The 288,358-nt window shown below is 39.4% G+C and overlaps 1 protein-coding gene across 1 annotated transcript; it reads left to right on the forward strand.

The window, feature by feature from the left end:
- The first annotated feature begins 10,894 nt into the window (after positions 1 to 10,894).
- Positions 10,895 to 237,161, forward strand: ZNF804A (zinc finger protein 804A). The gene is made up of 4 exons (XM_077830576.1): positions 10,895 to 11,005; positions 173,489 to 173,632; positions 229,553 to 229,683; positions 233,885 to 237,161. Exons 1-4 carry the CDS (start codon positions 10,895 to 10,897, stop codon positions 237,159 to 237,161), a joined length of 3,663 nt encoding a protein of 1,220 aa, XP_077686702.1.
- The last annotated feature ends 51,197 nt before the right edge of the window (positions 237,162 to 288,358 follow it).

Consider the following 288,358-nt stretch of genomic DNA (forward strand, 5'->3'; position numbering starts at 1 on the left):
ATGAATACTTTAAAAACTATTTGAAATACAGCACATGTCTACATGTATTTAAATCACAGGCCATGTCAGCTCCTTTGCTTCTGGTTTATAATGTAACTGGTATATTTTCATGTAAGGAGTTTTACTGCCTTCTAAAAGTTGTACGGTAATAAAAAGGGTAAATTAACTATAAAAATATGTTCAAATAAAGTCAAGAGACTAATTTAAATCCAGAACTGAAAACAAATATAGATTTAGGGCTCAAACTGCAGCTGGAAGGCACTTCAGTTTCCACAAAAAAAAAAAAAAAAAAAAAACAACCCAGAAGTAATTGATGTAAATATGTGACATGCTCTAATGCTTCGGTATAACCGGGTAAATTATGACTGTGATAGTCTAATATATGAATGTCCTGGCTTTTGAAGGTTTAAATCAAACTCTTAATATCTGTACAAAACTATATTAGCTGTTCTTTGTGTAGGCTACCGTGTTAAGGGTACAATTTAATTGTACTTGGCAATGTGTCATGATATTTAACAATATCCTTATGCAGCATATATCTAATATACTGTGTTCATATCAATAGTACAAAAAAATTACATTCTGAAAGTGACCAATGTGATGGGGAAATGGCCAAGATTTTCAAAAGTGACTAGTGATGTTTGGTATCTCAGTTTTTTGGGGCCCAACTATCAGCACCTCAAATGGCCCTGGCTGAGCATCCAGTCTCTGAAAATAAGGCCCCTTTTAAAGTGTCTCACATTGGGCACCGAAAACCAATGGTCCTTGTATTTCCTTTGCCCTTCTTTTCTATGATCTTTACAAACAACAAGAAATGAGTTCTTATAATGTGTAGTTGAGTCTCATATTAGATACTATGAATTTTAATCAAATATAATTTATTTTCCTCCATTTGATCTCCTATTTTTACTGAAACATTCAAGAGTAATGTATCCCTACTTTCTGACCTATTAACACTGTCATTTCTGGTTAAATTCAGCTATTTCCACTGAGAATTATATTATTGAACTGAAAATGATGACGTGAAATAGTGGTTTGGGAGAGGTTATAATTATTACTCTGTCCTTGCAAGAATGATTTCAAGGTTTTCATTTGTCTTTTTTATAAGTGTAAATAGAAGTTCAGTGAAGATAGAAATGATTTTTACACATCCTTTCACTACTCTTGCGCTAATATATAATTCTGTTAATATTGAGATTTGAGTTGAGAACTGAACCCCTCTGATCTGAATACCATGCAACTGGAGAAAGTTTGTACCCAGATCCAGGTCCTGATCTGGGTTTTGTGGCTGACTCCTACATTTATAATGGGCTTCCCCTAAGGGCACTCTGTGCCTGTGCTGCTTTTGAGATAGTCAGCGCCATTCTAGAATAAATTGTAATCTTAGAAATGGCAGTGGCCTCACTGGCTCATTATTTAGTTAACTCCCTTTCATAGAGGTGCAAAGCATTGAAAGGGCTGCTTGGTGCCTGCTAGTTCATGGTTTACAGGCTCAATGGCCCACTGCTTCTGGAAAGACTGAAGGTCCTGACATGGGTATTGTGCTAGCTTGTGAGTCAGATCTTTCAGAAGTTCTCTGGCTTTATTGCATTTGCCTGTAAAGTCACTGTGGCAGGACACACCTTGTGCTGAGTTTTATGAAACACAGCTGGGATCACACACTGTCATCACTGTATCCAGTTCATTATGGAGATCAGGGAGAATTTAGACATTTACCTGGGAATACATAGTAGGCATTTCTGAAATATGTCAGCCTGACAATAATTAATGGCATATTGTAAAATTAAACAGTAATAAGTCACCAACCCAACATTGTATTCACTCAAGGGTTCTAAAGGAACTCAAATATGAAATTGCAGAACTACTAACTGTGGTATGTAACCTATCACTTAAATCAACCTCTGTACCAGATGGTTGGACGGTAGCTAATGTAATGCTGACTTTTTTTAAAAAAAAGCTCCAGAGGAATTGCATGATGGTAAGTCTAACTTCAATACCAGCCGAATTGGTTGAAACCATAGTAAAGAACAGAATTATCAGACACAAAGATGATCACAATGTGTTGGGGAAGAGTAAACATAGCTTTTGTAAAAGGAAATCATACCTCACCAATCTATTAAAATTCTTTGAGGGCATCAACAAGCATGTGGACAATCAATCAATATACTAATCAATATACTTTCAGAAAGTCTTTCTTTGGCAAGGTCCCTCACCAAAGTCTTTTAATCAAACTAAGCATGCCTGGGACAAGAGAGAAGGTCCTCTCATGGATCAGTAATGGTTAAAAGGGAGGAAAGAAAAGATAGGAATAAATGGTCAGTTTTCACAATAGAAACTGGTTCATCAGGGCAGATGCCTTTTATCTAGAGCAATTATGTTTCAGTGGTTAAGCACGTAAATCAACAACCATCTTTTGTTAGCCCTTGCCACCCACCTTTGGACTTTCAGTCCAAGCTGGATGCAAAAGCACAACAGAGGAGACAAGTAGCCCCCACATTTAAAATGGAGTTTACAGTTTGGTAAAGTCACATACAGAAAGTTCAAAATCTCATACAGAATTTATAAATCGTCACTGCGTGTAAACTGGTCATAATATATGTCACATGGGGACAAGGTTTAAATAAGCAATTTATTGACATTTAAATGACTGCTCATTGGAGCAGTTAGTTCTAAAGCATGTGAGAGGTTAGGCTCTTCTCAGCTTAGTCTTGAACAAACAAACCAGAGCCGGTTCAAGAGGTAACTATAATTGAACGTCTGAGTAATAGTATCTACTTACTACAGAAAGACTGAGGGAGAATTGTTGAATAAGATGGACTATTAAGGGATTAAAGGGGCAATGAAGGAGGATAAAGACTATACAGAGAAGCTAAATGATTTCTGTGAATAAGTCTTTATCGTAGAGGATGTTAGAAAGCTACCTGCCCCATATTCTTCTTAAATAATGAAGTTCAAGCACTGTCCGAGATTTGAGGTATCAAAAAAGGAAGAGTTGGAACAAAATAACTAAAGGTATGAATTTCAACAAATGTAATTGTTGCAGTTCCATTTACTTCCACATACTGTGCAGACAAGCCCTAACTAGTCTCAGGATAAGAGGTAAAATATTAAACTGACTAAAAGAACAGGAGTATTTGTGGCACCTTAGAGACTAACAAATTTATTTGAGCATAAGCTTTTGTGGGCTACACGAAACTGGCTAGGAGACAGAAAACAAAGAGCCAAATCCTGCAAAGATTTATCCATGTAACTACTTATATGAGCAGTCACATTGAAGTCAAGTAGAATTACTCACATGGATAAATCTTTGCAGGACTGGGCCCAAAAAAGCAATAGGAAATTATCAATATTTTACATGGCAAAACATCATCAATAGGGTGCCCCAAGAATCAGTTCTTGAGCTGGTATAGTTGAATATATTTGTTAATGATCTGGAAAACACAGTGAGCAGTGATATGGCAAATTTCATAGATTACACAAAATTGTTTAAATTAGCCAAGTCTAGGGAAGACTTTGAAGAACTCCATACACAGCTAATAAAGCTACATAAATGCAGAGCATGCAAGGCAAAATTCATTGCTGATGAATGCCAGGTGATGAAGCAGTAATTTGAACGGATCTTACATATAGTGGGTTCTAAATCTCACTGTGTCAACTCAGGAAAAAAAGCCTTTGTGTTTAATTGGGATTGATTTTTTTAGAGAGAAAATAACTAACGGGAGAAGTGAGAGGTATAAAATAATGAATAGTATAGATAATAGTGTAGAAAGGGTAAACTGAGCATGCCTCTTTAACCTTTCCCTTAGCACAAGGAAAAGGGACATGAAATGAACTAAAAAAAAAATGGAAGGCCTAATGGAAGAAGTTCGTTGTCAGAAGGGACTTAGGATAGCCCAATGGAAAGAGGCTATTTTAAATATATGGGGTGGCTTAAAAAAGGGATAAAGTTGTGAATGGGATAAACAGATCCCTAGAAAGACTTTGCTGTATCCTTGGGCTGGTTCAACTCCCACTGAAATCAATAAGAGCTTTAATGGGAGCTGGATTGGGATTCTTGTGAGTGTTGAACAGTTGCTAATTTCTACCACCATTGGATGCATTTCAGTGGTGGGTGAAATGATTTCTTCACATAAAGCTATTTGGTATTCTGTAGTTTGTAATATGCTTTGAGAACTATTAAGCAAAATGAAGAATATGTTTTTACTGAAGAACAAATTGTACTAAATTATGCTTGGATTATTTATTAAATGAAGAATGTTGTTAAATATTAAATGGCAGAATATTGAGCACTATATCTGTCACAGATAGAAAAACTATCCACTGTGTGTTGATTAATACAACTCATTCTTTGTGTTATAGTCCCAAAGCCTTCCAGAGATTGTCACAAATCCATCTCCTGTATCTGGGTGCTAGGGTTTGCATTTGCAGTTTTGCTTTTTAAGAATATATATAGTCCCACAACTCCTTGCAGGCTATTCAAATGAGGAATAGGGAGAATATAATGGGGCATTGGATGGCTAGTATCAGGTTTGATACTCTCATGAAGAGGTGAAGGACTGCAGATTGAACAAGGCAGAATGAACTAGTATCCAAGACCATAAATTTTAGAGGAAGAGTAGAACAATGAGAGTGGGGAAGAGGACAGAAAGGGAGAAGATTTATGGTCTGTAGGAATCATAGACTGATAGAAGGTTAAGGGCAGAAGAAAGGGGAGGGAAAGAGCTAAAAAGTGTATGGTCAATAATTGAGGAGGTGGCAGACGCTTAGGAAGATGAGTGAAACCAGGGGTGGGAAGACAGATATGTGGGGGAGGGGAAAAGAGATAAATTGGGCAAGAGAACATGAGGAAGCAGCCATCAAGAAGGAGAGTCTGACTACTGAGTCAATTATTACAATGCGTAGTTCAGTCTGGGGAGGAGCAGAGTTTGACAAGAGAGGCGACTGTGGAATTGAATAAAATTTTGTCCGAGACAAGGTGGCAACCTTACCTTCATCACCAGCAAGAAGTGTCATAGCCTTCCAGATATTCTTCTTTGTTACAGATCACAATATAAATTGTTCACAGACTTGGGTGTATGGAGTAGGCCAGTTATTCACAACCATGATGAAAAGTTTACAATACTTTCTGGAACTAACTCTTGTACACAAGGAACATGGGTATGTCTGCCAAAAATCTGAAAACATTACATGCTACTGAAAATGGATATGTAGTAGGAACATAAGAATTACTATACCTGATCAAACAGTGGTCTGTCTAATCAGGTACCCTGCATCCAACAGTGGACAGTGTCAGATACTTCAGAGGAAGGTACAAGATTCCCTGAAGTGGGCAATTATGGAATAACTTGTCCATAAGGAAATTTTCTTCATAACCCCAGAAGTTGGTTGGCCCACTATTAACATTGTATTTAGAAGTCCAAAACAATTTTTGTTCTGCTCAGTCCCTGCAAATATTTTTCTTTGTCTTATTTCAAGGAAGGTGATTTCTAGTTCTTTTCATTTTTGTTGTTCTCCTCTCTCTGTCTATTCATTGTTATCTTCTTAAATTTATGGAACTTTTTAAAAAACAATTATGTAGGAGTTGTTGATATGAATTGATAGAAAGTACTACTGAAAGTTAAAATTTCTATGAAAGGAATAATAAAAGAATGTTGTAATCATATGATAGATAATTATATAACCCTAAGGTGTGTCAGTGTGGCTAAAAAACAACCTTCCCCAGTCACTGCTGAAGACAGCAGAGTTTGGCTTAAAATGTTAAGATACTGTAGAACCATTAAATGAACAAGTTGAAATTGGCTTAAGGGAAATCAGTTTTGTCTCAGTGATTCCTATTTTACTTACATGCTCCACAATTCAAGATATAATTAGATCTAATCTTTTATCCAGTCGTTATACTAGGATAACTACATTTTTAATAGTTTGCACAAAACCTCAAGACTATTTATTTGGGAACCAGAGAAATATAATATTAATGCTGTGATTGTGTATGTTTTATATCCGGGGTTCCCTCCCCAGACTGTCCATTTTGTACATTATGTCTAGTTTTAATTCCCTCGCAAAAAAAAAAGTTTCACACCTGGAAACTTTAATTCACTTTTGCATGCACTGGAGGGAAGTATTACCAAATGGTAAGAGCAGAGGCTTGGAGTCAGAATAATTTGGTTCCCAGCTCTGCCATTGACTTGCTCTGTGAGCATAATGCTTGACTTTTCAGTGTCAGTATACCCAGCAGTTCTATGGGAATCCTGTAATTCCTTCCTTCCATAGAGCTGTTGTGTGGTCCGATTAATTGATATTTTCAAGATATTCTAACATCTACTCATAAAAGGCACTATATGAGTGCAAAGTATTATATGATATTGTATCTGTACATAGTATGCACTTTGAATCACAGGTCAGGTGGCTTTTGAATATTACTTTGTCCTTGGATTTTTACTTCAGTGGAGTATCTGGTTTTATTATGGATGGATTTTTATAAATCAATAAATGTTTGCTCACTGCCTATTCTAAATGGCCAGTTCTTAATCATTTTACTGCTTTTTCAAAAAAAGGAAATAGACAGTACTTTATTATTATTTGATCCCACCATCAACATTATGGTCACATAAATATTACTATAATATGTGCATTCTAAATTTATTAACAATTGCTAGGAGCAATGAAATCACAGAAAGCCAGGTAGTTATTTTCTTCCTGGACTTGTTTTACCTGCTTAATATTTTGTCATCCCCCTAAACTAGTCCCAATCCAACTGTATTGATTTGTCTGTTCAAGTACTTGACATTTGCCCTATGTACTGTCCATGTGCATTGTCAGCTGGTTTCATTTATTTGGTTCCCAAGCAGTCTGATGATTATGGGAAAGAAACTGAAAAAGCTATTGCTGACAGCTGCTATTAATGTGCTTGGGTCAAGTACTTAGCAGTAGTGTGACAAAGGCCCAGGATCATAATTTCTACCATCAATAACATATTAGTTGACACAAAGGATAAAGCATGAAGAACACACAGATTCCATGGAACATCATAGCCAGCATGGCAGCCAGAGAGAAAAGCTATGAAGATCATGACAATTTGGGAAGGTAGAGTCACAGTGGTAACAAAATTATTTTAAGTGTTGTGCTTATTGCCATACAACTGACATACTTTACTGTTATAAACTATTGCTTTCAGTAGTTTTCAATAGACAATTGATATTAGCACATCAGTATTTTATGTCAGAGTCAGTGTACTCGGTAAAGTAACTAAAACAAAACTACACATCTTTCGGATGCCTGGACATGATACAGAATTCCCATACCACATAGGAAATACCCCTGTAAGGATTCACACACAATCTTCTAACATCATCTCTTCTCCTGTGATGTTCTCTTTTCCTGCCTCCTGCCACTTCCTATGATTTATTAATATTTATTTTTTATTTTGTAGTAGTTCCCATAGGCCTCAGTCATGGTCAGAGCCCTATTGTGCTATGCTCTGTATAAACAGATAAGAAGACATGGCCCTTGCCTTAAAAAACTTGCAGTCTAAATTTCACAATTGGCATTCTGTCTTCATAACAAGGAAATAAATGTATCTTGCCACAGTAGATTGTTTGCATTAAGGGACCAATCCTGCACACCTTATTCACATCAGTAGTCCTACCAAAGACTAGGTTTGGGCCAGTGTGTTGTGATACTAAATCTACCAACCATTGATGATGGTGAGGTGGCTCAAAACCCATATTATTTTGTAATAATCTTGCTACTTGCTTTGGGGGGCAGGGAGCAGTGCATGCACACGCATAGATAGATTTTACTCTCTATTTTCTGAAACATTCCTGTAACCGTTAGTAGCAAATTCTGACAAATGTCTCACCTGTCACAATGTCCTACTTTCATCATTTGATTCATTGGTGCAACAGCTAGCAAATTCTGATGGATGACTGACACCTGCCAAAATTTACTACCTTCTGCAAGATGAGAACTAGAGAAGATAGCAAATTCTAATAGGAGGAAGGCTCCTATCATAAATTGTTGCTTTCTGTATCAAGGATACAAATGGTAAAGGTAGGAAATTCTGACAGGAAAGTGACACCCATCAGAATTTCCTAGAAGCAGCTTCCTTATTTCCCAACACAAACTGATAGGATCATCATATTTTGCTTGCCAGGAGCAAATGCTGGCTGAGAGGCATTTTATGATGTTACATCATGGTTCTGAGTTAATTCTTTTTGCTGCAGTTCCCATTTTTAGCAATGGAATCAATCTTATGCCACAAAACCTGACTCCTAGCACTAAACAATGAATGTAAAGTGGGCTGGAGGGGGGAAAGGGGCACCTAGGAACATCTTAATGTTATGTGTAATAAAAGTGCAGGTGGCTGAATCCACAGGAAAAACAAGGTTTTGTTTTGTAACAATGTTGAGTTGTTTGCATGCAAGATCTGTTTTATTGGTATTGAAAGGAACAAAGCACTAGTTCTTACCATTTATTAACTGTTGGTAGGTTTTAAATATTGGCTAGATTTGGGGAAAGTAAATAATAGTGTCTCTTATTTAGTGTTTTTCATCCATAGATTTTTCCAAGTACTTTATAAGGGGAGGGTAAGAATCCTACACATTTTAAAGTTGAGGAAGGTGACTTGATGGTGATGACACAGATCTGCCACAAACTAGGAATAGAACACAGGTGTCTTCATTTCCATCCTCATTCCGTAGCAAGGGGACCACAGTGCCTCAAAGTCAGAGAAAACCACATAATTAGGTTCACAGCTCAGTGGGGTATAATAATATCTGCAGTTAGAAAAATAAAAACAACACTGTGAAGTGCTAGAAGAGTGTTTCAATGTAATTTGAAGTGTTCAAGGAAACTGTAATCAACAACGTGATGTAGTTTTACTAGATTTTTTTTATAAAACACTGCATCACCCATGTCCAACCCTAACTAAACAGTCTGTGATGTGGAAGTTTTGTAAACATGGTCTTTATTTTAAAGATTCCCAGACTCCCCCAAGCGGATACATTAGAAAATATATCAGCTGAGTGTATTGAAAGACTCCTGTCCCTTATCGGTAGTAATAAACAAGCAATGCCCCTCCAAAAAAGCTGAACTCCGATCTATGACAAGTTTTCCCATTACCTGCGCTGTAACGAGTGTTCTTTTCAAGAAAGCAAGATTGTTTTTCTCACCCAACGTATTTTATGGCCCTGCCCTTATTCAGTTTCCCCTTAACACGGGGGCGGCTGATCGGTCGACGAAGCCTGGATCCGTTTGTAGCCGGATAAAAGGTAACACTTTGCTAGTACGTAGCATGGTCTCAGTTTTATGAAGCGAGATGCCTGGTACCTATTGTGTCTTTAGGAAGTGATTGGCATGGGAGTAGTAGGAGCATGGACCCAGCTTTCGTCCAACTTCAGTAATGCCGTGAGTGACTTGAAGTGTACAGGGATTTCCCCAGTTCTACCCCACTGGAGGGCACAGGAGAACCCAGAGTGACATTTGCCCTATGCCTAGGCACAGTCCATGGTTCTGAAATCCTCATTAACCAATTAAGACTGCCCGGAGAGAGAGGGGAATAAAACTCTCAGTCCATCCACTAAAGGACCGGTCCCCAGGCTGCCCGCTGGCTGCTATTGATCCCTTTAAGTGCCTGCTAATGAATCCCGTATGCACTCCCAAGGAGCCACGCTCAGAGGAGCTAGAGCGGAGAAGAGCAGCACGCGGACCGCCCCCGCCCCGCGCAGAGCCCGAGCCGGGGAAGTGCCGGGCGTTGCGCCCTGATCCGCTGCCCAGGACCAGCAATCGCGGCCGCAGCAAAGGCCAGCACTGCTCCAGGGCTCGCTGGGCTCGGGGAGCCCTGCCCCTCGGCCGCGGTGCTCGAGCTGCACGGTGCTGGGGCAGCCCAGGGAAGAGGACGGGGCAGCGGCGGCGAGCTCCCTTGTCACCAGCAGCTGGCCTGCCAGTGCCAGACCCCTCCTAGAGTGGCGGGGGGGGCTGATCCCTGCTCCCTCCTCTGGCTGGCTGTCCCGGTCCACAAATCCCGGAGTAACCCGAGGCTAAACTCGAAAGCGCCCCCCCACCCCGGTTGCGAGCCCTGCCCGGCGGCGAGCGGCGGCCGGGGACGCTGTCTCGGGCTGGGCTGCTGTTGGGCTCTAGGAATTTGCTGCAGTTGAAGCGAAGGGCTCCCAGCCAGCCAGGGCCCGGGGCCGCCTCTTCTGCTTCCACTTTCCCGTTGCCCCCGGCCTGGTTTCCTTCGCTCCTTCTGCTTTACCTGCGCGGCGGCGGCGGCTCGGGTCCGCTGCCCGCCTCCCGCTGCGGCTGGCGAAGTGGCTGGGGCCGAGACAATAGCCCGCGCCCGGGGAGGGGAAGCTGGGGGGGGGGGGGGAACTGGGGGGGGGGGGGGGGAGGGGGCGGGAAGGCGGCGTGTGACAGCTGTACTCCTCTGACAGCTCCCGGGATCAGCCCAGTGGCTCTCTGCCATTGGCTCAGTGCAATGGACCGGCAACGCTGCGCGGTATAACAACACTATGCCTGTGAGAGGCAGCAGCTCAGACTCCTTCAGCAAAGCCACGGAGATGCTGCTGCCGCTCCCGCCGCTGCGCCGCCGCCGCCGCCTCCTCCCGCCAGCGCTGCCCTGAGACCGCGGGAGACTCTGGCCCGTGCCCCCGGGCGCCTGCAATTCCCGTGCGTGTCTCCCCGCGAGGGGAGGGGCACCGAGCTCTGCCAGGCGGAGCAGTTGGGCGGCTGGGTTAATTGTCGAGATTAGCCGGAGCTGGTCGGTGTACATGCCGGCGGGGCTCTGTTTCCTCCGGTCCCCTCAGCGCAGCACCGTCCCTCCGCCCGGCCGGGGTCCGCCTGAGCTGCCGGCACGGGGGTGCATGGAAGCGGCTGCAGGGGAGGCGGCGGCTGCCCCATGGAGTGTTACTACATTGTCATCAGCTCCACGCACCTCAGCAATGGGCACTTCCGCAACATCAAGGGAGTTTTCCGAGGGCCTCTCAGCAAGAACGGGAACAAAACTCTGGTAATGTCTCCTTTTCTACCTCCCGCCCTCCCCCCTCGCATCCCTCCCCAGCAGCGGCTCGACGTGCAGGTCGCTGAGGGGGGGGGGGCACTGCCATTGATGCAGCCCGCTGTAGTGCTGGACGGTTCTGGGTAGGGTGTCGCTGGTGCCGATGGTGTAACGGGGACCTGGTCCCATCTCCAGTGGCACGGTTGGTTGAATGACTCTCTTTCTAGAGCACTGAGACTCCCTTCTTGGGATAGGAGTTCCCACTAATTTTACATATTCACTCGGACTCCCCGGGGACAGGACTTTAGCCACCCCAAAGAGTTCCCTGCATGTTCTTTTAGCTTTCTCCGATTTGGGGCTCTGTGAATGGGGATCCCAGAAACCCAGCTTGGAAAGGGCATGCAGGCTGCATGGCTGGGTGAAGTGTCACTTTCAGTCCTTTAACCTAGGATTGCAGAGTCTTTAACAAGCTGGAAACTTACCTGGTGATGTTCCCAACACACAACTCAGTAAAATGGTGTGGATCTCCAGTTTGGAATCGAGTATGATGGGTGATTTCATCTATCCAAGATGTCTATGCCAATTAGAAAGTCTTTGGTTTCTAGAAAGTAAGGGAAGAGACAGAAAGAATCAGTTGTTTGAGGCCTAAACTTCCTGAGCAGGGAGAGACAGTTGTTCAGGAATGACTTCAGAATCCATCTCATTGGTAGTATAGACAGTTTTAACACAGAATTGCTTAGGAGTCTTGGTTAGATACACTGCAAAGGCTTGGTTCATAGCCTGCGCATTAAGATTATATTTGTATAAAATGTGCAGTACTTCATTTATTGGTTCGGCATCTCTTCAGGTTCCAGTAGTTTTGTTTACTTGTTTGTGCTCAGAGCGTTTTGGTTTCTGGACTTACTGGATATGAAGTCTTATAGTGTGAGGAGACTGGAAGGATGAAGTCCATGCTTACAAGTGCCACACTGCCCATGAAAATATAGGTAATGCAGGAACACTACAAACTGAGTGAGTTACTTCATGTAACAGCTCAATGAAAATGAAACAAAGTATCAGCAGATATCTGCAGGATACCACAGAACTGGAAGTAGGACTTAAACAATATCGTTTATCACTCTCCTTCATCACCTTATTCTAAATTTCCTTTTGTTAAAATGGAACAGCACTTGTTCACTGTATATTTCCCTGGAATGCATGACCTGTATTAACATTTGCTAAAGTTGGCAAGCTTGCAGCTTCTCCCTAAATAAAGAGATTAAGGCAAGCTTTTGAGCCAAGTCATAAAAATAGTAACTACTACAAGAGTATCTGAAACCGTCTTTGGTTTGTCCCAAACTGAAGGGCTACTGATGTTGGAAAATTGATGGAAGAGGTATTTCAGTGGCATATACTTTACAGTCTTCTTATTAGGGAAGTATCCTATTCCCTGAAATTAAACAGATAATGGTAGAATTCTTGTGATTGCAGTCAATGCATGTATTTAGTGGCTAGGCTGCAAAATCAAAAATCCAGTATAGAAATGTTTGACAAATTGAAAATTTGGTACAAAATAGTGCCTATATTAAACTGACTATTGAACTACTGGAGGAAAGATGAGTCAGGCAAGATTAATTGATAAAAAGTCTGATACAACTTTTGAACTGTGTGTTTATGAAGTAATACCTATAATTTATACAACCTCAGCTGTACTATTGTCTCTTCTCTTAAATATCTGACAATCTTCTTTTTAATGCTTATGTAATAAAATAGCTTATAAAATTAACAATTCTGTTTATCTTAAATTCAAGTAATTAGTAGCTAAAATAATATTGGAAAGAAAGCATATGTGTTTAATTTAGTAATTTCAAATGAATTGCACAGGGTTTCAAACATTTAGTTATTTTCATTCTGAAAGTAAATGTAAAGTTACACTGATATTTGGCAAGATATTCACACACAAGAGAACTAAGTAATAAATATGCTATTTATTAAATGAATTGCTACTGAAGAGTTTAATGTAAAACTTTAAACCTAATATATCCCCTTTGTCATACTCAACTTGGAATATAACTGTAAAATAATTATCCAGTAAAAAGGTTCCTAGTTTTTTTAAAAAGGAAAATTAAATTCTTGATTTCAGCTTCTATATTCTTCATAATAAATTCCTTAACGTACAAAACAAATGACATAAAGTAGAGATACCAGGAGTAATATTTTCTCTATGAGTAATTTCAAATTAAAATAATATTTAGCTGTGATCTAATCTGGTTTGTCTATATAAGAAGGATTTTTAAAGTTCATTTATTTTATGAAGGAGTTAAATCACTATAAATAATAAGGAAAAGCTGCAATAACTCTACCTCATGCTCTAAACAATAATTCACATTTTACTCAGTTTCTATTTGTAAATCAAACATTAAATCATTTCACAGAGAATCAATCACTTTGAATATAAATAGACTTCATTAACATGTTTTAAAGATGTAAATGTTTGTTTTAAGGCAAATTCTATATTATGGCCTTGGGAGTTTTCTTAAGAATACACTGTCTTCTCTTGTAGTCTGATGTCCTCCCTCACCCGACTCCTTGTCCATCCTCCTGAAATGAGATAGGATGGACATAATCCATTCTTAAAATATAAAGGATACAAAAAGTGTGAGAAGAGCTGAAGCATGTGCCTTTCTCTTTTGCTCTAAGTCATTCAGTTCATTGTCATTTACACCTCTAACCCAAAAGCTAAGGTTGCCAACCCTCCAGGATTGTCCTGGAGTCTCCAGGAATTAAAGATTAATCTTTTAAATTAAAGATTATGTCATGTAATGAAACCTCTAGGAATACATCCAACCAAAATTGGCAACCCTACTAAAAGCAGATTGTCAAAGTGACGGTTTTCTTGTGAGTTGGGGAGAACACTAAAGCAACTGTCTATATAGTGTTGAATCATTTCTGTGAAAAAGTTAGCATATATTAAGACTTACTTTGCCTATGCCCTGAAGGGATTAATTATAATATTCTGCAAGGAAACAGGAGACTATATTTGCTAAAGTTATCAAAGACATCTCCCAAAAAGCAGGAAAGGGAAGCACATACACAAAAGAGGGAGTGGGAATGGCTTTTTATCCATATTTTTGTGACATTGAAATAAACAGTCTGATTGAGTTGGATGGAAACAACTTACTGATTTTAGCCCAGCTACCAAACTACAGTAGCACTCTGGCGGCAGGAGTGGAAGGGCCCCAGAACTGCTGCTGGAAGCTGTTTTTATTTTGGAGTAATTTGTACCACTGGCCAATAGGGGTCACTGCTGAGCAGAGTGTCTTCCTGCCTGCCCACTGCTCTAGCTGCCCCTTGCAGGTTCATCTATTTCCTTCTGTACTCTGCTGGACTGCATGGCACAGTGAGAAGGCTGCCCAGAGAGCTGTGTTCACTAGTGAGCGTCCCCCCTGCTCCCTTGGATGAAAGGGAGAGGCAGAGAGACTACTCTGTGGACTTCCACTTTGTGTGGAGCACAGGCAGAAAATCTCCCCAGGGCTTCCCCTGGTCTTCTGGTAGGACAGGATGGAAAAGCAAGGCAGAGCCTCAGAGCTTCTCTCTGCTTCTTGGTTAGGGAGAAGCAGAGGGGCCCTCCAGGGCTTCCTATAAGGGTTAGATGGGGAGGAGAGATGAGGCTAAGAGTTCCTTTCCCCTCTGATAGTAGGGGAGGAAAACCTCACCCTCCCACGTCTCCTCTGGTGTGGAGAAGAGGCAGAGACACACCCCTTTGAGACTTTTGGTGGGGAAAGGGGGAAAGTATAGTCCCCACTTTCCTCAGTGAGATGGAGGAAGAACAAGTTCCTTCTGTGCCCACAGATGGGGAAGAGAAGAAAATCAGTTGCTTCCACTGACACCTCTGGAGGATAACCTTTCTCCAGCCCCCAGGACATCAGTAATTCTTTTTGATAGATATGGCAATTTCCCCAATATCAGTGAAAAATCATACTGAATTAAGTTTAAGTAACTCTGGAGTCGATTGTATTAAAAATGCAAAGTTTATGTGTTATTGTGGAATTGTATGCAACTTCTATAGGGGGAGACGTGACCAGCGTAAACCCTGGGAAGTGTTATGATCTTCAAAGGACTATTTGAAACAATTGTGCCAGATAAGAATGAACTTATGGGACAAATAAACATAGATAGGTTTCCCAGGAAATCTCTAGGGGGAAATGTATACCAGTGTACCCAGACTGCAAGAACTCAGACTTAAGAAGTTTTGTCCTGAGGAGGGGAATTTTGTCTGCTGATTACTTGTTCCCAAAGTCGCAATATCAAAGACCAAACTGTATAAAGGAAGGACTCTCAGACTCATGGGTGTGCTTGTTCTGAGCGAACAGCTATTATAAACATGTAATCACAGAAGACCCCTTGGTGAGGCTTGAAATACTGATCATCTGTCAGCATCTTTCTTGGAGTTAGGGTCATCTCTGGTAAGCTTATTAGCATGTGTTCTTTACTTTTTTAAATATGTTTTCTCTGTAAAGCTTTCATCTTAAGAATAAATGTGCTTGCTTAGATAGAGCTTTGTGGTAACTTCTAACTGTGGGCAGTTATGGTGTTTATAGCCTCTGACAGGCCTGTTTAGCTGTCTGACTTGCTGGGGAACTCACAGTGTAGGCAAGGAACTGTACAGCCTGAAAAAACCTTGGTTATTAGAAAGAGAGTCTCTGCCTAAGAGGGTGATGGTTGAGGAGCCAGGAGATGCAGATGGAATTGCCCTGAACTGTGACACTTATATTGGAATTTTAGGAGAGAATGATGTGGAAGTGGAAGAGAAAGAGAGAAGGAGCACATGTAAAGGGGGAGAAAGAAAGAAAGGCTGCAGAAAAGAGGGTGTGATGGAGTAAACACTGAGAAGGGATGCAAGGAAAGTCAGAACATGGAGAAAGGGGATGGTAAGAAGGAACTAAGACAAGTGGGAGTGAAAGAAGAATAGATTTAATCAAACCAGAATCTATTATAAAAAATGAAATAGAAAAGGAAGCTCCAAGAGAATGTGTACAGGGAAAAGTGAGGCGGGGGAAAGTGAAGAAGGGATAGTGAAATGAAGAACATAACCAAAAGAGACCTAATAGGTTGATTTTTAGATGCAAATATGTTACCCACACATTATTGTAGGTTTTATGTTATGTGTATATGATATATATGCGTAGGCATCTTTGTATATTAACACCACTATGAGTGCCTGAGTAATATATTAACATATTTGGAGCAATCTAGTTTTGGTGAATCTTAGCCTCATTTAGTCTTCATCTGTGCCACTTGCCTCCCCAAACGCAGTCAGGTTCCCAGACATCTCCTGCTGCTCTCTTTTATATCAGTCAAAAACATGACAGTCTCTAAGTCTGAAAGATGAACCCCATTCTCCCAAAACAATTCTGGTGCCCCATATACTATGCCAGGATGTGAAATTACTGCCCCTCCTAGGGTCCCAAGGAATTTTGGCCACCTCCCTGTTCACATACCTCCTTGCCTTGTCCACCCTGGGGCAGGGGGGGACTCATTGCTCCCCGCCAGATCCTGTGCTGAAGCATGTCTGACCATACAATGTTAACTCCTGGAAAAATTTCAGGGATCAGCCTCAAGTCCCTCCTTGCTCTAAGCATTAGTTCTACCCCTTTAAGCATTCCCAAATAGTTTTCCCCAAGGTGTACCACAATTATATCTGGTGGCCGCTGACTGGCCCGCCTCAGCCTGTTCCATGAAAAAGGGAGGGTTAAGGCACAGGGCTGCCCCTTTCAAGCCCCTCATTCCCAGGAATGTGTCAGTGACCACGTTGTCCTTTTTGCAGCAGTTATCACTTCCCCCCACCCACGTCATAAAGCACAGTTCCCTTCATTTGGCCGTCCAGCCGTATTACCTCTCCTCCACCGCTTAAAGGGGCAGGGTGGTCATTCTTTGGAGCATAGCCTCTAAAATCCTAAAATTGCCTCAGATTGTTAATATAGCAAGTTCATTGAAAAAGGTTGGGGATAGAGTCTCTGGACTCTTCGTTGGAGTTTATCCTTCCACACCATACATCCTACCATCTGAAGCATTTGTTTTCGGACTATGTAGAATCTCTTTTTGATATTTATTCTACTATCTATTATATTATAAACCTGTTCAAAGGACTGAAACAGTAGTTAGTTTTGAGGTGAAAAGGAGAATTAATTGATTGCTCTTTGCTGTTTTGGGGCACAGGAGCTGTTTGAAGAGACAAATTTAAAAATGAAGAAAACCATACATGTAAATGTAATTAATCAAGGAAAAAAATGTCTGTTTTGGGCCACCGAAGTTTCTTGTTATAAAACACATTTAGTTGTGTTTTGCAAGAACCAAAACTTTTGTCCTAATGAGCTTGCTTTGTAAACCATTCCACTTGAGAAAAGTGTGCTATACAAAACACAGAAACATGACACATTTATACAAGGAAAACATTTCAGATGCATCTCAAAATATATGAATTAATCTTTCTGATGGTTTTCCAAATTTGTCTTCCTATATTTACTCATTACCCAAATTATTTGTTTAAAACAAGGGCTTAATATTTTATTCCCATTTTTCCTCTTTTTAATCTTTGATTGAAGTCCTAATGTTAAATCACAATTATATTACTAAAATAGACTAATGTACTAATCATAGAATATTAGGGTTGGAAGAGACCTCAGGAGGTCATCTAGTCCAACCCCCTGCTCAAAGCAGGACCAACACCAACTAAATCATCCCATCCAGAGCTTTGTCAAGCTGGCCTTAAAGGCCTAAGGATGGAGATTCCACCACCTCACTAAGTAACCCATTCCAGTACTTCATGCGCCTCTCCCCACCAGTAAAACAGTTTTTTCCTAATATCCAACCTAGACCTCCCCAACTGCGGCTAGAGACCATTGCTCCTTGTTCTGTCATCTGCCACCACTGAGAACAGCCTAGCTCCATCCTCTTTGGAACCCCCCTTCAGGTAGTTGAAGGCTGCTATCAAATCCCCCCTCACTCTTCTCTTCTGTAGACTAAATAAGACCAGTTCCCTCAGCCTCTCCTCATAAGTCATGTGCCCTAGCCCCCTAATCATTTTTGTTGCCCTCCGCAGGACTCTCTCCAATATGTCCACATCCTTTCTGTCGTGGGAGGGGCAAAAACTGGACTCAGTACTCCAGTTGTGGCCTCACCAGTGCCAAATAGAGGGGAATAATCATTTCCCTCGATCTGCTGGCAATGCTCCTACTAATGCAGCCCAATATGCAGTTAGCCTTCTTGGCAACAAGGGCACACTATTGACTCATATCCAGCTTCTCGTCCACTGTAATCCCGAGGTCCATTTCTACAGAACTGCTGCTTAGCCAGTCAGTGCCCAGCCTGTAGCAGTGCACGAGATTCTTCCATCCTAAGTGCAGGACTTTGCACGTGTCTTTGCTGAACCTCATCAGATATCTTTTGGCCCAATCCTTCAGTTTGTCTAGGTCACTCTGGACCCTATCCCTATGCTCCAGCATATCTACCTCTCCCCCCAGTTTAGTGTCATCTGTGAACTTGCTGAGGGTTCAGTCCATGCCATCATCCAGATCATTAATAATCACAAGAGTTTGATTTCATTCAAGGAGAGGAGAAGCTGGGTTATGAAAGCTCATATTAAAACACAAATACAAAAGAGAAAACAGAAAAATACAAGCTTCTTTCCCTTCCTCTCGAGATGGCTCCAGAATATCAATCCAACTTTAACAGTCAAAGCAATAGATCTAACTTTGATGTAACTCATTTTAATGTCAACAATTTTATATATAAGTGATAATTAAAGCAGACATCTTTTGTTTGGTCATCTGTTCCGTATATTACCATTCATTATGTATATAAAATATTTATTTTAAATAAATCCAAAGAAACTTTCTGCTGCCCTCGATTCAATTTTAATTCATGATCTTTTTGTTTTTTAAGTATTAGCTAGCTGTGGGCTGCAACCACTTGCCACCATCAATGACTTTGGTGGAATTTTCCTCAGTAATTATTGTTTGCAGGATAGGGTCTGAATTTAGAACTCATTGTAACATTACGGAAGTCCAGTACAAGTCTTTGCACTGACTTAAATGATATTTGGATTGGGGCCTAATAAAAATTTGCAACAAGCTGTTCACTTTCTTTTTGGATCTTCTAAACTTACATACAATCACCATTTAGTAACCTCTTTGTATGCTCTAGAGGTCAGGTCTAACTAATCTGTCTTCACAATTCATATTCCCAAACTGTGGCTGCTCTCTTGCAACTTTTTAATCTCATCAGAGGTTGACAAGTTGTGTGAAGGGATACCTATCTGGACAAATAAATCAGTTGTTTGGAGTTAAGCACAGGCTGATTTGTTAAGCCCCCTCAGAAATGTCCTTCAGAATTGCAAACAATATTTTAAGGGATTTATTCTAGTTACACATGCAATTCCCTACTAGATCAGAGGGAGAATTGACCTTTAAAAGTGGTCCTCTAAGTAGCTAGTCTGCTAATTTTCAATTGGAGGGCTAGATCCTCAGCTGGTATCAGTCGTTGGAGCTCAGTTCATTACAGTAAAGCTAAGATGATTTATAGCACCATTCTAAGAGTTCAGAGTAGCAGCCGTGTTAGTCTGTATCTGCAAAAAGAAAAGGAGTACTTGTGGTACCTTAGAGACTAACAAATTTATTTGAGCATAAGCTTTCGTGAGCTACAGCTCACCACTGAATGCATCAGATTAAGTGAGCTGTAGCTCACGAAAGCTTATGCTCAAATAAATTTGTTAGTCTCTAAGGTGCCACAAGTACTCCTTTTCTTTTTTCTAAGAGTTTGTTAGTCTTTTGTTTTATTTTTACTGTTATGTGACATTTTGCATTATTTTCTAAATTTCTAATGACTATCTTTAAGGACCTGCTCCTAATTCCAGTGAAGTCAATGGCAGAAGTCACTAGCCCCGATCTTCAGCTAGTATAAATTGCTACTCAAATTTATGCCATTTGAGAATCTGGCTCATTGACTTCAGTAGGAAGTGGATTGAGTCCTAAAGTCAAAAGTTTCATGGCTTAGGCATCTAAATAAGTGGTCATATTTTCAAAGATTCATAACACATGCAGCTTTCATTAAGGATGGACAACTTATTTAAATACTTTAATATGTATTTGAGTGCCTAATGTTTAGTCACTCATGAAAATTTTGGCTTAAGTGTTGACTACACCTTCTGTGATTATTGGTATGAGAGATCAAAATAAGTATCTTGCATATCTTTAAATGTCTGTCTGTTTACTGAACAAGTCTTTTATGAATTTAAAAAAATAAATAAAATAAATTGTAAGTCTCCAATTCCCAGCGTCTATTGATGTTTTTATAAAAACTCCATGGGGTTGAAAATAATGATATACTAGTGCATTCTGAAAATGCCATCTGTTGCTCAGGCTGTTTGTTGTCTTTGTCTCTTCTACATTTTTAGAATACTGCTGTATTCACAGCTCAGCTAAAGTAAATAGGTTTTCATGTCCACCACAACATATTTTATGATCAATTTCATTACAAATATTTTCAGTTCAGTACATTTAAAAAGTAATTTTTAAAAATATCACTTTCCTGTAGTAAAGTAATGGAGTTAGCATAGTTCAACAAATAGCCATGTAAGTGACAAATTCGTTGGAAATACATGTATAATACAAACAAGTAACTAAATCTGTCATAAATTGTGTTAATTATTAAAGAAAAAAATCTCAATAGACTGCTTGCCATACAGTGTAGATTCCGTTGTTGAAAATAAAATAATTAAAAAGTTCACTAAACTTGTGTTCTCTGTCATTCTCTGCTATAACTAAATGTATTATAATCTACATTTCATATCCTACATTTTGATATTATTTATTCTAATACCCCATTTCAATTATTAGAGTAAAATTGGCTACATATAGACTGAATCCTTCAAACATTTACTGCTGCATGTAGTGTTTACTACTGTGAGTAGCCCCATTGTTTTCAAAATAAGACACGTGCTTCTGGCTGGAGAATCATGGATACTGACCAGCTAAAGCCTCAATTTGGCAAAGTACTTAAGCATAAGCTTAAGTCCCAGTGACTTCAATGAGACTATTTGGATGCTTAAAGTTACCCACTCACTTAAGTGCTTTTTTGAACCAGACCATACTCTTTGTTATATTTACCATTGTCTTCTATGAGACACTTCATGGTAGTAAATACTAGATCTGTAGTGCACATTTGAAGAATTGGGTCTTTGATCTGTAGCATGAGTGTATTTTACAATGGCTTAACCAGAATTTTACAGAATTTGATATACCATATGATTTTCAAGTTGCACAACATCAAGTTGGATGTTTAAACCTGCATTCTTCTGTTGTTTCTAATCCATCATCTGGAATTTTTAATGCCATTTAGTATTTTAATATGTTTAGATAATCTGGGTTTAAAAAAGTTCAAATCTCATCTATATGACAGTTCATGTGAATGTCCTAATTCAATAAAGTATTAAAACGATGCAAAAAGATAATTATCCTACTCAGTTCAGCTCTAATAGCCAATCACACTTACATGTACAATAATTGTAGAAAACTAGTCAGTCATTAAATAAACAGAATGTTTTTATAAAATGAAAATAAGTTAAGATCTAAAATCTGTTCTTGTCTATTTTTAGAATGCTGACTAAAATCTTTGATAAGAATTTTAGTTGTGTAATATGTTTTAGTGATGTTCCTAAGTTTTATTGAAAAAAGGACATTTTGAAACTGTTCTATCCACAGGAAGGTTATAGTATATTGACTTCATAGGAGATTGTTTTACTGTGAAACCAATACCTTTCTGAAGCTCCTGTGCGTTATAATAGGAACCAAAGGTTCCTTGTAGCCACACCCACATTAGTCAGTTCCCTTGTCTCTGCCCCAATGGTGACACACAGATGCATTGTTATTCCTGAAATGATTGTCCTTTCACTAGTGCTTGGGGAATTTGAAGAGTACAAGAAGGGTAAAAAAAGCTCTCAATTGGCTATATGTGAAAATAGTCAAGAAGAGTGCTTAAGACACATGCTGAACAAGGCCTCAATGCTGCAGTTAGCTCCTATATCCAAATGGAGGCCCATTGATTTTAGTTTCAGAATAGCAGCCGTGTTAGTCTGTATCCGCAAAAAGAAAAGGAGTACTTGTGGCACCTTAGAGACTAACAACTTTATTTGAGCGTAAGCTTTCGTGAGCTACAGCTCACTTCATCGGATTCATGCCGTGGAAAATCAGTGGGGAGATTTTATATACACAGAGAACGTGAAACAATGGGTGTTACCATACACACTGTAACGAGAGTGATCAGGTAAGGTGAGCTATTGCGTTTCCTGGGGCAGGGGCTTATTGAGCAAAGCTCATTACACTGTCGGGGTCTAAATCTATAAAGGAAAATGGATCTCTGAAAAAACTCTGACTTCTATGCCATAGGCACTGTAAAATTCTCAAAGCCCACAGCAGTGGAATTCCCACATAATTGCCTACAAAGTGACCCTGGCACTCTCCTCACAACCACTGGCTTCAGACAGTGTCTCCACTTTACAAGCCTATAATCTTTTCAGGTGCTCTGCTGTTTTTTCTCCTGTATCTCCTGTTTGCACAAGTCTATTCCCATGCAAATATGTTCTGTGAGGTGATCCTCTGTTATACAAAGGCAAATAGATTGCAATTTCCATGGTCTAACATTAAAAGGCATCAAAAAGAAGGCAGAATAAAGGAGATGTGTCTCACTAGAGGACATCAGCAGAGGGACAGTCATGGAGCATGGCATTATTAGATGCAGTTACTGAGCTGGGTGCCAGTGCATTGGCATTTAGGTTTAGCCTCCTGGCTGTTGTATTTATGCAGATCACTTATACCAACTTTATTTAGGCACTAGCTGGCAAATAAGTGCAGTGTAATTTTTGCTAACCATATCCCTTTCTGGATCAGCCACGTCACTTAGAGAGTTTACACATGAACTCACAGAGCCAGTTTGTGAAACTGCAACTTAAACCTATTGGGCAGAAGAGGAGAATATCTTCAGACATATAGAAGGGGTAAGGTTCAGACTTATAGAAGGGGTAAGGAGTAAGGTTGCCAGTGGTAAGGTTTAAAAGTAATTTTACACAGGTACAGTTGGCTCTGTGTGTTGCAACACAGTGGACAATCAAGTCCACTGTCAATGAATATCTTTCTAACTTGGGATATTCTTGCTCTTGTGGCTAAATTAGATCTTCTGTAGTTTAATAACTGCAGTCAAAATGCCTACATAGTCAGATCTTCTCTTATGAAGAATTATTTTAAACTAATTATTTTTTGTTTGCTTGCTTGTTTCTAAGTGATTTAGTGGTCATGACAAGTACCAGACTGACAGCTCTGGAGACCTGTCTTTTATCTACAGAACCAGTACAGCAAGGATAGCCAAAGTGCAAGTGTTTCTATAAAATGATTCATCTGTGTGCCTCCACCTGATCTGGAGGGACTACTTCTAAGGGTTGGAAAGGTAGTTCTCTATGCATACCTAGCTGATCCTTGGCTTTTATTTGCTGAGGTTCCAACAAGAGTGCTAGATACTGAAAAATCTATGAACACTAATTAATCTGGTCATTTAAACATTCACAATCATTTTACCTCATAATTCATCAGCCTGAAATTAAGTAATATTCCCTAAATAAGATTATTATTTGGATAAAATATTTTGTTAGACCATGTCCATTATACAGTATAGGATTTGTCATAAAAGAGAAAAATGGGTCAAGATGTTCATTTTCCAATCTTATGACTGTCCAGCTCTGTCTTTCAAAGTCTTAATGTTAGGCAGTTCATAATTTGCAGGTTTACCTTCCATCCGTCTTCATAAAACTGCTTTTCAGTGGTAAAAGAAAATTAAATGATCTGCAGTTTTTAAATATCATGTCTGGTTAGATTCAGTTGCTTCTAAATTTATTCTCCACTAATTGCTGGCTGTGCTGCAGAGGAGTGGAAGGGTGAAAATGAAGAGCACCTTATGATGTGTGAACAGGGAATGATCAGGAAGAAGTCTGAACAGCACATTGGTAGCAGTTGCAAAGGAACATTCCTCCTTTTCATTTAATGTAGTCCAGGAGTAAATTTATCATCATCTGCAAAGGCAGAGATTCTGTAAAGGTAGTTACCAGCTTTGATAACAAACTTCTTTAGACCAGCAGACTTGTCAGTCACTTGAGTTAATCAATTCAGATGTCTCATAGCCTCAACTTAAAAGTTATCATTTTGTATCTAGGAATTTAATATTTGGACTACATATGCTCTAACATAATTTGCTCTTAACACAGTATTAATACAGAGGGGGGAAAGCGAAACTGACAGAATTCATTAAAAACATCTTTTAATTAATTAAATTAGAGAAGACTTAAAATAAAACCTTTGGACATAGTAAATTATAACACCCTGAATGATTAATGCAAAGTTTTTATATTTTTTTTAGTCTTAAAATTATAGCATGTAAAGGTATTAATTGAGAGAATGATATGTACAGAATGTGACATTACAAATACTGTGGCTTGCTTCCTGGGCCAAAAAATGTAAAGCAAAGAACATATTTTAAATGCTATTGTAAATAACTTCATATTGTGCCACAGACCAATAATTCAATATATTTGTTACTGTGATCTGGAGAAACTTTTTCAAATGTGCTTTTTAATGCTTTTACAGTGATAAATTGATTGAAATAATGAATTTTGTAACTTCACTTATTAAATCTGCTGTGGAAATTAACAATGCAAATAAATATTTCATAAGAATTATTCAAAATAATTTACAAAACTAAGGAAGCTTCTATTTTTGTTTGAACAATGAACTGTAACCATTTAGCAGAAAATAGTTCTGACACAATCCAATAACTATTAAAAAGCAGCAATTCATTATACTGCATATGTAATTTAAATTATTAGTTCTTTTAAACAAATTATGGTAGCTGTCATGGTGGGCTTAATATGCTACCAAGTTAGTGATGGAATATATTGCTCAGTAGTTCAGGATTCTGCCTTTTTCATATTGATCTGTCAACAGCAGCTGTAATTTTGGGAACAGTTCTCCCCAGAAGGAAGAAAAATGCAGAGAATATTTGGCTGTTCTTTTGCTGCAGAATTGGCACACTAAATAATTTGACAGCCATTTAGCTGTGGGGCAGCCAAAAGTTATATTGCTCCTTCTCTCTCCCCCACACACATGGACTCTGCAGAGCACTTAACAAGGCTTCTGGTGAATGTCTGGTGTTGGGGTGTGTGGAGGGATGAGGAAAACATTAGCAAACACATATTGCCAGATAAACAAATGACAGTTTCAGAGAGTCAGCAAACAGACTTAAAGGGAATGACAAAGGTATTGCAGCAAGTTTAATTTAAAGAGACTCTGCCAAGGTTATCTCAAGTTTCACTGGCATAGTAGTGTTTTGTAGCTTATTGAATGGTGCAGAGATAAGGACTTGCCACCAACAGGGTAACTGTTTAGCATTTTGAAATCCTATGAAAACACCTATGTTTTCTCTGGGGTATAAAGTGTCAAGACAAAATAAGTAGGAATAGTCCTCTGAAGTGTGCTGATTCTATTGTTATGCTGGCAATTGCTGATGAAGGTACAGTGCAGGTATACTGGACCTGCTCTATGAACAGATTAGAAGTATATGCACAAAACAATTTATGATGAACTCATAACTGATAAGAAACAGACACAGGGTGGTGAAAGGAAGCATTTAAAAATACTTTGTAAAGAACTCAGAGTTGCATAGTATTGACATAGAGTATTAAAACTATAGCTGCTGATTAAACTGTCCCCTCAATGTTCTTCCTGTCCCAAGAACATTACCTCCCTGCCCTTATACAAGTGTGAGGGGCAGCTGGCATAGCTGGCAAATGTCTAGATGGATCTGATTCTGCATTTCAGAAACCTTCGAAGATGAGGGAATTTGATTTCATTCAACTAGATCAATTACTTCATCCTGTGCAGAGGGACTCAGGGTATCAGCAGAAAGATATGTGTAAAGAGCCCTGGTCTAACTCTGATATGTTTTCCATACCCTACTACAAAGATCTGTCCTCTTGAAAGGTTGCTTTGAAAGAAGGATTCTCTATGCTGTGTTAGGAATAAGGAACATAAAGAAAAGAGAATGTTCTAATTCTTTTTGTTTATCTATTTATCTTGTTCCTCCCCTAATTAGGCCGTTCCTTTACTGAACTGGTGCAAGAACCAGGGGCAATTGTAGTCCTCATATTTGGGGGTGCTCAAAACTGCTCCCTTTGAATATCACTGGGGGTGCAAATTACCAGAAAGAGGTGGAAGGCCATAGCCCTATCTGCTCTGCTTTGGCCCTCAGACCTTGCCTGCCATGGAAAGGAGAGCATGTCTCCTGACAAGGGATGGTGCATGAGCATGCTTCCACTGTGCACTCAGGAGATCTGAGAGAAATTTTGTCTTCTGAGGTAGAGGTACATTGTGCCTTTAAGGTGGTGTGGTTTTGCACTACACACTATTTTACATGTGGGGAATCTGAGACAAATTGTGACTTTACCAAGGTCACAGAAGAAGTCTGGTGGTAGAGATGGAAATAGAACCAAGGTTTCCTGATTCCCAGTCATGCACCTGAACTGTGAGACCATGCTTCCTCTCCTCCTTTTTGCAAACTAACAGATTTTTAGTAAATGAAAAATTCACCTCTGGAATAATATCAGTTCCTGGGTATATCCAACATAAAAAGGCCCACTGGAGCACAATGCTTTATAAGTACATTGAAGCCATATGGTCTAGCATACTTGTAATATCACTTCAGTGGTTTAGAAATAACATGTTTATTAGCTATAATTACTTTGAAATTTTCATGCAGATGAATAGCCATAAGTGCTAAGTATGGTTTGGAGTTCCATGCAAAGCTTGTCACTGCTTTGCAGTGCAGTTCAGAAACAAGACAGGGTGATTAAAAATTAAACATTGTAAAGGCTCTTGAGTCGGCTCCTTTGTGTTAGCAGAGTTCTACTCTGATCATTACTTACAAATGCTGCGTCTTCTAACCTGTGATATCTGCATAGGAAAAATATGTTTTGGAAAGGCCATAAACACCTTCCTATTCATTCAAGGTTTCCCTTAAAGTAAGGAGAGGGATAAGAAATAAGGGAGGAAAGCATAGTTCACTATGAAATAAATACTGATACTTGAATATGTATTATGTGCTGCATATCTATAAAATTATAATAGAGCTGAAGTGTTGCACTTGTTATCATAGATTTGAGATTGATATCCTGACAGTGTTTCCCCCTACATGCTGCACTGCTGAGTGTCCATAAACCTGGCTCTGGTAACATGCAGGCTCTTTAGGTGCAGTAGCATCTTCTCCCACTGACTCATTCATAAGTAGCAATGTTGGGATTAGCCAATTTACTTTCCTTGGAACTTTGGCTACTATGGCCTTGGTAAATTGTGAATTACAGTCCTGATGTCTAAAAGGTCTGTCTTAATTGTTGTTCACATTCAGAACGTAGAGCATGCTTTATCAGGATCCAACAGAAAGGAGCAGGAACTGTATTTACTGTTTAACTACTCACCAATCACTTATTTATTGGCTACAAAGTTAGAAATAGAAACAACCTCTTAGGTTAACCAGTCCATCTCCTGGCCAAAGCAGGATTGTTTCCTATAGTACATTGTCTACTATTTTGTCCAGTCTACTTTTAAATGTTCCCTTCCATGAAGAAAGTGGAATAGTCCACAAAATGTTCCATCCCACTATTAGTAAGCATTTCCTGATACTCATCCCAGATTTCTCCATTTTTAGTTCCACTCTGTTACTCCTAGTTATGCCCACTTCTGTGTCCTCTGTTTAAGCTGTTTGTATCCCCAGCACTTACTGACATCTTTGCTGAGCTAGGTTTATTTAGCTATTTCAGTTTTTCTTTATACGTCAATCCCTCTAACTCTAATTATATTTATTACTGTTCCTTGAACTTGCTCCAGTATTTCCAGTATGTAACCCTAGAATTCTGTATGTACTGCTAATGATTGCATTTCCATGTAGGTGTCAAGTGTCAGGGGGTAGCCGTGTTAGTCTGTATCCACAAAAACAACAAGGAGTCCAGTGGCACCTTAAAGACTAACAGATTTATTTGGGTTTAAGCTTTTGTGGGTAAAAAACCCACTTGTTGGTTTTTTACCCACAAAAGTTTATGCCCAAATAAATCTGTTAGTCTTTAAGGTGCCACTGGGCTCCTTATTACCATCTAGATGTTTTTGGCCTAGATTGTATAACCTTTACTTATGTTGGTAAGCACTTATGTTTACTTATATTGGTAAGCACTTATTCATGTAAGCAGTTTCACTGACATCAGTGGGACTACTTAGGTGAATAAGTGCCCACCAACATGAGTAAGGGTTTCACGATCCAGGTTTTAGTATGTGTCTTGGTGGTGGTTCTCTAGTATTTCTTCCATTATTTCATTAGGAATAGATGTAAGACTCTAGTTTTTCCTTAAGCTCCCAGGCTGATACTTTGAAAATAAATAGTTAGTCTCCTTACTATCCTAGAATATGTGTCATTCAGACTGGCTAATTTGTGATTACTCTGAAATGTTCGTAACTGAACAAAATGTTATGGTTGTTCTTTCAAAAGTTTACAACTGAACATTGACTTTATACAGCTTTGAAACTATGCAGAAGAAAAATGCTGCTTTCCCTTTTATTTTTTAGTAGTTTACGTTTAACACAGAACTGTACTGTATTTGCTGCTTTTTTTTTTTTTGAGTCTCTGCCTCTGCCTTATTGCGTACTTTTGGTTCCAAATGAGGTGTGTGCTTGACTGGTCAGTTCGTAACTCTGGTGTTCATAACTCTGAGGTTATACTGTATGTTTAAGGCATTGTTTGATGTGATTTTTAGCAAGAATTATTGTATAGGGTCTTTTTCCATATTAAATGCTCAGATTTCCTTTCCATATTTTTTTGTGTGGAAGACCAATTAAAAACAAACAAGCCAAATATTAACTACTATTTGTGAGTCATCAGTTTCATCCCCCTCTTCATTTATTAGTGAACATACTGTCTCGTATTTCTTTCCCCTTGCTCTACTTGCAAAAGCCCTTTTTATTTCCCTTAACAGCTTGGCTAGCATTAGCTAATTTTGCAGTCTTTTTATTTTTCCCCTGCAAGCCTTAGCTGACTCTGAATATTCCTGTTTGATTAGCTTTTCTCTTTCCTATTTTTAGAAGAGATTTTCTTTAGCCTTAGATCTTTGATTAGTTCCTCAGTCCACATTAACTGGCTACATTACCAGCAGGATCGACGGGCAGCGATCGATCCAGCGGGGGTCAATTTATTGCGTCTAGTCTAGATGCGATAAATTGACCGCCGAGCGCTCTCCCATTGACTCCCTTGTTCCACCAGAGTGAGAGGCACAGGCGGAGTCGATGGGGGAGCATCAGCTGTCGACTCACCACGGTGAAGACACCACGGTGAGTAGATCTAAGTATGTCGACTTCAGATACGTTATTTACGAAGCTGAAGTTGCATAATTTAGATCAATCCCCCACCCCAGTGTAGGCCAGAACTGATTCTTGTTTCGTGCATTCTCCTGTTTAGAGAACCAGATATAGTGTGTTAGGTGTAAGTGAAATGTTAGCTCTTCAGCACTGTAACTTTTGAAACATCTCTTCTGTATAGATTTGAACCCTCTCTATTGATATTCTGACTGCAAGAATTATTTTACTAAATTCCACTGGGCCCAATATATCATAACCTTCATCACTTATTTACTATTGCTTCTTCTTTTTCTAGCATTTTTCCCATGATTAGAACAGATCTATTAAAACTATACAAAAATACTCTTCTTCTAATATGCACACAGTCTCTAAGTCTATATTTTTTATCTTATATCTTCCTTATTTTTTTATCTAAAACAAAAACTTAGAACTACCAAGATGTGCACATGCTTAATCTGAGTAATCATATTGCTTTAACACTCGACCTTCCCTGCCCAATCCTCTCAGTACAGATTGGCACACTTACTTGTGCCACCGCTGATATTTAGATTGTAAAGTCCTTGGGACAGAGTTTGTGTCTTTCTGTGTCCCATATGTAGCACCTTTCACACTATGGGGTGCCACAGAATAATAAATAATGTCCGCTTCCTGTTCTTCATTATTTTTGTTTTGGGTCAACTTCACTGCCTTTTTTGTCACCTTCTAGCCTAGATGCAGAGGAAAGAAAGCCTCAGAGATCATAAGAAACTGCATTTCAAAAGTGTTATTGACAAATACAATATATTCCCAGACCGTTTTGTATTTAGGCTACATTGTATAACTATAAACTGTATTCCCAGAGTACTCATGGTAATCTTTGTTGAGGAAATCTACTAAAAGTTAAATTGTTGTAACCTTTGTTCTTCTGTAAGAAACAAGATGTATGTTTTGTTAACACTTGCCAAAAATGAATAGTGTGCTAGGTACAGCTGGTGCTAGGGATGGTTGGGACAGATGTCTTTGTACCTTGTAAAATATGTATGAAACTAGATAAGAGAAGGGGAGTAAAGTGTGCAATAATATAGTGATATTTGTGGAATCTTCTAGTTGCTGTAAACAAGTGGAGTATAAATATGAGCCAAATTGACCTAATGTAATTGCTGCAAGCCTGTTCTCCAGATAGGTAACTGTGAAGAGAGTTCATATTTTACCAATCTTTAATAAACTGAGTGAGCTGAATTATCTGATGTCTATCAGTAAGAAGAGTTGAACCCTCAATAGTGTGCAAGGCAAAAAGCCTAGTTACACTATGTAAAAGGACAGTTTGTCCTATGGGCTGGAGAACGTGAGGCTGAGCTAATCTGATTACCGAATAAACCCCAACTGAAGGGAATCAGGCAGTTCCCCATAAAGAGCAGGAGGAGTCTGTAGCAAAGCGGGAGAGCTAAATTTAAGTGATGATAAAGTCTAGCAGGGGAAAAAGGTGGAGTAAGCTCCAGGCAGGCAGGCAGAGACGCTGACAAATGTAGGGAAGAGATGGAGAGACTCAGATGGAGAGACTCAGTTCTCAGAGGAGAACTTAGAAGGCTGGGTAAGAAGTAACCCTGGGAAAATTGCAGCAAAGGTACTGGAACAGACCTAACTGTTCAGTGGAGGGCCCTGGGCTAGAACCCAGAGAAGAGGATGGGACGGAGTTCCCCTACTGGCCCCAAGAAGGGGGCATATAAACCCCTCACAAGGATTGTTATGCCCATCAGGGAGGCTTAAGGCTAAGGAATAGCCCCAGAAAAGGCAGAAGGATTTTGTTTGCGTTAAAGACATTTTGTGACTTTTATGTTTAGACAAATTTGACCCCAGCAGTGCTGAGTTACTGACAGAGAAACTGCTATAACACTGCAGCAATCATCTGCTGGTGGCACTAGCCCAGTGAGAGAGCTGCTATGTAATGCCTGGCATACGGGTGTGAACAATGTTTATCAGTAATCAAAGCACGTACAACCAGATAGCCTCATTATTCTGGACTGAATGATCAGGGGCAGTCAAACGAAATCTATAACGCTGCCATCTGCTCTCACAACCAAATGATGGAAACTGCACATAATCTCTTCTTCAGAATACTCCAAAATCTGTTAGTGAAATATTTTAGCTGAATGGATTTTTTCCTTCTGTACTGGGTATATCCCTACTTCTATGTCCCCTGTCTTTGGATTTCCCCACTTGCCACTTCTCTGCTATAAAGCTTGCCATACATATCATTTCTGGAGAGAAATTTCTTTGCCTATGAATATCTTTCCTCTCAGGAAGTCTGGATATCACTCTTTTGTGTAAGGTGTTCTCAGTTACCTTCCGTGCTTGTGATGAGTACTGTTTTAGGTGCTCCACATGTGGAGTTTACATCTTTCACCTTAAATGTTCCCAGTTTGAGAGTCATCTAGTGTATACTGCTTTGGAAGTATATGTCTGGAAAGGGAGCACAGGGAATTTTCATGACTGGTAGTTCTGAAGACTATTTCAGTAGTTGCCAGGTGGGATGCAATCTGTTTTGTTACGAAAGAGGGCAATTCTTCCCAACAGATGCTAATTCCCATCTCTCTGGTTTTTTATTCCATGAGGAATGGAGATTAGCAACAACGCCTGTTACTGCTGTCACGACTGCTGCCTAAGAGCTGCAGTAGCCTCACCAACCTTAAATGAGGATGAATAGCCTGCAGATTTATCTCATGTTGAATCATCAGCCTGTCCTCTGACCCTGACATCCACTTCCCCAAGACATATGCAGACATGCATAGTGCAGACATGGTGTACTGGGAGTGGGGGAAGGTCCTAAAGGAAAGGGAGCTGCTAAACTCTTCTCTGCTAGGTAGCAGAACTTCTCTGGTTTTGATGTGGTCAAAGCTCTTTGGCCACAAAGGTGGAATGCCTCTTAAAGAAAATAAACTTCTAAAGACATTTGACTTCACTGTATATATCAGGATTCTATTCATTTCATCTTCTCTTTGCCTTTTTCTCAGTTTCCATTGTCGTGTTTTGTTCATGGTATGCCTTCTGCTTCTTTTTATTTGTTCATGCTGCATTTCTTTCCTCTTATTGAAAAGGAACTTTGTTTATTATTATTTTTTTTCTATAGCACATCTCCTTATATTCCCTCTCCCACTGTCCTCTCTGGTAGTCTTTCTTTGTGTCTTCCCTTTTGTCTATCTCTTCCTTGCCTCTTCTCTTTCCCTTTCAGTTCTTTTCATGGCCTCTCCTTCTGCTTCCCTTGATTTTTTTTTTTTTCATTTTCCTTCCTTTCCTTTCCATCCTACTCACGCTGTACTTTGGGTTTCTTTTCAAAAACAGGTGCCTTTTTAAAAATAGATTATCTGCTTTAGGTCAATCAGTTAATGAGAAATTCAAGCTCTGGGTTTTTGTTATGGTATTTTTTCTTAAAAATAATAGGAAAAGAAGCATTTTTGATTATTCAGTGAGAATAAAGGTCTCTAATAGTGTCTTAATTGCATTGCTCATTAATTTGTTAGATCTGATATAGACTTAATGATATTGCAGCTGGTACTCAGCTGATTAAAAAACTTAAGTCTTTTAATATTTTAGTTCTTGCAGTGGAGAGAATGGGAAAACTAGATTAAAGTTCTCTTTAATTGTTGTTTTTAAAAAGTTTTGCATTTTGTTCTTGTGACTCCCTAGTGTACCCTTTAAATTGGAAAAATCTTCCAAAATACGTATGTAAGTTAATATGTATGTATGCTAGAGTATGTTAATGGGAATGGGAATTTCTTATTCAAGAACAGGGTTATTTTCCTGTGCCCTGCCCATTTAAAGGACTGGAACTCTGCTGACAAGGTTTGGGGATAAGGCTTAGGTGAGCAGCGTGTGATCAGACCAGAACGTGGGACTTTTGCCATTTAAAACAAAGAAACAAAAACTCATCCAAAGCAAAACAAAAAACCCCCACACTTAATAAATGTTCCTGTTTTAAACTGTCCTCTGTAAAGGAATGTAATGTTTGGTGAGTCAACCCCAACAGGTTGAACTTCAACGATCAAAGCTCTTTTGGAAAAGAAACCTACCACTGAAGTTGCTGAGATTGTTCCAAGAAAAGCTGCCAGAAGGTAATGCAAACAGGAAAGTGATTTTGCAAAAAGAGAGGTTTTTTCTTTTTCTTTTTTTCTTTCTTGTAACAGAGACACAAAAGATAATGGGGATTAGAAACAAGTGACCCGGGGACATAGCTGAGTACCTTCAGTGTTTAACTTCCAAAATCTCTGAGGTGTATTAGCCGGGGAAGATTTAATTGCTTGCAAGCACTGAAGCTGTCAGAGAATTAGATGACCCTCATGGAAGAAGGAGGACTCTTACACCAGGAAAAGGATGAACATTTAAGAGAAGTCTATGCCTCTTTGGCCTCTCATTTGTGATTTAATATGATAATAGAAGAAAACATTTAAATAGTATAGTGAGCAACAAGAGTTAGAAGTTCAGGGATTGTCTATATTGCTGGAACTTAAAGATCAGATCATATAGCCCACTAGTATCCCCGAGGAGGAGCAAACTGAAAAAATCAAGTAGACAATTCAAAAGAGTACGCTGAGAAAATTAAAGTTGCTTGAAATACATTGACAGGTTTCATAGTAGCACCCGTGTTAGTCTGTATTCGCAAAAAGAAAAGGAGTACGTGTGGCACCTTAGAGACTGACAAATTTATTTGAGCATAAGCTTTCGTGAGCTACAGCTTACTTCATTGGATGCATTCAGTGGAAAATACAGTGGGGATATTTATATACACAGAGAATATGAAACAATGGGTGTTATCATACACACTATAAGGAGAGTGATCACTTAAGATGAGCTAATACCAGCAGGATTGGGGGGGGGGGAGAAAACCTTTTGTAGTGATAATCAAGGTGGGCCATTTCCAGCAGTTGACAAGAACCTCTGAGGAACAGTGGGGGGTGGTTTGGGGAAATAAACATGGGGAAATAGTTTTACTTTGTGTAATGACCCATCCACTCCCAGTCTCTATTCAAGCCTAAATTAATTGTATCCAGTTTGCAAATTAATTCCAATTCAGCAGTCTCTGGTTGGAGTCTGTTTTTGAAGTTTTTTTGTTGAAGAATTGTCACTTTTAGGTCTCTAATCGAGTGACCAGAGAGACTGAAGTGTTCTCCGACTGGTTTTTGAATGTTATAATTCTTGACATCTGATTTGTGTCCATTTATTCTTTTACGTAGAGACGTAAAACTATTTCCCCATGTTTATTCCCCCCCCCCCCGCACTGTTCCTCAGACATTCTTGTCAACTGCTGGAAATGGCCCCCTTGATTGTCACTACAAAAGGTTTTCTCCCGCCCCCCCCCCCCCCCCCCCCGCTCTCCTGCTGGTGTTTAGCTCATCTTAAGGGATCACTCTTCTTACAGTGTGTATGGTAACACCCATTGTTTCATGTTCTCTGTGTATATAAATCTCCCCACTGTATTTTCCACTGAATGCATCCGATGACGTGAGCTGTAGCTCATGAAAGCTTATGCTCAAATAAATTTGTTAGTCTCTAAGGTGCCACAAGTACTCCTTTTCTTTTTGAAATACATTATTTTTCAGGAAAGCATGAAGGAAATTAAAAGCAAAGACCAGTGAGAAATGAGTCATCCCTACTCCAGAAAATAAAACTAGTTTTATTAAAATTCATATTAAAATACTCTAACATACATGAAACTTGTGCTGCATATATAGGTATGTACATGTAGGTGAGTATAAAAGATAATGAGCTTGCACAATGGTCAGTTTTAATGAGGTGGGCAGTTAAATACCCATTCATCAAAATGAAGTCCTGATTGTGTAGAGGAACTAAATGTCTGGAAAACAGCTATTGTGTTAGAAAAAGGCACTTAATGAGACATTCAGCAACTGAGGTAACATCTTTAAAAAATATTTAGTGCTGCTCAGAGCCTGAGAAAGCACCTTTTTAAAATATTTAAAGATTAGAATCACTTAGTGGATAGATGACCAACTTCTTATGGAATATACTGTATTTAATGTTACATTCACTCAAATGATAGAAAAGCAACTCTTAATATTTTATATTTAGAGCCACTCAGAAGCACAACTTACAAAATATGTTAAATGTTTAAAGGCATTCAGAGGTCAGAAAAGAAGCTTTTTCTTTCTATTGCATTAAACATGTAGAATGGCTTAATAGTGAGAATAACGTTTAAAATATATAACATTCAAACCCTTTTATATGCTAGAAAGAAAACAAGCTCTCCCACTGTTGACCACTTTTGGTCAGTATTGACTTTCTAGTACTCTTGACAAGAGGTATGAGTGTCAGCCCTGGAATTTTGACAGAATTCTTGTTTGGATGTAATTATATTATGCCTAATTCAACTCCCCTTATGGTTTTAATTAAATTAGATATTCTTTGTGTCTACATTTCACTTCCTAATGTGTTGGATAGTTTGGCTGTCTTTCCCTGTAGAGATGATTACATTTCAGTGGTAAGATGTGTTCTTGTGCAATAAATATAGGGCTAAATCTATAAATACTTGCTTATCGCACATAGGTTCCAATTCTGCATTTGCTCACTGGCTCAACTTACACTTAACTTCGCCTGAAGTGAAAGTATATACTCAGTAGTAGTTTAGAGAGCAATAGTTTCATATAAAATAGAACATTTTCATTCACTAGCTACTACTAATCACAGTGCCTACTATTATGAATAACTCCCATAGTAATTGTTTGCAGAATTGGGTCCCTAATTTGTAAAACCCTTTGAAATCCTTCTTGATGAAAAGGGTGAGATAGTTGATCAATTTGTGTGCGTATGTGATTGTTACACCGAGTATTAGGAGCCATTATGGCATATTAATATGTGCTATAGTTTGCAGCACAGTTTGTGTGGCCAATTGAGTGATTCTGCCCTGTATTTTAAACATTGGCATTGCAAAAGGCAGATCAAGCCTCAACTAATAGGAGATTTTCATAAGGTTCTAAATTTGGTAATTTTCTTCAAAAGTAGACATTTCCAAATATAAAGTCTACAAGGGCCTTTATACGGTGTACACAGACAGTTCTTAGGTAATCACATAATTAAAGGAATGCCGCATTCTATGCAGTGCATCAGACACAAAACCACCTTTGCAAATAGAAAAGGGGGACTTGTGGCACCTTAGAGACTAACAAATTCATTTGAGCGTAAGCTTTCGTGAGCTACAGCTCACTTCATCGGATGCATTCAGTGGAAAATACAGTGGGGAGATTTATATACACAGAGAATATGAAACAATGGGTGTTACCATACACCTTGTAATGAGAGTGATCAGGTAAGGTGAGCTATTACCAGCAGGAGAGCGGGGAGGCGGGGGAGGGAATCTTTTATAGTCATAATCAAAGTGGGCCATTTCCAGCAGTTGACAAGAACCTCTGAGGAACAGTGGGGGGTGGGGGGGAGGGGAGATAAACAGGGGGAAATAGCTTTACTTTGTGTAATGACCCATCCACTCCCAGTCTTTATTCAAGCCTAAGTTAATTGTATCCAATTTGCAAATTAATTCCAATTCAGTAGTCTCTTGTTGGAGTCTGTTTTTGAAGTTTTTTTGTTGAAGAATTGCCACTTTTAGGTCTGTAATCGAGTGACCAAAGAGATCGAAGTGTTCTCCGACTGGTTTTTGAATGTTATAATTCTTGACATCTGATTTGTGTCCATTTATTCTTTTACGTAGAGACTGTCCAGTTTGGCCAATGTACATGGCAGAGGAGCATTGCTGGCACATGATGGCATATATCACATTGGTAGATGTGCAGGTGAATGAGCCTCTGATAGTGTGGCTGATATGATTAGGCCCTATGATCATGTCCCCTGAATAGATATGTGGACACAGTTGGCAACGGGCTTTGTTGCAAGGATAGGTTCCTGGGTTAGTGGTTCTGTTGTGTGATGTGTGGTTGCTGGTGAGTATTTGCTTCAGGTTGGGGGGCTGTCTGTAAGCGAGGACTGGTCTGTCTCCCAAGATCTGTGAGAGTGATGGGTCATCCTTCAGGATAGGTTGTAGATCCTTGATGATGCGTTGGAGAGGTTTTAGTTGGGGGCTGAAGATGATGGCTAGTGGCATTCTGTTATTTTCTTTGTTGGGCCTATCATGTAGTAGGTGACTTCTGGGTACTCTTCTGGCTCTGTCAGTCTGTTTCTTCACTTCAGCAGATGGGTATTGTAGTTGTAAGAATGCTTGATAGAGATCTTGTAGGTGTTTGTCTCTGTCTAAGGGGTTGGAGCAAATGCGGTTGTATCATAGAGTTTGGCTGTAGACAATAGATTGTGTGGTGTTGTCTGGATGAAAGCTGGAGGCATGTAGGTAGGAATAGCGGTCAGTAGGTTTCCGGTATAGGGTGGTGTTTATGTGACCATCGCTTATTAGCACCGTAGTGTCCAGAGAGTGGATCTCTTGTGTGGACTGGTCCAGGCTGAGGTTGATGGTGGGATGGAAATTGTTGAAATCATGGTGGAATTCCTCAAGGGCTTCTTTTCCATGGGTCCAGATGATGAAGATGTCATCAATGTAGCGCAAGTAGAGTAAGGGCATTAGGGGACGAGAGCTGAGGAAGCGTTCTAAGTCTGAAACCTTTGCAAATGTATTTGTCTAGCAATATTGGGGTAATTGCCAAATACAAGTTTCTGAATCAGTGAGTAAAGTGTGTATGTATTATAGCACATTAGATATTATATTACATACAATGTACTTTGTACTTTAAAATGTTTATATTATTGCTTGTATTGCCATATGACACGTGGAGTGAAGTGTTTCATATTTTGAATGATTGAATGCATGGTTCTCTTGTTTGTTGAGGGCTCAACACAGGACCAGAGTGGGGAGGAGCAAAGATGACTTTAAGCCACTTTTATGTGCTCCTGATCCCTGGATTGGTTTGAAGCTACTCTCACTTATTTCAGGCTGCCCATTTCCCCAAGAGGGCAATTCCAGCAGCTGGGGATCAGCTGGCACTCACGTGGAAGCTGTGGCTCCAAAGGATTCCTCTAGGTAAGAGGAATCCTCTGGCCTACCAAGTTATGGCTGCTTTGTGCCAATGGACTAGCTCAAGCCAGCTGCAGCACATCTGTAAATCTGGGCCAGTATTTATATCTATACTGCTGTAGTGTATATTCTTTCATCAGGAATGAGTTAAACACCTCCCCCTGCAATCAAAATATATAACTCATGTATGCATAATGAATCTCAGGACCAATCTTGTATGCTCTTATGCATATGCTTAACTTTACTCACACAAATAGTAACACTGAAGTCAGAGGAACTACTCCCATAGTTAACTATGTGCATGAGTGTTTATGGGATCAGGGCCCAAAACTGCTAAACTGGGTAAAGTGCACATACGTTAGTTGTTATGTTTACTTTAATATTAATATCTATTATAATATTTTAATTTGGTTTGTAATGTATTTGATAAAGCCAGAGTGGAATAAAGTAACTTTATTTAAACCCAGTATTTCAATTTAAGGAAGTATAGTATGTTTCTGTTCTATCAATTTTCAGTAACACCGGGCTCAATTCTGACCTCAGATATATACCAGGAACTCCTTTTTGAAGTCAGTCAGCTTTCTCCGGCCACTAAAATCCATGGGAGTAGTGTCGGAGTAAGCACTCCAGAACTGGACACAGTGGAAATTGTTCATGCATGTTTGAAGGCAGAATCTAGCCCATAAGTGCCTGTCATTTATCCAGATGCCCACTTCATCACAAACTGGGGACCAAATCCTGCTGTTCCTGTGACTTCAATAGGAATAATTGTTTAAGTGAGATGAACAGGATTTGACTTGATTGCATCTTCCATTTTTCCAGCATTGTTCTGATTCTTTTGTTCAATGATTATATTTAAGCTATTTAGAGATATAGTAATAGAAATATCTAACTTTCTAGATATTGTACTAGTAAGTATAATTAAAATTCCTAAGAATGAGCTGAATGTGTCACTTCCTTTTATTAAGCAGTCATTAAGCACTGTAGCAAAGTAACCTAGTACTTTTGTTCAAAGCATTGTAGAGAGAGTCAGAGAGTCAAGCATCCAAAATAACATGGCAAAAATTAATTTAAAGCAGAGACTCCTCCCACACCTACCAATGTATGCGGACAGAGGGAAAAAGATTCTAGAGATGTCTAGAGATTCTATTTACTTTCTCCTCTCTAATCCTAAATATCCTTCAGGGCCCCCTCTGCTGCAGTCACACTCTTTTCACCCTAAAGGACTGGCCAAGATGCCTTTTGGAACAATGTAAATGTAGCTCCTTATTTGGCCAAAGTGGTCACTGACTGAATACTATAAGGCACTCTGTCCTTCTAGGAGCTGGGTATCATTGCCAGGCCTTAATAAATATATCACTGGTGGAATCCTGGTCCTACTGAAGTCGGAGGCAAAATTCCCTCTGAATTTAACCGTGCCAGGATTTCTCCTCCTATGTTTAGTAGTTGCTATTAACCCATGACTGTGTCTTTCTGTTTGCTCCATAAAATGCTTTTCAAACACTTGCAAGCTATAATTAATAATGCAGTATGCAGTACAACTTTTTTGTAAGTATTTTTTCTGTGTTGCCGGAACAGAATATTATTTATATATGTGCAGAACCTTATAATAATTGAAAGCATTCTGAGACTTCTGTGCAGCAGAAATGTTATATACATGAGGATACAAAAGGCTAATGTTTTTGCACCCTCCCAATTCTTTTGGAGAAAATCAGCCAGCGAAGAAAACAGTTTTGGCAGATTATATTAGTGTTTGCACAGAAATTGAAAACTTAATTATAATACCACCTTCTTGTATAGCATTACATCCTGTATCACTGTCATGTAACACTTTTAACTTTCTACTCTAATCAGCAGCAGGATTGGTGATACATTCTTCTTTAACCACTGATTTATTCCTTGAGAGGACAGATCTCCTCAGCAACTAGACTTAATAATCACAAATGATATGATTTTTTGTTAATGGCCTGCATTGTGCCCTTCTGTGCATCTGGAATATTGCCCACTTATAAATTGTTCAATAACATTTGAATAAAATGTACAGGCATGTACAGATAATTTCTAAAATTCCTTCCTATATGATGATGCTGCCACCTGACTTGTCTCTAATATTAGAAATTCACAGGCCAAATAATATTATCTATATAGTTAAAAACAGGAAAAATATAATTAATGGACTCCCTTAATTGCTGAATAAAAAATGTATTTCCTATGCAAGTACGGATAATGTGGGTTTTTAAGGTTAGCCTATGGAAGAGCAAGGATACACTCAGCCACAAACCAAGGAAGCTGATTGTGCACACTTGTGTCTTATTCTCCTTGTCTAAGGAGTCAAAGCCAGCTGATGTGTACTTGTCAGTCTTGTCCATCATAAAAGCAGGAAATTCCTCTTGGTTTCAGTTGAGATTGTGTGTACCACTGAGCAGTGATGTTGCCATGTATGCTGACTTCTGTGCCAATAAAACTCTGTAAAACCCATGAACAGCTTGTCTTTCACTTTGTCTATATCAAAAAGTTAATCTCCAAATTGAGAGAGTGGCTTGATCAGATAGGAGTCAGGAGTTCTGCAAGCAAACCAGAATCTGCCCCATCTACTGAGGGCAGTTGGCCAGTGAACCAAAGTCAAATAACAAGAACTGGCTGAACCATTTGATGCAGCAGAACATTGGGGGTGGGAATTGGATTTGCATATGTAGGACTCTTGGCTTACTTTTGCCATATATAGTCAATACAGGCGAGATTAACTGGCTCCTACCCAGACCCAGCATAAGGACAAGAGTAGTTCAGCACAGCTAGGTACAACAGTGGGATGCCAAAGCCTGGAAATGACCATAAGCAAAACCCTGGCAGGCATAAGTGAAAAACACATGACTGCCTTGCAGGATGGTGGACTACAGGGACATGTTTGTTGTCTGACATCGGAGAAATCTTGTACTGATCTGATTTGCTTTGGCTAAATGCATAGTCAATAGTTTGTTAAAAATATTCTGCTTTGGGGGTGTTGGGGGTGCCTGAAGTGCCACTCATGTGGAAATAATTTTGGACTGCATATCTTTGCAATTAAACTAAAAAAGCCCCATAAATGAAATTAATTAACTTCAGATTACTTTTCTGAAGAATTCCTTTTGACACTACTTTTCAGAGAGAGTTGTTAATTAAGTAGAAGATATTTTAATAATCAGTTATTTGGTGAATGAAGAAAAGTGTATTTTTCAATCCATATGTTGAGAAAATATTCTCCCTCCCCTCACACATTATTTCAGATTGTTTCCAAAATGTTATGAAAAGTTTTGCTCCAGAGAATGTCAGATGCCACATAATTGCACATAGTAGCTGTCTCCTGCTCCACCTCTGTGTGTGTGTGTGTCTTTCCCAGGTCACTCTGGATCAGGACATATAGCTGAATGGAAGACAGACACAGGGATGGATTTAAGTGGCAGGCCTCAGTTAATTTAGTACCTGTCCCAGTTACCTGACTGCTCCCTCTCTCATATTGGGTGTTTATCTGGGTTCAGTACCCCACCATATAACAAGTAGCTTGGAGGAGACTATTTTCAGCCTAACCCCTAGGGCTGGGCTCACTTCTGAATATTCCTGACCTCCCATCCATGAAGGAGGTAGGATGTACCAAGGAAGACGTCTGTCTGTGAAGACTCTGATCTACCTTCCCTTCTGCTTGCAGGCAAAAGATCTCTCTTACCTCTGGGATCTGGCTCTTTTAGCCTTTGTCTGCACTGGACACTGAGCACAATATTTGAAGAACTACAGATTACAACATTATCTCCTAGCATTCCTAGTAGTATTCTTATTACTTTTAAACCTAAAGTTTGCCTCCATGATGCTGCAAGGATGATGAAGGCCATTCCAGACTCCTGCCAATGGCAGAAAAAATTCCTTCCTGATCCCCAAAACAGGTACTTGGTCAGATCCACAGCATCCTGGAAACCCAGCTCATGAAGGAGTGAGGGTTGCATGGCAAGATGGCTCCTAGATACCTGAGAAGGCTTTAAATGAGAGCAGGGGCTGTGAGAGCGACTTGGGTTCCCTAATCCCCCATGGCTGGCCAGTGGGAGGCAGAAAAAACCTGAGGCACAAGTCAGCTCCAGCACGTCTGGGAAAGAGCTCTCCCGCCCCCGTAAAAATTTGGCACTCCCCTCTCTGGTTTGACCAAACTCTCCACACTAAGAAGGGGAGGGGTATTTGTTTGGCCTGGATACCATGACCCCCTTGTTTCTGTGTTTCTCTCTCAGCTGCAGTGGAAACGAGTTAATGGACAGAACCATCTCTGTGTGTGTATATATATTTTTCCCTATCCCCAACACAGTGGGCAGCAGCATTTTGGTACAGACTAATCATGCTATTCTAAGTTGTTTCAAATTGCTGCTACTAGAACAAAGCCATTTTGCATACGTACAGGCACAGTTCTGTTGACTGATGATTTTCTAGTTTGGGTGATTGGAAACAATAGGCAGGTAAATACAAGTATCACCAAAATAGTTTAAGCTATTGCCTTTTTAATATTAAATTTTCTGTGGGAAATGGTGCATAACAATGAAGTTTGGATTATTTAAAAAACTTTATTATGTAATTGTGGTGTTTAGATGTTGCTCGTAATTATTAGAATTGGGAGCACTGGCTGTCGGGAGTCTGAAAGAACAGGAAACAGGAAGGAGCGGGGAGGAGTTGAGAGGCTGGGAGAGAGGTACAGAGGGTGCAACAGCAGCTTGGTAAAGAGGTTTCCACTTTGAAAATAAAGTCCTGTTGCAGCTTGTTAGTACCTTGCCTGGTTGATACAATAGTAATAGAGATGTGCCAGGTATAATCTCTGTGTTGTCTGAAATGTTTGTTTCATTCATTTTTCTTTCATTGCAATGCATAAAAGATTTAAAACAAAATCTAGTTTCAGAACTTAGGATGTTTGACATTCTAGTGGCTAATTTCCACCTATGGTAGGTGCGTCTTTCAGAACCCGCTGAAATTAAAGGAAGAACAGATAAGCTGTGAATTATTTTACATAGGGTTTTTCCTCAGGTGATAATTTAGTCAGAAGGGCCAGCACTTTACACTTAAATGCATACCATTTTTTTTTTACTTTAAACCACTTGTACAGTCCCTTGGGAATTAGCCTAATGAGAAAACTACACATAAAATGTGAATAGTTTCATGTAGGACCATTCCTTTACAAAGGAAAGACAATTGTAGTAAATTAATTATTTGCAAAATAGTACTGAGTATTATTTTACAATTTAGAATTTCTGATATTTATTAAATTGAAGTGACAATCTATTAGTATTAAATAGTTTATCTAGGTGTACAGTACATCCTGTCCAATGCTTGTAGAAGCCAAGGACTTTTAGCAAGAGATCAGATGCAGTAATGAAGTAATGAACATTCACTGTAATTAGGAGTGTCCTTTATGTTGTAGAACATATCCAGGGCTCTTTTCGTTAATATTTTACTTGCATACTCATGCCTTCATTTTAATACAGGGGGTTTTTTGGCCGGGGGTGGGGGATGGACGGACGGGGACGGGGGAACATGGGGAGGATGTATCTGGAAAATGGCCTGCAGCCCTATGGAGGAAAAATAGAAACCATAGCATAAACTAAACACTTACCAGTAGAGTTAGGCTGAAACTTCCCCTAGGGGCAGTTATTCCATAGTCGTCCACTGCTGGGTTATTTGCACTTTCCTCTGAAGTATCTGATACTAGTTGTTGTCAAAAACACAATACTGTATTAGATGGATCATTAGTGTGATGTGGTATGGCAGCTCCTATGGCTCCGACAGAAGTCAGGCACCGGCAACAGGGCCGTATCAATGTATTTTAAACAAGCTGTCCAAACCCTAAAATTCTGTTATAAGTTAATGCAATTCCATCTCTGTGCAAAGACAAACTCGACATTTCAATAAGCATTACTTTAAGCCCTAAAGAGGGATGCGTTGTCTTCAAACAGACCCTTTGAAAAGTTTCTACTTCAAACAGCAATGGTGATACTTTCTATTAGCTCCTAAATATATGTAAGCAATCTCCAAAGGGCTGATTTTTGTGAATCACTACATATTAGGTACATCTACATTTTTACATATATGGAATCATTTCGGTTTCTGAAGTGATACTCTGGTGTTAGGGATATGCAAACCTGATACTGGGCCATGGCAGAAAGGGGTTAGTGATATGGCTGGATTCAGGAACTTAGATGACCAGTTTATCTGGTGCGTCAAGCCTTGAGCTAATAATCAGGAAGGAACAGAAGATAGAGGAGGTAGTAGACTTAAGTGGCAACTGCCCTAACATACATAGATGCGTAGAAGAAGCTTGGTTTACAGACCTGGGGCAATGGCCAGCTGCTGAGACAATGGGATTCCTTTGGAAATAAACAGACTCACCGTGTGGTGAGTGAGGGAGATAGACCAGAACTCTCCCAGACAAGGGACAGTCTGAACACAAACTCTATTTGAGTCTTTAAGAAAAGACTCATTTGGCTACCATACTTGGGGGAGAGTGGCCACGTTTCCCTGAGGAAAGGGAAGGCATAGACTAGATGTGAACTAGTTTCCTTCCCTGTCCTACGCGCCCCCGTCCCTCTTCCTGGAGCTGACTGTACACCAAGCTCAACTCAGGCAGGGGTACATTATTGTTTTTTGGTTGTTTTGAGTCAAGAGGGTTTTTTGTTTTCCCTCAACTCCACCCCACCCAGAGGTGTATCTTCCTTTTTGACCCTCACTGTGATCAGTTGTCACGCAATCAGCATGACATCTTCACATCTGGATATGCACTCTTGACATTTTTCCCCCTCCCCATCAGTTTCTAGAAACTTCCATCCACAAATAGCCCATCCCAAAAGGATTCACTAGAAGAACCTACTCACATTACATGCCTTACAGTGAAAATGAACCTGTTGTTCAATGCTAATCGTGCATCCTTCTATGTCATGTGGGGTCTCCGTAAGCTGCCTCTCACATGGTATCTAAGTGATCTGTTAGTATTAGACATTAGAACTATAGCTGATAACCAATTTTCAAAAGTGCAAATGGGAAGAAGTGGAGAAGAGAAGCAAAAAGAGAAAGGGAAAAATAGTGAGATGTTGGCTTGTGACAAGTAGGGGAAGAATGGAAATGGCTGGGATGAGAAGAGAGTATCAAAGAAAATAATGGGGATGGGATGGGATAGGAGATCAGAGACAACAAGGAATGAAGAGAGAAAGGTATAGAGAAAGGAAAAAGAAAATATGTCTTATGAGAAACTGTCTCATATCAGAAACAAAGAAAAAAATCACTATAAAGAAAAAAGAAAAGTACTCCTTTTCTTTTTGTGAATACAGACTAACACGGCTGCTACTCTGAAACTATCAAGAAAAGCAGCAGGATGTGACAAGTGATAGCGGAGGGCTGAATCATCTGAAAAATATGGAGCATGACCTTCACTTCTAAAACAGTTATTCCTGTTGTTTGTGATTGCTGGACACTGAGACTGTGGCATATTTGTGAAACAAATCGGACATACCATTGAATTGACTTTTTATGTAGGGCTGTGTATGTATTTATTGTAGCAAGATAGTCCGTAACATTTATTTGTACGTGTGCATTTTTTTTAAACTACAGCTGATAAGTTAATAAGAGTTTGAGAGGTGGAGAAATATTTTATCTTAAAGATAGGATCCACAATTATTGTGATTTTTGTTCATGTACCCTTCTCAGTTTTTAATCTGAGAAAAAGGAATTTCAATTGCTTCCTTCTTGTGGGCTGTATGGCAGAAGTGAGGGCATTTTGTTTGTTAGTTTGTTTTTAGGTGGGTTTTGAATGGAGTGAGGCTGTTGGCTTGGTGACTAGATTTGGAGAGAGCATGCCAAGTGTAGAGGAGAGCATGAAAGAAGTAGGCACAGGAATGGCTGGGTGAGGAGATTTAATCATGATCTGACTTAAATCAATGCAACCCACAGTGGACTCATTAGACTCCCTTCCCCCCTCTTCCTCACAGAGGAGAAGTTGAGGGGATTAAATGTAGTTATATATATTTTTGTTGTGATTGATATTCTGACTTGGGGGCAGGTTAGAGAGTGTTCATTTTTGTGTCTATTGTACAATATTGACAAGGGCATCCAGAACATGGGACCGGTGATTTTTTTTGTGCATGGTAGAAATCATAGCAGTGAGTTATTTCTCTTGATTAAAGAAGGATTCATAGACCATGATCCTGCAAATACTTATGCACTTGAGTAGTCCCACTCAGGGGGGAATAAAGTTGCTCACATGCATAGCTGCAAGTTTTAGATACTGAAAACGAATCCTGTTTTGGCTTTTTACCATAGGCATTTGTTTCCCTTTCCTCTCCACTGTTAATCCATTCCCTTTGAACAGTCAGCTTTCCAAACCACTTCTTACCTCTGCTGTGTAACTTGCAGGTTTTCACCAGATTCTGTGAGGGAGACTGCTGACTATGGACTTCATCTCCCAAACCGCTCTATTCATATTGTGGGTAATCTGATTGTGGTTGTAAGTAAAGGCAGGATAGTGTCAACTGCTCAGCTCTAGCAAATACCTCTCTCAATATACAACAGTTTATATCTTTAAGGGATTTATTAATTTCTTTAACAAAATTAAGGGACAATGAAATGGGAAACAAACATATTAATCAGTTTTTGTTTTGTTTTGAGTAATCCAAGTACTTATGATTGTTAAAATACACACCACAATGGGGCAGCAGTTAGCAAGCCTAGGTTGCCTGAGCTCCAGTATAATGTCACAGGTGTTGTATTTGCCTTTCTTGTAGAGGATGCTAATTATTTTATTGTATTTGTGGTTACTTCTGAAGTAGACTAAATTGTATCTGTGTTTTGCAAACTGTGCTCATCCTGGTGTTGGTTATGCATTTAGCAGCCGTAATTTAGGTGGATATCTCTGATCTAAAAATGGGCAAATAGGATTGAGAGAGGGAAATCCAGAGATTTCTCTGATACTGATGTTTGTGTTTGTATATTGTTTTATATGTACATTTTTAAAAGCCTTGTGTGTGTGTGTGTGAAGTGCACATTTAGGTATATTTATTTTAGCTATTTTGAAATCATAATGCACACTTTAATTTACAATTAGAGAGAAGGGATTATACAGCATGTGCATTGATGACTACAAGGCACCCTTTGTAATCTCTCTCTAAATGCAGATTAAAACAGTACAGAATAATTACTCTTTTCTTTTTAATAACATTTTCTTACTTCCGTTAATTTTACAATGAGTTATTTCTTTTCTGTTAAAGACTAGAATATTGCAGTATGGACTTTTCATTTTCATGGAGAGAAATACTACATTTTAAAAAAATTAAGAATACCTTTGGAAAGCAAGAGATGTTTATTCCAATAAAACAGTGTTACTCTCCTTGGTTGTTATTTTGTGCTCTGATCCTGAAAACAACTACACACAAACGTATCTTTACGGGGTGTGTAGTCCTATTAACTCCAGTGGAACTACGTGTTCGTCTAAATGTTTGCACAATCCCAAGTTTACTGATAACTGTAGTATCTGCAAAATGTGAAGAATTTTAAATATTGAACACAACTCATTATACTGCATTTTTTTTTACAATATCCATATCACTTAGAAAAATGCAATTATCCATTTTATAATGATGACAGCAATAACATAATGGGGTTTGCCATGGTCTATAATTTGATAACAGATGGAGCAGTGGGTCTGGTATAATGCTAATGCATTAGAGACTTATTCTCTGCTCCTTGGGATGCTTGTTCCATGCTTTCTTTTACTCATCAAGTCACAAACATCACTGAAAACAGATAAAGGCCAGTGCATTATGGGGGTGGAGAGGGAAGAAGGCTTTGCTAATTGACCTTAAAGTACCCATTTATCTGTCAGATTTATTTTTTATCTTTGTAGAACTGATTTTAAAGGAATAAGAATTCCTTAATGGAGGGAGGGAGAAGTAAACAAACCCAAATGTATTCTTACAGGGTAGAGATTTCTCCAATTTTATTGTAAATCTTAATAAACATAAATGTGAAAAAGTAAATAGAAAACGTTCAGTTGAAGCATTTTTCTCAAAATGTGGTGGCTTTATGGCTCAATTCAGCAGATACTTAGGCCTATGAGTAGATATACACACATGAAATGTCCCATGAAAGGCAAAAGGATTACTTATGTGTGTAGCATTTGGGAAATTGGGTCATTATAATAAAAAGTAAGCATTATAAAATCTACCCCAAAGTATCTAACATGTTTATTTTGAGATGATGAATAACCAATCCAAATAAGGTTGCAACTTTGTTATAATTTGTGACAATTCCCCACAGGGTCCTTGTCCTTACCCTAACACATTCTCAGCTGCTAGTCTTGATTGTGCAACAGAAGCAAATAAAATATAGGTGAGGAGGGAAATAAAAAGCCCCCCAAAACAAAAACTGGTGATTAAAGTGAAAATGTACAATATTCCCTGATTTTTAGAGGTGCTGACGCCCCCTCCCTCAGTGGGGCTGCAGCTATTTAGCCTTATTGAAAATCAGGGTGACATTGCACAATGGGTTTGCAATGTGGCTCTTCATTCTAAAGCAGTAAAATGCTACATTTATACATGCGACTCCATAGAGGAATTGCGATCATCTTAACTGGGAGTATCTGTTAATCATTCACATATAGGGGAATGTGCATGTCATATAGCTGATCACAAATAATCCAAATATTGAATATGTTCCCTTTTAGGTTCATCTGTATTGTTTATTTAAAAGCCTTCTCACTCCCCACTCCGAAGGCACATTTGCTGTTTCCCACTAATTAAGGATCCAGAAAAAATGCAGAAAAATAATTTGTACTGGGACAAATCCTAGCTCTGCCATGCCAAACAGAATGGAGCTCTGTGGCTCCTACTGAAACCCTTTGCGTCAGCTGCTCAGCACTTAGATGGCTGCCCCTCTGTCTCACTGGGGTGTGGAGGGTAACTTCAGCATAAGGCAGACAGGTTGCAGTGCTTGTCCATTGCATCCATCTGAGGGAGGAGGGAAGGCTATCCCAGGCCAAATGACACCCGAAGAGCAGACGCTGAATTCCAATATTAGGGAATGGGTGAATTGACACTCTTTTAACCAGCTGGAAACAGGGAGGTGGGGAGCGAGAAGCTTCACCTCCATGCACCAAGACTTATCTGGCTGTCAGCACTGGATAAGGGTTTTGACCCCGTGAAAACAAATTTTCTGCATTTTCCCTGGATTTTTAATTGACAGAAAACAGCATTTGTGTCTGAAAGAGAGGCTAGTATTTGTTACAGATTTTGATGCAATTACAAGCAAATATTTTTAGCTTAATTAATTGAAATGGCCTGTTGAGTTGGCAGCTAGGGAGCAGTTTGGGCCCACTGGTAAGAACAGCGGAAACTATCCATTTTCAAAAACAACCCCCAAGCCATCTAAAATAATCCTTTATTTTTTTAAAAGGGGGACACACCTCATATATGTGGGGAGAACAGGAGTGGAATTTCTTGGTGGTCACGCCATTTGGATTAGATTCCTACCTCTTCCCTCTCCCTGATTTGCTCCTCACCCTGCTTCCTTACTGAGCTCAGGAACGATGGGCATTGATCAGGCCAGTGCAGAACCTGGTTACTTGGCAGTTAGTTTCTAACAAGCTCAGGATTAGACTCACAGTTATTTAAGTGAAATTAAACGTGTTTTGCTTCCAAGTACATGAAAATCTGTGAGCACATACAATCATTTTTCTTCCTTTGAAACAGGAACAAATCAAACTTAGGGAAGTGATGTGTGAAAGATGTTTCTGTTGCTGCTTCTTTTTTTTTTATTGGGATCATTTTTATTTAAAGTCTTTCTTTATAAAGCAATCACTTTATTCACAGAGTATTGTCACATTGAATCAAATCTAAAAAGAGCTATGTGATGGAGGGTTGCTTTGGAGAGTTAAGCAATAAGGCATGGCAGATTGTGAGGTAGTATTGATTAAAGAACGCCTGAGGTATATTTCTGCAAGTGCTTCCAGCGACCTCATGAGGTGTGGTGTACTCAGCACAGCCATCTGGTCTTGCTGTGGTAATAGTATTAATATTAAAGATTTTTTTTTCAAATACTCTGACAAAAGTTTAATCCAAGATTTATTTATAATTGTGAAAATATAAAAATCTGTTAGCAAATGCAATATTTAATACATGTTTCACTGTTATGGGTATTGCTGTTCTCCCAGGCTCTTCCCCAAACAGATGTTCCAATCTTTTTTCCTCTTTTTGTAAAAGTCCTTCTCCTCTGTCCTATAGTAATTATTGTTATTACAGTAGTGCCTAAGTGTTCCAGTCATGGGCCATGACCCCATTGTGCTAGATACTGTACAAAGAGAACAAAGAGATGGTCCCGGCCCCAGAGCTTACATTTTCCAATCCCTCTTCTCTGCTTCGCTGTGGGTGGGCCTGTTAAGGTAGCTTCGTGAAGGCATAGAGATCTGTCTCTCTCACCAGCTGAAGTTGGTCCAGTAAATGATATTGCCTAACCCATCATGTGCAGTTGGACCAAATCTGCTTCCCCCAGTCAGCAGAGGCCAGGCAGTGCATGTGCCATTGGGAATAGAGCCCTGCTGGTTGCAGGACAGCATGTTTTTTTATGGGCTGTGGGATGTATCCATTCAAGTAGGGAAGCTGCCAATAGGGAAGTGAGGGGAACTTCTCTGCCACATACTTACTGTATGTATATTATTTTTATTTCTTATTTCTCTTGTGCTTAGTTTTCTCATTGCTGAACACTCTACCACAGTCTGCCATAAGAGTCTTGTGCTGCAGCATTACCGTCTCACTAGATATCAGGCTAGTTCATAAAACAACTTGTGCTCTTTAATTTGGACTCGTATTGTTATCAATCACCATCTTCCTCAACTCACTTCTCACTACCACCAAGGGTTGCCAAACCTCCAGGATTGTCCTGAGTCTCCAGGATTAAAGATGTCATGTGATAAAAACCCCAGGAATACATCCAACCAAACTTAGCAACCCTACTACTACCTCGACTCCATCCCGTTTTATCACACATGTAGAAGAGTTTACAATCTAAGCCAAACTCCTTTGCTGCATTCCCCATCCATCATGTTTCCTGCTGTCAGCACAGAACATCGAATTTTTTTCTTACCATCATGTAAGCTATTTCCACATCTCTACCATTCAAACATTCAGTGTTGCTACTTTTACAATATGGGTCTTCTTTGGCTGTGAAGGTCATTGCTTTTTCTCTCACTCTTCATTCTGGCCACTAATTCACTTGACCCTCTAGAGACAGGTCTGATGCTGACCACCAGAAATCCTACTGTCCTGTGGCTGCCAGACTTGAAGTGGGAAAAATTCTGGCATAGGGCTGAGACATACTTTCACAGTTAGCAGTGATCCCTCGCAAAGAGGCATACAGGCCAGTCTCACCTCTCCTTATAACTGGTATCTCCTACTATGCTTTGGTAACTCACCAAAAAAAATAAACTGTTTGCACTGAATTAATCACTTTTGCACCAAAAAAACTATAGTGTATTGGTTGGCATCCCTGACATCCACCACAGTGAGAGGGCCTTTCCCCAGCTAAACTAAGTATAGGCCCATTCTCTTCCCGCCATGTTGCCCCAGCCCTAGTAGATCCAGAATTTTCCTTTTCCTAGTTAAACTGTCCTCCTGGACTGGAGAGCCCCATCTGCCATGAGCTGTCTAGTCATTTTTAAAAGGCACCAGATACTCACCTTTTACACCTCCATTTTTGGATTAAAACAAACAACCCTGCCACATGAAGATATGTGATCAGGAGTTTGGCTATCATAGCCAATCAGAGACGTTGGTCTTTTATAGGCATTTTATAGATGTTGGGAGCTCATTCCCACAACCTCACCCCAACCATAACAGCCCTTTTTGGAAGCTGATCCTTTATATTAGGGGAGGGAAAAACCTGTTTCACTGGTTTTTTTTACAGGCACCATGTGTGCCGGTGTGCACGCATTGTGGGGTTTCACTTTCCTTTTATGCATTTAGGTAGGGTATCATTTTGGTAGATGAATCAATTAGCAAGGTCAATGTTTCTTTGTAAAGTCAGAACTTTTTGTATATATATACTTTGTATATATGGCAGGGAGCCAAAAAATATACTTACCTGATAACTGAAGCAGCTGATGACAATATTACTCTCTTGAGCACAAAAATGCAAACAAAAGTTACTAATATAGACAGACAATCCATATAATCTCTCTATGACTTAATAATAGAATAATAGTCAGCTTTTTCCCAGACAAGAGATGACCCCACCCCACCTGAATTTTGCTCCATTTACTGTATTGTCCCTTCAGCATTCTGACTGAATATTTACTTTGCTTGGAGAGAAGGAGGGAGCATATCAGCAACAGCTGGGCTGTTCTTGAAGAAAGCTATTTGTTCATGCAGCTGATATCAAGAGAGTGTTTACAAAATTGTAATCTCAGTTTGAAAGTGACGTTTCTTTTCTGTGGTTTTGGTCCTGTCAGTGTTAATGGTTTGCTCCTCTAAAGACGAACAGAGGAAAATTACTGAGTGTCAATCAGGACTTCTTTTTGCCCTGGAACCAAAACATTTGTAAAACATAAACGTGAGAATATTCTTCGCGCAAGGTTACTAGTTCAGGGTATCACTGTAAATGCTCAGTAATGCCAGACTTGTAGGAGAGCTCTGTGTAAACTTGAAAGTTTGTCTTTCTCTGCAACCGCAACTGGTCCAGTAAAAGATATTACATCTTGAGATCCACCTTGCCTCTCTAATGCTCAAAAAAGACATATAACATTGTAGGGTATATAGATACATATTAAGTATTCAGTAGTAGCAGTTGGGGGTGTAATGGGAGTGGGGAATGAAGTCCTCAGTGATTACCTTCAAGTAATTTTCTTCAGAGCCAGTTTGAGACAGTGAGCAGAATTCAGAGGATTGTATTCAGCCACATTTGCACATTCTAAATAGTACTTTAATTCCTGAGGAGTCCCACTGATTTCAGTGACGCTACTTGTGGAGTAAGGTACTATTCACTGTAAGTAAGGGTGGCAGAATCTGGTCCTAACTGAAGGAGAAAAGTGGGGGTATGGTACTTTTGGTGCTTTGTTTTAGCTGGATATCCCATATTTAATCAGCAGTTATATGCAGAGTGGTTATGTGATAAATCCCCTAAACACACACACACACACCTTGTGCACTGATTTGAAAAAAATAAACAGGCAGATTGGCCCCATGCAATTTTAACTAGATTTGTACTTTTTAACCATCAACTTACACAGTCTGGTCATGAAGAATTTTGAAACAGAAACTGCATCACCATCTACAGGGATTCTGAGGAAGGTTCTTCAAGCATTCTCCAATAAAAGAGAGCAGGTGGCTCCGAATTGGTTTTGTCCAGAAAAAGCATTCTAATACATTCATTGCTGTTTTACATCCCTGATATTTAACATAGATTTTTCATAGTGCATTCAAACTGATTGGTATATTTAGAAGGTTTATAGCATATGTTGGCTCTTTCAGCAAGACACTGATATGTTTACTTATGTAACTCTGGATTTATCTTCTCTTTAATCCCATTGTGTTTTGCTAAACACCTGTTTGTATTATCTGACATGCAGAAATATGCTAATCTGTCCAAGTGATGAGCTTTTGAGTCCTATATTGCTTAAACTCAGGCATGTCTATGTGGTGGTGTAGTGGGGTGTGCTCTATGGGGGTGTGATTTCTAAAGAACACTAATGTGTTGTGGATTAATTAGTCTGCAGTAAAGGTTCCTAAATGCACTTTACCATAGTACTGTTTCAAATAGCATTAGTTTAAAGCACACCAGCAGGGTCTTCACACACCAATTAATACACATCATGTTAGTGCTCTTTAGAAATCACACCCCCATAGAGCACATGATCTCACCAAGTAGACAAACCCTCAGAGGCTCGCTTATCCAGAAGAAATATTGGTAACAGTTAAAATATCCTGTTCTTTTGAATAATGTATGTATCACAGTGACTGGCTTTACAGGGCATGTAGAGTTGTAGACTTGTAAATGTTGAAACAGGAATAATCTCTAAAGAGTCTGTCTTCATTTGTTAATTAGCCTGGTATTTTACATTAAGCATCCAAATAATATATTAAGTCCATGAACATGGTTGCCTGATATCAAAGGGGAAAAGTTTCAATTGTTGATCAGTGAAAATACAGAAAAGTATTACATGACTGAGACAATATTTACTGATTAATTTTATGTTTTCATATACAGTGTTTCATATCTTGCATTGTACCAGAACGTATTGCATCTCTGAGGATAGCTGATGTTTCCACTGTATACGATTGAAATGGTAAATATTCAAGAATTCAGTTAAAAAAACCGTTATTAAATTGCAGGCATCGGTGATGGCATTTTGAAAGGCTAAATTTCTATAAGGTTTTAGTTTTTTTCCCTTTTACTCTCCTCTCCTCATCGTCACCTGTATTAGTAAGTACAGAAGCTACATTATCATAAGTTTTTCCTACTGTGTAAATACTTCTAGATTTGCAGCTTTTTAAAGATCAATTTAAGTCATGGAAGGCTTTAATTTGCTTTCTCCAAAATAGGTCCTCTGTTGTCCTATTTTTCAAAGCAGTGGTGCTCAGACTTTTCTACATCAAGAGCTGCATTGACAACACATGAGAAGACCCAGAACCACACACAATTTGCATAATACATATTTACATGTATTTTACTTTTAAAAATAAGTGCATTAAATTATGCCTGCTTGGCTGAAATAAACTTGTCTGAGATCACCAGCAATAAAAATTTGCAGTAGGACAGCTTTGTCCTCTACTTGAAATCACAGGGAGAAGGCAGCCACGGGCTATATTCCAGGATTCCCTGGATCATATCTGACCCTCAGAGTGCACTTCATAAAGCAAAATTGTTGGCTCTTGTTGTTAAACAGGCTGCCCTGTCCTGATTTTCAAATTGAAAGGCAGCAGACCTATGCTATAAACAAATCAGATTCAGCTGTGGTGGAACCGGTATAGAATAAATACTGCTTCTGAGAGCAACTAGTTTTCTAAGGCCTATGAGATGTGACAGTATTCTGTTTAGCTGATAAATTGCAGTGTAGTAGGAAGGATGCTACAATGAGTATTGATTTCTTTTCTGCATAGAACTCATTTTGCTACAGCTTGTGAATTGCCTTCATGAGCTGACAATCCATTAAGGATCACTTTGTGTGTCTCTTCCTTCATTATTGCTTCTTTTACTGCTTTCTGCTTTACTGCCTTTAAAATACATTGTCAAAGCAAAATAAAATAGGTAAGAGGGGAAACTGTAATAGTAGCAAAACAAGTTGGTCCCTGGTAAATGACTTTATTGAAAAAAGTATTTTACTGGGCAACTATGTGCAAAGATGACTTTCTTTTGAAGGTGCTAAACATATTATATTAAAATTCTTTTATAGTAGTATAACTCATCTAAAAATTGTAATTCTGTATCATACAACAGTCATTTTATTATATAATTTTCAAGTCAGAACAGCTAAAACTTCTATGGATATTATTATAGTCTTACCCATTCTTACTTGCCAAATCAGAATGACCTAGAATGAATAGACTCCAGTAATTTCTTAACAGATCTTATATTTCTCTTCCTATATGCCCAGCATTTCTATTTCTTATTTGGAATGAGTTTGGCAATTTATATCTGTCAGTATTATTAGCCTTATTGCCTTTTCAAGTAAACTGTATAACTCTGGTGGTTTGAATGTCTAATGGCACAAAAGCTGTGATGTAGCTAAGAAGGAAAATGAAGTTTAGGAATTCTGCAAGATGTGTGTTTTTTTTTTTTCTTAATCAAGCTATTATATTAATTAACTGTGGAGGGAAGGGGCTGATTGAAATCATGTAATTTATTGTTTTTTTCTTTAGAACAATTGCCCTCTAGGTTGTAATATTGACCAAACAATGGGCCAAGAGCATTATATTATGTAGATGAGGCCTTTGTTCTTTTTGCTCTAGTGGGTAATTGATTACTTCATTTACTAAAAAAATCTTGCCTGCATATGTTTTATTATACCCTTTAAAATGTCTTTTTTATTTTCTTAAATAACTGGGGGAAAATCATGTCGCATGTCTCTGCCTCAGTTTCCCCAAATGATACTGACTTGCTTTGTAGAACACTTTGAAATCTACTGAGGAAAAGTGCTATATAACAGCTGGCTGTTGGTGGTGGTATTTATCATTCATTATTAAATATGCTGTTTGTCTCTGAGGTTTGATTTTTTTTTAAATTTAATTTTAGACAAAGAGTCCTATAACTATAGCTGTGTGAAACCTGCCAGTTGGGTTTCAGTGAACCCAAACTGGGTGATTTCAGGGTGTTCTTCATCCTGTGAAGTTTGTGTGGAGTTTTGGATTTAGGTGAAGCCCACAACTCCAAGCAATCCTCTGAGGTTCCAACTTCTCTGAATACCCACTGACCTCACTCGTGTGGGCTTCTGCTTCCATCCCGTAAATCACCATCTCTGAACCAGTCCCCCAGGTCTCCTCTCCTTATGACCCTTCTCCTGCCCCAGCATGCTCCTCCAACACAAAAAAGATTCATGATCTTTTGTACAAGCTGATGTTCCACTTCTGGATATTTTCCTTCCCCCACCCCACCCTCTTACCCTTCTGATTTCAGAGTCATTTCAAAATCCCTGTCATTTACCTCCCTTGCTTCTCTTCAGCTGGATCTGCCTAACAGCCTAGAGGAGTTAAGTTCTGGTGTCTGTTTATAAAACTGAATTGGGAGCGTGAAACAGCTTTTGGAAACTTGAATATTTCTTGGCTGCTGTGGAGTACCATGGGAAGGCCAGATGCCCTGAAACTAATGTGTCTTCCTTTGAAAAGCATGGTGCCAGCTGGTGCACTTAATGGCATTTTGTTCGCTTCCAGGCCCCTTTCTGAAGTTCTAGTTTTATATGAGGGATGAGGAACGGATAGTGCTAAACAGCTCCCGATTTTCCTGTTAGCAACTAAAACTATGAGCAACTAACACCTTAAAAGGTAACCAAAGAAATTATGGCTGGGCATAGACACCAATTAAACGTAAGAAAACCAAAGAAACGACAGTGCGCGTCTGTGTGTGTGCACGCATGCGTGTGGGGGCGTGTGTGCTTCAGCTGCTTTTCCCTCCAAACCGGCTTCTTTGCTTTTAACTCATTTTATTTCCCTACCAGGAATTATAAAGACGTAATCGACCAGTCAGACTATGTCCTAGAACAGTCTCAGTCCATAATTGTGTTTATAACACTTCTGGATAACAATCCACCTTTGGTGTAATTTGTTTAAAAGAAAGAGATCAGAAAGAAATACAATAAAGCCCAAGAAGAGGAAGGGATCACATGTGTGGCATGAATACACAATAGCTGATTTTTCTCAGGTTTACAGTGATGTGCAGCACAAGGCATTGGTCAGACTACAGCTCTCTTATAAACAATATTAAGGTTTTTCCTTTGAGTTTCCTGGCTTTTGTGAGCATGTACTATAGTGTTCACTCTTCTAAATTTGATTAAAGTCAAATCCTTGACTGTGTTCGTGGAACAGCAAGAAATACAGAAGTAAGAGGCATGTGCCATTACTGCTTATCATTGAACCAGCTGTGGAAGAGGTGGCTTCAACACCCGCTACATGCTTAGGAGTGTGGCCAGTAACCTTGTAAATTAATTTGTATTAAACATAAAGATGCTTGAAATGGCACTGAAATAAATCAATCTCTGGGTCCTTGTGAACTTGTGTTGTCTTGATCGTCTTAGTGAAGGTTTCAGTCCATTAGCCCAGTGAAGTGTTAATTCCCAGTTTTCCTGCTGGAGCGGCAAATCTGTCAAAGATAGTTGGAAAGACTGAATTTTCTCTTTAAAGGCAGTCCCCTGCAGAGTGCAGATAGTTTGAATTTCACATACATTGAGCAAAACTTTTTTTTAAAATTTAGGTATTTTATTATGTATTTTATCATAGCAGTTACTAATTTATCCCGATATAGGTAAAGTAACTGAAAACTAACTTACTTGGCTTGCCTGTAAGATCATACCAGTGCATTTGCTGTTCTGCTTCCTCCTGTTACCATAGTACTGAAGTCCTAGTGATTGGGGTATTTGAATAGTATTATAAAACTGCGAATTCAATGTTTGCCAAAAATGTAACAAACACGCACAGAGAAGAATATCCATATAGATATGTCTTGCAAAATTGTCATGAGAATTTAGCAGCCCAGACAAAAAATACACGTACCAATGCTTTATTACAGTGATTGTTAATGAGAAAAATAACAGCATTTCACTCCCCCGTAATAAATTACTCACCCTCAACAAGAATCAAGAAGAATTTTCCGAGCCCTGGCTCTTGCAGACAACACCTGGAAACTAAAATTAGGGGGTAGGGGAGTGTACTGAGGTTGTCTGTAAAGTTTTTGTTTTAAATTAAAAAAAAATTCTGCTTTTAGATATGCCCTTTGCACGATGTTAGAGTGGTTGCCAATATCACCTTCATCTTCTTTACGCAGTATGCTAGATGCCAGAGTTTCTCTATACATACAACTGGAAATATCTGTAATATCTCAGATGCCACTATGCTGTAATTAAATGTGAACTGTTTAATATCAGCTATTATATATTCTGGACCAGTAATTACATTATAAATTATTTCCTATTTGGGCAAATTCTGTGCCAATTTATGACTTGTGCAATTCAAGGTCATAGTTGGTGTCCTGGTATTCTCTTCCTATTGACAAAGAAATATTTACTGAAGCCCTGATCTTACACCAATGATGACATTGGAAGTTATGCCTTTGATCTCAGAAGGGGGAGGATCAGGATATTATTTTGATTTTTTGTTTATTTTTCGTTAAGTTCATCAGTCTGAATTTTAGTAGGAAGTGTGCTGTATAGAACACACACTCTTTAGACACATGCTTATGTATTTAATAACAGTTAATCATTTTGCTAAGAATTACCTTATAATAGGCAACAGCTTTACTAATGGCTTTTCTTTTAGAGCATTTTAAATGTTCTTTAGAATCTGTTTTTATGCAAAGTGGGTCTGAATCACTCATTGTGATCTTAATTTCACCAGCCACACGTTTCCAGGTGATGATATGTAATTAATAGCAAAGCATCTGACAATGTATTTTTCATTTAGTAATTAAAGACGCTGAAAATTTTGCACTGCAAGCTTTTATTTTTTAATTTATCCTTGGTCAGTGTAAAAGCATCAGAAACTTCCAGCACTGCATGAAGATGAAAGGGAATATTTTTAGTGTGTGTGTGTATGGTTAGCTGCCCAAAGACCTGTACATTGTCAGATCCCTTGCAAAATATTTATTACTCCATCCAAAGTGGAGCTGATTTTGTCTGGCAAGGAATTTAGTTATATGTACGAGCTGATGGAGAGAAGGGAGTTGCATTTTGTAGATAAGGATTAGGAGGAAACACTGTAGAGGTTTTCCTGCAGGTGGATAATATTGGGCCCAGTACAAAGCACTGTCTCCACTTCTGCTGGTCACTATGCAAAATACTCTACAGACACCCTCCATACAGTTCAAAATGAATGAGAGAATTGAAAGATCAAGGACAGAAAGAAAGGGAGGTTCTTGGGAGAGAGAAGTAATACCTGTGGGGAGCCAGCAGAGGCTTTATTAAAACTAACTTTGTGAGAAGAAAATAATATTATGACATTTCATTAAAATTCATGTGAGATGGACTAAGACAGCTGTAAGGGAGGGCTATTTCCGCATCCTGGGGCTTATGTGCTGTAGTCCTGCTGAGCCAGCAGGTCTCGGGCAAGACAGCCAGCTGCCTAGAACGAGGGAAACCAAGTGTCTTTGCATTTGGCATATGGGGGACCCTGGCTAGCCAGCTCCCCTCATTATTCCAGTCCTCAGTGCTCTGAAGTTTGAGTGATACAATCTATCTTTTGGATAATCAGAGTTCTAATGTACAGTATGTGTGATCATTCCTTTGTAGTCGTCTGAGTTTAATGTCGCATTGGTACGTTTTGATAATTTTAACACATTTTAAATAATCAAATTATATTTGTGCACTTATCTCAGTATGATTGGTATATATTAGTTCATGGTTCTTAATACCAATAAGTAAAACATGTACGGTAAGTAAATTAAAAAGGTGTATTAGCAGCTAAAGATGTAGCTAGGTGTTATGAATAAATAAAATCACCCATGTAAAATACACTTTTTTCAAATCAATTAGTTTCAATTACTTTCATCTAATGTAAATTAGCCTAAGGTTGTTATGATTTCAGAATTCTCTTTTGTACTGTAACAAATAAATGGCTTGATTTCCTTTTTAAAAATATATACTAGTGGTATAAAATACTTTGACGTATTAGATCTATCACTTTAAAGGCACAGAAGGGCTTGAAAAAGAATAAAATAAAATAACCTCCTCTCTCCCTACAAAATCAAGCAAAACTTTCAAAGGAAACTATCTGAAAAAAATAGGGGAGGGGAGAGAAAGGTCAGTAAATTGATTTTTATCCCTTCAATAACTTCCAATAACAGCACATTTAAAATAATTAAACTAGTCTAAAGCAGCATAGTTATAAAAATGAATATTGACCGTGAAATAAAAAAAGGAAATTGAAATAGTAATATCTTACATTTATGTAGTTTATTTCATCTTGAATCTGAAGGATCTGAAAGCATTTTATAAACATAGGTATTATCATTTAAGGCCAAATTCTCATAACCTTACTCAGGAGAAGTAGTATCGGTGACTTGTGGTAAGGTGCTGCTCAGCATCAGTCCGGGAATCAGTCTGGCCTTTTGTTTTTTATCACTTTGTTATGCTATTTCTCAAATAATTCAACCCGTACAGTATGATACTCTACAATTATTTTTCCAAACTTTAGAAACATATTTGTCATATCTTGCATAATAAGATCTATTACTACAATATAGGATTATGTGGTCACAGGTTATTTCTCATATTATCCATTTAAATATTTGTTTCACATAATAGACATACATGGGTAGCATGTTATAATATTTACTTTTTTATTGAAATAACTTTCCTGTAATAGAGATTGTACATCCAAATCAGAGTGGAAGCATGTTGGCAATGTTCAAACTAGTCTGTGCTTTGTGGATTAATAGAGGACTACAGTCTGGAAAGGAAATTGCTCCTTTTTGTTAAGACATGAGTCTGGAACTCAGGAGATCCAGGTTCAGTTCCTAGGTTTGCTACAAACTTCCTCTGTGACCTTGGGATGAAAACATTAATAGGAGTTGGAGGCCTGACTCCATTAAGATAATTTGAATGTCCTAGCCTTTATCTTTTTCTACCTCAGTTCCACCATCTGTGAAATGGATTATGATAATATTTTGTTTCTGTCATCCTTTGTCTGTTGTTGTTTCATGGGAGGTGTAGTTCATAAACCTGATGTACCCATTATTCTCTATGTGCTAGGCTCCCTGGCTGGATTATATCTCCCTTAATGCACTGTTGCAGGACTTCCATGATGTACCCTGCAGCTCCATCAGAGGTTCAATCTGCATTGCCTTATGGGATGTGTATAGTACTCCAGTACTTATTCCAGTTTGGGATCATTTGAGCCAGGGAGTTTGGAGATATAAACCCAGAATAAATCGCCATTTTTTCCCAAAAAATTCTAAGTAGGTGATTTGTTTGTTTTTGGCGCAGAACTAAAGTTCAAACTTTTGCTGTGCTGCAGGTAAATATGGTCTCAGCTGGTCTATATTTATCCATGGTAGAGCCTGGCACCCATTAAGTCTCTGGGGGACGCAAGCTGTAAACAGTATTTAAGGACACTTCAGTTCTTTGTGTGAAGAGAGGTAGAGTCTGGAAGTGTGCATGTACTAATAAAGAAAAAAATATGGGAGGGGGTTTGTATGCAGCCACTGTACGCTTGTCTGGATAGTTTAAGGGAATGAGACAATGGCATTGCCCCTGGTGAACACCCTGCCACTGACATTTTTAGTACAAACTTTTGTACACCTCTGCAGTAAAGATTTAATAACTTGTGTTGCTTGTTGTAAGTTGTCTCTGTTATAATGTGTTTTTATTTTATGGGGAGGTTTACTGAATACAGTAGAATGGTCAGCAGCCAGTCTACCAATTTTTTTTTGTTATGACTGGTGGGGAGAAGCCAGAGACAAGGGACTTTGTGTGCGGTGTAGGGAATGGGGTACTGGGACAGGGACAGGGGTTTTGGTTATGTAAGGATTAGGCAATGAGCACTGATCGTAGGTAAGCCTTGGATTGATTGATTGAGAAAATCTGTATTTTACTCATCCCTGGGGGTATACGTGGAGTGTGGGGGCAAGTGGCTACTTCTTGATCTCAGGGTAGATTAATGCACAGTTTCCAAAGACAAACAGAGCGGAGGTACAGACAACACAGGTACTTGACTGCTGACGGAAAAGAAGTGTGTGCTGCCAGGGAAACATGTAGATTCTGGATGATTCCTGGATCTTGAGGTTGCAGGAGTTTTGTGGGAGAACAAGGAGTACACCATGATATGGGGATTGCTGACTACAGGCTGATGTGGTCCATTGCATGTTAATTGCAGGACATGATGATGTGTACAACTGCATGAATAACAATTAACTCCTACCAGCCACATATCTCTTCCTGTTAAAAAAAACCTAGGACATTCAATGGCAAAAGCTATGTCAATACAAAGTGAAGGTTGCTTGGTGGTGTATCATTCCCTGTCAAAATGTTGAGTTGAGCAAAACTCAGGAAATGCACAATTAAGGATTACTTTGGGGGGGGCAAGTATCAGAGGGGTAGCCGTGTTAGTCTGAATCTGTAAGAGCGGCAAAGAGTCCTGTGGCACCTTATAGACTAACAGACGTATTGGAGCATAAGCTTTCGTGGGTGACTACCCACTTCGTCGGATCCACGTGAGGGGGATGACACAGTTGTGCGTATGATAGGAGGAGATCTATGTTTTGCGCCCTTTGATGTGTGTGACCAAAGGGAAGAGCTGCATGTGTACCTTCAGGATATGTATGCATCATTTCAGTGCATAATTGTATAGGTTTTGTCAGTAGGAGGGCACAAGCCTTTTATTCAAAGGCTATTGTCAGCAGAGAAGTGAAAGGGTTCCAATTCTTTAATGTTGGTTAAGAGAAAATGTAGGTTGAGATGGCATCCTGTAAATGCAAGGGAGTTGTAAAAGGCTTTTAAATGCTTCTTAAATTGTACAGGTTGGGCATTCTTTATGGGGGGGGGGGGTTGACTAAGTGTGAGTGTGTATGTATGCTAGCATCTGGAACCTGCTGAATCCTATAGTGCCAGGGCCCAGTGTGAGTATGTGCTATGTACACATTGAGGCAAAAAGTGGTGTGGGCAACTCCTCCCTTCACCCTTTTTTGTCCTTTAATAATATTAGAAGGAATTCTGGGAGTGAATAGATTGTAAAAGGAGGTGAAGACCTTATACACTTCAGCAACTGTGGGATTGACAGAATAAATTATATGTATTAAAGGCGTATATTGGGACATTGCTGAAAGAGGGCAGCGTTAAGGTTGAATGGGGAACCCTAAACTATGCATTTTCTGGTTTTCAGAAGTTTGAGTTTTGCTCAACTCAATGTTCTGCAAAGGAATGACACGCTACCAAGCAACCTTAACTCTGTGTTAATATATTTTTTGCCATTGAACATAACAGCCTTCTGTATTAAAGATCTTATTAAGGCAGAAATTCAAGGATATTGCATCTGAGTGTGAAGATAATACGAAGACACTACACAAATTACAAACCTATCCTATATAGTTAGTGTAGCAATATAATTAGTAGTTAGTATAGTATAGTATAACCTATATAGTTAGTAGACACACAACAGGCTCAGTTAAGGATAGAGGAGTGCTGTGTGTGTAATGGCCATCATACAGTAGATCAGTGGTTCCCAAACTTGTTCCGCCACTTGTGCAGGGAAATCCCCTGGCGGGCCGGGCCAGTTTGTTACCTGCCACGTCCGCAGGTTCGGCTGATCGCTGCTCCAGGCAAATAGGGGCTGCAGAAAGCGGCGGCCAGTACGTCCCTTGGCCCGCGCCACTTCCAGCAGCTCCCATTGGCCTGGAGCAGCGAACCACGGCCACTGGGAGCTGCGATCGGCTGAACCTGCGGATGCAGCAGGTAAACAGCCCAGCCTGGCCCACCAGGGGCTTTCCCTGCACAAGCAGCGGAGCAAGTTTGGGAACCACTGCAGTAGATAATTCAATACAATGATAAGTATTGTTATGGACTAGTATAACATACAGTAGAAAGAATAAATATTCCCAAATTGGAAATACCTAAAACAAGGTTTAATTTTAATACAAATTATAATGAATGTTTTACAGATTTGCATGAATTGTTTGCAATCTCATACTCAAACCAAGATAATGAAATCTGAACACATGGATTTAAGCTTTGGCATAAATAACATGAGGACTCTAAATACATCAGACTGCCTTTAATGTATGGAGATTTTTTACATTTTACAGCTACAATCCCTGGTAAGTGAGATTTTAAAAAATATATAAAGAGTCTATCATAAAAGTAAGAATTCTTAATTTATTGTAGTAGTGTATGGAGTCCTTTAGAAGAGATTACTCCAGCAATAAAACAAAGTGTGCACAGCACTCTTGTGGCACAGACATCTGTCATTCAAACAGATGTCACTCCATAAACCTGAAAATATAACCCTGTTCTCCATTCTGTATGGATAATAGAATTCTTTAGGTAGATTTACTTGGTGGCATTTGTTTAAGTGACAGATGTTCATGTCATAGTGCTATTCAATGGAGAGTTGACCTTATTTTTTCGGGGTAGTGGTTCCAGCTCAAGCATTTTAATTATATGTATGGAATGTATGTATACCTTCATTAAAAATTAAACTCATATGCATGTTCTTATGCACAAATTGTAGTGTATGTAAATGATGCTCTGAAAAATAAATTCAACAATTTGGTCTCGGGGCTGGATTCTGGCCTCCACTTTCTGCTTGTATACATCAGGAGTAACTCTGTGAAATCAGTGAAGACACACAGTTGTAAAACCAGTGAGAGATAAGAATCAGGCCCCAGGTTCTCCAGGTAGATACTTGGCAGTCATGTAGATACTGTTTGCTGTAGCAGAGACCTGTCACAGCCAGAGGAGAGTCTGGAAGTGTTCTCTCCCCAGCTACATTCAGCCCTATCATTCCTTTTAAATTGAGGCTATGGCTACACTACAGTTTAAATCAATATATGTGGCTGAATTAGCCACCCCTCTGAGAGACATAATTTATGCCAGTTTAAGCACTAGTGTAGACAGTGCTATGTCGGCGGGAGAGCTTCTCCCACCAGCATGGCGACCACTGCTTGCCGGGGCTAGAGTAGTTAAGCCAACAGGAGAGCTGTTGCCCATCAGCTTAGAGCAGCTACACTAGAGAGCTTACAGTGGTGCACTGATGCAGCTGTGCCGCTGTAAGATCTCTAGTGTAGCCATAGCCTGAGTCTTTAAGGAAGCCTTGTCAAGCGGATACGCTTGAGTGCAGGTTCTCGATCTCTGCCCCAGATGAGTCTCTTCCTTCTCATTCATCTTACCAGCTCCGAGGCTTGTGTGTTTCAAGTGGACTCCATGCTCCCCTTAATTTGCCCTCACTGAGTACTCTCTGCTGCTAGGACTGAGATTTCAGAAGCAACCCAGCTGAGCAGTGACTTGCATTCAGCAGATCCCTGCACAAAACAGTGACACCCAAGAAGACTCAAGAGCTGGAATTTTTTCTTCATTTTTCAAAATATCACACACAATCCAAATGGAGACGATATTTAGGAATAACCTAGATGGTTATATAATTAAATGTTTTAAGACTACAAGGTTAGTTCACTAATACGCTTATTATATGGCACCGGTTTGACTGCTGGTTGAATACTATGTCCAGTTCTGGTGCCCACAATTCAAGAAAGGTATTGATAAATTGGAAAGGACTCAGAGAAGAGCTGCCAGCATGATTAAAAGGATTAGAAAACATGCCTTATAGTGATAGACTCCAGGAGCTCACTCTATTTGGTTAACAAAGAGAAGGTTAAGGAGTGATTTAGTTACAGTCTGAGTATCTACGATGGGGAACAAATATTAAATAATGGGCTTTTCAGTCTAGCAGATAAAGGTATACCATGATCCAATGGCTGAAAGTTAAAGTTAGACAAATTCAGACTGGAAATAAGGAATAAAATTTTTAACAGAGAAAGTTAATTAAGCAGTGGAGCAATTTACCAATGGTAATGGTGGATTCTCCATCACTGATAATTTTAAAATCAAGATTGGATGTTTTTCTAAAAGATCTGCTTTAGGAATTATTTTAGGGAAGTTCTGTGGCCTGTGTTTTGTACAGGAGGTCAGACGAGATGATCACAATGTGTCCCTTCTGGCCTTGGAATCTCTGAATATGTGAACCTTCTATAGATTTTATTCAAAACTGCCTTTGTTCAGTAAATCAAACAAGGAAATATCCAAAATCCTCCTCCACAATACAGTGATGTCCTTGATTTCATTAGGCCCACTGCAGTATGAACTGTATCTTGTCAAGTACTTTTTTTTTTTAAATGCTGAACTCCCAGTTGATTTCCATGAGGAGTTCTACACCTAGATCAATGGCACAATATGCCCCATTATGCCCAGAAACCTATAGCAGGTTTATTTTGCTCATTATATAATCTTTGGGTCATGGTTCTCTCTAGTTACATTGTGGTAGAAAGCACTTTCCATGTGGTACTTCAGAACTACTCCACATTGTACAAGGAGCTGCATTGACTTACTATTTGTATATTAAGGGAAAGCAGTTTATTATCGTTATTTAACTTGAAAGCAAACACATTTTCAAGAGGAGTGCACTTTTGACTGCTTCACTTTGCAACTTTAATAGTCTTCTAATGTATGTTTTCGGGTGGGTTGGTATTAATATGGTGGTGCCCCTAAGGTATGCATTCAACAAACCTAGAAAACAGCATGACATTACTTTTGTAATCAATTTCTTCCTACTCACTATTTTCACCTTATTGTTTGTTGCTGTTATTTGTCACACCTTACCTTAAATATAGATTGCTGTCACTTGAAAGCACTTGACAGGTTTTACTTGCATAAGTAATTCCATGAAATGTAATAGAACTTCTTCCATGGGTAAAGTTACTCCCTTGTGCAAGTGTTTACATGGTCAGGCTCTTTGTAAACACTTAGGTAATCAGAACATTCATTTTTTCAGTGCTTAATTAAATGCCTATTGTAGTTTTGGGTGCTACATAAGAAAACAGCTCACATGGCCAACAGTTTAGCTCTTGTGCATTGATTTCAGAATTCAAACTCTTTTGTTGTTAGATAAAAATATGGTGCAAAGCACATTTAACAATAGCATGTTTTGCATTACATAGTGAATGTGCCGTCTCTGAGACGTCATGAATTTTCATAAATAATTTTAATAAACTTCAATCATTTTTACGTTTTGTTAACACCATCACATCCATATATATAATATATAATTTTCTCTGTTTCACAGTGCCCATCCATAAGACTTGATTCCCTTTTAGTAGCACAGAGATCTAATACGCTGTCTAAAAAAAATTCAGGACTAGATTATGCCTGTAATCAATCTCTGTGTAAAGGATGGCAGGTAATCCACCCGTGTTTCTGGGAGAAATAATCTACAGCTTGCCCTCACCAGAAGCAGATAACAGCCATTACTGCCCCATCCCAGCTCAGTTATACTGGCCTTTGTCCATCTTAGCCTACTCCTTGCCCTCATGCCGGGGGATAGCGAGGTACAGGGTGTATAGCCCTCCCCTTCCTCCATGCAACTGCACTGGGTTTATGGGGAGTCTGCTGGATGCATCCAAGGCCCCTAAATATGTTTCTGGCACAGTATTAACAATTAACCAGGTTTGAAAATTGAATTAATATTTTGTCCATTGTATGTAATTTGTTTCTGTTCTATGTTTGTTTTTTCTAATGTTTTACTTTCTCATTTATGTTTACTTCAATACAAAATGTCTCAAGAGTTTAAAAATTGTTCATTTGCTTCAGGCCATAAACTTTCTTTTTAGTACTCTGGAGAAACTCATTATGATGGATAAAGCATTATGAACAAATTGATAAAATAATGATTGTCAACTGACTGTTTATGATTTTTTTTAATTAAAAAGTTTTGTTGAATAAGTTTCCTTGCAATTCTGTGAAATAATTTAACTTAAAATGAAAGACCGCTTGGCTCATTTTATTGAATTCAAGAAGGCAATTACTGGAACAGGTCAGAAATTGGTAAGTACTTCGGATAAAAAATTTCCATTTACACAATTTTTTTTGAAAATGTTTGCAAATTTCTGGATTTTAAAAATGAAGTCTGTTTTCAAAAATAAAGTTGGTTTTGAAAAGCAAACTTTTTTATTGAAAACAAATGTGTTGGTTTCTTTTTTTTTTTCATTTAAAAACACACAGAGAGAACACTTTGAATCAAACAAATGGTTCCACAAAATATTTTATTCAGGAAATGTTGTCAAAAATGATTTTGTTGTAAAAAAAAATTTCCATGCAGCTGTAATAGTTTTGCATCTACATAAGGTAAATGTATCCTGTTGTAAATTTGGGGCTTTGTCATTATATGGATTATGAATGTGAAAAAAGTTACACACATGCATAAGTGTCTGTCAGATTTTTATTGCCAGGTGTTTTGGGAAGGGAAAGAGAATGTGCCTTTTTCTTTACACACCATGGTCTAGCTTATCTCCAACATACAAGCACCATCCTTCCCTGCCCTGATATACTCCCCTTATGGTGGGGGCTATAAGGCATTTGGGCTTTTGGCTCATGGAGAGTTTCCCTGCAGCTTCACCACCTTAATTCTTCCCCTTCTTTTTGCCCTTCTGCCCACACCCCTTCCCAAGTTATATCTCCTTTTCCCTCCACCCCCCAGCCAAAATTATTAGTTGTGCATGTTTGGTGTTGTGTTGGAAAAGTAGTTTGGTAAAGGGTTGTGTGCAGAATGGCAGTTAATGTTAGTGATGGAAAGCAAACATCCCTAGGGGTTAGGAGTGGATGTAGTGGTACAGGTCCTGTGATGTATAGTGGTGGGGTAATACTAAGGTGTACGCTAATGGGTGGAGGAGCAGAAGGTCTGAACTCGTAAGTGACTTAATATTTCATTTCCTTATTTTTACAGGTTTGTTAGGATTCATACACACTTTAAAAAAACCTACCCACTTCACAACAGAATTTTATATGCATTACTCTCTCCTAGGGTTTTTTAATCCTTAATTGGGGGCTAAAATTGGATAAACTGGGAGAATGTGAGCTTATACAGAGTGGTGCAGCTACTGACAGAATATTTTATCTGTTGCAAGAAGCTTATGAACCCCTCACCAGTCAGCAGCTGCACATGAACCTTCTCTGAGGTAGGATAAAATCTGACAGAAAAGTGTAGCTCCTGACAGGGAAGGCTTTATGTATTCCTGGCCCTCCCAAACAGACTTGTGTGCGCCGAGTCCCAATCAGCCAATCAGGTCTGTGTGCACTGAACTTTCATCAAACATGTTTGTGTGCACAGCACATAAACATCAAGCTATAATGTGAATAACTGCTAAAAATTACCCTAAATCCAATTTTTTAAAAAATATCCCTGTTGCACCAGTTCTCCACAGGATACACCTGTCTACCAAGTTTTGTGTTGATAGACCATATTATCTAGAGATAGCAGTCAACAATGAAAAGCAGGACTGCCAAGGAAAAAGTTCAGCTAGAGTCCAAATACAAGAATTCCTATAAAAAAATTGAGAAAGGAACCAAAAATACACATACATTTCAAAGGGCTTAAAAACTAATCCTGCAGGAAATTTCACACCAGTTGGCCACCCACATTTGAAACAAAATAAAACAGGGATATATCATAGAATCATAGAATATCAGGGTTGGAAGGGACCTCAGGAGGACATCTAGTCCAACTCCCTGCTCAAAGCAGGACCAATCCCCAACTAAATCATCCCAGCCAGGGCTTTGTCAAGCCTGACCTTAAAAACCTCTAAGGAAGGAGATTCCACCACCCTCCCTAGGTAACGCATTCCAGTGTTTCACCACCCTCCTAGTGAAAAAGTTTTTCCTAATATCCAACCTAAACCTCCCCCACTGCAACTTGAGACTATTTCTCCTTCTTCTGTTATCTGCTACCACTGAGAACAGTCTAGATCCATCCTCTTTGGAACCCCCTTTCAGGTAGTTGAAAACAGCTATCAAATCCCCCCTCATTCTTCTCTTCTGCAGACTAGACAATCCCAGTTCCCTCAGCCTCTCCTCATAAGTCATGTGTTCCAGACCCCTAATCATTTTTGTTGCCCTTTGCTGGACTCTTTCAATTTTCCCACATCCTTCTTGTAGTTTGGGGCCCAAAACTGGACACAGTATGCCAGATGAGGCCTCACCAATGTCGAATAGAGGGGAACGATCATGTCCCTCGATCCACTGGCAGTGCCCCTACCTATACATCCCAAAATGCCATTGGCCTTCTTGGCAACAAGGGCACACTGTTGACTCATATCCAGCTTCTCGTCCACTGTAACCTCGAGGTCCTTTTCTGCAGAACTGCTGCCCGAGCCATTCGGTCCCTAGTCTGTAGCGGTGCATGGGATTCTTCCGTCCTAAGTGCAGGACTCTGAACTTGTCCTTGTTGAACCTCATCAGATTTCTTTTGGCCCAATCCTCTAATTTGTCTAGGGCTCTCTGTATCCTATCCCTACCCTCCAGCGTATCTACCTCTCCTCCCAGTTTAGTGTCATCTGCAAACTTGCTGAGGGTGCAATCCACACCATCCTCCAGATCATTTATGAAGATACTGAACAAAACCAGCCCGAGGATCGACCCTTGGGGCACTCCATTTGATACCGGCTGCCAGCGAGACATGGAGCCATTGATCACTATCCATTGAGCCTGACAATCTAGCCAGCTTTCTATCCACCTTATAGTCCATTCATCCAGCCCATACTTCTTTAACTTGCTGGCAAGAATACTGTGGGAGACCATGTCAAAAACTTCGCTAAGTCAAGGAACAACACGTCCATTGCTTTCCCCTTATCCACAGAGCCAGTTATCTCATCATAGAAGGCAATTAGATCAGACAGGCATGACTTGCCCTTGGTGAATCCATGCTGACTGTTCCTGATCACTTTCCTATGTTCTATTTTAAGCTGATTTTGGAATGCTACCCTAACTATTGAGTCACTCACTACCAGGTGCCTCCATAGCACTCAGAGCATCTCTCTTTCCACATTTAGGGCCTGAATCTGCGAAATTCCAAGAACATTTAGTAAGGTATTAAGCACCCTCAACTCCCACAAACTCAGTGCTTTGGAAAAGATGTCTTGCCAGATTGAGCCCTTAGTGCTTTCATCTGTTTCCTCCAAAATCAGACCTAATTTAAGAAAGGAGCAGTATCTTCATGAATGATCCTGTAAAAGCTGCTCTACAGAGCCCTTCTAGTTTATGGCAGTAAGGCTAGGATTTTTAAAACTGCTCAGTATTGGCTTCACTTTGCTCCCAGTGGCCTCTGTTGACTTCAGAAGAAGCGGAATGATACCAGTGCTGAGCACTTCTGAAGATCTCAATGTAAATATAGAGTAAATATCTCTGTATTTCTGGGAATTTATATCAGATTGGGAGTGGGAAATGTGGTTGTACATATGTAAATAAATAAATAAAAAGGTTCATCCTTGAAATACATTATAATATGAAAATCGCAAGGAATTCTCCAGGACAACACTGCAAAATGTTGTCATGTTGCAGCTGTATCATTATGGATGGGGGAGGTATTGTTTTTGCTCACAGGGCTCAATTCACAGAGGGCTGGCACAAGTCTTATGCATCACTTAAACTCTACATTCAGCCTTGCTAACTGCACAGGGATGAATTTCACTCATGGTGTATATTGAAAGTGATATCCATTGCAAATATTTCCTGATTCCTGCCCTTTCCCCTCAGCCTAATAACTATTATGGTGCCAAAAATCTTGATTTATATTAACAGCAGTAGAAATCCAGACTATGTAATGTATGAAATATAGTTGTAGACATGTTGGTCCCAGGATATTGGAGAGACAAGGTGGGTGAGGTAATATCTTTTCTTGGACCAACTTCTGTTGGTGAGAGAGACAAGCTTTTGAGCCATACAGAGCTAAGAAGAGCTCTGTGTAAACTCAAAAGCTTGTCTCTCTCACCAGCAGAAGTTGGTTCAAGAAAAGATATTACCTCACTCATCTTGTCAGACTGTGTAATAACATTCTTATATACTCTGGGCCCCAACAACTGGTTTCCTCTTCCTACCTCCCTTAGTATCCCTAATCCTTCTGTAAAGAACATGCTTTGGAATGATCCCTCTCATACTTTCTGCTATCTATGCCAAGAAGTTCTCTGGAATGATCATCTCTCTGTTCTTAAAACAAACACTATGGTCCAACTCCACTTCCCCCATTCCCCTCCATCTTTGCTTCTTTTCCAAATTATGCTATTGAGAGATGCTTAATCTATATCCCCCCTACCAAAAAACAAACAAACAAACAAAAAAAACAAACAAACCACCCTTCAATCTCTGATTCTTACACACTCATACTCTTATGGTTTCCCTTGAATATAGCACAACCCCAAACAACCAGTATATTAAAATTCTTTTATAACTCCTTCCCACAAAAACGAAGTCTGAGGAACACCCTAGATCTGAATTTTTATCTCTCATAAATAGCAGACCCTTACTAGAATCTCCCCAGTTCCTCAGTTAAAACCAGTTGTGTTCCCTAACATGTCTTCCTAATTTCATGTATTGAGATAAGGAGCTCCTTTTAGCTACCAGTTACATAAAAAAAAAAAAAATGCAAGCTGATTTTCATGGCAGATGAGTACCCAGAGCCAAAAGAATTTGCTAAGCTTGTCAGCTTCTGTGAATGTTAAATGCTAAGACCCAACTGCTGGTGGAAATGATGGCAAGAAGTCTCATAAAAGGGAAAATGGGAGAGATTTATAAATGCGTCTTTCAGAGGTTTGAGTCTTCTTTTAAAACATGCAATTACTTATGTATATATTGGTGCTTGATTTGGGCTGTTTCCTCCCCCCCTTCCATCTTAACATGATGGAATTCTGTAGTTTATGTAAGATTATTCAACATAGGTATACGGTGAATGTGTTCCTTTATTTAATGTGGATATTGAAAAATAAATCCTCATCAGAGTATTGTACAGCAGAATAATCTATTCCAAGGCAATGCTTAAAATCTGGTGGGTTAAAATGGGTAACAACTCTGAATGATAGTTTTCACAGGAAATAATGAATACTGACACTTTTACTTAATAATTACACTACAGTAACAGTTTGGCTTTCTCAGAACAAAAGGTTAGGAAGGAGAATGTGGAAAATTAATGATAAATGTATCTAAATTAGATGTGAAGCCAAAATTCATCATCTCCATTTAGAGAATGACGCTTCCACAAATAACAGAATTTTAGTATAATTTGGGGTCAGAGAGAAGAATTAATTGTAGCTTGCTTTCAAAATTAAACCCATTTGTATATGCATATTCCCCAACCACTCCTCCTGTGCATATGTCTAAAAGCAAGGAAATACAGAAAACGAGGAAATGTGGAATCTATCCAAAAATTAATTCCTCAATTTTTCATAATGATTTTTACACAGTTCCAAAGAAAGACATAAAAATGTAGAAAAAGCATCTTTTAAAATGCAACCTAATTAGTGTCATGAATAACACTTGCTGTGCTCCCTCATCACTGCTTCACTTCCTCCAGTACTAGCCCATCTGGATCTCCTGCATATTGTGGTTGCAGAATAAAAGCTCACTGGATTATGTATCAAATAACATACACAGCTATGCCATGGAAAAGGGATATATACTAATGCTGACATTTATGTATCGGGCATTCAGAATAAGAATCCTTGAATGGATTTAGTTCCTCAAAATTACTTTTTCCCTTTAATGAAATATGAAATAGTTGTATTTGGACTATTTTAAAAATATTATTTTAAATTATTTATGAAAGAAATGTGCCATTTGCTCACTCTGTCACTTTTTATTTCTTTCTTTCCTTCCTACCTTTCCCCCGCTCCTAATATGATAAGGAAAGGACCAGTTCCTACTCTCCTCCCCCAGCTGTTAGCAGATCTGAAAGATAGTTTTTCCAACAGCAATATCTAGCTTTTGGCAGACCTCTTGCACAGATACCGTGTACTGGTTCCTGAGGGTCTTGCTTCTACATCTGTCATGGGATTATCCTGTTGATAATATATGTGGGCTGTTAACTCTTTGGGTTTTGTTTTCCTTCAAGTACTAAAACAGTTTTTTGTTTAATATTTCTGAAGGTGAGTTTGGGCTTCAACAATATATATGGCTTTACAGTGCTCATCTCTGAATGAGACAGGAGTAACTGTTCTCAGCAGTGTACTAGGTCATTTTCTGATGAACAGAAGCACATTAAATGAGGCCCATTAATGCAGCCGACTGTATTGTGAAACCTTCATGAATACCACCTCTGTTAGGCAACCTCCTATCTTAAGTAGACATGGGAAGGTATCCTCAAGGTTAGCATTATAATTTGGTGTGAACCCTTGGGTGATTCACTATAATGTGCAGCTTTTTTTTGTTTTACAACTTCACGATACTTTAGCTGATAAAACGTAGAGATGTTTTTGGTTCCTCAGTCTGAGAAACAAAGAATATGCCCTCTTCAGTGAATCATCTGGTATCATCTAACCATGTCAAACTGAAGCAAGCATAATGTCAAAAACTTACGATTTTAAGTTATCACCCATATGGCAGCAAAAACTTTGTGTTTATGCTGTAGATGCCAAGTAGCATATTTAAATTAATCACCAGTCGTCTTTGTGTAGTTGCCAGTAACTCTATTTTAAAACAACACTGAAGTTCAAACACATTTTGCTTATTGAGTCACATAAAAGGACACCTCAGAATGAAGGTGTTCATTTCCCTACCCTATTTCAGTTCCCCAGACAGTGCAAGCCCCCACCTTTCAGCTGGGAGAAGAAAGGATCTGTGTTGAATATAAGGCATTTCCTAGCTGCACTAATTGATGTTTCTGTGTATTAAAATAAAAAAGTGAATGTTTATAAATGAATGTTTCAGAGAGTCCAAGAATCTCCAAATTATCTGCCCACCAGGAAGGTTCATTTAAATGGATGTTGTTTTTTAAAGGACTAAGTAATTACATTAAGGTCATATTCAATTTTTTGTTCCATACTAAACAAGCAAAACTCCTACATTTAAAAAAAAAAAGCAATACACAAAGCAAAGCATTCCAAATCAGGAAGTGACAATAAGGTTGTCTCTGCATTAGGAATTACACTGATCAGAATCTCTGTCTATGTTTGTAATCTACATTTAAGATTATAGTCAGTCACTACCCCAAAGTGGGCAGACATTTAGCTCTTTCTGCTGAACACTTTATAGGAGTCCTGCCACTAAAGAAAACTTCTTGTGAAATGAAGTAAAAACAATATTGAAAAGCTACAGCAGAGCCGCTCGTTGGAGGCAGCACAAACTATATAGCTATTTAGTGGGCCCTTTCAGAATAGGGAGAGACATAGAAGGTTCTTTATAATAGTGGATACTCCATCTATCTCCCTTCCCCTTGCACACAGCTCATTAAAGCCTACGGTGCCTTCCTTCAACCCCACTCAAAAAAAAAAAAAAAAGTAAAAAAAAAATTCTTCTCTGCTGTCCACAGAAAAACAAATCATTCATTGTCTATAATGAAGAATGTGTCTTCTTCTTAAACTGCTTTTAAGCAGCCCAACACTAGTAACCCTAGGCATGGCTAGCTGAGGATATAATATTTGAAAAGTATTGTGAGTGTGGCATAACATTTGAAAAATATTATCTCGAGTTACGAAAACTAGTTTAAAAGCCTGGGCATTTTCAGCTCTGATGAGAACCAGGGACTCTCTCAGGCTGAGAGATGAAGATTACATATGGAAAGGGGCTCTGAGCTTTGATGTGACAGAGACTGTCTGAGTGCATGTAGTGAGAGAAATCTTTGCTGTCAGCCTCTGCATTCAAACACAAATTATCTTGCTTTACTGTTAAATCCCACTCTGTTAAAAACCTCTGTGCAGGAATGATTCATTTATAAATAAAAGTAGATTAGGATAAGTATTAATCATGAGTCTTCTGTCCACTCATTTCTCTCCTGAAGAAATTATCCACTACTTGAGTTCAAGTGCGCTAGCTGCTCTGCACCATAACAATCCATTAATCTTCAAACTTCCAAAAGTGTCCTTATGTGCCTTCATATTTCCATCATCTTCAGGCTGCTTAGTCTGTAAGTCTCACTAGGAACTGTAAACACTTGCAGCGTATTCATATGAAGGCTTCAGGAAAATGTTACAGGCCTGTAGCAGGTGTTTTATTAAATAAATATTTGGGGGTTGTTCCAATTAATGAGTTGTAAATGTTACCTTGCAAATTCCTAATTGGATCAACATGTATAACTGTGCTTTCTCAGATAATGTGAGGTACCCTGGTGTGTGTCTCCTTTCTCAAATATTTAGTGTCCAAAAACATCAAACTCATATTTTTACAGATGTGTGCACTTTTTTTGTGCACACCAATTCACCCAATGTGTATATACAAGTCAGAGCTTTGGTACACGCAGATGTGTACACGCAGTTTGAAAAACTTGGTCTCTGAATTTAACAGCTGCAATAATAGAACAATTCCTTGAATATACAGATTTCATTATATATCTGATTAAAGATCACTTTTATATAAAAGGAAATAAATTGTATTCTTGGCACATGTATCCATGTTATAAACGTTATACATGTATAACAGTAAGAACATCATAAAGGCAAATTTGAAGCTTAAAGTTTCAAAAGTTATTGGGAGAAATCTATTCAGAATTGTTTTGCTTTGTATTTAATCCCTGTGTTTATATGCAGTGTGCCATATTTTACACAGTTGTGTATCTTGTGCAATCCCACATCATTCCTTTTCTATTTTTAATGCAAATCTGTGCCATTGGATTCTTCAGTATACTTTTTAAAATAAAGGGAGCTATATATATTAGTCCATGCTACTCAGAATTCAGATTACTCCCCCCCCCAGTCTATTGTGTCAGGTGGCTTTTATGTAATTGACAAGATGATTATTCTCAACCCGGTCAGTAGGATGTGTTTTTAAAATCCCTAGATTAGGATAGATTGTAACCAATGACTGCAAACAGCCATTGGGTCAGATCCTCTAATACAGTCAAATGCACAGATTGCAACAGGTCAGGGTTGGTATGCAAAGGAGGCTAAAAGCTTACCTTTTCACTTCCTTGATCCTCGTGCTTCTCTATGCATTACTAATCTCTTGGGCTGCTCCAACATGTGCCAGGGTGTACTGACAAGGGATGACAACCTGCCTGGCATTCAGCGTAGCACAGGGGCAATCCAGCCATGCCACCGTCTCCTTGTTATATCAGCATCAGGGAGGGCAGTGGCAAAAGATAATCCTATACTGATGTGACAGCTTGGAAAAATTACCCTAATATTGGGCTGCTTCTCCTTGGAATGGTTAATTGACTTTACATCTGGATTACTCTGGCAGTGCGGTATAAGGCATCTCACCTCAAGGGAGGATTTGGCACATTAGGTTTAATGTTCTGACAATTCCATAGTAAACGGTTTGTTTTTTAATATTACTATACAAAGAGTGAATAAGCCAGTCTATGTTCAAAATTAGTATTTCTGTACATATATGCAATCCAGGAAACTGATAATTCAACATGGCACTTCATCTCCTTCCTGTTTAGCATACTGGGCCAAATTCCTCTTGGTGTATTGGATTGAGATACTTTACTGGAATTTATGCTTGGGACAAATTTGACCTTTTACGTTTAGGCTCTGCATTGGAATGATCTATAAAGAATGCTATCAGCATTTCTGTGTGCTCTGTTATTGTGTGTCAGGGTGCAATGGGATATGTTAAAGGAGATTAAGAGTTAAATTTAAATATGTATGTGTTTGTTAGACCCTTTGTTAATCAAACAATATTTTGATAATCATACAAATTAAAGAATGAAGTGGATCATTTGTGGGTGGGTGGGTGGGAGATTAAGAGGTAACAACTGAATTTTGCTTTCAGAATCATGTCTGTGTCCTGTTGAAGTAAATGGGAGTCTTTTACGCATCTGAGGACAGCATGAAACCCGACATAGAAATACTTGAATAGCCATGGGAGCAGGAGGACTGGAACCTGGGTCTTCTTCCAGGAGAGTGTCCTGACCACTAAGCTATAGAGTCCCGGTCACTCTCTCTGGAACAATGAGTATTTAATTATTTCATACAAAGTGGAACAGTTTCAAAAGGCAAGATGGAGGCCCCTTCTTCACCCTGTGGTTAGGGCACTACTGTGGGAAACCTGGGTTCACGGCCCTCCTTCACATCAGGCAAAGTGGGGATTTGAATCCAGGCCCCCCACATCCTACATAACTGTTCTAACCACTGGGATATGGGACGGATATGGGGAGTAGCAGCTGCACCAGCACTACTGTTTGTGAAAAAGGGCTGATCGGGCTGAGGTGCCTAACTCCAAGAGAGCAGTCATGGCTAAGCATCCCAAGCAGAGACAGGCGCCTCCCTCTGGCCCAGAGTTAGGCACTTCAGTCTCTTTGAGCCACACCCCTCTCCTTGGCACATCCTCCTAGCTAATTTAGGCAGTGCCCACTCAGCTCACTTGCTTTTGTGAATCCCATTTTTAGGGGCTGGAGTCTCCCCGTTCCTTGTGTAGATGCCCTGCCCCCTAACTCAGGGTTGAGCATTCCTCTAGGTGGCAGGGTGCCTAAAGTCAGGCATTGCAATGCTGAGCCTAAGTCTCCTTTGGGAGCCTTCACCATTTATATGTAATTAATTTCCTAGTTCTTTACAAATAAAATTGGGTAGAAAAAGGTAATTTAAAAGCCAGATAATGTGTGTGAAAGATTAAATGTTATAACGCAGTACCAGCGCAAAGCGCAGGGTTAAATGATTTTATCTAGTGCATGGCAATTAGTGGTAGCATTATTTTACAGGTACCGAGTCAGCACTCATTTTTATGTTTTGAGAAACATCATAGTCTTCTATTTTGGCGAGGCATCTACTGCCCTCAGGACTAGCACCATGTGTTTGAATTTACAGCAGACTTGCAGAGGATCCCTGGAGAGCTTCATCACAGATGCAAGCCTACTGTTGGTACCCACAAGAATCTGTTCAGTCCTCATGGTGTGCGCAAGGAGACAAAACTACACAGCAGAAATAATTCATGACGATGCACCAAAAAACATTAGTCTGAGGCGCCGTCTCTGGAAGTTTATAGGTTCTGACATCTGACTCTGGTTTTGTGGCAGCCCTGAGGATTTATCAGCAGTACCTTATCTCCTCCCTATATCTTCCAAAAAGTTCAGAAAATTTACAGCTTCAGACTACAGTCTGCAATGTTATTGAATTTCCCAGAAGCGTATTTAATTACTCACCGAAAAATCCACTAAACAATCACATCTATTTTGACCAACTAAGAGCGCATTCAATACTAATGAATATCTTATTCATAACAAGAGATGCTACATTGCCTTTATTCATTCCCAAAGCATCTTCAGGTTCTAGTTTAGATCTGTGCTGAATACAGCCTAAAAATTTTGATCTTTGCACTATCCCTCCTCAGACTCTGTGCACTAGATTTTCTCCTGCACCACAGCTCAACTCTATACCAGGGAGAATAAGCGTGTCTGGGATTCAATTCTGGGGGCCACCCCTGACATTCACTTATTACAGTGATGGGATGTATATAATTACTTAGATAACATGGCAGTTATTTAATGGCATAGTTAAATGGTGCTTGTGTATGTAGTGGCAACATTCATAATTGATGCCTTGGACCATCTATGCTAATTCCATGTATCCTTTCTGCTTCGATGTAAGTAGAGGGGATGGTAATTGGTTTCGTTCCACTTTTACAACTGGGCTGGAGAGTGAAGAAGATTAGCAGTATCAGCTCTGCAGCATGGTCTTTCCTATCCTACTGACCTACTTAAGCCTCCCTCTGTGCACACTGCTCTGTGGGTCTGCAGGAATGAGATCAGGAGATGGTTACTCATTGTGGCCTGATTTCCCTCCTAAAATTAGGCTATCCTCACGAGCATAATCCTAGACAGCGAGCCCCATCTCCTGGGTGACTTCCACCAGCAAGGAGTAGTGATGCCATCAAGGCAGGGAAGAAATACAGAATTGCTAAGGCCTGTATACATATAGCACATGTATGGTGCTGAAGGTCCAGACTATTCTATGGAAGAAGGAGGTTTATGGTTTGTAAACCATTTTTCCAAGGCTCCCCCATCCTGAAATGGAACAGTGAAACTGGAACTATGCCAATCAAAACATTCAGGAAATGTGCAGAGATTCCTGCTCTATGCAGATTTTTCCTGCATAAGGGAAGACTTGACTTCACAGACTGGAAATGAGTCTTGCTTATTTTTGGATTATCTGTTTTTACCTAATTGCCTGCAAGATAAGTTGGAACATTAATGTAGAGACATGTGTTAAGCAGTGGCAAACCTTGGTCCAAGTTGCTTAAAACTGTAAATAAAGTGTAAGTAGCTTCTAATGGGATATTCATCCTTGCCGGTTACACTAATAAATACAGAACCAACAACTTAACTACAGTAGCACAAGAAAAACACCTGGTTTTCAAGGCTTGGGCAGTCCATGATAGGCCACTTGGGTGACAGAGACAGAAGTGATTCTTCTTTTTTTCCCCTACTCTGTCCTTTCTTTATTTTTTTTCCAAGAGCATTTCATTTGTGAATGTTTAGTGACACTAATATTGATATTGAAAAAATACTTGGATACCTCAGGCCAAATTTTTTAAGCATTATGCCCCCTAAAATTGAAAGTACTTGATATATGCACTGGGGTAGATCGTTTGGACAGTGTATTCTTTGGGAGAAGGCCTGTATCTTTGTCTGCATTTGCAAAATACATTTGTAATAATGCTGGCTCTGATGGGACACAACTGAGGGTATCAATTCAGGACAAATTGCTTACAGTAGGGCAGTTACAGCCGAAGGCTGGGTTTCCTTTACTATTAAGGCACACCAAACCAGCCAAACAGAGAGGACTTCAGTCTCACGCCACTGGCTAACCAGAAGTCATACCAGCAATTCCCTTAGACACTCCAGTTTCCCAGGATCACCACCAGTGCCACTTGTTATGGGGATGAATGATTATGAAAACCAATACCCTAGTAAAAGAAGAAAGGTTCTCGCGATCCCAAAGGACCAATCCCCAATCCCACGTCAATTTACAAGTCAGATTTTACCCACAAATCATGCTGTTGCCAATCCTTCAGAATCTAAAATCTAAAGGTTTGTTCATAAAAAGAAAGAAATATAGATGAGAGCTAAAACTGGGTAAATGGAATCAATTACATACAGTAATGGCAAAGTTCTTGGTTCAGGCTTGTAGCAGTGTTGGAATAAGCTGTAAGTTCAAATCAAGTCTCTGGAGTACATCCCCAGCTTGGATGGGTCATTCAGTCCTTTGTTCAGAGCTTCAGTTTATAGCAAAGTTCCTCCGGAGGTCAGAAGCAGGATTGAAGACAAAATGGAGGGGTTTCCAGGGCCTTTTATATCCTCTGCCATGTGGAAGGACAACCCTTTGTTCTTACTGTGGAAGATCACAGCAGCAAGATGGAGTTTGGAGTCACATGGGCAAGTCATATATCCATGCATGATTCAGTTCTTTACAGGGAGAGTGGCCATTGCTCCCATGCTACCTTGAACATTCCCAGGAAGACTTCTCATGTGGATTGGAGTTTCCCAAGGTCCATTGTCAGTTAAGTGTTTCTTGATTGGGCACTTACTCTGCAAATTCCTTTCTCAAGAAGCTGACCAAATGCTTCACTAATGCTACTTGGAATCAAACACATTGATATACAAGTACATAGCCAATATTCATAATTTCAACTACAAAATTGATACATGCATCCAGATAGCATAATCATAACCAGCAGATCATAACCTTTCCATAGACACCTTACTGGACCTCCTTTGTACAAGATTTGGTGCAATTATGGGACCTTGTTTGCAACAATGATCTATACGGTCACAGTTCATGTCAATAACATCACAACATTGTACAACAGAGGTGCTAACACAGTCCATGTAATACACAATAAATGCTAGTGAACAGAATATGAGGCCCCATGACTCCCGTTTTTACAAACTGCTTTTGCAAATGGTAGCACTCTTAGTTTTTCTGGCAAATTAGCTAACTGATATTTTCTCAAAGTTTTCTTAATTTATCGAATGAAGAAAATATGTTTGATCTTGGGTGTCTGTACCTCTGGCCAGTTCAACATAGATCTGGTCAAATTTCTTTCACAAGTAAAGTTTGCAAAGAAAAGTTTTCACAAGAAAAGTTTGCAAAGAACTTTTAAAAATATGAAAATTCTGACTTTTTGGACTAGATTTATTATCATTATTATGTCTGAAAAATGTAGTTTCCTTTTAGTATTGGGATTTAGTTTTCTGAATTTTGAGGTGCTTTTTAAAATGAAATGTTCTTCCCTTCATCTTAAACTTTCTGAATATGGCTCTCTTGGGATCTAATAATGGGATTTCAATATTTATACCCATTATGAATATGTTGTGTTTTATAGAATTCAGCGTATAATAGGGTTTAGTCATTTGGGAAGAGCTAACGAAAGATTCATGGGAGTATGCCAAAAATAGCCTGTATGCTGTCTTTAGGACCTGGTCCAACTTTTATTAAAGGCAATGGAAGTACTCCTTATGACAGGTTGTCAAATGCTAGCTTGGATGATATAGGAGATGCAGAGCCATTTTGTTGACTCCTCCCAGCAGCCAGAAGAGGTGAGTAGTATTATATCTATCTCAAGAAAATAAAAGGGTTGAGAGTTTCTCTAGGGCAGAGATCACTAGCAGCAGAGTCAGAAGTCCTTCAGGCAGAAACTAAAAACATGGATGTTCAGGCTGAGATTTGTTTGTTATTTAAGTTAACAATTAAGGAAAGCCCTCTGGAAGAGCTAAGTTTGGATAATATCCAGTGTGTGTATACCATGCTAGGAGCATAATGGGAACACCATCTGCATACCCTACCGTTATTCGTAATAGGAGTTGGACTGGGCCCTTATTCAGGATTCATTATAATCTGCTTATTTTAATGATGTGTGAGTATTTTACAGCATTTGATTGGAACTGCCAAGTGTTAGTTAAACATTTATATTTCAGGACTAGTGTGATCAGGTTTGTAAGGGCTTATTTCCATGTTGTATATAAATGAATTAACTTTACTTTCTTTTCTCTAGTAATTTTTTTTCTTGTGTTACACATAAAGGACTCTCTATATTAAAATACTGAAATATTTGTATCACTAAGATATGCTTCTTTGTTACAGTATATGGTAATCTGTTTATACGACATACACACACTACATTAAAAGAATATTATGGTTGCAAAGTCAAAAGCTGTCAAAAGTTAGGAAAAGCCACAATTAATGTTGCCTGTACAATCTTAGTTCACCCCTCCACCTTGTGTGTATGCATTATGATACAGTCTTTAATTAGGTGATCATATAATATTTTTTCCACAGGACCCCTGCCTTAGTTCTAATGCCCAGCATCACAGTGGCCTGCAGCATCTGGGAGCAGCAATTGCCTGAGAAAGTCCTACTCAGCCCCTACATCCCTAGACTGGCGCATGCTCAGTACAGACAAAATATTGAGAGATTTTAGTTGCTAAATTCTAACCAGCCACTACTGAGCATGTACAAACCATTATTATTTTTTTTCAGGGGCTTCTAACTTGTCCAGATTTAGGCAGTTTCTCTTGGGGATGGCAAAAGGCACATCTCTGACACCAGGGCAGCCTCCCTGGCAAACTTAATTTCCTGCTCCAAAGCATGGAGGTACTAGAACTTCTCAGTGAAAATGTTGGAAAATTTTTTTTAAATGGCCCAAACAAGGTATTTCCCCCTAACCTTGTTCTCAGAATCATTTTTGCTAAATCTTTCCAAAAAATAATTCAGGCTGAGTCAGAAACTCAGTATGGAAAATTTCGGACTGAATATTTAAAGTTTGGCAAAGTTGTAAACAACAAAACATGGGGCCTAATAATGAAACAGGTCAGGCAACCTTAAGCATAAGTGTTCAACCAGCTCCACATATAATATACTTTGGTATTTCTCAGTAATCTAGCTCCTTCATTTGCCTATGCTCTTGTACACAATGCCAGTGGTACATCGGTGCGAATGGAAATCAGTTGCTACCACTGTCCCTAAGTATCCTGTTCAAGAGTAATTGGATTTTGAGTAGGAAATATCTTTTCTTCTGGAAAAGAATTTACCTTGAGGTAAGTGTTCTGCCATGTGCCAATGGAGATACATTACTAGAGTTGTGTACCAATACTCCTTCTCCTCAATGTGTTCCGCTCTCAGATTTCATGTTACAGCTTACACTGTTCCCATTCTCTCTCATTAAATCATATTGTTTTTATTAATGTTTATGCTGCTGTTCACACCTACTGAAAACAAGTTATTCAAAAACTACAAGTTGTTAGAATAAAGCAAAGTTAGTCTCCAGTGTTTTGACTCAGCTTGTTTTAACTGCCACTATGTATAGTTTGCTTCCTATAAAAATAAAATAAAATGAAAACCTGAGATAAAGCTTTAAAAAGTGATGAAGGAAAAAAATCATAAAATACCACACGGTGTTAAATGCTACATAAAGCACTTTCTTTGTAATTTAGTTCTTCATTGTCTCCTCGGCCCACTCCAACAGAATGATAAAAGGAAAAGGTGTAAATTCAACAACACTGTTCCTTCCCCAATTTTATATTTCAAAATCATTCCATATACAATGTGGCATGGTAAAATATGAGCATCAGGCCTTTTAAAATAATAGGAGAGATCCTCAGCTGGTTTAAATCCAGTATTGCTTCATTAAAGTCAATGACATTATGCTGATTTGTACTGGCTGAGCTTGGCCAATATGTTAAACCATCCAGTAATAATACTGACAAACTCCTTACTTTTTCCTGCATTGAATGTGTAACAGTTTTTTTTTAAAGAAATACTTAGCTTTTCTGAGGGCCAGATTCTGATATCCTTACTCATGTAGAGGAGCACTTTATTCATTGTTGGAGTAAGGTATTATTCATTCTGAGCAAAAGGATCAGACTCCAGCTGTTAATTTATCTATCTTATTTGCCCTCAATCACTGTGGTGTGTGAGCACCTCAGTCTTCGCCACCACCCCATCAGGTACAGAAGTGCTATTCCACCAAGTTACAGATGGGGACCTGAGGTACAAAGAGACTGACTGAGCTGTCCAAGGTCACACAGGAAGTTTGTGTGGAGCAGGGAATAGAACTCAACTCTCTCAAGTCCCATGCTTGCTCCCCAAGCAGTGGACCAGCCTTTCTTGTTGAATGAATTTGTTGGGAAATTTTCCTGGGTGCAGAAATAGGCCCTTCAAACAAAGAAACAACAATAGTTTACATGACATTTCATATTCATGATCAAATCAGGCAATCTTCCTTGGTAGTTAATTTACCATTTCCTCTCTTTGATACTGTATCCAGTCCTGTTTCCAATGAAATCAAGAGGAGTTTTGCAGTCTAATCTAGGTATTTCCATTATACAAAAGAATCTACATGCAGATTGGGATCAAATCTGTTGTGTGGCTAAATTCTGTTATTTTCTTTTACTGCTCTGGGTTCCGTACGGATAGACCCACTGTGCATGCACAAAGACCCATGTCAACTCACAATAATACTTTCCCAGGTCGGGGCTTTGGCTAGGATGTGAGTCATTTGTATAACAACAAGAGTAGTCCTTTTTTAAAATAAAACAAAAACATTTACCTCTCTTTTTGTTGTTCTTTGTTCTTCATTTCCTATCTTTGCTATCCTTTCATTAACTTTTCATTCTGAGTTTGGATGTTCATATACTTTGAATGAATCACATGTACTCTTCAAAGAATATTCACAGTAACTCAGGCATGGTAACATCCTTAACTTCCCACTTATTTATGAATGCTCATGCCATCTGCCATAGCTTGTGCATGATAATAGTCAATATATTCCTGGAAATTGTTTTATGCATGATTTCCTAACAATATTGTGGTTCATCATTACATTTGATGAAGCACATGGTATAAAATATGCCTGTTAACTTTTGGTTTAAAAAATGAGTGCAGAGAATTAAATATGTTAATAGTAGCAATACGTATACATGTATTTGCAGTACGTACCTCTAGTGTAATTAACGTCACCGATGAATAGTGACAATTCGTAGGAAATGGAGTGTAAAAAGATATTGTGGTAAAAAAATAAGGGGACAGGTCAATTGTTTGGGCATTTACTGGATGAGCAAAAAACATTGTTATCATTTTTGTGCAGATTAAACCCATTTGTTTTACAGGACAGCAAAATAAACCAACCCAAAGTAGTACATCTTTAACAAAACTAGCTGTCACTAAGAGATAATCAGGATGGGCCAAATATTGAAGATCCTCTTAATCTGGGCTCCAGCAAAATTAGAAATGCAGATAACTGAGCGAGTAGTTAGGTCAGTGAATGTCACTTAAAAGTCATCATAGCTGAGTCTGCCTTCATTTATATATGTAGATAGTCTTGCACTATATATTGCTAAGGAATAGTTTACTCACAGATCTGTTCTTCTGGCTAAAAAGTGTACTTTATCCAAATTATGATTATAAATACTATTTGTGAAATTCTCAGTTTGTGGTGGCCTGGGCTGCATGTAAAGGTTAAGAAAGAAGGGACAGTGGCTACTGAAGAAAATTAGGAGCAAACTTTCCTTTGTCCCTTTAAGTGATGACAAGATGTAGAATGGAATAAAATTCAGTGACAACCTCTGTTGGACACTTCACTAAGGTATTTGATTGGCAGTGATTTGAAATATCAAGGTATTTGGCAGAGGGGAACAGTTGCTGTGTTTTTATAAACAAAAAGAGAAGGAATCCTAGTGTGGGCTGAAGAGAAAGTGCTGAGTATAGAGGAGCTAAGACAGCTTCATAACAGGGCACAGCAGGTCAACTCCATTAGAAACTAAACAAACCTTGGGAAAAAAACTCTGGGACAAAGGCAGAGAAACTTCGAACACTCAATCTATTAGTTTTGGACACACACAACGAAGAGAAACGGCAAACCATGCACTTCAGCTAGAAGAGCCAGAAGTGAACCAGATATTAGCTGACTCTGGTCTAACTAAGGTATTTGAGGCATCATGGGAGTGGAGTTCCAGGAATTCATGTAACATAGAGATAGGACTGAAGCAGAAGTTGTGGGAGGGTGCTCATATACCACAGTGATAGTCAACTTTATAAAAGTCCTAAACAGGATATAAAGTGCTATAGAAACCTGTGAGGTACAATGTAGGCACGATGAAGACAGGACAGTTGCAGGGATGAAAGGAGAGACAAGTGAAAAGTGGGAAATGTTGAAGATCTTTCTACAAATGTTTTCAGGGTGATTATGGCCCAAATTCATGAAAGGATTTAGGCGTTGCAAGGCTCCTTCTCTGCTCTGCATCCCCTCTGAGGCTCTCAGCATGCCTATCTTATTGGGCTCCTCAGCTGAGATGGCTGGGCAAACACCTATTTGTACCAGGTTTAAGGACCATATTGGAGTTTAGATGTGAGATAGGTCTCTAGGTGCCTAGATTAAGGCAGCAGTGGTGAAGCACTGGAATGGGTTACCTAGGAAGGTGGTGGAATCTCCTTCCTTACAGGTTTTTAAGATCAGGCTTGACAAAGCCTTGGCTGGGATGATTTAGTTGGAGATTGGTCCTGCTTTGAGCAGGGGGTTGGACTAGATGACCTCCTGAGGTCCCTTCCAATCCTGATATTCTAGGATTCTGTACTGAAAGACAGAAACTTAGACTCCTAGGGGACTTTTACAGTGAATAGTGAGGCAACTAGGGAGTTTAGGGGCTTCTAGCATTAGGCAGAAGCTAAGGAGGGGTTTTAGACATAGGCTCTCAGCTCCCACTTTAAACGCCTAAGTCCTTTTGTGGAGCTGGACCTATGAATACTGCTGTCACCAATCAATTTAAACCAGGGGAAGCCATGGAGAGGATATTTACAACCATTCAATTTTTTTTGTACCTAACATACAAATCTCAGATTCTGCTTGCCAGTTGACCCTCAAGGGTCATCTGAATCCATTCATCAAAGGACTTTACAAAGCAAGACTCCCTTGTGTATCTTGTAAATCTTGTTTTGAGAATACCTTAAACACTGGTCTTTGCAACAAATTGCAGCAAAGGGGCGTGAAACAATTAAACATGCCTACCACTAATACTGCTGGAAAAATAGACTGTCTTATATTACATTTCAAAGTAAGAGATATACATTTTAGTAATTTCAGCTTATTTTGGGAAGACACTAAAAGCTTGATTTTTTTTTACGATAATTAAGGCATTTTATTAACATTAATTTGAAAGAATTTTTAGTGGGATTACTTAAAATTGCAATTACTTTTTTTCTGATGGTTAAAAAAAATCCAGTCATAGGAGCAATTTTACCAGTATTCTAAATCAATATTTCAAAGTCCTGGGACTAGTTTAAAATCTTGTATAGCAAATATTTATTCTCTGGGAAACAAACACAGTAAATATTTCCTCTCTAAGTAAAGTCATTTGCAAATGGTTGTTTTATTGTATAATTACAGTAGACAATTGAATACTATTAAGAAATATAAACTATTTGCAGTAACTGATATAGTCTTACCAACTAGATTTTTGCTTTTAGTAACTAAAGTTAAATAGACCTTTCTTACTGCTACAGTTATTGCATATTTTGATTTATTAAACATTATTTTAAACACTTGTTTAGCTTGGAATAAAACATGAGAGGCGGGGCAGATGGGGGAGCTATTTTGGTCAAGTAGTGATGATTCAGACTTCACAAATCTCCCAATACTTAGCTTTTAGTAATTATGATATGTAAATTATTAAAGTAAATATGCAGTGGCTTCAATTATATCTGTAGGCAGCTGTTACAATTAAGGCCCTGATGTTTCAACCGACTGCAAAGCTCCATTGACTTCAGGGGGTGTCTCATTGCATAGCAGTCTGCTTGCATGTAACAAGTGGTGGAATCGGGGCCTATGAGCACAATTTTGGTGTCTTTACTAAGGCGAACTCCCATTAGCTCTGAGACTGACTACAGAATTGGGCCCTGTATCTTGTTCTCCCATGTCATGCTGTAATAAAACACCTAGGGGTAAAGATTCAAAGTGATGCATGAAATCTTCATGCACAATATTTGTGAACAAATAATATTCCTCTGTATATTGAGTGTTCACATAATTAGGACATCATATCCTAAAAGCTCAAAGGAGTTTAAAGAAGAGCAAGCGTTTGATACTGGTCTAGTAGTAAACTTGCATGTATGGAAGTGCCTGACATGATTCTAGCATGGTTGACTCTGCACCCCTGTTTCCCTTCACACACATTGTCTCAACACTACCATTGCAGTGTTTCTTCCTCCTCCATAACCTAGGAAAGGCAAAATTACTGGTACTAATGTACTGCTGGTATTAGCCATTAGGCGTATAGTGCTTTTTTTCCAGAATGAATTATCTGCGGCAATCACCCCACCCAGAACAGATTTTATTTTTCAATTTCAGTTCTGTTAAATAATGATACTAGTGGTTTTATTTCCCTTTTTATCACTTTAAAATGAAAAAAAAATGACTAATAGAATAGAGCATTAATCTCAAAACAATGTAAAGATAAAACTAAAATACAAATTAATCAGAGGTTATTAAATTGTTCATCTTCCACTGTAAATGCTAGTATGTATTGTCTGCATATGAATAATATGTCTTGGAATGCTAAATTTTGTTGTTTTTTGTTTGTTTTGTTTTGTTGCCAGAAATCCACATATATATAGGGATTTGGTATTAAAAAGCAAGTATGTTTTTGGACTAGGGACAACAGTAGGGGTTTAATACTCAGTTTCTCTTGACTCCTTGATACTGTGGAACCATTGATACAGTATTGCTTACATAACTGATTAACCAGAAAAGATATTTTAATGTAGTATCTTGTCTGTTCACCTGCCTTACCAGAAGTTGTAATACATAACAATAGATGAAAGACAGTCTCACTCGTTCCGGGAGAGCTGTCATCCCCCTCCTTTCGTCTGCAATGCCTCTTTAGAGGTGCTGGCTATGGGAATTCATCAATTATTTTCTAACTAGATCAAGCTGTAGTTAATTTTGTGTTTGAATGCAGACATCTGTAGTACAGTGACAAACTAAAACTAGTAAGGGAGGATAGCAGCTCAGTGAAGAAAGTATTTTAAGTATTTAGAATGTAATGCAAGGTAACCATGTATCGCATCATAAACTGTTTATAATATAATCATTGCTAATTTACGTACACCAACCTGATCATAGTGCAAATAAGGTAATTTAGCATAAAGGAAATGTATGATTCCTACCTTGGTTATTGCTTATTTTTTTTAAATAGATATTAGAATTTTACTAAAGCCAACTTAATGGATATTTTTTAGCTGTGAACAGATGTTTTATTGTGGTCTAAGTTCAAGCAACCATCCTTAATATTGAAATTCTGGGACACAACTGAAGCAAGAGTTCTGTATTTCAAACATAGACAGTAAATCACTGTATTTTGTGGTAGGATTACTAAATCAATGTTCCTATGCATTAGAGTTAGCTCCAGATACATTGTACACCCTAGGGCATTTTTATTTATTGTCAAATAAATTTTCCAAAAGAGTTGAAAGTTCTGAACCAAATAACCCCCTTCATTTTGAATCTTTCTATCAGATGTAAGAAGATGTGGATTTGTTGTATAATCAAACACAATACTCAATATCATTCCCTCTCACACATACGTACAACATGCCCACATCTTCAAGTACACATAATTTTTCTTCTCCATTTTTTGTAGTGTGCCCTGTAAAATTTGTGGAATGAAGCTCGTAACTTTATTTCATTTAATTTTAATACAAAGCATCTTGGGACAAATTCAATGTCTGTTTACAACATATTCAGGAAGTCAATGGCTAAATTAGTAGTTTAAGTAAATAGATTTATTTTGGATATAATATCTGGCACTGTCATCAGAATCTGTCCCTGTGGAATTGAGTCGGAGTGCAAATCAGCACTGAACTTGCTCCTTTCTTTCTTAGATAATGCCCTTCACCTGGAAGAACCCCAAAGCATTATTACAAATGTAACAAAATCATACACAAGAGGGATCACGGTAGTCATGGAAATTTAGACTCTTCTAAATGTAGTAGCACTTTAAGCTTCATATCCTGCACAATTTTAAGCCAAAGTGCATTTGCTGCTTACTTCAGTGGGAGCAGGATCAGATCCTAAAAGCATGCTGAGTACTATCCACTCTTCTAAAGAGGAAGTGAGGAATAACATAACAAACTCTAAGGGGCTGGAGGTAAGAAAGCAGAATGTAATTACCCAACCTGGAATTTCTCCAGGAAACTGAAGCTAGCACAGAGTGTTATTTACGATTCTGAATGGCTGTGCGTCAGGCTAAATCCTTTTACCTATAAGATATTTGTACACTCCTTCGAAGTCAATAGATGTAAATAGTCAAGGATTTTCCTGTGTGGCTAATATGCAGACATGTCTGCAGAATCACATGGCTTTGTTGAAGCTCTGGCTATGTCTACACTGCCGCGGTAAGCTGACCTACGCTACCCAACTCGATGTACGTTAGATCGAGTTACCACGGGGTCTACACCATGGGGGGTCAACAGGAGAACTCTCCCATCGACTTTCCTTACTCTTTTCGTCAGGGGGGTGGAGTACAGGGGTCGACTGGACAGTGATCTGCTGTCGATTTGGTGGGTCTTCACTAGACCCACTATATCGACCGCCGGTGAATCAATCTCAGAGCGTCAATCCCGCCTGTAGTTTAGACCTGCACTGTGATCATTAACAAAGTGTTAAAATGATCAGCTTTCCACTGATAAAAAATTATTATTGCTGCTAATAGGAATTACCGTGGTCATTGGGTGGGTAACTAAGCTAGCTGCGAACAATGTAAAATTTTAATTTAATTTTGATAAATTGTTTATTATTATTCAACTGTTCAAACAAGTTTGCTTGTGTATATCAGCAAGCACCATAAACCCATTTCTTTGTCCAAAAGAAATCTACTATTAATCATTGATCAGCTGAATTGTAAAATACTATGAAAATATGGACAGATAGTCAATTTTGTTAGTTGGTTGGCTGGGTTTTGGAGGGGTTTGGAGCTTATTTTATTGTTCCAATTTCAAAGAACTGTACTATGAAAGAAAACACTCACCTTGGCAAATAAAAACCTCATTGAAATCTCAGTCATGCATAGTTTCCTTGCTTCTCAAAACAAGGCTTTTTCTGTATTTGATTTTTATGGATTTTTTTTTTCAAAAAACAAATAGATTATATAGTACAAAGCATTTTACAACTTTAGATATAACTCTCCCTTCCCCACACATGCACCTTTTCATAAATTCAAATGAAAGCTTCCAGTCATCTAAGTAATGTACCCCACACCCTAAAAATAGTTAATGAATTAAAATCTACAAAGACAATATAGTTTGTCTATCTTTGGAATACTTTCTAGATTTTGAATAGCCTTGTTCTTTAGTAGAAGTTTTGCACCAGTCAAGCATGTTAGAGTGTCTTCTTGTTAATCACAAAAGCTGGTCTAAAAACTCCGCCGGTTTGGGACCAGTTATCACATGTCTGCTTTAAAGCGCATTGTTTCACCATGTTAACCTACTGAATATCCTTTAGTGCTCATCTTGCAGCAGGGAAGGTAGGCAAGCCAGCTCTTGTAAGGACATCACTGTCATTCCTTGGCTGGCCAAAAAGACACATTTGTAGCGTGAGTAGCCATCACCTTTACTGTGCAATCTAAGGGTTGTTTGTACTATCTCTGTTCTGGCAAAATTCCTACTAACTACAATAGGAGTTTTGCCTCATTAATGAGTACTGGTTCAGTTATCTCCACAAGGCCCCCAAGTGCCTGGGAGCAATGGATGGGTAGGCATGTGTTAAATCTGGTACTCCCTCAATGTTCTCACAGCAAGCCACTGGGCTGGTTCTTGACATTTCCTTTGCAAAAGTGTAAATGTGTTTCCCAAGAGGAAGCAGGAAGTAAACTTTGAAAAATGTTTTGCCATTGTTGACTGACCATCCTCACAGTGACCTTTTGTAATCACTGCTGAGGTAGAAAATGGAACAGTGTATACAACAAGAAAGGTGGGAGGATTAATAGCAGCTAGAAGAAATTAACTGTTTGGCTATGTAGGAAACAAAAGAATAATAATCTCCACATTAAAACATGCTGGCACAAGAAAGTGTGGGAAAATGTTCCAGCATACAGGCTGGAATAGGAGCTGCAGATGGCCTTCAGTAGAGCCCTGAGACCTTGCCATGTGTGTGTTTGGAGTGAGGGGCTACTGAAGGTAGTTCCGACTCCCCAGAATCTTGTGAAGTTCTTTCCACAAAGTCCAATTCCATGGGATTTTTGGAAGTGTGGTGTACGGATTTCATTGTTCATAGTCAGTGTATTTAGTCCCTCAACTCTCTGATGTTTCTGTAACAATCTGCCGAGGCTGTCAGCAGACCCAAGGGCCAGGTTCAGATAGCTAGAGGTCTTTATTAAAATTAACAAACACCACCAACTCGAGCCCCCATGCAGAATATCTGAGATCACTAAATATCTTACGTGGGTGCTCTTAATAGACAATATTTTCTACTCACAAGCACAGAATTTGTATGAAACAAGGAGAACTTTATTTGCGGGAAAGGGAACACAACAATAACATGACTAAAAGAATAATTAAAACACCCCCTTGGTAACTTAGGCAGTAGTCTGTTAACTCTGTTCCCCAGTCGCCTGTGTGAACGTCCAATAGGCTGATGTTCCTTTACCATGTCATTTCCCCATCTGCTAAACCCCACTCAGAATTCTGTATCAGTGGATAGCATAGTCTCAGAGTTCAGAAATACACTCAGGCACAGATGTCTCCAGTCCCTTGGGAAGCTCTGCCTGGTCCTGTCCTGAGGCTGCACCACCTGACCCAGCAGTACTGATTTCAGCTTTATTTCGTGGCTGAGTAGGAGGGTCCTCAGCAAAGTTAACTCAAGTCTGCTGCTGTCCTCTGTGGTTTCAGCAAAGAGCCCTCTCTCCATTGTACCCCCTCGAGGCACCACTTCTGCCTCACCTCTTGTTGTGAAGCCCTCTGCAACAGCTCTTGCAAAGAAGACTTCAGTCTGTTATCTCTTGTTGTGATGATTTCTCAACAGCACAGGGGCCTCAGCAGAGGGGAACCAGTAGCAAGTAAAACCCTTGATCAGACTCCTTGCCATATATCAAGGCCCCTTTTTCCCCCTCTCTCTGATTAGTTCCACTACTGCACCAATTCTGCATTTGTGTACAGTTATGGTGCCTCCCAAAGTGTCCCTGAGGAATTCTGGCGAGAAAGTTTATGCAAATACAGCTCTCTCTTTAGCTATACGTCCTCCTGTTCACCAACAGGTGGATGCTGAGAGCTTCTTACTCCGTAGAGCTTCAGACCACAGGGCTTACGTTTCTACTTGAATATTTGATTAAACTATTTCTGGCTTCAGATAAATTATAGGTTAATATTAACAAAGTCGCTGTCTGTTCACCTATCTATCTAAAAATGATTCTTAAAGCTGCATAAATGTTGTAGTAAGCTGTGTCTTGAAATTCCACTTTAGTACTAATTTTGAAACAATAGTGTTAGAAACTGTATATTTTTCACCTCTGCAACTGGAGAGAATCAGAGGTCCTGTTTATGCTACTTACTATTAATAGTATCTGTTTTAAAGGCAGTTTATACTTCAAAGCACTGTGCAGCCATTTAGAACTGCAGTTCTTGGCTAGGTTATTAAATCAATCATCTAATTCAAGAGCATATTGCTGTGAGAAAACCAGCTAGCATAGTGCAAAGCTAGTAGGAAAACAATGGAATACAATTTTAGAGGGCAGAGTTGGTTTTACTACAATAGTTCTTTGGCAGGAAAGATAGAAAAGTGTTGGTTTTCTATTAATTAGAATAATAAGAACTGTGTTGTGGCTGTTAATCCATTACATGCACTCGCTGGTGAGTAGGACATAGAAGGTCTCTGACTCACAAAGAATTCTTCCAGAATTCTTTTCATTGGGAAAGCACATGCCAGAGCAGGTTTTAACAGATACAGTGTGTGTTCTCCATCAGTTGATTCAGATCCAGTGGAAGGCATGGAATGGCCATGACTCCAACTCTCTCCAAAATCCTTTCCGGGAATCTTATACTAGGCTAGAATTTGCCTTCCTGCTGCTTAAAGAATACAAGGACTGGGACAGTGTGTAGCCACCGCACTGTAACAAAAGGGTGGCACATGTGCATAGTCAGCCACAACCTAGCACAAAGCCTATTACCCCTGCAGGAGTGAGTCCAGTACACTAGGTGTGGATCTTACAGGCAATGAAGGCTGCAAAGACTTAAGTTTTATAACTCTGATCAAAAAGACTATATCATGTATATTTTTTCTGTATTATAGTAACATATTTACTTTATGGGGGGTTGAGAGAATGTGTTGAGAATCAGTTCTTACCTGACTCAGCCCCAAAACATACATGCACACGGAGTTTTTCTGCAATGAGAGACTGCTGAATTGGAATTAATTCGCAAACTGGATACAATTAACTTAGGCTTGAATAGAGACTGGGAGTGGATGGGTCATTACACAAAGTAAAACTATTTCCCTTTGTTTATTCCCCCTCTCCCTCCCCCCCCCCCCCACTGTTCCTCAGACGTTCTTGTCAAATGCTGGAAATGGCCCACTTTGATTATCACTACAAAAGGTTTTCTCTCCCCCCCCCCCCACTCTTTTGCTGGTATTAGCTCACCTTAAGTGATCACTCTCGTTACAGTGTGTATGGTAACACCCATTGTTTCATGTTCTCTGTGTATATAAATCTCCCCACTGTATTTTCCACAGTATGCATCCGATGAAGTGAGCTGTAGCTCACGAAAGCTTATGCTCAAATAAATTTGTTAGTCTCTAAGGTGCCACAAGTCCTCCTTTTCTTTTTGTTTAAAAAAGAATAATTCTCAAAAAAAAAAAAATGCTACATGGGTTCAGTTATTGCACCTAAAATTTCTGGGCCTAATTCTAAACTGCTAACCTGTATTGATTAGTTAGTACGTACTCCACATTGATTTCTGGAAAACTGTTCGTGGAGTAAACTACTATTCTACATATGAAAGTGAGAAGAGCCACTGCCACCTGCCATGCATACAGTCACAAACCACTATCTACTGGAAGTAAAATTTTATTCTGCTTTTTTAGGCACACATTCATCTATCCTAATGAATGCTGAGAGACTGTCTCAATGGACATTTTCACTCCGTGTGTAGGAATAGACATATGCATATTCAGTGTTAATGGAACAATGGCAGATTGCTAGTGTTATCCAGTAACAGGATTCAGTGTGCATGCACAAAGTACACTTAAAACCATTTTAAATTTACCAGATCTAATCCAGTCTTCTCTGAATCACAAAGAAGTACATCTGTGCTCTCATGAACACATCCATACCAATTTTTAAGTTTTCCTCAGCACTCATAGATAGAGCTGGGCAAATTTACTTATTTGTTTGTTTATTTAGGCAAAAAGTAAATGTGCCAAAAATGTGTTTTCTGGGAAACCAAAACAATTCACAGATTTGGGTCAAAGTTGGTGAATAGTTTAAGCTGGAAAAAAAAGGGAAAATTGTTTCAGAAAAAGTCAAAATGGTTCATTTCAGTCATTTCAAAATTATGATTTCTCATTTTGAAACAGTTTCATTTTTAAATGTAGCTATGCTTATTTTAAAAAAACAAGACAGAAAATGAAATGAAAAAATATTTGTTTCAAGTTGAACAAATTATTTCCATTGGATGTAAATAATATTTTGTGGGGTTTTCCTTCTTGGTTAGAAAAAGCCAAAAAAAAAAAGTTTTGCTTGGAACGGAGCAGATTTTTTTAAATTTTTTCCCAGTTTGGCCTCTGAAAAATCAATTATTTGTTCAGCTTTATTCATAGGTGCTAGAGCTGCTCCAGAAAGAGTCACACTTTTCTTTATTTAGAAGAGAGGCTGCATTTCTATTTTCACATTCACTAATGGCCACATCTGCTAGTTTCTCTGTAGATTCCATTCTCCCAGCCATTTACTTGGGCTTTTTGTGGGTTGGGGCAGTTGGAGGTCCCCCTGAGAAAGTCCCTGGGTAAACAGCCTTATCATGAAAATCTGAAACTAATAAAATAGCTAGATATGAGCAGCCACTGAAATAATGATCTCCCTGGCTGCCAGCCAGTCTCCCTTTTCCAGTATCTGACCTATTCAGCACTAAAGTGTGTGATTTAAAGGTTGTCACAATGTCTGTCAATGCTGTAGTACCATATCTCAGTTAACAAATTTCTGAGGGATCCAGTAAGAATGCTACTCTGCGGAATTGTATTATTCAACACCAGGGCATTGATTGGAAAATAGGCTGGATTAAAACATTCCTCTGTGAAGACATTGTATTTGTAAATATCCATACTCTTTCAGATTGATTCTGTCTACCTCTAAAAATACTTTCAGAAGCAATATTTATCTTACAGAAATGAAATGTCCTCTAATGTCCAATCCTATGAAAAAAATCAATGAAATATCTTAGGATGGATTTTTCTCTTAAATGTTTTCTCATAATTTCCCATTAAAATGACTAGACAAGCTCATCATTTGTTATCTTTTTCCTTCTCTACCGCCATTTCTGTCACTGAATGAAAAACATATCCATGCTCATTATTAGAGACCTGAAATGGACAAGCAAGTGTGAATTTCAAGCAGAGCACTTCTAGAGTTAGGTAGATGGGGCTTTATTAACTGATCTGTTCTATTTGGCTGAGGGTTTGTTTTGCTTAGATTAAAGTCACAGAGGAAGAGGGCCAAATTGGTTTCAACATTTCCTGAAAGTCTGCTAGGAAGACAGTCATTCTAGTGCTGTGATTATAGTATAATATTTTCCACATTCCATAGTAACTGAATTGAAACAATGTAGAGTGCTGACGTTAAAAGTATAGTTCCTCACAGAATAAAAATCTTAAAGTAACCAGCTGCCTTAGTTAGACGGATCGCCTAGAGGACTCCCATACAAAACATCTGATATATAGTAAAAAAAAAAAGAGTCCTTAATGTGACTTATTAACTATTACAGTACTACTCTTCGGTGCGTGTAGTTCAAAGCTGGCATCCAAAACAGTGGCAAAGGGCATCAGCACTACATGCCATTAAAACTATGTTTGCAAATTCAATCTGGCAGCAATTACTGTTTTCCTGTTACTCAGATCACTGATAAGAGCACCATAGATGACAACTTGATCCCTCTGAGACACTGTACAGAGCCAATGGTGAAACTATACTGTAGGTCACATCAGCATCCAAGTTCTTTGTTTCTAGAGAGTTATTCTGTGCTTTTTTTATTTGAAAGAATTTGGGCTAAATTCCTTATATCTTAACTTACGCAAAATTGCTATTGATTTGAAGGGAGATTTTGCAAAATATTGTCCACTTATTTAAAATTTCCATCATTTCAGCACAGCCATGGCATTTGGCTGTATTCTTATCAGGTCACACATCCAAACAGGATTGGGTTCAGTCACTATTCAGTTGAGAAGTACTGAGTGAAATTTTAAGGTGCTTCAGAAAGTGGTGCTGGTAATTCAGGAGGTGACCTGTTTTGGAAGCAGCACTGAATCAATGCCTCATCATTACAATAGGGCAAACTGTGTTATTCAGCTCCCTTCTTAGGGATGTGACAGAAAACTGAGATCTTCCTAACCATGTGTGATTATTATCAAACCCTTAGCCACATTTTTGTAACATGTAGACTTAACTCTCAACGTCCACAGATGAGTGAGGTGAGGTCTTTGTAGCTTTGTAAAAATTGGCTAGGTAAATGAAACCGGGATTCACCATGAGGCTAGGGGAATTTAACAACTTTCCTCATTTCATGTTTTATTGTGACTTTTGCTCAGCTCATTAAGATGCTGTGATGTGTGACTTTTTGAAAGTGGTGATTGCTATTTTGGGACAAGCACCACTCACTGCTCCAACACAGAAAGGAGACCAATTTCCTGTGCCCCTCCCTAAATAGACCTCTTGTTTTCTTGGAGGCATCTTAAGAGATCAGGATTACATCAAGCAAACTTAATTTGAGTACTACCTACTGTGTGTATGAAGTTATATATTGTCTCACTGGCAATTTGATAGTTTTTTTAATTAAATATAAAACATATGTTAATTTAGTATCCATGCTGAGACTTAACATGCTGTGAAGTTGGGGAATTGAAAGTCATGATGTTCTCACCCAAAAAGGCCATACTGCTGATTAAGGTCCAATCCTGCACAAGGATGTAGAAGCACAGAGCCTAGCTCCTGCATGGCGTTCCACCAAAGTAATTCGAGAAATGGTCAACTTTTGTAGATCTCTTTGCATTTTGGGCCCTATTATTAAAATTAATGCTATGAACAGTCAAATACAGTAAAGTAGAAATTTCTACACATAACTGGGGAATAGGGGAGTTTAACAGCTTTAACATTTCATTCTGTGTCATTTTGTGTATTGTTAGAGATGTGTTGACATTTCTGCTTGTCGGAATAGCTTTTTTACTTTCCATCATAACCTGAGTGTTATAAAATGCTGCATTAACCTTTCTAACAGGCTTAGGTGTGACACAGAAGATCTATTTTACAGGAGAATGTATTATTCATTAAGTAAATAGTAGATGCAGTAAGAAAGAATTGTCTGAACACTAGAACTTAATCAAGGCAATTACAGTTAGAGATATTAATACATTACTAGGCACAACCATATAATCATTAAATATACTTGGACATTTCCTTCAGGAATTAAAATGACTTAAGTTCCAAACAGTCATTTGAACTGAACAGGCAATGTCGGTTCCTCCTCCCTTTTAAAGGTTTTGTAAAAGCTTAAATATTGGTTGGAAATAAGCTACCAGCATTTGAAGAACAATTTCTTGAAAAAATAAAAGGAAAGAAAAAAACTTTTCATGTTCAAAACTTCCAGCTCTTTGGAAAGACTCTCAGCTAGATGTCTAGGTCAATTCTAAATACTTACAAGGAGGGAATTCTGCCACCATTTAAACCTGTGGAAAATCTTTTGACATCAGTAGGTTTGACATCATGGGGTTTAAATAACAGCAGAATTTGTCCGAAGCGTGTGTAATATTGACTACTATGGAAAATATGTACAATTCATAATTGTTCATTAAAGTAAAGAAAAGGATTTAGCATGTATATCAGAACATGAATTTGTTGTGTAACTTAATTTACTTCTACAACAGTTTTTTAATTAATACCCGTATTTTTTACAGCCTTGTCATTATTTCCCTAGTTGAAAGATACTATTCATCATGGGCTAGATTTCAATTCTAGGCACAGCCCTAATTGAGTCCCATTGATTTTTTTCATTGAAATCACTTAGGCTTTTTTGAAAATTCTTCTTCGGTGTGAAATCCTGAAGTCAGTGGTAGTTCTGCCATTGATGTCAACGGGGCTAGAATTTCACCTCAGATCTGTACATTGTTGCCTTAAAAAATAAATTTTCCCCATGTTTGTTTATCCCCCCCCCACCCATTCCCGTTCCTAACATGTTCTTGTCAACTGCTGGAAATGGCCCACCTTGATTATCACTACAAAAGGTTCCCCTCCCCCCGCTCTCCTGCTGGTAATAGCTCACCTTACCTGATCACTCTTGTTACAGTGTGTATGGTAACACCCATTGTTTCATGTTCTCTGTGTATATAAATCTCTCCACTGTATTTTCCACTGAATGCATCTGATGAAGTGAGCTGTAGCTCACGAAAGCTTATGCTCAAATAAATTTGTTAGTCTCTAAGGTGCCACAAGTACTCCTTTTCTTTTTATGAGAACAAAGGCTTTTTTTCCAGTAGAGACCATGCTGTTTTTGTGGCATGGTTTCTATAAAAATTCTATCTGTATACATTGTGGGTTTTAAATTTGTCATACTCTGTTTAGAATTCCAGTTAAACAGTCCAATTAGTCAACGGGAATTGAAGAGATTATTTTGTTTTTGTTTGTAGATATTTCATCAAAGAGTAAATAATTTATGTATGAAATCTGCACTTCCAAATACACAGGCATTCGGTTTGCTGTACAAGTACTAGGCTAATGTATCGGTACAATAAGAACATAACAAGTGAACCCAAATCTTAGACTTTCAATTTATCTTATTGAGTTTTAACATGGAGGAAAAATGACAAGAGGGGACAGTGACTACGAGGCCAATAGTTGTCATATTAAGAATGTAAGTGTGTGTTTGGGGGGGGGAGTTTTTTGGGATTTTTCATTAAAAAGTGTAAAGAAATTTTAATGAGATGCAGTTCAAGGGAAGTGAACTCCACAACTTAAGTCCATCACAAGAAAAGCATGATGAGCTGATGACCCAAAAATTTACAATGGGATTCTTAATAGGCAGATGATGCATGAGAATGGAAACTCCTCAAAACATATTCTGTCAAATAAATCATTGCTACGTCCTGAAATAGCTGTAAGTGATAGAGAAGAATTCTTCAGAGCCATTCAAGAGGGAGTTAAAATAATGAGGTGATGTTGTGAAGTTCACTAGGGAAAAGTATGGCACAGCCTGTGAGAACTGCACAAGTTAAAAGAACATTTTTCAATAATCCAACATTTCCAATATGCAGCTTTCAGTGGAAAAAAGAGTGGTCAAAGGTAATGACAAGTGTCTTAACCTGAATAACTACCTCCTAACAAATGCCTTCAGTAAACAGGGATACAAGTGAAGAGAGAGCACCCTTGTACCAATGATCCATAGTTTCCTGGGGATGAAAACCAGAGTAACTCTGAGGTGGCATTCAACAGAGCACAACTAGTCGTCACTTTCAGCCCCCAACTAAAACCTCTCCAGCGCATCATCAAGGATCTACAACCTATCCTGAAGGACGATCCCTCACTCTCACAGATCTTGGGAGACAGGCCAGTCCTCACTTACAGACAGCCCCCCAACCTGAAGCAAATACTCACCAGCAACCACGCACCATACAACAAAAACACTAACCCAGGAACCTATCCTTGCAACAAAGCCCGTTGCCAACTCTGTTCACATATCTATTCAAGGGACACCATCATAGGACCTAATCACATCAGCCACACTATCAGAGGCTCATTCACCTGCACATCTACCAATGTGATATATGCCATCATTTGCCGGCAATGCCCCTCTGCCATGTATATTGGCCAAACCGGACAGTCTCTACGTAAAAGAATAAATGCATACAAATCAGACGTCAATAATTATAACATTCAAAAACCAGTCAGAGAACACTTCAACCTCCCTGGACACTCGATTACAGACCTAAAAGTTGCAATTATTCAACAAAAAAACTTCAAAAACAGACTCCAACAAGAAACAGCAGAACTGGAATTAATCTGCAAACTGGACACCATTATATTAGGCTTGAATAAAGACTGGGAGTGGATGAGTCATTACACTAACTAAAAACTATTTCCCCATGCTAATTTTCCCCCTACTGTTACTCATACCTTCTTGTCAACTGTTTGAAATGGGCCATCCTGATTATTACTACAGAAGATTTTTGGTTTTTTTCTCCTGCTGATAATAGCCCATGTTAATCGATTGGTCTCGTTAAGAGTTGGTATGGCAACATCTATCTATCTATCTATCTATCTTCCTACTGTATTTTCCACTGCATGCATCTGATGAAGTGGGCTTTAGCCCACGAAAGCTTATGCTCAAATAAAATTGTTAGACTCTAAGGTGCCGCAAGTACTTCTTGTTCTTTCTCCTGATACAGACTAACACTGCTACCACTCTGAAACCTGTCACCCAAGTGTTTCTTTAGGACAGAGACCAGACTCGCAGGGTAAAAGTGATACAGTTCCATCTCATCAGCACACATACTTATGATACTCTATTCCTTGTTTAGAAATGATCTTGCCAGGAAGTCTCTCATATGCTGAACAACGTGACAGATAGGACAGGTTATTGAGGGACTCTTTATGCTCATGCTGACAAGATATCAAACTTCAGTTCCTGGCCCCAGTTCCAGTCCACGTTCTAAAAATCAAACATCCCAGTCAGATCACAGAAGTCAGTATTAGAGCTGATCGGAAAAGGGGAGGTATTTTTACAGAAAATTTTGAAAAAAATCAAAAACTGAAATATTTTAGCTGAAAACCAAAATATTTTGATTTGGCAATGCCACTGTGGTAGCTCATGGGCCTTATCATTCAGGTGCCCCATGTTCCCATTCCATATAAGCCAGGGTCTCTGGATGGATTACCTCTCCTTTGGGTGCACAACTGTCCTCTTTCTTGGTGAAGGGAGGTGGCACATCATGGAAGTCTTATTCCCATGATGCATCATGCGAGATGAAGTTCTCGTGAGGAGCCAAGCACATGGAAGAGAAGGGAGACATAAAACAACTAAATGATAATGGCCATGAGGCACCCTGGTGGCAGATCTGAACCAAAACTTTTCAGTTTGGAGGTATTTGCTTTTTCAATAAAAAAAAATCTAAATTTTTTGGGGAAATTTTTTTCTTTGTAAAAAGAATTTGTTTAATCAAAAACTCAACGTTATGTCACAAAACAATTTCAATGGAAAAATTTCAACCAGCCTTAGTTAGCATCCACTGACTCCGGTAGTTATTGTTACATCTTTCCTTTAAAAATATCAAATGCAACTAAAATATGCAAGCTGAGGATGATAACTAATATAACCAATCAATAACTATCGTCTGAACCTCAGTGGCTTTCTGATCAATCGCATAGGTCTTGTTCTCACTATAGTTCCTTCTGCAGTAGCTTATTCAGCTACTGAGCTGTATCTGAAATCGGAATCCTGTGTCTCTGTTCCTGGTGATTTTCATTACCGGTGAGTAGGTAGGCATGTGTTACTTCTGTGAACAGTTTTCTGTATGTCCTTGAGAAACAGAGAGAGAGAGAGAGAAAGTATCCTCTTCGGTTTTGTTTAGATGTCCTTTGTTCCAGGAGATACTGTTACAGCTAGGAATGTGGATAACTTCTTGCTGTGGCTGGCAACCACACGGAGCATCCTATTAATACTAAATAAGATCTGGGACTAATAACTGTATGTGGTGCTGGTAATTCTACACCTATGTGTTTACTTTTTTATATTGAAGGGTCATTGCATCAGTGGTTTGGGACAAGACAAAAAAGAACACATGGCATTAATATGCAAAGGGAGAAAATGAAGTAATATCTTCAGAAACCACTTGCACAGTGTTTCAAATTTGTAAATTTGTGGGAAGGAGAGTACAAGTGAGGAAATGTTTTTACTGTAGTCAAACAAAATTGAGTAAAAATGAAGCAGATTTAGTCCTTGAGTGATGGATTAGCTTAACACCAATTATTGCTCTATAGAAGATATCTAGTCACCAAATTTTGTCTTCACTGTATTAATCATTCAAAAATATTAGTTTAAAAGATAGAAATGACTGTAAAACATCAAATATCAACACTGATTTACTTTAACCCCAACAACCAATAAAATAGATATTTGATAATGTTTCATACTTTGGTTGACTGTAAATGACCGAAAGACAGTGTGACAAAAGTCAGATTCAGACTTTTTGCGCCAGACCTATGCCCATTTTACAACAGTAGAGGATCTGGCTTTTCATATCAAAACTGTGCTTGCAATGTTTCCATCCACTAAATCTCATTGTAAAGAAAGCTTTTCCTGTCTTTTGTCCACCTTGTGTACTCACAAATATTTCAATGACTGTGCTCTTCATACAGAACATCTAAAAACTGTAATAACTTTTAAAAGTAAATAAATACATTTATTAGGTGTAGAGGATAAAGAATGAAGAAATCATACATATTTCAAAAAATGCTGGAAAACAAAGTAGACAGAAGAAGCGAGTTTACATTATATGAAGCAGATTACATATTGTTTTCCAATCACACTTATTCAACGATCAGTGCTATTTAGTTCTGATTATATAAACAAAAGTCCATTATTAGTGTTCAGGGGAAAAACATTTTATTGAAGAATTATAATAATTATCTTTCTTACTTTATCTTGCAGATGCTTAAAAGGGACAGAGAGATTTTGCTTCCTGGTCTGAATCAGGATTATGGGGACAAACTCCCAAAGGGGGAATAAATAAATAAATGAACTCAGCATCGTTTCCCCTGTTCACTGTCATAGAGCACAACAAGGCAGGTGAGCCTTAGTACTTGGTTCCCATGCATTGCAGCATGACAAATCAATGCAGAAAGGCTAGGCAATAGACATGCTAGTTCCTCTGAGAATGCATACATCCTCCCGTCCCCATCCCCACCCCCCAAAGGAATTCTTCGTCTTTTGAGGAGGAGAGCCAGTCGTCCAAATCAAAGTTAGACAATCAAAGAGTAAAATATATCTTTTTTTTTTAAAAAAGAGGCTAGTCCTCTTCTGCTGTGAGTGTACTGATGGTTTTGAAATACGTTTAGGAGGACTGTGGACACTATACACAAGCTAAAGTGATCTATCCCTCCTCATTCATTCTGGGAAGGTATAAGAGGGGGATAATCATTTGCTGCCACACCTAAAAGGCTTTTGTCCTTAGCTGCTGTTATCAGTCACCATACCCTAATTAATAGGCCTTCATTCCTATCGGTCCATGTGCCTTAATGTCCAAGATACTGTTCCCAGCTACTGTACAGGTTGTGGTGCCTCAGCACCGCCACCTCCTCCTCCAGAGCACCTTAGCTTGGCTTCCTTTGACCAGCTGTACTGAGAGTGTCCAAAATGGGGGCTTGAATACTGCCCTGATGCACTGTAATAACAAATTATAACAAAACAAATTGAGGATGAAATGTTCTTGTTTTCGCATACCAGGCTTATGTCAGGCACATATTATTCCCTTATTGGTGTTTTCTGTAGTTTAATATGTCATTCGGGTTTATTCTTAAATGGATAAACATGCTCAGATGATTCAGAATCAAAACCAGACTGGGGTGGGGGACAGCGTTTAGAAAGAAAAGGCAACCCATCAGCAGCCTGTGGCACAATACATCTGGAGGGAACTTCTAAGTCACCAGCAAACTGACAGCCACTTGCTGGGTATAAAGCCTGCCAAGGAGACAGATGGCAATGTTGAAATAATCTCTGTTGTGCCTAGCATCTAGGTTTTGTGAGGAGAAGAGGAACTTAGGGCAGCAACATGTTGTAGAAGAATAAATAGTATCCGCTACTATCTTTTTATTTTTTAAATTGTGTTGATACAAAACTGAGCAGAAATCTTTCAAATGTTGCATTACAAATATAAGTTAGAAAGGCAAGAATTGTGTATCTCCTTGGAGTGGATAAAACTACAAGAACTGGAGGTAGTTTAAACTAGATTTATCCCCAGTAGACACTATGCAAGGAAATTATAAAATAATAATAAGATCTCTGGTTGAAAAAAATACATTGTATGAATTTCTTCTACAGAACTACCAGACAGTGTGAACCTAGTGGAGACTAGGTTAGAGAGAGGAAATGATCCAACATATTCTCCAGAGAATTGGCAGATTCTTCTCACGGAGAGAACAAATGTGGAAGATTATGATTAGGTGTTTTATACCCCAGGTTTGCACAATGAAGTAGACACAACGTTCACAGCAAAATGTTAGGGGGAATGCCGCGGTATAGAGAATTGTCTAATCTGTGCTGAGATTAAGTTGATTCAGGATAATTTGCACATGCTAACCTAAGAATTTAAAAGAAATTAAGCCAACTTGGTGTCACTGTGCTGCAGTGCTTATTTGTAATACATTGCTTGCAATTTTGATTGAAACCTTTAATTTTTGCTGAAATGTGTGATGGGCTGAGGCAGGAGCAAGGAACCCTGGGGCACACGTGGATACATCAGCAGGAAGAAAGACAGGAGGCAATGAATGTGGTTTAGGTTGCAACTATATTCACTTAAAATATCTGGGAGAACCTGGCAACAAATTGATGCAGTGCAGGTCTTTATCATTCCTTAATCATTTCCACAGAGTCTCCAACCTGCGACCCTGACCCATTTCTGGGACCCTGTTGCCCTCTCCTCATATAAAGTCAAATGGGGCTAGACAAGGAGAGGGTTGGCCCCATGCTGTACCTGTGATAGGAGCTCTGAAGCCCCCCTTCCACAGCTCCCTAAAAGGGGGAGGGTCAACTCCCCACTGTAACAGATGTAGGAGCCCCAACTGTCTCGCCCCCCACCTTACTCAGCTCCCTTAGGGATGCTTTACTTCAAATCCTTTTAAAATCCATTTTATCTGAGAACTTCATCCCTTCCTTACTGAGTACCTCCACTGGACATCTGCCACAAATTTTACATAGCAGATTGCAACGCTATAATCTAACCTACCTACTCCACCTGACTGGGTCCCAGACCTACTGTGGGGAAGGCAAAAAAAAAAACCCACCCTGCTTTGGTCAATCTGAAGGTAAGGAATAAATTGCTTTCCAGTCCCACAGGATAAAAAAGGGCAACTAGTATACTGCCCACAGTGGGTCCTGAGGAAGCAGAGTCCTTCTGGAATTGTAAAGGGTGGGTGGGTGCTGTCATCCCAAACCAGGTAAAAGAGGGCTTTACCAGGGCGATATGGGGTATAAATATCTCTAATCTTCCTATAAGGAGGAAGAGCAGCACCCTCTCCTGACCTGGTCCAGCTCCTACTTGCTCTGTACAGGTAAACATTCCACTTTCCTCCACCTCTGCTACTAGTTGTGGGGTGAGGTGTGGGGGGGAGGGGAGGGGCAGGGGAAGAGGGCTTAAAGGGGAAACCACTCTTTTCCAGCAGATGGACAAGGACCAACCCCATTGAGCTGCAGTGAGCAGAATGAGCCAGCATTACTTCTGAGTGTAGTGAGATCAACAGTATTAATTCTCAAAGTAACTTACAGCATATCTTCACTCTTTTAGATTCAGAAACATTTATTAATACTGAAAATTAGTGCTAACTTTTAAGTGCAGTGGATGACACGGTGGGTTGAACTCCTGAACCTCAGAGAAGATTTTTCTGCTTCATACTCATCTGTTACTCCATCATTTTTCCTTAAAATTGACAGTTCTACAACTATACATGTTCTAGACACTTTGAGCCATATACTTCCCTGATCTAAATTGACCCAGTTCTTCATGCAGATATATTTCTTGAATTAATTCCTGTTTGAGATAGAGCATACCTTTTAGAAAACCATCCGGTTTTGATTAAAAATTGTCAGTGAGGGAGAATCCACCACAATGCTTGGTAAATTTTTCCAGTGGTTAATTACTCTCACTGTTAAACATTTGTGTCTTATTTCCAGTCTGAATTTGTCTAGCTTCAACTTCCAGTCATTGGATCTTGTTATAACTTTGTCTGTTAGACTGAGGAGCCCATTATTAAATAGCTCATATAATATCATTTACCTCCTATTATTTTGTGCCTCTTAACTATGTGTTTGCAGATTGTATTTAGATCTACATAAGAAAGGTGCTAAAGATATGCAAATATAATATCATGGTCATGGATGTATTAAAGCATCAGTGGGCAGATGAATCTATAATAGTCATCTGTCATTTCAATTTAAAACAAGCTACAAAATCACTGGAGAGGTCATGAACCACATAGCCTGCTAGATTATGCATTCTATTCTTTTGTCACATCGGAAAAGCACCCACCACTTTTGGGCAAGTTCTCAAGCACATGTAGGCTAACAGGAAACTGATCTTGAATACCATGGTTTGGGTCTCTACCAGACATGCCTTTTGAGCAGGCATGAGAGAAGGTTAAACACCTTCCACACCCTCTCTCTTCATTGTATTCTAAATATCAAGGGGGAAGCCAAAGTTTCTGACACCAAAATACTTGAGAAAACAAAATGACCAAATCTAATCACAATTCTCAAACACGGAATTTGTGTTGGCATGGTCATCTGCACTGCATGGATGATAGCCTCATTTCAAAGGATCTGTATGGACTGCAGATGCTCCAAGGCCACTGGGCCAATGTAGACTCAGTTTCATGGATGTTTGCTAGAGGCACTTAAAAACTGTCAACCCGTAACATGGCAATATGGGAAAATGCAGCTAGCAACAGACTGTTTTGTAGGGCTATGCTGCCCCAGGGAGTAAAAGAGACTGAAGAAAGGTGGTTGAGAGGGAGGCAAGAAAAGAGAGTGAAGAGGAAAGTACAGCAGCCTCAAGTGCTAAATGTGCACTGGCTTCCACAGATAACACCTCTGTAATGGCATTACATTCTGAATTATAAAAGGCAAATTTCTATTATTAGTAACAAGGCTATCACAGGAAGTAGTGAGACTTCAGTCACAGAGTTCTTGATATGTACTTGTGAAATTCCTTATATGTGAAAAAGATTTTTAATCAAGAAAGCTTTTCAAGTCTCCTTCAGAATAGCTTCTTCATGGGCTGTTAGGCAGAACAGGAAAGGCACCTACTGTCCTTAAAATGATGTATGCCTGATTGAGAATCATGGCACTGATTCTAGCCAAGCTAGCAAAGACTATTAATGTCATCTGTACAGAGCAGAACTTTAAACAAATCTAAGGCATTGCCATGAGAGTTTAAATGGTGTATCCCTTTAGGATGAAATTGAACCGGTGTAGAGGGCTAATGCAAGGCCATCAACATCAATTGAAACTGGGTATATGCTGGCGTGGAAAAGTCAGTCACACAGTAGGGAGCCTCCGTATCCCTTGTGTGTCATGGAGGTGGGCTGTAAACTGACTTATCAAAGGTTTCAGACTATCATGGAGGAATCCACTGCACGTGGCTCTGTTGATTCACTGGCTGCGACCTCCACATAGCTGAAGTGTCATTGGTGATAAGGATGAGCTAAAGTCTGCCTGATAGGGAGAAGTGGTGAATTCAGTTTTCCTGAACACACCATGAATATTTGGGCTTCGTGTGGAGAGAGGTGAATTTTACCCTTAGTGTTTGGATAGGCTTATATTTTCTTTTAGGCCAGACCACACATGGCTGTGCAAATGAAGGGGATGTACAGCTGGAGAGTTATAAAACAGACTGAGCTGATGTTTTCAGTCTAGTATATGTTGCAGACACAGACTATGCAATGGTGTCTTCTGGTTAGCAAAGTTTTACAAATATTTATTTTGGTATAGTTTACGTAACTCCCAGGTGGCTCTGCCAATTGTGCCTATACCACATCTAGGGTGATAAAACCTTTATGGCATTCCACAACATCCTGGATGTTCTCTCTATACATTGTGTGGAACTGGTCAGGATTAAGGTTGCCTGGCTCATAACCACAACAGCAGGTTCCCAGAGATTCTGGAACCCACATTGCTGATCAAAATAAATGCTTAATACATAAGTCAACTTTCCCTCAAAAACCAATAGCATTCCAATTTAGGCACCAGTGGTGGGAGGACTATAAAGACAGTTCTTTGGATTGCCACTAAGTGGGGTCTCAGAGTTGCCTCTTGTTTACTCCAGGGAGTCCTGAGGTTTGGAACCCTGACATCTTTAGAGAAGCTTCCAAACCACGCAAGTTGTAACTGACATCATAGAAATGCACCAGTCATACATTCACTCAAAAGGGACAGATCAATTTTTACAAACATGCTTATAACTTCCCCTTTATATTTGGCACTCAGCAGCTCAACTTTGAACACCATTATTTTGACACACAATATCTGGGAGTAAGGTTAAACTCTAACTCAGAGTAAAAAGTTGTCTTCTCCTAAAATCACAATCCTGGGGTTCCATTTTTATATGCAGGTCTATCTTTCTCACACCATATGCTTTATACACCAAAGAAAAAACAGCCGCATATTTTCATTTTTTTATTTAATATTTCATCAACTATGTTTTTCTCAGCTGCACCATAGGAAACAAAAGTTGTAGAAAGGAATAGTTGGCACACCCAAGAGTATTTATAAGTGAAAATGAATCTGAATGGACAGATCATAGTAATGGAGAAAATGTTTCAATTACAGTAGGGGATAGTTAACAATGTTTACTGTTTTGAAAGCGTCTATGGATTCCAGTGATATTCCCACTCTTTATAATGAGGAATTCCACTAGGAATAGTAGAATATATCAAAATAGAACATATTGTGAAGAGAAACCAATGTATATTTATCTAAGATCCTAAGATGGAAGCTATTTATTACAGTTGAAGTCAGTGGTCAAAGTAGATTGAAAAATGAAGGGAAGGTCTCATTGAACCAGCCAAAAAAGAGAAGGAGATGTTGGGGAGCACTACTTACAGAAGTCAGGGAGAGGACAGGAAGCTCTCCTTGCTTTTAGCAGAGGAGGAGGGATTTGCACTTCTTTACATGCTTACTTCCTCCCCACTTTCACTTACCTTAACCCTTGACTGAAGCTATAGATATATCACAGCTACAAGTCCTCATAAATTAGTGCTGTCCCACTTATCTTCATGATTTTGTTCTTTAGAAAAAAGCAAAGGTATCATGGATCTTTCTGGCTGAGTAACTTAGGTTGGCTTACCACACAGCACAGTAAAGTCTGAATGGTATCTTCTAGATGCATAAAGATTTTTTTTTCCTTCTACAACCAATTTCATTTTTATTTCTTTAGGGAATGTGGATGGCAAATTCTGCACTGACTTGTATTTGACCCTTAGGATGGGATTTTCTCACACTGAAATGGTTATGTTTGAACTTCCACTGACTGCGGTGGGAGAAACATGAGGCCAAAGGTCAGAGCTTTTTAAAAATCCCACATTTAATGTAGATTGTAAATAAGTTAACATTGTCCATTTATAGTGGCATTTTCAGAGCTGTTGAGGAGCCATAAATCCCATTGAAGGCAATGGGCACTGCACAAGCTTAGGACTTCTGGAAATTTGCCTACTGACCTCTTAACCAAATTGATTATGCTGCCTCAATCAAATATTTACATGAATTCTCTCTGAGCACTAAGTATTATGTCACAGTAGGATCACCCCACATTGACAGTACATAAAAGAAATGCACAGCACGTTGAACATTAGATTAATGATAAATAGGCCATTATAGATTGGATGATGTGCAGAATTATGGAAACAAAGTTTATCCGGATATAACGTTGACTTAAAAATCATTGATTTAAATCAATGACAGTAAAATCTTATTTCATTTTTTGCAAGATGAAGAATAATATATTCTAACAGCATATATTCTTTTTCTGCTTTTTAAAAGTGGTAGCAACAGTGTAGTAACTGCATTCTCATTTTAGTTGAATATGTCTTCCAGGACCTGGGCTGGAGGGACAGATAACGTTCTGCAATACAACAAGCACATTATTAAAATGACAGATGACCAGGAAATTAAATCTTCTCATCCCACAGGACATTTTCAAATGTTAAATGAAAGCATCTGCAACAGAGTTGTTTGTTCCTATTAAGGGCACAAAGACCAGAAACTTGGGTTATCAAATCCAAGTTCAGTTATTATGCTGTGTATCTGTGGAGAAAGACATATTAGAAAAGTACAGTGTGTGTTCTCCACAATGGGTGGACCTCACACAATATTGGCAGATTGGTTGTGATTTGTGTCTGTGGGTTTTGTTGTTCCTCTGAAAATTACCTGAATGCACCCATATTTCTTTGATCTTGAGACTGGGCTGGAAATCTCATGCAAACAGGCTGTCTCATGAGATCTCCATGTTTCCTATTTGATCTGGGCCAGAAATCTTGAGAGAACATACCATTTTCATGGTTTCCCTTATTTTGTGCTTATAGTGCTCACTAAAGGCACAAGTTGTAAGAAAATGTAAACAGAAACAATGTGACATCTTTAGCTCTCTTAGAAACACAGGAAACATTCAGTGTTTTCAGGACAACGAAGCCAAACATTGATACAGAAATTAAGCCAATTTTGGGAATCCTCAAAACATGTGCTAAGGTAGGCACTTGCAGAACGTGACTATCATCAATCATCCTGGCATTGTCTTCATGGCAGTCTGCCTTTTAGGTCCCTATCACCTTCTTTCTTACAGACATGCACACCCTGTGATAAGAAAAGGAGTACTTGTGGCACCTTAGAGACTAACAAATTTATTTGAGCATAAGCTTTCGTGAGCTACAGCTCACTAAGTGAGCTTGAGCTGTAGCTCATGAAAGCTTATGCTCAAATAAATTTGTTAGTCTCTAAGGTGCCACAAGTACTCCTTTTCTTTTTGCGAATACAGACTAACACGGCTGCTACTCTGAACCCTGTGATAGTGTGACTGCTTCTGGATTTCCACAGGATTCAAGTGCCAGTCCAAAGCCTCAGGATCTGTTATGTTTCCTAAGTATCACCGTGTTAATCTGAGTGTGTGTGTGAGAGAGAGAGAGAGAGATGACAGCTGGTAATCCATTAGGATGTACATGAGATAAGCAAGTATGCTTCCTCTTCCAAAATATTCCAGCTGGGGGAATAAAGCTTCTAGCAACACCTGGAAGAGCTATGGGGTGGGGAAGAGGACTGGCAAGTAGCTTCTTCGACAGTGGATTTATTGGAAACATATATTCTTTTTCAAGAATTTGAAACACAATCCATAACATTCTATAGAAAGAGAATGATATCCTTGTAAATTATATAGAACTCTGCTGGTTTGATCCTTGTTAAATCATGTAGGACTTTCCCATGGGAAATCCCACAGGGGCAATGCTAGGTTATTCTAGATTTGGGGAACCTAATTGTTCATATTCATCACATCACTTTGCTTTTTGACCTTTGGGTTTGTCAGCAGTAGCTTGCATGATGATTGTGAGGTACTGGCTACCCACCAGTGACTGACAAGTTTTCTCTCTCCTTGTCCATGATAGTAGTGGGAGACAGACTTTTTGGGTCCACTAAAGCATCAGTACTTGTATAGAATCAATGTGTGTTAAAGACTGTTAAAAGCTTATAATTCTCAACTATAGTATGTTCAATAATCCTTTTCAAAATAAACTACATGGGAAATGACAAGACTTATTAATAAATCAAACTTTCAGTGTTTTAGAGCCAAATAAGCTTTGTCACAATTTTTGATGTTTTATATAGATCTATTTGATTTTTGATGTCCTTTGGTGTTTTATATAGATCTATTTTAGTGAGGAGCACTATTAAATGTCACTCAGAGAAACTTTGAAACAAGTACCTTAGGGGTTCAGTCCTGCTCACATTGAAGTCAATGGGGGTAAGTGCATGACCGGTTGAATTTTTGTTTTGGTTATAAACACATTCAACATTTTATTATCTCATTAACAAATAACTGAAATCCGATTTGGGCAAGATCAGATCCTCAGTTAGTATAAATTGTCACACTGCATTGACTTCAGAGAGCTATAACAATTTATACAAGTTGAGGATCTGACCCTAAGTATCTGCATTTCTGGGTTTCAGAGGGACTAGCTAAGGACTGTAGTTAAAAACGGTTTGAAATACCCGACCAGGGGTATTCTATCTGCTACCCAAGATCCATAAACCTGGAAACCCTGGATGCCCCATCATCTCAGGTATTGGCACTCTTACAGCAGGATTATCTGGCTATTTGGACTCTCTCCTCAGACCCTACGCTACCAGCACTCCTAGCTATCTTCAAGACACCACCGACTTTCTGAGGAAACTACAAATGCACTGGTGATCTTCCTGAAAACACCATCTTGGCCACCATGGATGTACAAGCTCTTTATACCAATATTCCACATGAGGATGGACTACAAGCTGTCAAGAACAGTATCCCTGATGAGGCCACGGTACACCTGGTGGCTGAGCTTTCTGACTTTGTCCTCATCCACAACCATTTCAGATTTGGGGACAATTTATACCCTCAAGTCAGTGACACTGCTATGGGTACCCGCATGACCCCACAGTACGCCAACGTCTTTACGGCTGACTTAGAGCAATGCTTCCTCAGCTCTCATCCCCCAGAGCCGCTCCTCTACTTGCGCTACATTAATGACATCTTCATTATATGGATCCACGGGAAGGAGACCCTTGAAGAATTCCACCAGGATTTCAACAATTTCCACCCCACCATCAACCTCAGCCTGGACCAGTCCACACTTCCACTTCCTGGACACTACAGCATAAATAAGTGATGGTCACATAAACACCACCCTATACCAGAAACCTACTGACCGCTATACTTACCTACATGCCTCCAGCTTCCATCCAGGACACATCACACGATCCATTGTCTACAGGCAAGCCCTGAGATACAACCGAATTTGCTCCAATCCTCAGACAGAGACAAACACCAACAAGATCTTTATCAAGCGTTCTTAAAACTACAACACCCACCTGGGGAAGTGAGGAAACAGATTGACAGAGCGAGACGGGTACCCAGAAATCACCTACTACAGAACAGGCCCCACAAGGAAAATAACAGAACACCACTGGCCATCATGTACAGCTCACAGCTAAAACCTCTCCAGCACATTATCAATGATCTACAACCAATCCTGGAAAACGATCCCTCAATCTCACAGACCTTGGGAGACAGGCCAGACCTCACTTACAGACAGCCCCCCAACCTGAAGCAAATACTCACCAGCAACTACGCACCACACCACAGAAACACTAACCCAGGAACCAATCCCTGTAGCAAACCTCGTTGCCTACTCTGTCCCCATATCTACTCTAGTGACACCATCAGAGGACCCAACCACATCAGCCACACCATCAGAAGCTCATTCACCTGCATGTCTACTAATGTTATATATGCCATCATGTGCCAGCAATGCCCCTCTGCCATGTACATTGGCCAAACCAGACAGTCCCTACGTAAAAGAATAAATGGACACAAATCGGACATCAGGAATGGCAACACACAAAAGCCAGTGGGAGAACACTTCAGTCTTCCTGGGCATTCTATAACAGATTTGAAAGTAGCTATACTTGAACAAAAAAACTTCAGAAACAGACTTCAGAGACAAACAGCAGAACTAAAATTCACTTGCAAATTTAACACCATTAATTTGGGCTTGAATAGTGCCTGGGAGTGGCTGGCTCATTACAGAAGCAGATTTCCTCTCTTGGAATTGACACCTCCTCATCTATTGTTGGGAGTGGACTGCATCCACCCTGATCGAATTGTCCCTGTCAACACTGGTTCTCCACTTGTGTGGTAACTCCCTTCTCTTCAGGTGTCAGTATATTTATGTCTGCATCTTTCACTCCATGCATCTGAAGAAGTGAAGTTTTTACCCACTAAAGCTTATGCTCAAATAAATCTGTTAGTCTTTAAGGTGCCACCGGACTCCTTGTTGTTTTTGTTTGAAATACTCACTCAACACCCCCATATACTTTTTTCTTAGTTGTTCTTAATTTTCTCAGAGTAATTCTTTCAAGGTATGAAATTTCCCATGCTTAGGCTCAACCCAAAGATGTATTATTTTGGAAAGTCTGGACAAAATTGTAATTTCCTGATATGATTCCTGTACAGTCCACACTACTGGGAACTTGCTAAATATCTCTGTGTAATATAGTTTAAAACCAGTGAATACTAGGTTTCTCTATATCTTGGCTGTTTCACTTCAATGATCCTTAATATGCAATGTTTCACTTTTCAAAACTGTAAACTTTTAATTTTAAGAGGGAGGAAAATAGCAAAAACATCTTAAACGAATCAATATTTGGCTTTTATACCTGTGTAAATACTAAAGTTATACACTGTTTAAAATAGAAAGATGAACAAATCACATGTACTGTGCTGATGCTATCTTCACCATATGATTTTATTACACAATCCACTGTAAGAAGAGCAGCCAATAACTACAAAATGAAAATGTGCTAACAGCGATTGTATGTCTACATCAACACACTTGAATGTACAATCAATTGCGTTTTATAGTAGATTAACATTCTGTAAATACCTGCATTTTAAAAGAGCTTGATTGGGTATTCACATAGTGTGTATTTAGAGCAATGGAATGGTAGTCAGAATTGCGATCTTAATACAAGCTGAACCAATAACTGTGTCTTTGACTGCTTAAGATCAATTGACTACATTGAGCCTTAAACAATTTGTGTGGAACAAACTTAAAAGTGGGTTGGGAAAAACCACTTGCTTACAAGAGGCTGTATTTGACCAAAAATAGGTAATTTTTAAAACTGTGTGTATGTATTTATATACATGCTGCTATTTACACATGTTGCTATTAAATTAATAAAATTATAATATATGAGAGATGGCTTTATGAAAACTGCAAACACTGTTGACACAGAAATGTTTTTCCCTTTGTAGTATCATTAAGCTATCTAGTGGAATAATGTTTATTATTGTTACTTACCTTTCTTTGAGTCAAATTACGAACAAGTTTGCTACAGAAATGACTTCAGAATACCCACATCTAGAAGTGATCATATAAAGCTGAGGCTATAAATTCTGACAACTTGACCATTTGCTGCCATTTTATTTACTGTAAAATAGTTATTATGAAGAAAAGCATACCAGCAGGCAGTCCTGACATCAGTGTTTTCTTGCAAACTCAGATAATCTGTACATCTGAGGGCTATTATTTTCTTATTTTATAGTCACCTTATAGAGAGCGTACCTGCAAAAACAGCAACTATATGCAATCCATTGGTTGCTAGAAGTTATTATCCCACTAGGATGTTTTCTTTTATATATGAGGTGGAACATTAAATTTAAAAATTAGCCCTGCTGTGAAACTAATGACAGTCTTCACTGAAAAGTGTCAATCCACTTCTGACAATTTCAAGACAATTTTTATTTTGCTCTTCACATAAAGAAAGATTGTTTGAAACAGCTATGTAGCACATACTAACTATAGACCTAATCCTGCTTATCTTACTTATGCACATGAATAAGTAAAGCAAATTTGGCCCTTTATCTTCTGATTTATGCATCTGTGAAAAGGTAGGGAGAGAAATAGAGGTTTCCCTGATTCTCCTTGGAAGATTATAAGAACTTCAAAACTTTTTGAAGTGTACTCCTGCTGTGCTGCTTCCTTCCTTCACGTTGATTGGCAATTTACATGTCAGACACTGGTGAGGCTAGGCAGATTTTTGGAACTTCAGTGAGCCAGCATGAGAAAAAGGTGTACTGTGGGAGTAACATTGATAACCCTTTAACATCATGACAAGAAAAAGAAATGTTGGCACACTGGGCCTGTGCTCTGAAAGCTAGGTCTGTGCTAGGAAATTGAGAGTCTCTAGGTATCCTAAGGTATAACAGTGTCAAAACGAGTATAAAAGAGCAAAGAGACCAAGACTGAAAGAAAAGAAAGGGAGAGTCACTAACAAGAAAAATAGAAGGCAAGAGACAAACATGGAAATTATAGTTGCTCAGGTACTAGGTGATGAGGGACACAAATATGTAGATGGGAAGGAAAAAAGGAATGAGAAGTTGAGGTAAAGTTGTGTTGGGTATTTTGGGGGGAGAGAGAGACAGGGAGATAACAGTGTTCCAAAAACATATTCTGCTGCTTCTCCCTTAAAGTCAATGTTGTTGCCCTGATGAAAAATTATGATAGAATACTTATCTTTTTAAACTTTGGATTCCCTATCATTTTGTACCCAACTTTTCATTTTTCTTCATGTGTTTTGTCTGCCTTCTTCTTCTTCTTTCTTCTTTCTTCAATATAGGTTCAGTTTGACAGACAGAGAACTATTTAATCACAGCCAGTGTCTTCATGCACTATTTATTCTCAGCATTGGTTAGCACTAGTTGTCTGGCAAATGTAAGACTGGCGAAAATGATCAATTCTGGGTAACCCTGCCACCCTTTCTGGTCACGTGGACTAGCATTTGTTCATTCCAGAACACGTATGCCTTCATGTGTTCATCCATTAGGACATTGGTAATGACGGGGAGGAGGGAGGGAGGGACCCGGAGAAGAGAGTGAGTGACAGTGAGAAAAATGAAAGCCTATATGAAAACTGAGCCTAAAAGAGGGAAGAGTCAAGCACCAAAAAAAGGAAGAGTAATACACAATAAAAAGAGAATGGAGCGAGGCAGCTACAGACATAAGAGGAACCACAAAGACAAGCAAAACTGACACAGAGGAAAAGAGTGAGCTAACTATGATAATCAAAAAATATTGTCTCATAGGTTTAGTATTCCACATAGATTTTGCACTTATGTTATATGGGCTCCCAAAATTTGGAGGTTGGTTGTCAAAATGTGCCTTTTAGTAGCTCATTATTCTCTTAAAATGTGTTACAAATCAGTTTACTAATCCCTGATCCACGTATAAAACTAACATTGTTAATAATATCAGCTGGCATTTATAGACTGCTTTCCAACCAAGGACCACAAAGAATCTCACAAATAATCTGAGCGTAAGGTGCTGAGTGTCTTTGGCTACCATTAACATCAAAGGATGTTTAGGGAGCTCATCACCTTGCAAAATGGCTTTCACAACACCAATGTGAGGTAGGCAAGCAGTAATATCCCCTTACAGGCAAGAGTGGAGTTAGTTCCTTCATATTGTGTCCTTTAGTTGCTTTCTATCTGAGAGACTTCCTGATCAGATACTCATTCTTTGAATTATAGTGAGCCTGAGTCTGATCTCACGCTGTTTTTTCCTCTAGATTTGTGTTATTCCACATTTTATGTCAAGATGTTGACCATGCAGCTGAAGTGATACACGATTAACATTTAGATTTTCCCTCAATCTTATTCTTTGCCCTGAATATGAATGATGGCATTTCTTTTCTTTTTGCTTGATTTTTTTTTGTTTTTGTTTCCCTGTGCAAGTGCTGTAAGTGAAAGCTGGTTCAGGTTTATTTCGTCAGAGAATATTAATGTGGGGAAGCTTTTGAAAGTTTCCAAATGAGTTTGAAAGTCAAACAATAATGTCTTCCCTGTGATTATACTAAAGTAGCATTAAGGACAATGTGAAAGTAGCATAGCAGAAAGCACCATTGCAATATTTGCAGTCTGTCAAGCTTGCGACAGCGGAGGAGAGGTAAGGTTTATTAGAAATTTGCTTCCCAATGGTTTTGCCTTCTCTCCTGTTGAATGTCACTTCATTTTCAAATTGTACTCTGTCAGACTATTACTCTGTTGGGGTATTTGCATACATTAGCACTGACGGATGAGAAATGATTGAAGAATGGTAGCATAATGAGTTTCCAAAGAAGCATATGAAATGAAATTCACTACTGCTGTGGAAGACGCAGTATGATAAAAATCTACTCAGAAAGGTGCTCTCTCGAAGCCAGGGACACTTGCTTTCCAAAGCGAACACTGCAGCACACCTTTTAAAAAGTTCAAATTAATCTGTTGCTTATTTTCAAAATAGCTCTTGTGGTGCTTTTTTTTTAACTAATGTTACACTGTTTTCATTCATAGGATAGTTGGTGCATGATAACAGATGCCGCTGTGCATACTTCAGTGTGATAAACTACCTGATAGCTTGAATTTATGTGTTTCAGCTTGGCACTCAGGCTAATGATCGGACTATATTAAGTTTAAGGGCAATATTAGTTGCCTTTAATGAGCACAAAAGAACAAGGAGTTGATGGTTTCTGGCTAGTGTCAAGATTGGTTAGGTAAATTGTATTTGTGGATGATCACGTATGGTAGCTGATCTCTGCCAGTCTCTTAAGACCCACACCTGCTCTCATTGAAGTCAACGGGAATTTTGCATGTCTTGTAAAATCATCTATTATCTATGTATATCTTTTCCAAGGCCCAAAATGATGCGTTCCATACATCAGAGAACCTTAGGACTTTTTGCAAGCTGTATGCAATTTTTGGAGCATGATGTTACACGGATTATTTGGTATGGGTTGTTTAAAGTGATACTATTTACCACTCTTTGTTTAAATAATAATAATAAAATATATTATCAAATAAAAGTAACACTTTGTTCTGACATTGTCATTTTTATCTGAAGAGTTCAGAACACTTTGCAAATATCATTACCCCAGTTTTACAAATGGAAAACCAAAGCTCAGAGAGGTAGGACGCATGTCTCTGAACTCCCTGTTCCATGTTCTAAACACTTGGCAATGCTGCTTTATAAAGTTTGTGAGAGACGAGAAGTGTGAGGCAATATCTTTTATTAGACTATCTTCTGTTGGTGAAAAAGACAAGCTTTCGAGCTTCGCAGTTGAAGCTTGAAAGTCTGTCTCTTCTACCAACATAAGTTGGTCCAGTAAAAGATATTACTTTACCCACCTTGTCTCGCTCATATCCTGAGACCCACAAGGCTAACAACACTGCAAACAACTGTTATAAAGTTTGTTATATTTCCTAATAGTTCCTAAACTAAAGGAGCAGAACCTGTTTCCTTTGTTCACGCTGAGTCTTCAGAATGACTTCAAATGCATACTTACCTAATACAGTATTCACCAATAGGAGTAAAGGTGGCAGAATTAAGAGCTAAGTGAACAATATACTTACAGCTTTCAAATTTTATTAATTTACCTTTCCAACTGGGGGGAAAATGAAGTACAAATACATTTAGGTTGAAATGGCAAAACTAAACCAATTTACCATAAATAATAGTATAGAATTCAAGGTAGCTTGCTCCTTTGGAATGAGAAATAGCAGAGTTCATGGCATCTGCAAATATATTTCGCGTCTAGGCAATATAAATAGTCAGGCAACTAATATAAAGAAACTGAAGGCTGAACAGGCTATTCTTGCAGTTGAATAGCATGATTGGTTTTCATAATCTGTTCACCTAATGTTGAAAGGAGAATGCAGGTATATGAAGACTGTAACTATAAATCCTATCCTGCATATGGATTGGTATTCTATCCTTATGCATCAGAACATGTTTACAAAGATGGTTAGAAGAGATATAATTCACAAACTTGCATTGCTCTTCTGGGTTGGTGGGAAGCCCAGGATGTACTGCAAACCTTATGACTCAACGGCTTTCTTAAGTATCAGGTCACTGAAAGATTTTAATAGGAGCTGATCCCAGTCATACGCACGTAGAATTTGGGGCCTGATTCTGCAATTCTTATATGATTTCACTGTCGTCCATGGGACAAATCACATGAGAAAGGATTATGCATATGAATAAGGGTTAGAGGATTGCACCATTTAAGTGTGTTAGCTTTTGTCTAAAGATTTCATAGTTGTGTTACATCAAAAGGGAGACAATAAGGACATTGTTTTAATTGCTCACTTTGTAAAATACTATGTTTTAAGAAAATTGGAGACTTTATTTTATAACAAATGAATGTTATGAAGAAATAATGGAAAAGAAAGAAAAAAAGTTCACATTTGCAACCAATATGGACTGAATATTTTTCTAAGTTGTTAAGTTAATTTGGTGTCTATGAAAGGTGTTGGATAGACCTTAGAAACTGTGTATATCCCGAAAACATGGTACAGCATGGTTGGTTGAAGAACAAACTTTCCTGTATTTCCCACACCTGTGTTCCGAATGGAACCATTTCCAGAGAGGCAGAAGTATAGCTTCCATACCTATTCAGGCTTTGGGCTCTCTGCTGACACTGCTATCAACATGACCTAGTCAGGCCTCGCATGATATTAGTTTGGTGATGTACACAGCTCTTCCCTAAGTAATGAACCAAAACCAAATAGCATCATGAGGGATTTAGTTAACAGGTTGGGAAAGATAGTAATGTTGACAAGGCATCCGTTGAAAGTCCAAATTCAAATTACCCAGTAATAATGATACAAATAGTTTCAGCACATTGATATGCTGACAAGGTAAGATGGGATGTGGTATGGAAGTGCTACTTACAGGAAGGAATGGATGATTTAGTTAGGGATTGATCCTGCTTTGAGCAGGGGGGGTTGAACTACATGACCTCCTGAGATCCCTTCCAATCCTGATATTCTATGATTCTAGTAGCTCAAGAAATAACATAAAACAGTGTTTGCAATGCTGCCGTGTCTTTTTTACAGTTGTAGTACTGCATTTCTTGGACCTGGCTCAAAACCCATTATTAACCATTATTTTTAGAAGGGGCACAGGTAGTAAATTACCTGCCCCACTGATGGGCCTCTTAGTATCTCTTTATTCAACTCTACATTATTTTCATAAACCTGTTTGGGCCGTTACAGCTCTCTTAAAAAAAAATAATACAGTGAACTTGTTCTTTCTTTTTAAAAAGCCCCTTTTATTATTTAGTCATAAAGTTGTTGTAAACCCTTTGCTTAGATATGGATCAATGTCATATTCTGAGACTTAATGTGTACAAGGCGTTAAATTCACTGAAGTAGAGTATGCCAGCAAATAGTATTAGAGCCTTATTCAAAGGCTTACTTTATAACAGTATGCATACAGGCTTTTGTCAGTGTAATTGCTTTCTTTGTGGCCTATTTTACAGAGGATCATGAACTTTTTGTTACCAGGGCTAGACAATGTGATCTGTTACCCTAATGACATATTAATTAACACTTTTGCTGAACCAACACGCCTGCAGAAATTGGAACATGTTGTTAAGCGTCATGGCAGTAGTTACAGCTGAGACTAGAAGTCAATTCTTTCAGTCCTGTTTCTTTTGTGGGATGCTATGGAGACATTTAAGGTATTCCCCATGAGAAATACAAACTAAGAGCTTTGGTGGATTTATCAGTCTCGACCCTCATATTGTGCAGCTGAGGTATTTTTCAGGTATTGTAGCCCTATTATGGGAAGTTCAGACCCTGCTTAAAAACGCTAATCATTCACCTGAGTGAACTGTCAAAACAGAAGTCTTGGGAATGGACTGAAAATGTCAGCATGTCTTTGGATTAGCTAAGAGAAATTTATTATTTTCAAAGGTTTGACAATATTTAAATATATTGTGTACAAATTTAAGGTAACATTATAAAACACAGTGTTGGATACATATCCTGAGCCAGAGCTTGTTCTGTAAACCTGTTCTACTCCGTTGGCATTTGTAGATTCTGCCCTGGACTGTGTAGGTATGTGAGAGTGTAAGTGGGAGTGAGACCCACACATTTACTCTCTTGCATGACCTCTACAACCCTTTAGTCTAGTTGCACAGGAGTAAAGGGACCCTGTGTTCCCGTTACACTTCCAGGCAGTTATCTTGTGAATTAAGATTCAGATCAGTTCATTTTGGAATGAACAAAATTAATAATATGTGCTCAACATAAGACACCTGATAAATAAACACAAAGGCAAGTTAGCCTCACAGATTTCCATGCTTTCAGTTAAAGAGCTTACCGAAGAAAAATGGGGAAACAATTTCTTCCTATTTTCCCTATTTTTTTTAAATTAAAAATGTTCTTCAAATTTTGAAATTTGAGAAATGTTGACCAACTCTATTGATTGAATCTATCCCAAGTCTTTAATTATATAGCTATTTATTTTATGTATCTTGGTAAATGGCAGAAGATATTAATAAAATTTAATATCCCTCCCTCTTGTCTGCTCCCTCTTCTCCCTCTGTGCAGGATCTTGGTGATTTCTTTAAAGAAAAAGTTGTTAAAATCTTGAGCAACCTCCTCTTTGCCCCTCATTCTCCCTATCTCCCTGCTCACCGTGCCTTTTCCACTGCCACCGAACACTGCGTCTCTCCCCTGCATTCCTTCCTTAGCACTTTCACTTACCCCAGTAATCCTGTTCCTTCCTGTCTTCTGACCTCCGTCACACTCATACTCACCTCGGTCTTCAGCATCTTACTTTTCTCAGGTTCCTTCCTGAGCAAAGAAAAGAAGCCTTGACCCGACTTTCCTGTAAAACTCCCATCTCCTCTTTTCTTCCACACCCATTGAGCATGCCACCCACAAGCACCAGTATTGTTCCCTGCAATACCATTCTTGCCCCTCTCCAATATGGCATCCACCCCTTTATTCTACCACTCTCACCAAAATCTCTAATGATCTCCTCGTGGCCGGACATCAGGGCCTCTATTTCATCCTCATCCATCTTGACCCATCAGCATCTGTCAACACTGTTGGCCATACTCTTCTTCTTGAAATCCTGTCCTCCCTTGGCTTTTGCAAGGGAGGTGGCGAGCTGTCATTGCTGGTACCAGTTACATCTATGAGTTATGCACACAGCTACTCTGCACTAATCATCCTGTTACACTGTTACTTCATCTGTCTTTCCCCTGCTCACTTGTTTGTCTAATTCATCTTGTCCTGTCATTTAGACTGTAAGCTGTTTGGGTCAGGGCCTGTAATTTACTATATGTTTGTGTAACACCTAGCACAATAGGGCACTGACCTGGGTGAGGCACCTAGGTGATGGTACAATAAGATAATAATAATTAATAATATCCTGATTAGCACTATACCACAATGAAGGACAATATAATCTTTGAAAGCTATAGACACCTGCTACCATTTGGTTTACAGGTCAGAACATCCATTAACCTCTCTCACATATAAAATAGGTCAATTTTACATGACATATGATCCCCTGAATTGTCAGTTTGAGTTTTTGTTCCATGCAATGGCTTTTGGCAGTTGTGTGAAGAGCAGTATATGCAGCATAATATTATTAAGTAAATCTCAAGAGTCTCAAGATCCCCAAAACAAAGACTGCGAAAGCATCATTCTAGGCACAACTGCATAGTATTCCCCATAGATCCCATAATTGGGATCTTCATAATTTTTTTGACAGGCATGATAAAGGTAATAGTCTTCACGCAGCCTCTGCTATCAGAGAAAACAGAACAAAGGCTAAATGAAAGGGTTTGGGGTAAGCAGATCTTGAGACAAAGTTAAAAAACAAACACTTGTTAATTGATATTTCAATTCTTTTTCCTTGTTATATGAATTATCTTTTGGGGGCTTCTAAAGATTGATTTCATGGAAATGAACTAGTCATTTCTTCAAAACCTATTGCTCACTAGAGTTGGCCAGAACCTGGAATTCCCATTCCACAGGAAATTCCAATTTTTCCAAGCATCCTGAATTGGGCCAAAAAAATGAAATTTACAAATTTACAAAGGGAATGGGAATACCAAACTTTTGTTTAGAAAAAAGTTGAAATGTCATATTTCATTTTGACCTTTTCAAAGCATTTCCAAGGCTCGCCGAGCTGTCTGGAGCCCTGACAGACCATTAGATGGGGAGCTGGACAGGCCTGGGAGCCTGGCAGCTTGGAGGGGGAACTGCCTGGCAGGCTGCTGGGGAACTGGGCAGACAAGCTGGCAGGAAAGCACACTCAGAAACCTTCCTGGCTCACAGGGTTCCCCAGGAAACCTGCTTGATTTTTCCTCAGAAGGTTGCTGAAATCATCACATTCCCATGGAACAAGTCAACAAAACTAAAGGACAATAAATTTAAATCTGATACAAGGAAAGACATTTTTACCCAACAATTAATTCACTTGAAGAATTCGCTGTCACATGATATCACTGAATCCACGATCTTAGCAAGTTTTAAAAAAAAAGGTTTTAAACATTTATATGGAGAAATAGAAAAGCCACAGTTAAATTAGATCAGATTAAAAAAATGAGAGAATAAACCTCATGCTTCAGGGCAAAAGTCAACCTCTGTGGTGTGAGGAAGAAATGTCCCATATGGGCAGGTTATTTCATAACTGTCAATTATGGGATAGCTTGACCTTCCTTTGAAGTGCTGGATACTGTCAGTGACAAGATATTGGACTAGATGAACTATTAGTTTGAGATTATGTAGTTATTCCTGTGTTCCTATAATTCAAGTATCTGGCAAATGTTGAGATTTTCAGATGGTCTCTAAAAGCCCACACAATTGTCAGCTGTATCTGTCTGGGTGTGAAAAATCACTTTTGTGAGCACAAATTAGGTAATTATGTACATCTAACTTTGCACATGCAAATGACCAGATTTGCAATATGTATTTGCACATGCAAATATAGGTTTGTGGCAGGTAAACCATAAATAACAATTGTGTAGCGTTATGGAGGCTTTATTAAAACATTGGACTTGAAACAGAATCCAGAAATGTGGCTCTAAATAAACACTATATTGCCATATATCCCAGTGTTTGATACAATCATAATATCACACTGAGTCCATTATATTCGAAGTCTAATGTCTCATCAGTGAATGTAACATAATTAAGACTGACATTTGTTTAGCTAGTTTTGCTGTTGCTTATAGAATTTAAAACAATCAGATCAGGAAAGAATCTAAAATGGTTAGAAAAGGGATAAAATAGCCTTCAGAAACTCACAAGAGTATTTTCATATACGTTTCAAAAATAAAAATATCTGGGGTATTTGTAATACTGATAATAAGTGATGTCCTTGAGTGCATTATACCCCAAATGGATACATTATTAAATACAGTTCTCACAATTTTTAACTTTGATTTAATTTTTTTTATTTTTTTCTTTCTTTTTTATCATGAGATTTATATAGTTGGTTAGAAAAAAAGAGAAAACCAGGAACTGTACATTTGGGATCTGCTTTACTAGAGCAAATGGAAAGCTGTGCATGTGTGCCTGGGTGTGGGTGAGGTCATGCACATGCGCACGCCTACTGAAATCAGATGTCTAGGCGCTAAGGGAACATCCTGTTTTGGCAATCAAAATAAAGTAGTACATTCTTAATGATATGGGCACAGGAGAGGAAGCAGTTGGAAGTTTTGCTGAAGTCAGTTATCTAGAGGTGTTAAACTCATTGAACTGTTTATATTAAATAAGGATTTAAGTCTTCTCAGAAAATTCCTTAGTGTTTTTATGGTGAAATACAGAGACTCCTTTGTCAGTCTTTCAATCTAATCATGGTGGAATGAACTGAAAGTGCTAAGATGCTTTAACTGACTATATGGACCAAGGTGGAAAGACTTTTTTCTTTTAACTTTTATGTTAAAATGAAGAGGGAGGGGTGAAAACATTACAGGAGGAATGAGTCCTTTTGAAAATTACGCTCAGGAAGCAAAACATAGTATATAGGGTTCCATTTTTAAAATGTGTGTCAGGGGATTTAAACATTTAGGTTAGCCCATGAGTCTCATCTTGAGGATGTTGATGATGTGACTATTCACATAAGTAGGCTGTTGCCTTCGCTTCCCTCCGGTCCCACCAGATATTTCATTTACAACACTTAGATAACCAGAATGATAGGCACTTCAGAAGGTAGCTCAAACACATTTGTTGACAGAAAGAATCATCCACTCTGTGTACCCTGCCTAAAAGACACAGCTAGCTCAGGGAGCCAATCAGAGGAATACTAGCAATGTGTTAAGGTGATCAAGGAGCTCTTCCTTGATCTGTGCTAATCTTCCAGCTCTGGCCATATCTTTTATGGAGAAATGATGATCAAGAGAGAGGAATGAACTGGCTGTTTACAGTGCTGTTGCCTTTGCCCTCACTTTTCTTTCCCCTCTGCTTCTTTCATCCTCAGTTTCTCTTCTTTCTTTCCCCATCCAGTCCCCATTCCAGCTCTTCTTTGCTTTTTTTTTTCACTCCTCTTCACCCAACTTCTTCTTTGCCTCTTTCATCTTTTTTCCTGTTCTTAATCCTCTCCATAGTTGTCCCTCAGTCATATGCTCTATGTGAAGAAGAGAAGACTTCAAAGTGAAATTTACCATCTTTGGTAAGGTTCACTTTGCTACTCTATTCTCTTCATTGTGTAAGTTTCAAAATGAAACTTGCCAAAGCTGGTAGATGCATCTTTGAAATTTGCTGTACTACAGACACAGCACCCTGGATAGGGTTTCCAATTTTGGTTGGACATATTCCTGGAGGTTTCATCACATGACATAATCTTTAATTTAAGAGTAATCTTTAATTCTTGGAGACTCCAGGACAATCCTGGAGAGTTGGCAACTTACAGGACTCTGAGATAACTACAAGATGAGGGCTTAATTTTGCTGTATAAGCACTTAAAAGCAACCAAATTGGTAAACATCTTTGTTTTTAAAATTAGTATTGAACAGGCAAACAAAAACAAAACCCTCTGGTCCGATTTTTACAGCCAGTTTCTAAGTCCCTGAAATATAGCATACCGGCATAGAAAATATTAATTGTTCATCTCTCTTAACATTTTTAATCTTTGCAAAACTGATGCGTCATCGCTTACTGTCCTATTGTTTTAGTCAACATTAAATTCTTTGAAAACTAAGTCCACTATTTAATTGCAGCACATATGAGAGGAAATTTTGATAGTAATCAACATGAACAGCAAATAAAAATTCACATTAAAGGAAATTTTGCTAGTAATGAACATAAACAGCAAATAAAATGTAAATGAATGTGATATAGTGTTTAATAGCCTGAAACATGACAGATGAGGGCTTCTGAGGATGAGCTAGCTGTAGCCATTAACCAACGTACAGACAGCAACATGAACTAAAGTAATTAAAAATTGCAATATATTTTAAAAAGATGAATTTCTCTCGCTTAAGTCTAAGCAGATTCAATCAAAATTTAATTCAGCAAGACCACAGAATTTCATGCTTCTTGTACACAACAGTATGCAGTTGAGTGGGTCAGTAAAATAAAGGCAGATGGCAATGGATTAACTCTGTTTATTGCAATGCAGCCATTACAAGCTTCAGTCAAATAGCGAAACATAGTTTGAACAGTAAACAAATACATTAGAAATTTATGGAATTACAAGCAGCAAGATTATGCCTAATTGCAATATACTGGTTTATGTGTGAAGCAGTACAAGCCCCAGCAGTGTTGGGGTGTCACAGAAACTGTTTTTAGTTTTGGGTCACACACCTGGCATTTCACTTTGGGTTTCAGGTCAGAACAAAAGCAAAACTGATACTTTTTGTATTGTTTTGTGTGGAGGCCAGAGTTTCACATGATTTCTATCCAAAATCATAAATGATCCATTCTATTTTGATTGCAGTTGGGCCCTGGATCACAGTAAATTCCTCTTAGGATTGTTTGAAATTTCAGGTTTGTAAAGTTTCATTCATCCTGTAAATTGTCCTCAGCTCTAAGTGTGTGTGAATGTGAATGCATGCACTACTCCCCTGTACTGGATTGTAACAGACCTACTCAGGTGTTCTGTTTGATTTCTCCCTCCAGTGACTGGAGTATAAACGGGATGAAAACACTGTTACTACTGAGAATAATGAAAATATTTTCCATTGACCCTTTTAGTTAAGTGACAAAAGCCTGCATTCTTAGATTGAAAAGATCATAAATTGTATTCTTTATGTGAATCTGGCAATCAGGGTGCCTGTGTATGTATGTGACAACAGATCCATTACAAAACCAAGTTATTTCCAGCATAGCAAAGATACAGAAATCAAATCTGAACAGATGTTGCAAAGCTACTCTTCAAGTAATAATACAAGCATATCATGATACTGTCTGCTATATGCTTAGTAAATCACTGATTTCAGTTAAAAACAGTTCAATGTCATTGTGGGAGGGGGGAGGAATGGATATGGGAATGCTTTAAAGCTGGAGATTCAGAAAGCTGGAGGTTTCATGCAGATGTTGCAATAAACTAATTTGTATATCTGATGAATATGCATTACCTCATTTTAATTCCTCATACTGTCAAATCCTTCAATTCTTTGTTCTTGGCTTCCCTCCTCCCCCGAGCCCATGAAATCCATTATTATTACGCCATGCATTCTCTATCCCCTTCTTCCCTTACTTGAATGTTCCCATCCCTCCTCCCCAGTTTGGCTACATCTTCCCTTTCAACTTTCCTACTCACTGCTACCCAAATCCTCTTTCAACTTGCCCCCTGTTCCCTGTATGGCTACTCACATCTATGCCCCTTTCAGATTCTTCCAAACTCCCCCCACCCCCACCGCTCCCTATACTTCTCAATTTTGCCTTTTCCATTCCCACAGCTATAGTGATGATGCCCCACCTCACAGCACCCAGTTTCTCTGTAATCATAATTCTGTGGCAGTGAGCAAGTTGAGACTATCCTGTAGGCCCATGGTGGTCTCTCTACCATAGAGTCACTGCCTAGATTCCCTTCCACACAGCTGGGGTCTCCCAGTTCATCTGAGAGAGTAAATAGGCTTGACTTGCCAAAGGTTTGACTTGTGTTTTTTTCTATTCCCTAAGTGTCTCCTGTTGATTTAGAATATATTGACTCCAGCCCCTTGTCAAGGTGCACATGGCTCACATGAGATGTGCCAGCACAATAGTATTTTATTGAAAAATCTTTGTGCTTCTTGCAAGACAACTGCAATTCCCAAAGATAATGGTATTAAATGTAACATTGCATTTGTTCTGTGAGTGACCTTTTTCCTCCTCCACGCTGACTGAACATTGAAGCATAACTATCAGCTTCTTAGGGCAACCTAATCCGCAAATTTCCAGACTGGAAATAGCTTGAATGTGGGCCATATACTTTTTAAGTTGTGCTGTGAGAAGGACATACTGCATGATAAATGGTGCATTTTCTGTCTACCATTTTCTGTCATGCAGATTTTGACTGTCCTTGCACTTTTGATGCCCTTTCCACATGTCTTGCAATAATTCAATCTTTTTTGTTTATGTTACATGACATACATATGTTATACATGAAATATAAGCCAAAAAATTTGACATTAACATAAAATATTTAACCATTCCACTGAGGCATGCTGCTGCTGCAGTTGAACAGGGCACTGTTATTTTAAGTACAATAGGTACCATTCCAAGTACACCAACTGACACAGGCGGTTAATTTTATACTACACACTTGATACATTAGGCTTTCCTGAAGTTGTTTATCATATATGGCAGGAATAGGAAAGACCTCACACTTCAACTTGTCTAACTACATGTATGAGGAAGGATTTTTCTTTGCGTTGATCCTTCAAAACTATAATCTACCCCCACTGTAACCACCTCTGGTGATGGGGTCTCAACCACTTCTCAATATGGTTAACTCAGTTGCTTTTACTACTCATGTCAATTTTCTAACGTCAGACCTCAATACTTTATTAATTTCAATCCATTATCATTTTTGTGTCATTTTGGGGTGTAAACATGATTCAAATAATAATAAAAAAGACCGGAGTTCTGTGGGATGATACCATGGGGAAGGGTCATGAAACTGAGGAAGCACTGCTTGTTGATGTGGTTGTTGAAGGTGTATAGATTGGGTGTTTTGCGAGCAGTAGGTACTGAGAATGCATGTGGAGAGTGTGGAAAAGAGATTTCAGTAATAAGTATAAAGTAGACAGTGCTTCCATTAACTTGGTAAAAAGCATAGCCTGGGGGCTAAGCAAAAGCTGGCCTTTTCCCCCTGATAGCTTATTTAGCTCCAGTTACAGTTCCTGCCTCACAAACACGTAGCAGCTCAAAGTCATCATCTAAATATTCACATTTTAAAAGGTTCAAAATGATCATTTCCTTGGAATAGCATTGTAATGGAAGAGTTCAACACAGTACATAAATGCACTGCTTTTGCTGCATACCTTTCTTGCATGAAGCTGGCTTTTAAATCAACTTTCCCAAGAAAAAGCAAACAGAATTTCTTTTCTTGACTTCCTTGCACATTTTTAAATAAACTGAGTTGGGAGATTGTGGAGGAGAGACCTTAGCTAGTGTTGATGGGTTAATTTAGTTTCTGGATAATTCCAAATCCATGAGATTGATATTTCTTGGTCTGTTAGATTTTTCATAGTGAAAAACGTTTTCAGCTTTTCTTTATGAGCCTGTGCTGAAGTAGTACATCCAAAAAGATTACATTAGTTGTTCTGGTTTGGAGTTTTATTTTCTACATAGACAAACATAAATTAAAATGAAAAGTGTGCAACCATTGCTTCTGGTTGATTTTTTTGGCCCTGCATTCTCTGAGCAGCTGATGTTTAATTCTCCGTGACTCACAGCCGTTTCCTTGTGTTGCATGCAGAAAAACAAGCTTTTACCAATGGACAAAATTAATTGGTGAGCCCTTTCCCTCATAATGATTTATTTCCTCTATATTGTAATTTCTTTTATTTGCACAACATCTGAAGCACTAGGGCCATTTTTCAGGCTGATCTGGTGGACAATGGCATGCAGATGTGCTGAACAACATATTCACTTATAGCAGTAAGTTGAAGATGATGGACTGTATGCTAACTCCCATGCAGTGCAATATGTATATATTTGGGTAGATTTTTAAAATATATTAAATTGCAACCCATCAATATCTTACTTTTTTCTTTTTTAGATAGATGTAGTCATTATTGATTCTGATAGTGTGTATGGGTCTGAGCATCCAGATGCTTAAACATTTAAGTAATTTTACTCACATGAATAGTGTCTTTGAATTTAGTGCTCAAGGGTTTGCAGGACTGTGCCCCATATGTCTTGAAATCCTTGCTAAACAGATGCTGATCCATGCTACTGTGTTAACTACTGTCTCTTGCAATTGAACTGAAGAGTCTGAGTCTGAATAGGGTGCAATTAATTCAAAGTACTGCAGCTAGATTACTTAATCAGATGAAATTCAGACATCACATTATTTCTAAACTCCTATTTTTACCCTGGATGCCTGTAACATTTTACATGGGCATCAAAATTTTGCACCTGAATTGCATAGCCAAAAAGTGCTATTTTCTGTGTCATTTTTTAGATTTAGCTCACTCTTTGCCCTTTTTCACTGTTAGGTGAGTCAGCATATCTGAACTATCATTTGTACCTCCTACTGTATCATTCATCTCCAGCAATTCATGATTGTGCTCTAATGCTATGGTAATGGGTGTGGTATACAAACAAAGGTCTATGATTCCTGTTAAAGGTATCTTACTGATCCTCCAACCAATTTAAGCAAAACACAGGTGAAAGTGCAGCTTTCATTGAGAGAGCAAAGGGAGAGACTGCTTTCCTAGTAAACTTTCAAACCCCTAGAAGGGAAAGGGGTGACTCATACTCTCCTTCCCAGGCCATGAAAGAGGAATGAGAAATAGGGTTGCCAACTTTCTACTTGCACAAAACCGAACACCCCTGCTCCACCCTCTGCCCCAACCCTTCTCTGAGGCCCCTGCTCCCTGCTCACTCCACCCCCCGCCTCTGTCACTCACTCTCCCCAACCTTACTTACTCACTCATTTTCACTGAGCTGGCTTAACGGGTTGGGGTGCAGGAGAGTGTGAGGGCTCCGGCTGGAGGTGCAGGCTCTGGGGTGGGGCTGGGGCTGAGGGGGTTTGGGTACAGGAGGGGGCTCTGGGCTGAGGCAGGGGATTGGGGTGTGGGTGGGTGTGAGTTCTGGGCTGGGGCAAGAAATTAGGGGTTGGGACGTGGGAGGGGGTCAGGGATGCAGCCTCCAGGTGGCTCTTACCTCAGGTATCTCCCAGAAGCAGTGGCATGTCCCCTCTCTGGCACCTACACAGTGGCATGGCCAGCCAGCTTGGCACACTGTCCCATCCGCAGGCACCACTCCCGCATCTTCCATTGGCGGCGGTTCCTTGCCAATGGGAGCTGTGGAGTTGGCTCTTGGGGCGGGGGCAGCGTGCAGAGCCCCCTGGCTACCCCTGTGCCTAGGAGCCAGAGGGGAGACATGCCACTGCTTCCGGGAGCCACGCAGATTAGCCACGCAGGGAGCCTGCCTTAGCCCCACTGTGCTACTGTCTGGACTTTTAACGGCCCAGTCAGCAGTGCCAACCAGATCCTCCAAGGTCCATTTTTGGCCGGGCATTCTGGTCGAAAACCAGACACCTGGCAACCCTAGTGAGAAACCACCCCACCCAGAAAGAACACCGGGAGGAAGGACTTTTGTTATCATGGTTTGAGTTTAAAGAAATTTTTGATTTTGCAAGACTTTGGCAGGTGGATCCAGTGGAACTGGTGCCAGAAAATTTAAAGGGCCCACCAAGAAATAGATTGGGTTCAGGCAACCCACCACAGTTACACTTTTATAATTGAAAGGGCTTTTTCCTAATTGTGCTTTCTTCTTGAGAATGGGAAGTAAAATAGTTTTCAAATGGGGCAGCCAGATACAACCTTTTCTTACAGGGACAGAAGGGATTCTGAGGTGATAACTATAAAAATAATTTTATATTCAGATGACACTGTGAAATAATAAAATGACACTTGTCTATGTTGTCTGACTGAACTATCTATTACACATTTTATTGTTCCTCTCCAAATCCCCTGTCTCTGTATTCTGGTACTGCACTGTATAGATTCCTACTAGGTCTGCAACTGTCCACCATGGGGGAGAAATAGCCTGATTGAATAAGAAGTTGATTGGTCATTTTGATTTCTTTAGTCTGCATACAAACGTAATAGTGAGTTCCATTTTAGATAATATGGATGTGGACCAACTTCAGCATTCAGATACATGCAAGAATCTCCCATTCAAATTCACACCATGACTTTATGTCTTCAGAGACAATTCAGCCGTACACATTTAGTTTACTCATTTGTGCAAACAATTTTTTAAATTGAATTTGGTAGTTCTCGAATGAAACTGAAAAAGTACTTGAAAGTTACATTGGACTAAAATATGGGTTTGAAATGCAAATGTTATCTCATCCTTAAATTCTGGATTGCGGAACGGATAGTCTTTTGGGTAAATCAGGAACTCCTGATTCGAATCTTGGCTCTGCTGTAAACTACACAGTATCCTTGGATTAATCACTTTTCTTTGCCTCATTTTCTCCAGATATAAAATGTGGATGGTAATTCTTATTCTTGTGGAGCTAAATTAATAGTTTGTAAAGCACTTCGAGATTTGTAGAGGGAAGGGCTTTATAGAAGTGCAATATTATATTGTTATTGTGACACTGTATTGCTGGGCAAATCTCTCACTGTTTCATTAATGGCCCATGAATGTTAAGTGTTTGGCATGCCTCTAGTAATGTTAACTTTTGTGTCTGTACACCCTTTGCTGAAGCAAGTATCAGCAGCCTCTGCAGAAAGCTCTCCATCTGAACTTCCAGGGCAGCGGTTCTGTTCTGTGAATAGTACTGTACGCTGTGGGGAAACAAACCCTCCAAAATTAGTGCCAAATGAAGGACCTTTGTACCTTGCGTGTCTGTGAAGCTTAAACTGAAAAAAGAAAAGCTGAGTAAAAACCAAGAAGCAGTAGCATGGACTGACTTTTAAATGTATTCCTAATCATATTGCTATTCCTCTGGCATAACAATAGAATGCTTGAAAAATAAAATTGCAGGACACAAACCTCAGGTGTCAATTTGTCACCATGTTACATTTAAAGTAGTTATTAAAATCATTATGCTATCAACTTGTGAAGTTTAGCTATACCAAATATAGCAACTTGGTTTAATTGCTCACCATTTTACAGTGAGTGAAAGAAAGAGAGGGGGAGGAGAGAGTGGAGAAAACTGTATGTTTGCAAGTTACCGTCCAAGGCCTGTTTTCTCATTAGAATGTAAAAAGTCCAGTAGAATAAATTAAGAATAATATGTACCATCAGTTCTGTCTTTGAATATAGAATATAATATTATAGATGAATCTGTCTAGCTGTCTACATAGTTTCGAATAAAGGGTCTTACTGAGATCTTTCAGTAATACAAGCACAATACATGTTGACATGACACTGTAGTTCCAATACTATAACAGTGCTTTCTCTCGGGGAATTAAATGAAATTAAAATGAATGGCTATATCCTGAAAGAAGAGCCAGGGACCAGGTTCTAACCTCCCACTGGTGTAAAGCTGGAGTAACTCCACTGAAGTTATTCCAGGTTTACACAAGTGTAAGAGGGATCAGAATTTGTTCTTAGATTGCTTCAATAACTGCCTATAGAAAAGATTGAGAGACAAGTTTAACACAATATAAAAGATGGAAAATAATGAGTAATTTAGGCTGGGAACTAGTTGGAAGAATAATCCCTCCACCAAAACACTTCTTCTACTATTCCCATAAAACATGAGTTTATTATATTTTGAAGGAACTGGGGAAAAAAATAAACAAATGAACACCTCCACCAATTTGTGGAATTCCCAGTACATCATTGCTTCTGTGTATCTATCTCTTAGGAGATGAGCTGTCTTTAATTATTCAAATAACAAATAATCATAATTCATAAATCCTATTTTTTTCAGTCTTTCACAGTAGATCAAACTCATAGTTTTACTAGCTTTGAATAGAGCTGGTCAAATACTAGAAAACAGCATTTGCAAACAGTCATTTGAATTCAAAATAGCTGGTCATTCAATTGTGTATGTGCTCCTTTTTATTCTTTATTTGTAAACATTTGCATTAATGAGCTTTTAGTCACACACATGGTTGGAGAATGACTTGTTTTTGCACGGACTCCCATATTTGCCTGTAAACAATAATATTTGCTATTCATTATTCTGGTTAATAACAAATAGAAACAAAAGCATGTGATTTAGGTGACAAATCTGCAGTAATTAATAGTAATGGTGAATAGTCTATGCAACAAATTTCAGCCTATGAGTGTTCATGAGCTGTTTGAAGCATCACAACAGATTTGTAAAAAAAAAAAAAAGTTTCCAAACAGAAAAATGGCATGAAATAATCCAACAATTGTTTTATGAAGATGTCAACAAGTTGTAGGGCCTGTTGCAAATTCTGCAACATATGTGCCAAAACTTGGGGGAACTCATCGGACTCAAGTCTCCCTTACTGCCAAAAGTAAAACTAATGTCAGTGTAATCGGAACATCAGAGAAATCTCATTGAAGGAGCAACCCTAGTTTGGCATTCCGTGTGTTTTCACTTACTAGTAAAATATGGTAATGTGACACATCACAGGCTGATTCATTAGCCTATATGCATCCATTGTTTGAGGTCAAGGTGCGTTAAAGAATATTTAAAATTCACTGCTTTGCACATCTTATCAGCTTCCGATAGGAAGTCTTTTGAGGTGAAGCTGTGGATGTGTCTTTTTGTTCTTTTTGGCCAGTAAAGTTACCTCTGTCTATTGGTTGTTTCTTTGCACAAATGAGTCAGCAAAACTCCATGCCATAGATACATTGGTAAAAGTTCTTTCCCTTTATGATCCTGTTTGCAGGAATGGAATTTGATACTGAGCTCATTGACACAAATATAATGGTGCAATGCCAAAAATACTTAGTGAATTATAGGTGTATGAACCAATGTTCTTTCCTCCCACTGTGTAGTTATTATTCTATAGCTACTTTAAATGTCTTTTAATTTAACATCTCCCTCCTTGACTGCTAGTGGGTAGAGCTCTGAGTAGATTTAAGATGGAGGATTTTACCATGAGAGAGAAATTTCTCTCTTATGGAGACTTTATATTTCTTTTTTGTTTTCCTTGAGCTAAGATCGTCTAGACTAAAAGTACATGTTTTGTTCCATATGTATGAAAAATAACATGCTATAGTGTAGTAGCTGCAGTTTTATCCATCTCTTAAAGCTAAATATAGAGTACCTATACTCATCCCTTCTTGGTCAGAAGAAATGCCATGTCTGTGAAGCCTGTGATATGTTAGAATTTTCAGAAGTCTGTTTATAGCTATTTGAAATATATGGATGGAAGTGATGAATATAGCAGCCATTCAAACAAATTTTACTGGAAATCCTGCCTTCTGTGGTATGCTATCATATCCAACGTATATATCCATAACAAAATGATTTGTACTCAAAGTATGGAAGCTAATTCTGTATAATACTATAGCTGAGTCTCTTCTATACTAAACTCAAAACAACTACATTGTAGAAGGACAACACATTACAGCCTGAAGTTTACAGTCTGTTCAATGATTAATTAGTGTATGTCCTCATTCAGATACATCTTTAGGTACTATAATACTTTGGCTTTTTCCATGTTAGGTGTTGTGATTGTCTGTGCTTCATTCATCATTGATTACAATCTCAGAGATGCATAGGGAAGTGATGGACTATCCATACACGGAAGGCTCAATCCACATGTGCACCTGAGCTCAGTATAGGTGAGGGTTTGGGGGGATAGAAATGGCATTAGTTCACTTTTCTGCATACACCAATCTTGGGGCCCAGCTGACCTAATTTACACAGGCAGGAATGGCTCCCTCTGAGCCTTTCCAAGCCAGGCTCACCCCTTCTATTTCTTGATATGCCTCTTAGATTAGTCTGTGTCTGGCAGGAGGGCAGGGGCTGATGCGGGCAGAGGGGTGATATAGAGTTGAATACATTGGCTTTATGCTATCTGAGGAATCCCTCATGCCGGAGCAATCCTCGACTGCTATAGGTTCCCTTGCACTTTGCAAAGCAGGATTAATCCTTGAATATTGAAATATCTTTAATTATTATTTTTTGAATGTTTGCATTGTTGGTAGTGTCTGAAGGGCATAACTGAGATCAGGGCCCATTTTGTACAAACACACAGTCGGAGACAGTCCCTACCCCAAAGAGTTTACAGTCTAAATAGACAAGGCAGACAAAGATTGGGAGATGGAGCAGAGGCTTTTGCCCAAGGTCACACAGCAGGTCAGTGGCAGATCTGGTACTAGAACCTTGTCACCTAACTCCTAGTCCACTGCTGCATTCACCAGACCACACTGCCTCAGTGACATAGAGCACTTCAATATTTCACAGTACTCACTCAGGTTACTCTGACATTTGGACTGTCTATGAGCTAAAGTCTGGGTTTGAGGGACAGTCATTCTTGGGTAGCAGCAATATCTAATAAATGTGTCAGAACAACTTTGGGGGTGCAAGAGAAAGCATGCCCCAAAGATACACTTACTGCACAGTCAGAGAACTTACTCCTCTTTCACAAGTCCCCAACTTGCTTGCTTAGTTCCTTGGGGATGTTGAATGTCATTGGCTGCTCAAGCCAGCCCACAGTTTTGTTCAGGGAGTCCTGCTTTCTGCATGAGAATTCTATGTGGGAAGAAGATCTTGACACTGCCTCTCTACTCTGCTATCTATTAATGTGCTACCAAAAGCTATCTGTATAGACAAAGATCCTCTAGAGTTTGTAAAATATAAAATGTAATTATGGTATTACACCGGTAATATATTAGTATAAGGATAGTTTAAGTTGAAAACAGGCAGGGCGTTCAAACATCTTAATGGGCTCCTCCCTAACCTTGACCACAAATAAAGCAATCATAGACGTATTTCAACTCCTTTACAGTACAAATCCATGGAAAACTATTCCAAAGAACAAACCAATTTGATCAAACTGCAAAACTAGGGACTGTTGAAAAGTATTTAACAATGGAGAGGAGACCTCACATGGCTGACACTAATTTCTCTGTTTATTTTGAACCTGAAAGATGCTCAGATACCACCATTTGAGGGCACAGAATAAGAACTTAAAAGGGACAAAATTGATACTGAGCTGAATTTTGTTAGTCAAGGATAGGGTGACCAGATGTAAGGGACAAAATATCGGGACACATGGGGGAAGCAAAAAAAAAAAAAAGCGGCCGGAGTTGCCAAAGCAAAAAAAACAAGACACGCCCCCCCCCCGGCCCCGCCGGAGCGGCCAAAGCTGCAATATCGGGACAAATGGCTTCCCGGCCGTGCATTGGTCGGGACGCAGGACAAACAACTAAAAATTGGGACAGTCCTGATTTTATCGGGATGTCTGGTCACCCTAGCCAAGGACTGCCCTTTCTGTCTGAGCCCTTACTGTTCCAGCATATACAGCCAAATTCAGTAAACCATCTATGAGACGCAGGAAGCGCTGACAGCTTGTCATAGGATGGACACAGTTCTATAAACCTCAGTCATCAAGGGCTCCTCTGCCATCCTTTGAGGAATTATCTAAAGAAAGCTTTAATAACTAATTATTTTGGAGATCTCATCTGGATCTCCTGGAAGCTCAAAAAATTCATTGCATTTACAGTCCTGAGGAGAGAAAGAGACCAGATTGCAATCATGTTCACACTTCCTGATCATGTAGGTTAATGCTGGCTGCATCTTCTGCCAGCTACCCTGGTCAGCTGGTTTAATATCACATCATCTTGAGATCTAAGCATTATGTTCTGTGTGCATCTGAAATTTTATGACTTGCTCTCTGGGGCATGGGCTGTCATGTCTGTATGTTTTGTACAGTGCCTAGCACAATGGCGTCCTAATTGTGTTTGCCTCCAGGTGTTACTGCATGAGACAAAATACACCCCTGTATCCACAACCTACACACTATTTAATAATCTTCGTACAACGTATGCCTTGTAAGGTATCATTTGAAAACTCAATTTGCTGATCAATATTGTCCTGATAAAATATGTGTGTTAACATTGTATGTGACATTATAAGATTCCCCTGCATGATGTTATTAACACATGTTCCAAAGCCCACAGCCCTGCCCAGGCAGAAGTCAGGTCTGGCCTAAACAAGAAAGAAATGTGTGCTTGCCTTAATTTACATTTAAGCAGTAAACAGAATCATAAAGAAGGGACGGAAAAAAAAGGAAGTTCAAACAAGAGGAAAAAACCAGCAGGGAGCATTCTTCCATGTAGACTCTTTTTCCCTTGGGTCTCAGCTGAAAATGTTTTTTCAAGAGGGGGACAATTACCCCACGTCACTCTCTCCCTGCCCATTGCATTCACTGCACCTGAAGAGACAAAGGAAGCCACCACTGGATTATGGGGGAGAGGGTGCTGACCTAAGAAGTTTGGTCAGTAAGACTGCTGAAAGCAGAGGGTAAGAAAACTTTGCTTTGAATCTAATATGGTTTATTAAATTAGAACATAAGAACGGCCATACTGAGTCAGACCAAAGGTCCACCTAGCCCAGTATCCTGTCTTCCGACAGTGACCAATGCCAAGTGCCCCAGAGGGAGTGAACAGAACAGATAATCACCAAGTGATCCATCCCCTGCTGCCCATTCCCAGCTTGGCAAACAGATGCTAGGGACACCATCCCTGTTCATTCTGGCTAATAGCCATTGATGGACCTATCTTCCATGAACTTATCTAGTTCTCAGTTAGGCACCAATAATCACTTTATTTTTATTTTTCTCGTAAGCCTCATTTCTTGTAATTAGGTAAAATCTATCTCTTTGTAGTTAATAAACTCGTCTTATTGTTTTATCTAGTCCAGTGCATTCAAGTTGAAGTATATGGGTAACTCCATTTGGGGTAACAAGTTTTGAACATATTATTCCTTTCAAGGAATAATGGACTGAATGTATTTGTCATGTCCAGGAGAGGGTGGGGCAGTACGGGACATACATTTCTGGGAAATGGGAGTGTGTTGGGTCACTTGGTGGTAGTCTTTAAGGCTGCTAACAGCTAAGGTGTGTCTGGCTGGCTGCAGCACACACAGAGACGTAGCTGGGAGGGACGTACATGCTAGAGACTGTTTGTAAACAGTTCAGGCTGGAAGCTACAGCAGCAAGGCAGTATAAAGGGCACCCCAAGTTAGAGGTCAGGGGTGACACAGTTACTCATTAATCTGCATTATACCCTGGTATGTCACACTGTACGATAGAGACATATATTAAATAATATACCTAATAAACTTTTCCCTCTTATGAGTATACTGTAATTCACATCGCACCTATTTGTTTGTAAAACTGCGAGGGTAATTGCTTCTTATAGATATGAGATAATGTATGTTCTTTGCTATCTGACATCAGTTTAAGAAGGCAAATTTCCAAAAGTAGCTGCCATGGATGAAATTTTGCCCTTTATCCTTTAGTTGAAAATGCAACTTTCATTCTTATAAGAAATAACATGAAGATTATCATTACAGGAAACAATAGAAAAATCTTGCACATCCTCTGTCTCCACAACTACAAAGAGATTCAGAGGTTTGAAGATGTCAGAGGTCATTTCATGAGACAAAATGTGTGTGTGTGAGGGAGAAAGTTGACATTTTTATTAGTTGAAGTGACATTAAAACATGTTAGTTATGGGGAGTAAACTGGATGTATTTTTATAATTCAACTAGAAGCACAGTGTCACTCCATCATTACAATGCTACATTACACCTTCTATAAGTTACACAGCGACAGACCAACATATTGTGTAAATTCCGATGTTTAATTCATATAAACAAATTCCTTCAGTAGACATTCTGATGACAGCAGTTGTCAGACCACATGGACATTCAGAAGCTGGGGGGCGGGAGAGAGTAATTTTGATTATGTGATTAAAGGGGGCACAGTAGATAATTATGTTTAAATTGAGGCAGATATTGAGTAGGCTGTTGATAAAAATGACCGCTGAGAGCTTTGCTCACATTGGGTCACTGTTGTTCTTTGTAGATATGCAAATTTTTCAAAAGTTACCAAGTGATTTAGGGCCTAGTAGGCTTTTCAAAAAGTGCTTAGGCACGTTAGGTATCTGACTCCCATTGCTACAGACTAGGAACCAAATGGCTAGGCAGCCATTCTGCAGAAAAGGACCTAGGGGTTACAGTGGACGAGAAGCTGGATATGAGTCAACAGTGTGCCCTTGTTGCCAAGAAGGCGAACAGCATTTTGGGCTCTATAAGTAGGAGCATTGCCAGCAGATCAAGGTACGTGATCATTCCCCTCTATTCGGCATTGGTGAGGCCTCATCTGGAATACTGTGTCCAGTTTTGGACCCCATACTACAAGAAGGATGTGGAAAAATTGGAAAACGTCCAGCAGAGGGCAACAAAAATGATTAGGGGGCTGGAACACATGATTTATGAGGAGAGGCTGAGGGAACTTGGATTATTTAGTCTGCAGAAGAGAAGCATGAGGGGGAATTTGATAGCTGCTCTCAACTACCTGAAAGGACGTTCCAAAGAGGATGGATCTAGACTGTTCTCAGTGGTAGCAGATAACAGAACAAGGAGTAATGGTCTCAAGTTGCAGTGGGGGAAGTTTAGGTTGGATATTAGGAAAAACTTTTTCACTAGGAGGGTGGTGAAGCACTGGAATGGTTTACCAAGGGAAGTGGTGGAATCTTCTTCCTTAGAGGCTTTTAAGGTCAGGCTTGACAAAGCCGTGGCTGGGATGATTTAGTTGGGGATTGGCCCTGCTTTGATCAGAGGGTTGGACTAGATGACTTCCTGAGGTCCCTTCCAACTCTGATATTCTATGATTCTATGATTTCAGTGCTGGTCAGATGCCTAACCTGCATAAATGTTTTGAAAAGTCCACTAGACACCTAGCTGCATCTCTATTGCCTAACCATGTGTCACACGGTACACACAGGTTCCCTGTCTCGCATCCCCATGCTCTTGTGCTTAAGGCTAGTCAAAGAAGGGGTCCCAACGCCTCTTTCAGTTGTTTCACCTGTGTCTTTTTATTTACAGTGCTTAGTGCAGCCCCAATTCCCCCAACGCTGATCCCCACACAGACCCTTTTCTGGGTCTTCTGGCCCCTGAGGCTCCCTGCAGTTGGTAGAGACAGAGCTGAAGTCCCCTGTCTTCTCCCCTGGCTAGCCCCTTCACTGAGCCTTTCCCTGGGCCTATATCCTGCCAGGCACCAGCCCAGCTGGCTCCACTTGGCTCAGCTGATTCCTCTGAGCCTGCCCTCGTTAGGGTCTGCAGCTGAGCTCCTTGCTAGGTGTCTGGGCCCCTGCACCTGGCTGCTCTGCCAGGAAGCTGAGGAGGAGCCACCCCGTTAGCAGCGCATCCAAGGGGTTTATACCTCTGCCCTGCCACACCATGTTTGAAAATCTAGCCTTAAAGGTATGTTTACACGGCAGCTGGGAGGTGTGAGTCCCAGCCTAGACATACAGACGTGCCCTAGTTCTGCTCCAGCTAGTGCACTAAAAATGGCAGTTTGGATACTGCAGCGTAGGCAGTGGCTTGGGCTAGCCACCTGAATCCAAGCTGCACAATCCCCTGGGCCTAAACGTGGGTGGCTAGCCTGAGTCACAGCAGACTCCACGGTGTCCACCCTGCTGTTTTTAGCAGGCTGGCTCAAGCAGCGCTAGTGTGAATCAGTTTACCCATGCTGGGAATCACATCTCCCTGCTGCAGTGTTAACGTCCCCTAGGAGCCTAAACCCATTTTCAAAAGTGACTTAGGAGCCTAAATCTCACTGATTGTCAATGAAATTTGAGCTCCTAAGTTCTTAAGTCACTTTTGAAAATGGGACTTAGGCACTTTGAAAATGTTACCCTTCTCATTGGCACATTTTAGAAATGTGAAGTAAAAAAAATGCATATGAATATTCTTAATTTCATTTTGCCAATTAATTTGCAATGAAAGTAGCAGTCTCTGATTTGACATATATAACTAATGTATGTAATGTGAGATTGATGAAAGGTGTCACAAAACATGTTTGCTTTAGATTAAAAAAAGTGTTCTCCTTAAATGAAATTATCCACTCTGAGAATCCCAGGAATGTTTCAAGTTGCTTGTCCTTTTTTTTCCTTAGGAATCATTGGTTAGGTATGGCTATGAATAAACGAGTTGAGTTGAACAGTCGTTTCTGAAGCATGAGTGTGGCTGTGTAAGGCAAACAACAAACGTTGATTATGTGCTACAGCCTTCTTCACGTCACCTGACCCCTGTACATCTCGCAACAGGCAGCTCCTCTCATCTCATTACTGCCATTGTTAAAGACAATGGCTTCCCCACTCAGCTCCTACTAAGGTCAGACACATCAAATAGATAGGTGCTCTGCATTATCAGCTCTGAATTGGATGCTGCACCAATCCTGAGCTCCATTATAGTCTGATAACAAAACGGTTGGTATATTTGTGACTGGCTAAAAAGACATAAACAGTATAAAACAAATGCTTAGAAAGGAGAATTATTCAGCCAAAATGTTAATAATCAAACATTCCAGAGTGCTGAAGGACCCATGGAGTCATGAGCATGGATTGCAAAACTGCACTCTTTGTTGTGTTTGTTTACTGTTTTTTTTTTATACACAGTTGTCATCACTAAATGGTTGATGCTCAATTGATAATAAAATGCCAACACAAAATGGTATTGGTAATCACAGAGATTTTAACATCTAGCTCTTTTATATTTCCAACATGTACGAGCATTGGAAGATAGAAATAGTAACATATTATTTTACAATAGACCATTGCTCGGGCTGCAGCACCACCTTCGATCTTACAAAGAAATGTGCCCCAAAATCAGTCTCTGCTCTTGAAAGGAAGCAACCTGATATTGTATTCATACATAATTTTTAAGAGCCTGATTCCTGCAGCCATTTATTTAAGAGAGTAGGTACCATATGTTTGGCAGTGGAAGGACAAGGGTCTTGGTTAGCAATGGTGAATGTCACCTCCAGTGGGCTTAAATCATGTTAGTTTTTTAACCTGCTTACCACTGTTAGCCAGCACTGTGTGGCAGTGGAATAGTCCTACACTGAGATGCAGTTGATAAAGTACCAGAGGGGTAGCCGTGTTAGTCTGGATCTGTAAAAGCGGCAAAGAGTCCTGTGGCACCTTATAGACTAACAGATGTATTGGAGCATAAGCTTTTGTGGATGAATACCCACTTTGTCAGATGCAAGTGATGCTAATTTACAGTAGTTAAAATTAAATCTATGCTTGCACATTCCTATAGATGAAAGCAAGGAATCCCTTTACTATGTCAGACCAAAATAAAAAGGAGAGGGAATGGAACAAAAAAAAAATGGGAATTTTAACATAAGAAAACCTGCATGACTATTTGTATTCTCTCACATTGTAGTGGTGGAGCCCATAGCAGTACCTAGAGATGGCAGATGGCATTGGGTTGGCAGTAGTACATGGTGTTTTTTCCCATTTGAATCAGGTCCAAGTTAGTTGTGACTAGAGCTGGGTGAAATGTGTCCAACATTTTTCTCCACTTTTTTTTTTTTTTTTTTACAGCACTGCTAACTGAACGTATTTTTTAGTGGTGAATGCAAAAACTTTAGTTAGCCTAGTCTCAGCAAGGTAGGTCCAACTGAGAAGTACATGCTAGTTCTCTGTAAGCATACGACTTCAAATGGTATGGTTTAATCCTGAAAAAAAAATCAACAACTTACAAAGTAAGACGATAGTTCCACAAGAGTGTATTTGACTAAGGTGCTGGTGAGCTGACAGTGGTGGAAGTGAAATTGTATTTAAACAGTCATGTGGTCAATGTCTGTTGTTAATATTATACACGATGAAGAGACAGTAAATTGTCCTAACAGTCTGTGATGCTAGCCATCTATGAAAAGTGTTAATCTATTACTTTGATTCAGTGGACTATAATGTAATTTTATATAACACATTGTCTCCTCTTGAGGAGTGTGATGTTTAGTCACATCAACAGGAGGCAAAGTTAAAAAATAATCGATAACACAAAGAAAACATCTCCAAAGCATTTGCTGTCTGATTGTGCGGTGGTTTAATACTGTGCATTTCTAGTTACATTAGGTCACTGTTCTAGTGCTTAGCCTTTTTCGTGGCTGTTTGCACACTGGCCATGCCATCATCATTCTGTTCACGTAAAATTAGTACATTCAGCAATGTAGATATGTCAACTACATTCTAACTGGAAAAGCAGGGCTTGATTTCTCATTGCCATTTGGCCCTCATTAAGCCAGCTACACTGATAAAAAGTGTATGCTAATGGAGATATTGGGTTTTAAAGGAGGTGTAAGGCCAAACCATGCACCAGCAAATAAATGTTCTGCTAAGAATTTCAGGACCTGTCTGCATGGTGAGTTACTGGACATAGTGCGAGTTGGTGTGCTGTAGATTTGCACCCTGGCTTGGCACATGCCAACTGGCTTCATGGTAATTAATTGATCTTTAAATATTCATGGTATATAGAACTAATGGCCTGTGATGGAATGTTAGATGGGGTGGGATCTGAGTTGCCCAGGAAAGAATTTTCTGTAGTATCTGGTTGGTGAATCTTGCCCATATGCTCAGGGTTTAGCTGATCGCCATATTTGGGGTTGGGAAGGAATCTTCCTCCAGGGCAGATTGGAAGAGGCCCTGGAGGTTTTTCACCTTCCTCTGTAGCATGGGGCCTGGGTCACTTGCTGGAGGATTCTCTGTTCCTTGAAGTCTTATACCACAATCTGAGGACTTCAATAGCTCAGACATAGGTGAGAGGTTTTTCGCAGGATTGGGTGGGTGAGATTCTGTGGCCTGCGTTGTGCAGGAGGTCAGACTAGGTGATCATAATGGTCCCTTCTGACCTTAGTATCTATGAATCTATGGACCCTGCTGCTGTGCACTAAATGTTCTATAGTGCAATTTGGCATTTCAAACGGGAATACATCAAAGCACTCTATGGGACTCTTAGTGTGTGGTAACAGGATCCACAAAGCTAGTTAGTGTGCTGTGGATTCATACCCTGGCTTGCTGCTCACTAACTCAGCATATAGAGCCTTTAGTCTGAACAGAACAAACTGAGAACCAAACTGAAGCTTGAAAAAGGCAAGACTATTTGGTAAAGACAATGAGAGGTTATAAAGAAATAAAATAATCAGGTGAGAAGCAAATCCTCAGAAATCTGTGAAACCCTCAGCCTTTTCCAGAAAGCAGATATTTGAATATTAAGAGAGCTGGAATACAAAAGAAAAGTTCCAGTCCTATATAGAAGAAACAGAAATTGCAACTGTAGGGCTCCAAGGTTCCAGTCTCACATTGCTACATAACAAGAGAAGTTGTTTTTACGTCTGTTTTAATGTTCCTGTGCTAAGGCTCTGAAAATCATTCAGAACTTATTGATTGGTAGTTTAATACTTCTGATGTTTGCCAGTAACTTCAGTGATTTTTCTCCTTGAACATCCCAAGTCAGTCTATTGAATTAACAAGTAAATGAGTAACCAAGATGCAGAATATTCAGTTTGAAACTGGGAAAGGGCGGGGTGAGGGGAGAGGAAGGAGTGAGGGGAGGAGTGTGGATGATAGTGAAGTTGTGTTTTATTGAATAACACACATTAGCCAAGTCTTCACTCTGGAACATGTCTTTGTAGGGCTTATTACGTGACTCTTAGGAACCTAGTTCATTATGTTTGAAATGTAGCTTATAAATTGAGGAGATTTGGAAGAAAATGTAGAAAAACTACATTATTAAAGTCCTGCCGTGCTTGTTCCTTCTTGCCCTCTGTCATGCTATAACGTGTCTTTCTATTTAAAAGCAACATTATGGCAAAATCTGCTGATGTGATAAATGACAATGTCAAAGAAACAATTGAGTACGCATTGTCAGCCCAAAAGGAGAGTGACTGAACTTGTTAATATAGGTTTTGTTTTTAGACTTAAACGCGCACTCATAAACAATTTGGTTTCATACTGTGACCAAGTTCAGAGCTTAGAAACAGGATTGGCCAAAGAGATGAAATGTGTGCAAGCTACTGGATTTTACCTCAGTGAAAATGGACCCATTTTAGTTTATTCTCTGCACTTCAATAACCAAGAGTGTACATTGGAAATTTACATGTTGGTGTAGACATGTCTTGAAGCATAAAGTACAAAGCAAAAAACATGTGGTCCTGTGAGGTGCTGAGTACCCCAGTTCCCATGATTTCCACCATGATTTCAATAATTTCCATCCCACCATCAACCTCAGCCTGGACCAGTCCACACAAGAGATCCACTATCTGGACACTATGGTGCTAATAAGCAATGGTCACATAAACACCACCCTATACTGGAAATCTACTGACCGTTATTCCTACCTACATGCCTCCAGCTTTCATTGACCACACCACACGATCCATTGTCTACAGCCAAGCTCTACGATACAACCGCATTTGCTCCAACCCCTCAGACAGAGACAAACACCTACAAGATCTCTATCAAATATTCTTACAACTACAATACCCACCTGATGAAGTGAAGAAACAGATTGACAGAGCCAGAAGAGTACTCAGAAGTCACCTACTACAGGACACGCCCAACAAAGAAAATAACGGAACACCACTAGCCATCACATTCAGCCCCCAATTAAAACCTCTCCAACGCATCATCAAGGATCTACAACCTATCCTGAAGGACGACCCATCACTCTCACAGATCTTGGGAGACAGGCCAGTCCTTGCTTACAGACAGCCCCCCAACTTGAAGGAATACTCACCAGCAACCACACACCACACAACAGAACCACTAACCCAGGAACCTATCCTTGCAACAAAGCCCATTGCCAGCTGTGCCCACATATCTATTCAGGGGACACCATCATAGGGCCTAATCACAACAGCCACACTATCAGAGGCTCGTTCACCTGCACATCTACCAATGTGATATATGTCATCAAGTGCCAGAAATGCCCCTCTGCCATGTACATTGGTCAAACTGGACAGTCTCTATGTAAAAGAATAAATGGACACAAATCAGACGTCAAGAATTATAACATTCATAAACCAGTCGGAGAACACTTCAATCTCTCTGGTCACTCAATTACAGACCTAAAAGTTGCAATTCTTCAACAAAAAAACTTCAGAAACAGACTCCAACGAGAGACTGCTGAATTGGAATTAATTTGCAACCTGGATACAATTAACTTAGGCTTGAATAGAGACTGGGAGTGGATGGGTCATTACACAAAGTAAAACTATTTCCCCATGTTTATTCCCCCAAACCACCCCCCACTGTTTCTCAAAGGTTCTTGTCAACTGCTGGAAATGGCCCACCTTAATTATCACTACAAAAGAGCGCCCCCCGCTCTCCTGCTGGTATTAGCTCACCTTAAGTGATCACTCTGGTTACAGTGTATATGGTAACACCCATTGTTTCATGTTCTTTATGTATATAAATTTCCCCACTGTATTTTCCACTGAATGCATCCGATGAAATGAGCTGTAGCTCACGAAAGCTTATGCTCAAATAAATTTGTTAGTCTCTAAGGTGCCACAAGTCCTCCTTTTCTTTTGCCAGTTCCCAATGAGAGCTAAAGTGTGGCATTTATAACACAGTCCTGAGTAGAGGGTACTGCTCAGTCACAATGCTGTGGGAGAGCGCTGGAAAGACTGACCCTCAGACAGGCAAAGTCCTGTTCCTTGAACAGTTGGCTCCACCTGTGATAGGTCAGCCTGGCTCGTGTGGGTTGATACTGAATGGGTGGCTTATCCTTTCACAGTGTTTTGCTACCAAAAATGGGGGCAGGAGGCACTCCCAGGTTTACGGAACTTAAGGTATGTCTATATTGAAATAGTAGTAGGCACTTACTACAGTGGCTGATGGGCTTTTTCCATCACTGTAGTAAATCCTCCTTTCCAAGAGGTGGTAGCTAGGTTGATGGACGAATTCTTCTGACCAAGAGGTGTCTACACCAGGGCGTACATCAGCTTAATTACATCACACAGGGCCTGCAATTTTAATTATATCACACAGCCTTGAGTGATGCAGTGAAGCCGACCTAACTGTGTAATGTAGTGCAGACCAGCCCGTAGAGACTGCTGTTGTGAATAGTCCTTGTGCAACTCTACAAGAATTGGGGCTAAGTCAGTTCAATGGGAATAGAGAGCATTCAACACCACTCAGGAGTAGGCTTGAGCTACGTAGAACATTGTTATATAACAGGTTTAAAGTTGAATTTGTAAGGTAAATTCAGTATATGTTTGTTTAAAAAGAAACATTCATCTATAGGAGGACTAATTTAAAATCCTACTTTCCTGTGTTCCTATCTTCTTTTCAAATTAATTTTGTAGAAATGCGAGATTATGTTTCATTTTTAGAGAATGCTTCCATATTTCAGATAATGGTTTTAGGGCTGTAAAGCAATTAAAAAAAAGAATCACAATTAATTGTGTGATTAAAATAATTAATTGCAATTAATTGTGCGATTAATCGTGCTGTTAAACGATAAGAGAATACCATTTATTTAAATATTTTTGGATGTTTTCTACATTTTCAAATACAACACAGAATATAGGGTGTACAGTGTTCACTTTATTTTATTACAAATATTTTCACTGTAAAAAACAAAAGAAAATAGTATTTTTTAATTCACCTCATACAAGTACTGTAGTGCAATCTCTTTATCATGAAAGCTGAACTTACAAATGTAGAATTGATGTACAAAAAACAGCAGCATTTAAAAATAAAACAGTGTAAAACTTTAGAGCCTACAGGTCCACTCAGTCCTACTTCATGTTCAGCCAATCACTCAGACAAACAAGTTTGTTTACATTTGCAGGAGATAATGCTGCCTGCTTCTCATTTACAATGTCACCTGAAAGTGAGAACATGGCGCGATTGTAGCTGGCATCGCAAGATATTTACATTATATGCGCTAACGATTCATATGTCCCTTCATGTGTCCATGTTGATGATGGTTCTGCTCAATAATGATCCAGAGCAGTGTGGACCGATACAAGTTCATTTTCATCATCTGAGTGAGATGCCACCAGCAGAAGTTTGATTTTCTTTTTTGGTGATTCGGGTTCTGTAGTTCTGCACTGGAATGTTGCTTTTTTAAACCTTCTGAAAGCATGCTCCATGCCTCATCACTCTCAGATTTTGGAAGGCACTTCAGATTCTTAAACCTTGGTTCGAGTGATGTAGCTATCTTTAGCAATCTCACATTGGTACCTTCTTTGTGTTTTGTCAAATTGGAAATGAAAGTGTTCTTAAAATGAACAACATGTGCTGGGTGATCATCCAAGACTGCTGTAACATGAAATATATGGCAGAATGTGGGTAAAACAGCAGGAGACATACAATTCTCCTGCAAGGAGTTCAGTCACAAATTTAATTAATAAATTATTTTTTTAACAAGCGTCATCAGCATGGAAGCATGTCCTCTGGAATGGTGGCCGAAGCATGAAGGGGCATATGGATGTTTAGCATATCTGGCACATAAATACCTTGCAATGCCAGCTACAAAAGTGCCATGTGAACACCTGTTCTCACTTTCAGGTGACTTTGTAAATAAGAAGCAGGCAGCATTATCTCCCATAAATGTAAACAAACTTGTTTTTTTAGTGATTGGCTGAACAAGAAGTAGGATTGAGTGAACTTGTAGTCTCTACGTTTTACATTGTTTTGTTTTTGAGTGCACTTACGTAACAAAAAAATCTACATTTGTAAGTTGCACTTTCATGATAAAGAGATTGCACTACAGTACTGTACGAGGTGAATTGGAAAATATTATTTCTTTTATCATTTTTACAGTGCAAATATTTGTAATAAAATAACAATATAAAGTGAGCACTGTACACTTTGTATTCTGTGTTGTAATTGAAATCAATATATTTGAAAATGTAGAAAAAATCCTAAATATTTAATAAAGTTAAATTGGTATTCTATTGTTTAACAGTGCAATTAAAACTGCGATTAATTGCAATTAATTTTTTTAATCACAATTAATTTTTGAGTTAATCTTGTGAGTTAACTGCGATTAGTTGACAGCCCTAGTTTTCATAGCATGCCTTATATTACTCTGCTTGTTTTGAGGGAGATGCTTTTTAGCTTCAAATAACTATTTAAACATACATTAAAACAATTTACATCTTCATGTGTACTATCTCTCTCGGGGATATTTTTTAAATTGCCTCACACTTCTACTCCAGACTCCTTCTCTCTTTCATTTCATTATTTTGAAAGGGAAATGTTTCACATTTTTATGTCATAATTATGCAATTATGATGTCATAAACAACGAGATTATGACTAGGATTGAATAGGCAGGAGAAGAAGACTGTTCCTACCTGCAAATATTTAACTAATTTGTGAGAGGAAATACTGCAGGAGAGCTTCCTGAAAGGTAATGAATTTCCATTCAACTGTTCTGGTCTCATTATCTTTAAGACTGAGCATGAAAGGCCAGCAATAAATACATTGTATTTTCTGATTTTCAGGCTGTGGAATGCAATTTAAAGTTAACACAGATTTTAAAGTTAACACAATCTCTAATAAATAGAAAGAACTACAAACCTTGAAATACTCATATCTCCTCTGCAATGCTGCTGCTATAAGTGTTAATCTTTAATTCAAATGTTTTTAAAAGAATTCCAAAAAGGAAGTATTCCATTCATAGAGAAGGCAATTATCATACAACATCTAAGCACACTTCTGGAAGCAAGTCACTGCTTCTTTAAAAATGGAAACCGAATCATAAACAGGGTATGTGAATAATTATAGGGTCAGGTCCTGAAAAATCTCATGCAGGTTATTCTGCTGATTTCAGTGGCAGTTTTCCCTGCAAAGAGAGTAGGCCAACAAAGAGAAATTTAATAAGCCTGCAGTGACAAGTTGATGTCTTTGTTTTTCATTATAGTAAATTGTGTACCAGTTAAGAGTTGCAGCCCTCTTTCGTTCAGCAGCGTCACGTACACTGCTCAGCCACACATATTCAGGACAAAATTATCCACCATGACCACTGATTTAGTATACTTCGAATTTCTGGGTGCCCAAAGTACCTCAAATTGGACACTCAAAACTAGAATATGTTTTTTGCAAATGTTGACAAAGGGGAACACTCTCCATGGGACTACACCTTGGCTGTTCAGATGCTGAATCAAGCACAAAATGCTGCTACCTGTTTATTGAGGTGCTAATTTGGCACGGTGTGCCTCTCTTTCGGCAAGTGAGTAATCCCACTGAAGTGAACATGTGGAGTTTTACATAGAGAGCACAGAACTGTGGTGCCTCATAACTGACTTTAAGGTAGAGTTCAAGATGCTGTTTTTGGCCTGTGAAGCTCTAAATAGGTCCTAATCAATACTGGGAAGGGAGGATCAGGAGAGAGATTACATTAGTCATAGAATCATAGACTATCAGGGTTGGAAGGGACCTTAGGAGGTCATCTAGTTCAACCCCCTGCTCAAAGTAGGACCAATCCCCAACTAAATCATCCCAGCCACGGCTTTGTCAAGCCTGACCTTAAAAGCCTCTCAGGAAGGAGATTCCACCACCTCCCTAGGTAACCCATTCCAGTGCTTCACCACCCTTCTAGTGATTTTTTCCCCTAGTATCCAACCTAAACCTGCAACTTGAGACCATTACTCCTTGTTCTGTCATCTGCTACCACTGAGGACAGTCTAGATCCATCCTCTTTGGAATGCCCTTTCAGGTAGTTGAGAGCAGCTATCAAATTCCCCCTCATGCTTCTCTTCTGCAGACTAAATAATCCAAGTTCCCTCAGCCTCTCCTCATGTCATGTGCTCCAGCCCCCTAATCATTTTTGTTGCCCTCCATTGGACTCTTTCCAATTTTTCAACATTCCTCTTGTAGTGTGGGGCCCAAAACTGAACACAGTACTCTAGATGAGGTCTCACTAATGCCAAATAGAGGGGAATGATCACGTCCTTTCATCTGCTGGCAATGCGCCTACTTATACAGCCCAAAATGCCGTTAGCCTTCTTGGCAACAAGGACATACTCTTGACTCATATCCAGCTTCTCATCCACTGTAACCCCTAGGTCCTTTTCTGCAGAACTGCTGCCTAGCTATTCGTTTCCTAGTCTATAGCAGTGCATAGTATTCTTCCGTCCTAAGTGCAGGACTCTGCACTTGTCCTTGTTGAACCTCATCAGATTTCTTTTGGCCCAATCCTCTAATTTGTTTAGGTTCCTCTGTTATCCTATCCCTACCCTCCAGCGTATCTACCTCTCCTCCCAGTTTAGTGTCATCTGCAAACTTGCTGAGGGTGCAATCCACACCATCCTTCAGATCATTAATGAAGATATTGAACAAAACCGGCCTCAGGAACGACCCTTGGGGCACTCTGCTTGATACCGGCTGCCAACTAGACATGGAGCCATTGATCACTACCCGTTGAGCCCGACAATCTAGCCAGCTTTCTATCCACCTTATAGTCCATTCATCCAGCCCATACTTCTTTAACTTGCTGGCAAGAACACTGTGGGAGACCGTATCAAAAGCTTTTCACTGTCCACTGCTTTCCCCTCATCCACAGAGCCAGTTATCTCATCATAGAAGGCAATTAGGTTAGTCAGGCATGACTTGCCCTTGGCAAATCCACACTGACTGTCTTGATCACTTTCTTCTCCTCTAAGTGCTTCAGAATTGATTCCTTGAGGACCTGCTCCATGATTTTTCCAGGGACTGAGGTGACTTGCCTGTAGTTCCCCGGATCCTCCTTCTTCCCTTTTTAAAAGATGGGCACTACATTAGCCTTTTTTGAGTCATCTGGGACCTCCCCCAATTGCCATGAGTTTTCAAAGATAATGGCCAATGGCTCTATAATCACATCCGCCAACTCCTTTAGCACTCTCGGATGCAGCGCATCTGGCCCCATGGACTTGTGCTCGTCCAGCTTTTCAAAATAGTCCGGAACCACTTCTTTCTCCACAGAGGGCTGGTCACCTCCTCCCCATACTGTGCTGCCCAGTGCAGTAGTCTGGGAGCTGACCTTGTCTGTGAAGACAGAGGCAAAAAAAGCATTGAGTACATTAGCTTTTTCCACATCCTCTGTCACTAGGTTGCCTCCCCCATTCAGTAAGGAGCCCACACTTTCCTTGACCTTCTTCTTGTTGCTAACGTACCTGTAGAAATCCTTCTTGTTACTCTTAACATCCCTTGCTAGCTGCAACTCCAGGTGTGATTTGGCCTTCCTAATTTCACTCCTGCATGCCTGAGCAATATTTTTATACTCCTCCCTCGTCATTTGTCCAATCTTCCACTTCTTATAATCTTCTTTTTTGTGTTTAAGATCAGCAAGGATTTCACTGTTAAGCCAAGCTGGTCGCCTGCCATATTTACTAATCTTTCTACACACCAGGATGGTTTGTTCCTGCAACCTCAGTAAGGATTCTTTAAAATACAGCCAGCTCTCCTGGACTCCTTTCCCCCTCATGTTATTCTCCCAAAGGATCCTGCCCATAAGTTCCCTGAGGGAGTCAAAGTCTGCTTTTCTGAAGTCCAGGGTCTGTATTCTGCTGCTCTCCTTTCTTCCTTGTGTCAGGATCCTGAACTCGACCATCTCATGGTCACTGCTTCCCAGCTGCATGGGAGTGGACATTAACAGAATTGTTAACAGTCTGAAGGAAAATGGGGATGCTCCCTCATCCTCATTTTCCCTCAGCACCTATGTCTTGGATACTCGAGAAATCTCTCTTCCCCTCCCTATGTGACACTAGCCAACTTTGATCAGCAGAGGCACTGAAGTGTCCTTAATTTAAGTGACATAAGACTGGCTACAGTGCATCTAAAACTCACTCCTTGCCTCATCCAGAGTCTAGATTTGTTAACCTTCCATGCATATTGAAAAGTTATCATTTTTAACTTGAATATTAATTTATAGATTAAGGGTGGGCTGCAGGCCAGTGATTAATGGCTGTTGGTTGACTAAGATTATCTGCAAATATTATCCGTCCTTTGGCTATGCAGTGTATTTGTGTTTGCTTAGTTGTTGGTATTATTATGATTGTTTACTATAATTATTTTAATTATTTGAGGGTACCTACCTCTCTCTATGAATAGGTACTATATGAATTGGAATGTATAAATAAGTAATTGTATATCCTGCTGAAATAATAAACAAAGTATTTGGATAGTTGATGGAAAAAATAGGTTAATTTGAAAATATTTTTACAAAACAATCACACCTAAAACAAGACGTAATAGGGTCTGCCCAGAAATAAGCATTCCATGGATAGAGGGTTCGACTGGGTATTGTGATCAGGTGCGTGTGTGTGCATGTGAGAGACCACAGACCAGATAAAACTGGAGAGACAGCTGGAAGGAGAAGCTGAAAACACAGTCTGACCTTAGAAGAAACCTGGGAAGAGGTTTTTTTGTGTCAGGGTTGCAGGCTGAAAAGAGTGTTCTTGGTGACTGTGAGCAAAAGAAATGGTTTCCTGCTATTGGATTCCTTCTGCTCTCCCAACTGAAACATCCTCAGGCCCTCAAACTTTGACTAGCTGCTTGAGTGAAAAAAGTGTCAACAATATGAATAGAATCAGTTACTTCGCAGTCGCTATTGATGTCCTTCCAAAAAAACCTGTGACTTTGGTTCTGGAGAATCTATTCAAATGGCAATATCACTGTTTTACTTTTTTCTTTTCTATGTGGTAAATCTGATGCTAAAAGTAACAACTTTCTCATGCAGCATGTTCGTACAAATATTTTTAATACTGTATTTTATATACACAATGGACTCAACCAATCATATGTGAGACTGGTTTTGAGAGCATAAGAATTATGCATATACAAGAACAACATGGCTCTGTAGGACGACAGGACGTGTCAGCATTGATTTTTCTGCCACTTTTATGTCTGACCTTTTGAATTCTAGTTGCTCATCTTTAAAGGATTTAGTTTGTAACGAATTAAAGATGCCACAGGACAACTGCTGACTCAGAATCCTAACACAAGAACTGATTGATGAACTTGTGTTTCATAATAATACAGACTTAAAAGTGTTCAGAAATATTGTCCATAGATGGACAAAAATACCCATTTTATTGATAAACTTAATCGAAAAGCTGGCCATGAAAAGGATGCCATTTATTCGATAAAGACAGAAGTAAACTCATTAATTTTAATTTACATTTTAAACCATTTGGGAATTGCTTTGGTGCAGTTTACAACTGAAAGCAGAAACAAAATACATCAAGATACTAGATAAATCAGTGCTGGCAAAGCCAATTACTAAAATACCTCTAAAACCTTTAGAAAAGTTCACTACCTCTGTTGTGGATTAAATAGGGAAAAATATGTGTGCATTAGTTAGCACCTCCTGGCAACTTTAATATCAACATTCACTATTGACAGGTTTCAGAATAGCAGCCGTGTTAGTCTGTATCCACAAAAAGAAAAGGAGTACTTGTGGCACCTTAGAGACTAACAAATTTATTTGAGCATAAGCTTTCGTGAGCTACAGCTCACTTCATTGGATGCATTCAGTGGAAAATACAGTGGGGAGATATATAAATCTGTATTTTCCACTGAATGCATCCGATGAAGTGAGCTGTAGCTCACGAAAGCTTATGCTCAAATAAATTTGTTGGTCTCTAAGGTGCCACAAGTCCTCGTTTTCTATTCACTATTGAGTAACCTTCCACCTTTTAAAGAAGTAAATTCGCTATGTGAAGCAGTGAAAAGCCTTCCACCAGCGTGAAGCATTTTACCACATGATGGAATCCAGTTTGGGTAGACAAATGCTATAATTTTTTCACTGGAAGCCCTGCACAGACACATCTACCATAGTAAAATTTAAATTCCTTGTGTTAATTCAGTTTGTATCAGATACAAAGAAGTAGAAATATACAGTTATTCAGTATAGTAATAAACTTTGAAAAAGTAGCATATTTTATAACCACTAAGAAATACTGACACAAACCAGCAATCGACATCTGAACTTTTAAGAGGCACTGAAGGAATAAAAACTGAGGATGGGAGAGGGAGTGCTTGTTATATTACTGCCCAGTATTCCCGCCTAAGAAACCTTATACTTGATCACAGACATGCCCTCCTTCCACAGCAAGTAGGCAATGGGGAGGTTCCTCCCACGCTCAAGAGACGTAATCACATGCACAGTGGCTAAGTATGCTGTTTTTATAAAGTCCTTCTTTTGACTGTGTGCTAACTGGCGGTCAGAAATAAAACTCTATGGATTTTAGCCTACAGCCTGAGTCAGCTGGCTGCACTGACATGTTTTTCTAACACAAGACACCTGGCCACTAGGAACTTGATTAGGACCCCAGATCATTTCACAGTCACCAGATGTTTTGGTCACCAAACCAAAGCCCTGAATCCAAAAGACCTTCAAGTTTCAGGAAAGCCAGATGTAAAGTTTGACCCTACACTACAAAACTCAGTCGATATACAGCCACCACAGTAATTAAATCGCTTTTGCATGTCCACCCTATGCTCCTTGTGTTGTTGGTGTGTGTCTGCACCAGAAGCACTTGCACTGATTTAACTGTCAGCGTGAGGCACTGTGGGACAGCTTCTGAAAGGCAGCAACAGTTGATGTAAGCAACACAGTGTCCACACTGACACTGCGTTGACCTAACTAAATTGACTTAAGTGCTACACCTCTCGTAGATGTGGAGTTATTAAGTAGGTGTAGTGGGCAAGTTACATCGGTGGGAGTGACATTTTAGTGTAGAAGCTTACAGAATTGGGTCAATGTAAGACTGCCTTACGTCGACTTAATTCTATAGTGTAGACCACGCCTGTCTGCAGTCACTGCTGCTGTGGGATAGATTTGAACTGATAAAGTACAGGTGCTAGGCTCCATAACTTCTTACCAATTCTCTGAACCATCCAGTCTGCTTAAATAAGCTTTGTTTTAAAAGTAGGCCTTTTAAATTAATTATTAGAGCTTACCTTCTGATGATTAAACTGTAATACATTGCAGTCCTGCAAACCTTACTCATGGCTCCTGCACAGCCAGAATCAAGAATTTGGCTTCCTTTTTAACAAAATGGCTGCTGTAAGTAGCGGGTTTGGAAATGCTAATTTCACAAACATTTCACGGTTGGCTCATGCTGAGAAGGAGAGTTTCTCTGTGCACGAGTAGTTTCCATAGTGCTGAGCATGCTGCCTTTCTTTTTTTTAAACAATTGTTTGGTGCTGTGCCGGGCTTATTTCTTCAGTGCTGCTGTAGTTCTTTCAGCTTGAAGATGAAGAAATCTTTTTCCTGTGCAGAGATGGCTTAAGGCGAAACAGGGACTGGATAAACCAAAAATGTGGGGCCCTCAGGAATATCAACTCCTGTAGAGGATATGCCTCCCTCACTCCACACATTGATCTCCTGCCATTAGCCCTGCCCTCCCAAAGGACTTGTCTTGACTTTTACTCTCTTTATCTTTTCTGCTGTTTGGGCTTCTGTTTTCTCCCTCCCCCTCAAACTCCCCAGGACAGCCACTTCTTTTTCTAGGTATGTCACTGATTCTTTGGGCCCCCTCAGATTGCTAAATCCAAAACCCGGGGATCATGCCTTATTTTATTCTTTTTTGTGGGCCGCATCCATGGGAGTTTTGCCTTTATAAGGATTGAGTACAGACCTCAGGAGTCCATTCGAAATCATGAAGCAGACGTTCATGCTGATAGGGCACTGGACTGAACCTGCATTGTACCTGGCTTCTATTCCTGGCTCTGTCACTTATCTGCTATTTGACCTTTGGCAAGTCACATTACTTCTGACTCCTCCTTCACTCTTTTCTGTCTTTCTTACTTAAACGGTAAGCATTTGGGAGTGGTACTGTCTCTTCAATCTGTACATATAGTGCCTAGCAAATGGGATCCAAATCTCAGGCCTCTAGAAATGCTAAATAATAAATTACTATGAATATCTATGAAATATTTTTATAATGAAATTTCAAACTGGAACTTGTTCTTGGTGTTTGGGTGTTACTAAGAGAAGTATGGCCAGCTGGCATGAGTGTTGCTCACCATAGTTTTATGTTTCAGTATAACACGGCTATTATTCTGGAACTGCAGATGTGTGGTTCTTCGGTGGAAAAACTTAGAACTCCAATCTGATCTTATTTTCTGTCACGTCATGGATTTATTGCACATTGTTAATGCAGCCTCACCCCCTCCCTCATTTTCACCCAGCTTTAGTTTCAGTGACAATTTGGCACTCCCTCTTGGAATTTCCCTGAAATCTTGCAGGTTTTTGACAGATCCACATTTTCAGAAAGGGATGCAAAAAGTAGAAAATATGGAGAAGCTGGCCCAAGGGAACCATTCTACATGTATTAACTCCTCAAAAATGTGGATTAAAGTCTGAATGAACTCTTGGATGAATGTTGAGTATATATATATTTTTCCTCTTGGAGTACGAGAGAGACAGGTCTTGCTTTCCATGTCATCTTTTAGACACAACTAACATTTATGGACAATGCAAAGCAAATTCTGCCTTGTTGCAGGTTTGGCGCTGTCCCTCAGATAATACCCGAGGCAGTAAAACAAAATAAAATAGTGCCACATTTCTGCCTCCCTTTTTAAGAGCCTCCCTGAAAATTCTATCATTATACAGTAACCAGCAATTTATAGCTGTTTTCCAGCAATGTTCCTGGTGTGATGTGTGAGGAACTTCAGCTTGTAGTAAAACCTGAGAGCAGTGTCCGTGTCTTTTGCACAGTTATGATCCTTTTGTTCATAGTCACCCATTTAGTGTAGGTTAACAGTTAGTTAGGTTAGATAGCTTTTTTATTAAGTTTCTGTATGAGTAAATTCTCTCTCTCTCTCTGTCTCTTCTAAAGTTACTCAGTACTCGGCTTTAGGGCTGACCAAGTATCTCCCAGTTTTCAGTATTGCCCTTCATGTGAGGTGGCTGTACCCAACAGGATATGTCTGCACTGCAGTCGGAGGTGTAGACATACCAGAGCTTTAATTTAGCTACTGTGAGTATCAAGAGCAGTGAAGCCATGGCAGCATGGGCTTCAGCACAGGTTGTACAAGCCCGCCTAGGACCCTGGGTATTTATCTAGCCCATACTGAAGACCGTATTGGCATTGCTTCGCTGCTGTTGTTACTCATACTAGCTAGATTAAAGCTGTCTTACGTAGTTCTACACATGCAGTGACAGACATTCAAAATATTTCTTTTGTCTTGGTGAGAGACATATCACCAAGAAATGCTCAGATTGCCATTCATTCACAAAAAAACTCTAAATGCAAGAGGAGTTTGCTTAAAACCTTTTCTTTTGTACATATCCATGAGACCTGCTTTGGAGCTAGACAAACAAGACGATCCTGGATCTGAGCAGTCTTCCTCCAAAAGTGCCCCAGTGAGATTTACATTGCACTTAATTCCCTTCTTCCTCAAAGCATTCTTCAGCTGCTCCTACTCACAAGGCTTCCTTCATGAATGAAGGGGATAGGATGCTGCCCCACTTTTCTAAAGAGTATAAATGTAGATCACTGTCTGAGGGACAAAGAAAGAAAGAAAGAAAGAAAGAAAGAAAGAAAGAAAGAAAGAAAATCCCTTCCAGTTGTCTTATGTGGAACGAATACAGATACAAGTTTCTGATGACGAGCAACACCAGTATATCCAGTGCCGTCTCTTCATCATTGCTGAATGAAGCGGTGGTCACAGTTCCACCCTCTCCTCCCAATGACTATGAGACCATCCAATAACTGTTTCACAGGATGGAAGAAGCACTAGAAAAACCCATGGAGATAGTGTAAGAAAAATCACACAACTGTTAGACATACTGCACACCTCTTTGCCAGCAAGCATCCTACCTTTGGCTCCGGGGCCCTCTATCTGGGATCACACTGCTGCATTTGTCATTTTCAAATATCAGAATAACTAATTTAAGCTGTCATCTTTGTTCCTCCAGATACTTTCTTTTACCTCACTTCTGGTAGCAATGGAAAACTGAAGGAGAAGATTAGAGTGGTAAATACAGTAGGTACTCTAGAGCTATCAGGTTTAAATCACTATTGTTGGAATGTAGGCACAGGAGCCAGGTTAATAAAATCATAGATTTTGAGGCCAGAATGGACCATTATTTTTTATTAATTATTTTATTTTATTAATATTTGTACTTCCATAGGACCTTGGATCTTAGTCATGGATCATCATCTAGTCTGACCTCCCATCTAGTCTTTGGCTGATCACACAAGCCAAAGAACCTAACTCAATAATTTAAGCATCAAGCCTATACCTTCTGGTTGAGCCATCACACAGGTTCATAATTACTTGATTTTTCAGTTGGGTTTTGGAGCTAGTTGGTTTTGGCTGGGTATTGGAATTTTAGTTTTTAACATCAGATACAGTTCCTGAACTTAACATTCCTCCTATCTGGCCTTTCAGGATGAATTTTATTGAATAATACTGGGTTCTGTTGGAAGAAAGATTCTCCTTCCCTGCAGGATAAGTGAAAAGTTCCAGGACTGTAAACTAGAATCTTTCTCTTGATTAATGTTCAGGCTGGAGCTTTTTCCTATCTACTTCAAGTAGAATTGAAGGCAGACACATGCAAGCCTGCATATGATTGTTTTAGACCTGCCCAGTGCTAAGGTATCCTTTCAATGACTTGATATTGAAGTACTTGTGGCACATAACTTCATAACACATAAAGTAAGGCTAGTACTGATGGGTCCCTGAAGCTATAAACAGATAGAAGAAAGATGGTAAATTTCCATGAAAAGGTTTAATGGTCTAGAAAGCCATTGTAAAATGGAATCGGAAAAAAGGTCTAAAGAAAAATTACCGAGCCTTCTGTTGGATTTCATCCAGCATTTACTTGAATAGGCATCATTTTAAATTCTGAAGTGCTCTCTGCATAACAAACAAATGGATTGTGAAAACTCAGTGGACATATTTATTTAATTCAAAATATAATTCCTCAGTAGGTCAAATGTATAATATTCACACTTTGAAGTCACTGATTTGTGTTTAAATAACAAAAGGCTTAGGATTATTTATTTGAAAGGAAAATGATTTGTAAATTGTAACCAATCAAAGATAAATTTAAAAAGGGGGTTAAGAGGAACATATGCACTATGTCTGATTTTTAATTAAAGAGACTACTATATTGCCATTTTTCTTTTATTTTAGAAAAATCTTTTAAAGGTGGAAACAGGAATAGTCAAGAGTAAAATTAAAAATGATTTTTTCCCAAAGCCTAGAAAAAGAGAGGAATATGGAACACTGAGATAAAAATCTATGGCCCCAGAAAAATATGATTAAAACATTGCACAGTAGTCACAGGAAGGTGTGAGTTTGATTGATAAGAAGAATGGACCCTGATCCTGCAAACAATTTCATACCTGCTAAGTTTTACACAGGAATAGTCCCATTGACCAGTCATGCGCATAAAGTGAAGGGCATGCATATTTGTCTGCATTATCAGGGCCCATTTTTTTGTTTTGTACGCATCCTTTTCCTTTTCTTTTCCCTTTTCTGTCTCTTGTGTCTTGTCTTGTTCTTGTTATTTAGATTCAATCTGTGACTAATAAAAACACTGGTTTTATGGAATATGCACCTTTTCCCCCCTAAAATTTCATATGCTGGTATGTGATGTCTCCCTGAATACTACCTGATAATGTCTATTTAACAAGGAGGTAGCTCAACATTCAGCAGAAATGGCCTGAGTTTAAGGGGCCAATTGTAACTTATGGAATTTTAAAATGTACATCGGAGCTGCCATCCTCTTTAATGAAGTGGACTCTGGTGGGGTAGCTGTTTAGTAAAGCTGTGGCCTATTACTTGGAGCAAGATGGAGTACTGGTTGCTGGAACCAGTAGTCTCAGGGGGTTTGTCTTCACTAGGGTGTTTTCCCCTCAAGTTAATTGACTGCCAGTTAACTGGGGGGTAGTTAATTATTTTTAAAGACTAGTCTGGACACTCCCAAAATGTATTTTTCAGTTTACCTAGACTGTTCACACAATTTTTTCTAGCTTGGAACAAATGTTTGGAAAGTGTCCAGATTAATTTTTACAAACAACTTAACCACCTCCAATTAATTGGCAATCAGTTTACTTGAGGTAAAAAAGCTTGCATAGACCTACTCTCTTTGGTCTCCAGCCTGTAATGAAGATGACAAAAATTGTAATCTGCTTCATTTTAGGCAAACTAGATTCACCCTTTGTGCTCAGTATTACCGTTCAATCCCATCCTCATTTGGACAAAGTTAGGACATTTTATTAGGGACTAGGGGCCAGATTTTCAAAGTTATTTAGGCCCCTAGTATGTTGATAGGTGCTTTGTGGGATTTTCAGCAGAGCCAAAGCGGGTTATGTGCCTGACTCTTATTGAAATACCACTAGGTGCCTATCATCCTCATTAGGCACCTGAATATCTTTGTATATCTGGCCTTAAATGCTGCCTTGGTCTCAGTGGCTGAAAAAAAGATGGGGAAGACATAGAAAAAAAAAACTTTCCCCTCCTCTGCATCTGTGCAGAGTGTCAAACAACAATGGTAAAGAATCACAGAAAGAGGTACTTTCTCCTGACACTGAGCCAAGAACTTTTTTAGAATAAGGAAACTGCTATTAAGCCCCTAGAGTTAATCTCACTCTTTCTGTTTTACTTCAGAGCATCTGCTTAGAACCTTTCCCAACCCTGTTCTGCATGGACTGTATGAAGCTAGTGCAAGCAAAGTAGAACAGCAGATATGCGCTCCCACTTCACTACCCTGTCCATCACCCCCACGACAGCCCCAATTTCGCTAACAGTAACTATTTAAAAAAAATTGTGACAAGTAATGTTATATTTTTTGATACAGTTCCTGACTTAAAAAAAGATTTTAAAGGACCAGAACTTCATAAATAATAACTATGGCTGAGCTATATGTACAACTGTTAGCTGTAGCGGTGAAATGTTAATCAGGTTATTTTATAAGAAGATCCATTATAAGGTTTTGCAGATGAAAGTACTGTTAATGAGACAGGCAAGACTGGTAACAAATTGCTGTCGCATCACAAGCCTGCCAGAAATTTAATTTAGCTTTAATATTGTGGACCAAATTCTGCATTTATTCACATGTTATTGAGACTAATTCTGGCCCCAGATTGAGCTCCATTGACTTCAATGAGATAGAATGGGGTGTGGAAGTTGGCCCTACATTTTTAATTTTCCATCACTCGGGAATTTGGTCTTCCAGAATGACAGCATGGCACTAGTACATGGCTCATTAATAGGATGTTTTAAAAACTGCTTCTAATTTCACCCCCATAGTTTTTCTTTCCACCTGCAGATGAACCCCTATATAAATGTCTATCTGGAGTTTTTACACTGTATATTAATATCTTAGCAGAGGGAAAAGATTTTAATAGGAGTTGAGTGCTCAACAGCTCTCAGTATCTGGCCCATTATTTTAATTACAGTAGCCTATATAAATGTACACAAAGTTTTACAAAACACAGTAAGGTTCAGTAGGCTCAATTCCCGATGGCTTAAGTAAGAACAATTCCAATTACTTAAATATTGCATAATCAAGATCTGGTTGGATAAGCCAGTAGGATCACTATTAGCCCAACAAATCTGACGGGATATACAGTCCAGCATGAATCAAGAGGAGATTATGGAATGGTTTTGCTTTGTGTATCAAATCTCAAAAGCAGAAGGTTACTCATAAACTGGAGCAAATGATGTGCCTGTGTGATATGAGTCCTAGGATGGCACACTGTGTAGGTCTGCTGCACTGCGGAAATCCTGGATGAGTTTTGTAGGTTCCTCTTTATGATGACATTGGAGGTCCCCAGGCTCAGAATGATCAGGAATTTTAATGTCCATGATTTGTCCATGATTCTTCTGACTCATAACTGACTTGACAAATATGGTCTATCCCAGGTAGTTTTTGGTTTTACATTTAAAGTGAGTCACACTCTGGATCTAGTGTTTGGAATGGGTCTGATGCTGAAGAGGCTATAATTATATAACTGTAGTATTGTCATGGACTGATCATATCTCTTCCTGTTTACTGTTCTCTATTTGTTTTAATGGTCTTCCAGAGAAGGCCAATGGAACTTCCCTTCAGAATGCTATATTTTAGAAATGCACTGTCACACAGACTGACTCTTGGTGCTTTGTTAAAAGTGGCAGATGTCAATTCTAGTCTGATCAGTTACAACACCAGAATTTTAAGAACATTTGCCATGGGTATATGGGAAATAAAGAAATTATCTTTTGCCTCCTCCATAGTGTCTGAACACAGCAGAATAGTTCTAGGTGGTGGATAGGTTGGTTAATTTGAGCCTCCACCATTTGGAAATTGCTGCTTTCATATAAAATTGTTCTGATTTGGATGGAAGGTACAGGACAAAATCTTGAGGAAACAGACAAACAGACTTTTCTGCTTAGATTTCAGCTAGTGATGCTTTTCAGGACAATGCCTCCTCACTGGTCCCATGTCCCTGTTGGATAATAAATTCATGAGATAGTGGGTCCCTTGCTGTTTGAGATTATCAGTGCCGCTTTGTCTAAGAGTAGGATGCCAGATAGTGTGAAAAAGTCAGGGTGAGGCTCCATTCAAGAAAATATCACATGACTATAATTACATCCTCCATTTTATGGGCAAAATCAAGAGTATGATAGCCAAGCAGCTATGGCAATATCTGCAGTCTTCAGGTTTCCTTGATCCTGGTCAGTCTGGTTAAACTTGGGTATGACACTGAAACTAACTAATGACCATGGTCAGTGATCTCCTTAAGATGTGGAGCTGACCATGTTAAAATCAATGAATAATGTAATTAATATATTTAATTGTGAAATTACTTTGCATTGCTCATTGCCTGATAGAGAGGGGGGAGCTTTAAAAATAATTAATCTTATTATAATTAATTTGGATTGCGTTAGTTCTGCTTCTTACTTTATTCCTTTAAGTCCATCATATAGATGACACATTGCTTACTTTCAAATCAATCAGTCAGAATGATATGTGCAGATATTTAGACAAAACCATTAAATTCACACATAAATATCTATACAGATAGTACGAATGGCATTACTAAATTGTACTTTTTATGCAGTGAAAGCTGCTTCTACATTCTTTCTTCATAAAGTACCTAAATGAATCTAACAGAAATGAAAGAATTACTGTATTAATTGTGCCCACAGGTATTCCAGTTAATTGACTTTAAACAAAAGTCTACAATTTTTTCCTCTCTCCATTTTCCTTTGCAAAAGAATATTTTAAGCCGTATAACATTCCCTCATGTCAACATACATATTGTAAAGAACACACACTTTTCTAAATATAACAGAGATGGCTGGCGAATGACAATTCCATTTTGTGACAACTTCTGAGGTTTCAAAATTTGTTTTATTCTACAGTGGAATGAAAACAAAACATGTCTAATGCTTTTGCAAAACAGAATTGTGTCAAAATGTCCATTATCAGATCAAAAATGTCAGGCCTTTGATTCAGGTGACAAGAGAGTCCATCCTGGACTTCAGAAACCTTCTCTTTTGAAAACTTAATTGAAATTGGTATGTCTACACAATACATTTTGGCTTTGAAAAAACAGCATATCTTACATTTAGTTGAAAATGTTCCAATCAGCTTGTGACAGGTTGGGCCACCTGATGTACTGGGATTTCACTGAGCCTGCCTGCTCCACTAGCCTGGGCTCCCTCTTCCTGTTTTGCTGAATTAGGCTCTCCGGCCTCTGGCAGCACACACACAGAGTCTGCAAACAGCTCTCTAGGAGAAGACTCAGCTAGGAAATTGCCCAGCACTCAAGTGTAGCTCCCCTCTGGAAAGTACACCGAAAATAATATTATCTTGCACTGTAGAGATATCTATACAACGTAAGCTCATAAATTCACCCCCTCCCTCGGTGTGGAGAAAGATATGCACAACTTCTTGCCCCCTCCCTGAAGTTACAAATTGCACAAACTGGGTTTTATAATAAACAAAAACAAGTTTATTAATTATAAAAGGCAGATTGTAAGTGATTATAAGGGCTAGCAAACAGAACAAAGCAGATTACCAAGCAAATAAAACAAAACACACATACTAAGCTTAAAATCGTAAGGAGATTGGTAACAAGAAGTAATTCTCACCCTAAATGTTGTTTTAAGCAAGTTGCAGAGTTTCTGTAGCTTAGAGTTCCAGTTATTTCTCTTTACAGACTAGACTCCTGTCTTTGTCTGGACTCAGCCCTTGCCTTTCCCACTGCTCAGTTCCTTTGTCTCTTCAGGTAATTTCAGCAGTCTTTCTTCTTGGGCAGGAAGACAATGGAGAAGAGTTCTGTTTGCCTTACTCCCCAGCCTTAAGTAGAATTTACATAAGGTTAGGAAGCCTTTGGTTACAGTAGAAAAGTACCAGCAGTGTCCAAGGTGGTACTTTTCAACCAGGTGACATTATCACCTGACCTTGCAGTGTCAAAGCAACCATGAAACCAGGTTTATTTGCAATGACCACAGGAAGGAACTCTTGGAAGATGGGGGCTCCACATCTTGGAAGACTCATTGTCTTTTTCCTAATGGCCAATTAAGGCTGATTGCTTACTGTCTGGTAGATGTTTCCAAGTATAACCACAGTCGTAATGGTTACATAGACAATATTCCTAACTCCAGATACAGAAATGATACATGCATACAAACTGGATAATCACATTCAGTAAATCATAAGCTTTCCAATTATATCTTACACGAGCCATCCTGCATAAAATATGTCTTAGTTATGCCATATTCATATCATAAGCATATTTCTATAAAGAATATGGAGCATCACATCACTCAGCTCTCTACTAACAATCTTATATGGCTAATTAAGAAATATTAAGAATTAGCCTTTGCCTATTGTAGGCCTTTATCCTGCAAGATGCTGAGAACAGGGCACCCAACACCTTGCAAGAGGTGCTCAGCACTTTCTAGGATCTACATACCAAGTGCACAAAGTACATTTTAGGTGTAGGCACATAAAGGACACTGAAGGCCTGTTCTTGAAAGGTGCTGAAACCACATTCCTTTACCTTTTTGCAGTCTTTGGAGCTGGGCCAGGGGACAAAGTAACCTAAAATGTACACCCTCACCATGTACCCTTCCAATCTGTGATACCTTTGGGGCAGTTAGCTTCCCCCCCACCCCCGCAAGCTGGTGGCCTACTTGCTCTCTCACTTGTCTTGTTTCTTTGGGGATGCTAACAAAGTGAGTCAATTCCCCACTCCTTTAATGCACAGAAAAATACCAAGCTCCTTGCCTTTTCCCACCGACTGACCACCTCCAAATCAACAGCAATAGGTCTCCAAACTTGGCTACTAGACACACTGCAGTGCTAGTGTTTACCTCATACTAAGGCCAAGAGAAATCCCCAAATGTACCATGAAACCAAAAAATCCAGGCAGAATACCAGCAAAGCAATCCCATGCCCAGGTTGGTTACAGTTAGTATGCCAGCTGATCGAGTCTGTTCTTCATGAAAAATGGGAAAGGTTTGCAACAGTATTTGCACTGAGACATAAAACCAAGGGTTTTGATCATTTGAGGTCTTTCCAGACTTCTGAAGCTTTTCTTTAAAAGTAGTGATGTTTTCCTAGTGTTCTGGCCAGGTTTCATCTCTGGTTATTACATTCTGCCACCTTGGTTCCACTTGCAGTCTCAATGAGATGTAGCTGCATCTTTACTTTTGCTATATATTGTTGTTTAGAATTGCTGTGTATTTTTAAAAATTCCATAGCGTATTTCAATGGTAGTGATCCCTGTATAATGACTGGTATGAGTCTAAACACTAAGGCTGTGTTAGAGTTGTGGTGGCATGGTTACCATGGCCCAAGGAACTGCTACTTCTGTTATGATGCATTGGCTCTGCCAAGTATAATTGCCAAGTAAACTTCATTTCAGTTATAGTAGCCCCAATTGTCTCACTCTTATGATACGTAGTACTTTATTCCAGAAGCAGAAATTAGGTGCTATTCCATGTGAGTAAAAGTAACAGAATCTGGCTCAGTGTTTGATTTGTAAAGGGCTTTGCGATCCTCAAATGGAGTATTACAGAAATTAAAAATATCATTGTCATGGTGTGTCACTGTTCCTATCTTGCATATTCTTGTACTTGCACGTTTCCCTCTAAATGGTCTTATACAACATTCTAGAGCTGTAATAATGCTCTGATTTCACAAATCTCTCCACCCCTTAATTTTGCACCTCCCCTCCTAATCAAGCAAAACCGGATGTGAATCCCTTTGCAGACCACCACTGCAACTCCAGACCAGTTTCTGCAGAGTGTTGCAAGACATTCCATCCCCTCGGGGATTGACTGTGCTGCCCCCACTTCTACCCCAAGCTCATCCAACCTAAGCAACTATAGAAGTGATTTGAAATAGAGAGTTTCAGACATGCTAGTAACTGCAGGACTTCCAGGCTAGGCCCCCATACACTATAAATATATTTCTAAGTATAAAGTAGCACCTTTCTTTCCTAGAACTGATAGCTCACTTGGTTTTTATATGAAACTTAGTTTTTTATAAAATGTAAAAATCTAAAAAACATTTTAAAAAATGTGTGATTTCCCCTTCCCTCATTAGAAACATGGCGCCATTTAGCTTCCATTCAAGACAAAATTCTGAGCTGATTTTGTTATTCTTTTCATGACTCTAACCCCCTAGTGCTATCTACTGTATCCTAACAGCAAATACTCAATCTGATTTTATTGTAAGAAATGAAAGTAGATGATAAAATAGCTATGATTATGCTACTTGTGAATGAATCAACATTTGCCAGCTGCTCTGCCACTTTGAATTATATTGAAATAAGTGCCATTTTAAGATGCAACTCTAAAACTGAAGTCACTATGATTGTTACTCCCATTATTTATTTTAGAAAAACACCTCTGCTGAACATTTTAGGAAACTCCGGAAAGTGTTGCAAATTTATACAAGCTGTTTTAAAAACAGACTTTGTATGACATGCTTTTACAGTTGTTCATAAATAAGTATAATAGGGAACTTTTTAGTTCATTTTTCAGAGGTAAGGTCAAGAATTATAAAATAAATTTTCATAGTATATTTTTTCTTATTTTACTCCTTGAAAAGGAGGTTGCTGGGAGAAACAGACTGATAGAAACTAAAGTTGGTTTAAGAAGTCTCATACTGGAAATTTCCAAATATTTAACCAGACAAATGTATTCTTTCCTCAGTGTATGCATTTGGAGTAATTAACGTTTATACCAATTGGAATGTTAGGGCCCGATTCTGATCTCACACACAGTGCTACAAATTGGGAGTAATACCACTGAAGTCAATGGAGTTTCCCTGATGTCAAACTGATCTGAGATCAGAATCAGACACTGACTATGGTCTTCAAGAAAAAGCCATACTATTGTCAATGTATCTAGGAAAGAAAACATCAAATAGGGATTTATAGAATTTATTCTCCAATAATAAACAAGATTATTTTTAACCCTGATTCTTTGCAAGAGATTAATATATGAATGACAAGCAAGAGCTGTATTTCTTTTTTTACAGATGACAAATAACAAATTGACGGGAAAAAAATCATTAAACCTCTAACACAGAAATGATCCTTTAATTTATCTATCTGTGTATATTTTCAGATAGGTCATTCTAAGGGTGTTTTTATTATTTTCCATTTTGTATCATCATCATTCTTTGGAACTGTCCTGTAACCAGAGTAGATTAGTGGGGTTTTTTTGGTCTTCATGCTTATTCTGGTTAGGTACACTATACGCTGAACATTTTAAGCATTGGTTATTTGACAGAAATTAACATTAACGTGATCTTAGGCATGATAAATATTTGGCCTTTTTGGACAGAACTTTAAACAAATTGCTTCTCTAGACTTGTATGTGTCAGATACCCAAGAGTAGCCTTCATTTGTGCAGCAAATTGGAATGTGCACAACTGTGTGCCTCTCACCTGATATAGAAAAATATGTGCAGTGTGACCTGGTAAATATGTGCAAGCTTTTAGTTATGGCAGTATCAGTGATGACAAATAGGATTAAAATGAAGAGCACAAATCCAGTTTCTAGCATCAGAGGGACAACTAAAGTTCTGCTGTTTTTTTTTTTTTTTTTTTTTTTTTCAGGATTATGCTGAAAAGGAGAACACAATAGCAAAAGCCCTGGAAGACCTTAAGGCCAACTTCTACTGTGAACTCTGTGACAAACAGTACTACAAACACCAGGAGTTTGACAATCACATCAACTCATATGACCATGCTCACAAACAGGTAAGAGGAATCTGGTAGATATGTAGTCAATCCAGGTGGCATTTTCAAAGCCACCTACAGGATTTGGACACCGAGGATGATTCCCTGGCCCTGCAGAAGTCAATGGGAGTTCGACCATTTACTTCAGTAGGCAGGATTTCACCACCAATTTTCATAAAAATTAATGAGGAACTGGGTGTCCAAATCCCTGAGGTAATTGAAAATTGCAGGCTTCAACTATGTCCATAGTTAGTAATCCCTAGAACTGAGAAATGAAATGTGCAGTTTGCTTAGAAATAAATCTTAAAAGATGTTTTGATGAGAGAACCTCCAAGATGACCTAACTGTGAGAGAAAATACCCAGGTCTATGGGAACTGAGAGCATTCTAAAAGGGAATGGAAGCATGGAATTATGAAACGTACCCAGGAAAAACATGAGTGGTTATCAGTTTCTCAGTAGTTTGGCATATAAATAAATATTGTAGTCTATTAGTTAAATGTGCTCTGGGAAACAGTTCTTCCCAAAGATGCATATAGGAAATTCTCATCAGAGTGGATTCTACAGGATTGGGTAATTTATTGGGTAAGTTTTCTTTTACCCCATTTACATTTCTCAAATGAATTATAACGTGGTTTTTTTTAATGGATCAGTGATAAAAATATAAATAAGAAGAATACACAGGTTTTGACTCACAGCTAGCTATGAGCTAAGTGTGAACTCTGAAATGCACATATTTGTGTTTTCAATACTAACCTTCTCTAAAATACTGCATGCCACTTTGATTATTTATGTTGCTACAGGGAATACTGAATTCATAGTGAGAAGCAAAGCAGTGGTGTCACCGGACCATAGGAACTGTGTTACAGGATAGGACCATTAGTCTATCTAATCAAGTATCCTGTCTCTGACAGTGATCAGAACTGTATGCTTCAGAGTAAGGTGTAAAACGATATTTTAGATATTATTTCCTTATTCGTAATTTCAGTTGGATAGTTTTATTTGATGACTTTGATTTCTTGAGCTAGAAAGTACATAAAGAGTGAAGTGTAGGTATCACTACACTGAATGTAGTGCTGAGTCTCCTATGTTGCTTGCAAGTTTACAAAACATTTATCTGTATTGTATTCTCATGGACCTCTCTGTGCCACTTGCACCGACATCTAACACCACCACAGTCTCCAGAATGATAGTTGCCCTTCCTTTTTTTCCCTCCAAAGCATCTTCCTAGGACACATCATTTCTCTCTTTCTCATCACTAGCAGGCATAAACACTACATTTTTAATTAGGTAGTACACAAATTACTCTATCAGCCCTTAAATGGTTTATAATTAGAGTTTATGTAGAAGCCTACAGAGATCCAGCATCTTATTCACAAAACCCTCCTGTTAAAGGCAGGAGACATTTCTTTAAATGAGAACTAATTTTGTTTTTTGTAACACCATCCTGTAGTCATTTGTTGGCAGAGTTTCAAAAATTGGGTTTCAACTAACTGTTTTGCATTTTTATTTGGGCAACTCAGATGTGCAGAATACCTGGAAACTCATAAGAATGATGGTGGACACACGAAAATAACTGTAGAAGCTTTGGCAATGTGCAATGAATTTCTCTTTTGGAATTTAGCGTCACCTACTTAAATCCCATGTATATTCTTTCATTATGAGCAACATGAATCAAGCCATTCCAGTAGAACAATATATAGTATTAAAAGTAATCTATACAGGTGTATAAAAAGAGGTATTAAAATAAAAAGAAAATTTATTAAAAGACAATGGGTTAAATCTCCTGTGAACTTTAGATAAGACACAAAAATAATGAATATAGGTCTTCCTCTTAGGGCAGGATTTTCTAAGTCTCTCCTTCATAGGATTTACACCTTCATTGGCCTCTGCCAGACAGGATTCTAAGGTGGACAGAGCATTGAGCCAAACTTTATGGTAGTGTTTATGTTCCTATGATCCTAAATTTAACTCATCAGGTTTTTAAAAACAGTTTTCATAAAATAAGCTGATCCTAACTTCAGGGAAAAAGCAAGACTGAGACTCAGTAGGAACGGTCACTGACACCACAGCAAGTTCTCTGTCCCCAGCGGGGACAGAACAAGCCAACTCACAGCACTCTCAATCTCTGCCAAATTTTTAAAGCAAAGAGGACTCAGCAAAGACTGCAGCATTTGGTCTTTTCTCTATTAGTTGAAGATGGGATGAGAAGACAGTGTTTTAGATCCCAGAGGTCAGGAGTGAAGCTGAATAAAGACTAGTGTTCAGTGGTTAATATTTGTATGTATTTATTTGTTTTGCAGTGGTGTTCAAAATGTGCTAGGCACTATACTTATATATGGGAAGGCATAGCCCTCACGAAATTTCAGCCCAAAACGGGGGATATTTTGTAAGGCCAGCTGATTATAAGAGATTTCTGTCTGCATCCAAATAACAACCAAAAACTAGTCCCCCTCACATTTTGGATCAACTGTGAATACAATACCCTACTCGTAGGGATTCAGATGCATATTTGCAGTCTGAGTCCATCTGTAGAACAAAGTGCATCCAAACAAAGTGATAATTCTCTGTACTAACACTGGCAAATTAGGATATTGTTCCTGAAATAATAGTAATAAATAATATTTACCCCTTATATCATGATTTTCATCTGTTGATGTCAAATTGTCTTACAAAGTTGGGTAAGCATCACAATCCCCTTGAAGTCAGAAGTTGTCTGTGCTCAGCACCGCTGAAATTCAGACCACTTATACACCTGCCTAACTATAGCATCGCTAACTTGGGAATCTCAGAATATGGTGAGTTTTCTGATTTCTTCCCAAGTTTTTGAAAGAGACAAGATTCTTTTTGCATTTTTTAGTACATTCTGCCTGTCAGTGCCCTCTTCAGACATACCTAGTGAACTGCACTGACTTTGCCCCGCACAATCTTCCATCTTCATGCTAAGAGTCAGAGATATTTTTTGCCCCTGGATTTCTTTTCCAACCCTCTCCCCTCTACCTTCCTTTCTATCTGTCAAGGACAGAACATTCTGGGGAGAAGGTTGATACAGCCTGGGAATTCTCCTTCTCTAACAGTAGAGCCTTAGCTGTGCCAGGGCTTCAGCAGGTGAATTAAGCCTAACTGGAAAATCAAAGAACTCCCATGCCTGTGTTCAGCTTTATGCTCTGGCGGGCAGGTCTTTCCCCCCTCAGCTTCCATGAAGTCATTTTTTGTGGATTCCACTCAGCAGGCACCTAACAGTCATTTCACCAGGCCAGTTCTTGCTCCCTCTCTTCTCTTTCTGCTCCAACAGCCTGGGAACCACTTGTCTAATTATTCTCTCATTGCCTCTCCCACAAGGCAAAGTTTCTGGACTTTATTATGTTCGTCATCCATATGGAGAAGTTAGATAAAAACATAAATACTCCTGGTTGCTACATAACACTACTTTATTTCTCAGTCCAGAATAATAACCCACAAGAACCCCAAAACAGACATAAAGCAGGCTGTTCCCTAAAAACAGAGAGGTCCAACTCACCCCACCCTATTCTAAACTGGCTGCAGAACTGACTCAGCTGACCCAGATCACATGAATTCCTTCAGACACCCCTGTCCTGCAAGCTGGACCAGGAAATTTCGCACATGTAAAGTGGTAGTTTGTCATTTTTTTTAACCAGTTTCCAATATACCACAGACTGCAGAGCAACTATCTATAACCCCAGTGCCATCAAGATCGAATGCTATCTGGATGATCTACTGGTGATAGCACAATGATGCTACAAAATGATAGCTTCCCAAACCATCAAATTCCTAGAGTATGCTGGTCTCATGGTGAACCATGAGAAGATTGCCCTTATCCCATCTCAGGAACTGTTACAGCCGGACGTTACTGAAGGAGGATGTTCTTTAAGACTTGCTACTTTCCAGCAATTTATAGCCGGATGGAGCAGCATGATAGAGAATAATAAAACTATTTCCTTGAATGCAAGCCTTACTGCTTTGTCAAGACCTGCCCTGATTTCTTGTGTGTGACAAGTCTGAATATCTGGCTTCATGATCATGGTAAGGGATCTTTCTCTTCAGGTGAGAGAGACATCAGAGCTTACTCTATTTCACACTTTTTTTTCTTGAGGTTCAGGCTGTTGCCTCAAGATCTAATTTATTTTAGTGTTTTCTTATTCTTAGCTTTGACCATAAGACCAGGGGAATAACATCAGTACAGTTCACCAGTGCATCTGTAGAGGGTGCTTACAAGAAGTGTGGCCGGGGAAACAAAGACTTTGCCTCAGGAACTTGAAAAAGAAAAAAAAAAAAACAAAAAAAACTACCGAGCAGTTCCAAGCGCAAGGGAACAGCATCAGATTCCCATTCAGAGATGACAAAATCAGAGCTAAGGACGCTAAGCATTATCATTTAGCTCACTGTTTGACAGTGTGGGCCTAAATAGCTTGCCCAAGGTCCATGGCACTCTTTAAACTCCTGGTCTACTACTCAAACCATAGGATCCCCCTGTCTCTCATCTGTTGATAAAGAAGCATAGGATGAATACAGTGTTTGTCACTGAATCTTTTCTTTTTTGGTCACATCAATTAAAACTACAGTAAAGGTGATCCTCGATTTACACATATTAAAAAAATACTTGCTTCAAGTATAGGGATATCTGCCTTATCTCTTCTGACATAGAAAACAGTGATTACATTCATTTAGTGGATTGTGGAGACTCTGGAGGTATTTCTGTCTGGGCAACTGTCAACAATGTTACCTATAACTTTCTGACATGAGGAAAAAATGGGAATTCCTGTCGGTTCCTCAGAACACTTCAGTGTTGGGAGCAGCAGATGAATATACAGTATATGGCAATAAATGACCTTCATCTAACAGCCCGTGAGAGTCAGCACAGTGCAGTGTTTTGTTTTGTTGATGAGGAAAGCCAGATCACACAAGGTCTCCTGCATCAGTTGTTCCTTGAGGGACTTTTGTTTCTACAAGAACAAAGTGATTTTATTTCTGAATTTGAAAGCCTGCAGCTCTGTCCTGCAACCTCTGACTAACCACCTGACACCACAGAAGCTTATCTGATCTTAGTTTTCCTCTGCCTCCAGAAATGCTCTTTCAGTATCAGGACAACACAAAACAAATAAAAAAGAACCACACCAAGATGTGGATGAAAAGTAAAATAACAGAGCTAATGCCAAAGAGAGTTTAGTCATGCAGCTAGAGACATTCAACTACAGTCATGTGAGAGCAACTCAGGCACAAAATGATCCCGTTAAAGTCAGAGGCCATTCCTCAACATATGGCTCACTGAATGAAGATCACCCCTCCTTATATAATTAAACTACTTGTGTGCAAGGACCCAAGCAGGAATTGTAGGGCGAGAAATGCCTGTGGGCTGCAGTAGCAGGTGTTGCACCCCACTCCACATGTGTGAAGATTTATTGCCGTTAGGTCTGCATAACCATGGATCCTCTGGCTTCTCCCTTCCTCTCAACATTATCTTCTCTGCACTGGCCTTCTGAGATACTGCTTTCTGATTATAGAGAATACCTATAATATAGCCAATCAGAAAGCAGTCTTTGCTCATACTTGGGTGTTTATAACATCACAAACTTCTTCTGAACTAACACATAACAAGTAAGTGAAGAAGAAGGATGAAAATGAGATCAGTTTTACAAAACCACAATTTTACTAAGGTTTTAGATGACCCCCCAACATATTTTAAACTTAAGGTTATGTGCACTGACATAGGAAACAAATGTAGGGCAGCCGATAATACAGTGGTGAATGTTAACATGGTGACCACTGTTAGCATCTATGCGGTCAATTGTCTAATTCCTTAGACAATGTAAAAACAAAAAACACCAAACCTTGCAGTCATCTTTTAAGCTTCTTTTTTAAAAAAATCACAATGTGTGGATATTTTGCCTCTTTCTGAAAATAAATAAATATCCTCATCCATCATAGTGGATTCTTTCCTCTGCCAACTTCCATTCACAACATCCAAATATCATTGTTCTGAGAAGAAACTATGCTGTTTGAAAGGGATAACGAACAGCACAGCCCAAATTAAATCTTCACTTGAAACAAAACATGCTGTGTGTCTCCACTTTTCCATAACCAAAGGTTTCTTTAAAAAAAAAAGAAACAACACTTTTCAACAAAGAGGGTGATGAACAAAGTGTCCGTCACGGGATGCATACCCATTAAAGGATACATATGAGATTAAAGGTATTCCCCTGTTCTACATAAGTTAACCAGAGCTATTGTGACCTTGCAGGCTTTCCGAAGGGAAATTCCCCATCAAGATCTATGCAAGAGAATGACTTGGCGCTCAGACTATATCTGTTATATATCAGAAAATGCAAATGGATGTGTGGTTGTCAGCAGAGACAGCATTTGGGGCAAAACAGCCATAAGCAGTGGTGTGTTGGAATCTGATCTTTCTGTTATGATACCTCACTGCTTTTTAATCCCTGTAACCTCAAAATGACAGAGGCAACATATCAGAAATAGGAATTTTGCTTTGAATTTGACAATATTTTTTTCTGTTACCTTTGCTGTACAAGATTAAAAACAAAACAACCTCACAGTATATTTAGGGGTGATAAAACAAACCTCCATAAAATGTATTGTAATGAATCTACTGAGCACGAATAGGGCATTGCAATAAATCTGCTGACCGTGAATTTGCTGCTATTCTTCTGGGTCCTGACTGGAGGATGATAGTAGGGTGACCCGATGTCCCGATTTTATAGGGACAGTACTGATATTCAGGGCTTTTTCTTATATAGGCGCCTATTGCCCCTCACCCCCATCCTGATCTTTCACATTTGCTATCTGGTCACCCTAGATGACAGACATGGACAAAGATTCTATGTCAATGGGGAGGGAAATTTGAGATCTAGAGGGACAGTGACAAAGGCAGCTGTACCTGATGGCTGCTCCAGGTGATGGGGCTGGGTCTCTAGGGCAGTGTACAGTTGAGTTAATCTTGGATTAAGAATAATGGGATTTATGTACATTGTATAGATAAGAACATGTATGTAGTGTAAATAAACATACCAGACTAGTTTCCATAGCATAAATGTCTAACAATGGAAACTGACCTGCTGCAAAGCCCTAAAATCAACCACTTCTTGTCCGAAGACTAACAATATTTTATATTACTTTTTCCATGTCTGTCTATTCAAGATATGTCACATTCACATTACTGTCATAGGATCAGTCGAAGACATAGGCAGCAAACTGTCTTGAGAGTGTTATCACTGCCACAAAATACTAACTAGCTATTACTCACAACACCTTGGAACACTTGGCTTTTAAAATGTTGTCCTGTATTATAGCAGCATACTGGAACTGGGCCCTGTTCAAAGTGAAAACTTAAAAGCTTCAGAAGACTCCCAAGATCTCTTCCACATACAAAACCAATCCAAGGCTGTAGACACAAGATAGCAGACCAGAGTTTGGCGACCCCATAAAGGTAGGGTTCCATTTGGCCACCTTTTTTACAAAGTGAGGATGTTGAACTTCTTTCACTTCACTTTTATATCTTGCTCCTCCTGGTTCTATTACATACATCCTGCTTTATCTTCACCCTGTGGAGATCCAGGTCTCCTATAACTCGGTGAGGGAGCAGGCTGGAGGCAGAGCCCAAGGATGGCTATTGTCTGCAGCATCATTCTCTTAAAGACACAGACAGTACCAATGCACTTGAATTCTGACTTATTCATCATTAGCTTTTGCTGGGCCACTACTGAACTCTGAAATCTGCTTAAAAAGGAGGAGTGGAATCAGAAGACACAGAGGATATGGCAAGAGTTGGGCTGCTGTTGAAGACTCTGTGGGCCATGAAGCAGATCAGTGGCACATAGCTTCTGCACTGATGGCTTTTGGCCCAGTAGGTTCTCTAAGAAATGAGAATTTCAGTGCCAAAGTCCCTGCCCCTTCTGCAGCAGGTGGGGAAAAACCCTATCTCCCAGTGGAATTATCAGGCAGAAAACACACAAATGGAGTGGAAACACCAATTTTTCCATTCTCCTACATGGAAATAACATAACTCCTGTCTCTTGGTAGATTTGGCTTACAGAAATCAGGGATGGAAAATATCTTTGGCATCATCCCGTCCCGTCCATTTCCTGCCAAGGCAAAATACTTCTCTGCAGCTTATTCTGGTGCACTTCATCTCCTCTAGTTTTAAATTACTTAAGTGATGGGGCTTCCACTACTTCCCTTGAGTTCCTGCAATCAAACAAGCAGAAAACTAGTTTTCAGATAGGGAGCAAATTTATATTGCTCCTTTCAGTTTCCTAATCACATTACAGCACAGAGATATTTCTCATTTCTGTGTCTCCTGATGTGCAAGCAATCTTGACTCTCTTGAATGTTAATTAAACATGGACTGGGATTTAAAAGCTTTTATTTAAATTGAACCATAGGTAGCTCTCTCTCACTGTTGAAAAATCACTTTGGCAGTTTTTCCTATATATTTTTTCCACAGAAGGAGCTGTTTTTCTTTATTGCCCATGGTAATGTTAAATTCAAATGACAGCCACTCTCTCTATATATATGGGGCAGCACAGCATGGGGAGGAGGTGACCAGCCCTCTGTGGAGAAAGAAGTGGTTCCGGACTATTTTGAAAAGCTGGACGAGCACAAGTCCATGGGGCCAGATACGCTGCATCTGAGAGTGCTAAAGGAGTTGGTGGATGTGATTGCAGAGCCATTGGCCATTATCTTTGAAAACTCATGGAGATCGGGGGAGGTCCTGGACGACTGGAAAAAGGCTAATGTAGTGCCCATCTTTAAAAAGGGAAGAAGGAGGACCGGGGAACTACAGGCCAGTCAGCCTCACCTCAGTCCCTGGAAAAATCATGGAGCAGGTCCTCAAGGAATCAATTCTGAAGCACTTAGAGGAGAGGAAAGTGATCAGGAACAGTCAGTATGGAATCACCAAGGGCAAGTCATGCCTGACTAACCTAATTGCCTTCTATGATGAGATAACTGGCTCTGTGGATGAGGGGAAAGCAGTGGATGTGTTATTCTTTGACTTTAGCAAAGCTTTTGATACATTCTCCCACAGTATTCTTGCCAGCAAGTTAAAGAAGTATGGGCTAGATGAATGGACTATAAGGTGGATAGAAAGCTAACTCGATCGTTGGGCTCAACGGGTAGTGATTCATGGCTCCATGTCTAGTTGGCAGCCGGTATCAAGTGGAGTGCCCCAAGGGTCGGTCCTGGGGTGGGTTTTGTTCAATATCTTCATTGATCATCTGGAGGATGGCATGGATTGCACTCTCAGCAAGTTTGCAGATGACACTAAACTGGGAGGAGTGGTGGGTACGCTGGAGGGTAAGGATAGGATACAGAGGGCGCTAAACAAATTAGAGGATTGGGCCAAAAGAAATCTGATGAGGTTCAACAAAGACAAGTGCAGAGTCCTGCACTTAGGATGGAAAAATCCCATTCACCGCTACAGACTAGGGACCAAATGGCTAGGCAGCAGTTCTGCAGAAAAGGACCTAGGGGTTACAGTGGACGAGAAGCTGGATATGAGTCAACCTACCTGAAAGGGGGTTCCAAAGAGGATGGATCTAGACTGTTGTCAGTGGTAGCAGATGACAGAACAAGGGGTAATGGTCTCAAGTTGCAGTGGGGGAGGTTTAGGTTGGATATTAGGAAAAACTTTTTCACTAGGAGGGTGGTGAAGCACTGGAATGCCAGGTTTCAGAGTAGCAGCCATGTTAGTCTGTATCCACAAAAAGAAAAGGAGTACTTGGGGCACCTTAGAGCCTAACAAATTTATTTGAGCATAAGCTTTCGTGAGCTACAGCTCACTTCATCGGATTCATGCAGTGGAAAATACAGTAGGGGGATTTTATGTACACAGAGAACATGAAACAATGGATGTTACCATACACACTGTAATGAGCGTGATTAGGTAAGGTGAGCTATTACCAGCAGGAGAGAAAGAAAACCTTTTGTAGTGATAATCAAGGTGGGCCATTTCCAGCAGTTGACCAGAATGTGTGAGGAACAGTAGTGGGGAAAAATAAACATGGGGAAATAGTTTTACTTTGTGTAATGACCAATCCACTCCCAGTCTTTATTCAAGCCTAATTTAATGGTGTCCAGTTTGCAAATTAATTCCAATTCAGCAGTCTCTCATTGGAGTCTGTTTTTGAAGTTTCTTTGTTGTAATATTGTGACTTTCAGGTCTGTAATCGAGTGACCAGAGAGTTTGAAGTGTTCTCCGACTGGTTTTTAAATGTTATAATTCTTGACGTCTGATTTGTGTCCATTTATTCTTTTATGTAGAGACTGTCCGGTTTGGCCAATGTACATGGCAAAGGGGCATTGTTGGCACATGATGGCATGATGGCATATAGCACATTGGTAGATGTGCAGGTGAACAAGCCTCTGATAGTGTGGCTGATGTGATTAGGCCCTATGATGGCGTCCCCTGAATAGTTATGTGGACACAGTTGGCAATGGGCTTTGTTGCCCTGGAATGGGTTATCTAGGGAGGTGCTGGAATCTCCTTCCTTTGAGGTTTTTAAGGTCAGGCTTGACAAAGCCCTGGCTGGGATGATTTAGTTGGGGATTGGTCCTGTTTTGAGCAGGGGGTTGGACTAGATGACCTCCTGAGGTCCCTTCCAACCCTGATATTCTGTGATTCTATTATATATATTTTATGATTTATAAGTCTTTATGATTTTTAAATGTAGCTTTTGATGTATTAACATCAGTAGTTACAATTATAAGGAGTATTATCAAGTTTGAGCATGTTCATTATGTACTTCCACCACACAATGTCTGATTTGTAGTGTTTGAAAGGGATAAAGAAAAGGAGGACTTGTGGCACCTTAGAGACTAACCAATTTATTTGAGCTTAAGCTTTCGTGAGCTACAGCTCACTTCATTGGATGCATTCGATGCTTATGAAAGCTTATGCTCAAATAAATTGGTTAGTCTTTAAGGTGCCACAAGTCCTCCTTTTCTTTTTGTGAATACAGACTAACACGGCTGCTACTCTGAAACCTGAAAGGGACAGAAATGTTTCAGTAGAACTCTGTTATTTCTTCCTTCCACTCCATTTAAAAAAATGCTGACATTGCTGTTCCCGGGAGAAAAGCAAGATTGCCGAACGACAGCACAGCACTGAACCATGACGAAGGTGAGGCACAGAAATCAAGATCACCACTCTGCTAAAATGTAAGGATGTGACCAGAGCACAAAGGCAGAAAGAGAATGCCAAGTATGAGTTTATTTTAGAGATACTGGGCTAACAGACATGGCTTTTTTTGGAAATTGGCCTTGCCTCCCTGGTGCATAGGAGTTGCTCTATAAATAAAATTAAAGTCTAAATTACGTCTTTTGAAAGACAAGGTAATGCAGCAGGTTGCACTTTTAATGCTCTATAGGACATAATGCTTCCTGGGTGCAGAAGGAAATACACTTCTTACATTTAAAATAAATGATACAGGCAGTGCTCTCCACAGTACTACTGCTCTGCGCTAATCTGCCCCTGTGCAGGGGTGGAGACATAGTAACACCAGCGTCCTGACATGCCCCCTCTGAAGTGCTGCTGAAATCTAAGTGCAAATATGAGACCTGGAGTGCTGCAGGGGGGAGAGGGAAGGGGTCCAATGGATTTACACCAGGATTGAATTTGGTCCGTTACTTTTGCAAATCACATGAAAAAGAAAGGAAATATCATTACATTTAGCAATTGACTCTTCTGCTTTACAGCCAAAATTCTAAATTGTATCAACTCTAAAAGGACTGTGAAAAGTGATGGTAATATTTTCCCTCTTTGTAATTATTAGCATCCACCCATAGAATGGACTAATATTGATTGATCAATCTAGATACACAACATTTATTTCAGGTCTTCTTTATATATCACACAGGCAAAAAAGCACAAAACCAATTATAAAAAAAATGTTTTGTTCTGCTGGTTCTCCTTTAATAACATGCCGGCATTGAACATTTGTAAATGACTGATGTTGCACTGCTTTATTAGAAATACTTGTAAAATGAAAGAAGAAAAGGAATACTTGTGGCACCTTAGAGACTAACAAATTTATTAGTATCTAAGGTGCCACAAGTACTCCTTTTCTTTTTGCAGATACAGACTAACACAGCTGCTACTCTGAAACTTGTAAAATGAAGTAAATCAATTTGTATTAGTTATTAACATACTTTATTTTCCGGTTTCAGAGTAGCAGCCATGTTAGTCTGTATTCACAAAAAGAAAAGGAGTACTTGTGGCACCTTAGAGACTAACAATTAGGGGGAGAACTCATGCAATGTTTTCTGAAATGGCAAGAGTTGTAATTTAGTTTCCTTTTAGTACTCATATTACTCATAAGGTACATGCCAAGCAATGATTTGCTATTTGGTAGGAGCTGTCCCAGGGAATTTAGACTCCTTAAATTCAGGACTTCAATTTGTCAGTTTATGTTGGGATATTATTGAGTAAAGTATAACACTACACATGCAATTTTCTTGCAAATTCTAGCCACTTTTATTTTCTCATTACCAAAGAAGCCATAAAAATGCATTTTTTAATAATTATAAATTACTGGAAAGATATTGTATATCATTTCTTATCAATTTCCTAGCCAATGAAGGTTTGTTCTTGTCTAATATATACCGTTGTCCTAACTGGATTATTGGCTGTAATGAGGTGTGTTTAGAATAAACATGGACATACTGGAAAAGTATATAGAATATTTAGTTCTGTTGGAATCAAGGTGAATGCAAATAGAATATTAAACCTGTATACCAACGTTTCCACTTTCACTCAGCAGCCTGTAATTTTCTGAAGAGGTAGAAATAGTCTGTTTACTTACAAATCTTCTTTAATATGAAAGTTTCAACCTCATACTTCTACCCTGGCTATTAGCATTTCCTGTCTTATGTACAGCAATCTTTTCTTTGCAGCCCTTCCTGACATTCACATGTCTCGGGGCCATTCAAATCACTTCTGCTATCATATTTTACTTCCATAACTATAATCATGCAAGTCCCCACACCCTTTGTCACAGTATCAAATACAAGTTATTGACCTTACCTTCAAAGCCTTTCATAACTTAGCCCTTCCTGAATTGTTTACTCATATTTTATTGTCTCTCTGATTCCTCTCTGCCAATAATGCAATATTTTATTACCCAATTGTCAATTTCTCCCATGATCACCACTGTGCTTTCTTCCATGGTGCACATTTGACAAGCAGTCTCCCTAAACTAATCTGTAAAGCAGAAACCCTTCAAATGCTTCCTCCAAATTCACTTCTACTGTATCACATAGGGTAAACTGACAACGAATAATAGTTAGGTATAGAACAGCTAAGATAATTAATGTCTCCTGTTTGTTTATATATATTTTTTAAAAAGAGAGAACCTGAAGCTAACTGTGCCAGTATGCCTTCTGCTCACTGTTACCCTTCTCTTTCCTCTGCTTGTGTGTTATACCACCTTGCTGCATCTTGTCATAAATTAGATCTGACTGAGTCCTCTGGGCATTACTGTAATACAAATAATAAATAATAAATACTATTAATTCAAATTCATTAATGATTAATGCAGCTACTTTTAAATGCCCAGCTGCTCTGGTATAGCTTCATCTTGTCATCATGATATGCTAACACTACCAAACATTAACATTAAAAGCAGATATTATAAACTTAGCCAACCTTCCTCTTCCAACTGCTGAAAATCTTATAACCTTTCTATGACATGAAATGAAGAGAAGACTTTCTTCTTAGATGCAGATTTTTCCCTACTTCCCTTTTGTTTGTTGCTATTATCATTAACTATTTGTATTGCAGTAGCACCCAGAGGTCCCAGTCTAGATCAGTGACTCCTTATGCTATGTTGCATACAAACACATGGGTAGATACAGTGCCTGCTTCCAAATTGCTTAAAATTAAAGTTAAGGACAGGCAAAATGTCACAGGCAAAAGGAGGGAAGGATAAGATAGGGCTTGTCTACACTGCCGCTTAAGTTGATGCAAGTTACGTTGCTCAGGGATATGAATAGGGTGACCAGATGTCCCGTTTTTAAAGGACAGTCCCGTTTTTTGGGACTTTTTCTTATGTAGGCACCTATTACCCCCCACCCCCATCCCATTTTTTCACAGTTGCTATCAGGTAACTCTAGGTACGAACAAACCTCCCCCCACAGATGACATAACTTACATCAACTTAATGTGGTATGTACACCATGCTATGTCGATGGGAAATGCTCTTCCACTGACGCAGCCAGATTAATTACATAGATGGGAGAGCGTGCTCCCGTTGATTTTAGTGCATCTTCACCACATGCGCTAAACTGACATCACTGCATCAATTGCAGCAGCGCTGATTTAGCACAGTACTGAAGACAAGCCATAGCAAATGGTAAATGTTTGCTTTGTCTATACAGTGTGTATCACATACAAAAGCTACATTACAAGCATCATTAAGATTGGAAAGTCAAGCACTCGAAATTTAGGTTTCCTGTGCTACCTTGTGCATATGGATTATGCTACAGCCTTTAATTACATAATCACATACTATTTTTTCTACAGTGCGCAGGATGGCCAGTGTTCACTTAATGAGCAGCTAGTCAGTATTTTGTTTTCAGCGTGTACCCCATGCCTTGTTTACTACCGACTGCTCAACCCCTGCTCTGAAGTCAGAATTATTAAGTTCCTCCTGGGCTTTTCTGGGGTGTTGAGTGCTTCACAAATATTCATGTATTTTCACGCCACCCAAATAAGGAACTGAGAGCATAAGGTCAACAGTATATGCTAATTGTGGGTGCCCAATTTGGGAAACCTAAGACTTGATTTTTCAGGGTAGTCAGCATTACATAACACTTTATATGTTCAAAGCATAGTTCACATTGACTTCAGTTGCAACTGAGGGTGGTCAGCACTTTTGCAGAGCAGACCACAGGGTTTCAAGTGTGTCACCCAGAAGAGTCGGTATACACAATTAGTGACCACCTATGAAAAGTTTGGTTTACCTGACTTGACTAGCATCACACAGGAACTCTGTGCCAAAGGCAGGAAGAGAATGCAGTTCCCCCGGGCAGCACTTAAGTGACTCTACCATGACATCATCCTTTCTCCTTCTCGTGAAAGCCTCTACCTCATTAACTGCACAGTGTGGTCTAGTAGATTGGGTGTCAGCTGACCTGCATCCGAGTCCTGCTTTGTGATCTGGTGCCAGTTACTTCACCTTTCTGTGCCTAGAACATCCCTTCCAACTTCTGCAACAAATGAAGCAGGGGTCCTACTGTCAACAGTCTCTGTCATTACCCAGTCCTCCAGAGCAGGTTCATCCTGTACATTTCATGAGAGTGTGATTTCCTAGATTTTAAAATAATTAAAAGAAATTCCCATCATGTGGGATCATGTTGACACCCACATACATCATCAGCAGGGTTGGAACCTTTGGATCCACTGCATGGATCTCCACCTCGTGAGCTAATAGAGTACCATGTTACCCTCTGTGTGGGCCAGCACTAGAAGGGAATAGAACACTTTGCCAGTGGGGTTCACATAGGTGGGGTGACAGCAGAGGAATGGTGAGATTCAAGTTCCATACTTCAGTTCCATACTATACTCTGAAAGGAGGTGTTACAGTGCGCACGGAGTCTTCTGCCCATTCCCCCCAAGTATGACCCTCTTGTGCCACATCCCCTCCAATCTGTTGCCATCCATGTCCTGTCTCTTTCTCACCCCTGGCTCCTTGTGCCAATCTTCTCACCCTCGGCAGTCACAGTCTCCACTTCTCAGGCTCCTCCTCCCAGGCTCCTTGCCCCAAGTCCTCTCTCCCCTTCTGCACTCCCAGTCTGTTTCCTTTCCCACTGCCAGTCTTCTTGCCCGGCCATTCCCAGTTCTCCCAATCTCTTGATCCTTGTTCTGAAAGTCTGAACTCCACCCCCTCCTGGTTCCTCATCTGATCTGTCTCTCTCCTCCTGCTCCCAGACCCCAATTTCCCTCCCTAGGCTTCTCATCCAGACTCTCAGTGTCACCCCCTCAGAGGGCTGTCTCTTTGCTCAGCCTGTCCCAGTTCTCCTCACACCCTGGCTTCTTGTCAGATCTGTCTTCCCTCCCCCTTCACTTCATTCCCTCACCCCACTGGTTCTCATTCCCAGTGTCTCTCAGGTTCCCAGCCTTCCTCCCTCCCCTCCCCCTTCTCCCTCCGCAGTGCAACTCCCCGTCCCAGTTTTCCTTGCCTTCCTGTCAGCCTCTGGGCCCAGTCTCCCTCGGCCCAGTCTATTCCCCCAAGATCGCTGGAGGTCAGGTTCTTGTCCCCTCTGCATTTGAATCAGGAACCTTCATCCTTCACACTTCCTGAGCCCAGAAAAAACAGGCTCTCTGCTCCCAGTTCAGGTGATTGGACCTGACACAGCCCAGAGAAACCCAGAGCTGCAATTGCAGGGAAGTCCTGCTCGTCCACAGGCTGAAGAAGGCTCAGTACAGACAGAATCTTCAGTGAATTTAGCTGCTCAAATCTAAGAAATCTCTACTGAGCATGTGCAAATTGCCATTTTTCAAAGGATTATAATATGGGCAAATTTGGCAACAAGGCAACCACACATCCAAATTTCAGACCTGGTCCAAAACACAAGGGCACTAGAACTTTTCAAAGGAAAGATCACCAAAATGGTTTATTATGGGCACAACGATGCAGTTTTCCACCCTCGCCTCATTCTCCAAAATTACTGATTCGGTTTTGCTGAAATTTTCTAAAACAGTTCAGCCTGAGGTAGACACCCAGCATGTAAAATCTCAGTCAAAGAGTTGAAGTTTAGCAAAGTTATAAGCTACTGAAAGCAAGATCTTATAAAGAGACGTGTCAGGCAACCAATAATAGGCAGTGGTACCAAACCCTCTGATAATAACATGATGGCTCCAAATATTTTTTACTTTTAGTAACAGGCAGCAATTATAATTTGATTGGCATTACTCTGAAAATTCTAATTATCTGACACATTTACATCCACAGCTCTGTTGCTAAGGAATTTGCTTTTAAAGTAGCCACTTCTTATTATGAAGTACCCTTTGCTTTGGTTCTGCATAACTAGACAGCTAACAGCAGAAGAAAGATGAATCTGCTGACAAACCTGACCCGATTAACAAGAAAGTAAGCAAGGCAAAGTCATGTCAAATTATCTTCCGTAAGAAAGAGATGGCAAGAAGGGAAGAGCCAAAGAGTGGCCAAACAGAAAAAGAAAAGGACCAGTGTTGAATGAAATAGAATGTTCAGGTTTCGAGAAGAACACCATAAATAATAGCATGAGAAAAGTATAAGAACTCTTGTAAAACTCTTAGGAAAGGGCTACTTTGAATACAGTAAGGCTATGTCTACATTGCCAGCTTGGGATGTGATCATGTAGATCAGGGGTTCTCCACCTTTTCTTTTTGAGCCTCCCACCCCGCACCCCAACATGATATACAAACTCCATGGCCCACCAGTGCCACAACAGCTGTTTTTCTGTATATAAAAGCCAGGACCAGTGTTAGGGAGTAGCAAGCAGGACAATTGCCCAGGGTCCCGCACCGTGAGTCACTCAGTCTTTGGCTTCAGCCCCAGGTGGCAGGGCTTTGGCTTTCTGCCCTGGGCTCCAGCGAGTCTAACACCCGCCCTTCTTGGTGGACACTCTGAAACCTGTTTTCGACCCTCCAGGAGGCTCCAGACCTCCACCAGTTTCAGGCAGGTTTGTACTCAGTACAGCTCAGCCATGCCCCTGTGCTGCTACAAGTGCTACCATGGCTCCACAACTACATATAGATGTGCTAGCTCGATGAGCCCCTGTATGAGTATGTATACACGAGCTGTAGAATCAAACACTCCTAGCATCTAGTGTAGCCATAGCTTATAGTAACGTGGGATCAAATACTGCTCACAAAGGAACTTCAGTGGGATTTCAAGTGACTATCAAAAGTTCAGTTTCCTTCGAAGGTTTGGGCTCTTCAGAGGGGCCTATTGACTTAAATCTAATGATCACGTGAAGAAGTGAGAGTTAGCAGGATTTGGACCTTGGGATAAAACTCACCCATGTGCAGAGGCCAGTACAAAAATAGGGCTTCAGCTGAACTTAGATGGTGCATACGCCTTTTGCTGATCCACTGCACAGCCGTGAACTTCATCGTTGGTGAAGAATTAAATCGGTATTCTGTGATATTGTTCTGTGTGTGTCTGTCTATCTTCAGGAAAAAAGTGTACACTGGCAATAGTGCAAAATTAAAATAATGGTCGCCTGTGGGTTATTGTCAGAAGGCCGCACAAATATTCTCGGTAGAGCAAACGGTTTGGTTCTGCTGAGGAAAACATTTTCTTGCACGTTTATAACTGCTATCATTGACAATAAAATTACTTGAAATATGAAATAATGATAGCGTGTGCCCTAATATGCCAGAGACTTTCAGAGGTTTTGGCCTTTAGTACATTTTAATGGGTGCTTTAGAAATAACTATACAGAAACTGACACTTCCATTTATTAATCTGTAATTGTCCAAAAACAAATTCTGCTTTTTTCCGTCCCAATAGATTATGTTAATTATGCTGGCTTTTCTCCTGTTTTGACACCTTGGCAGCTCTTTTCAGCTTTTAAAAGTTGTGCATTTGTGACTGTCGTACTTTGACTGGTTGTTCTTCCATAATGGCTTTGTCAGTTTAATTCTTACATCAAAGGTTACAATTTTGTCCTCTGTCACAAGTATGTTTTCTATTAATAATGGTAGCTCAATACTCGCTGTTGCAGAGAGAGAGCAAAAATTAAATAATGTGTTTCAGTTTCCAAGCATAAGCATAAGGCTCTTATTTATTAAGACCTGCGTATTTGCCGTTCATTAAAGAACTGGGACTCTACAGTAAAGCTATTAGCTGTACCACCCCGTGTTCTGCTCTCATCAGCTCTCACCAGCTGAGCAGGGTTGGGGCAGCTCAGAACTCTGATAAGAGACATCCAATTAGCATCTGTTGTCTACAAGAAGAGCTGATTCTTCAATAGATGGCACTTTCCCCTGCATTGTGCTGCTGGAGTTGCTGTCTTTGCAGCATAAAACCAAGACCTTAACCATTGTGCTAATTAAAGTTCTATACCACTTTTCTTAAGGACAAGGGTGTTAACTCTGGTGTATAGGCCAAATTCCAAGTCAGGTAATTAGATTCTGTTACATTAATCTCCCCTGCAGCTTCAACTAATTACAATGTTCTTCTTCACTTCCTGTTCTAAACAGTTGTATAGAAGTGGTGTGCACTCTTAAACAGCTGCCATCTTCTACTCCAACAGTGGTTACATTTAATTGGTGAAAGGAGTGACCCTGATGTATCACTTATTTCCAGTACCTTCCACTGATTTCTGTAAGGGTAATCTAATGCTGAATAGGGAGAGATCTCTTTAAGATATGTTGAGAGGAGAACGGGGAGAGGAATGAGTTGTGTCTGGGTCATTGTTGGTAGGCAGATACGCAATTAGCATTCCATGCCCAGAAGTTTCTGGAACTAGATGTGGTTGTCTTGGACATGCTCAATAGGCTCCCTGTAGCTGAACTAATGGAATCCACTGAGGGCAAGTAGTTGGGACAGCTGCTTTACAAGAAAACATGTGACCTGCGTGGATTAGGAGAAGCTCAGCCACAGGAGCAGAAGCAGGCTGGTTTCCCTCTGAAGCATTTTTCAGATTAGTGATATTGTTAACTTTCCAGCAGAGTGGCCCTGGCAGTTCTAGCTACAGAAATGAGAAATTGGGAGGGAAAACTAATTTCTTTCATTTTAATCGTATACCTTGAATGTTATTTGATTTTGGTCAAATTGCCTTAACCTGTAGTGTTTATCAACTGTTATTTAAATGTGATGATGGAGAAAAAGTCATCTATATTTTCTTAGTTTTGTATTTTTCTTGTAACAGGGTTAGTAATTTATATACTTAATACTGATTGGTTGGTTAATTTATTAACTGACTATCTAACTGAACTATTCCAGCAGAGGAGGGGACTGAGTCTAGCTGGGTTTCAGTTGGAGATTTCCACAAGCAAGAGGAAGGAAGATATTGCAGAGCTTTTGACTCAGCAGACTGTGTAGAACTGATGAACAAAGACTCTAACTGAGACCCAGGGGAACTCAACCTAAGCTTTTGGAACTCAGAGTTACTTTTCACTGTGTTTCTGTAGGGACTAACTTGTTTAGGGACTATTTTTTTCTTTTCTTTATATTTATGTATAACTGTATATGGATTATGAAATACCCTTGCTATGTAGTAGAAATTAAGCTATTACTATGTTTTTGTATCATTATAAGGTTTTATAAAGTTTGAACTTCAGAATTAAGTTCATTCTTTGGGGGTTTTTTTTACTTGATTTTGGGGAGGTTTACCCTCTGCAATCCTTGCTGAAAACCCTCAGTGACTGAAATCTGGGTCTCCATGTGCTTTTCCGTAGGAGATGTGTTGCACTAGGAGAGAAGTGGTGAAGCAAATGCTATATCACCCAAAAGTTACATAAAATTCTTTGATGTGTGTAAGTGCAAAGTTTTATTTTTGCACTAAAAAGCAGTATTATTTTCACTGTCATACAAAATCACTTATGTCTGGATTGTGGTTATGTCTAAGACTGAATTGTGTGAAAATAAATTTGCACTAATCAGCCTTAGATAAGTAGAATGCAAAATAATGGATTGTCTTAATTTCATGTTTTACAATGTTAAAAACCAATCTAGCAGGAGAATATTTAGGACAGCTTACAGTGGGTTGGTAAAGTGGTTCTTTTTCTGGAGGCTGTGATCTTCTGCTTCAGAATCTAACCTTTCATTTAAAAAAAAATCTTTAGCGGATATAATGGCAAAGATAACCTTAAAATGTAACACAAGTGTATCCAATTCAGTTCTTTCTTCCTGAGTCCGCAGTGAGTTTGAAACAACATCCATTAGAGACATCTGAATTACCTCTCCATTTCAAGGGGTTGATACTTCTGAAATATAAGAGCAGAAGTTTGTGTCAATATTATTGACTATTTCATGCTGATAAAAGCATGTAAGAATATGGAGGGATGAACATAAAAATCTACCGTGACTCGTTTTCGTGTTTCAAGAAGGTGGAGGTTGCTTTGTAGATGGAATTTAGGACAGTAATGCTATTTTTTCCAGTACGGTCCCTGGTGTATAATACAAAATAATGTGGTTGTGTGAATAACTGTCCCTATCTGTGCTGCAGAAATGACAGACCCAGAGACCTTGTGGGATGGTGGAGAGAGGACCACACAATGGTTAAGGAAGCCAAAGAAAATGCAGGCAGCAAGGGGGAGGCTTTTGGAGAAGGTGCCTGACCTTCTCTTTTCTTTTTCTGACCAACTTTGAGAGCACTGCTAGACAGGTGCTTTCTTCAGCTGCTACCTTCCTATGGTGGGCAGAAGAGAGACTCCCTCCTGCATGCCTTGAGAGTTCCACTATAAGATAGTAGGGGCACCTGCCGTGACCGCCCCTGCTGTGCACCTTGGAAGTTCTGCAGATTGGAATGTCCCTGCCCTGCAGTATTCCAAAATGCCCGCTCAGTTTAGGAATTCTGAAGGACAAGTGTATATAGCCCTTCCCCCTGCCCATTTTTAACTCCAGCAGCTCCCTAGCCACAATCTACTTCTCCCACAACTCCCCAGACTTGACTCTGAAGAGTCCTCGCTCCCTTCCAGAAGATGCAGTAAGCCCCTCAGGGAGGGAAGGGAGCTAGAGCTAAATTGTAACAGCTGTCTGGGGGTTAACTTAGCACTGCAGGCAAGGCTATTGTAGGCCATCTCTGAAAGGGAGGGAGTTGTGGCAGCAGGCGGCTGATGGTGTAGCGTTCTTCGCCATGATAGGCCTGGTCATATAATTCCAGTGGCCTTGTCATATAATTTAGATCTACTGTATTGCACAGTACAAGGGGCTTTGAGTATTATATTCTTCTTGTACTATACAACTCAAGCCTCTTCTACAAATCAAAATGTTGCTAGTACTAAAAGAATGGCTGAAAGCTCTTAATGTGCTTGAGCATGACGTTAAGACTGAGGTAGCTGAAGTCACTTCCCCTGCAATCACATTCAGAGAGTCATTGTTAAAGAGCAAAACATAGTTAAATTGTACAAATGCAGTATCAAGTTGTTTAAATGAATACAAACCTATATTATTTATACCATACTTTATTTATAGTAGCTTTTCTCACACCATGGTGTCTGGGTCCCCTGAGAAGCATTGGGCATTTATTTTCTGGTAGTCTATGGACTCCCCTTTGTTTCCAGCCATTAAATCAAAGTAATAGAAACTGAATACATTAAATATTTGCCTAATATTACTTTTCATGGAAGCAAGGGTTGCTACAGTGATGTCAATTAAGTGATTGTAGGATGGGAGAGGAGACTGTGAACAGGAGAGGAATCATCCAACCAACGTCTATTACCATGTGTCCTACACTGTGTAATTTGTTTATAGTGGAAGTAAAAACCGCAGTGCCATCACTGGTACTAGACTGAGAGATCTGGATGCAAGCTGCAGATGTTCTCAATGTAGGACAGCAGCTGGTATATTAAGAGTCAGCAGAAATCTCAAAGAATGTTATATATATTTAGTGATATTGCCACAGGCAGAAGATAGAGTTCAAATCATCATTGTGATGTGTTTCTGGGTAAGGAGACCTGATTTGTTCTGTAACATCTGGGTTTTTTTACGGAAGTATTAACTGTTCTAATGTGTCTGCTTGTTTAGGAACATCAATACTTTTATATCACTTAATCTGTCATCCAACACTGTCTCTGAAATGCCAAATTACATGGCTAAAATGTTCAGCAGCACAGCAAAAGGACGCATTTCTGAAGTTTACTCCACCTTTATCATCACATTTCTCTTTTGTCATTACAACTACTCTAGCTTTGCAGAACTATTTCTTCCTGTGAGTTGATTGACAGTGTTACCAGCTATGTAACACCTAGGCATTCCACAGAACAGATCATCCTCAAACTGCAAAGATTGTCTAACCAGAAAAGCTGACACTTTAACAGTTATTTAAAGGACATAAAACTGCTATGCACAATCTCACCTGAAATATTGCTCTTATGGAAAATGTTAGATGAAATCATAATTATGCAGCTTCTATTTTTGATAGTGAAAAATGCTGGGACTTGCAATCCTTAACTGGGCAGAGTTATGAACAATAAACCTACCTCATATCTGTGTTACACATACTTAACTACATATAATGCATCAGGCATTGAATTTTAGTCAATAAGTCATTCAGTGCAGCAGGGGAACAGTGATGCATCTAAACCTAGATTTTTATATCAGCTTTCTTTCTTTTCAGCTATTAAATGGCACTTGAAATTGTTAAGCAAATGTTTGTATTTGCTAGACAAGCTAAAACAATAAAGTATTGGTAGCTTTCTCAAAAAGCACTGAAAATCAGAGGTAGAGGGCATTTTGAAAACAGTGAAGGAAGGCTGTTCTGCACATGTGCTGTTTTCTGAATGGTATAGGGTATGAGGTTTTTTAAAGTGAAGAGTACAAGTAGAGAAAGTAATTTTTCTTCAACTCTATTTTAGGCATTTGCCCAAAGCTGTCAATAACACCTTCAACTTTTAGGGTAGAAAAATAACAAATAAGTTCCCAGCCCTCTTCTCCCTATTTAGAATATTGGTACAGGATAGGATTCTATCCATTATAATACATTATTGAACAGCAAAGGACTGGAAGTCAGTACAGATTGGAAAGACCATAGAAAACACAACTTCCTGCAATTCAGTAGAACTAAGTACAGTAGGTTCTATATAAGTTATTGCCCAGTGACACTACATCAAAAGATGGCTTTTAATTCAGCTACTTTAAGACACTCAATAACACCAGTGTCAACTGTTAGCAAAACATAGTATTTAAGCCCCTGATCCTTCACTATGTTGCATATCAGAGTACTAGTGTACAAATATAGAGCTCCATTAAAGTAAGTGGGACTCTGCATAAGTGCATGCATCTCCCTGCATGGAATCAAGTGGAGAATCACATCCTAAGCAGAATTTATCCTGGCTGAAGACTGAAACATAAAACTTGCTATATAAGTTATAATCATTGGAGCGTTTGTCTATAACTAAGTTTGAAAAGTTGATTGAATAATCAAGTTATGAATAATTCTCTCTTAGTTCAAGTGGTAGAGGCCTATGGCTTTGAGGCTGAAGATTGTGTGTTCAATTCCTGCTGACAACTGTGATGTCTGTATATTTATGCAGCTACTCTTAACTACATAAAGCTGAAATTTAAACATGAATGATCACCCACAAACTGGGAGCATGGACCTTCTCCCAAAGGTACAAAAAGCAGACTAAAAATCAATGTTATTTAATATTAGTGGTGAATTAACTCCATTTTACAGGTAAAGAATCTGAAGCATAGAGAGATTGTTAAACGCCCAAGGTCACAGATTAAGTCTGTGGCAGAACCAGCAAAGGAACATGGATGTCCTGACTCTCCATCCTCTATTATTATGCCCACTACAGTATGCTTTCACTTAGGGTATGTGTACACTGCACATTCCTTACAGTGTGTCAAGTACACACACTTCACACACCCCTGCCACAGATATAAATAGCAGTGCAGATGGTGAGGCACTGCTTAGGCAAGTAAAGACACACCCAAATCTTTAGGGTATGTACCCTACATGGCTCTCTGCATGCTCAAGCAGTGCCTCTCCCATCTACGCTGCTACTTATATCTGTGGCAGGGGTGTGTGAAGTGTGTGTACTTTACACACTGTAAGGAATGTTTAGCTGCCTCCCTGCTGCTGGAGTCTTTCCCTGCTGCCAGGAAATACTCTGGCAGTGGAGAAAGGCTCCGGAAGGGGGCAAGCAGCAGGGAGCTACAAACTGCAGTGTGTGCATGCAACCTGCTTCTCACTGCAGCGTGTAGCTACACATAACCTACATGCCACCACCAGTGGTGTGCAGTGTGGACACAGCCATAGTTACAGATGCCCTATCACAGTAACTACCTGCTACAGGTTGTGTGACACGCATTCACTGGTTTGTGCTGCCTACTTTTGTAGTAGATTTTTATGGGTTTTAGCTCTTTCTGTATGTTTCCTACAAAGGGGAACATATGGCTCTTTGTCACTGTATGTGTTTTGTACCATAAGTGGCATATCCTTCTAGGAGTACGGGGCGGGGGGGGGGGAGGGAGGAAAGGGGGAATTTGTGGAACAATTGACACATTTCAAACAAGTCTTTCTTGTAGTACACATTTCTCTCTGTTAAGTCCAGAAACTTTCTGAACAGCCAGAGTGGCAGGATCACTATGCCCCATGCCGAGGAAAGAGTGCAATGAGTAAGAGTTATGATGAAAAAAAATGAAATGGTGAGAAATTTCAGCAAAGGACTACACACTTTTCTCTGCTTCCACAAACAGGGGGAGCTCAAGCCCAGGAACCTGGCCAGGAGCTGCAGAAGAAGAAAATTGTCACTTGTGTTGCATGCTCCCTCCTTTTGCCGAACCCTATGGATTCCCAATAGTAGTTCTGTGATGCTGGAATTCTGGAGATAGGGATGGGGCTAGAGGTGGTAGGTCTCTGATGGATTCTCCTCCCACCCCCACTTGCAGAGCACAACAATATAATTCACTGTACCCTCAAATATTAAGTGCACCAGAAGTCCTGGAGCAGCAGATGAATGATCCCCCAACACCCTGGACTTCTTCAGGAGTTGTATTCACAGACTACATCATGGGTGACTGTGTGAAGGCAGGGTGCCTCGGAACAGCTCTTTGAAATCTAAAGGTTTCCAAGTGATAGGGCAAGGGGAGAATAGAGGAACAACACACACCTACAATAGAGGAAACTTCATGAATTGGTTCTTGTGGAGTTTATACGGCGCCACATGAGAATAAACTGCATAATAACTAAATTGTTTTATTCTTTTCTCCCTTATGGATGTTTTCACCATAAGACTATCAAAAAATTGCATAGCTGAGAACGGAAGAGCGGGAGTGTCAAAGGAACACAGCTAATATGATTAAAGGATGAGCTGAAGAGCTCTTCTGCCAAATTATATGTCAACACTGGTAGCTGCTTCAGTTTAATAGTGTAAACCATGTGTGTGAGGAACCACATGCCTGTTCTGCAAAAATAGATTAATGACAGAGTCCTGAGGTAAGGCTTGTTTAAGTGTCTGAAAATGCCAAGAGTTGCATTTGCACAGGGTGGTTGTTGGGAGATGGAATATTTTTGTGGTGTTTGAAAAGCTTGAACAAGGTTTTTGCTGTCAAGGTTTGAAGACATTATTTCAGGGCTAGCTAATATTTTTCTTTGTTTCCATATGTGTCCTATAGAATAGTCGGGAGAAGGGCTTAAAGCACTCCCCCCCCCACAAGGAAGTAACAATTTTGATTAATAAAATGGTGAGATGTTTGTTGTTGTTCTTATTTTCTGCTTTACGGTGTAGTATTTTAACCATGGCTGTCTTCAGGCTATCGTGTTGAGTGTAGACATTTTAAATCCATCTTCTGTATGGTTGAATTACAGAGTAAGTCCACCTGGTTAATTTCAGCACTTATTTATGTGTCATGTGGATAGCTTTTTATGTGCTTCTCTGTCTATTTTCAAAGATTTGGACATATGAACAGCTTAGATTTAGGAGTATAATGTGCCAGACGTTGCTTTATGGGTTTTTTTTTTAATGTGAACCTCACCTTTTTATTGGAGAAATTTGTATTTAGAACAGGAAATTAGTTTCTTATATAAGCAACATAGCTTTTGTGGGCAGGGAAATTACATTATGTACCTTAGAAACTGTCCTCTGCATTTAAGAATGAAATGAGGTTAGGGTGACCTTTTAATTGAATGAAGAACTCAATATTTTTTTCATAACATATCCTAGTGATCTGTAGTCAAGGGCACATCTACCCTGGGCTTACAGAGTCATATTCAGTCCTTAGTTCTTCTGGGGTGCATTAAAGAGGAAAGTCTGTCCTGATATATTAATTGACATTGCTACCACTCAGTCATAAAGTGAAAAACAAGTTCTGAAATAAAATATAGTTCTGGTTCATACAATTCATCTTATAAGATATGGTCTTAATTATTAGTCTTACTTTTTTCCATTTTTTTAAATCATAGGTGGTTTTTTTTATATAATAATAGTTATGCAATGGATTATTTGGATTTGATTATTGAAGATAAAATATGGTAAAACAAAAGAAAATAACCAATATCTAATTTCCTTGGGAAATTCTTTAGTGAAGTATAGTAAACATAAAATAGCACTGTGTGAAGAATGTAGAAGTTATCTATTAATTTTAGAACATAAGAACATAAGAATGGACATGCTGGGTCAGACCTAAGGTCCATCTTGCCCAGTATCCTGTCTACTGACAGTGGCCAATGCCAGATGCCCCAGAGGGAGTGAACCTAACAGATAATGATCAAGTGGTCTCTTTCCTGCCATCCGTCTCCACCCTCTGACAAACAGAAGCTAGGGACACCATTCCCTACCCATCCTGGCTAATAGCCATTAATGGACTTAACCTCCATGAATTTATCCAGTTCCCTTTTAAACTTTGTTGTGATCCTAGCCTTCACTGATCACAGAGCCTCCTCAGGCAAGGAGTTCCACAGGTTGACTTTACTGAGGCCATAGTTAAATACAGGAAATTGCAATTTGTTTTGAAAAAGAGATGCACAGAAGCAACAACCACTATGTTTTTAAAGGGGATTGGTCAAAATGCTGAGTATAAAGAACCTGTACTAGGAAATGGAAAATGGAGAAAGAACCAAATTACTATGTATACAGTCAATTCACATTTGCAGACTAATGCTCATGGCAGCAAAATTTAGAAAGAGTTAATGACCCAGCGAGGTTAAATTAAAAAAATGTATTTCAAAATAAATACTAGAGGGAAAAATTTGGTCTGTTATAACTGGGGTCAGATATTAAATTAATTATTCTAAAATGTTTGTTAGTAAATCACTCCTTAAATCAGAACTATAAGGGAAAGTCGTATGGCCATCCTGACACCCTAGGGCTACTTTTGCTTTCATGCTGGTGAGCATTTACCCATATGAGAAACTCCAGCCTGTTTTACCTCCACAGTCCCTGACATGCTATGTAGATGTCAAAGACATGCACACACCCTCAGCCACACAGTGTAGGCAGGAGCATGTTAAACGAGTAGCAAAAAGGAGAGGGAAAAAGAGGGAATATCTGAACCCTCAGCACAAAACTGAGATGTTGAGAACAAAATTAATCAAGGAACCAAACGTGAAAAGAAGAAATTCTTTAATTGTCTATACACCAATGCTAGAATATTGGTACCAAACAAGAGGAATTAGAATCACTCATTAATGAGCATAGATTATATCTAGTTGGTATTACTGAAATCTGGTGGGATGATTCCCATGATTGGAATGTTAACACCATTGATTTTAGGAAATATCAAGGGGGGTAAATGGTGAGGGGAATGGCACTCTGTCAGAATGACGTGACCTGTTTCTGAGTCACTGATGACTCAGAAGAAAATGATCACGAATACTTATGAATCATGTCCTAACACATAAAGCACAAGATGGAGTATTAGTATTAGGTGTCTGCTGCAGACCACCAAATCACACTAGGGAACAGGAGGACCTTTTCTTTATGAACCTATCTATAATGTGTAGGGAAAAAAAGGCGATCATGGGGGACTTCAATTTGAGTGACTTATGTGGGAATTCTCATGCTGCCAGTATTAAAACATCCCTGGAATTTTAAATAATATAGATGGCAATTTCATAACTCATAAATTGATTTGCATCTATTATGGGGGGAATTCTATATTAGCCCTCATATTGACAGATAAAGAGGAACTGATCACAGAGCTAAAATTAATGGTAACTTAGAAACAGGTGATTATGACTAGATCACATTTATAATGTGCAAACAGAATAAAGCCTAAACCAAAGATATATATAGTTGACTGTTTTAAAGGGCCAGTTTCAGAAAGCAATTATGAATCAAATCATCTGGGAGGAAGATTTTAAATAAAAAAATGTGATGATAATTGGGAATTATTTAAGAACACTTTGCTACATGCCCCCAAAGTCACAATCCCACAATCAAGTTAGAAGGCTGTGTTGGTTAAAAAGCCAACCTGGTTTAGAGGGGAAGTGAAGGCAGCTCTCAGAGCCTGAATCCCACCAAGACTTGGGAGAAAGTCTGTGTAATGCAGTATGGAAGCATTAGCACAGCTGTGAGACCTGGGACCAGTAATCACAGGTTTATAATGCAGTCTGGATGCCCAAGCACAGGCTTGAAATCACTTGAAATCACACTGACTTAGTGTGCAGTGTAGACATCCTCAGTCTGACATCAGTCCTGGGAATGGGTATATGGGACTCAATTAATAAAGAATTAAAAGAGGGTAATATAATTAATGTCAATCAACACAGGTTTATGGAAAGTAGATGCTGTCTAAATAATTGAGTATCTTTTTTCTGCTGAAATTACCAGTTTGGCTGATAAAGATAATAGAGCTTATATAATATGTTTAGACTTCTACAAGACATTTGACTTAGTACCACACAACAGCATCGTCAAAAAAGTAGAAAGATATAAAATTAACATGGCACACATTAAGTGGATTAAAAGCTGGCTAACTGATAGATCTCAAAATGTAAACAGGAAGTCGAGTCACCATTTAACTAGTGTGTTTCGAGTGGAGTCCTGCAAGTATTGGTTCTTGACCCTATGCTATTTAACATTTTGATTAACAACCTGGAATAAAACATAAAATCATCACTGATACGGTTTACAGATGACACAAAAATTGGGAGAGTGGTAAATAATGAAGAGGACACTTACTGACACAAAGCAATGTGTATCACTTGATAAACTGGTACAAACAAACGGTGTGTTTTATATGGCTCAGTGAAAATGTGTACATCTAGGAACAAAGACTGTAGGCCATACTTACATGATGGAGGGCTCTGTATCCTGGGAAGCAATGACTTTGAAAAAGATGTGGGTGTTATAATGGATAATCAGCTGAACACGAGCTCCTACTGCTGCGCTATGGCCAAAAGGAATAATGAGAATTTTGGATGCATAAACAGGGGAACCTCGAGTTGGTGTAGAAAGGTTATTTTACCTCTGTATTTGAAACTGGTGTGACCGTTGTTGGAATGCTGTATCCTGCTCTGGTGCTCACAATTCAAGAAGGATGTTGATAAATTGGAGAAGATTCAGAGAAGAGCTACAAGAATGGCTAAAGGAATAAAAAACATGCCCTTATAGTGATCGACTCAAGGAGTTCAAGCTTAACAAAGATAAGATTAAGGGGAGAGTTGATTGCAACCTGTAAGTTCCTACATCGGGAACAAATATTTAATAATAGGCTTTTCAGTCCATCAGAGAAAGTTATAACATGATCCAAGTGCTGGAACATGAAGTTAGACAAATTCAGACTGGAGATAAGACATACATTTATAACAGTGAGAGTAATTAGCTACTGGAATAATTTACCAAGGGTCATGGTGGATTCTCCATCACTGACAACTTTTCAATCAAGATTTTATAGTTTTTTTTTTTTCCCTAAAAGATCTGTTCTAATGAGTTGAGTTGAAGTTCTGTGGCCTGTGACATGCAGGAGGCCAGATTAGTTTATCATAATGGCCCCTTCTGGCTTGGGAATCTGTGAATTTGCATAACAGAAATTTGAAAAACTTGGGTGCCAGTAAAGCAGGACCCAGATCACACATTATAATATTACAATCATACATTCAAATATATATGTTGGCCCTATAAATGGGAAATTGCCCATTAGAAAGACTGACAACCTACAGCAACATGCTATTCCATGGCTGAATGTGCTTTTGGTGCTACTGCGAGCACCTAGATAGGAAGCAGTCTCAAAAGAAAGCCTCTCCCCTGTGAAGTGGTGAAATTTCTCATCACGGAATTGCATTTGCTCTAGATTCTGTGGGACCATTCCTACAAGATGAACGCTGCTCAGAAGGAGAGGCTGGTGAGAAGAAATAGCTGCCAGTCCAATGCTGTGTGCAGTTCTGGCCATCCCATATAAAAAAACAATCTATTATAAATGGAAAAGGTACAGAGAAGCGCAACAAAAATTATTAAGGGTATGGAACGGCTTCCATATGAGGAGAGGTTAAAAAGACTAGCTTCAAAAAAAGATATGACTAAGGGTGGATATGATAGAGATCTATAAACTCATGAAGGGTAAGGAGAAAGTGAATAAGGAAGTGTTATTTACCCCTTCATATAACACAAAAACCAGGGGTCACCCAAATAATTTAACAGGCAGCAGGTTTAAAACAAACAAACAAAAGAAAGTACAGTACTTCTTCACACAATGCACAGTCAACTTGTGGAACTTGTTGCTGGGGAATTCTGTGAAGGCCAAAACTATAACTGGGTTCAAAAAATAATTAGATAAGTTCATGGAGGATACATCCATCAACGGCTATTAGCCAAGATGGTCAGGGATGCAATCCCATGCTCTGGGTGCCCCTGAGCCTCTGACTGCCAGATGCTGGGCTTGGATGATAGGGGATGGATCACTTGATAACTGCCCTGTTCTTTTCATTCCCTTTGAAACATCTGGAATTGGCCACTGTCGGAAGACAGGATACTGGGCTAGATGACCATTGATCTGACCCAGTATGGCTGTTCTTCTGTTTTTATGTGGAGTCACAGCAAGACTGTGGAGAAGATCAATGTGTGGAAAATATTCAGGTAACCTACAAATAACTAGTGAAGGGCTATTAAGCCAAGGTGAACTAGAAGAGGGGATAATTCAATGGCATTCCAGGATAACCCAAACCATCACACATGAAATGATCCATGGGATTGGTGAACTGAGCTTGCTATTAATTAGACACAAGTAAGTCAACAATTTTGCATCTATGTGACCCAGCTGCTGCTCTCTGAAGTGCATCCCAGCAACACTTTTTGCACCATCTAGCTTACACCTGCCTTAGCCTCGATTGCCTTGTACAGACCTCCACACATGGGGAGCACAAGAGCAATTCTGAAAATAGCCTTTGGACGTCTATCCCCTAAACCAAGCCCCTCTTTTTCAGAATGGCCACAGTGCCTAGTTCCTGATTGTGCCTAGAAGGAGCTCTTAGGTAGGTAGTGAAGTTTACAGGGAACAGAGGACACCATACCCAAATTAGCTTTAATCTTCTTTATTGAAGAACATCTTTCAATGTTATTCAAAATTTTCATTTGATAATTAAAGAGCCTGCTCCCACTGAACTCAATAGGAGTTGTGCCATTGGCTTAATAGGAGCAAGATGGGGGCTCAAAGTTGTTAAAATAAATACCTTTAAACCAAGAGATCTAGCATATGCAACCACTTTCCAGATGTACAAATGTGTCTCAGCTTTATGATCTTTTCATTATCTAGTAAAATTAATTTGATAGGCAAGATGCTACTTCCATTTTTATACTGTTTGCTTTGGTTCCAGCCTTTGTATTTATGAAGTGCTCTGCAGAGTTTTGCTGAAGCTAACAAAAAAAATATCCTAAAGCTTGCGGTTTGACCAGACTGCTTTTATACACATGGTTACTTACCAGCTATCATGATGAAATATTCAGTATGCAATACTCAGCAATTTTGCACCTTTTAAAAGTTGAATGCTGTGGTCATTTAGTCAATCTTATATAACATATGTTATAAAAAATTCCTTCATTAATGCGCCAGAAATTATTATTTGTAAAAGTACAGGGACCCTACTCTGATGCAGGATATGATGTTACTTGTACCCTGAGGGTGACACATAGGGTAGGGGAGAAGAAGAGAATTGGGTAGAAGAGTGATATGAATTAGATTGACATAAGCCTCATGATGTTGGAAAATGCATGGATCTTTAAATGTTTAAAGTTTGCTTTTGTTTCTCAGAAACAAGTTGCCTTGGGAAAAGCATGAAAAAGGAGAGAAAGTAGAGTAAGGAATCATTTATTTTTCTTTTGTTAAATACACATGTGTATTATTGTATGGTGACCTATTTAGTACAAATTCATATAACTTAACAATAAGTATCATTCTTTTGTGATAATTAAACATTATTCAGACATTTAACAGTGATGCCTGATTTTGTTCAGGGTTTTGGAAACAGTCTTTTTTTCCATTTAACTCAAATTTCATTTGTTTTCATTGAATTTACGTACGATCATCCAGATAATTTAACAAGAGAGGTACTTATGAGGAAAACAGACATTCCATATGAGGAAACAAACATTAAATATATCTAGTCATAAAATATGCTTGGGATCAGTGTGGTATTTTGTATACCTGCCCTACCAGTGCAAAGTCAGTAATTGCCCCCACCCCCGGCCCCCGTAAACAATAGATGTGCTATGACTAAAAAGTGAATTCTGAGCTGAATATTCAGGGGCATCACAAGTAACAAAAGGTGCTATTGATAGGAATATGTAAGATGAAAACAGAAATTCTGGGTGAATTCTTTGATTCACAAATTAGAGAGCAAATTAAAGTATTGAGTTTTTCTTGACCATGTTTATGAATGTATTATTTGTTTTGCTTACAACAATTTGTACAAGCTGAATTTTATTCCCAAACAAAATGAGTCGGAACAAAAATCCAAAATTTGTTTTGTGATCAAACAGTGTTTGTTTTCTGATTAAATAAAATTTGTGCCAGGAAGTAATGAAATTTGTTTGGAGGCAGAAGGAGAAATATCATGTGACATCAAGTGACCTGAAATGTCCTGTAATGCCAAGGGATCAATCATAAAATAATCAGTGGCAATTAGAAATAGCAAACATGAAACACATTGAAAATGGTTCACAAAACAAACCATAGCCTAGCAGGTTTCATTAAAGGTTTTGGGCAAGTACTTTAAAAAGCAAAATAAATTGTAAATATCAAAATTCTTCATAAACAGAATCAAGGAAATGAAACAAGTTGTTAAGAATAGCTCCTCCAATCCTAACAATCCCCAAGGGTGAAATTCTGACCCTGTGAAATTTGGTGGGAATTTTGGCATTTTCTTCACTGTGGCCAGGATTTTACCTCAAAGAGGGAGATGATTTGTATAAGGTGATCTTAGGAGGTATTACTAGGAGTAATGACATCAAACTGAGCAAAGGAACAATTAGACTGAAAGCCAGGAAATATTTCCTACTTATGACTGCTTATGACTGCATCCGAGGGCAAACATGAGGGAGGGAAGAGAAGGGGAGAACAACATCAGTATAAGAACAAATGGGTATAAATGGACTATGAATACATTTAGGCTGGAAATTAGATGTTTTCTAGCCATCAGAGGATTCTAGAATAACCATCCATTAGTACTAAGGAGCAAACAACTTATCCAATTTTAAGTTGGGGCTTTATAAGATTTTTTGACAAGGTTGCCAGTGGTAGCAGGGGACCAGACTCAGTGACCCAGGAGGTCCTTTACAGGTCTATGCCTTATGTTTCTATGATGAAATCTATAAGACTGTGGAATAGTCTCCTAAAGGGAAGAGCAAAAGCACCATCACTTGAGTAGGTTGAGTAAGTCATTGTAGAATATATTGTAGGAAACAATTCCATATTGGCAGCATGATAAATTAGATGACCTAATAGTTTCCCACGGCCCCCCACTCTAATTCCTATTTCTGTGACTAAATCATTCTTGCACTGGAGATAGTGCTCTTTTTCTCTCAAAATTATCCAAAGCAATTTCTAGTTTAGTCTTCATGTGGAATCATTAAGTCCAACAATAATCAAGATTACTTATGTAAAGTTTTTTTTTTGTTTTGTTTTAATATAGTGCTTACAGAAAGAGCTATCTTCTCTACTTTATATAATATGAAAGCTATATTTACAAAATGTTTAGAACTCTAGGTCATACAACAAAGTGATGACACTGCTATATTATACTCACCAAAGTAGGACTAGGTCTCCAGCTGCATGACGAACTGAAACATATACACATGTAAACCAAGGGCATACTTTACTAAACATCTTAGGAAGCAATGATTTCTATTTTAAAAGGCACATGTTATTCTCAATTTAAGTGGTTACAGGTGCCATGAAAATCCTGAGCTATTCAATTATTATTTGTAAGTGATTAAATCAGACCCTGTTTGAGAAAGGATACTAATCAAGCTTTATATCACAAGTGTGTATGTAACAAGTAGTTTGTCATTCTATTTCCCATTATTAATAAATAAAAACCAATAAGGCATCCCAGTTAATAATGAATTTGAATAGCTCCATAGGCCCCATATTAATTAATTCAATAATTATTGACTAGGCCCCATATTTATGAGTAACTGAGAAACATATTTTTGGAATGCTGAATCAAAGCACACAAAAAATCAGCAAGAAAATCGTAACAATGATTTATAAAATATACAAGATTACAAGTAAATTGTATTATATTTAATTTGTTTTATAAATGTTCTACATCTGCATTGCTTTTCTATAGCTCAGTATATTTCCTAAAGGAAATTTAAAGGTAGAGCAGGTGTGTTACTTGAGTATCATGATCATTCATCAGGATTATAAATTATTAACAAAATGTTTTCTGATTATTTTAGATCTCATGTTTTTCAAAAACATTAAGTAAAGTTCTTGCTTCTCTCGGAGGATACTGTATATGCAAAATTACTGTCAGATGCAATATTAATATAGCAAATTAATTTTTATGCTCCCTTCAGTTTCTGTTCTCTTCTTATCATGCTCATCACCATGGTATGTGAACACCTTCAAGCTGTGCATTGAGCAACATCACAGTTTGGAGTTCAGCACAAAATTTAAATTATGCTAACCAGTTCAAATAACTATTGTGGAATGTGTAAATCCCTTATTTCCACTAAATGCAGTATCTATACATTTGTGCAATGCAGGATCTATACATGTGGCTTCAGCAAAACATTGAGAGAGAAAAAAATCCAAATGAGTTGCAAATACAATAACTCCTCACTTAACGTTGTAGTTATGTTCCTGAAAAAGTGACTTTAAGCAAAACGATGTTAAGCGAATCCAATTTCCCCATAAGAATTAACGTAAATGGGGGGGTTAGGTTCCAGGGAAAATTTTTTTTGCCAAACAAAAAACTATGTATATATATATACACAGAGTGTAAGTTTTAAACAAACAATTTAATATTGTACACAGCAATGATGATTGTGAAACTTAGTTGAGGTGGTGAAGTTAGAGGGTGGACTATTTCCTGGGGAATGCCTTACTGCTAAATAATGAACTAGCATTTGACTGACCCTCAAGGGTTAACATGTTGTTAATAGAAAAGGAGTACTTGTTAGTACTTAGAGACTAACCAATTTATTTGAGCATAAGCTTTCGTGAGCTACAGCTCACTTCATCGGATGCATACTGTGGAAAGTGTAGAAGATCTTTTTATATACACACAAAGCATGAAAAAATACCTCCTCCCACCCCACTCTCCTGCCGGTAATAGTTTATCTAAAGTGACCACTCTCCTTACAATGTGTATGATAATCAAGGTGGGCCATTTCCAGCACAAATCCAGGGTTTAACAAGAACGTCTGGGTGGGGGGGGCGGTAGGAAAAAACACGGGGAAATAGGTTACCTTGCATAATGACTTAGCCACTCCCAGTCTCTATTCAAGCCTAAGTTAATTGTATCAAATTTGCAAATGAATTCCAATTCAACAGTTTCTCGCTGGAGTCTGGATTTGAAGTTTTTTTGTTGTAATATCGCAACTTTCATGTCTGTAATCGCGTGACCAGAGAGATTGAAGTGTTCTCCGACTGGTTTATGAATTTATAATTCTTGACATCTGATTTGTGTCCATTTATTCTTTTATGTAGAGACTGTCCAGTTTGACCAATGTACATTGGATTTGTGCTGGAAATGGCCCAACTTGATTATCATACACATTGTAAGGAGAGTGATCACTTTAGATAAGCTATTACCAGCAGGAGAGTGGGGTGGGAGGAGGTATTTTTTCATGCTTTGTGTGTATATAAAAAGATCTTCTACACTTTCCACAGTATGCATCCGATGAAGTGAGCTGTAGCTCACGAAAGCTTATGCTCAAATAAATTGGTTAGTCTCTAAGGTGCCACAAGTACTCCTTTTCTTTTTGCGAATACAGACTAACACGGCTGCTACTCTGAAACCTGTCATGTTGTTAATGTAGCCTCACATTCTACAAGGCAGCAGGAATGGAGGGAGGGGAGACAGCATGGCAGGCACAGACAGACACACACACCCTGTGTGTGGGAGAGAGATAGAGATGCACATTGCCCCTTTAATAATGACAGGTTTCAGAGTAGCCGCCGTGTTAGTCTGTATTCGCAAAAAGAAAAGGAGTACTTGTGGCACCTTAGAGACTAACCAATTTATTTGAGCATAAGCTTTCGTGAGCTACAGCTCACTTCATCGGATGCATTCAGTGGAAACATTCAGTGAATGCATCCGATGAAGTGAGCTGTAGCTCACGAAAGCTTATGCTCATATAAATTGGTTAGTCGCTAAGGTGCCACAAGTACTCTTTTTCTTATTGCCCCTTTAAGTATGCTAAGTACATTGCCTTTAAAAAAGATCAGGAAGTTGAGACAGCAGCTGCAGCCAGCGAGCTCTCTCCATCCTGAACCCTGTCCTGTCCCCATCCTGCTCTATATGTAGAAGGGGTAAGCGGGAGGCAGGAATAGGGGGGAGGGAGACACCCTGACATTAGCCCCCAACTTTCCCCCTCCCCTGCAAAGCAAGCAGGAGGCTCCTGGGAGCAGCTCCAAGGCTGAGGGCAGGAGCAGCACAAGGCAGTGGTGGGAGGGACAGCTGAACTGCCAGCAATTGACAGCCTGCTGGGTGGCTGCTGCATAGGGAATTTAGGGGAGCTGATAGAGGGGCTGCCGGTCCACCCTGGTTCCAAGCCCCCACCAGCTAGCTGCAACGGGCTGCTCTTCCTGCAAGCAGTGGACAAAGCAGATGGCTGCCAAACAACTTATAAGGGACCATTGCGCAACTTTAAATGAGCATCTTCCCTAATTGATCAGCAACGTAACAACGAAAAACTTTAACCGGGACTACTTTAAGTGAGGAGTTCCTGTAGAGCAGAACTGTTCAGCTGACAGAAGTAGGCTTGCATATTCTATACTGGATAGGACACAGGTACAGGACTGGCTCTAGGCACCAGCAAGGCAAGCACATGCTTGGGGTGGCACAATTCCAAGGGCGGTGTTCCGGCCACCCCTTTTTTTTTTTTTTTTTTGCTTGGGCAGTTGCGGTCTCGCAAATTTTGGGGTGGCCAAAAGCCTAGGGCTGGCCCTGCACAGGTAGGTAGACATGGAAAGTAAAGATTCTTGTTCGTATTGACTTAGCATCTAGCAATCCTAACTCCAATAGCCAGTACTTGGTGCTGCAATAGCCAGTCCCTGCCTCAGATTGCTTACAGTCTAAGTACAAGAGGAGGGAGAACAGTTGGATACAGCAAGCAGCCAGGGGGCGAAGGGGTGGGAATCACAAGGCAAAGATGAGAAAGTTGTGATGTTTGTGACAAGTGGCAGTCACTGCACACCAGCTGAGCTTTTTGGTTCACCACTTTAAGATTTAGAAGATAATATGCAGGAGATGGAGATTTTACACAAATGAAATGTTTCCATCTCACTTCCTAGAATGTGTGAGCAGGGTTAACTAGGGCTATGTCTATACTATGGACCTTATAGTGGCACAGCTTAAAGGATGAAATACATGAATTTAGAAAGTGTGCCGTTCATATCAGCAATAGCTTTTCCGGGGTGATATGGTTTCAGATTTGCCAGAGTGAAAAGTCCAGACAATACACATCCATGTCAGAGAAGGAAAGGCAATAGGAAATAGACTTCCTGAAGTTCACTCAGATGGAGAGAGATGCCCAAGAAATAGAAAGTAACAATCATAATACCATTAATTAAATAAGACCTAAACACAATCTACAAGGAAATTATACACAGCGAAACTGATTACCAGCTGTGGGAACCATTGCAGAACCTACTTTAAAGGATCAACTTAGTTAGCATTCAGACAACAAACAGACTACACCAACAAAGCTAAAAGTGGGTCAGGCAATAGATATGATGACTAAATTGTAATTTTTTCAGCATACCACTTCCATGGCATATCTGGATTTTCAGGAAAACATTAATGAAGTCCTACAACAAAGAATATCTAATGTAGAAAGAAATATTTAAACATTTATATACATAGTAAAATTAATATTAGTTTGAATTTATTTGAATTTATTGAAATAGAGGAAACTAGGGTCAAGTACGTAGGATTTTACAGGTAGGAAAACAAAAAAAGTCCAAGTACCATATTCTACAAGAGCAAAGATTAAAAATCAGATATTCTTGGCTCCTGGTCATATGTTCAGACCACTAATCTAAATCATATCTGAACCCTTCTTTCCTCGCAAGATGGACTTTTGGTTTAGGCACTAGACAGACTCATGATTCATACCCAGATCAGCCACAGACTTCCTGAGCCTTGGGCAAAGCATGAGGTCAGATGTGCTATGGCTTGTATCACCAGATAGCTTGGTGTAAAGGGGCTTACGGAAGGCAAAAATCCCTCCCAGGGAATATGTCTGATTGCTACCTCTCTGTCACTTCCACAACAACCCCAGGTACAGAGCCTATTCCAGGGTGGAAGCAGGTACAAGCTCCATGAAGAAAGCGGAGGTGAGAGGAGGCATAGGCAGGGCAGACCGGATCCTGGCAATTCTTGGGGCTGCTCTAGCTTGCGTGAGGGACTGCACAGACACCCTGCAGTCCAAGAACAGGGGAGGCAAAAGGTGTTCAAATGCTAAGGTGATGACAGCCATGTAATTACCTAAATAGAATCTTTTGAATCTGAAATTTTGGGATGGAATTCTCATGAGTCTCCCAAAATTTCCAATACTTTATGCTTCCAGTTAGGACAGAATTAAAGAAAAGCTTAAATCATGTCATTCATAGCCTTTGTTTCTAGTTACTTTAACAACCTACAGTATAGATGAAATTGTATCTCATTGCTAATCCTCTAAACCATCCAACAAGTCCTCCACTCACTCAATGGACTTCCTACAAAAGTTCCCTAACATTCACTGACTTGGGCACCACTCCTCCTAGTAACATTGTTTTGCTAGAATATTCACACAGGGCAGAAATGAGACAAAGATCAAGTAAATGTGTCTAAATATTTGAACACAAAATCTATTTAACCAGATCTAGTGAAAATAATCTTGTTTTACTGTGAAATTACTGCAATACAAAAACCTGAAAGTTTAACCATTTTAACCAGAAATTTAAACCATTTTAAAATGTAGTTAAAAAGCCACTATTCTTAAATTGATTCTAGGTCAGATTAGTAAAATAAAATAAAGGACATAGAATAACAGTAGCCCATCACCCGGCTGTCTCATCTGACTGTCCGCCCAGTGCTGTCCCTCCCCATCAAATGCTATAAGTCACCAGGGACAACTCAGCATCTTGCAGTCCCTAACATCTTGCAGATTTTGCACTAAGCCCATTTGGCTTCCCCAGCTTCCACACTGCAGTTCGCAGTCCCTCTCTCAGCTCTTCTGCATCCTTTCAACTATTGGCAATTTAGCAATTAAACTCCTCATTATTTAGTCAGTGTGTAGCTTAGTCCACATGGAGGAAACCTCTGTTTACAATTTCACAAATCTCTGCGCTGCTTAGACGGTGATTGTTTTTTTGTGCCTGTATGTAGGTGCAACCATGACAACATATTAGTTTAATTAATTTATCATAAAATAGCTAGGACTAAAAAAGTTATGAACTTCTCCCTTACCACTCACCTACTTTCTCAATGGTTTACAACTAGCAGTTCAACATAGAGAAGGTTGGAAATAGTTCACTAAAACGCTTTTACCATCTGAATGTGATGATTTGACAAAAACAATTTTTTTGTGGAAACGTATCCATTTCACCCATAGAATACAAAGTTGTTGAGTGGTTAGGTAACTCCTTGGGCTGCAGGAATCCCAGATTCAAGTCCTTGCTGCAATTCAGGCAGATCAGGGTCTCCTGTACCCCAATGGCTTATTGGCTGTTCTGGTACAGGTCTGTCTCAAATCTCTCCTGTTGGAGCTGTTCCATTTCATATAAAAAATTCAATATTCATTGGGGGTTGGTGTCTCTCTGTTTTTTTCACAAAAAAAAAGTTTCAAAAGGTCTCAATTTTTGTCCCAAAGTGGAATGAATCCAAACATTTAAACCTCTAAATTTTTCATGAAATAGAATTCTTGGTTTCCAGCTAGCCCTAGTGCAAAGAGCATTATAAATATGCCACTACTATACTTGATCATTTAGAAACAAACAATTCTACAAACAGCTACAGTGGGAGTTTCAAGCAGTAATGGATATACCTTGTTCTTTATTACACAGTATATGAAGAATTTATGTAAAGTTGCTGGCAGAATGTGAGGGGAGTAGTAGAGCGCCCCAATACGGGCTCATCCCACATGGGGGACTGGAAATTCCCTACATCAAAATTCCCCTTAAAGGATTGCCCACTAGAGGTAAACCCAATGAATGTTCACCTCACTAGCTAGGGTGTGGCTTTGATGATGTGGAGGCAATGGACACACCTCCATACTATGAATGGGGGAGGACAGGGGTAGACCCAAAGCAGAAGAGTCTGGGCCATGATCTTCCCCGTTCCCTCTCCTTCTCCCTGAAACATGTATATATGGGGGAAAGGGGAGGACACTCTCCTTTCTCGTTCCCTCCCTTCCCAGGTCAGTAGGTAGGTCAACTCACATGGCATGCAAGTAAAGGACTCTGACCCTGACCAGAGAGGTCAGCTGATTGGGTCTTGTCTGACAGGGCAAGGGGAGAGGGGTGGCTTTTCCTTGCTCCTACTTGTGGGAATAGCCATTTTTGCCTCTGCTTGCTTGTTGCTAGCAAGTAGTTATTTTGGGCTCTGTTCCAGTCCACCTTTCCCCGTGCATGGCTAATTACTGGATCTCCTACAATGCTGGGGGCTAGGCTAATCACCAAATTTTGTTTGGGGTGTAGCATCTAGTGAAACTGACAAACTTCTTTGTGGGGTTTTCACATTCCATCTGGTATCTCAGAGATCCAGTTTTGGGGGGCTAAATGACATTGTCACAACTTTAGTGGGTTGCAGGATGGTTGGTGGGGAAAAGGGGTCCTATGTGAGGTCCCTGTAACTCAGTGGGCTGCTTGGGCATGGGCCAACATTCCACAGTAGGGAGAGATGTCTCATGCAGCGTGTGGCTCCCCAAGTATAATCTCTCCTACCTCGTCTGTGGAGGAGTGGAGTGGGACAGGTCTTTAGCTTCCAGCCAGGATCCTAGCAAGGGTGCATCACCCTCATCCCCAGCATCAGGTTAGTAGAACCCAGGGCTATTGGTGACCAGTTCAAATCCGCATTGGAACATCCATGCCAGGTAGATGGGGGTGGGGAATGGGCCTATTGGTTTTAGGGATTTTAATAAAGTTGCAGCATCTACATTTAACCAGATTATGTTATTTCAAATATTTATAAAGTACCATAATATTACTCCTTCTCTCGGCTTCGTGGTACATCTTGTTTCCTATAACTGTAAGCTTCCTGTGGCAGGGATTGTCTTCATTTAGCTTCTCACCCACGGCTGAGTGAGCACAAATAATGATATGCTGAGTGTAATTTAACAAATAACAATATGCTATGTGAAGTGTCTTCTTTGTTCCACTATTGGGAGGAGAGTTTGATCCATCTGAGAGCGTCGAGGAGTTTGGGCCCCTAAACTAAAATGATGACAGATTTCAGAGTGGTAGCCGAGTTAGTCTGTATCAGCAGAAAGAACGAGGAGTACTTGTGGCACCTTAGAGACTAACAAATTTATTTGAGCATAAACTTTCATAAGCTAAAGCCCACTTCATGAGATGCATGCAGTGGAAAATACAGTAGGAAGATATATATATATATATATATACATACAGAGAACATGAAAAAATGGGGGTTGCCATACCAACTCTAACAAGACTCATCAATTAAGGTGGGCTATTATCAGCAGGAAAAAAAAATTACCATTGCCAACTGTGTCCACAGATCTATTCAAGGTACACCCTCATAGGACCTAATCACATCAGCCACACTATCAGAGGCTCGTTCACCTGTACATCTACCAATGTGATATACGTCATCATGTGCCAGCAATCCCGTCTGCCATGTACATTGGCCAAACTGGACAGTCTCTATGCAAAAGAATAAATGGACACAAATCAGACGTCAAGAATTATAACATTCAAAAACCAGTCGAAGAACAATTCAACCTCCCTGGACATTCAATTACAGACCTAAAAGTCGCAATTATTCAACCAAAAAACTTCAAAAACAGACTCCAAGAAGAAACTGCAGAACTGGAATTAATTTGCAAACTGGACACCATTAAATTAGGCTTGAATAAAGACTGGGAGTGGATGAGTCATTACATTAACTAAAAACTATTTCCCCATGCTAATATTCCTGTTACTCACACCTTCTTGTCAACTGTTTGAAATGGGCCATCCTGATTATCACTACAAAAGTTTTTTTTTCTCCTGCTGATAATAGCCCACTTTAATTGATGAGTCTCATTAGAGTTGGTATGGCAACCCGCATTTTTTCATGTTCTCTGTATATATATAATCTTCCTACTGTATTTTCCACTGCATGCATCTGATGAAGTGGGCTTTAGCCCATGAAAGCTTATGCTCAAATAAATTTGTTAGTCTCTAAGGTGCCACAAGTACTCCTCATTCTTTAAACTAAAATGAGCATTCAAGTCATGAATGTGCTATAATAAATTGAGAAACTGGACTTCTCTTCCCCAAACCTTCACTAGTTCAAGATGAGATGAAGAATGATTTTGCAGAAAGGCACAGAATTGGAATTCTGGAGGTGAGAGTTCAATTCTTGGCTTTGCCAGACTTCCCAAGTGATCTTGGCCATGACGCAATCTCTCAATGTTTTTAATTCCCATCTGTACAATGGGGATAATTTTAACCCACATGGGTGTTAATAAAATGATCAATGGTGCTTAGATACTACAGAGATGGGAACCATTTAAGAACTAAACAGATGCAGAGAGAAGCATTGGTAAGCACACAAATAGGAATATACTGATAGACTTGAAGCACTGAACATTAAATTATTTTCGACTATTCTGGTCTTCCGTTTTACTAATGTTCATTCAGGAATGAACTGTTACAAGTTAATTCTTTCTAAAGGTCTAATGCTCACTTTGATCACCTCGGTTGTGTGACACCTGTTCTGTACCCCTTCTGTGACTGCTTCTCCTTTAATACTTTCCAGGGTTTTGCCAGTCTCTCCACTTGGTTGGCTATCCTCTTTTCATCATTTTTATGCTGATTAATGTCCTCAATCCAACTTCCTTGGTTGCCAAGTTAGGGAACTAGGTCAGAAAATGTATCACGAGTTATAGAGGCCATCCCAAATGACTTGCTCCTAAAACCTTTATGATGCACCTTTTTTTTGGAAATGCTGTTTAACTGCTCTGAGCTTGAATCTAGTCTATGGAGGGCCTAAAGCAGGTGTAATCTAGAGTGGGTAAATTCCACATTTGGGGAAGGAGGAGGAAATATTTCACTGATGGGCTGATTTTAAAATAAAATAACAACTGTCTGAAGCTACTTAGTAGTGTATTAACTGGGTGAAACCTAGCTGTGGGTTTTGTTCAAACCTCATTCAAACTTATGTTTGAAAGCACCCTTCACAGTAAGACATTTGGAAGAAACATTTATGTTACCACATCTAAAACAAGGCCTAATAGAATTTGCCCAGAAACTATCACTATGTGGGTGGTGAATTCCACTGGATATTGTGACCTGGTGTGTAAGGGAAGGAGGGAAAGCAAAACACAGAGAATGGCAGAGACAAAAAGCAAGAAAACCAAGTAGGATCTAGTGATCACAGTGTGACCCTGGAAAAAGCTGGAGAGAGCACTTGTCCTGTAGATGCATTGGCTAGGGACTTGGGGCTGTAAGCTAAGAAACTGCTCCTTTTGTTCTTGCTTGCTCCTGCATTTGGAGAAACAGGACTCTGTACATTCCTTGTAAATAAACAAGATTGCATCAATAAAAATACAAGACTCCATCAATTTCTACTTCCAACTGGAAAAATCCATCCCCAGGACTCTGAAATTTGACTAGCAGCTTGGGTTAAAAAGGGGCAACAATAGTATAAATCCCAGGGAGATGTATCATTGAGCAGAGGGTGGTATTGTCTCTACTCCTAATATTACTCTAAAGATCAAGCAAGAAGCAAATTTTGGTGTCACAGTAGTTTACTATGGTAGCTTTATGCCTCTATTGACCTGAAAATTAGTTCAGTGGCCTGGATATTTGTCAAAGTCAGAAAAAATCCACATAATCTGGTACAATTGTTAGTCTATGCTCAAGAGAAAAAAGGATTATAATAGCAGGGGTGTTATAAACCAGGAGAGCACGCTTAGTAGAGCAGAGAGCCCCCGCTATACCTGGCACGGCACCATAACAGTTTTCCCCCACGTTCATACACTTCATGTAAGTTTCACTATTTTCCAATGAACTTATCTGAATTTCCTTTTGTTAAACATGGTCAACTCTCTTAACATTGGATTTATTATAGTTTTTAAAGTATCAAACATTTTAAAGTTTTTGGGATACCAGCCACATAACTTTGTACCTTTGCTCATTTCTCCTTCTGTTACTACTGTTATCACAGTATTCAAATGCATTGTGTTCCACGTTTCAGTCTTTAAGTGTTGTTGCTAGCTTGAGTGTGTTTATTAATTTATGGCTTCTCCATGTTTTTAAGCCTATTAGTCTGAAGTGCTATTGTTACAAGTGCTTATATCTTGAATTTTTTAAAAAAGTATCACTTTGCAAGTTAGTAGAAGGCTTGTAGAGGTGATGTAAGAAATGCTCTTAATGCAGTTATGTGCTTTTGTTTCAGTAGGAACCTACTGCTTGGATTAAATTAGACTTTCCAGCAGTAGAAAAGTAGTATGTCTACTAGAAAATCTACTAGAATTCTTTGAGGGGGTCAACAAGCATGTGGACAAGGGAGATCCAGTGTATACAGTATACTTAGATTTTCAGAAAGCCTTTGAGAAGGCCCCTCTTAAGCAAAGTAAGCTGTCATGGAATATGAGGGAAGGTCCTCTCATGGACTGGTAACCAGTTAAAAGATAGGAAACAAAGGGTAGGAATAAATGGTCAGTTTTCAGAATGGAGAGAGGTAAATAGTGGTGTCCCCCAGAGGTCTGTACTGGGCCCAGTCATATTCATAAATGAAATGGAAAAGGGGGTAAAAAGTGAGGTGGCAAATTTTGCAGATGATAAAAATTTGCTCAAGATAGTTAAGTCCCAGGCAGACTGCGAAGAGCTACAAAAGGATCTCTCAAAACTGGGTGACTGGGCAACAAAATGGCAGATGAAATTCAGCGTTGATAAATGCAAAGAAGTGCACATTGGAAAACATAATCCCAACTATACATATAAAATGATGGCGTCTAAATTAACTGTTACTACTCAAGAAAGAGATCTTGGAGTCAATGTGGATAGTTCTCTGAAAACATGGTCTGAAGTGCTATTGTTACAAGTGCTTATATCTTGATTTTTTTAAAAAAGTATCACTTTGCAAGTTAGTAGAAGGCTTGTAGAGGTGATGTAAGAAATGCTCTTAATGCAGTTAAAAATTCAAGATAGATTTTCTAGTAGACATACTACTTTTCTACTGCTGGAAAGTCTAATTTAATCCAAGCACACTTCAGACAATGTGCAGCAGCAGTCAAAAAAGCAAACAGAATGTTGGGAATCATTAAGAAAGGGATAGATAATAAGACAGAAAATATCATATTGCCTCTATATAAATCCATGGTATGCCCACACCTTGAATACTGCGTGCAGATGTGGTCACCCCATCTCAGAAAGATATATTGGAATTGGAAAAGGTTCAAAAAAGGGCAACAAAAATGATTAGGGATATGGAATGGGTGCCATATGAGGAGAGATTAATAAGACTGGGACTTTTCAGCTTGGAAAAGAGATGACTAAGGGAGGATATGATAGAGGTCTATAAAATCATGACTGGTGTGGAGAAAGTAAACAAGGAAGCGTTATTTACTCCTTCTCATAACATAGCAACTAGGAGTCACCAAATGAAATTAATAAACAGCAGGTTTAAAACAAACAAAAGGAAGTATTTTTTCACACAACACATGGTCAACCTGTAGAAGTCCTTGCCAGAGGATGTTGTGAAGGCTAAGACTATAACTGGGTTAAAAAAAGAACTAGACAAGTTAAGGAAGGATAGGTCCAACAATGGCTATTAGCCAGGATGGACAGGGATGGTGTTCCTAGCCTATATTGCCAGAAGCTGGGAATGGGCGACAGGGGATGGATCATTTGGTGATTACCTGTTCTGTTCATTCCCTCTGGGGCACCAGGCATTGGCCACTGTCGAAAGACAGGATACCGGGCTAGATGGAGCTTTGGTCTGACCCAGTATGGCTGTTCTTAAGTTCTTTCATGTGTATGCAAATATTCGCTATGCACTACAAGTCCCAGCTTTTAAACTGCTAGTTATGACTGTATTGGCAAATACACAGTAAATACTAAGAGCTGGATTGTAACTCTACAGCTCCAGTGAGTTCCCCAGGAACAGGGCAGGAACCAGATTGGGATGCTGATATTCCCAATGGTGTTGCAGCTTTCCTTTTGCTTCAGAGGAAAGCAGTCCATACTAACCCTTCTGATGGTCCAGGTTACTTTCCTCCCCTGCGGAAGCTGAGGTGTATGTACATGGCCAGGGCTCTACCACCTTCCCAACCTCCTGAGCCAAAGAAGGAATAGAATTCTGGGGCCAGATGTTCTCCCCCAGTGCACAGGCTCTGGTGATGTAGGTAATCTGGGCATGGGCATAAAGGGCTCCTTATGCCTCCTTTCTACACTGTGTGGGTGTACAGAAGGACAATCAATTGAGGTCTATATAAGTAGTAAAACATTGCTATGTTATGTCTTGATCTTTTAGCTGGATTCATGTGGTTGGAGTCTCAGTAAAATTAACGGGGTTCAACATGAATATAAGAGTCTTTTCATGGATCCAATGGCAGTACTGGAGTCTCAGGGTCAGCCTTCCCATTGCTCTGCACCATGTGATGTCATTCACCAAGTGAATTCAAAATGGATGTAGAAGAATACCTAGTCATAATGGTAGTATTTTACCCTCACTTTTCATCATTGTAAATGACTACACAAGGCACAGAGCAATGGAGAAACAGTCCGTTAGTTCTCTCAGTGAAATTTCTTACTTAAATTATCACTATTTGCTGAGCTCTCTACTTGCTAGGATGCCACATCCTTTGCTCTGGCTTTCAAAAAGAGAGGGAAAATATACATTTGGAGACTACATAAAGGTAACTCAGGACTTAGACCAGCTAATACCTACTGCAAAGTATATTTGTTATGACCATTACTATGACCATAGTTCCATTGACTATGCATACTAGTATGTGTTTGCTGAATTAAGCCTTGCAACATCATGTAGAAAATGTATCAAATACACAGTGAAGATTAGATAGTAAGGGACCCTTTTTTAACCACTTACACTTCCTGTACAGGGAGTTTGCATGTCAGTTATAAAATACAAATCACACAGTGTAAGTTGTTAATATAACACTTATAATGATTATATCCATCACCATTGCTTATCATACGAAGGACCATCCAGGACTAGATGAGAGGAGAGCAAGTCTGAAACAAAAAGTTTGATGGAGGAAAAACAAACATTCCCTGAAAAGTTAGCTATTAAAAGTTAGCTATGAAAATTACATCTGCCTCCAGGCACCTGACACAACTGGCACCTACTTACATGCAACAATCAAACAGAATAATTTGATTACTTACCAACATTTAATGTTTCATCTCTGCCTAAACTTACATGTACTGAACAAATAGTACCTGATTAAGCTGATAAGAGGCTCAGATGGGCATCATGATATTTGCTTTGCAGTTCTGTGCTGCCTGAAAGAAATACTGAGTAGTAGGGACTCATTTGTATACAAGAGCCAGACATGCAGCTGTGTGCATCTGCCCTTTATCCAGCTCTGAATACAGCTGTCCAAGGAAACGTTTAACATCCTTTTTTGTGCTCATTATGTGCCTGATCCTGCACCATGCAAGGATCAAGATATCACATTGTGCAGTACATACAAACATACAACATTGACAATTTAGAGCAGATTTTGAACCCTCTACTCACATTGGCGAGCAGTCTCTCAAAGAAGTAGCCCCATTAATTTCAATGGAAACCAAATCACAATATTTTAGTCATTACAATAATTGAAATGAAGTTATTAAAGGATGTTTTCTAATTTCTGTATAGCTTTGGCTCAGCTTCCTTGTGAAAGTTAATAAACAAACAAACCTTTTATCTTCAACAATACTGTATCTTCTCTTGTCCTATTGCATGTGTCTTTTCTTATTCACTGCATAAATTTCTCACTGGAGGAAAAACAAACATTTACAGTCAAAAATTACTGAGCTCCGCAATATGCAGTGAAGTCCCCACGTTTGTAATGTCAATGTATTTTTTCTCCCTTTTATACATTTTTAATATCCATCACCATGCTAAGTGCTCAGAATGAATCTATGAAATGAACTACTATATGTTTGAAAAGAGAGACATGAGTGCAAAGTGGGCACCAGGGTCAGCATCATATTATTTATTGGAAGACAAGAATACACAGAGTTAAGAAATCTTATGAAAAGAGGCCTCAAACATTTGGTCTTTTGCTTTGGAGTACAGCTATCATACACCCAAAAGTCTTGCTTGAATTGTTTAACCTTGCACTTTTTTAGCAGAGTAACAGACACTCACTTTTTTGTTTCAGAGTAACAGCCGTGTTAGTCTGTATTCGCAAAAAGAAAAGGAGTACTTGTGGCACCTTAGAGACTAACCAATTTATTTGAGCATGAGCTTTCGTGAGCTACAGCTCACTTCATTGGATGCATACCGTGGAAACTGCAGCAGACTTTATATATACACAGAGAATATGAAACAATACCTCCTCCCACCCCACTGTCCTGCTGGTAATAGCTTATCTAAAGTGATCATCAGGTTAGGCCATTTCCAGCACAAATCCAGGTTTTCTCACCCTCCACCCCCCACACACAAATTCACTCTCCTGCAGGTGATAGCCCATCCAAAGTGACAACTCTTTACACAATGTGCATGATAATCAAGTTAGGCCATTTCCTGCACAAATCCAGGTTCTCTCACTTTTTGGAGGGGGGTGAGGGAGTGAGAGAACCTGGATTTGTGCAGGAAATGGCCTAACTTGATTATCATGCACACTGTGTAAAGAGTTGTCACTTTGGATGGGCTATCACCAGCAGGAGAGTGAATTTGTGTGGGGGGGTGGAGGGTGAGAAAACCTGGATTTGTGCTGGAAATGGCCTAACCTGATGATCACTTTAGATAAGCTATTACCAGCAGGACAGTGGGGTGGGAGGAGGTATTGTTTCATATTCTCTGTGTATATATAAAGTCTGCTGCAGTTTCCACGGTATGCATCCGATGAAGTGAGCTGTAGCTCACGAAAGCTCATGCTCAAATAAATTGGTTAGTCTCTAAGGTGCCACAAGTACTCCTTTTCTTTTCACTTTTTTGTTGACTATCTAGGGGAGCACACAATGGAGTAATATATGATTATTTACCTTTCAAATAACTTCATTGGACTCACCATGGTTTCTCTCAAAGGCATACACAGCTACCAAAAATATAATGTGGAACTTGTAGAAAAAAAGTAGGACCCATCCATCTGTGAGCATATTTCACTTATCTGTTTCTCAACATGTTTTTTGGTATCTGAAAACATCTGAATAGACAGATGGAATAGCAGCAGCATCACCCGCTATGGCAAAGACAGGCACAGAGCATAGCTAAATAAGTTGCATTTTTTTACAACTCAGTGAAAAAGAGCAAAATATTAGAGAGAGGAAATAGCAAAAGAAATATAACACACATTTTATTGGGCACTTCTGCAAACTTCATTAAATGCACTTCTGGTATGGGCCAGTCATGTAAGGAAAGACCTGAATGCACCTTGAATGACATGAAGTCAGAAAACCTGGCACTGTCACTTCTCTATGTCCAAATGGCTAGTGATCTTTGGCAGTGCCCTCATGTGCCAAGATCCACAAAAACGATGGCATAACAACTGGCTCAAAACTGGCCTGAGGCATTGCTTCATAGTCTGTTTACCTTGAAACAAGAGAAAATATTGGCAGTGTTGGTATTGATTCCAAAGGTGACCAAGCAGTAGCATAAACATGGATATAAGCTGCTTGATTTAAAGCAACCTGCCCAACACCTGTTGATAATATGGACTGCAGTTAGGTTATCTGACCAAGAAAGAACCCATTTATTCCCGAATCTTTCGACACATAATTACCACCAAAATTAGCAGAAATTCTAAGAAAATAATATCCCTTTATTGACCAACAGCACTCGCAGTGAAAATCCCCCACTGAAATACACATCAATCCCCCACTGAAAACACTGAACTGAGCCAGCAGAGATATCTGAGCGAACCTTAATATCTGCCTTCAAAATCTATTCTGTCTGGCAGAATGAAATGCCACTGAAAGCAGGAGGCAAGAATTGCTACTTGCCCAGTAGATAATCCTGCAGCCTCCTTGTCAATCAAATAGAATAGTGCAGCCATCTGGTACCAGGTGTGGCTGCTGCCAAGCGAGAACAGAAGATACATCCTGGGTCAATGACACAACACATAACATTCAAACATCCATTTAAAAACTAGCTGTTTCAGGAGCCCAAGACACTCATCATTAAGCACCCAAGGTTTTTGTTTTAAGGGCTGTTCTTCACTGCAACAGGTAGCTGAAGTTAGTACACTTGAGTTACTCCACTTGAGCTAGCCTAGTTTAAGTGAGAACAGAGTGAGAGTGACCACATTGTGAAACAACATTCTTGCTACACAAAGTGGTAGGATTAAAGCTGAAAAATTGTAACTCCAGCTGCTGCATGCCCATTGCATTTCTAGGGTGCATCAGCCCTAGCACAGACAGGCTAGCTGGCCCAAGCTTAAAGCACCACTTAATTCAAGCTAGAGATTTTTGTGAGTGGATGGGAGTTGGATTATGGGGCAAACCTTGAGTTATAGCTCAAGCAGCAATGTAGTGAAGACAAGACCTTAAAGTAATACATTGTCTGCCATACCCAATTAATTCTCAAGGCAAGCAAGACAGTCTTCTTTTCACTAATTGGCTTCCAAAGTAGAGAAGGGAGACACTAGGTCCAGAGGAAATAACAGCTCTCCAGGTGATCACAACAGCAACACACACTTATGGGCTCACTTACGAGGCTAGAGCTGACTCACTCTAGACTCAGTCTCATCCCCCCATGTGAGGAACAAGGGTTGCTTTCCCATTTTACGCTCCCCCATCCAGCAGATACCCACCAGCCAGTGAAATAGGGCCAGAGACAGATTCCACTCATCCTGCTGGATTCAGAACTATTGCAGCTGCCCCTGTTTCATTCCTTACAAGAGGGTCATGGCTGCAGGATCTGGAGCACAAAGTACTTGAGACTGGTGGATACCTCCAGAACTGTGCTAGGGTGGCTGCAACCTGTCCCATTGGGAAGCTCCTAGAATTACTGTGGCTTCTACTTCTGCTGCCACCTTCCTCAGGGCCTCCATTAGGGAAGCACTGACAGACCTAGGGCCTGAACTGGCTGGCTGGCTGAGGAGATCCAAGGGAATTCCTTGGGATTTGGTCCAAGTCAGCACCACCATGTCTATCCACTGAAGCGTAGCAAGGCATCCTGCACCGGAGGACAGGACCAGAATGACTTCTTCCCTCCAGCCAGGATATGATGACCCTCACCCACTATGTGGCAAAGGGAGAGGGAGATTCAGAAGGCAAGGAGGAGCTGGCCTACTGGAAGAGGGTGATGGGACACTGACTGAAAACCTCCCCTTTCAGGCTAGTTGAAGCCCCAATGAGGCAGGATAGGCTTTCTGAGGAGACAGGAGGGAAATCTGGTTACTGTTGTGAACCACACTGTAAATGTTTGTTTTAATGTTTAATTTTAATAAGGTAGCATTGTGTTTGGTTAGCTCATGTATTTGTTTTAGTTGCGGTGGCAGCATGTGTTTGTCTTTCGGGATTAAAAGTGTAATTGGTTTGACTGTTTGCAGTTTGCTTAAAGTACAGTTAGATTTGAAAGTTAGTTCCATTTACATTTCAAGTGCTGTGTGTGGGTGCATGAGGGTGTGTGGGTATGTCTGTGAATGTAGGTTTTCACTGGGCCTATAGTGCAACTTTTCTCCTCCCATTCTTGCTGCAGTTGCAGTTGTGTGTGTGTTGTTGGGTTTTTTGCCCTTGTCTATTCATTTATCCACCTGGTCCTTTTATTCCATATCTGAGGGAAAATTGCTGATTTTGTTTGGCCTCCGGCATACACTCTGTACAATATCTTTATTTCTTTCGATATCTAGTACAGTTTAGAACACTGTGGCAGTTGTAACTGAAGATTCAAGGCAAAAAGACAGCTGGAGATGTGTGGGCAATACGATGGGCTACATTTTCAAGTGTTATATGGGATTTTTAGTTGCAGGATTCCCATTGATTTTAATGGGAGCGCACAGCTAAAATACAATTCAAAATTTTGAAATTTTTTGGTGTTGCATATCCTTGAACTTCTATTTTTCATGACGAACACATTGAAAAGCAGGACCTTGGATGTGGAGTTCATGCTAGAACAAAATTTGTATCATTGAAAGAATAAGAGTGCATTAAGGCAAATAGCTGAAATGAGATAGTGTGTGGTGTATGAGCTGGAAGAAAGGAGAACAATTTAATGAGGAAGAAGCCTCTCATGAACTATAAAAAGTATTAAACTGGCTATGTACAGAGCCAAATTTAGCAGGTATGGTTTTGGCTCACATTATGTGCAGCTGCAAGGTACATTATAGTACAAAAGGTCAGTGTGTGACTGTGGATCTTTGTGCAATTTTATAATACAGAAAAAACAATGAAAAAGGGGGAAAAACATTTATCAGAAAGTGGAGTATAGCAGATTTATCAGACCTGCACAAATGTTTTTGGGTTAAAGGTTTCCTACAACTTACACCTCACTTATAAACAAACTCATGGCTCTTGATTGTTATATGCATATGTGAAACTCATTTGCATTAACGGCTAGGCTCATTATTTATTACTACAGCAAAAGGAAAGTGGGTTGTGTGGAGAATTTAAAATGTTATGGGAAGGAAGGAATGGACACTAGCAGTCATGATGGAAGATATTTTTATAACAGACTCCTGGATGGATAGGGTATAAGATGTAGTGAGGCTGGTTTATATTAATATTGAAAATTTGAAGGGATTATAGAGACAGTCATCTAGGTCAGATACTGGGAAATTTGCTAAAAGCAAAGAACATAAGAATGGCCATACTAGATCAGACCAATGGTTCATCTAGCCCACTATCCTATCTTTTGACAATGACCAATATCAGATGCTTCAAATAGAATGAAAAGTACAAGGCAATTATCAAGTAATCCATCCCCTGTCATCCAGTCCCAGCATCTGGCTGTCAGAGGCTTAGGGACACGTAGAGTATGGGGTTGTGTCCTTGATGATCTTGGCTAATAGCCATTGATGGACTTGTCCTCCATGAACTTATTTAATTATTTTTTAAACCCAGTTATATTTTTGGCCTTCATAACATCCCCTGGCAACAAGTTCCACAGGTGGACTGTGCGTTGTGTGAAGAAATACTTCCTTTAGTTTGATTTAAACCCACTGCCTATTAATTTCATTGGGTGACCCCTGGAAGAAGATCTGAAAGATCCTCTGAAATTGAAATCTCTGGTTGCTCAGAGTCCTTTACTGCAGCCATGTTCTTCAAATTAAAAAAAACTGGTAGATCTGAGACAAAAATGGTTTCACTGGAAGACCTGATTAAACTTTAATCTGAAACAAATTGCTTGTTTGCATGATTCATCTGGAGCAACGTTTGTGTAGGGTGAAGAGAGGCACACCCAAACAAATAGATTTACTTGATGAATGGCAGTGAGACAAAGCTGTGTTAATTACAAGGCAATCTCAGATGGATGAATTGAGCTGGTGTTGGAGAATCAGGTCAGGAACAAAAATAGCTGGTGAGTTGGCATCCACTTCCAACTGGAGAGGAAAGCTCCTGATCCCATTGCATACATGGAATAAGTGATTACCTCATTGTTGGGAACAGAAGTGTAAGATGACCACATCAATGACCTGTAGTAGAAATCAGCAAAGTTTCTGTGAGAGGTATGGTTTTGAACTCAACTGGAGCACAAATTTTGCCAAATTTTGCTGGAAGCTGAGAGTAACCACGAAAAAGAGACTTATCATTTGAAGGAAACAACATTCTAAACTTTCCTTTTCTCAGGCTAACAACACAGAAGATAACGGGTGTGGGTGAAACCTGCTTTCACAAAGAAAATGTGGAGGCAGCCGTTATGATTCTGAGCGGAGGCAAATTAAGGGATAGGTGCTCTAAGTCTGTATGTAAGAGACAGTTTAGCTATCCACCAAGTCAGATACAATACATTTCTGGATTGTTTTGGCCAGTGCATCAAAAATGTTATTCACACATAGCTGTTGTTTTTCCTTTCAACATAGCAGACAAAATTAATACCTGATGTAACTCCATTGTACTCCATGGAATTACACCAGGGATGAACTTGGTCTAAATTGTTTAAGTAAAAAGATAGAGCAACATACCATTACTCAGTAAATATATTTCAGGAAAGGTCCATGCAGTAATCTGATGTAATATTTTGAATATTGCTGAACTACCTAAATGTGTGATTTCTAACACGAAACCAACAAAAGTGCATCTGAACTTTTTTAGTTGTTTACCAGGGCTGTCAGGGATTCTCTTTATATTAAATATTTTTATTATTATTTTTAACAGAGACTCAAGGAACTGAAACAGAGGGAGTTTGCTCGAAATGTAGCTTCCAAGTCAAGAAAAGATGAAAGGAAACAGGAAAAGGCCCTCCAACGTTTGCACAAGTTAGCTGAACTGAGGAAAGAGGCAGCATGGTGAGAGAATAACTACTGAAATGGAAAAAGCACTGGAAAAATAATCCCCAAACTATTAATTGGGGTTGTGGGACACATGACTGTTAAGATCCTGAGCCCAGAACAGGGTGCACATATTTTTATGGCAAGCTCTAAACTGTATGTATGCAGTAATTTGATTTGGCGCTATGTGAAGAAATAAATGTTTAACGTTATTTTTTTAGTGGAGCTAAAATGACATGTATTTTTAGTTAAAAATATGTTCCATATATATTTCATAAAGCCAGGCACAGTGTTGAAAGCATTAGTGAACTAGGTCAAGCATTTGAAGCTTGGCATTATTTTATTGATGAGGAAAGGATACACTCTATCTTTCCGGGATGTAACAAATCTGTGTGACTTAGAATTCGAACTGCTCACCTGGGAATGCATCAGGAAATCTAGTTTTAAATTTAAATAGCTAGAGAAACTATATATGGGAATACCTTAAAAGAAAATGTTCCTTTTCCTGAACCCATCAGGGTACATAGTCGAACCATAACAATCACGTCTCATGAGATGTATATTCTCTATTGAATCTGGAAATATATTCCTAGTTGATATTGATATTTCTTAGTTTGAAGTGATGGCCTTTTTACCAAAAAAGTACATACTTAACGAAACAGACAACTCAGTGTAAAAGAATTTGAACCACTTTCAGTTTGCCCCAACATAGATCTAACAATCACAGGAAAAAATTGGCAGTGATTACTGTGTAAACGGAATGCTTATTCAGATGTTGTCTATGATGGGACCTGCATCTCACGCGGTGAACTGCCACATTGTTCAGTTGAACATGAGGTCTATAGTTTTCTGCTGAAAATTGGTAACATCTGTGTGTTGTATGACAAAGTCCATCTAAACAAGTGGGCATGTCCTGGATGCAGGTAGGTGTGTATGGAATGAACAGTACAGTCACACACTTTGTAATTTCTTTGGGGCAACATATATATATTAACGAGAAGTGGCAGGTTTTTCACTACTGTACTGTATCAAGGCTTTGCAACCGTCAAACAACACACAGCTAAATCCTTCTCTCTAACTCCCCATGCTGTGTTAGTGATAATACAGAATGACATAGCTGTTAATGGTATGCAGCAGATAGGATGAAAGACAATGGAACATCTAGTGATTTATATACTGAGTTGAAATTGCTAGCTGGACTCCTGGGATAGTGCATGCATCTAGATATGGCTATAAGTGCTTAAGAAGCACAATTCAGGAGCATTACTTGCTACTTCAGAAAAAAGGCAAACGTATCTGTTAAAGTCTAACTATACTGTGAAAAGTGACTGTTTAAAATGACACTGAGATTCCATATTTATTCTATCTCAATGACTTGCATATTGAACTTGATTTGTTTACAAGCAAAAAATCTAACTAGTAGCTTTATAAATTCGTGTGATCTGAAAATCCTCTACAATTCATGTCCAGTAATATGAATTTTGCAATCAGAAATTAGCTTTTTATGTTTCTATTTATGGTACATAAGTCCAGTTTGCACTCCCATACTGTATTGACTCTTCAATGCTAACATAGTAAGTACCTCATTTTGTCAGTAAGCTAATATACGTGTGTTGGAATAAAGATATGTAGGTCCAAACTCCTTAATAGTGCCTAAAATATTTGAAAGTGTATACATGTTGTGAGCACAAAAAACATGTTTGCTAGGAAAACTGGCAAGTGTGTAAAGTGTATGTAAGTACAAACTTTACTGACAGAATTAAAGAAACTCATTGAAAATGTAGATGAAAAGAAAAAGATACAGTGAAGAGGTTAATGTCATTTTTGCAGTTACTTTTCTGATAGATAGATAGATAGATAGATAGATAGATAGATAGATAGATAGATAGATAGATAGATAGATCTGTTGATTCCCATATATTGTTCTAAATAACTGACAGTAGGTTCAAAAGCAGCATTAACAATAGTATAATTTCAACTAAATAAAAACCTTATTAAAATATTTAATTGACAAAATAGAATGCAGTGTACATTTTAGGACTAGGAGAGTCAAGAATCTGATCTAGCCTTATGGACTAATACAACTGGATCATGAAGGGGGTGATCCTGTGTGTCAGGAATAGAGCAGTGAGCTGCCAATTAGCGTGTTTTTAAATTAGTATTCAAAACTATAGCAAACACATTTCATTTAAAAAAAATGTGGAAAACCCAATTTTCTGTCTAAAACAGAACACTTTCAAACAGCCCTAACTGCTCTAATGTGTTCTACTTCAGGTGGGCTTTGAGGAATTTTCAAAATATTCAGCTAGTGCAGAAGCCAGGTCAATCCTTCCCAGGAGGGTAGATTGACATGAACATGTAATCCCTGTGTTCCGTGTTCTGCAATGGCACACCCTATTGATTTCTGCTTGTAGTTCAGATATTAGTGACAATCTGTAAAGCCATATATGGTTTGGGATACAGTTAGACTGCTGTGATGTCTTAGTTGTTAGTCTTAATTTGGCAGCTAGCCAGCCATTCTCAGATGAATGCTCCCATCTCTTGAAACTGTTCCCCTGAAATGTCCATCAAATGCTGAATTTGGCAAACTTCAGGCAGTGGCACCAATTCAGATTTTTTTGGAGGGAGGAGAAATTCTGGTCCCTGCCATCCCTCCCCCTGCAAGGCCCCTGCTTATTGCCGGCTCTCCCACAGGGACCCAGGTCTCCCTCAGCCAGTTGCCGCCAGGAGTCAAGTTCTTGGCTGACTCCCCTGTGCTCCACTGTAGAAGAACAGACTCTCCACGCTCCACATCACAACATAATTTGGCCTGCTTGCCCCTCCATGTAGGCAGAGGAGTGGCCAGGCCAAATCTGAGTTGTCCAATCCCATGCACCAGGTTGCAAACACCACTCACTGAAAGGTGGTCAAGTTGCTTTTCTGTCTGATTTAGCGCAGAACCGCAGCTTAAAAGTGGTTGACTCATGGCCGCTCTACCCCTGGGCTTTGCAGCCTATGGACCTTTGAGCAAGTGTGTTTGCCTCTTTCCCTTACCTCCCTAACTGTTGCCACTGAAGTTAGATCATATTGTAAAGCCACTTTTTTCAGTTAGGTTGGTAACAAACGTATTTTTGGCTTTCTTTCCATTCTATTTTTTGTCAAATGCTTTTTTGGTTTTGAGGGGATGATGTTTATATGAAGGGTAAGACTGCATCTGAATGTTGTGTTCTGGCTGTATTTAATAATTATTGTATTATTGTTCTTATAGGAGCTATGCAAGGCAGTAAATAAACAGAGACAAAAACATTTTTGATAATATTAGCTAGATTAGGCTGGTAAAAGAAGTCAAAACTTAGTTCTCTGAAAGAGCTAGTCTAAAGGTATTTTCAACCTATCTGGAGTTAGTTAACACAGGAACTCTCTCAGGTGAAACCCTTTTTTTTTGTGAGATACCCACCCCAATTTCCAGCCAAAATAGATTAAACACAGATAGGCATACATGCTTCTGGATGATTACCTGTACTGAATCTATGGAGGTTTTCAGGTTTTTCCATCATTACTTCAAATATGTCAGTTTGATTTTTCAGTTAAAAAAAAAACAAGTGTTGTACTGCATTGTGAAAGATAGACGTTTGCTGGCTGAGTTTCAAAAGTAGCATGACTTATGGTAATGCAGAAATTCCCAAATTGTGGTCTGTAGACTACTGGTGCTCTGTTGGCTCTTCTCCTTGCTTCTTGTTGAGTCATACAGAACAGCTGGGATGAGGAGACGAAATCAAGAACAATAGTAGAGAGTGTGATTAATTATTGTTCATGAAGGATAAATCACTTATTGTACTAGGTCAGCTGAAAGTACATAAATACTTACCTAATCTTATTTTTTTGCATGTAAGAATCTGATAAGGTTTTCACAATTATGTTTGTGATCGCAAATAGGAGGAGAGGTTGACTACGTGGTCACATATGGACGGGGAGGCAGTCTCTCTGAGAGGGAGGCGATTTATGAGACATCCTCTGTCCTACTATATTTTGCAGTAGGAAGAAGTTTGAAAGCCCCTGCTGGAATGTAGTCTTGTTTTGGAGCTATTGATTTAGAATAGTTAACCTGTCCCCCTAGAAATCTTTGGGGAAACAAATGTAACACAATGTTATGGAAATAATAGTACAGGGGGAAGGCAGTAACTCTGAACATCTGATTTCTTTGAAGTGTACTCATGGAAGGTTTTGTTTTGTTTTTTAGTGCTCCTGGGAGTGGTCCCATGTTCAAGTCCACTACAGTTACTGTGAGAGATAATTTCCATGAAATCCCACAAAGTACTATCATAGATGCTTCTAACAAACAACAAAATGTCAATTGTACATTAATGCACAATGCACAGACTGCGAAAGATGTTACTTCTAGTGCTTTTTCTGCTTCGGAAAGCGCAATTAATAACAAATCTGACACTCTCAAACTTGGGGATCAAGTACAAGGAGTCCATGGACATAAAATAGGATTCTCTTTTGCTTTTCCTAAGAAAGCATCAGTGAAGTTGGAGTCCTCAGCTGCTGTATTCTATGAATATAATGATGAAACATCCAGTGAACATGGAATTAGCAGAAGAAGTAGATTTGTTCCAGGAGCTTGTAATCTTCAGTTTCCATCAGCAACAGAAATAGTTTTGTGCTCTGAGGAGAAACAAAACTACAGTCACCCACTGATGGAAAAATGTACTGACACAGCAGAAGCTTCTGAAGTTCAGGAGTCAAAACAACTATCCAGTAAGGAGAAAAATATAATACTAGAGAATACAGTATTAGTTCCAGCCGATTCTCATTTGAAACAACCTGTGTCTTGCGATTTGGATGACTATTGTGTGGATGTCAATTCACCAGCATTACGAGATCAATCACTGTCCACAGTTGCCATTAGTAATCAGGCACTACCTGTAGAAAGTCATAGTTCTGAGAGGTTGGGGAAAAAATCCCCAGCTCGTGATATCACTGATGATTGCTTACCTTTGCAAGACATCACAGAGGAAAACAATAAATACATTAATAGTGATTCATCCACAACTGAAGCAGAAATTAAAAAACTTGGCTCTGACCTACATATGTCATCAAATTCTGAAGGGGAGAGTACAGCCTTACAAAACAAACAAGAGACACATAAAAGACCTTGTGAACCATTTGTTCCTGTTCTGAGCAAGCATGGATTGTCTGTTCTTCAGTGGCCATCCGAAATGTTAATTTACACAAATACAGAACCATCCATTTCATATAGCTGTAATCCTTTATGTTTTGACTTCAGGTCATCACGAGCAAGTGACTGCATGGAGAAAACTAAACATCAGTCAAATGTACATCATTCTCATGACAAAACTGAGTCCAACCAGAGTCTTGTTTTAGATGACACAGATAAATCTATTTCAGAATGTGCTGATTACAAAACAGAAATTAATAAAAATGTGTGCGACCAAGCAACATCACTTATAACAGATGTTTTGTTAGCTAAAAGCTGTGAACCTGCAACAAATCAAGATAAAATGTGCTTGGATGCCTCTTTCAGGACTGGAAAAACAGAAAAATACCACATTTCCAAAAGCCATTTACGACAGGACACCAGGATAGATGATAAACACAGCAAAGTCTGGAACAAAGAAACTCACAAAAGATGGTTTCACAAAAATAGGAAAAGGAAAAGGAGAAAATTATGTCATCACCATCATGAGGAAATAGCAAAAGCAGACACTGAAATTTCTTCAACAGCTGAACAGAAAATTAATTATGTCAATGAAGATAAACATCAGCACCTTCAAAATACTTCAGGGAAGTGCAGAGATGAAATAGGAAGCATATGGTTAGCTACAGAGCAGTTACAACAGTCATGTCAAAAACTTGGCATTGGAAACAGTGATCACAAAAGAACCATGTCCACATCAACAAACATACATGGTGACAAAGGCCAATGTGGGACCTGGAACACAAAAAATAGCTATGACCACTGCACTGACTCTGAACCTCTGCACAGAAAGTACAAAGCAAGCTCTCATAGGCAGTCAAAACAACTGACTTTGAATTCTGGAAGACATAACTTAATGTATTCTAGAACATTATGTAGCTGTAAGGTCAGAAGATCTAGCTGTAGCCCAGATCATAAATGTTTGGAAAAATGTACAAGTCAAAGCCAGTCCATCAAGAGAGCTTACAACTTTCTGACTGATGAACCTGAAAGATCCCATCGAAAGCGAAGACAACATACATATTCTTGTTCATCGGATGAAAGTTCATGTAGACAGGCATTTTTATCAGAAGCGTATCTCAGGCAAACAAGTAATTTAGCTGCACATTGTAAGCCTAAAAGGAAAAGGAGGAGAAAAAGATCTAGAACCCATCACATATTTGTCAACAAAGAACTAAGAAGAAATGAAAATCATAGACCTTCCAGAGGAAATTCTACATTAAATATTTTGGGGGAATTGTTAACACAAGAAAATATACAACAAACAAAAACTCAACCCATAAAAGATTATACAAAAAATATGGCGGAAACAACACAGCTGGTAGAAAACAAGTTGACTCTACAATCTGATGGTTTACTTTTATCAGAAAATAACAAGTCAACAGAGTGTTCAACAATGCAGAGCTCTCCAAGTATATTTTTGGAGCACTTCACGCATTCCTCTGCTTCTGTTATTGAACATAGTGTTCTGACAACTGCAACACCAGAGAACAAGCTAGAAGAAGAAAAGAAACATGAAAATGTAAGGGCTCGTGAAAGTCAAGCTCCTTATAAAGTGCCCAGTATTGATAGAAATGTGGAACAAACTACTCGCAAACCATATCTATGCCAACATGAAGTAGCAGAGACCATACCACAAGAAAAAATAAATGAGGCAACCAGTGAATGGCTGCGGTATAATTCGGGCATAATTAACAGCCCTCCACCTTTGTCATTCAAAGAAGCACATATAAATAGTCATGCCTTTTTAACCACTGAACAGATACTTGCCCCATTTACGTTGCCTGATCAGACATTGATATTTCCCCCAGAAAACCATGGAAAATTCAAAGACTTGCAATGTGAGGCCTATCAGCAGCTCATGCAGCAAAATGTGCTGGCTAACAAGGTGAAGTTTGCCTTTCCACCCACTGCAATCCAACCTAATCCTCCTCTGCAGCCTTTGCCCTTGCAGCAGCCCTTATGTTCTACCTCTGTAACCACAATCCATCACACGGTTTTACAGCAGCATGCTGCCGCTGCTGCTGCAGCAAGTACATTTAAGGTTCTCCAGCCTCACCAACCGTTTCTTTCACAGGTCCCAACCCTTTCAAGAACACCTTTACCTCATCTCGCAGTAGGACCTAGACTTTGCCCAGGAACCCACACAACTTTTGTTGCTCCGCCACAACTGCCACTAATTCCAACTTCCGTCCTTCATCCGAGTCACCTGGCTTTCCCCCCATTACCTCATGCATTGTTTCCTTCGCTGCTTTCACCACACCCAGCTGTCATTCCATTGCAGCCCCTCTTCTAGGTCAAGTTTTCAACAATCAAAATGGAAAGAGCTGTCTCTAAATTAACATACTGCTATATGTAAGCACTCGTCAGTTTTGACAAATGGTTCTTTAAGTGACTGGAATAAACTGGTTAAAATGCCTCATTAATTTGGAATCATTTACTATAAGTGTAACAATGCAAATATGTATGTAAAGTTCAGCTCCATAATATAACTAAAGCACTGAATAGTCTGATCTAATATGAACTATATATATATATATGTATGAAAATCATGTCTTAGAATATGTATAATGTACATAAAATATATTTATAGTATTGCAATCTATGTTGTAAAGTATGCTCCTTTTGTTTTTTTATCTTTGTGAACCTGCACCTATTTAATGTTTAGACAAAGCTGATGCACTGTTTTGTACTATGTTTCTTGAAACTGTAAATCTAGTGACAAACTATCTCTTGCAATAAATTTTTGTTAACTATTTAAGTATATCAAAAATCATTCATTACAAGCCTCACGGATGAATAACATAGTCTATTCCTGCTATGTTTAGATAATCAGGTTTCCTATCCTTCAATGATTTATCACCAAGCTCAGAGGCTAATGCCTTAAGGGTAACTGTCTTACCGAGCAAGGGACAAAGGGTAATAGATCTATTTGTGTTAGCAGTTTGATGTCACTGAGACAAATTTTGTCTACTTGTAGTATGCGGACAAACTGCTGACTGTTTGAGCCACTCTCTTTTCTATTAAACCAAACCAGCTCTTTTAAAGTAACATAAATGGCACAGGGAAAAAAAAGCAAGGACATTTGGAGTAAACTGTAAACCATATCTGCATTTAGCTTCTTCAGCATAAATAGCACTACATTTCCTGCCAGATGTCATCCACGTCTGCACATATGCGTGATTGAAATGACCATAGTTGTTTTGCCATTTTGCTTCTGCAAAACCCCCATTTCCACATGGAAATGGAATAGCTGGTCATGCAACCGGCAGTGTGTGCACACAAACCGTTTGTGTGTGAGGGGGGGTGCCCCTTTTGTGAGTGCAATTTATTTTATGTCTAAAAATTGGCACACTGAAATGATGATCAGTTCAGATACTTCAGCCAAATAATTACATTGTTCCCCTGGTGGACACATAGCTCATGTTTACCTCAATGGGAGACGAACAAGCATATCAGAAGGGAGAATGTTTCCACCTGTGTATCATTTCATGTGATAAGTGGAAATGGCAAGGATATTTGGGCATATTTGACCTGAGGAAAGTCACAACCCTGACTGGAAATTTCCAGTCTTTTAAGGGGTTGAATCAAACTCTTACTATCAAATTAACAATTTTGTCTGACTATTTTCATATTGTATGGTTCTAGAATGTTTTGTCAAATATATATACACATACATACATACACACACACACACACACACACACACACATATTTAGTCCTTCAGACATTCCTTTCTACTACCCCAACCCCCTTATTTAGGTCTGATCTAATCCAACTCTCATATAACACAATGGGAATCTTTCTGTTGGCTTTACTGGAGTTGGGTTAGGTCCATAATGATGACACAGCTTTAAATGTATATAGCCCTAGCCCGGCAACACTTTTTCATATTACCAGTCCCATTCACTTTAAAGGGGACTAGTCACATGGATAAAGAGGAGGGTTTGCAAAATGACCAATAGTGGCAGTAGCATACCCTCTTGTAATAAAATATAAGGGATAATTTAGAAATTCATGGTGGTTTCCTTTCTTCATTTATATGATTATGATAAAATTAAATATAAGAGAAGCTCAAGGAAAGATAATTTTTGAAGAATATATTAAATAATTAATACCAACTTCACTCTTAAATGAGAGTAAAATGGCATAAATATATTGTTATATTTGCCATCTATAATACTAAAACTTACCTCTGTCAATAAAGCAAATTTTAATTTTATATTACACTCAAAAGCTATCTCAATCACTTTCTAATACAATTTTAAAGTTCTGGGGTCCACATATTTTACTTGGTGCAACATCTTGCAGGTACAGTACCATTGTAAAGAGGAAAATTACATTACTGTGCTAAAGGCTAGTACAAAGGAGCACTTTGATGGCCTGGTTTTCCAAGATGCTGAGAGGTCACAAATGGGTTGGTGTTAACGGGTGCTCAGGTACTGAGCAACTTTGAAAATCTGACTAAAAGACTTTTTTGGGTTTTTTTTGTTTTGTTTTCATCCCTCCAGTTTGTGGTTTCATGCCTAATTTTGTTTAATCTGGTATATGGAAAATGTAGCTTAATGGCTATTTCTGTCTTTTTATTTTGTGTGTGTGAAATGCATTTTTCATGCTTTAACAGTTTTAGACTAATTTCTGATTTAAGTAACAATTTATATTTAACACATTCTTTCGGGAAGGTTGGGGCAAAATAGCAATTTTATAACATTACAATTAGAAAATAAGAAGATACTGTGGGAAACAATTATGCACAGTTTATCATATTAACAAGTTTTATGCTGCAGCTAGTCAAAATTTCCCCAATTTCAAATTTTCAACAAACATTTTCATCCAAAAATCATTTTTTGTTTTAAAAAATCCCCAAAATTTGTAAGAAATTTTTCTACTAGTTCTATTTTATACTTTGGATTTTACACTTTCACTGGAATTTAGCTTAAATGTATTGTCTATTAAGGAATTTAACAGTTTTAAGATATTGCAAAATGATATATTATATAGAGTAACTGCATTAGCATCGTGTATAAAGTTAATGGATATAAGTAAAATACCAATAACGAGAAGGTGTAAGTATTCTTTAAACATTAATACCTTAAGTTCTAGCACTGTTTTGTATATGTGACTTCAAATATAGAAATACAGAAACATTTTCTAATAACAAAGACTGAATTTCAAATTGAACAAGCTAAATTAAATGATTTAATAAATATTTCATCTGAGTTGCTCTTGTATTACTAAATAATCTTACTGGATACATAATCTAAGTGTAGTTCTGTATACTTGTATTTTCTGATTTTACAATCTCATCCATAAATTTGGAAATCTTTGCAAGTGCTGAATAACTGAAGACACTATGATTCCTAGATACACAACCTGCCAACTTTCTTAAATCTAATTAATTTCTTTAGAATGTTCAAATCTAATCAGAAATGTTGCCTTTTAATGTTTTGCAGTTCCAACTCATATTGCCAATTTATATAATGTTTGGAATCTGATTCCAAGGTAAAGAAATAAAAATAAGTTACTGTTCCTTTAAATCACCAGAGTTGTTGGAATTAATTTATCTTCAGATTGCAATGATAAACCTAAATTAGGTTATAGATTTTGTTAAATGGCTTCCCATTCCCAGAACAGCTACACAAAGAAATGATTGAAAAGTTAATATGTTCCACTGAGATGAGAAATGTGTTTTTTTCCTGCCCTTGGAAAGCAGCAATTTGTCCAGACCATGACCTTCCTGGAGGCATACCATTTCTCAGGTAATATGTACCATAAAATAATGTTCTAAATAGGATTTTTCAAGCATTAAGAATCATAATCATCTTGCATTGTTATAGGCAGTTTGCACTAATTATACACTTTCCTTTCTAATCTGTAAGTACACAGAACAGTTAAAATGCTATAATACATACAGAAAGCAGAAGAATCCGATTGTTCATTTTACTGAATTTAACCACAGATTATCCTAAATTTTAACTCTGCCTGAAAGGAACAAACTCACATGGGATTTCTGCAGGAACGAGCAAAATGATTTACAGATTGAGACATCTGATCCCCAGACAGTTGTAAAAAGCACACGTTTTAGAGCCTGATCCTGCACAATGATGAACAACTGTAAGCTGCTGAGCACCCACAAACACAAACTGAAGTCACTGGGAGTTGTGGACACATCACCGCACAGTCTTGTGTGCCCAGTGTATTAGAGGAAGATGAATATACTGTGTGCATGCTTAAAAGCTCTTCAGTTTAGAAAGCATAAAATTTAGGTTCACCTCATTATATTGGCATTTCAGAGATAAAAGGCAAATGCTTAAAATATAAAATTATACAAGGCCTCAACTATTGATGCTGTCCCAGCATTCTGAACATAGACTAACTTTATTCCAAACTTTCTTCACTCATCTTCATTCTTAAGGCTCTGGTTCACCAAATTACTTAAATACATGACTAACTTGGAGCACATTAATAGTCACATTGATTTCAATAGAAGTACTCATGTGCTTTAAGGTTGGCACATACTTAATTACTGTGCTGAACTGGGGCCTACAGGAGAGATCTACAAATTACCATCTATGAGAAATGCCAAAGTACATTTCTTTTCCTTTGTACGTGCAATGGAGAAAGCAAGTTTATCGTCAGCTATTAAAATCCAGCATCTCCAGCACTGTCTTGTTTCTCTTTGCATTCACATTTAACTCAATTTAACTCAAATATAACTGAACATCAGAACGATTACATTTTAGGGTTTTAAATATGCTCATTCTACTGCTCAGTTTAACTTCTCCATTGTCAGTATTGTAAAGAGAAGTTAAACAAATTGCCCTGGTCCAAATCAGTGGACATCTTTGACTTTACTGCAAAATGTTAGATAATGTTGCTTGGAACAATTTACCTTTTTTTTCTGCAGCCCTCATTTTTGACTCCAACAGGCCTAATTTTGAGACTCTTTTAGGGATTCATAATACTGGTAGTCCCACAACCATGGGAGATTTCTCTCAAAGGAGCTCTCATACTCTAACAGTGGGCAACAAAGCATCATTTATCATCCTTCTTTTTAGCTCTTGGTACAGGGCTGGAATCATAAAAAGTGGTTCCTGTTGAAATATGAATATTCTGTTAATTCCTGTATCAAAACTAGACTTTTTAAAATTATGTTTTCTCTTCTTGGGAGAGTTTCTCATACAGAGTGCTGGTCCCAGCATCTATTTCCCATATATATTTCAGTTTACTATATTGTGCTTGCTTTTATAAAAGTGCATAACTTCCCAAACTGCTACACTTTCTCTTCAGTATATTTTCTACAGTGTCTTTCCCCAATGTACATATTTTAGCAATCTGGTAATATGTATCTGAGAGCTCACTGTATTTAACGTATGGCTTTAAACATATTGGGCCAGCTCCTCAGCTGGCGTAGATCAGTGCAGCTCTGTTGACTTCAGTGGAGCCACACTGATTTGCTTGAGCTGAGGATTTGGATCACTGCGTTTTATAAATCTCCTAAAACATCCCAAATAAAAACTGAATCTAAGCAGTAAATCTGTAAAATATACATTTCTAGAAGCTGCTTGTTTGGAATGAGGGCTTATAAACTTTAACCTGTCAGTTATTTTGTTCTAAAGTTCAAGCTGTACAGAATATACTGATTTGCATAGTTGTATATTGCCAAGTAATTTTACATACGCAAACTGTACCACTTCACATGTATATGCAATATGTTGTCTTATTGTAAAATTGTACCATGTTATTTTAACTCTTTTTCTATTGAAATTAGATTTTGTTTTATAAAATAGAATACACAGTACTGTACAAATGTCACTAATTGCATAAATTACCATGACTTATTATATAATATGTACACAGAAATTTTGTAGATCATTTGGGTTTAATGTTTACAGTAACTATATACTTAAATATTATTTTATTTACACTATTTCTTCTCCTCCTTACTTTGAATATTTTATAAAGGTTTGTTCATTTCCTTTCTTTGTCATTTAGTGACATCAACGTTTCTTAGAATTTATATTTGCAAATAAAATCTCAGCCCCCTCCCCACATTTAATTGAAAAAATAAATATACCCGCTGTAACAATTCAAAGACTTCTCATTTTAGTTTCAAGCTTTTAAGTTTATAGATGTCCCATGTGCTCATATCCCAGAGGGAGTTTTACTATTGACTTCTACAATGGAGTGGTACCACTGGCTTCAATGGGGATGAAATTTCAGCTTGGTGCTTAAAGAGGGGTCTTTATTTACTAAAACTCCACTAACATATTCAGTTTTCAATTTAATTCCAATTTGATATGAAATAAATAAGAGCACAAATCAGTAAAATGGTTAGATACATTTCTACATTATTATTTTACCTCTGTTGGTGCAAAGAATGGGTCTGGAGTTAACTGTCAAAACCCTTTTAATTTGTCTGTGTTATACATCATTGCAATTTCAAACACTGTCTATCCTGAGTCACAAAGAGTTAAGTGCTCGTGCAGTTAATAAATGGCTTTCTCTCCATCCCACATGTTACTCAGCATGACAAGATTCATACAGTATTAAGGTGGTGTGAGACAGAGGGCACTTTACAGTGACATGATCACAGTATTTAAATGTTTCATTGGTGTCGGGTCAGGGGCCTGGTGCCCAAATCCAGAAGGAAGAGCATACTCACTAAGTTGCAAATTTTAGTAATGTGCAATGGATCTTCCATTAGTTGTGTGAATTAGAAGATCAATTTTAAATTAAAATGGTTGTTGCTGCACTGCATGTCTGATAGCTTTAAAAGGGGAGGACACTGGTTTCAATTTTTAAAAAAGAATACAGAATGGATAGAAAAAAATCAATTTTCAAAATGCTTTTCCATTTTGAAATAATAAGCACCCCTTCATGGAAAGGTCACTGAAGCAGGCAAAGTTTTGGACCTTCTAATCATCCCTTATATTTTACACACACGTTCCTTGCAGTTCCAAAGCAGTCATATGAGGAAGGTTCGAGAATAAAATCTAGAAGAAGAAAGTTCTGTTCTAAATGGGCCTTATCACCCTCTCAAGCTGGAATACATCAGAGGAGTAACTCAGTTTAAGTTAATGGGGTTACACTGGTGTGAAATTGGTGTCAATGAAAACTGAATCAGATAGGAAGTTTAACTTCAAAAAATGAAAAAACCCAGCAATTTGAGGGAATGTGACCCCCAAAATCCTACATATAAGGGATTCTTAGAATCTGTGATTATTAGGTCATTTCAGCTCTGGCAAGAATAGTACTATATGTCAACCTTTATTCCCTTTTTCATAAAGGGCATTAATGGTGGTGATGGAAGGGAATGTTGGTAGAAGAAATGAAACCATAATAAGAGACATACAGGATGTGTGGCTCTGAAAGGAAAAGCCCAGAAAAATCCACATCCCCAAATGTATCTGCTGCTGGTGGAAATATCACTGTGACTAGCAGGGTGGGTTTTAAATATATATTCTCACATGCACATAGGGATAGATTATCGCGGCATCACTTGCAACTGATGTGGTTGAAACCCTTCATTGGCTGCCTGTCTTCAAGTATGTGAAGGGTGTTGACATGGTCGGAATAATGAAAGGGAGGTGACTATATTGTGTGATATATATCTCTATCTCAGTGGGCTGAGGGGAGATAGTTTCAGATAGCTTTTGGTGCTTATCTGTATTTTGTACATTTTTCTCTTTCACATTAACAGTGCTATTTCGTTCACCAGCTGTGCTTTCTGCTAAAATGTCCTCCAACCAATTCTTGTCAAGAAGAGATAGGTTAATGAGAGAAGACCTGCATACAGTTTGCTTCAGTTTTATCTCCGGAGAAATAATTCAATAGAACTAGATTTCAGTGTACAACTTCTCTGTCATCTTTCTATTCCGTAAGTTGTTATTCTCTACAAGCAGAACAAAAAAAGAAAAGAAAAAACAGCCTTTTCATCTGGCACCAACAGTATACATCTGTTCTGGGGCCTCGGTGCAAAGGAAATTCTCAAATAATTAATCGTATTTTTCACACAGGTGTTATTGATAGGTGGAAGCAATCTCACTATCACTGCACATTTCTGTATTCTTATCTACGTAAGAAGAAAGTACAGCCACTTTAAAAGTAGCATATGAGTAAAAGTAACATGAAAAAATGGCATTAGGTAGTTGAATAGGACATTTCATTGGTAAGTTACTGTATGGTTATGATTTTAAAACAATTATTTGTTTTAGTCAGGTGCTTTACTGTCTTATTAGACACAGAGGTCAGTACCTGGCATGCAGAGTTTTCTATGTAAAAAGGTTTTCCATGCTGGAAACTTTTTTTTTAAAAAAAGGGTTAAGTAACTGGATGGGCATGGAGATGAATTACACTCTCACTCTGAGAGGAGTTTGTATCTCATGCACATTAGCTGAGATTCTTTGGTGGAGCAGTTTGCAGAAGTTTACTCTTGATGTTGATCTGTTGCTGGAAACCCAGATGATATATGGAAATACAGGGACTAATATGCTGTGGCTGAGTACGGTTACATCAAAATGAGATCATACAAATGAACAGTCCAAATATGTGCATTAGAGATTCATGATTATTGCAGCATTTCTACCAAATGTTTGACTTATGTAGGTAGAGGAATTCTATGAAGTCAGGATGATGTCCAATTGGCAGTAAGATGTTCTTGAACCAGATCACTTCGGCATTGAGGTCCACTGCTCCAGTCTGACTCTGACCAGGATTAACTGGAATCTGTTTTCCATGTTAGCATTAGGCCTAGTTTGGAGTCTGCAGGTAGGAAGGGGGGAAATGCAAACTAAATAGTAGCCATTTGGATGGTTTGAGCCTTATGACTACTCAGCAATAATAACAAATTGTAACAAGACTTACTCCTTACCTGGCATTTTACATATTCAGAATACTGTATAGAGATTAACTAATGTACAGAGTTGCTAGTACTGTCATGGAAGTGTAGTGGAGGTGAGATAGAAGTCGGGTAAGACATGGACAGATATGATAATTTGTAAATATTGTGTTCCGTTGAAATCAGATTGCTGATTTTAAAGGAATAATAATTGCTACCCAGACTTGTATCTTGAAGGAAGACAGGGTGGTGGTTATACAAACTAGTTTGTTGAGTGCATTTGCTCTGTAAAAGACACCATGGACAAAAGCATGATGATGCTTGTGGATAAAGTGGACAAATAAGTGTTGAGGCTGTTATTGTTCACAGAGCTAAGAGGGCAATTTAATGAGTGAGAAGAAAAGATAAGAATGGAAGGATGGAGTTATGAAGGTCTTTAAAGATGAGAACAAGAAGCTTGACTAAACTGTACTGGGTCCTATAAAAAGTAATAATAGTTAATCTCCGGTAACCCACTACGTCCTTTTATCCATTTATTATTTCTTTTACTTTTTAACGCCTGGATGCTGAAGGGATGGGATTTCCTGACACAATGAAACGTGGTATTAGCATAAATAACAGGACCGCTGGATCTTTAGGCACCAAAGGGACTAATTACCTGAAAAGATTTCAGCAGCAAACACCTAGTAGAATTTTTTTGCGGAGAGCAGAGGTGTGTTAAAACATGAATGCAGCCTTTCTGCAGCTGCAGGGCTGAGCATTTTATTTGCTATTTAAATGTTTTAAAATCTCTGTGCTTCTATGTTATAGTGTGATGTACTGTATCAAAACTAAATTCTTTCCATCTGTTTTTCATTATCATGCAGCATTATGATGCTTAAGGTGGCTGATAGATTTGATTTGATATCTCACAAGCAGATGTGTCAGCAGGAACACCTAAAAACTACACAATTTTTGCAAAAACTGCAGTGACAATAAAAAAATGTCTTACAAGATATTTTTAAATAAAAATTGATTTGCATTTGATTACCAGCTTCTTTGGTCTTCTGATGAGTTACCAGCTGTCATATGCAATCACCTGCATAATCAGGAGGGAGGAACAGGGAGGAACAGGGAGGATTAAGCAGATATTACCACAGACCAAGATAAGAATTTCTGAGAGACACTTTTGTATAATTCTAGTAGTAGAATCAATAAGTTATCTATAGGATTGGAAGGATTAGATTTTTATCGGTAAATGTCAGTAAAAACCAATTTCACCATGCACACACAAGCGGGCAAAATATATTTCTATCCATAATAATAAAAATTTAAAGAGCAACAAAGCAAGAAAAATGCTGCTTGAGAACTTCTTAGAGTCAAAATCCAGTGATAAAGACTTTTGAATTAGTCGTTACAACTGGAATAGCAAATGAATCGTTAAAAAAAAACCTAGGTATGATTTGTTGATTTAAGGATATTTACTTTGCATAGTTTGATATGTGATATTGACAGTTTTTGTTTAAATGGTTTATAAAGCTTTAACATTTTGCATCTCAATGTCTACTATCATTAAATAATTGTCTCAAACCCATAATTTCCTGAAACTGTGAAAAATTAGATTAATAAAAATCTAAAAAATTCTCACAAATAAACATTGATATTATATGTTAAAATTATAAAAAGATAAAAATGATGCCAAGCTTACTTATCTCTGGTCACCTTGGACAGTTCTGATTTTATCCAATAGAGGGCAGTGGAGTGTACATACACTCTCTCTCTCTCTCACACACACACACCAGTTTATTAAACATGCAAAAAAAGTGTTAAAATAAGGGAGTAATTTAAGGCTGAGTACACTTATTCTCAGTAAATTACACTGAGGTCCTGAAGAGAGTAAACTTTCCTGAGCATCTTAGGCCAACTGCACACTTCCTACTGTAGCGCTCAGTATAGCCTCACAACACAAAGGTCAGTGAGCTTCCCCTCCCTACACCTATGTTGTCAGTTGTCACCTTTGTTTTCAACGTCAAACCACCTGAGTCATTACGTCTTCAACTCCTGACCATGAAGTTCAGATACTGCCTTACCCTGTTTCTTTTTGTTTTGAGGAATGGGGTGGCATCCACTAGGGGCAGGCAGGGAAAGGTGGGATTTATTCATGGACGGTGCAATGGTGGAAGAATAATGTTCCCTGTAGTATGTGACTGAAATTTTGCTGTGTAGGACTGTTAGATCTGGTACATCTGGACCCAGGAATTCACCAGTTATCACAGAGCGTTAAGTAACATGCTGCTGAGTTGTTTCTTGTTCTGCCCATTCTACTGCTCCACTACTAGGGATTTTGACACATAAAGATGCCCTCTAGTGGATAGACATGGAACATGCACAATTACATCACATACATTACAAGGACCCAGCTGCAGAACTCTTCCTCCTAATGATGAGCCCTAATTCAACTGACCTCAGGGGTTCAGCTTGGGGGTGTTCTGGTGCAATGCATCTCTGTGTCCTTACAAAAGCACATGTCAAAATGACAGATGAATGAAACACTGTTATACATGTTTTCCATCTTTCCTATAGTCATTCATATTTCCACAATAAACATGGAACACTTCAGTTCATTGTTGTGTTGAACATTTTTATAAATCTGTAATTACTTTTCACCATGAAATAGTTACCAAATATTTGTATTCAGTACATGATAGTAAAGTTCAGGATTATGTCTGCATTATTCATGAAATGATTAATCCATTTTCTTCAACAGAAAACTACAAGTTTTATGTACTCATGGCTGTGAAAATAAATTTATGATTCTAAAACTTACTGTTGATAAATTCATGGTGACTAGAGATACTCCTGATCTGAAATCTTGGATCCAAATACCCCCAAATGCTGGCAGTAAGAGATTATTGATTTCAAAAATCATGTGATTCCAATAAACATGTGAATATGAATTTATTCTGAATCTGAGAAGAAACTGTTGTTTATGAATCTGAGGCCACGTGGTAATGATTTCATGATTCTGTTACAAAATGTAAAGATCATGAATCTGATAATGAATAATTAATCTGAACCAAAGCCCTGTATTTTGAACTCTGGGGAAATTCATATTCAAATCCCAGCGTGTGGATCTATTTCTGTCAACTTCATGCATCTAATTACAAATTCCTGAATCCAATAATAGATTCTGAATTTAATGTATTGTGTCAATGTGAGAAGGATTTTAACTATTTTAAAAAAATCAATAGTGGTTTACTTGTCTGACGAAACTGTTAATTTTCCTACCAGTTGCATGAACCTATAAATTTACTGAGAGTAGCATACTAAGAATACTGTGCATTTCTACATTAGGAATTGTATTGGAAATTCCAGCAAATAAACTATTTTTCCAGTATATGTCAGTCATTGTGCCAAATTTTGTGTATAACATATAATATGCACTGCATCATAAAAATAAGAGTTGTAGGAGTTTGACAGCTGAAGTCCCACTCGAGTATTTAAAATTTGCCCCCCCCCACACACACACATGAAAAGAGGGAGGTTTCAATGAGTTGTTCGATTTTTGCTGTTTGTAATGAAAAGCTAATCACCCTTGGAGGAGCTTGATTTTGACTGCTGCTGAATTGGATTGTGATTTTCATTAAAAATCTGTGCAGTTTTTTATTGTGTGGATGAATTTCCATTGTTTCAAGTGGGCCCTGTATTTTTATAAGTGGAAGAAAATGAACTGTCTGGGGGAAATATATGGAAAATAATAACCTTAAATAACAGATTACTGTGAATAATAAACTTGCAATAGTTCAGAACCCTATACACGGGAACTTCATCTGAAGCTTTATGAAGTCAATAGGGATCTTTCCATTGACATCACCGGGTTTTAGACAAGGGTGTCAGAGGGGTAAGGGTTGCAGTGTAACTCTTTGAGTTTAATAGGTGCATTTAGAAGACTCAATCTCTTTTCTGCTTTAGCTGTTTAATTGTAGATGCCATATCTTTATGTAGCCAAACTTCTTATTCTCTAACGTGGCTGTTCAGATACATTATATTTTTAAAGCAAATTTTGCCCTCTATAATTTATCATATTTTCTGAATATCCAAATTTAGGTAGTAGAGAGACTATGAAGAAAACACACGAGGGGCACCAAATGAGCTATATTCACTACCTAAAAAATACATAAGCCTTGACTTTCTGAATATTTTTTTGTGTAGATAGAGAATCTTGCACTTTACTGTTAGGCATTTCTGGTTTATATGCTGAAAATATAAATGTGACCTTGCCCATAGCTTCCACCAACAGCCAGCATTTGGTGTACCTATTTGTGAAAAAACTGCTTCCCGCACTGCCTCCATGTTTATTTGGTAACTATTAAACGATGTGGCTAAGTGTCCAATACAATTCAAATGTTGGTTAGTTAAAAAAAAAAGACAACAAAACAAACTAGAGTATACTGTAGCAGAGAACTTTGCTTTGCTGGATAGAGATGTTACACGTCAATAATTCCTCTGAGGGTAACAAAGCAGAATTCCAGAAAGCTGTTCATGACTCACTGTATCCAGCTGACATTAAGAAAGTTAAATTTGGGAGAAGGATCAAAGCAGTAAAACAATAAATCACACCAAGTTCCCTGTTGGTTTGGGACTGTAATGCATTGAGACTCGGAACATCTTGGACCTTATGCTGTGGTGAAACAGATACTCAGTGGTCTAATTACTTCTCACCAAAACAGCAACAGAAGAAGCAATAAACTCAAAAACTGGTCAAAGTTCAGTCAATTCTCAGGGACATGAACTCCTATTATTTGACCTTATGTGCCAACTTGAGATTTTCAGAGGTTCTGTGCTAAGTATTTCTGATAATCAAGCCACAAATATTCCCTGATGTTGAATTGAAAAATAGATTTGGACCCAACACCCTGGTTCCAACAGCTCAAACTTGGGGAAGTTTGGATACAGATGCTAATTTTGCAGCTAGCTTTTCTCTCTCTGTAATCCAGGGGTGGGCAGACTTGTTGGCTACATCTGGGTGGGGTAATTGTATGCAAGGCCAGGAATGTAGGGCTGGGGCAGGGGGTTGAGGTGTGGGAGGGAGTGCGGGATGTGGGAGTGGGTGCGGTGTGCAGGAAGAGGCTCAGGGCATGGGGTTGGGTGCAGGAGGGGTGCGGCAGGGGGCCGGGTGCAGAAGAGGTGTGGCAGTGAGCTCAGGTCAGGGGGTTAGGGTGCAGAAGGGGCTCAAGGTGGGGGTTGGGGTGCAGAAGGGGGCTCAAGGCAGGAGGTTGGGGTGCAGGAGGGGTGTGGCAGGGGGCTCCAGGCAGGGGTTTGGGGACTCAGGACAGGGGGTTAGGGTGCAGGAGGGGTTCAGGGTGTGGGCTCCAGTCCGGCGCCGCTTACCTCAAGCAGCTCCGAGGTGGCAGCGGTGCTCAGCAGGGCTAAGACAGGCTCCCTGCCTGCCCTGGCCCCACGCTGCTCCCAGAAGTAGCCAGCAGGTCCAGCATTGGCTCCTGGCGGGCGGAGGGGGCAGAGGGCTCCGCCGTGTGCTGCCCTTGCCTGTGGGTACCACCCTCAAAGCTCCCATTGGCCATAGTTCCCCGTTTCTGGCCAATGGGAGCTGCGGGGGGCAGTGCCTACAGGTGAGGGCAGCACACAGAGCCCTCTGCACACCCCTCCCCAGGGGCTGCAGGGATGTGGTGCCAGCCGCTTCCAAGAGCGGTGCGGGGCCAGGGCAGCCAGGCAGCCTGCCTTAGCTCCGCTGTGCCACAGGGCTGGCAATCCTGTGCACAGGACTGAAAGCCCTGATGGTCTGGATCCGGCAGTTTGCCCTCCCCTGCTGTAATGGGACGAATCAAAATCCAAGAATATCTCAACTTTGGCAACCAGCTCTAAATATTGTAACTTTGGCCTTTATCTCCCCAGGCATATGAAGTTTTAAAAGCAGAGATGTAGAGTGATCTGGTTCTAACAAATCTCTGGTTTATTTTGGGGGTGTTTTTCTCGAACGCAATTCAATCTACAGTGAAATAACATATCAAACTTACTTTTTCAAAACCAAACATAAGCCCCCTACACATTCTTGATAACTAATCCCTTTTGCTTGTACAGACAGTAAAACCTGGCCAAATGGAAGTCATTTTCTGACTAAAAATCTTCAATATCAGTAGATAATGACTAGAAATGGAAATGCAACATGCACATTACACTGAAGTAATATGAAACTTTCTTTCAACTCTACTATACATAGTTTCATCATATCTGAGTTCACCATAGGTAGGGGACCACAGTATGGTACACCTATATCACTCATGTAATAATCCAAACAATGTAGATCCCAACAAACAGATGGTATCTAACTGAATAACTTTTATAATAACTATAATAATAACCAAATTAAATGACATTCACCTCTAGTATTTGAAACCGGATAGCTGGAAAAAAGGGTTATGCACAAAAGTTATGGCAACCTTAGTATATGGCTAAATAAAGGACATGGAGTTGGTAAACTAACAGTTATGATAACTTGTAACACCACTATGCTGGTTTGTATCAGATACTCAGTTTTCCTGCCAAAAAGCTCCACTGTGTAATGCTCATGCATACCCGGTATTAGAAATTTCTAATGAGAGACTCAAACAGGCTTTTTTATGCCTGTTGCATTACACTCTTCATCAGTTTTGCTCTGTCATGATTAATGTTTTTCCTTGCAGCTACCTTAATTGTTTTTGGGGCTTGCAAGAGTGATCATGGTTACAGATGTTATGAATTTAAATCCAATCTGCACATAGACTATACTACAAGCAAACATTTCCATGTTGACATTTTAATCAACGGTTTTCAACTGTAAATAGATATCCTGCTAGAGTGAAATATTCCTGACCCAGGAGTGCCTGGGGGCAACTTCTACACCTTTTATTTATCCATTCTACCTATTAGTCAAATATCTGCTGTTAAAAGATGAGGCCCTCAGAAATACCAGGTATGGTATCTGCAGGATATCCTCCAAATGTTTGACTCAGAGATGCTACCCTACTGGATATATAGTTTTACCCTTGAAAGCCTCACCTTCACAAGACAGTATTCCCACCTATAAACTGATTAGATGTCCTGATTTATCTCAATCTTTCTTAGTTTGACTTCTGCTTTCCAAGTTTCTGGCTGCTTCTTCTCTGGACTCAGTTGTCTTATGTCATGACTGCATTTCACAGTAAATTGCCACCTGCCCTCATGCCGGTTTCTGAATATTTTCCTTTCTGTCTTTAGTCTGTTGTCCCACTCATCTCCCCACTTACATCAGCATGCAATTCTTTAGCATTTACATCATGCTGATGCAACAGATGAAACAAACAGCCAGGCAGCAGTGGTTGCTGGATAATGATAGTTTATGAGGCAAAGCAATCCAATTAAATTAAAAAATGCTACTAACACAGCAATACCTGTCTCTCCATTACAAATACCCATTGTGAAATTCATAGCAATGCAGTAAAGATCAGCAAAAAAAAAAAAAAGATGGAAATCTTACACATGAAATACCCCACAGGAGTGAAATTCACCCTGGGCAAAAGACTAGCACAAGGCCAAAGCCCCCACTAAAACTCCATGAAAGTTCTTATGTTGAGAGAACATAAGTGGTGCATACTATTCTGTATAGGGGTGAAAGATGCTGTATGGGATATCCTCAGTGTAGCATGACACAGTTATTTTGGGCCACACTCACTTGGAGAAGCACCTTACTCCACTAACAGCCCCACTGACTTAAATGTGACTTGTCTTGGAATTAAGTATTACCCAGCAATGAATAAGGTTATCTGACTCGGACCCTTTATTAGAATTACAAATAATGACATAACATAACTGGCATGTTCCACCGACAATCAAGGTTGTCATGTAACCGGAACTAGGATGACAGAACACTGGGGCACTAAAATAAATTCATCCTAAAAATGTAGTAAGTCAAACTATGGAACTACTAAAGGATAAAGTGCCTGGGCTTCATATGATCTCATGCTATTTGACTTCAGTGAAGGAATAAAACACTGAAACAAAATGAAATGAACAATATGATTTTATAAGTATACAATGCACTCATTAAAACACTAATCTCATTCCACAAATCATCATAAAAGCCTATTAAATTTTCTGCCTCTATAAATTTGCCTCAAAAATATATAACATTAAAAAAACCTAGAAAGATAGTTGTGGATATAATTTTCTTGTAAGTAAGCTCTTGGAGTATTATTACACAGTATCTGCAGTCCACTTTAACATCATCTGTTCGTTTGGGAATTATGAAAAATAACTATACTACACTTGAGGAGAGAGACTAAGTTGACACACTTATGCCCTACCATGTTATATATACATATATATTAAGTTTCTGTTAAGACTTTAGATGATAACATCTTGTTGTAAAATATGGTTATCCAATATTAAACTACTTCATAAAATTGGAAATTAATATGTACATTCATATGTAAGAATAATTAAATGGTCTGTATTTAATCCTGTTTTAGTTTATACTATATAAGATTATGATTTATAGAATAAGATTAGCACAGTTACAACTAAATTCTGAAGATGTAAGAAATCTTTGTAAATAACTCATCCTTTATTATAATAAAGTGTTGACTAATGAACATTAATGATCCTGTATGTGCCTTCCATCCCAAAGGATCCTGAAACACTTCAGAAAATTGTTAACATATTACTACCATAGTGCATCCCTATCTGGCATGATATGCAGCTGCTGTTCAAGAACAAGATACAGCAACATTATGCAACAACATAGTTCTCCGGCTATACCGAACGAAGGACAGGAGACATTTGATATGAATTTAATTAGGCCACAGTTTTATTATTCAATGTCTGGAACTACCCTGCAGATAAAAGTGTGCAGGGCAGGCAACTCCATGTTCATTCAATAACTACCTGGGGGCTTCTGCCAGTCCCCCTTCATTTTCCATCCAGGTCCCCCAACCAACCCATGGCTTGGACCTTACCACCCATCCCACCCCCTCATAGGAGGGTTAAAGTGGGCTATAAAAAAGGGGAGTTGGCTCCCTGCTGTACCAATCATATGAGCCCTGAACCACCCCCACCCTCCTTCCATTCCTTTATCCAGCATCTCCTTTTTAAGTCATTTACCAAGCCATTTATCTGGCCATTGGATGCCTTTCCTATGGACTATTTATATCAGACACACACCCCAAATTACATAATAAAGCTGCGACATACAGCCCAACCCCTTTCCTCCTCACCATAATAAATCCTCCCTGAAACCCGTTGTGGGGAAAATGAGAAAAAAAAACACTCCACCTAGGCCAATCTGGTGATGAGGGGGAAATTCCTTCCCAGCCCCACTAAAAAGGGGTTTGATCCTACCCAAACCTGGTATTTGCCACCTCAAGGGTAGGGAGACTGGATGATACTTTGCCTGCTGCATGGAGTAAGGGAGGCATGCCCCTTTTAACTCTTCCGCACTTAAAGTTCCCTTGGGACGAGTCAATTTGTTTCCACATGCAAATTCCCATGGAAAATCCGCAATTTTCTGGTCAAGAGAGTTTGGAAAGGGTTGTGGGGTTTTTTTTCACCCCAGAATATTCATGGGAGAAAAACTGGATTTTCTGACCACATCTTCAGAACAAACAAACAAAGCATTTTATGAATGAGCCAGCACTACTGCAGTCCTGATATGCTAGTAGCGCTAATCACCTGAAATGGGCAGGGGTTGGGGGGGGGGGTTGACCATGGCTGTGGAAGGGATTGGACCCTTAAGGGAAGCGTCAATGAGTGCTCTTCTCTGTATTCCAGCAAAGCCCAGGGAGCATTATGAATTACTAGGGCACAATGCCTCCTAGAGCTCCCATTGGAGTGATGTATCTCTGTATCACACCGAACACAGGCTTATGTCTTCAAAGCACAACTAAGTCTCAAGCTTGGAGAAGAGTCAGCTTTAACAAGAAAAGAGTGACACTGCTTGAATCATAAATGACTTCCCAAATTTTAGAATGGCATTTCAAAACACTTCTCCACTATCTTCACTGTTCTTTGCAAAAATGACTTTTAAAATGGTTAAATGGAAAAGGGGAAGAGGGTTCCCTTTAGTTTAGAGGCAAATAGTTTGTGGTGTCAGGGACAAGTGAAGAACCCAAAACATGTCAAAAGAGGGTCCCAGATCCTACATAAATTTCTGGTACGTTTGCAACTATTGGTATCTTTATTGTGATATACATTTTGAGGCACATCTGTAGCTGGTGTCAATTGTTAAAACTCCCTTGACTTCAAGGATCTGCCTCTTGGTGTTTTAGGGCCTGATCAAAATCCCACTGAAGTCAACATAGAGATGCTAATTCACTCCAGTGGGGTTTGGGTTTGGTCTTTATTGTATAACATATTTTGAGTCTTCAGTCTGCTCCCATTGAAGTCAATAGTAAAACTTCCATTGCCCTCAACTGGAGCAAAATCAGACCCTTGATTTAAAAAGTACATTAACGTGCACCCAGAACTTCTGTTGACATCTACAGGAGTTCCAAGTGAGGAATCATAGCAGATTGACTAATATGTTGTCATTTGTTTTTATAAGATCATGATACAGCTAATAGCACTTTTCTTAAAAGGCTTAATCCAGTTCACATAAAAGTTATTGGTAGTTTAAAGTCTACATGGGACTGACTCCCTTTAAAGCCAATGGGAGATGCATACAGAATTGACATGGAGAAATGCAGTCCTGAAATGTGCCAGTCCAACTTCCATGAAGATGCCACTCGCCAACATTGGGGCTGAATTTCTGGGCCATGATTTGTAACAATTTTAAAAATTGTTGTGGTATCATAACTTTTTCGTTTCTGATCAAGGTATAATATTATTTTATCCACTAGGGGCTGAATCCTGAACATCTTAGCTAGGAAAAACTCTCATTGACTTCAGTGTAATAGTCTGGTCAAGTCACGGCCTTCAGCAGCCTTACCTAAGTAAGTAGTTCAAGTCTGTTCCTCAGACTGCCAACTTAGATATTCTGTACTTCTGAGAGTAGGATTGATAAGGCAAGACTTGGAAGCAGATGTTTACTTTCACTCCTAAGACTTGTTTTAAAAGTTTCCATTCCTTACACAGAGAGAAATAGATAATTTTGATCTTTCATGGCTTCATTCTTCTGGAATGGACCAAATTTTAATTCACAGTCTATTTCTACAATTTAGTTTATAATTTTGACAACTGACATTTTCTGCTCTTTGCAGATTTATTTTTAAAAGCAACAGTTATGCCAAATATTTATGCACTACATCAAGTAAAACCTTTTCACTTGTAGACGTTAAGGGAATAATTACTTGTATTGACTATTTTACAGTTGAATTGCACCTACTCTATCAAATAGAATGTGTCACAGATTTTCAAAACTCTTTTGTTTCTTCATATTTAAGATATAGTTCTAGTTCAGTTACATTGGCAGATCTGTTCCAGACCTTGATTCAACATCTAGAGTTTCAAGTTGTTCTCATGGCCCCATTAGATTATCTTATTGATTTGCCTGGCATTGATTTACAGGCTGCTCTGCCAGCAGCTATAAGACCACAGACTTTGTCTTCCAGCCTCAAAATATATTTCAGTGTAGTTCTTTTCATATGCAAGGTTTTTCTCCTTTAACCAGCTCTGCGGTTTTAAGTCAGGTTTTCTTTTAAAAAATCATTTCTTCAGAGAAATAAAAAAAAAATGCACTTAAGGTAGGTGCTTTTCCCATTGATAAACAGCTTATACAGTGCCACTAAAATTAACCAATTAATCTTAGAGAACAATAATTTCTTATTTATTTATTTGCAAATGCATCACTTTTTCAAAAGAAATAATTATATTCAGCCTTTTGAGTTTATTATAGAGCTAATGTATTCATCCTTTTGTCTGCACTTATGAACATTACTTCTTGAAGTAAGTTTCTGCAGCAGTAAAATGTGAAAGTGGAAGTACACAAACGCAAAGAAGGCCAGCTTTCTTTGTTACAGGATTACTGATTCTTGCTCAGAAGCTAGCACCCTGTGTTCCTCTCTGAAGAAATAACCTGCACCAGCAACTGGAAACGCCATTAAACTGTGCTCACTGAATTTTCTCCTAATTCTTCCATCAGCTGAAAAGGGTGGGTGCCTGTACTTATACACTGAAGTGACAAAATGTGGTATAGAAAAGCCACAAATCCCCCCAGATCTGTTGGAGGCTCGTGTCTAGATTTCTTGGGGGTAATCTGTCCCGTGTTAGCACAGCTCCTGCTGAAGTCAGGCTTATGTATGTTTTTTCCCCAGCAGATGGGAGGGAAAGGAAATATTTCAATCTTCAATAGAGGAAACCATGCAGACAGATTATTGTCAACATTAACTTGCCCCATGAGGGTTTTTTTGGGGAGAAGGGACACAATATGGCAGATGATAATCTTCTCCTAAACCTCAGAATTTAGACCCTATAGAGCACTTGCAGAGGGGCTTCAGCAGAGTGGGAGAACTTGCTTCGAAGTCATTTTTCCTCACTTCACATCTTCCCTCACCAGCAACTGCAGGGAAGCAGTGTGGGCCACAGAAAGGAATGCAGACAAAATAGCTGTAATATCATTTGACAGATAAGCTCTCATTGACAAAAGTTGGTCCAATAAATGATACTACTTCACCTCACCCCACCCCACTTTTTGTCTCTAATGTCCAGGGACCAGCATGGCTATTACAACACTGCATATATTATCTGACAGTAAACTCAAAGTACTGTTAGTTAAGATCCCATGGGAAGAAAATCTAAAGGAAAAAGGAGTTTAGGAGAACTAGCAGTTTCTCAAAGAGACAATATTAAAGGCACAACAGCTAACTATCCTGATGCAAAAAAAAAGATGAGAAGAACAGCGAGAGGTTAATAACCTCAAAATCAAAAAGGAATCCTTCCAAAAAATGGAAACATGGACAAATTGCTAAGGATGAGTACAAAAGAATAGCACATACACATAGAATGAGTTACACCTAAAAAAGGACAAAAACAAGAAGAAGTAGGTCTATAAATACATTAGGAGCAAGAGAAATATGAAGGGAAGTGGCAAAGGAGAATTTAGTGGCAAAGGAGAAATAATAACAGATGACATCAAGAATGCAGAAGTGCTTACTGTCTATTTTACTTCAGTCTTCAGTGAAAATGTTAATTGTGACCAGATGCTTAACACAATTAATATTGGCAAAGTGTCATGTGGCACCTTATAGACTAACAGACATATTGGAGCATAAGCTTTCCTGGGTGAATACCCACTTTGTCAAATGCATGTAGTGGACATTAATATTAACGCTAAGGGGGAAGGAATACAAGACAGAATAGGAAGAGAACAGGTTAACAAATATCTAGATAAGTTACATACATTCAAATCAGCAGGGCTGGAAGAATTTCATCTTAGCATACTTAGGAAACTAGCTGATACAATCTTGGAACCATTAGCAATTACCTTAGAGAACTCAGGGAGGATGAGTGAGGTACCAGAAGACTGGAGAAGAACAAACTAAGTACCTATCTTTTAAAAGAGGAACAAAGAGGACCTGAGGAATTCTAAACCAGTTATTGTAACTTTGATACCTGGAAAGATACTGAAACAAATTATTAAACAATCAATTTGTATGCACCTAAAGGATAATAGGGTTATAAGTAATAGCCAACACGAATTTGTTTTAAAAAATCATGTTAAACCAATCTAATTATCTTATTTGAGAGGGTGACTGGCATCCTAGATAGGGAGATGCTATAGATATTATATATCTCAATTTTACTAAGTCTTTTAATATAATCCCACATGACATTCTCATAAGCAAACTAGGAAACTGGTTGAAAAAACATACTCCAAGAGTAATCATCAATGGTTCACTGCCAAATGGGGAGGACATCTAGTGGGGTCCCATAGGGTCTGTCCTGAATCTGGAATTATTCAATATTTTCATTAATAACTTAAAATTGAATGCTTATAAAATTTGAGGATGACACCAAGCTCTGAGGGGTTGCAAGCACTTTGGAGGACAGGATTAGCATTCAAAATGCCTATGAGAAATGCCCCCACCTATGACCCAGCCTCAGCTCCCTTAGCCCTGTTCGTGTCCCCCTGTCCTGGAGTCATGGCCCAGCTCCTGGCCCTGGCTCTGGTTCTGGGGGTATGTGGGAGGCAGTGCTGACAAGGGTAAGGGAGGGCACAATGTAAAATGCTTGGGGACCACTGCCCTACACACACACAGCCCACTGCTGCACTCCCAGCAAAGAACTGACATAAGTAATTACCATCAAAGTGGAATGCAAGTTGGATGCCAAAATATAAACTCGGTACCACATGGAGAGAGAGGATGACAAACAATTAACTAAATGAAGTATAGAAACCTCCCTCCTAAAGACTAAAAGGTGTTATGGGTGGGCAATACCAGAAGAAGAGATCAAATATGCCAGTGAATGGTAGGCACACTAATATGAACTGATTGTAGAACCCACATGGTCATGCTTGGCCCAGGCATGTTAACTTTTGTATTGTGATGCTGACATCTTTGTCTAGTAATGAACAGAATGTTCCTTTGATAGCGATTATCTGATCTACTACAGGACATTATTTACCATCTGTCATCTTAGTACATTGTGTCTTACAAGTTATGTTTATAATGTTTCTTTTCTTAGGGTATGTCTACACAGCAAAGAAAAACCCGTGGCTAGCCTGTGCCAACTGACTTGGGCTTGCGGACCTCTGGCTGCTGGGCTGTTTCAGTGCTGTGTAGACACTGCAGCTCAGGCTGGAGCCTGAGTTCTGGGACCCTCCCACCTTTCAGGGTCCTAGAGACTGGGCTCCAGCCTCAACCCAGAAATTTACAAAGAAATGAAACAGCCCCACAGCCTGAACCCAGCAAACCCAACTCAGCTGGCATGGGCCAGCTGTGGGTTGTTCTTTCCTGTGTAGACATATCCTTAGTGTATTCTGCGCATATATATCTACTTCAATTACCTTTCTTCTGCATGCTTATTTTTTTCAATCAAAATCATTTATCAGAGGATTATCATATATATATTCTTCCAGCAGGTAGGTTATGCACAGGTCAAAGAATACATTATGTATCTGATCCCAGATAAAAAATAGAAGACTTAATTTGGAAGGTTAAAGGTATGTGGCAGTGAATAGGATAAGAATGTCTTTTGTTCTTAGATTCAGCTGCAGACAAGGGAACACCTGTTTTTCATCAGAGAGTATCTACATGCACCATTCCATGTATTGTGTGTTGCCTTATTCAAAAGAATGATTATTTTGTTTGAAACACAGGATGACAGATCTGAGAGGAATATTCCCAGCAGTAATTCAGCTTGGACATGAAGCTTTTTCTGTTAAAGCAAACTCTCTTTGGGAAAATGCTATGCCTGCCTCCTTTTAAAGCTGCAAATCTACAGGGAGCAATTTTTAATGTAAAAGACTGACCAACCAACCAACCTGTTTAACCACCCCACAATACGTACCTATACCTTCTACAGTGCCCACTACTTTCACTCATGTTGAACCTATCTTCACCCCACTCCTCTGAACAAGAACACCTCTCCATGACCCCTCTGTCTCTTTGTGGCTCTGTGCTCTCAGCAGCAATCTGAAATAAATAGTCTAGTCACACCACTTTCTCCTGTTCTGGACTTTTCGCTCCGCCTCCCTGCAAAGAGGATGGAGAAAGTCAGATGCTTTTTGTCTGCTGGTCGTTAGGAGTTAATGATCCAATCATTGGGTTGGTCATTCACATGGGTTGGTCCTTGATGGCAAATCTATCTCAGACATTCCCATGGGGAGGTGCCATTCAGCAATGCTTCAGTCCTCCTATTCTGAGCACTCAGTGGGCAAACTGAGTCACACATCTTATTCATAAAAGTATTACCAAAATTCCCACATTCTCCACACCACTCTAGTTCCATAGTCCTTCATGAACACTCCCCTCCACAGGCTATGAATCAGGACTGTCATCTGCTTCAGCCTCCAAAGAGAGTCAACAGCCTCTTGCTCCTCACTTTCCTTACAGGTGGAGGCAAATAACAAGAAAATTGGAGGGTTCCCTGTGTGGCAAGATGGAGCCAGTCAGAACCTGTTCCTTTTCCTAGTGGTACAAACCTTTCCTCTTCCCTGTCATTGTGCCACTGACACATAGTAGGAATTAGTTATCTAATCGTTGCCTATTGAAGTTAATACTGGAGCTAAGGTAACCATCTGTCTTCGCACCTTTCACTAGATTAAAAAAAAGCATAGGGTTATTAGAGTCATCAAAATGAAATGTAGTAACTTCTTTGTGTTTACCACAGTTAATTAGCTATCAGTTATCTAATGGACTGTGATATAGCTGAAAAGGGGAAGTGTTCCTTGGTGCCAAGGGAATCTGACTCTAGACAGCTCTTTATATTCAAGTTCAAGTTTACCTATTAAAGTTAGCCTGCTTAAATGAAACCTCCCACATTTTCAATGCTTTCTAAAAATACTTTCTATCTGTTCTGTTCTGTTCTATAAAGGAGCATTTTTACTTATCTTTATTTGTCTTTTGCAATGGTCCCTGCATTGTGTTCCATTGCAAGTAAGAAGCTTCATTTGAAACTAATTCAATATAGCACTGTATCTTAGAGCCTTAACAACAAGCGTGAAATTGTTTTATCTTCTGTGTTCTTGGTGCTCTGTGCTGATGAGGATAGTATATAGACCATCTGCTGCTGTGGTAACTCTTGGGATACTTGTCAAATTGATCGTGCTCAAAAACAACGGAGACATAGGAAAAAGGGAGCTTCTAATTACATTTTACTCAGAATCTTGTTTAAATCTAGGAAGTGGTAATTCAGAAATAAATAGCTTTGGTGGACATTTTAGAATTTTTAATTAACAAATTACTCTGTTAACACACACATTGTTTTCCAGGTGAGTGAGATTGTTTGCCCACGAGGATTTTATTCCATATGTCCGGTATTCCTCCAGCTAAATATGTAACAAATTGATGTATTCATTTTGATTATATAAAGCACATGGGTACATAATTAAAAGAAAAGATGACATCTATTCCTACTTTTTCGTTAGCCCCTGTGGGCCCAACCCTCCATCAAAAATGAAGTACAAAATTGCCAGGATTTCTTTGGCTGTAAATAACTTCCACTTTTTCCTCAGATTAAATATTGTGCAGGCTTCTTCAAACAACAAAGTCATTGATAAAAAAATTATAATATTTACTATTTGCAAAACACAGTTCAAATTCTAACTCCCTAGCCCCTCAGTTCTCCATAGTATGACTATTGCAAGGAGGTATGTGAAGAGTTCTATGGATTTTACACATTAGTTTAATTAATCTTCTGAAAATAAAATTCTGCTAATTGTTTAGTCAATATTTGACTTTCTTCTTTAAATATTTTTAAAGGTAGAAGTTCTCAAATAAAGGATACTTGGAAATTAATGCCACAACATTTATTCAACTGACATTTCTGTTATTTCATTGATATCTTAATATGTTATAGTAGCAGTAGAACGGGTGGAAAGCAAGTAATTGGTGCAAAGAAGGTAATAAACTTAAAGAAAATTAGCATAAAACTCTAAATAAATTTGAGGGGCACCTTTCATTTCAAAGGCAAAAGGGAGAACTACAGAAACACATGTTTCAATGTAGTTGTTCAAATAGTCTGGGAAGACTTGAAGAGCAAGAACCTAAAGACTTGGATGATTTTCCACTATCTTCCATGGGGTTTGGATGGCCCTTGTAGGGATAGTGTTCCCCTTCTCCGTTCCCCTTCTCCTTCTATAACCTTTCTCTAGGTGATCTTTTCAACTCATGTGGCTTCAACTATCCTCTTTATGCTGATGATGCCTACATTTTCTTCTTTATACTGACCTGTCTCTCCATTTCCATCCCATACTTCAGTCTCTTTCTCTATAACTTCTCCATCTTATTTTTACATTAACTTTAACATTGCAAAACCTCAAAACTTCATGAGCCAGATCCTGGGCAACTGTAATGATTCCTCGGCATCACTACTGCTGTGTTGACTGTGCAATGCTATGGAAGAAGGAGCCAGATTCTACTATGACTAACACAGTTTCAACAGAATAGTAAGTTAAACTCCTACACTAGAGTATTTATTGCTGCTGGTTAAAAACGGGCTTGAGATTCATTGTTCACAGCCAAATGCATATCTGGATGCATATTTCACATGTGCTCCGGTCTGGAATTTTGATTTGGCCCAACTCTAGTGATGAGCCAGAACAAATGCAGCTTATTTTGCAGCTCTCAGAGTTATCTGTAGGGCTAATAAATATAAGAAAAGACTATTTACTTATAACTAAGCAAAACTGAGATGGAAGTGACTGAAGAACAATACACACTGAACTGCACAATGCCATTTTGGGAGTCACTTTTCCGAATCTAAACATACTCTGATATTCCTGTTATAATTACATACCAGTCTTTGTTTCCTACTGAGAATAATAAGTAAGTACGAATTCATATACATTTTTCTCAATTTGCTGACATCACAATCCAAGACTTGTGCTATATATATTCTTCATCGTGTTAGAGTACATATTTTATTAGATTTTCTCCTCACAATAGTTATGATGTGTACTATATGTAATGTTTTGGTAAAGCATATTCTGGTATGTCATTCTGACAAACAATGACTTGGAAACTTCCCAGGAAAGTTCATACACAGCTTATTGCTGGTTGAGAAAATAATACACATCGCCACTGTAGTTCCAGTCGTTTTACTTATCACGAAAGAGTTTCCCCTTTATTACCTCTGCATTTTCTGTGTTGCCAGGTGTGAAATGAACAGAATCATAAAATCAGACTTGTTTGGCAAATAAAAACAGCAGTACATCTGTAATAATGGAATGTGTATAAAAGAAAAAGAAAAAAATCTAGCAATAATTGACAGTTCAGATCTTTCATACAAATTACTGCATAAAAGATATGTTTTGTAAACATTCTAACTAAAAAAAATGATCAGTTATCTTGATTTGACAAAATACTTCTGTATTCTTAATTTTAAATACATGCTGGAGTCACACTGAAGACAATGGAACTGCAGCACATCCTTAAAATTAATCATATGTTAAGTGCTTTCTTGAATATGGATGGCCTTGAGTACATGCGTAAATGCTTTCCTGAACTGTGGACTATGCTATTTATGATAAGTGTTATGACAGTTATGATGCTATAGACTTGATCTAGCTCCCAATGACTTTTTTTGACACCAATGAGGGTTGGCTAAGGCTTTGTGTGATCAAGGGAGCAGGCCCTGCACTTGAACTCATGAGCTATTTGCAGAATGTCAGGTACCATTAACACAGGTGGGCTGGTGTCGAGACTGAATTCAAACTGAATTACATCTTAACAAGGGACGATAATTTTGTGGGAGATAAAATCCCCAGACGTAAATACCTGGAGATCCTATTTCATATTTTATGAACTAGAATTACAGTATAAAGACAGGTTTCAGAGTAGCAGCCGTGTTAGTCTGTATTCGCAAAAAGAAAAGGAGTACTTGTGGCACCTTAGAGACTACCCAATTTATTTGAGCATAAGCTTTTGATGCATCCGATGAAGTGAGCTGTAGCTCACGAAAGCTTATGCTCAAATAAATTGGGTAGTCTCTAGTATAAAGACATTGACAGGAAAAATAAAACCAACCAACCAACCAACCTAAGAACAGTCAGCTCTCTATCCTTCTTTTTTGGTTTGTTATATTTATTGCCCAATGCTCTCTAGTCACGTTTTGTTCAGAGTCTCATCTAAGTTGCCCTTGAACTCCTTGAAGCTCATTTTTTGCAGTAGCTACATACTACAATAATGACATCACAAACAAAAATGCATTAAATCCCCACATAAAAGATTAAATAGATAAAGCTGGACTATTCAGAATAAGGAGTAAAAAGATTATTCTCCTGTGCCTATGTAACTCAATGGTTCAACATGTGTTGCATGTTTCCCTTTACTAGTTCTACGTAAGAAGATAAAAGCTTACTACTGCTACATAAAATGTCAAGTGGTAGAGGCCTGTGCTTTGGAAAGTGTTTCTAGCCCTGCCACAGTTAGGTGAAACTTTGGTGCCTAAAGACAGGCCCAAGCAAATCCACAGTTAGTTATCTAAATAAGCAGCTTGATTTTTTAGCAGCTGAGTACTGGCCTCTTTCATTGAGTTCAATGGGAGCTTCTCTTGCACAAGGAGAATTGAATTGAGCCCTTCTACCGACACCTGAAATATTAAAATCAGGTCAATGGATATTTTTTTCCCTAAAAAGCTTTGTTAAGAAATGCTTGGAGTCAATGGAGAGAAGAGAAGAGAATTAGGCTTGAAATATTTATGTTGTGGTTCATTTATAGGAATACATGATTTTTTGGAGGAAGAGGTACCATTATCTACAGTGGTACTGACAGCAAAGTGCTAGCAACAGGCTCATTCCTGAGGACCCTTGCTTACATGAACAGTCCCACTGAAATCAAAGGGCCTTCCTGGTATGTGTAAGGACTACTCATAGGAGTAAGGGTATTCAGGATCAGCCTGCAATTCATAGAATGGTTAGGCTGGGCTCTGTGAATTACCAAAGAAAGGGCTGTAAAACCATAGGAAAATCTAGAAAATGAGAGGAAAATTAGCCCCCAATTTTAGACTCATAAATGATGGAAACACTCCATGTCAGTTGAGCAGAAAGCACAACAAAAGGAGACAGGAAGATGGAATAAAAGCAATTCTTTTGTAGATCCCTTCCCCTCACTAGGCACGTTTCTTTCGTTAGCAATTTAGGTGAGAGAACACTGAGTGATGTGATGCTGTGTGGTCCTGTCACCTAATCTGTGAATCAGATAACACTCCCATCAGACAAGATGCAAGCACATTAAAATGTATTACAGCCACGTTAGTGTGAAATAAGATACTTCATCAAGGATTCTTTAAATAAAAAGTGTTAACAAATAATCGATGGAATACCCTATGTGTACGTTACCGTGAAAGCTGTTTGTAGCATCTTAACCAAAGATAAACTGGATTGAAATGTCAAACTCAAAAAAGTTCAAGCTGAGATTTTCAAATACCTCTAAAGGATTTGGACCTTCAGCTCCCTTTAAGGAGATTTGGGCACCCAAACCCTTTTGAATTGGGGGCTTAAAATATCTCAGCCTCAGGATGTAAAACTATGTGTGAAAGGGGGGGACCCTGGAGTGGAACAAGGAGATAAAAGACATAATTTAGACAAGACAGTGAGAATCACAAAGAACCTGATACAGATTAGCCAATCCAGAGGGTTACAGCCAAAGACAGATTGCAATAAAATTGCAGCACCTTATTGTGTTTTTATAAAAACAGCACAGGGCCCTCCAGAACCAATTTTACTCAGATAAACTACAAGCTAGAGGCATTATCTCTGTATGTGGCAGAGCAGGGAGAACGAAGACGGAAACTGTGGTACCCTGGGTAAGCCACTTCACAGCTGTTTGTTTTTTGTTTCAGCTCACACCCTTTGTCTCTCTTATCTATTTAGATTCAGCTCTAAATGTAGATTTGCCCCTCAGCACAGGGTCTGTCTCATGTGTGTGTACAGTGCATAGCATAATGAAGACTTGATCTTAGTTTGGGCCTCCAGACACTATGGTATTGCAAATAAATAAGTAAATAAAAGACTGAGCAGTGAAATTGAGCAACTCAAGGAGGGGGAATAGATTGTTTTTAAGAGTCATAGGTCAGACAGAAGTGGTTCTTCAGATGGAATTGGGAAAGGGGGCTGGGTGGCTGTAACTGAGGGGAAAATTGCCCCAGGTTAGATCCAGAGAAACAGGGAGAGGAAATGAAGAAAACATAGAAGTGGGCTCTAACAGCTACAATTTGGAGGCAGGAATAGGGGAGAAGGACATACGAATATAAGAGTGGCTATACTGGGTCAGACCAAAGGTCCATCAAGCCCACTATCCTATCTTCCAACAGTGGCCAATGCCAGGTGCCCCAGAGGGAATTAACAGAACAAGTAATCATCAAGTGATCCATCCCCTGTTGCCCATTTCCAGCTGCTGGCAAACAGAGGTCAGGGACACCATCCCTGCCCAACTTGGCTAGCAGCCATTGATTGACCTATCCTCCATGAGCTTTTTTGAGCCCTATTATAGTCTTGGCCTTCACAACATCCTCTGGCAAGGAGTTCCACAGGTTGACTGTGTGTTGTGTTCATCTGCCATTCTGTTGCCCAGTCACCTAGTTTTGCGAGATCCTTTTGTAGCTCTTCACCCCTTTTTCCAGATCAGTTATGCATATGTTGAACAGGACTTGTCCCAGTATAGACCCATGGGGGGGGTGTGTGTCTATTTATCTGTCTCCATTCTTAAATTGACCGTTTATTCCTACCCTTTGTTTCCTACCTTTTAACCAGTTCCCAATCCATGAGAGGACCTTCCCTCAGATGATCCCCCAATGCTTTTTAGAAGAGAATATTGGTTAATATCAGGTGACTGTAAAGAGTGCTAGAACCATGTTAGAAGCGGAGGGCCGAGAAAAAGGGGGTCAGATAAAAAGTTATTTACTGAGACAATGTCTATTGCCTTTGAAGGACTTTTCTACATGACTGCAATGTTTTGACAAATAGGGACCAGCTGTTTCAAAGGATATTAAGGGTTTCTGATGAGTTCTGGAGTAGGAAATTCTTTAGTATATTTACTCTTTGAATATGTAATGAGCTCAGCCACCACAGTGACGAGCAGAGTATAAACATATGCATAGTTAGGCAGGCAGGCTTAGGGATTTTTACTGGGACCAAGACTATGAAACCTAGATTTTATGTACACTTTTGAATGCAGAGAGGAAGATTTGGGTTAGCTTCAGCTAACCCTGAACTTCTTCAATTTTACTCAGTACAAACTAAAGTGAGAGCACCTGCAGGGGTGATATGCCTGCAGGGGCTTTCACCCTCCTTAGGGTGCATGCAAAACTGTGTTCTGTCTCTACTACCCTTTTTCCTTATCTCCTGGTGTCATCACTTGTGAATTTGCCTTAACAGACTCTTTGGGGGCTGTGCTCTTTTTTAGATTTTGATACCCTATGTCATCTTAATGGGTTTACGTTTGAACACAGCCGGTCATTTGGCAGCCATAACTACCCAGGATTCCTGTCTTCCTTTCCCCCTCTGTTTAGGTATTCCTTTCTTGGCACAATAGTGGCAACAGATGTGATCAAATATAAAGAGGCATTTGGCATCAGCATGTCAGTGCTGTCACAGAGGAGGGACTTCCTATAGATGAGATGCTGCTTGCAAACTGCCCATCTAAACTCACTTTGCTTGGCACCCAAGCAAAATTGGCACTGCCTGTGTGAGCAGGCACAATGCCACTCTAGCAGCTGGGTCTGATCGTAGGCATCCAAGAGACCATGTGTGAGCATCAAGTGTGTGTGTCTGAGGGCAAGATTCCAAGACAGGAGTGTTACAACAGTTCTAGGGCCTGAGCTCCTGTGTCTAATTGAAGGGGATAGGTGATCCACTTTAAGGAGTCAGCTGTAATTGAAGAGAAGAAGAGAATAGTTATGTTCCTCTTAAGCCCAGGTTCTATGGTCACGGGAGTTTTTACAACTGCAAACAATCAAATAGTGTACTCTTAATATAGTACCATATTAATATAATTACAGTTAATTACATGCACTTCTTATGCCACTTTGGAGCTGAATTAACTTCTCTGGATTAGGAAGATCCTAATGAAATCTGCATCTCTACTTTGTTCTCCTTGGAAGAGCTTTGTGAAATTATTGTATAATCCTGCTATAGAATGTCATGTTTGTACTGCATAGATCAAAACAGTGAGAACCCTTGCTTTAGGCTGATAAAAGAGAAGGAATCTTTAAACCAAAAACTAATGCCAAGGGTTTTGCTCCCCCTGCCTCAAAACACACACAAACACATGCACACCTGGGACTCACTCTGAAAAGCAGACAAACCAGCAGCAACAAAATGAAAAATTAACCAGACAGCCAGGCGATACCCCAGAAGTATAATCAGATATCTTCCTATGAGGCAAAACAGTAAGGGGTACATTTTCAAAGCAGAGCAGAAGGGATAGCATATTTTATGAATCATTTCATTTTAAGTACACAAATAGCAACTCTCCTAAATGCCCTTTTTTGTTAGCAAACAAAAGCTATGACACGTTGTGCTATGCCTGCGTCTATGTTGTCTATCTAAAGAGGTGAGTAGAGGCAGTTCAGGTACTCTTAAAATGTCACTGTCCAGTCCAACAACTGCACTGTTGTAATTGCATGATTAGGAAACAGAAAGGTTAGCACTCATAACTATAGCTTTTTGAATCACACCCTCAGCACCTCCTTTTAAACTTTCTGCAATACCAGAGCACGTTCAAAAGTCTTTCAGCTTATCCCGTGTATTTAAACTGAATTGCCCTGGCATCAGTTCAATTTGTACACCATGGCCTCAATGGCATACTCCATGCAGACTGCAATGTGCGAACGATTCTCCCTCCTGACTTTCGCTCAGTAAAATGGCTCTTTATGGCTGGGCCTGTCTGTGACGTTCCACTCTGGTGTTGTCTGGACCAGTGATCTGTTAGGCCACTCCAATCCTTGACTCTGGGAGCCAGCATTACCCTGCTCTGCTGTGAGAACCCCCACTCCTGGGTAGTTCACGCACAGCCTCTGGCATGTAAACTGCTCCCAGCTATTTGCAAGCAAATACAGATACATCTTAAGTGATTATAAGTCAAAGCATAACAAGTCAGATTTGGTCAAATGAAATAAAAGAAAAACACATTCTTAGCTGATCTTAACACTTTCAATGTCCTTACAAACTTAGATGCTTCTCACCACAGGCTGGCTGGTTACTTTTCAGCCAGGCTCTCCCCTTTGATCAGTGGTTCAGTCACTTGGTGGTGGCGGTGTTTGTAGATGTAGGCGGAAGAGAGAGAGCACGGCAAAGTCTCTCCCTTTTATCATGTCCTTTCTTTCCTCTTGGCTTTGCCCTCCCCCCCTTCAGAGTCAGGTGAGCATTACCTCATCGCAGTCCCAAAATGCCCAAAGGAAGGGGGTGACTCCCTCGAGGGTCTAAAAAGATTCTTTTGTTGCTGCCTAAGCCAGTGTCGATTGTTCCTGTGAGGCTGGGCTGGGTTTGTCTCATCCATGCCCTGATGAGGTGTGAACTGCCTCTCTGTTCTTGGAGAGTTTTTGCATGGGCTTGCTTTAAGCCATGAGGACACATTTTCAGCCTAATAACTAATACATGAAATTATAACGTACAACCTTACTAAAACATTATTGTAACAATTATGATAACATTACTATAACAGCCATGCTCAGTGCATTATGAGCCTCCCAAAGACACCCAACATGACAAACTTTGCATTGGATACCACACAGTCATTTTATAGAGATGAACATTGGGGTGTAGGGAGTTCCCCTGAGCTACAGAGCGTCACACTGTCTACTTGCAAGTATTTTGTTTTTGGAATGTTGCTGGCAATGGTGTCATAGTTCTGGTTAATTTACCCAGAGCAAGCCTGGGCTTAACTGGCTCATGAGACAAAAACCAGAGAATGAATTACACAGTTAAAAAACAACAAAGAAACACATATACACACATGCACACACACACACACACAAACAAAAACAAGGAGCTGTGACATTCCTTGTCTCTTCTCTACAATAACTCTTTACTCTCAGCAACAGCATAAGAGAGTACTGTTTTCTAGGTTGGTGTTCTTCAATCAGTTCAAGAAAAGTATTTTTCCCCTAATAAGTGAAATAAGAAAACACTCCTGGCTTTTATCTTATCTTTCTTATACCATCAGTGCTGCGAATAGGAAACACTCATGTGTCCCCGATTTTGATCTGACTTATATCAGGGCAAAACAGGACTCAGTAGAGTTATACCAGTGTAAAACTAGTGTGAGAAGAGAATTGAGCCTGGAATCTTGTTCTCATCAAATATATATTACCATTTACTGAAATTAAAATATACAGTTAATTGTGCATATTGTTGGCACAGCATGCTGAAGATATAAAATGCTACTTAAGGTTAAATAATATTATCATACTATAGAATCATAGGAGTTAGAGATGGAAAATACTCTTTGGTCAGTTAGTCCACCTCTAGCAAGAATGGCCACTCTGGGTCAGACCAATGGTCCATTTAGCCCAGTATCCTGTCTTCTGACAGTGGCCAGTGTCAGGTGCTTCAGAGGGAATGAACAGAACAGAGCAATTATCAAGTGATCCATCCCCTGCTCCCCATTTCCAACTTCTGGCAAACAGAGGTCAGGGAAACGATCCCTGTCCAACCTGGCTAGCAGCCATTGATTGACCTTTCCTCCATGAACTCTGAGTTAGGCACCCAGATTTTGTACAGAATGCAAGGGGAGAGTTAAGCACCTAAGAATGGGATTCACAAAAGTCATCATGCTGAGGGGGGGTGGAGGGGCTGCCTAAACTGGCCAGTAGAAATGGATGAAGAGAGGGGTGTGGCCCAAACCCCACTTAAAAGAATTAAGAGGCATCTCTCTCCACTTGGAATTCACAGCCATGAACCCTCTCCTGGAGTTAGGGGCCTAAAACAGGTCAGCCATTTTTCAAGGAAAAAAACCAAGGTGGAGGAATCTAAGGAATAGTTAAATATCCATTGGGCCAGAGAGAGAAATGGCTCTATAGCATGTGGTTAAGGCTCTAACTCTCATCCAGTGACTATTTAATTATTAATCCTCTTTGGAACAGTCCAATAGGAAAGACTGAGAAAGCCCAGCCCCAGAATACCTCACAGAATGGGGTTAGGGCACTCTGGTAGGAGGTGGGAGACTCAAGTTCAAGTCCCTTCTCTACATTAGGCTGCGATGAACCCAGGTCTCCCACTTAAAGGGTGAGTGTTCTAAGCATACGCTAAAGGTCATGAGGGAGAGACAGCGGTACCACTATCATCACCTCCTTGAACAGGTTTAGGCACTCTCAGAGCACGCCTACTGCATCGGCCCTTGAGGGCAAGAAAGATGAGGAATGCCGACTTTAGTAATCCCACTGGGTTTAGGCGTGAGCTAAATGGCAAGCTGCTGGGATGTATCAGGATTTGGGTGACTGTGTGCACGCCCAGCCACTGGAATACAGGTACCCCAGCTTTTAACAGTCGAACCATAGGCACTTTAGGGACCTTAGACACCTGTAGGGTTTGGTGGCAGCTGAACAGAAGTTATGTGAATGCCAGTCGTGCCTAAATACTGGGCTTAGATGCCTCTGAGGATCTGGTCTTAAGGCCTTACAGCACTGAGCGGAGCAACATCTGAATACTTTTAAAAATCTGGGCCTCTCCTATTCAAGTGAATGTGAATAAAAATCATATCCTAAAGCTCCAACTAACTGCCAGCAGCTGCCGATTGCCTCTGGACAGAAACTAACAACTATGTTTCTTATACTTCCAGCAGCAGCATTCACTTCACCAGCCTTTCAATTGACTTGCAGTAATTCTGATATATATCACTATACACGCATCAGCAATAGCAACAAAGAATTCCCAGAGGATCTTCTCTGTACTTCACCAGTGGAAAGAAAATATATTTAACATTTTTACCCTTTCTTATAAATATTTCAGAGTAGAAACCAAGAAGGAAGTTGATGATTTCTTTTTGTGTTTAAGAAAATAATGCTACTTAAAAGTGTTTTTTTTTAAAAAATAGTATTTGTATTTAATTACACTGAAAGGCAACATGATTTCATATCACTGGAAAGAATCAACACATTTTCAGTTGCGTAGCTCTTGCAGATTTAATGGATAATTAACAACCCTGCTTATAAAAATAGCTTGATATGTTTAACTTTCTCAGCAAGAGACAGGCTTATTTTAGGGTGTTTTTTTCCCTTGGGAGCACTGCTGCATATTAACATTTTCTCCCCAGTCATTGCACTACCGGAGTGAAATGCCAACAGTGGTAATATGATAGTAGAGTAAATGTCACACGTTAAAAGGAGCACAAGAATACATAGTTGCCACCTGTAGAAATTGTTCTTTTTCACAGTGCAATGTAAAATTTATGAATGTTGTTATAATATTCTAGATATGTCTGTCTGGTAATATCAGGCATGTAGTCAGGGTCCTGCAATATCAACTCCAGTCTATTTATTGTACCTTTTCTATTGTGCTGTGGAACTGTACAGTCACACTAATGCACTGTCACCTAGGCAAAAAAACCTAGCCTCTGAATATTATTTATTGGCCTGGGAATGCAAATTACTTATGCAATTTATTACCTACTAATTTACCATCTGCTGGCTGAAGGATGGTAAAAGTTCACTATTTGTTTTATAGGAATTCATTATGCCATTAACCTTTCACTCCTATGGGCCATGAGGAAGAATTTCTTCAGTTAAATCACTCTTGTAATAATGCTCTCCAAATGAAAACAATGATTTATAGCATCCTCACAGAAAGTCTAATAAAGGTAAATTATTTCCTAATGCCCTATACGTTGCAAATGTTTGCATAAACAAATTGGTGGAATGCAAACACAGTTTCTAAAGGCTGTTTTATTCTTCTCTATAACATGGACATCAAAATAATTCTCACAATGATATTCTTCCTAAAATGTCTAGTTTTTGCATTTGAAAAACCAGGACATAGTTATGTGTTGTGTATTTTATATTGCTCTGTATTGTGTGTGGAGGGGGGGACGGGGGTAAGAAAACTATTCTCATCTTTATTTTACAACTGAAATGAGATTAAATCTCTTTTGATTTTTATTGTGAGAAGTGCCTAAAACAAAGCTGATGTAATTTAAAAAGCAATCAATAGTTGCTGACTTATAAAGTAATTCTGATGTGGGTAATAACTATAGTGGCTGCGTTAATATTGCTGATAGTTGGGTGGTATAGAACACAAGCTTGTTGAGCTGCGCTACCTGCTATTCTCCAGAGATTTTAAGGTTTAGATGAAAACTAAGCAAATTATGAAGATTTTTTCCTGCCCAGCCTAAGTTCTTCTGGCAGTGGGAGTGGTTTTCACAAATATCCAGGCTTCAGCAGAGCCAACAATATTTGAATTTGTTATTGAAAAGCCTATAGGGTCAGATCCTCAGCTAGTGTAAATCAGCATGACTCCATGGGCTTCAGTTCAAAGTGCAAATTATTTTGCTCTATCAGTTTTAGAAGAAAATAAAATGATCTTTAGAAAGTACAGCTGATGTTTACATTCCATTCACCGAAGCCATATAAATTTATAGCAGCTGAGGAACTGGCCCTCTAAGTTGTGTCAGTTTCAAAAAGAATCATTTTAGGAGATTCCATTTTGCCCATGTTTTAGAGACCTTTTATTTCTTCATCTTTCAGTTTTGGTCAAAAGCTTAAATGAAGCCATTTCTGCACTCATTACTCAGACAAATCTCCCAGTTAAATCTGGGAGACAGGAAGACAGAGTGTGAGGCAGTGGCGGGCAACATGTGGCCTGCAGGCCGCATGTGGCCCATCAGGGTAATCCACTCGCGGGCCGCGAGACAGTTTGTTTACATTGACCTTCCACAGGCACAGCCGCCCGCAGATCCCAGTGGCTGCAGTTTGCCATTCCCGGCCAATGGGAGCTGCAGGAAGTGGCCTGGGCCACAGGGACAGGCTGGCCACCACTTCCTGTAGCTCCAATTGGCCGGGAACAGCGAACCACAGCCACTGTGAGCTGCGGGTAGCCATGCCTGCAGACGGTCAATGTAAACAAACTACCTTGTGGCCTGCCAGTAGATTACCCTGACGGGCCGCATGCGGACCACTGGCCGCAGGTTGCCCACCACTGGTCTGAGATGTTCTGGTTGGCAATGCTCTTCTTCTGAGTGACATGACTAACACTTTGGATATACTGAGTTGAAGGAAGTTATAGAAGAGCCAGTGGCTGTGAAAGTTGAGGTAGACGAAAGGGTCCAAACCAGTGAAGGTAATATAGATTTGGGTATTGTAACCCCCCTTTCCTCCCTGGGATATTTGGGAGCAGGCAACACACACCTGTGTGCCTGGGTGCCTGATGTTGTTGACATTAAAGAAGATCCTGAGTATACCAGTGGTGATGTTGGATAGGTGGGGTTGGTGACACTGGGCACTACTCTAGGTAACTCGGGAGGGTGGAAGACCACGAGTGTCGATGAAGCCCTCCTGCTCTAGGCCCACGCAAACTGAAGCCCCTCCATTCCTTGAACTTTCTGTAACCCTGCAAAACTATGAGGAAGCTAGCACACAAACAGACATGTTTGCACACGGCTCGCTAGCCAAAACCAGCTTCGGCCGGGTAAACGTATAGATAAGGAAGAAATGTTTAGCAAAAACTGTCAACAAGTATAACCAAATAAGGCAAGGCTTGAACAATGCTAATGAGGAAAAATGTAACTGGCTGCTTTAGATGATTGGCTGTGCTATTGTACGGGGCAACACGTAATTGGTTGTATATGCTTGTGTAGTTAAGTAGGAAAAAGGTATAAATTGTATGATGTAACCTGCATTCGGAGCCGCAGGATTTGAGACAGCTCAGTCTCCCTGTGTCCTTATTTGAAACTTCAAATAAACTCTCTGCTTCTCCACCCCATTGTGGTCATTGGCGTGATGCATACCGGGCAACGAACCCCAACTGTTGCTTGCCTCGGGCACTCTGTGCCGGCAACAGTGGGAATCCCTCATTCACCCTTTAGTCCTCAAGGAATTTGAAATTGGTGGTGCTTCCACCTGGCTGGCCCCTGTACACATGCAATGGTGTGGCTTGGGAACCTCGAGGAATAAACCTATTGTAATAATTAATAATATAATCTGTGGCATGGGAGTAACTCAAAAATACCAATTATAAATAATATGCATCCCATATACTTAAATTAGACTTAACACACCTTTACTTAACAACTTAAAAAAATCAAGGTATAAAAGACTAAGATTAAATGTCACTACTAATTTAAATCCACAGGGGGAAGTTGAATAAAATCAATTAACGGATATAGCATACAATAATAAATGAAACTTATCTAACTGGCATTTACACTGCCACCGTTTACCCCACCCCGGAGTGTACACTGCTCTGGTTTTCAGAGTCCTAGACACTTGTACGCAAGGGCGCGCCTGAAGATCTGCAGCTGGAGACAGCACTCTGTTGGTTCAGTCCAGCCAAGGCAACAAGCTATACAACCCCTCTCATGATTGGAGCTGGCCCCACCAAATGCCAGCAGCTCTGGATCCTGGTTTGGTGAGAAGATCACTCTGGCTCTCCTCAGAGTCAGACTCTCTACGGTGCCCCTTCCCTTGCAAGTACTTTCCCAAACAACAGTGTGGGGTCACTCACAGTTCCTTCACTGCAGGCCCACCTCAGTCAGCTCTAGGCACAGCAATAGTCTCTGCCTGGCTCCAGTGAAGCCACCAACAGCCTCTGAGGCTCCCTGCTTGATCAAAGACCCTGCAGGCTCTCAGCAGCAGCTCCTGGTATGGACAGAGCACCACAGCAGCAGTCTCACTCCTTTTCCCAAAATGGAGTCCACTCCCACTCTCTCTGGATGTCGAAGTCGCTCTCTCTTTCCCCAAGGCATCATGGGAATAAAACTTTGCACACCAGGTAGAGGTGTCCCTAGGACAGCAACAAGAGTTTATACTCCTTTCTGAGTGTACCAGTTACTAACTAATGATTTAATTTACGATCTCTCTCTTCCTCCTATCATACTTCTTTACTATTGGCTCTTTATCCTGGTGTTTTTCCTATACTATGGTTATTAAGTGGCTTCTCAATCATAGAATCATAAGGTTAGAAGAGACCCAAGGGTCATCTAGACTAACCCCTCAATGAAGCTGTTGTGGTGCATATTCCTTCTGTCCCTCAGTTTAGAATTAGTTCACAGACTGAAATTAAATAAACAAACAAACCACTTTCCTTTCAATGGTATTTCCATCTATCTTCAAGGGATGCAAAGATTTCCTGTGGCTGTGAACAGATATTTTAAATCCAAGGCATGAACAACTTAATTTTGGAACCAAGTCAAAGAAGTGTTAAATGATTAGAGTCCAAGTAGATAATTTATAAACAAGTAGAACAAACTTAATAAATGTTGCATTACATGGGGGAGAAAAAAAAGTAATGCCAGAGTCTTTTTTTTAAAAAATGAGAAGGGCCCGATATCCCACTGCCTTGTACTTTGAATAGTTGTTTACACTTATACAAAGTAAGTGCAAAATGATACCAGATCAGAATGGTAGCATTTTAGGTAGTAGACAGTGGAAAATCAGAACCAATGAATTTCCTCTGCTTAAACTGGATTTATACCCTGCAGGATCTCTGACAATCAGACCATTTATTTTGGGGCCTACATATGGATTATGTGCCTAATTTTAGGGACGAAAATTAGAAAATTATGGCATATATCCTTATAGTGTTTTATATCAGTCAAAAAAGGTGAAGCATGTGGTAAACAGAATTATCTTAATCCGGTTGTTAGTTTAGGAAATAGGATTTAAATTGATTCCCAACATATTAGCAATTTTATGCTCTTTTTAACCTTTTTTATATTGTTGTTGGACTTAATAAAAATAACAATGCAAGACAGAATGAACATTGTTACAAGCATCAACAATCACAAATTACAGCAATTTGTAAGAAAACAGTTGACTGAAGATAAACAGTCATCTCTGATAAGACTACTCTACAACAGACCTGAGCTGTAATTTGCAAAACAAAAGCTCCATTTCCTACAGTTGGGAAGCTTTTTAGGTCTAAATCCAAATCCCACCTAAATCAATGAATTTTTTTGTATTTTGGTGAGAGTTGGATTAGGCCTCAAGATAAAATGTGTGATGGGGGGATAGTCCAGTCGCTCACTCTCTCTCTCTCTCTCTCTCTCTTAAATGGCAAAAAGAGAAAAGTTTACCAGCTCCATCCACCTGCAATACAAATCAGTCAGCCTATCCCTGCTGTTTTCATAGTTTTAATCAGTGCAGTTATAATGGATCATTATGCAGACCAATCTGTGTACAACCTGATTACTGCCCATGTCTGACCAGTGGTACACATACCTCAATTTGAGAATGGTTGTCCTCACCATTTCCTGGACACTCCTATAAACAGCCCTACTAACGCAGGAGGGCACTGCTCATAGAGACTGCCTCTCTCCTTACGTTAAGGCCAGCTGAACTAAGAACCTCCAGATATAAATGTGGATGGTGGCAGGATATTTTTGGTGAGAGCCCCTCAACTCCGGAGTATCATCCCTTAGCTCAGCATATCCCAAAGTGTAGGGTGGCACAGAAGGACTAGATGGGGAAAGGATCACAAAGGATATCTAAATAGCTGTATCGACCTTTAACATCATGTAGCTTAAGGGAGTGGAGTTTATTTCATTTTTGTGGAGGCATGTGCCAGATTGGGGAGGGCAGGGAGAAGAGCACACCTGTTTTTTTAAAGGTTTGGTGAATGCAGCCATAGCTGGTCCTACAGAGCCAAGACATTTTAATCTTTATTGCACTTTCCAAACCTTAAGTGACTATATAGGTTTTTGCTTTATGGGTTGGTTGGGAGGGGCTCCAGGTTCTGTTCCAGAGGTAGCGTTTGGGTCACTGTGTGAGTGTGTTAATCAATAATATTGTGATTTAATTAATTCATATTTGCCTAGAGCTTTTGATTGGTGTTTATAAATCCACATGACTATCAATGCACATCTCTACAAATGTGGTAAGATTCTGCAGTGGGAAACTTTCCTTAATAAATGTCCTCCAGGAATTACGATACTGTATGCTCCCAGAACTCTCAGTGGGGCATAATTCAGCTAGGCTAACCCTTCTCTGAAGGGTCAGTGGTCTTTTGAGATTTACCATGGACTTCAATGGCAGGTGGATTGGACCCTTAGGTGCAGATTTGTAAAAGTACTTAGGTGTGGCTGCACTCAATACTGCAATGCCTAACTGAATAAGGCTTCTCAATCTCATTTTCAAAAGGTATTTTGAGATTTAGTCTCCTCAATCAGGTAGGCATTGCAACACTCAGGACAGTAATACCTAAATCACTTCAAAAATCTGGACCTAAGTGATTTAAACATCCGAGTCCCCTTTCAAAGGGGACTTAAAAGCCCAAGTCCTATGGACTTTCAATAGGACTTAGGCTTGCAAGGGTTAGATTCGCAAGGAGGTCGTGGGTGGTGCAATGCTGAGCAGTGCCCTCCTGCCTAGTAGAATTCACAACCCCAACTTAGATGCCCAGACTCCCTGTACAATTCACGGGGAGAGGTAGATGCCTAAAAAGTGACTCTGAGAAGCCAGTACACTGAGTGGGCAGCCTAAGCTACCCAATAGAAATGTCAAGCCCTACCCCTCAGAGGAAGTTAGGCACCTGACTCTGGGCTGGAGGGAGGCACCTGTCTACACCTGTGATTCACAGCTGTGAACTGTCTGCTGGAGTAAGATGCCTACAGGAGGTTAGCCCTTTCTTAAGAAAAAATAAACAGGAGGTGGTGGTGGTAGGCCCAATAGCTTCAACAGGAGAGACAGAATACCCTGTAGCCCAGTGGTTAAGGCACACTCTTGACATGTGGGAGACATTGTATAACCTGCTCCAAAATAGGTAGAGTGGGAATTTGAATCTTTCTCTTCCACAGCCCAGGTGAGGGCAGCCTCAACATCTTTTGTGAAGGCTAAATGAGCTTATAATGTGCCTAAGGGGAATGCTAATAGAGTAAGATTGGCACGGGAACACTTTGTTTGTGAATTCCACTGGGGTTTAGGCATGAACTAGACAACCAAGTAGATTGTCAGTCTCAAGGATTAGGCAGTTTTGCATGTGCCCACCAGCAAAAATTTAGGTATCTAGGGGACTTTACTATTGGAAACATAGGTGTCTATGGATTAGGTGACAGCTGACTAGTGGTTTTGTGAATGCCAATGATCACCTTTGTGAATCTAGCCCTAAGTACCTAACTCAGTTTTTAAAGTTGTACTTGGTCCTTGCAACACTGAGCAAAGCAGCATCTGAATACCTTTAAAAACCTGGGCCTTAGTGTCTGATGGAGTGATCAACGGATTATTCCATACAGGCCATATCACATTTGGCAGAGCTTTTATACTGTGATCTCACGCATGCACCAAGCCATGTCAATGGGAACAGGAATGGACCCGATAGCTCATGTTTCAGGCTGGGCTTTTCAAAGGGAACTAGGCTGTGAGCTCCCATTATCTTTCAATGTTAGGGCCTCTTTTAAAATACCAGCCTTCTGCCATCTTAAGGAGCATAATTTCCTTAAGGGATGGGCAGTTTCTACTAACAGTGGCCCAGTATTTTAAGAAGGAAGCTATATCATGAGCTCTTCAGAACTCTTTGTATCTGTTTTTTTTTTGGGGGGGTGGGGGGTGGGGACCATTCATAATTCATACTTTTTACATAGTTTAGAATATTTATACAATATTTTCCAATAGCTAGTTCCATTATCCAAGAATATGATCCACAACTAATAGCTACCAGTTTTGTTAAAGATGCAATATGTCCTTAAAATAGTTTGAGGCAAAATTTTCTCCCCTAAATTTTTATATAAATTTACATCAACATATGCCCGCATTAAGCCATCTACAAAGCTACAATGAAGCTGTTCATATGAATAATACAGGTAATGCCACATGGTTATGCAGTGGTTGGTTAACACCCATAGACTCACTTGACTACACCTCTGCAGCTATTTAACAAGTGAAAGGATACTCTTATTAAATCATGTTCCAAGCTAGAGGAACTGCTATCCTTATTAGAAACCATCCCGCTTCTTACTGCCTGATTGCTGAGGCTTGTTCTGAACAGGAGAGTGTCTTTGATGCTGCTGGTTCAAACTCTGAATTGAACTCTTTTAAGATGAGCAATGCTGAAACACCCCAGCTCCTGGTCAAAACTGGGCTAATTCCTCCCACCTTACTCAACTATTCTTTTTGTTGTTATACTTCCCATGGAGCAGTACTTGTAGTTTTATAGTCTACAATAGAATGTTAACATGAGCGTAGGTATCCCAGAGAGGATGGATACTCCAACGATTAGGGGAATAGCCTAGGACTTAGGAGACCAAGGTTCAATTCCCTGCTCCACCACAGACTTCCTGTGGGCAACTTGGTTAGCAGATGAACCAAAGTCCCATAATGATCTGTATCTATAATCCTTTGTTATCAGGCTAAATCTTAATGTGGTGTTGATTAATAGATTGTGACCACTTTCTCTGACCCATAGACCCTTAGAAAATGGGTCTAAATGTCCAGGAAACCAAGAAAGAGAATACTTGTTACAGGTGTCTTCTGTGATTGATGAGATAATGACTTTTTGACAGCTGTGTTCAGCTTATCAGTTATATAAATTGAGATGCAGCACTTAGAGGAGAGGAAAGTTGATCAGGAACAGTCAGCATGGATTCACCAAGGGCAAGTCATGCCTGACTAATCTAATTGCCTTCTATGAGGAGATAACTGGCTCTGTGGATGAGGGGAAAGCAATGGACATGTTGTTCCTTGACTTTAGCAAAGCTTTTGACACGGTCTCCCACAGTATTCTTGCCAGCAAGTTAAAGAAGTATGCTGGATGAATGGACTATAAGGTGGACAGAAAGTTGGCTAGATTATCGGGCTCAATGGGTAGTGATCAATGGCTCCATGTCTAGTTGGCAGCTGGTATCAAGTGGAGTGCCCCAAGGGTTGGTCCTCAGGCCGGTTTTGTTCAATATCTTCATAAATGATCTGGAGGATGGTGTGGATTGCACCCTCAGCAAGTTTGCAGATGATACTAAACTGGGAGGAGAGGTAGATACGCTGGAGGGTAGGAATAGGATACAGATGGCCCTAGACAAATTAGAGGATTGGGCCAAAAGAAATCTGATGAGGTTCAACAAGGATAAGTGCAGAGTCCTGCACTTAGGACGGAAGAATCCCATGCACCGCTACAGACTAGGGACCGAATGGCTAGGCAGCAGTTCTGCAGAAAAGGACCTAGGGGTTACAGTAGACGAGAAGTTGGATATGAGTCAACAGCATGCCCTTGTTTCCAAGAAGGCCAATGGAATTTTGGGATGTATATGTAGGGGCATTGCCAGCAGATCGAGGGACGTGATCGTTCCCCTCTATTCGACATTGTTGAGGCCTCATCTGGAGTATTGTGTCCAGTTTTGGGCCCCACACTACAAGAAGGATGTGGAAAAATTGGAAAGAGTCCAGCAGAGGGCAACAAAAATGATTAGGGGACTGGAACACATGACTTATGAGGAGAGGCTGAGGGAACTGGGATTGTTTAGTCTGCGGAAGAGAAGAATGAGGGGGGATTTGATAGCTGCTTTCAACTACCTGAAAGGGGGTTCCAAAGAGAATGGATCTAGACTGTTCTCAGTGGTAGCTGATGACAGAACAAGGAGTAATGGTCTCAAGTTGCAGTGGGGGAGGTTTAGGTTGGATATTAGGAAAAACTTTTTCACTAGGAGGGTGGTGAAACACTGGAATGCGTTACCTAGGGAGGTGGTGGAATCTCTTTCCTTTGAGGTTTTTAAGGTCAGGCTTGACAAAGCCCTGGCTGGGATGATTTAGTTGGGGATTGGTCCTGCTTTGAGCAGGGGGTTGGACTAGATGACCTTCAGGGGTCCCTTCCAACCCTGATATTCTATGATTCTATGATTCTATGCTGCAAAAGGAACTCCATGGATCAATAGGTCACGAGAAAATAATTTTATTTGTCTCTTTTTCATAAACAAGTATGGTATATAAAGGGGTGAGTTTCTGAAGGATAGTTGGAATGGATTGGACTGTCGGACTGCTTTCCTGCATTGCTAATGTATTTCCCTTTCTCTAGCATTCTCCCTAATCTCTGACTAATAATATTTGATTAATAACCTGACTGAGTCTGGGTTATCTGTAGTCTTACCAGTAATCTAAATTTAATCCGAACAGGCTAGATTCACAAAGGGACATAGGAACCAAACTGCCACTTTAGGCACCTAAATCCCAGAATAAGGCCAACTGCTATTCACAGAACCCCCTCCTCAGTTACCACCAAACCCTGTAAGGCGGTTGAACTCATTTGGCACCTATGTTTTTGGAGAGAATGTTCCCTATCACTCTAGGGGTCCAGATAGCTAAACCCCAGAGTGATGCACAAACCAGGGGAAAGTAAGTGTTCTTTCACCCAACAAAATTTGCAGGATCTGATCAGAATCAGAGCTCAGCTAGTGGATTGGGTCCCTGTTGGTGAGCTCACACAAAACAGCCAGCAGGGGAGGAGAGGGAGGAGGAACTCCCTCATAACCTTTAGTCCAGTGGTTGGGGCACTCACATCAGATGTGGGAACTCCCTCCCTCCCCCTGTTCAAGTCCCCCCTCTGCCTAAGGTTGCCCTAACCACTGGGCTATGCTGGGATATTCTTTGGAAAACTAATGAAAGTCATTTGAGCTGGGGGACTGGATGCTGCTTGTGGCTCTCCTTGCCCCGATGACACATTATTTATCCACAGTGCAACATGTTCAACAGGAGACACTGAGGGAGCCCCATATCAGAATATCCCATAGCCCTGGGGTTAGGGCACTCACCTGAGAGATATAAGATCCCTGTTCAAATCCCTTTTCCCCCTGAGGAGGGTGAGGGACTTCAACCACAGGTCTCCCACATCCCACTGGTCTAAAAGTTATGAGGAAATTCCCCCTCCCCCTCTCCCAGCTTCTTAAAAAACAGCATCGGCATCTAACTCCAGAAGAGGGTTTGCAGCTGGGAATCCCAAGGAAAAGGTGCTACTTCCCTCCAGCCTGGATTCAGGTGCTGGACTTCCTGAGATGGGTGGGGCTTCACACGTTCCTTTCCTCAACATCTCCCATTGGCTAGCTTAGGCAGGGAGCTTTTGTGAATCCAATTCTCAGGCACCTATCTCCCTCCATTCATTGTGCAGAAAGCCTGTGGTGAGTCCCTAATTCAGGCTTTGTGAATCCCAGCCATTTTCTAGGCCGCTAAGTTCCTTTGTGACTGTAGCCCTTAGTCTTCCTGGGTATGTATATACTGCAATTAAATGCCCACAGCTGGCCTGTGGCAGTTGACTCAGGCTCATGGGGCTCAGCCTATGGGACTGTTTTATTGGGGTACAGACATTTGGGCTTGGTCTGGTGCTTGGGCTCTGGGACCTGTGAACCTGAATGTCTACATCCCAGTGAGCCCAAGTCAGCTGACAACAGCCAGCAATGAGTGTTTTATTGCAGTGTAGACACACCCTCTGTGTCTCAGTTCCCCATCTGTAAAATGGGAATAATAGGACTTCTCTACCTGACAGGAATGTTCTGAGGAAAAATACATTAACGATTGTGACGTGCTCAGATATTATGGAGATGGGTGCCATATAAGTACCTACAGCACAGCATGATTTATAAATCTCATGATAAAAGGTTTATTGCATATTTATAAGAATAATGAGAACACGCATAGACACCATACATAGGATTAGAATAAACAAAGTTTGTAAGGGCTATACGTTTGCATGTGTCAAGACATAAGCTAATCACTGAGAGCTTAGGAAGATACTTCCCTTACGCTAAACTTGCCTATTTCAGTTCTCTTGCACCACTCTCTGTAGCAGCTGTTGCAAACTCCTCTCCTAGACAGAATATTGAACTCGATGAGCCACTGATCTGGTGCAGTGTGGCAATCCTTGTGTTCCTGTTCCTCATGCATAGATACCATTACCCCCAGACAACATGCATGATAGTAACTCTTTGTTCTGTAAGCGGCTTCAACGGGGCAGATTTGAACTAAACCAACAAAATGTGGGTGAAATACTTCAATACCATGTACATCTCTCGCTAAATTGAGTGAGATATTTTTGGGTTAAGGGATGGACTTGAGCATTAAGTACCAAACATCAGACTTGCACTTCTTGGAGTGCCATTCGGGATAAATTGCTTGCCAAAAGATGTGGTAACTGGAGTGATTGTGCAGACATATCTGTGCTAAGACAAATTGCTGGTATGCTGGTATTAATTTGCCATCACATTCTGATGGAAAAACACCCATTGTAAAAAAATAGAGTTATAATGGTGTTTAGATTTCTGGCACTAGAAGATCCTGATGATATGGGAGTATGAACCAAACCCAGACTGCCGAGGAGAAGCAGACAAAGAAAAGAAATTAAGGAAGATTAGTTACTGGAATTCTTATTTTGCAGAAAACTCAGAAAGGCATTAAAACAGACAAGTACATTAACAAATTTAAAATAAGCTTTTTATTACTTAATATTTTCTCACTGAAATTCAAAGCTTGGCAGTCTAAGTTCCATTGAAAGTGGAAATCTCAGCAGCACTGCATTAATTTTTCAAGCTTTAATGTGCCAGTCAGGGAATAAGTTATTACATCTGTTGCCCTCTGGGAGGAAGAATGAAAAGAACAAAAATGATTCTCCACCGTTAAGACGGAATAACTGAATAATAGCTGATTTAAGCAGCAGAATCGCAAAAGAAAAGCTTACAGCAGCTTTTGTGTCATCATTAGGAGTGAACGTTGCTCTGTACAACTAGTGTAGTGAGATTAGGAAACATGGCAGGTCTTATTTGTTCTTCTCAAGGGGCCCTTTACAATTATGGGAGAATTTCAAATGAGTCTCTTATGTGCTGCTGATGATAATCTATGTGAGAGATACTCTTTCTTCATGTTGAAATTACAGCCTGTATGCATTTCTTGTAAGATTCACAAGAGAAAAACAAGAGCTTCCCTGCAAGCTCCTGAGAACAATATGGTAGTTCAAATTGCAGGGCTTCAGGGCAGGTTAGCACATTGTGCCTGTCACTGTGTAGGGAAAGTCTGGCTCTTGGATAGCTTCCTGGGGCAAAGGAAATCAACCCATGAAATTCTTGTCATTCTGAAAGGCAGAACATCTGCTGAATTCTTGAGTGACTAGTTAGCTGAAACCAGAGCCAGGGGTGCCTTTTGTTAATGATCATCTTCTCCAGCAGAGGAAGTTATTGCTATATGAAGCTTCTCAACATGGCAAGTGAAGAGAAACCAATCCTCAATGGAATACACAAAGGTGGGGGAACCATAAGTGTAATCACATATTCACATGGAAGGGGAAGAAAATACACATTCACTTCACTCAGGAGCTACCATAAGTTCCCTTATTGCCACTTATGCAGCACAGCCACCATATAGCACAAAAAGGTGTGTACGGCCTTGCTGCTGTGGAGAGGAGTTGGAAAATAGCCATATGATATTCCCTTCTCCAGACAGTAGTAACTCTCCCTCTGCCGGTTCCACAGAAAGAGTGGGGAGGAGTGGTGGAAAGGGAGAAAGACATGACAGTACAGCAAGGATAACTACGCTGACTCTAGAAGGAGGGAAAGGAGTGCAAATGTCCAAAGAACCATGTGAAATGGCACTACTCTGTTACACAAGGTTTTCAGAACCCAAAGTAGTGGTAACTTAACTGTTTCAGTCCAGGCAGCATCAAGAATAAATCAGTGGAAACCCAGCACTTCCAGGTGATGATAGATTGATGCAAGTAAGTGTGCTCTTATCGAAAACTTAAATTTATTAGATTTAAGCACACACAGGCAGAAGCAATAGGTTTAGAAATCCAAAATAATTACCTATAATCTGAGATGGTATTGAGTAGTTAGCAGCAGGTCAGCGATGGCTAGTTGCTCCCCTGCTGGGGAGTATGGTGTCAGGAAAGTCTCTCAGGATAGTTTCAGAGAACTGCTTCAAAGTAGACTCTATTACCTAGTCTTTTTATAATTAATGTTTACAAAACACACAGCTCATAGTGACCCCTACTTGGTCATCACCTTCCTAATTTCAGTAAACTACTTATCAACAAAGCATTCCTAACAACCTTAATCATAATAAGGTTCTATGTCACAGGCACCCAAATTCAAGGTCTTCATCCATGTATTTTCTTTCCGTCTCAATTTATTTACTCTTTTCTCCCGTCTTCCCATTGTGATTAGCAAAAACTGCAAGCCTGTAGCTTGTATTTTACCTTGCCCCCAGAAACCCTGCTTTTTTAAATTAACCCTTAACTAGGTGGTGTTCTAGTTTATTAATTCATGATGGTTGAATGCACACAATATGGTTGCAGTTAGCTTAATCACATTCTGAGGTAACACACCCCTCCATTCCAGGGCAACAGCTCCTCCTGCAGATCCCTGGACTCAGTGTTTTCAGGAGGCTCTGTCCCCTGCCATGTGCGACATAAGCACCAAGTACTATTATTGTCAGGTGAGTGAAGGGAGACATCATGGCTTCAGTAAAACTCATGTTTGGGCCTCTTCAAATTCGTGTTTCACTTTTGTTTAAAAGAAAAATGGGAGAAGGCCTTCCATAGACTCATTTTCATCTGTATATTTTTTTCCAGTCAGTCTTAGTTCAGAGGTTATGTCTATAGCATATTTGAATTTTTTATGGGTTGTCATTAGCCTGGGATCCAAAAGAAACTAATTGTATCTTAATGGGATGGTTGGACGACATCAGATTTTTCACATACACCAATGTTATCTCATTGGAATGACCATGCCATGTCAGGCATTCCATTCAAATTCACTCTTGGTGAAGCACTAATAACATAAGCTCAACACTGCACAGATTTAAAAAACAAACAAACAAGGACGTGTTAAAGCCGACATTTATTTTAGAGTAATGTTATGGGGCTAATGTGCTCCAATAAAAGTATGCAAATTAAAATTAAAGCTAATATAACAATTTGATAAATGATTCCTTACAAA

This window comes from Eretmochelys imbricata, chromosome 11 (genome assembly GCF_965152235.1).
Source record: "Eretmochelys imbricata isolate rEreImb1 chromosome 11, rEreImb1.hap1, whole genome shotgun sequence".
Lineage (NCBI taxonomy): Eukaryota > Metazoa > Chordata > Testudines > Cheloniidae > Eretmochelys > Eretmochelys imbricata.

What these genes read in the sequence shown, in the direction of transcription:
- ZNF804A (XM_077830576.1), top strand. Translation starts at nt 10,895, where the DNA reads ATGGAGTGTTACTACATTGTCATCAGCTCCACGCACCTCAGCAATGGG. An exon ending in AGAACGGGAACAAAACTCTG is followed by an intron (nt 11,006 to 173,488) that starts GTAATGTCTCCT and finishes TTTTTTTTTCAG; the next exon opens with GATTATGCTGAAAAGGAGAA. An exon ending in ATGACCATGCTCACAAACAG is followed by an intron (nt 173,633 to 229,552) that starts GTAAGAGGAATC and finishes TATTTTTAACAG; the next exon opens with AGACTCAAGGAACTGAAACA.